At 36.1% G+C, this 288,358-nt stretch overlaps 2 protein-coding genes across 4 annotated transcripts; one reads left to right on the forward strand and one right to left on the reverse strand.

Moving 5' to 3' along the window:
* Window positions 1-6,922: 6,922 nt before the first annotated feature.
* HDX (highly divergent homeobox) lies at window positions 6,923-150,893 on the reverse strand. Of its 2 annotated transcripts, XM_014831064.3 has the most exons (10): window positions 150,742-150,893; window positions 126,887-127,033; window positions 119,822-120,937; window positions 78,541-78,594; window positions 46,215-46,361; window positions 27,981-28,188; window positions 21,859-21,938; window positions 18,906-18,989; window positions 13,582-13,704; window positions 6,923-9,452 (listed from the first exon to the last, which is right to left on the reverse strand). In XM_014831064.3, the coding sequence occupies exons 2-10, from the start codon at window positions 127,031-127,033 to the stop codon at window positions 9,327-9,329; spliced, it is 2,085 nt and encodes a 694-aa protein (XP_014686550.1). In that variant the 5' UTR covers window positions 150,742-150,893; the 3' UTR covers window positions 6,923-9,326. The 2 variants fall into 2 exon arrangements, with proteins under 2 accessions (XP_014686550.1, XP_044619969.1); XM_044764034.2 differs by lacking the exon at window positions 126,887-127,033 and having other exon boundaries at window positions 8,822-9,452; window positions 150,742-150,878.
* Window positions 150,894-233,007: 82,114 nt separating this feature from the next.
* LOC123282475 (ubiquitin-conjugating enzyme E2 D2-like) lies at window positions 233,008-237,789 on the forward strand. 2 transcript variants are annotated; one of them, XM_070502804.1, is made up of 2 exons: window positions 233,008-233,037; window positions 237,370-237,789. In XM_070502804.1, exons 1-2 carry the CDS (start codon window positions 233,008-233,010, stop codon window positions 237,787-237,789), a joined length of 450 nt encoding a protein of 149 aa, XP_070358905.1. The 2 variants fall into 2 exon arrangements, with proteins under 2 accessions (XP_070358905.1, XP_044619575.1); XM_044763640.2 differs by lacking the exon at window positions 233,008-233,037 and having other exon boundaries at window positions 237,346-237,789.
* Window positions 237,790-288,358: the final 50,569 nt, after the last annotated feature.

The following is a 288,358-nucleotide window of genomic DNA, read 5'->3' on the forward strand; positions in this document are numbered from 1 at the left end:
CTGTGAGGCCCAAGCACTTGCATCTTCAACAAGCCCCTCGCCAGGATTCTTATGCATTTTTAAGTTTGAGAACCATTGCTTTAAAGAGGTAGTTTTAGAATCAGTAAAATAAAGTTCTATTCTACAGCCTCATTTGATGGAAAACATACTGACCTGGGTAGTAGGAGGAGACCTAAGGTCTAGTCCTGGCTTTGCCTTTTAGCATCTGCGAGATCTCGGATAAGTGACGTCATCTCTTTGAGCACCATTTTCCTTCGTTATACAAGGAGAGATTTGATCCAGAAAAATTTTAAGGTCTCCTTAGCCCTAACATTGTATGAATCTATACAAAGGACACTAAATTAATTGAACTTTTTCCAAGTAGTCATAGGGCTCAGAACCCAGCACAATGCCTGGGACATAATATGAATTCAATAAATATTAATTATGTGAATACAGACAGAAAATATAAACATGTTCAAAAAGGAACTAAAGTTCTCGGGTGATAGATATTTAATGACAATGAGTTAAGGAAAACTAGGAAAATATGTGAGAGCTATCTTTAAACCTGTGAAAACAAATCATATATTTTTCTCCACATCATCTCTTGGTGGTGGTCATCAGGGATGACTACTTGGCTGGATCCAATCAACTCAAACTTACCCTCTTACACAAAGCTTCTTTTGACAACCAACCCTTATTTAGATTCCCTACAAGCAACTCTCCACCAACTCCTTAGCAATCACACCATGACATTTAACACTGCATTGTATGCTGTCTTGTATGCTACATTTCATCTGATTAAGCTTAATTTTTCAAAGTACACAAAGCTCATGGAAGCCAGGGAAAATACTCCTTTCCATGTGTCCCCAAGAGCCTATACAGTGTTGAATATACAGGCAATCAATGAGTACTCTATTAAAAGATGTCAATATTTTGCATTTCTGTAGTGTTTTGTAAGTTGTAAAGTACTTTATAAACTAGTTTGTTTGATCCTCACAATCACTGTGAGAGGCAATAAGAGCAGGTATTATTATTTCCATTTCCTAGATGAAAACATTGAGGCTTAAAGAATGTACAGCTTGAGCAAAATCACATAGCTAGTGTTAATTCGTCTGTACCACACTACATTGTGTCTTATTGGAGAAAGAAGAGCCTGGGGCATAGGTTTTAGGATCCAGAACTTTTCATCCCAAGACTTTCAGCTCCCTCTACTAAAAATGTTTGTACTAGAAAAAAACAAAAAAGGGGCAGGGGAGATAAAAGCTTAGCATATTAAGAGTTTCCAGTTAGGTTGAGGAGAAACATTAATTACTGGATAAGTGGCTGTATTACATTTTGATCTTAATAGTGTCTTGATTTTAGGATTTTCTAAGTTCCTGTACTTAAGCTCTTTCTTTTTTTCTTTCTGGTTTCCAGCAAACATTTGTATCCAAATGGGTCAATGTTTCTTATCTGAGTGAGCCTGAGGTCTCTTGCTCTTTATGTCTTAACCTTTTGTTATTATTGTTGTAGCTGTTTTTCCAGCTAAAATGTGTGCTAATGCTTTGAAAATGGAAAATGAATACAAAATTTATGAGGTCATATAAGAAAATATATCCTTTGGAATCTTTATCTAATTTCTCCAGGACCTGTGTTAGTAAATTTAGAAAAATAGCCTTGTATGTAGTAAACAGCCTTAGTGAAGGTAAACAGCCTTTCCTCTGACTCAGTGTGCCAGTGAAGGTACAGGTTGTGCAATCCTTGATACAGGGGTGAACCAAATATTTTCAAGTGGCATAAGATTAGAAAGAATAACCTCTAGAAAGCAAAACTTGGCCCATGAATAGACTCGAAGGAAAGCTGCATGTAAATATAGAAGACGCAGTTAGAAAAATCATGACGTGGTTTCAAATGACAACACATACTTGAACAAAACCGGTTAGTTTATGTATTTCAGAACCAGTAATAATGGACTAGAATTCACTTTTTTTCCATTGCCCTAAAAAATTCCCTTGTGCCAGCTTGTAGTCTATCCTCTGCCTCTTCCCCAATTCCTGGCAACCACTGATCTGATTTCTGTTTCTATAGCTTTACCTTTCCTAGGATTTCATATAAATGGGATGATACAGTACATAGCTTTGTGTCTAGTTTCTTTTACTTAGCACAATGTCTTTGAGGTTGGTCCAAGTTGTTGCATATATCAGTAATTTGTTCCTTGATTCACTCATTGGAAACTAAGACGAGCCAAAATAAAGCAAGTAATCTAAAATTAGATTGTGTCAGAAATTCACCTGCATGCACACATACATTAAGCTGGAGACCATTATTTGATATATAAACAGTCAAATGAATGTTTAAAGAAATATCTTTTTCCACAATGAGTTTAGTTCATACAAGATTATAAAACCGTATACATACAGATAACAAACCGATAAAAGTGGATGAACTACATTATATGACATCGGTATTTTATTCAATGTAAGATAATAAGTCTGATTTTCCCCAGTTCCCAAGGCAGCTCTTTGACATAGAGGAAGAGCTATTAACTCTCTAAGGCAGTAAGAAGACCACTGATGGCACTACCAATAAAATTGTGCTGCACTTTGAATGTGACAATCCTGCTGGTAAGATGCTAAAAATGCAGATGAAATTGTTTTGAGCTGTGTTTTGATTCTCTTTTTGCCATTTCTGCCCAGGGCAAAAGTGGTAGGTAGGAATTTTCTTTGGCTTCCTTCAATCTCTTTTTCTGTAAGTGGTAGTAGTAGCATTGGCTAACATTTTTTGAGCACTTCTTGTATGCTAGGCACTGTGCTAAGCACTTTGACACGTTATCATAATTCTCACAACAACCTTATGAGACAGGTACTATCATTATTCACGTTTTGCAAACAGATTTAAACACAGAGAGTTCAAATAACTTGTGCAAGACTGCACAGCCAGTTAAATGTTAAAACTGAGATTTGACCCTACGACTTAACTCCTACAGTATTATACCCTACTCCCTGCATTATACTAGTATACATACATTTAATCTAGATTTTAGAGTCTAGAATTCCCTCTCTCGTGCCCACCAGCAACTTAGTGCCCTCCCCTATTATGCCTCCCTCAAGACTTCTAGAGGTTCTACCTATATTTATCCCTCTCTAGTTTTAATTGCTAACTTCTCCAACTATTCTTCTCTCAGTGCCCTGCTCTTCACCCAATGTTGTAAAGAATGCAGCTGATTAAGCAAATGCCATTATGGTATAAATACCTCATAGATCTCCTGATCTTTGTGAGGGATGATTGCACTTTATACCAAATTATCCCCAATAAATTACTATTAATAAACTTCCAACAAAGGCATGGTGAGGTGGGCTGGAATGGACAGGAGAACATTGCCAGCATGCATTATTTTATACCATTCAAATATAAGGTTAACTGTATCTAACCACATTTTTCCCCTGATTCTCTGTGACTAGCGACAGACTGAAAGACAAGATTAAGAACATAGGTACATGGTGGCCCTGTAGCAGAGGTGTTTTCTTTCCCTTGTATAAACTAACTGATCGGAGTGGAGATCAAACCTATGACCTGGGTCTCAAAATGGTGCTCTATCCAATTTAAGTTAACAAGCATTATTGATACCAGTTCCAACATTATTGAAGCAGTACATTGAATGGTCCCGTAACAGCTTGAAAGAATTAATAAGCCTCCCTAAAGATCTAACTTTTAATTAGGGAGTAACCTAGGTATTGGGAAAGATTAGAGTTTCATATGGCCTAGATCACAAAGGAGGTATTCGATTATAACAGTCTTGGTATACATTGCATTACATCATAAAATGGAAATATAAATATTGATTATTATTTCATAGCAAAATTCAGAATTGGAAAAATTTCCCAAACTTCCCAGACTGGCTGAAACAAAACACTATAATAAAAAGAAACAGTCTTATTCTTAAGAGAAAAATTAGAATTGCATTCCGACTGACTTACTTCAAGAAAAATATTACTCTGAGTGCATACTTGTGTACCCGACATGAGACCCTTCATATCTAAAAATGATTTTTAAAGTTTAGAATAGTTTACTAGTATAGATGATAAAAACATTACTAGGGTAGAAGTATTAAGGAGAACTTTCTTGTAACTTGCAGCCAAAGTATAGCAACTTTAATACTGTGAAGGTCATAAGTAGCATCATTTCTTTTAAATCTAGGGTAAGAAGTAGAGTTTTTATGTAAAACAGCTACTTGTTAATTCCCTAGGACAAATGTATTTTCATCAGTAGAAGGTTAACTTTTTTCTTTTATAAGTTAAAAAAAAATTCTCCCCTTAAGTCTAACTGTAATTGAGAGTAAAATACTTTGGTGACAATGGTTACATGGGAAAATTCTCTCAATACATTGTTAAGAGAAAAAGCAGGACACATAACCGCATATTCCATATAATCCCACTTTTGCTGCATATATGTAATTTTCATAAGAAATGACTGGAATAAAATACACTAAAATGTTAACAATGATTATTATTGGATGTCGGGATTACAAGTGGTTTTGCTTTTCTTTATACTATCTACATTTTCTAAAATGTCTACAATGAACATCTATTACTTTTATAATATGATATAAACAAGAAACTTAAAGAACTAGTATTAAAGGATGGGAAAAACATCATTCAATTTTATAGACCTACTCATCCATCGACTTGTTTCAAAATAGATTTATAAAGATTCCCATTCATTTTTATAAAATCAAGGATTCCATCACCTTAAGTCAATGTTTTTGCAGACCTGAGAGACTTGAGTCTTTTCAAGTGCATGTTTGTATGTGATTTTCTCCTTGCAGCATTCTTGAAAATTTATCAACTGGGAGGGCAAACTGCTGATGTGCTATTTGAAGGTCACCTCTTGCCCTCCCCCATTAGTTAGGCAACACGAAGACTTTTAATTGCTAAGACTTTGAAAAAAAGGCATGGGCATATTTCACCCAAATTAAAAGCATGCTTAACTGGTGTCAAAGAGAGTCAGAAGTAAGGTATAACACTGCCGCTTAAAAAATCTGATGTAAAAATAGCATTCTTTGTTTATACTGTGGTGATTTACTTGCTGGTTTTACCATTTAAAAACACTATTGTGGACAAATCTGTTGTTTATTACAGAATATTCACTCTATTCCATTGGTGGTGTAGTAATTCTTTAAGTAAAGTCAATTGAGGATGATGTACATGTCAGCTTGGAGGTCAACCAAATTTCCACTTGAGCACTCCATGTTCTCCCTTCTCTAACCCCCGAGACCTTATTAGTCTCTGCATTTTTTGGTCTTTTTATCAGAACTTTATTTTTGGGAGGAAGAAATTATCTTTTAAAGGGAAGCAATGTTTACAATACAAAGACTTAGAAAAATAAACATTAAAAGAAAGAAATAGATGTCCGTTCGTTGGAAATCATTTATTGCCTCTATAAAAGTTTAAATAAAAACCCTACAAAAGTTCACATTACAGTCTGATGTGGTTTTAAGGTGATAGCATGTTTCAGAGGTAGTACCAGTAAAATGGGATGCAAGATTGTTAAAAGGTATTACTTAACAAGTTAATGCAAAATAAAATTTCAATGTGGAGTAATATATACTCAGTATACACTTTAATGGAACAATTATAATTATATTTCCACGAAAATATCACTTTATTCTATTTTTCCCCTTAGCAAATCTGCTTTTAATAAAAGTTAGTTTGGGCAATGGTATGTTAACTGTAGGCTCACAAGTAAGTAGGCTCCTCCATTATATCATCACAGAGCATAGCTTGGTGAAGAGCATGATACAGTGCTGTCTGCCAAGGATAACACCAACTTCAAAGATAAACTCATTTACTCATTATTTAGACACTATGGTACTAATAACTCCCTTAAAAGGCTAATCTATCAGAATTTGGCATTTTTAGGATCTGAATGAAAATCTAATATATTATAAAAAATAGACAATATTCATGGTATACTATCACTGCAATATGGAGGAAGGTCAAGAGTTAAACTTTTCAGAATTTCTCTTAAAAATAATAATAAGCTATCAGACTAAGATGAGGAAACTATTCCTTCGAAATGGGCTGAATGCCCCCTCCCCCACAAGAAAAGGCAACAAAGTCGATGTTAGAGCCTAGAATTCTTTTAAATATACATTTAAGTTTTCTCCTACAAGCTTACAGGCTGCTGACTATGAAAGTGCCTTAAAACAGATGTTGCTGTCTTTGGAGAAATGGCCTCTCGGATATCTTTTGAGGTCTTGGTAGTATATAGAGCACAGGAGGTAACTGGGCTATGGTCTTTTCTTTTTCAACAATAACAAACATTTCTATCACATGATTGCTATGGTAGTACAAAAGTTCTGCTGTTGATAACTGACTTTATGACAAAACATCCCCAGGTTCCATGAAGAGGCCAATTTTAATATTTTCCTTGCTGGTGTTAATTTTCCTATTCTCCACTGGAATTGCAGTTCTCATTGTTCTGTGACTAATTTTAGCTTAGCTAAAATGAGGAAGGTATCTTTAGTTTTTTGTTGTTGTTGTTGTTGTTGTTTAATACACATTTTGGATGTAAGTGCTCTTAGATACACATTTCTTGCTTAGGAACTAGTTGGCTATCCCAAGCTGAAAACAGACATCAAAGTGTAGTTAAAAGGAAAAAAAAGGTTTTTTGATGTGGCATTCGTCTTTGTGAGAGAGGCTTCAGATAGTATGGTCTGCTTTAATATTGTGTCAAAGCCCTAAAGAAAGAAACACTAGTTGTTTTTCTCCCCCTAGTCATGAAGATGTTCACAAAAGCAGTCATAAACTGATATTTTTCCTGCTCTAAAATGTCTCAAAACCGATTCCAATCTATGTGTGAAAAATATATTTTATTCATTATGGATTTTTAATACTTGAACTTGGCATCTTTTTTGAAATCTACGGTGCATAATTTCCTTCTGCCAATTATGATTTTTTTTCTGGATACAGCTATTTCCTGTGGTTTTTGCTACAGAACAACCACATTTCATTTTAGAAACTTTTTAATACCAATCATAGTAAAAGAAATAACTCTGGTGCTGAAACACAAATGCTGGGACAAAAGGATTCCTAAGTGTACTATTACGATTTATGTAGTTTCTATTTTAATGGAACTTTAAACAGGGACAAGGGAATCTTCTCTGTTTCTTCTCAAAATTGTAGACCCAGATTCCTTTTAGGAATCACACCTGGTAGACTTGTTAAATCTATTAAAATTTCTACTTAAATAATTTTTATTAGTATCCCTGCAATAGTGAAAAGAAATGATTCACTTTAAAGTTTATGGCTTGCTGAGGAGTAGAAATCTAATGTCCCTATAACAGGAGCTCAAGGAATATTTTTTGATTTAGCAACTAATTGCCAAGGTGAGACAAATACAATCCATAGAGTTGAAAGTTGTAGGAGAGAGTCATCTGTCCTTACTTTGTAGCAAGAACCAAATAAGAAGGGGCTTAAATTGACGCAGAGGAAATTAGAGTTTAAAGATAACTCAATGATTAGGAAGGAGATCCTAGGAGAGACTTGAAAGCCTGGAATTTGTTCACGCTACATTAAGAAATGGTTTCTATATTTGCTATATGTAGTAGGGACTCTTTACCTCATGGAAGAATTGGTGTGACTGATAAATTTAATCCTAATATCTGAGATTCTGTTCCTCAGCATTCTTTTCTCTGAATGGAATTTGACTTGTCAGCAAATAGTACTAAACACTGTTTGCAAAGAGCCATATGGCTCTCAGCTAAAAAAGGGCACACCTAACCGCTGAAATATTTCTGCCTGCAAAAGAACCGTAGCAGTAGCATGGTAGCAATATTAAATCAGACAGCTGACAAAATGAAGGATTATCAATGAACCTTACCTATTTGTGTAGGGGGGAGGGGACATTTCAAGTTCAAAGACAATCATGACTGCCTTTCTGCATTCATAAACTGGTATCTATGAATTCCTAGATCAAAACTGGTTTTACTTACAAATTACAAAAATATCTAACATAGAAACTTAATGGCCAAAACAACTAACTAGCTACTTCATTAATCTTTTACATATAGATAGTAATTTAACCATGCGACACAATTCCACACTGCCAATTCACAAATATATGATACTGTGTGCTCAGGGAGAAACAGGAGTTTCCCTTCTATGAATCTTGGACTGCCATTTAGTACCCTGGACGGGAAGGTCTGCAAAGAATTGTCTACAGTGTTTTGCCACCTGGTACCTACTAACAGAACAACTGGGTAGAATGCTAGGCGTGTACTCACTAGAATAATATCCAGGAAATTCAGAGGACCATGATTTACAACAAAGTAGTATAACTCTTTTTGGAAATTATCCTTGGCTGATGGCTCTGTACAAGCTTCATGTGGAAATGAGGTAAATTTTGTGGCAAAGCTGAGTGACTAGAAGAAAAAATCTCAGTGGCTTACCTTGACTTCCTGTTTCATAAAATGTAAGAACTGAAAAAATATTATCAAGATGGTGATCAACCTGTAATATTGTGCAACATTTCATCTAACTCAGTTACACAAATTTACCAGTAGAATGTAAGTCTTATCAACATTTGTCATTTGCAGCAACAAAGAACTCCCGTTAAGACTAATCTTTTACAACATTTTGTTTCTATACACTTAATAATTTATTTGAATTCACGTTGGTGAATTACTTTTCCATAGTGCTTTCCCCCCTCCCCCCAAATATTTGGACTAGATAATAGAAGAAGACCAACAATTTACAATTATATACTAGTAATCACTTCAATTTTCAATCATTAGCTTAAGTCAAATTCTCATAGGGGTTGAAAAATAAATCCAGGAATTCTTCCAGGTTAAATCATTTTTAAAGTGTTCTCTTTAATTTTCAGTGCACTTTCCTGAGTAAAAGTGTATGCGGGTGATAGGAAAAGGAGAGAGGAAGAAAGAAGATGTAATGGCTACAAAAACAAGACTAATCAAGCTTCAGTAACTTGATAAGCAAGTTACAATAGAAATACCTTTTTATTATTGTGTCTCTGGTAAAAACTATTACTAAATCTAAGATTCTTCTGTAAAACCAAACAAAAAGCTTTCAGAAATTAGACATTATGCACTTCGAAGTTAAACTGCTCAAAATTAAATACAATTTTTCCAGAGTTCTATCAGTTTGGAAAAAACTCTCAAGCAATGCTTTTAAATTTCACACACATTTTTTGCGCTGTAGCCATTATATCTTGTTCATCCTTCACAGAATATGTCGGTTTCAACGATATGTTTTGCCAACCGAAGAATTTTGGGTCAGAATGCAGTTATCTTGAAATGCACAATTGTTAGGCAGCCAAAGGACTGTATCATATATCCCCTCCTCAAATCACAAGCTGTCTGAGGCATTTTTCTCTGATAAAGAAGACACACTGAATGAGGTATCATCAGGTTCCGGTGAAGCATGATTGAAATCCATCTCTTCTAATTCAGGAGGTAAATCTGACAGCAGTGCCTGAGTCAGAAAAATCAAGTTTTTTGAATTAGTATGTGGATAAATTTTTCCCAATTTTATGTTAATAGTTGCAGTCCTCTCACGTTGAGTTTTTTCTTACAGATTTTAAGAAAGGAACATTTCTCTTTCAGGACCTTATAAAATATCTTACCTAAAACAAAAATTCATTACACACTATTAAGGAAGTAACAAAATACTAGATCTTGAGAGTATGGATTATGCAAAGTGGAACCCTTGACAAAAGGGAAATTAGGAGAGAAATGAGCAACTATTCTGAACCAAGTGTTTTGAAGTGTTTGAGATAAGTGATTTTCATTCTAGTTTTGAGTGTTCACTGATCAGTGCTAAAGGGCTTTAAAATTCCTTATTAAAACAGTCCTGCCCAGTTATCAGAGAAAAAATATTTCACAAAAGACTATTTTGTATTTCAGTGGGAGAAAGAACTTTGCAGTTAGAAAATAAGTTGAGCTATTCTACTTTGGACTAAACTTTAACAACTTAAAAAGTACAAGTGATTTTTTTCTTTTCTTAGGCTATGCCCATATCTACAGATGGCCAAACACCCAGCAGGGCCTGGCTGAACCAGTGAATCTAGCTGTGTAATGATGCATCTAGAGGGCTGCTCATTTCTCTGTTGCAGTAATTAGGATAAGCCAAGAGCCATGAACTAAGCTTTTGCCATGGTGTAATTGTTTCATGTAGATTTGCCGAAGATGCATCCATACTAGAGAAATAAATGATTAATCAAGTTTTGTGTGGCCGACAGTGCTGATGCCCACTTGACTATAAAAAATTGCAAACTAAATGATTGATTTGCTGCTCCAAATATTAAAAATAATGTAGCATATCTGGGCAATTTTTAGACAGCATTACTTGTAGTGTGGGCTTTGGGTGCAGTGGTAAACAAGGACCAAGGGAACAGAAACAAATGCAAACTTGCCACTACCCAATTAAGGAACAGAAAGACAGGGCATGTTGAAGAACATATGAAATACACTGCTGAAATAAAACAATAATTCCCTATTCTCTTTATTGAAAGAAGTGACAGCTATAAATCCTACACTTTTTGTCTTATAGTACAGAGACAATTTTGGCAACTTTCTCCTTTTTGTCAGGTTGCATAAGGAAAGGCTAACTTACATCTGAAAGAAAAGTTATTATTTATTTTATACTATTAAATAGTTCATGAACTTCTTGCTGAAATTGAGAGTATTTCCAAAGCAGTCACCTAAAGGTACTACATGCTTTCTAAGGTGTTAGGTTGCAGTAACTGGACACAGAGCCATTTTCTTCTAGAACGGTTGTTTACCACTAACCCACTCTAGGTGAAACAAAGCCTTTGTCAACACTGGATGACCATAGTTTATTTAGAAATACATCACTGGCTTTAGTTCACTTTGCAATTGTGAAGAAGTCCTATCAAAGAGGGCAAAGTGTTTCAATTAACATTCACTGAACATGTGCTTTGAGTATTGGACTGTCAAGTGGATGAGCAGACTTAACAACATTCTAAATTCTAGTGGGGAGACCTTCAAATCAAGGAAGCACTATTATTTATTTCTTTGTCACTGTATTTCATGTAGTTGACTGACTAAAATGAGTTTAGTATGAAAGAGGAAAACTTTAATATCTGAGGCAGTATAGGGGATTACCAATGCATGAGATCCACTTCAAAATTCTTCCTTTCAATATCTTACTGGATTGCAACATTGGCACACTGAACAAATCTTTGGATTATGCCAATTGCTAGAAGAGCCTTCTTCATAGATACTAAAGTAAACACAATTCACTTTCTTTACTATAAGTTCTTCATCAATCTGTCTTCAGAGTCTGACCTAGCACCACTCTTCCCAAGAGATTAAAGCATTTCCCAAATATATCATCAGTGTCTATAACACTTATTCTAGGCCCTAGGGTGTGAACACTAAGTTCCGTGGTAATCATTCTTATGCTCCTTGCAAAGTGGACAAATTTAAGAAAGGCAATTAACCTGGCTAGAATCACAGAGTGAATTATCAGGGGAAGAAAGACCATAACCAATGACTTAGTACAGTGCTGGCAAAATTATTTTATTTTAAAATGGCTATTGATTAAAAAAGCAAACTTTGGGTAATCTAAGATTTCAATCAAACAGTATCATATATATTTAAAGCCTGGACTGCTTCATTGGGGCAAAATATTCTGTGGACCATGCATCTTACTCAACTTACCCAAATTAAGATTAATTGAAAAACACTTAGGATTTTTTAAAATGAGAAACCAATGACAAAATGGGTCACTTTTGTTAGGGAGAATAAAAATCAATTCCTTACAGAAATAAACCTCTAACTATTTCATAGTGCAAAGATTAATACTTTAAGAGATCACCTGGATAACTTTTGTGGACTACTATTGGTGTCTTCTATATTTTGAGACCATATTTTGAGATCCGTTATACTTGATCTCAACTATGAAGATCAATAGTTTCTGTTTGGGTGCTGATTATATAGGTTGTCACTTTCAGTGCAATTTTCGTATAACTTTTTTTTTTAGCCAATGTTTTGCCTATATCTCAGTTCATCAATCTTTTATCAGAGGAAAAGTGTAAGAGAAGAAAAGTAAAATGGACAATAGTTACTTATTTGTTAGTGGTCTTGAGGAAAGAACCAGGATAGGAATGAGATTAGAATTAGAAAATAAAATGCAGTCTGTGTGCTATTCCTAGCTATCAAGAGACATAGACAACTGCTAGTTAGCTGACCATACAACTCGGAATTCAAAACCGTGCTATGACTTTTGGGACCAGGACCACACTCTATGTTATTCCTATGGTTGGACCTAATTTTGGTTTTTCTTTTTAAGTTATTTAAAATTTAGAGTACCCTCGGGACCATGTTCAAGACTACCACCTTATTCATTTAAAATATGTAGTTTAGGTTTTTAAAAAACAAACACATTTTCAATATGCCATGAAATATGCATAACTCACATAAGAAAGCAATATGCTTAAATAAAGCTGGCAAAGGTAACTGAAGACTACTGTCTTGGGATAGCTGTGTGTGTGCAGCACGGGGGAAGCAAAATTCATGAAATTAGACACATAATGTACATACTGGTTTGAGCCTCATGAGTAGATTCTTTTAGTTTAAATTTTGTGGTTCAGTACCTCAGTGAAACATACAAAGACTATCTTCTTTAAAAAAAGGGAGAATTGTGGGAAGCTGAGACTAATCTTTTCCCCTGGAGACGTTTGGGATCGGCTATGTGCATGCAGTCTTGCTTGGATATAAAACATGAATTTTTGTATTCTTGAGATTCCTTGCTGAATAAAAACCTCCGAGACTACTTCCTAATCAATGGTTACCTCACATTGAACTTCTCTGAGAAGGAATCAACATGGTAGTACACAACTCAGAGGCAAATTTGGTATCATTCAGTATTGAATGGAACAATTTATTCTATAATTCTTTTCAGCAAGCTTAATAAATTGTTATACAAATTTCAAAGGAAAAAATAAGACAGAAAATGTAATCTGGAAAGAATTTGTAGAAGAAAATCCACAGCAACAAACAAAAGACATTACATCTTTCGGGTAGAGGAATCAAACACTCTAGTTAAATCGGGAAAAGTAAATGATTCACTGTGGTTGCAAAGAATTTCACAAAGTAATTTCATATTTTTCTTTAGTGACGAGCAATATATCATAAAATAGAAGGTATTCAAACATTTGTGAACTTTAGTGAGGGCTGGAAGGTAACTGAAATCCAGAAGAGAGACAAATATCTTGCCTCTTTTATTCACAAAAGGTCCCAAAATACATGCCTCTCCAGGTAGGGTAGCCTGTCGCTAGAAATATTTTGAGAATTTCTTTAAAATTAATTTTAAAATTGTTTTTTCTCCTATTTAAGGCTAGCTTGGAATTAACAACGTATGTTAATCAGTTACTTTGATTTTCCACTAAAACAGCACACAAAATCTAAATGTCTATTCTCAAGAAAACTGTGCTAAAAAGGGGCACAAAGTAACAGATCCTTCCTTGATGCCAAGCAAGAATGAAGTATAAAAACGAAAAAAATACGAAGAACTCAAGTATGACATGCCATTTTTCGACATGATACATTACAGCTTACTATTCTCTTCTGGCACCTACCTTCTGTTGTTCCTTATCGTCAGCTTTCATAGCTAGTATCAAGCTTCTAACAAATGTCTGAAGTTTAAAGTATTTTTGCTTTTGAATCTCTAACTCGTTTTCAATGAATCTGACTTCTTCATTCTAGAGGAGAAAACATCACACAATATATTTACCCTATGCAAACCTAAACTGTACATGTTTGATGCACAATAAAATTCTTAAAAAACAATCAAATTAAAGGGATAATAAAGAAGATAATATTTTAGCATAAAAAATATAAAGCACAGAAGGAAATTATCCCGTTACTTAAAGGCTGCCTTTTAAGCAAATCACCAACAGAAAACAATTTGCAAAATCAAAAATCCAATTAAATAAATTCCAGTAAGAGAAATATCAAGAAACAGTTCTCTTCTTGGAAAGACTCCTCCTATATTAAAACTAATTGGCATTTGGATTAGGATTAAGAATAGACAGAGCCCAATTAACCCCAAGTAACGAGCAACAGCAGATGCAGTAATGCTGAATGTACCATTTACAAAGCTAAATACAGAGAACTAAAAAGGTTATTATTTTGTACCAAGGAGGGACTGAAATTATTACTGACTTTCTTAAGTAGTTTGCTGAGCTTCCTGCCTTTATGTAGGAGTCTGTTATTCAGAAAATATCTCCAAATGTATCACTGTTTTTCACTGATTTGAGCTCCAGTCTCTTGTCACTATTTTCGCTAGTTGTGTAGGACAAGAATAATAGACTAGCATTTGGGAGGATTTTAGCACCAGGTCTACTGATAATTGCGTAAACTTGGGCAGGCCAATTAACCTCTCTGTGACTTTGTTTACATATCAGTAAAATGGACACAATACTAGAAATCTTCAGCAATTCTAGCTTTGAGGGTTATAAGGCTCAAATAAGATAATGGCCATGAAAATACTTATTATTAAAGCTACAGTAATCAATAAAATGTGGTATTGGAATAAAGGAGCGGAAATATAGATGAATGGAACAGAACAGAGAGTCTAGAAATAGATATATACATATTCAGTTGATTTTCGACAAAGGTGCTGAGGTAGTTCAAAGAAAGGATTGTCTTTCAAAACACAGTGGTTGAACAATTGAAAATCCATATCCCAAAAAAAAGAGATTATTAATCCTTACCTCACATCATATACAAAATTTAACAAGAAATGGATCATAGACTTAAATTGAAAACCTATAACTGTAAAACTTCCAGAGGAAAATATAGGAGAAAGTCTTTGTGTCCTTGGGTTAGGCAAAGATTTCTCAATAGGACGCAAAAAGCATGAAGCTTAAAAAAAAGAATTCATCAAAATTAAAAAAAAAAACCTTTGCTCTTAAAAGACACTGTTAAGAAAAATAAAAATGCAAGCTACATATTGGGAGGAAATATTTGTAAATCAGTTGTCTGATAAAGGATTTGCATTCAGAATACATGAAGAACTCTTACAAGGCAATTATAGGACCAGCAATAGAATAAAAAGCCGGCAAAACATTTGAACACACACTTCATCAAAGAAGATATGTGAATGACCAATAAACACGCGAAAAAATGCTTAATGTCATTTGTCATTAAGGAAATGCAAATTAAAACCACAATGAGATACTACTACTAATATATTACAATGGCTAAAGTTAAAGAGACTGACAATAGCAAATGCTAGTGAGAATGTGGAGCAATTAGAAGTCTCATACATTGCTGGTGGGAGTGTAAAACGGTACAGCTCACGTTGGAAAATGTTTTGGCAGTTTTTTAAAAAATTAAACATGCTCTTCCTTAACATCTGACTCAATAATCCTACTCCAAGGTTAAATGAAAACACATGTCCACAAAAAGACATACATGAATATTCATAGCAGCTTTATTCATAACAGCTAAAAACTAGAAGAAACGTAAGTGTTCATCAGCAGATGAATAAACAAATTGTGGTCTTGGTTACACAACAGTGTCCATTTGTCAAGGCTCATCTAACTGTATAAAGAGGTGAATTTTATTGTATGAAAATTATATATAAAACAACCTGATTAAAAATAAGAAGTAATTTATTAGCCAGTCCCCTTGCCAAAAAACATAAAAATAAGCTATGAGTACTCTCTGCAGGTGATGAACTGGTCTCAAAGAGCACAGCAGGACTTTTAACAGCATTTGTTCAAAAAGCTGCATAAAAGACATTAAAATTCGTTAATTCTATGGGCATTCTTGTTGCTGAGAGGATACAATTGTATTAATCACATTCAATCTATGAACATGTTTACTGCATCAATTATTTGATCAGCTCAATTTAGAACTTATTTTACCTAATAAAACTGCTTCCTTTTCAGGCCACTTAATATCAAGTGAATCATCAATAATAAAAAAATTTAATATCAAGTGAATATCAAGTGAATGATGATTCAAGCTGAATTCCTTATCCAAAGACACTCTACAGCAATATAAGTTACAAGTAAGCATTACAATAAAATTCAACTTGCTCCTGCCATAATACATTTGCTAAGATTTTGGTTTTTTAGTATTCATTGTCAGAGCAGTAGTATTAGTAAACTGCTGACCAGGAAGTCTTTTCAAATACAGGAGATATCTATCTTCATCACTGTAGTGTCTCATTTGAATGCACGGTCCTTTTGAGCTGCACTCACAGTCCATTAGAAAGCATTTAAAAAACATTAATTCACATTTGCAAAAGTCATGAAGCCTCTTTCACTATGGAGATCTCTAATTCCTCATGTGAATATTCCTCCTCCTCAGTATTTACGCAACGTTTGAAAAACATAAACAGCTTTAAGATAATTTAATATTGCAGACATTTTCTTCTTGGAGCTGTTTTTTGCAAGCATATTAAACACTTCCTAGATTACAGGCAGTAATTTATATGTACTTTAGAGATTTTATAAGTAAATGGACTGTTTGTGAGAGGAACTACTAAGATAACATCAATCTCTGAATTTCCCAAAACAAGATCTAGCTGATTTTTCTTGTTAAATCTTCCCTACATTCCCAGCAAATTTTGTCAATTCTTCTCCAGGATGATTGTAGGGAGCACTCAAGGCTCCATGTGGACTGGAGCTTTGGTCTCTGAGCAGGCTACTAATGGCTGCCAAACCTGAGGCGTTATTTTATGATACAGCTACTCATGCCTCAGGGACGGAGCTCACCAACTTGTCTCATAAGCATTTTGAGTTAGTTAGAAGCTCTAGCAGTATTGATTTCTAGCAATATATCTCAATGAGAATCTCCACCATTCCCCAACTGTGTTGATGGGGGCATACTAATAATTATCAAACGCACATAGGAAGCATTCTTTCATTTTGCTGAAATGAATCCCAAGAATAATGGGAGACTGTTTAATTTAGTGTGGGAAAAAAATTATAATGATCCAGCTGATCGTAATTGATTTTATATACATGAGCACTGGCATAGCACTATTAAAAGTATTTCCACGGATAAATAAATTAATTCACTCACTCAGGAACTAGTTACTGGACACCTATATGCTAGGCACTAGACCAGGTAACACATAGATTAATAAGATAAGTCTCTGCCTTCAAGAAGCTTATGATTAATATACTTAAGAAACCAACAAAGTGATTTTGATCCCAAAACAAGGAACACTAGCATGTGTGTGCAAATAGAGTATAACAATGTTTTCCAAACAAAGATTAAACTTCTAAATTGATAAGCCTGTTTTAAACCAACGTCTTGAAATCAGCGATGAGAACTGCTATGTGAGGGTTCACTTCTCCATACTTTAGAATTAAGGTAACAAAATTCACAGATGAGGTGAACTGAAATATTCTTAATAATGATTATAAAAAGATATATTTTCTATATAGCTGCTGATCTTTGAGAGTTAAAGAAAAGTTTATGTAGGACAGTGATATGTTATAAAAGCCATCCCTAATAGGGTAGTGAAGGACCCCCTGCTCCCACAGCATTCACCACAATGGAAAACACTGGATCATTACATGTTCTTTAGAGTTCAATGAAAATGTTAATTCACATTTCTGGACCGGACACTCTGCCCTGCCCTGATCTTCAGCTCCAAACCTTCTCAAGTGGGCTGGCACTCCAGGGGAAAAAGGTCCTGGAAAGAATCCTCCGAGTTCTGGGCCTAACCCTATCTGACCTGTTTGAGAGCGCTAAGTGGAGCACACTTAACAGCTGTGCAATCCAGTCCTCTCGTCTGTAGTTTCCATAGCCTGTGCCAAGTGGTGGCTTGTAGAGCCATTTTAATCCTGAAGTTGCCATTTAGAAATATTATATGACCATGTAGGAGTGCTTAGAATTATCTTTTGTACTTCAGGACCAACAACTTTATAATTTTGTTAGTTGGAAATACAGTTTAAATACAGGATTGTCCTGTGCTCTTTGAGCACTTAGCAGATAAATTTCAAAAGATATTTTCCTTCTGTGTTTATAATGTTCAATATTTTAAAGTCTGGCATATTATGAACATTTGGAAAACAGAATCTGTTGAAAGACATAACTTTCAATTATACTAAAACTGAAAAGATTTTTGGGAAAATGATAGCTGTTGTCTCTTCTGATTAAATGTTATTTTCTGGTAACATCTTAAGATTACTAGTCTCTGCTTTGAACATTTATGATATTCCAAGAAAAGAACTTTTGTATATGGAAAGAATTGTGCGGCCAAAATTTCAGAAGTTCCCCAAATTACCAAGTACAATAGGATACTGATTAACAAAGGGACAGAGACGACACATCTATGCAGAAAACATATTGACATATAGACTGATGGCTTATGTCAAAATTTAATAAAAACAAAATTATGCACACTGTCAAAGTAAGCTTTTCAGTTTAGTAACAAGTGACAGTAAGAAAGGTCATCTCTATTCATATTCATTCAGTACTTGCTTTGGGAATTGTATTTAAACTTCTCCTAAAACAGGCATATTATTATATTTAAAAAAAAATGGTCTTCAGAAGTTGCAATGCAAGATAAAATTAGCAAGGGCCACTGGAAAAAAACTCCCCTTTACCATCATTTAAAAATGAACATTGGCTTGAAAAAAATATTTATCATAAATTTCACATTAACTCCACTATGCACTGCCTCACCTTGCCATACACTATCAATCCCTACTCCCACTCAGCAAACTCTTCGCTTAAAATTATAACCACTAAACCAGCCAGCATGAATTAAAATGCCTGGCACCTGAACTGATATCCAAGTGCCTGAGAGAATCAATGCAGAGCGCTAAGATGTTTAACTCATCCAATGGGAGTGAAATAAACCAGTACATAGGGTAAAAGCCTGCCTCATTTAATAACTTCTCTTAATGAATTCAGAATTTGAAATTACTTTTACCTTATAATCCAAGACAGAATTCACTTGTTCTACTTCAGAATTACTTATCATGTCACTTTCTTCATCATCAATAATTTCTATTTTCTGTAACATAGGTAGAGAAGTTTTCATAAATATATATCCGAAATACATCACTACACTTAACGATGTATAGAACATATACCCTCAACGTTCAGTTTTAGTGATGGGGTTATCCAGACTAGGTAATCCGCAATAAACTCTGATAAACTCTGACTGGCTCCTCAGTGTTATACTCAGCGTGTGTCTAAGCCACATCCCTCTACCTTCAATTGACGACTGCTTAGTAAAGAGAAAATTACTGTGATACCGTTTAAATAGAAAAACCCTTCACAATATCGTTGAAAATATAAGCATTCAGATCATGCTTAAATAGCGCCCTCCAGTGACAGGGAATTCGCTTCCTGTAAGGGTAGTCTATTTAATGATAACCATATCTAATTGGTTGGAAGGGTTTTCTTTTTTAAGTCACTATAAATCTCTTTGCAACTTCTAATGTAAAATGTCAACATATGACATGCACTCCAAAGTCAAATATGATTTTTAGAAAATTTACATATTTACTGCACTCCATTAGCTGGACAATTGAAAGCAGACATTTATGATGTAATGATGAAAAAAACCTGATGATCTGTTTCCTTCACTGGACAGTAAGAAGGAAGAGAGAGAGAGAGAGAAATGCTAAATTGTCCTTAGCTTTAGAATTAAGGTAAAGCATAGTTTGTACAGTATCTCACACACAGTCGCCGCTAATTAAATATCTATCAAAAGAATGAACAAACAGTTTAGCACTGATGGAAAGAATGACCAATAAGCTCCAACCATGGGGGCAAGGCAAGTTCTCTAATCACGGAAACTTTTTTTTTTTTAAATAAAGCAAAACCAAAAGACAAAATCGGCTCTAAATTTTTCTTTTGCATATGAGAAACATAGTTAAGAAAAAACACTTTTAAACATTTAAACCCTGCCAATTCAAAGGAAAATTTAAAAAAGAGAAAAGCTAAGCTAGAGTTAGTCACTAGGCAGTCTTTTAAGAACGAGCACATTAATAGTAACATGCCGTAGGCAGAATTTGAAATCAAGCTTCCTACCCAGCAATATATACGGTTATTAAAAGTCACAAACAAACTTAGATTGATCATATTTGATACATTGTCTAAGAGGATACGATCCCTTAACAGAGTTTGTGACCTGCAGGCTTGAGTAAGGAGGACAGCTGCAATGAAATTGCTTTCTGCTGCTGCCCGGAGATGAATCTAATGTTTTGTTTTCTATTATAATCACTATTAACTTGGGGCTTAATCACGTCGGCTTTCACCAGACCTCAAATTTGATACTTTTTTAATGCCATTTCTTAGATTCTCTACCTATTTGGATTGGTTCTGGGAACAAGGAGCTGAGTGATCCAGGGAGGAAGACACCAAGGGCCACTGTATAGATTTGAGCATATAAATAGGTACTGTACGTCTCTATGATTTGTCATCCAAGAATAATTGGGGGCATTCAAAAGTTACAGGCAGAGGAGATTAACCTTTGAAAGTTTGGAGTTTTGTCTCTGAAAATCAATTGTTCTTGAAAAATTAGGTGTCTAAGTGACTGAGTCATCCCCTGCCACGACTTCATTCATTATCTTCCGTGTCTGCTGCAGGGGAGATCAGACGCAGCGAAAGTCAGGGTAAAAATGAACGTGTCTTTAGGGAAAAAGAGGTTCCAACCTTCAAATAATTGTATATAAGATGTATAATAAAACCCAAATCTAGAGCAGAGGAGATTATTACTTGGTGGAATTTAAGAATATTGGCACAATTAATAATCTTGGAAAACAATTATTACTAGCTATCTAATGAAAACACGACTTTGCCTCAAAATAAAAGCATGTTTTCCATATGCCCATTGAATTTAGTGTTAGCAGGGTCAAATATCAATTTAAATCAGGATTGAAATGAATAAAATGTAATACTAAGCCATATTCTACATGTGAAAACACCGCTATCTATTGTTGGTGTTTAACAAAAAAGAACAAAATGTATTTTATGTGCTCAACTTTTATTAAGGAGATGTGGCAGCATTATAGTTTCAGATAAATAATGTTTGTAATGGAAGCCAGGGTAATCTTGAAGTTACAGCCATTTGTTGACAGAAAAAAATCCATTATATGGACCATTTTTTAAAGGTTGCAATCAAACACAAAACACTGATTCGAAAGCAAAAACAAAAGCACAACGACATTTGCCTTTATGTCTGAGTTTAGTTTAATACCATCTTGATTTCTGTATTACTTAGTGGAGTCAGAATGTAAACAGATGCTGTTAAAACAGCTGCTTAGAGAACATCTCTATATACCAATAATGTTTATATTTTCACAAAACCCAGTTTAATCTACACATAGCCTGTCTCTGCCTGCTATTTAATCTCTTCATACTGTCTTTCCTCCATTAGTGCAACTTTTAAGATATCTAACAGAGTTCAATTTAACTAGAAAGAAGAAAAGTTTCCAAACACAGTATAGATAGGTATGATCTGAACAGAGAACTCGGAGTCAGGAATTCTTAGACACAAATCCCAGAACTAACAAAGTCTTCCTTCATGATCTCAGGCTAAATTCTGTTTTAATTCTTCCATCTGTCAAATGAGAAGAAATCTGCTCTTTGCTAAAGGCGTTGAAGAAAAATAACTTCTTATGTATAAAACGTCTATGTGTAGTAAGCATTAGGCTTTTATATTTGCAGAGTTCCTAAATCTGAGGTACAAATGACAGTGTTTTAAATTTCATTTATTAAACCCTCAATGTTATGTAATTTCATTGGTAGCAACTCTGTTTTGGTTTGTAAAGTGGAGCAAGACTTTATTCTGACAACACTGCCAAGGTCACTAACTGGAAACAAATCCTTAAAATCCATCATGTAATGAAGACAGAATTTTAAAATGTACATACCACATTATCTGTGGATACTGCATGGTGGTCCTCCTCCTTATGAGCCCTTGCCTCATTTGGAACAACTTCATTGGACTCTTCTATAGGGAGAAAAAAAAGTCCATGTGTTTTCAAGATCACTTAAATAATTTCTCTATTGTATAAAGACAGAAATAGCAAATTCACTTCATATATACTTTGATGAGCAATTCTACTTCTGACAACGTAGTCTAAGGAAATAAGTGTGGATGGGTAAAAATACAAGGATGGTCACCACTGTGCTGTTTATTAACTGAAAAAATGGAAGCAATCTATATGCTTAATAATGGAGGATTGGTTAAATCATTTAGGACCTAGCCCTACAATAAATAATATAAAGCCACTAAAAATGAAGTAGAAGTATAGCTGATAACACAGAAAATATTCATAATCCAGTGGAAAGTGAAAAAATGAAGGTGACAAAACCTACTATGTAGGTATACTGTGATCTTAATTTCTTAAAAGAAAAAAATGTACATTTTGATGGAGAAAAAAACAGACTGACACTATTTGCACCAAAACTTTGCCATTATTATTTCTAGCTGAATTACAGGCAATTTTTATTTTTATTTCTTTTGTTATTTTAGCTATTTTGATAATTTTTATTTTCTTCCATTTGCTTATATATATTTAAATATTTTTCTACAAAGAACACATGTTGCTCATTGAAATAAGAGAAAAGTAATAAAAATAATTTTCAAATACATGATATAAAACTATAAATATAGTACATTTCCAATTTTTTAAAAAGGTATCTGAATGTACACACATGTGTACACGCACACACCTGTATACATGCAAAGATAAAATATTGGCAAAAATATTTCCCCACCTCCATTTTAAGAATGGTTATCACTGAGGGGTAAGATTATTGCTATTTTTTCATTGTATTTTTCAATATTTTCTATCATCAACATGTTCCTCTTATGACCAAAATTCAATATTCTAAAAATGAAAAAGAAAAAAGAAAAGAAAAATTAACTCAGAGAAACCAGTCTACTGAAAAGCTCTCTGTGCTGAGCTAAGGGAAGGGGCTCGTTCATAACGTAGGATATCTACAAGATAATCTTCTGGCTTGGGTTATCCCCACATTTACCCCTTAAAAACACAGGGCAGCAATATTTCTCTCTTTTCTTTCTGCACAGCTATGTCATGGAGATTATTTGGGTAAATACTAGTAGAAGTTCTCAGCCTCTTGGTAACTAACATCTCATTTCACCATAGAAAGCAGAACAAAAATATTTGTCAGCCCTCCTAAGATTTTCCATTCCTTCCCATGGACAGACATATAAGGGTGACCTGTATGAGCATGGGGGATGATCAGGAGAAAAACTTGGCTGCTCCAGGAACTTACAAATGAGTACATAGAGAATTACAGGTTAAGATATCCAGGGAAACTTTACCAGAATTTTAATACAAAGTCCACTATAAATTCAATTTTATTTTTTTTAAATAAAAGAATGGCTCCTGGACAGAGGAAACTTTATTTATTCATTATTTAGACATTTCAAACCACAGACATTTCAAGTCCTACGTAATCAGCAACTAAATGAAATGAAGGGGTGAAAAATTGTGATCAGGTTTAGCTCCAGAGCTGCTTTGTACTGGTGTCCTTGGGATAGGGGTTATATTGCTTATCAACAAGATCATTACTGGTATCACTCCTTATAGGTTTGCCTTATATTTCTGTTCTCTCTTGCGCATAACTTTCTTCACAGTTCTGCTTTACATGCAACATATTCATTCAAGGTTTGATTATTTTATAAGATGCAAATAAAAAAATGTTTTGAGGATTTCTAAAATAAAAAAGTGTGAAGTGATTCAGCTGAATAAGGCATGTTTTCTTTTACTTACAGATAGCTTCCACATTAGTGAAAGTTTGAAAGCTACACACTGTCAATGTGTCTGATTATTCTTCAAGAAAAGCAGCTCTGCTAATTGGAAAATAAATAAGTAGAATTATTAATCAGTGAAAACTCTAAAGGGCTGTCTATGTGGTGGCCAAATGCTCAGACTAAGTATCTGTATGCAGAATTATCTTTCATGTGCACACTCATGTAATAGATACGGCTGAAAGGAGGTTTTGTTATGAAATTTAACGTTATAGATGTTAGTTGTTCCCATACTTTAAACAATTTGCATCTCAGGAAAGTAAAAATCATTAAAATTGCTCAACCATAAATATATTTTGATAGAGAACTTAAGGAGATGAGTCATCTAACTATTACTTTTGCTAGAGTTTGCTGTTGGGTGGGGGGTCAATCCAAGTAGTTTTTTCTTTATCAATCCCAACCACATCTCCTTCTCTTCACCTCCACACAGGGAAAGGAAAGGAAATGGGAGAAGCCAAAGTGGGAGGTAGAAGGTGGAAGTGAGAAGTAAAGTCAGAAGCTCTGGATCAGGAAAGTACTTACTCTCTCAAAAGCAAAGGAATAGAATTGAATCTGCTAAAAGATGAACAGCACTTTTTGGTGACTTTGGCCAAACCTGCCTTTTACTGTGTTTTAAAAAAATAATCCTTGTTTTTGCTTGCAGAGTTTTTTTCTAGAAAATTTTAATGTGATTTTTAATTGATTTTTTAACACGAAAAATGTAAGCCCTGATTTAAAGACAGTTCTTCTTCTTAGTCATTTAGAAGATTTTAACTCTGTTGAATCAACAAGATTATAAAGGACTCTGAATTTTAAGTTGTTAAGTTTTTAGAATAGTATGGGCAGCTACTCTGATTATTCTGTCTCTATATTCTAGATGTAATTAATGGAAATCTCAAAGTAAATATACATTTAACTACATTTTCATAACTGGAAGATAATGTGGTTAGCATATTTTAAAGATAAGATGTTAGTCTAGGCCAGAGGATACAATTCACTTAATCATCAGGAAAAGGATCACACAGTTAAATCAATGAGTTAGTGCTCTCCACCAGCAAAACGAGGAAGAGAATAGGACAGAACTAGTAGGAAATGGTACAAAAAAAGGCTCTTTTCAGTATTTGAAAATTCTTTCATACTTTTCTGTTGCAACTTCTGATGAGAATGAAAAGGTTACCATGCAGCTGCGAAAAATAAGCTGCTGAGAGGAATTCTAGGCAATCTCACTTCTCATCAAGTGCTTTTTCATTCATGCATTAGATTCTCTGTCCTTTTTCTCATTAGGTTTTGATTACTGTGTCAGCTTTCTAGAGAACATGCTATTTAATGACATTCTATTGGCCACTTATATAACTTTGACTATTTTTTTAGATGCCTCATATGAGAGGAATTTCTACTCAACCTCCATGAGACCATTGAGATAATGACCCCTTTTCCTTCTGAAATCTCTCTCTTTCCTTGGTTTCAGTCATGACATACTATCCTGGTTCTCCGGTATCTGAATGTTATTTCAATGACTCCCTTTTCTCCTCTAGCCCCCAAATCGGGGTATTTCTCAACACACAGTCCTTGCCCATCTTCCTTTCTTGTTTTGCATTTTATCACTCAACTACATCTCTTATTTCTATGGCTAGACATTATTTGGCCTCAATGTAGGTGATACCATATTTCTTCTCATGTCTTAACTCCTCCTCTGAGTTCCAGACCCATATTACCAAGGGTCTGCTGGACAACTCCAAATGGATCGCCTGCCATCATCTAAAACCCAACACTTGCAAAACCGAATTCATCTTCCCACATTACACTATCCATTTAGTGCAGTGCCAGTAAAAATCTTAAATGAATTTTGGAAAAGGGGATTGGAGAAAGGTATGACTAAGCAATTCTAAAGTTTATCTAGAAGAATTAGTGTGCTACAAGAGCTAAGAATGAGACCCTACCAGATATTTAGATATTTTATAAAGCCACAGTTATAAACAATCAGATCAATGTAACATAATAGGAAACGCAGAATTTGACCTACACGTGTATGTATGCATATATGAATGTATATACATATATATACATATTTTATAAAAAGCTACACAAACTCATTGGAAAATGCTAGATTATTCAACAAATAGTGCAGGGGCAATTCATTAACCATTTGGAAAAATAAAATTAGGTATTTTCCTCACATACCTTAAAGCAAAATAAATTCTAGGTGGAATGAATATCAAGTTGTAAAAATGAAACCATAAGGATACAAGAAGCAAATACAGGCGTATGTTTACATAATTATAGTACAAGGAACGACTTCGTAATCATGACACCAAAGTCAGAAAGCCTAAAAGAATGGACTGGTATACTTGAAAACATAAAAATTACAAACAAAAGTTCTGACATCACAAAACTCCATAAGCAAATTTAAAAGGCAAAAAATAAAGGAGAAACTACAGTTCTAATATCCTGATAAATAAATAAAAACAAACAAAATGAGCCAATGCAAGATTCTTTCATTTTCTGTATCACAGATGCAAAAAGACTATATTGTATGATTCCATTTATATGAAATGTCCAGAAGATACAAATTTATGTAGTCAGAAAGCAATCAGTGGTTGCCTGACTTTGGAGGTAGAAGTGGGGATTGACTACAAATGGACTCAAGGAAATTTTGTGAAGTTTTTAAAATATTCTAATATTGGATTTTAGAGATGATGGTTGCACAACTCTATAAAATTTACTAAAAATCATTGAATTCTATATTTACAATGGATGAATTTTATGATATGTAAATTAAACCTCATAAAAATCTTCAGTAAGACAAGGTGTCAGAAGAGAACTGTTTCTATGCTTAAAGTCAAATGAAAAATACTTTTTATGTACATATGGCATAATTACATGTTATTATTTGAATTATCATTTAGGGAAACACTGGGAAGTATTATAAAGATGATCCAGCATAATTCCCTTATCTTTCAGATGAGGAAACTAATGCCCAATGAATTAAATGCTTTGCCTGAAGTCTCATAATCAGTTAGTGGAAGATCTAGGACTTGCACCCAGGTGGCCTGACTACTAATCTGATGTTTGTCACATTATACTATACTCTCTTTCGTAACAATGCATGTATAATGCTCTAACTGAAATTGACTAGAATTCCAATAAAATAAAAAACTATCATATACTTAATTATAACGTATGGATTGTTGTAATGACCAACATTTCTAAATGTGAAAGATCATTATTGTGGTAGATGAATGTTCCTTGTTGTGATGACTTGATGTGGGAGACTGTTTAGGTGGAGGGAGTAAAAATCAAAAGGGTAAAAGACAAGTGTTGGTAAAGATAGGAAAAAAGAGAACCCTCGTGCACTATTGGTGGGAATGTAAACTGGCACAGCCGTTACGGAAAACAGTATGGAGGTTCCTCAAAAAATTAAAAATAGAGCTACCATATAATCCAGCAATCCCTCTTCTGAGTATATACCCAAAGGAAACGAAATTAGTACCTTGAAGAGGCATCTGCACTCCCATGTTCATTGCAGTATTATTCACAGTAGCCAAGATATGCAAACAACCTAAGCATCCATCGACAGATGAATGGATAAAGAAATTGTGGTATATGTACAGTGGAATATTATTCAGTCTTAAAGAATGAGATCCTGCCATTTGCAATGACACAGAAGAACCTGGAGGACATTATGCTAATTGAATCAGCCAGATGCAGAAAGAAAAATACTGTATGATCTCACTCATATGTGGAATCTAAAAAAGTCAAATATGTAGAAGCAGAGAGTAGAATGGTAGTTACCAGGGTGGGGAGGTGGAGAAAATGAAGAGATATTGATCAAAGAGTACAAAGTTGCAATTACATAGGATGAATAAGTATGGACATGTAATGTACAGCAAGGTGATTATAGCTAACAATACTATACTGTATAATGGAAATTTGCTAAGAGAGTAGATTTCAGGTGCTCTCACCATACACAAAAAAAGGTAACTATGTGAGGAGATGGATATGTTAATTAGCTTGACTGTAGTAATCATTTCAGTATGTATATGAAAACATGTTTTACACTTTAAATATATACAATTATTACTAAAAAATAGAATAAAAATAAATCTGTTTCTTTTCAAATGTTTGACCAAATGTTTTGAGGACTGTAGATTTGAAGCGCAGTAAGCTGACAAGCAAGTAAAAATGCAACAAGTTTACAAAAGCTATTATTAGGAGGTGCAGCATATAAAATACCTTGAGAGCTTCCTTCAGACAAACAGATGGATACATCATCATTTCTGTCATTATCCTCTCCTACTTCAGGACCAGCTTCCTCTCCTGGTGTGAAGGCAGACAAAGAGCCAGATTCGGGCTGCTCAGAAAAATCAGCAGGGCCTCCTCTTGGAGGCGGAACTTCAATCCCCATTAAACGATATTTCCTTCTTCGATTCCCAATCCAAGTCTTTATAAGAGAAATACAACAGGAAGTTTTGTAAACATAGAAAACTTAGTAGTTCTGGCCATTAAAATAATGAATGGATGCTACATAAAATATGATTTAAAAGAATCAATAGATACCTAGAATAATAAAATTTTATTATTACTCAACAAGCTAAAATAAAAATAACGTTTCAACTTTTAAATATCTTATTAGGAGAAAGATGATATTTCTCCAAACATTCAGACTTTTAAGCAACATGCAGTCCATTGCAGAACATGCTTTTGTTTTTGTTTTTCTGGAGAAAATAATCTGCCAAATCTTTCAAAATAAACACAAATTAGTTCTTCTCCCAAAGGGACCAGGCATCCAGCCATGACTATAGTTCATATCCCATTTTCAGTCTTGCTCTTCCTAACTGAAATGTGTTTTCTATTAACTTTGGATGCATAATGGTTACCTGGGTGTTCCAAGTACTCTAAGATTTCATTTTATGGGATTTAGAAGCAATTTTTAAAACATTTTATATTAAAATAATTTTAGAGTCACAAGCAGTTGCAACGATAGATCTCCTTCCCTCATTTTCCTCCAGTTTACATTTTACATAATAGTAGCACAATAACAAAAACAAAACATTGATATTGTACGATACGTCTATGCAGTTCTGTGTTCCTTTATCACACCATTCTTCTCCCTCCCCTTCTGACCATCCTCAACCCCTGGCAATCACAAATCTGTTTTCCACCTCTATAACTGTGTCATTTACAGAGTATTATATAAATGGAGGAGTCATACAGGATGTGACTTTTTGAAATTGGCTTTTTACACTCTGCGTAATTTTCTGGAGATTTATTCAAGTTGCATGTATCAATAGCCCATTCCTTTTTATTGCTAAGTAGTATTCCACGATAGTTATATATCATTTTTTTCCATTTTCTTTGCAATGTTTGTTTAACCATTTACTCTTTGAAGGACACAGGGTGTTTCCAATTTTTGGCTACTACATATAAAGCGCTTATGAACAGTCATGTACAGGTTTTTGTGCAGATATAAGTTTTCATTTCTTCAGGATAAATGCCCAAGAATGCAAGTGCTGGGTCGTATGGTAATCGCATGTTTAGTTTTATAAGAAACTGCCAAATTGTTTCCAGGAGAGTTGTACTATTTTACATTTCTACCAGCAATCTATGAGAGATTAGTTTCTTGGTATTCTTGAAAGCATTTGGTATTGTCAGTAATTTTAAAACAAATTGCATCTGTTCTCCTTGGTGCATGTAACGATAGATCATCAAGTTCTTAATTTGATTTCCCCAATGGCTAGTGATGGTGAAAATTTTTTCAGATTTTTATTTGCCATCCATATATCCTTTTCAATGAAACGTCTCTTCGTGTCTTTTGCCTATTTTCTAATTAAGTTGTTTTTTCTAATGTTGAGTTTTGAGAATTCTTTATATATTCTAAATACGAGTTTTTGTCAGATATTTGGTTTTGCAAATATTTTCTTTGGTTCTGTAGCAGATATGAGTTCTTTGTCAGATATGTGGTTTGCAAATATTTTCTTCCAGTCTGTAGCTTATATTTTCATTGTCCTGGTCTTTCATGGCCCACAAGTTTTTAATTTTGATGAAATCCAGTCTATTGCTTTTTTCTTTTACGGATTGTGCTTTTAGTGCCATTTCTAAGCGTTCTTCGCCAAATCCTAGGTCTTGAAGATTTTCCCCTGTTATCTTCTAAAAGTTTTATAGCTGTATTTTTTACATTTAAATCTATGATCCATTTTGAGTTCATTTTGTATAAGGTATGAAATTTAAGTGAAGTTTCATTTGTGTTTTCCTATAGATATCCAATTGCTCCACCATCACTTCTTGAAAAGACTTCCTCCATTGAATTGCTTTTGCACCTTTGTCAGGAATCAACTAAGCTGGCCATACTTGTACATGGTTATTTCTACATTTTTTATTCTGTTCCACTGATGTATATGTCTATCCTCCTGTCAATACCACACAGTCTTGATTACTGTAGCTGTATAATAAATCTTGAAATTAGGTAGTGGACTGGATTTCTTCTATTTTATTCTTTTTTTTTCCAGGATTGTTTTAGCTGTACTAGCATATTTCCTTTCCATATGAATTTTAGGCTTGTCTAAATGGAAAAAATCTTGCTGGGACTTTTATAGAAATTATGTTAAACCTATATATCAATTTGGGGTGAATTTACATTTTTACTATGTTGAGTCTTCCACTCCATAAACACAGAATGTCTCTCCATTTATTTAGAACAACTTTGATTTCTTTCATCAGTGTTTTGTAGTTTTTATTATACAAGTCCTGTACGTGTTTTGTTAGATTCACACTTATGCATTTGATTTTCTGAGTGATTGCAAATAATATTATATCTTTAATTTCAGTTTCAATGTGTTCATTTTAACTATATAGACACACAATTGATTTTTGTGTGTTAATCTTATATCCAAACACCTTGTTGAATTCACCTATTATTTGTAGGAGTGTTTTGTAGTTTCCCTAGGATTTTCTACAAAGCCAATCACGTCTCTTTTATTTCCCTTTTTTGCATTATTGCTCTGGCTAGAACTGGTAGTACTATGTTGAATAAAGGTGGCCAGAGTGGACATTTTCTTTTGTTCCTTATCTAGGGGGGAAAGCATTCTATTCACCATTAAGTATAATGTTAGCTGTAGGTTTTGGGCACTTGTGGGTTTCTTTTTAGGGAAGTATTTTAATGATGAACTCAATTTCATTAATGGTTATAGGGCTATTCAAGTAACCTATTTCTTATTGGGTGAGTCGTGATAATTTGCACTTTTTGAGGAATTGACCCATTTCATTTAAATTGTCAAATTTGTGCATTTAGAGGTGTCTGTGGTATTGTCTTATTATCCTTTTCATGTCTGCAATGTCTGTAGTGATATCCTCTATTTCATTCCTGATATTAGTAATTTGTGTCTTCTCTTTTTTTTTACTTTGCTCATTTTGCTAGATATTTGTCAAGTTTACTGATCTTTTCAATGAGCCCACTTATTTTTTAATTTTTTAACTAATTAATTTTTTTTAAAGATTGGCACCTGAGCTAACAACTGTTGCCAATCTTCTTTTGTTTTTTTCCTGCTTTTTCTCCCCAAATCCCCCAAGTACATAGTTGCATATTTAAGTTGTGTGTCCTTCTAGTTGTGGTATGTGGGACGCTGCCTCAATGTAGCCTAATGAGCAGTGCCTTGTCCGCGCCCAGGATCAGAATCGGCGAAACCCTGGGCCGCCAAAGCAGAGCACGCGAACTTAACCACTGGGCCACGGGGCCAGCCCCTAATCTATTTTTTATTTTTATTTTTTTACCTTTTGACCCCTTTCGCTCATTTCTCCCACCCCCCCCCAACCCTCTGCCTCTGGTAACCACCAATCTGTTTTCCAGATTAATTAGTTAAAAAAAAAAACTTAATAGACTCTTTTTTTGACTAGTTTTAGGTTTACAGAAAAAAATTCTGTGAAAAACACAGAGTTGCCCATATACCTCTCACTCGCCAGTCAATTTCCTCTGTTTTTAACATCTTTCTAAAATTAATGTGGTGCATTTGTTACAATTGATGAACTAATACTGGTAGATTATTAAGTAAAGTCCAGAGTTTACATTATGTTACAGAATGTTGTACATTCTATACACTTTAGCAAATATATAATGGCTTGTATTCACCATTACAGTATCATACAGAATAGTAGTTTCACTGCTCTAAAAATCTCCTGTGTTCCACCTGTTCCTCCCTCTCTCCTCCCCACAAGTCCCTGGAAACCAGTGATCTTACTGTCTCTCTATATTTTTGCCTTTTCTAGAATATCATATACTTGGTATCATACAGTATGTAGCCTTTTCAGATTGGCTTCTTTCACTCAGTAACATGCATTTAAGTTTCTTCCATATCTTTTCATAACTTGACAGCTCATTTCATTTTATCGCTGAATAATATTCCATTGTCTGGGTGTACCACAGTTTGTCTATTCATCTACTGAAGGACATTTTGGTTGCTTCTAATTTTTTGCAATTATGAAAAAACTTGCTGTAAACATTTTTGTGCAAGTTTTTGCGTGGACATAAGTTTTCAACTCATTTGGGTAAATACCAAGCAGCACAGCTACTGGATCATATGTTAAGAGTATGTTTAGTTTTCTAAGAAACTGCCAAAATGTCTTGCAAAGTATCTGCACCATTTTGCATTCCCACCAGCAATGAATGACAGTACCTGTTGCTCCAAATCCTCACCAGCATTTGGTGTTGTCAGTGTTTTGGATTTTGGTCATTCTAATAGGTTTGTAGTAGTATTTCATTGTTGTTTTAATTTGCAATTCCCTAATGACACATGGTATTGAGCATCTTTTCATATGCTTATTTGTCATCTGCATATATTCTTTGGTGAGGTGTCTGTTCAGCTCTTTGCCTATTTTAAATTAGGTTGCTTGTTTTCTTATTGCTGAGTTTTAAGAACTCCACAATATTTTGTATATTGTTGAATATTGTTGAGTTCTTTGTATATTTTGGATTACAGTCCTTTATCTGATATGTGTTTTGCAAAGAATTTCTCCCAGTTTGTGGCTTGTCTTTTCAGTCTCTTAAGATTGTCTTTTGCAAATCAGAAGTTTTATATTTTAATGAAGTCCAACTTATCAGTTTTTTGCTTTTATGGATCATGCTTTTGGTTTTGTATCTAAGAAGCCAACAGTAAACCCAAGGTCACCTAGATTTTCTCCTATGTTATCTTTAGGAGTTTTATAGTTTTGCATTTTACATTTATGTCTATGATCCATTTTGAGTTAATTTTTGTGAAGGATGAAAGGTCTATGTCTAGATTAATTTTTTTGCATCTGGATGTTCAGTTGATCCGGCGCCATTTAAAAAGACTATCCTTTTTCCATTCAATTATCATAGTGCCTTTGTCAAAGATCAGTTGACTATATTCATGTGGGTCTATTTCTGGGCTCCCTATTTTGTTTTACTGATCTATTTTGTCTATTCGTTCATCAATACCACACTGTCTTGATTAGTGTAGCTTTACAGTAAGTTTTGAAGTCGAGTTGCATCAGTCCTCTGACTTTATTCTTTTCTTTTGATATTGTTTTGGCTATTCTGCTTCTTTTTCCATTCCATATAAACTTTAGAATCAATTTATTGATATCCACAAAATAACTTGGGATTTTGAATGAGATTGCATTAAATCTATACATCAAGTTGGGAAGAATTGACATCTTGAAAATATTGAATCTTTCTATCCATGTACATGGACAATCTCTCCATTTATTTAAATCTTCTTTCATCAGAGTTTTATAGCCTTCCTCCTATAAATCTTGTACCTATTTTGTTAGATTTATATCTAAGTATTTTATTTTTGGGGTGTTAATGGAAATGGTACTTTTTTCAATTTCACTGATTTTTCTCATACCTTTATTATTCTTTCATTTTCTTTGTGTTTACCTTGTTCCTCTTTTTCTAGTTTCTTGAGATGACAGTTTAGATTTTTGATTTGAGATTTCCCTCTTTGCTAATGTATGATTTAGTACAGTTATGTGTCACTTAACAATGGGGATACATTCCAAGAAATGTGTCATTAGGTGAGTTTGTCATTGTGTGAACATTATAGAGTGTACGTACACAAAGCTAGATGGTATAGCCTACTACACACCTAGGCTATACAGTACTAATATTATGGGACCACAGTCATAAATGTGGTCCATTCTTGACCAAAACATCATTATGCAGCACATGACTACTATAAATTTCCCCCTCAACACCACTTTAGCTGCATCCCACAAATTTTGATATGTTGCATTTTCTTATTTTCATGCAGTTCAATGTATTTTTACCTTCACTACTCTCTAATGTTCTTCCTTTATTTATATAGATCCAAGTTTTTGACCTATATCATTTACCTTCCCTCTGAAGAACTTCTTTTAACATTTCTTGCAAGGCAGTTTTACTGGCAACAAATATCCTCAATATTTGTTTGTGTGAAAGAGTTTTTATTTCTACTTTACTTTTGAAGAATAATTTCACAGAATACAAAATTCTAAGTGGGTGGAGTTTTTTTCTTGCAAGACTTTAAATATTTCACTCCACTCTCGTCTTCCCTGCATGTTTTCTGAGGAGAAGTCAGATATAACTTTTAACTTTGTTTCTTTATAGGTAAGATTTTTTTCCCTCTGGATTCTTTCAAGATTTTTTTCTTTATCTTTGATTTTCTGTTTTCTCCAGTTTGAATATGATATGCCTAGTTATATTCTGTGGGGCTTTTTTCTTTTTTGGCACTTATCTTGCTTGGTGTTCTGTAAGTTTCCTGGATCTGTGGTTTGGTGTATAACATTAACTTAAGGGAAATTCCCAGCCATTATTGCTTCAAATATTTCTATTTCTTTTTACTCCTTCTGGTATTGCCATTATGCATATGCTATGCATTTTGTGGTTGTCCCACACTTCTTGGATATTCTGTTCTGTTGAGGTCTTTTTTTTTCTCTTTGCTTTTTGTTTTTGGAAGTTTCTACTGACATATCCCTAAGCTCACAGATTCTTTCCACAGCCATGTCCAGTCTACCAATGAGCCAACCAAGGGCATTATTCATTTCTGCTACAGTGTTTTTTATCTCCAACATTTCTTTTTTAATTAAAAGTTTTATTTCTCTACTTACATTACTCATCTGTTTTTGCATGTTGTCTACTTTTTACACTAGAGTTCTAGCATATCAATCATAGTCATTTTAAATTCTGGGTCTGTTAATTCTAATATCCTTGACATATCTGAGTCTTGTTCAGATGCTTGCTCTGCTTCTTCAAACTGTGGAGTGTTTTTGCTTTTGTTTTGCCTTTTAATATACTTTATAATTTTTGGTTAAAAGTCAAACAGGATGTACTAGGTAAAGGGAGCTCTGGTAAATAGGCCTTTAGTTTGTGGTGGTGAAGTATGGCGTGGGGAAACATTCTATAGTCCCATGATTCGGTCTCAGTATGTTAGTGAATCTGTGTACCTGGCCTGTGAATTTCACAAGTGCTTCTCAGTCCTTTCCACCACCTTTAGGTATGACATAATGGCTAGGGGAGCTAAAGGTGGGTATTTCCCCTCATCCATGTTGGTTAGGCTCTGATAAGTCCCCAGCAAGTTAGCCTCTGGTAAAATAGTTTTTCTTTAGTGCAGCCCTTGTCAAGAAGAACAGAACGCTCTGGTGTATTTTAAAATAGGTACTTTTCTCCTGCCCTTGCCAAGCATGAGGGAATTTTTATCCCATGTTCATAGTAAGAAGCTGGTAGAGCTTCTGTAGGTAAAACTCACAAGTATGGGGTTTCCCTTATGAATGGGCCCCCTGGAGTTTTTAACTCTCAGACTTGTCCACACTGAGCCTCCGGCAATCTGTCAATTATAGCTTAGGTTTTCCTACCCCACTACAGATTCCCACAGAGGTTTCTTTTCCGGCAAGTTGTGATTCTCTGTGTTTGCCTGCCTATTTCTCCAATTTTGGGGACAGTGGTTTGCTCTCTACCTCATTTATCTGGCAGACCTAAGAAGAGTTACTGATTTTTCAGTTTGTTCAGCTTTTTGGTTGTTGTTAGGGCAAAGTGACAGCTCCAAGCTCCTTAAATGTCAGAGTGGAAACTGAGAATCCAATGTATTTTTTAATTTCCGTTGCGATTTCCTCTTTGACCTGTGGATTACTGTGTAACTTCCAAGCATTAGAGATTTTTCTGTTATCTTTTTGTTATTGACTTCTACTTTGGTTCAATTGTGGTCAGGAACATATGCTGTATGATATCGATTTTTTCAATTTATTGAGGTTTGTTTAATGGCTCAGGATGTGGTTTATCTTGATATGTGTTCCATGGGTACTTGAAAAGAATGTGTATGCTACGGTTGGTTGACTGTGTGTTTTATAAATGTCCATTCGATTCTGTTGATTAAGGGTGGTTTTTTTGACATACAAAAAGCTGTGTATAATTAATGTATGCGACTTGAGGAGTTTGGAGATAACCATATAACTGTAAAACCATTACCTACCCCATCTATGCCATAAACCTATCCATCACCTCCAAAAGTTTCATCCTATCCTCTTATTTACTATTATTATTATTACTGTTATTATTACTTTGTGATGAGAACACTTAACAAGATTTACTCTCTTAGAAAATTTTTAAGTATATAATATTGTTGACTTTAGGCACTGGGCTGTGCAGTAGATCTCTAGGACTTATTCATCTTGTGTTAGCTGAAACGTTGTACACTTTGACTAATAGCTCCTCATTTTCCCCTCCCCCATCTCTTGGCAACCACCATTCCATTCGCCGCTCCAATTAATTTAACTATTTAGATTCATCATATTAGTGTTATTATGTAGTATTTGTCCTTCTGTGCCTGATTTATTTCACTTAGCATAACATCCTCCAGGTTCATCCATGTTGTCGCAAATAGCAGGATTTCCTTCTTTTTAAGGCTGAATAATATTCCATTGTATGTATATACCACATATTCTTTATTTGTTCATCTGTTGATGGACATTTAGGTTGCTTCCATGTATTGGGTATTGTGAATAATGCTGCGATGAACACGGAAGTGCACATATCTCTTCCAGATAGTGATTTAATCCTCTTTGGGTATATACCCAGAGAAGAGATTGCTGGATTGTAGTTCTAACTTTAGTTTTTTGAGGAACCTCCATATGGTTTTCCATAGTGACTGCACCAATTACCATCCTCATCAACAATATACAAGGGTTCCCCTTTCTCCACATCCTCTCCAACATTTATTATCTTTTATTTTATTGATAATAGTCATCCTAACAGGTGTGAGGTGATATCTCAACATGGTTTTGATTTCTATTTCCCTGATGATTAGTGATGTTGAGCACCTTTTCATACGCTTTTTGGCCATTTGTATGTCTTTCCTCGAAATACGTCTATTCAGTTCCTATGCTCATTTTTAAATCAGTTTGTTTGTTTGTTTATTGTTGAGTTGCAGGAGTTTCTTATATAGTGTGGATATTAGCTTTTTATCAGATAAATGATTGGCAAATATTTTCTCCAATTCTGTAGGTTGCCTTTTAATTTTGTTGATTATTTCCTTTGCTGTGCAGAAGCTTTTAGTTTGGCTTAATCCCGCTTGTCTATTTTTGTTTTTGTTGCCTGTGCTTTGATGTCATATTTGATGTCAAGAAATCATTGCCAAGGACAATGTGCAGAATCTTTTCTTCTAGAAGTTTTATGATTTCAGGTCTTATGTTTAAGTCTTTAACCAGTTTTGTGTTGATTTTTTGTATCGTATAAGATAAGGGTCCAATTTCATTCTTCTGCATCTGGACATTCAGTTTTTCCAACAACATTTATTGAAGAGACCATCCTTTCTCCGTTGTGTATTCTTGGCACCCTTGTCAAAGATCAGTTGACAGTATAAGCGTGGGTTTATTTCTGAGCCCTCTATTCTGTCCCATGATTGAAAGCATTTTTGAGTTCTTCTATATCATTGATGATTTTCTGTGTAATAATTCTATCACTTTTTGAGAAAAAGGTGATGAAATCTCCAAATATAATTTTGGATTTGCCTATTTCTCCTTTCAGTTTTATCAGTTGTTACTACACATATTTTGCAGCTTTGTCATTTGGTGCATATATATTTAGGATTCCAAGGTCTCTTTGGTGGATTAACCCTTTTATTATGTGTAATATCTCTCTTTGTCCCTGGTAATCTTCTTTGCTCTGAATTCTGCTTTGGAGCAGGATATGGTAATAATAAAATGAAACAATATTCCAAACTGCTTTTCGTTTAAATGTATATTACTACATATTTGTATTCTGTGTATGCTATACATAGAGGGTACACCTTTCTGTTAGAGATTCATTCACCTGATATTAATATACTCACTTCTGCTTTCTTTTGATTCATGCTTGCATGCTATGCATTTTTTATCCTTTTAATTTCAATCTACATATATCAGTATATTTTAATTTCTTATAGACAGCATAAACTTGGGTCATTTAAGCAAATCTAGTTTGCTAATCTCGTTTTTTTAATTGGTGAATTTAGACCATTTAAATTTAATGCAATTATTGCTATCTATGGCTTATGCATGTCATTTAACTTTTTTGCATTGTTTGTTCTTTGTGGGTTTTTTTCCTATTTCCCCCCCTTCATTCCATGGGTTATTTGAACATTTTTTAGAATTCCATTTTGATTTATGTATAGAACTTTTCCTGTATCTCTTTGTATAGGATACAGTTATATAGCTCTCGATCTATCTATCTATCTATCTATCTATCACCAATCATCTATCTGTCCATCATCTGTCTTGTGAAGACTTTCACAATGTTGTGGAAGTCCAGGTTTTCTACTTGGCTTCCATTGACTCTCAATGGAGGAGGGGATTCTCTTCACTCTTGGATGAATTTGGGCTTCCAGTATCTCCACTACGTCTCCTCTAACACTACCTTAATGAGGAGGGGTAAATGGTCCTCATTACATTTAAGTGGGGGTGGGGGTAGGGATGAAAAGTCCTCTACTGACATGGCAGGGGAAGGGGGGAAGAGGAATTTTTAATGCTCAGCTCTGCACTCTTTCTTCTCTGACACCACTCTGTGAGAGGTTGAGGCATCTAGTTGTAGCCTGGTAAGGGAACAAGTCTAGGCAGTCCACGTGGCCTTTTCTGGTAGGGGTGGGGATGCGGCTACAGTTTTTTTCTGTGGTGTCTAGCTAGAGTAGAGAGGTTATTGTCTACATGTTTTCTGTCTCGCTAAGCTGCCCTTTTCCTTGTTCTCTGGCTAGAGAGAATAGACTTTTCTTGGGTCGTTTTGGTTGCACTCATTGATGTTTCTGGGTTGTTAGCCTCTCCAATGTCCAATCTGGGGTATATGAGACAAAAATAAAATTCAAGGAACTCACCACTGTGTCATTCCTTAGGTCACGTGGTCCCTAGCAGATATGACTTCTTTCTACCCTTCACAGTCTTATGTTTGTTTTACATATAATGTCCAGGGATTGTAGTTATACTTAGTGGGGAAAATTATGTCTACTCCATCTTTTTGGAAGCAGCAGTCTAAAACCAATTTTATTCTCAGCTTTCTCATGCAATTTTCAAAAAGCTCATTTTATATGACTAATGTTTGTAAACTTTATAGCTTTGCCATGCCAATCTACACAGTAGAATTGTCATGCCAATCTACAAAGTGCAAGAACAATTCTTAAAACCTGTGTACTGTCTTTTAGTCCAGAAAGCCATTCAATAGCATTTCATAATTTCAGGTCTAAATTTGATGACGGTACCCTTTTTTTGTATACCAAGTTGAATTTCTCCTATGCAACAAGGCCCGCATAAATACAAAGCCACCTTAGATAATCTCTAATGTAAATAAAAACATGAATGACATTAACTTTATACTTGGTAAGATTTTGCAAAAAAAAGTGCAGAGCAAAGCAGAAGAACTATTCACTTAGTTCAAGAAGACTAATTCTTCTTTATATTTGTTAGAGGGCATTTCCTTTTCAAATTCAGGAAATATAATACCTTGGATGTATTTAGCATTCAATGCTAAATGTGAAGCCTGAAACACATGGATTGTTTTGGTAGAATCCCAAGTGGAAATTACCCAGTAGAAAAGAAAAATATTAGTGGATATCAATTTTCCTAGCTTTTCTAACTTCCTCCATAGGAAAAATACTAGTTTAAAGAGCATAGCTCCATTTCAATTTCCCATTACATGTTCTCACTGAGAATGAACTGCTAGACTTCAGAAAAAGTAAAGAACTGCAACTTCTTACTAAAGCTCCATTAAATTTTCATGGACTTTCTCTATTTCCTATCTGTGAATACTGATGCTTATCAAATTCTAAATGCAGAAGCTTCTCTTTTACAATAATCCCAGCTACTGATGCTTGTGAAAATGATGGTACAGGCAGAAGGAAGAAGATACCAGTTTCCTGAGGATGCTTCTTGCTTCTTTTGGGTCATAAAAGTTTTGGAAGAGAGAAGAAAATGGAAAGCAGAAACCAATTTCTACTTATTTTTGACTCCTTTTGCATCCTTCTTTGGAGAAATGAGTGACTGTTGAATGTACAATGATGAAGGTAAAATAATATATCGTGTAAACATTCAGGTCATGTGAGTTTTTATTGCATGCTAGGGCTAAAATAGTTCTTCTTTGGCCATTCCTCAAAACTGGAAGGCACTGAGAAAATTATTCAATATGCAAACATAACTAGTCTAACCTTCCATTCAATGTTAAAGTCCTTTCTTCAACATTCTAAGTGGATGGCTATTTAGTCTTTGCATGAAAACTTCAACAATGTGGAACATACTACTTTGCAAGCTTCCCAAGTCCAGTTTCTGGAGAATTTTTTTCAAAATGTTCTTCCTTAAACTGAACCAATATCTATTGTCCTATTAATTCTAAGCATTGGTTCCAGTTCTTCACACTGGATCCATCTGATCCCAAACACCCTCTTCCACATCCCAGCTATCAATTATGTAAAGAGCATTTTTTCCTCTGTTTCATATTAAACATCCCTACTTTTGAAATATACTATTTTTAACCCATTTTATATGACCCATGGGCAAGTTATTTTATCACCCTGGGCCTCAGATTTCCTTTCCGACAAAACTGCAAAATGAAGGAACTGGTTTCTAAATCTTTTGTCTCCTGTATAATCTTTGTCCCTCAGAATGCTCATACGTCTATAGAATAATACTGTATCTTTTCAACCAGAACTCTTATGTATTGATGGCACAAATATAATGGCTATTAAAAATGAGGACTCTCAGGATCTGTAAGCTTCTAAGAATACTTCTATTAAAATAATATAAAAAAATATTCCAAACTGCTGTTAGTTTAAATTTATATTATTCTTCATTTGTATCTGTGTATGCTATACGTAGAGACCACACTTTTCTGTTAGATATTCATTCGTTCATTACAAAAATATTACTGCACCTCAGCTATGTACCAAGCACAGTTCTAGTGTGGGGGATACAGTAGGGAACAAGCAGGCATGATCTATGTCCTCATGGGACATAAACTCAGAATCTTGTAGAGGTATAGACAATAAATGAATAGACAAGAAAATAAAAATTACAAAATTTGACCTAATATTTTGAAGGGAAAGAATCAGTTAGAATATTTAGCCACAATGACATAGTGTAGTGACATGACGTCTTTTCCAAATTTACCTGATCATAAGAATTATTGGGTGAAAGGAAACATACAGATTCCCAGGTTCTTCCCTGAAAATCCTGATTTATTACATCTGGGATGGGGTGATCTATATTTTTAAGAAGTATGCAAGATAATTCTTATGACAAAGCATACACAGGGGAAGTGGAAATGTAAACAACGTTAGACTGGTGATAAAGAGATCTGGCCTCTAGTCACTGGCTGTGTGACTTTGAGTAAGCCATTCTCTTACTTATTCCCATTCTTATTATATAAAATAACAGCATAGAATTCAATCTCAACGTGCCTGCCAGCTTTGAGTCAATGTCCATTGGAGATAATACAGAGTTTACTATTATTTGTATTGCACACACATTGGGAGCGGAGGGTTATACCAAACGCAAAAAGCAAGATAAAAGCAGTATAAGTGAAAAGCACTCTTCTATTTAAAGACATTTCAAATCTAGTCATACTCCTTGGAAATTAAATATAAACTAAATGCAAAAACATACATCTGTTTTCTGTGAAATTTATTTAAGCCTTTCAAAACATATTTCAAACATCCAAACGTGTTGTTTATATAAATATCTGACCACACAAGGGTACGTTTTGACATATGTCCACTATAACCCAAACACAGAAGGAAAGGGTAGGCATTAAGCTGAATTGTAGAGAGATAGGGAAGGGAACTAACTTATATTGAGGACTTATGGTGCATTACACTTATTATCCACATATATTATCTCAAAATAATCCTCTGCTGTATTATCTTCATTTACTGTTAACTGAAGCACAGAGACATGAAAAATTTGACCATGCTAAATTGCAAGATCCTTAGGAGAACTGTGTTTTTTCCATGACACCTAGAAGCATTCTGCCACATAGTAGGTGTTCAGTTTGCCTTTTATGAATGAATAAGTCAATAAATTATAAGCACTAACCAGAGAATGACATTCCAAGTTAAAGAGATATAGGCACATAATAATATTCAATAAGGTTAAGGGAAAAACATGCCAAGTTTGCTTCCTAGACTTTTCAGAAGTATAAGATATAACAATAAAACATGAATCTAAAATTTCCAAATTATACCACAAGTAATGGTTAACTAGACGTCCTGAGGCAAAGTGCATTTTGGTGATCAATAACTAGAAGGTCTATTGGATTTAAAATATCTATATAGTTTCTCCTGAAACATCAAGAATATATTTATGTAGCAAATATATTCTTCTTTGGAGTTAATCTACCAAATATTACATAGGAGGTCCTCTTACAACACATCACTTTTTCAAATTGTCTCTCTGACTTTGGCATGCTGGCATTTTGGAAAATAACTAGAAACAAAAGGATAATAAGAAGTTCCCTATTCTTTCCTCTCGTAGAAGTTTTAACTAGCCTTAAACAAGAAGAAAATGGTAACACTTTGTCCTCTTTCTGTATGTTAGGACTTTTTATAGGGAGAGAGGGCTCTGTACACAGCAGTGACTGAGTGAGGGTCCCAAAATCAATGGCTTTGTCCATTTTTTACTGTAATTATGTCTAAAACCCCTTGGTATCGAAGAGAATCCCAGCCAGGAACTCTGTGGTTATCCTGTCTTTCATTTTGGGAGAGTATATTTTTAGGAATACCCTGTCCTGTCTCTTCTCTCCTACAGTATGGGGTCTCAAGGAGCCCCTATGGCAGTCAATGAAGTCTGAAAGCTGCTGTCATCGCACATGGTGTTTATTAGTATCCATGGCAGATTGAATACAAACAAAAGTGAAAAACTCAGTAGAAAAGTTGGAAGATAAATTTGAGGATACCCTACTGAATGTACAGCAAAAGGACAAACATTGAAAATGGAAAGCCTAGGGTAACAGTTGTGCTCCATGTACAGAATAACCAATCCAGATTGGAGCAGATCAGAAGATTCCAGGAAAAATTCCTTCAAGATGATAAAATTTTTACACTACCAAATGTGTATGAATGTATTGAGAGGAGATATATACAACTGGAAAAGAATTTGAGGCTAAATAAACAGTAAGCATCTAGAAAATTAAGCAAGCAAACATACTAAAAACAAAAACTAAGTAAATAATGAACTTCAAGGAAACAAAATAATGTTATGCAGAAAATGGCAAATAATATTATACTACATAATTCAAATATGTAAAGCATGTACATAATCATAATAATGTTAACATTAAATATCAAATTAATCAAAATTATGAAATAACTATACCGGAAGGATAAGAAGAGACGAACTAAGCATGTAGGTGAAAGGATCAGTGAAGAGATTTTGAAAGAGATCAAAAAAAGCCTCACATTTCATAGTGGAAAATCAATCACCAATTCCTAGGACTGAAAAATCAAGAAGTAGCAATATAAACAGATATGAGAGAGATTCCTAGGTGTTCCCCAATACCTGTCTTCTCCCTCTTCCAGAATAATAGAAAATTTAGCTGGGCACATGGCTGACCACAACATCACCATGTTTGTAGCTTCCCTTGCAGTTAGGTATGACCACGTGACTGATCTTTTGCCAATAGAATATTAGTGAATGTGTCTTGTGGCAGTTTCTTGGGATCCCATTTAGAAGATAGCTGGTGCAGACGCTTTGCCCTTTCTTTCTCCCCCCTCTCTGTCATGCTGCCTAGACCATAAATGCCATTATTCTAGACCTTGAAGACAAGGTCTACATCATAGAGATGGAAGAATGGAAGGTGGAAGGCACCAGAGTCTCTGAGAACCTACAGAGCAGAATAGCCATGCCAGCTTTAAGTTACGTATCCTTGGACTTGTACATGGTATTGAAATATCTTGTCTAAGCCGCTGTTGAGTCTTTTTGTTATTCACAGCCTAACAATTTTAATTAGTTCAGCACATTATTCATAGATGGAGGTAAATACCAAAGGAATTGTCTAAAGGAGTGGAAAGTGGTTGACTGGCTATTGGGAAATGGTAGGAGGGGAGGAGTGAGGAATGTTGGTTTTGCAGCAAGTTCTACAGAACTTGACTCCCTAAGCTACGTGCATGTATAACTTTGATTTTAAAAAACAAACGACAGTGACAACAAAACACATGCTCTGCATTTCCCTATTCCTGGCTTTTGCTTAGGCTCCTCATACCATGATCTCACTCCAGTTCCTCTTTAGTCATTTGTATTCTTGTGTCATCCCTCTTGCTAGACTCCAAGATCCCTAAAAATAGAAAGTGTCTAACGCATTTCTATTTCCTTGTTAGTATATATGGGACATAGCATGTTCAGTAAATACAGGATTTAATTTGATTTCCCATCTATATCCTAACAAAATTAAAAGGAAGGATGTGAACAGGACAGTATTTATTTTGAGAAATTTTTGCTTTATGAATTCTCTCTATACTTCTCCCCCTTTCTTCATGTAATGTATGAGAAAATACTTTATTTCTTCCTCTAGAAGAGTTCTGTGTTTTTGGTCACTAGTTCTTTAACAGTACTTCCTTCTTGATCTTCTGGGATAATCTTCCAGTGTGAGCTGAGGCCTACTCATACTTGCTCATAAGAGCCAACTTTAGCATCACTTCTGAACTCCACATTGAACGACCCATGGAGTCAGCCATGATGGGATCTTTACACCACAGAAATCAACACATGCTGTAAATCGGGACTTTTTCCTCCCTTAAAGAGCTGATTGCTAAATAGTTACCAGCATACCACTGCCACTATCTAAATCTTATATCAACATCTTTCAATTGGAATGTAAATTATTCTTCCCATGACTGATTAATGTAATTTTTCAATCTAACATTCATTACATATGTGAGATATTTTTCAGATCATGTAATTTTTTAAAGTGTTACTGAGCTATATTTAACATACCATACAGATGATTCACTCATTGATTATGTACAATGAAAAGGTTTTTAATATATCCACAACTGTGCAACAATCACTACTGTCTAATTCCAGAACATTTTCATCATGCCAAAAAGAAACGCTATACCTATTAGCAGTCACTTCTCATTCCTCCCTACCCCCAGCCCCTGGCAACCACTAATCTACTTTCTGTCTCTATAGATGTGCTTATTCTGGACACTTTATATAAATGGAATCATAAATCATATGTGATCTTATGTGACAGGTTTCTTTCACTTGGCAAGATGTTTTCAAAGATTCATCTATTTTGTAGCAAGTTTCAGCATTTCATTTCTTTATATGGCTCTATAATATTCTAACATATGCATATATCCCAATTTGTGTATCCCTTCACTTGATGGACATCTGGGTTTTTCCACTTTTTGGCTTTTAGGAATAATGCTGTTATGAACATCCATGTATAAGTTTTTGAGTGTACATAAGTTTCATTTCTTTTGGGTATACACCTAAGAGTGGAATTGCTGGGTCATAATGATAACTCTGTGTTGAAAGTTTTGAGGATTGTTTTCCAAAGTGGCTAAAACACTTTGCATTCTCACCAGAAATGTATAACGGTTATAATTTCTCCACATCCCGGCTGACACTTGTTATTATCTGTCTTTTAGATTACAGCCATCATAGTGGGTGTTAAGTGGCATCTCATTGTGGTTTTGATTTCCATAATGACAAATGATGTTGAGCATCTTTTTGTGTGTTTATTGGCCATTTGCATATCCTCTTTGGATAAATGTCTATTCAAATCCTTTGCCCATTTTTAAATTGCATTATTTGCCTTTTTATTATTGAGATGTAAGAGTTCTTTACATATTCTAGATACACGTTCCTTATCAGATATATGATTTGAGCATATTTCCTCCCATTCTGTGGTTATCTTTTTCACTTTATTAATGGTATTGCTTACAGCACCTCACACAATTTTTTGAAAACTTCCATTTATGACACTCATCAACCACAGCATGAAAATTATTGAAAATATCTTACCCGAACTATTTCACAGTCAACATTTAATTCAGTTGCAACTGCTTCAATTTTCTCTCTACAGACAGAGCCAAGGCTAGTCATACCATTGTCCCAGTACTTCTTAAGGGTGGCTAAGTCTCGGTCACTGAACTGAGTGCGGTCTTGCAGCTGTAAAACACATTTTAAAAAGTTAGAATAATCAAAGGAGAGAATATAACAGAGAGGGTCATCAGGGTGAGAAGTGCTAGGTTACTTTCAACACATAACAGTAGCTAAATTAATTTCACTATTCTTACTCCATGTTCCCTGATTCTGAAATGGGCATTTTCATGGCATTTATTTCTATAATATGAAAGTGTGCTAGAATAAAGTGTGTAAAAAAAGTTAACTGATGGCAATTAAGCAATGCTGATTTTAAATGGTTGTAAGCACAAATGATACATCTCATTGTAGAAAATACAGATAAATTTTAAAAAGAAGAGAATCTAAATCGCCCACACTTCTGGAAATAACACTTGTTAGCTTTCTAATGCATGTTTTTTTCAAACTTCTTTCTATGATACACATATTCACATTCACACTACATACATTTACAAAATAGCAGAGTCAAGATCACAGCACTGTGCTGCATTTTGATAAGTTAATCTATATTTTCCATTCATAGGTCTCCAACTAATGTTATAATTAATTAAAAAGGTAAATAAGAGAAATGTAAAAAGATAATGTAGCCCTAAAAGAACAATTGATATTTATGGCTTCAGAAAGTCTTATAATAAGCCTATCCTTTTTGCTCTTAGGGTTTTTTTTTTTTTACCCAATAAGCTACAAACTTTATATATTCTTTTAAGTCAATGAATCCCGGAGGCATCTTTAGGAAGTAAATTAGAAGTATGACAGATTTTGCTAATAAGGAATCAGTAAAAGAAGGATCAAAAGACTCATACAACAGGGCAGAGAGGGTCTATGACAGAGCTAGAAATAGAAATATATCTGATTTTTTCCAGTAGCTTTATCTCTATGATGTGTCCGATTATCTCAAGGGGTGGTAAAAAATCTAAAAATGAACTTTAATTAAAATATATATCCGGCAAAGCCCCATATGTTTATGTGTTTGTGGTGAGAAAGAGCAAAAGTGAGAGATCAAGAGAGTGAGAGAGAAAGAGACAGCCGGTGAGTGTGAGTGAGTTGAGGACAAATGTTGCAAATTGTAGCATTAAGTATGAGCTTCTGTTGCTGCCTTCTGCCTAAGAAGATATGGTCTTGTCTCACACTGAGGCTAGATGTCAAATCCTTACTAGACATACATTGCTTTCAACATTTCCTTTCTAACTGAAATTTAAAATGGAAACTTCTCCTAAATCAGATTTGGGGTAACAATGGAAAATAATGTATACAACACATAAAACATGACTTAAATAAAGAGTTTTCATAGCTAAAACCGATATGCTACTAAACAACAGGTGCAAATTTGTTTTAAAGCTACAACCTTTTAACATGGAATTTTAGCTATGGGAGGAAAAGCAGTATATGAATTCTCAGTTTACTACCAAGAGAGTAAAGTTAGATTGCATAATTAACGTGTGTTGCTTCATAAGAAATACAGTAGTTTGTGTGCATGTGTGTTAATCAGTCCCCTTATCAGCTAAATCTGTTCTCCCTTACTTCAAAAAGTCTTGATGAGTAACATTTATCATGGGTACTAGTACTAAATTACAAGTTCCATATAAATAAATCAAAACACGTCATCCAAGTCTTTTTTTTTTGAATCAAGTGGAACAACCCTCAAGTTATTTGCTAAATAAAAATCTCATTAGGTACCCATTCTATTTTTATTCTACAATAGTTGTGGAGCTAAAATTCTCAAAATAAAACAGCAAAATAAATGGTAGTAAGGTTCTAGGTAGATTCAAACAATCTATCATAACAGCCAGCATAACTATTCTCACATTTTTCCACTGCACCAAATTCTCCAGTGCAAGCTAACATAACATTACCGTCAGAATGGAAGGAACAATGAACACACTCAGCCAATTAATTTGTAATTCATTTAGAGGACATCCAAAGCTGATTCATCCCTTAAATTGAACGAAATAAAACCTGATTTGATTTGTTAGCAATGTGCTGGGGTCTCAACATTAGCAATGCTGAAAGCGACCTATTATGGCAATGTCTATTAAACAGAAGCTTAGAGGGGAAGAGCAGTTATTTTTAAAGCTTCTAAGAGCATATTTTAACTAAGAAAATAAATAAGGTAATAAAAATCAATTAGCATTAAAACTATGAATACTCATTTAGAGACGGGAAAAAAGATAGATACTTAAAGGAGAAGGTGACTTCTTCCCTGAGGAAGCCTGAAGTTGAAATCAGTTTTGTCTTTTGTTGGACTCTAAAGCCACTTTCACCTTACAAGGCATCCCATAACCAAAACGGCTGGCTGAAATGAGGGAGACAAATTAGGCAATTATCTTGTTGATTTTGTGAAAAAGAGAAGGATTCCAGTAACCCTGGCAATCTAGGTGAAAGCTGATGCTTGCCCCAAGTGACCAGATAATTGTGTTGATTTCACGTGGATTATATTGCAACACAATAAACAGAAACCTTCTGGCCTCTTCACTACTTTCAAGGACATTTCCAGGAATTTAGCTCTTTGTTTTTCTTTTAAAAATAAAACTAGGTGACAAAACTCTGATGTTGGGGAGCAGAGTTCCCTGTTTTAAGTATGTATCCTAGTTAAATGTGGAACTGAGCTATACATTTATACTCAGAAGCAGCCCCACAGAAATGAGAACTATTAAAAATTTCTAACACTTCCCTCAGCTTACTCCCTCAGTTTTCCATATGCTGTGCACTACTCTACACTATCCCAGTCGTCAGTCCAGACACTAGCCTGTGCTGCAGAGATTTCAAACTTGTTTTGTGAAAGTTTGCTCATCTTTCTACTAGCTAATGGGCTCCTTAATAGCAGGGATCTTGTTTTTTTTTTTTTTTAAAGATTTTATTTTTTCCTTTTTCTCCCCAAAGCCCCCCGGTACATAGTTGTGCACTCCCCGCTGTGGGTTCTTCTAGTTGTGGCATGTGGGACGCTGCCTCAGCGCGGTCCGACGAGCAGTGCCATGTCCGCGCCCAGGATTCGAACCAACGAAACACTGGGCCGCCTGCAGTGGAGCGCGAGAACCCAACCACTCGGCCACGGGGCCAGCCCCAGGGATCTTGTTTTTTAACTTTTATTTTCATTGTTTTATTTCATGCAGTTGATACAAAAAACAGTCAAACAATCAGAAAGGTATAAAGTGAGCTACAGTCTCTCCCCCTTCCTTATTTATAAACTCCCAATCCTGACACCAAAGGCAAGCATCATCAGTTGTTTCCTGAGTAACTTTCCAGGATAAAAATGCATATACATTTACAAAAAAAGTGATGATACTATAAATAATTTTTTTCACTTGCTAGTATTTCTTGGAGATCTTTCTGTATTACCATATACAGATCTACTTTAGTCTTTTTAACCGCTACATTGTGCTCCATCACACAGACACTCTACAGTTTACTTAGAATTATCTAATTATGGGCATTTAGGTGGTTTTCCGATTACTGCTATTAAAAACAATGCTCAAATGGACATCCTAGTACATATATCTTGCTTTATATTTGCAATTAAATGTGATGGGGAATTCCTAGTCATGTGTTTTGACCACCTCCACATTGTCCAATTGGCCAGGAAGGGATTCCTGCCCTAGGGTTATGTGAATGGCCAAACAGACAACTTCCAACACTGGACAGATGAAATCAACAGTAATGTGTTACATATACTCACAGCCTGGAAGAGGAGAACACTGTATACCACACAGGGACGCGTGGGGATTCCACTTGGGACAGAGTGAACAAACAGAGCTGTGGTATAACCCCCAAGAGTGGTGAAAACCCTGTTTCCCACAGGAAAATATGATTGGCTTGTTTGAATCATTCTGTGGGCCAGCAGGGAACTGAAGCCCGCTATTCAGGGATAAGCAGGCACTGTGCCTGAGGAGAGTTGTTTGAATATGGTACTTTATCTACAGGAACGTGATAAGACGGGGAACTTATGGTTGGACCAATATTTGAAACCCTCTTGGCTTTCCTCAGATGTCAAGACACATATATATGGGGCCTTAATTTTGGGTCTTACACCACAAAATGAAATTGGTGGGTCAAAGAGTATGCACATTTAAATTTTTTAAATACAGCTAAATTGCCCTTGGACAAGGACTGAAATGCATGATAGTCCCTATTTTTCTTTATCTTTGTCAATGTTAGGTATTATCCAAGTTTGAAATTTTTGTTAGTTTTGCAAAAAAATGGTATCTTATTGTTTTTATTTGTATTCCTGTAAGTAAGACCAAGTACTTTTATATGCTTATTGGCCTTATGATTTACTTTTCTGTGAAATGCTCATTTAAAGGATCATGCTTTTCTTTCTTCTTTATTATTTTTTTAAATTTGTATACCCCTAGTAACCAATACTGTGCTAAACATGTCAGAGAGATCTTTTTTTGTACACATATTTTTAATCACATTGAATACATTTTCTATGATTAGCAGTGCATTACCCTTTTAAATTATGTATATGATTTTTAGAAAATCTTATGCTCTACAGATATATCATTCCATTCAATTTATTTATTGATACATTCTCTGTCCTCAGTGAAAGTGTCTTCTTCTCTATAAGAGGTTGACTATGAGGTCTTCAAAAGGAATGCTCTTTTGCGACTTCTGAGTGCAAATTTAATTTGACTAATATTTTCTTCAAATTGTGGTAAAATACATATGCTATAAAACGTACCATTTTAACTACTTTTAAGTGTACAGTTCAGTAGTGTTAAGTATATTCACATTGTTGTGCAACCAATCTCCAGAAGTTTTTCGCACCCATTAAACAACAACTCCCCATTTCCCCCTCTCTCCAGCCGCTGGCAATCATCATTCTACTTTTTGCTTTAAGTAGTTTGACTACTCTAGATAGCTCATGCAAGTGGAATAATACAGTATTTGTCTTTTTGTAACTGATTTGTTTCACTTAGCATAATGTCCTCAAGGTCCATCCATGTTGTAGCATGGGTCAGAATTTCCTACACTCATTTGTTCATCGATGCATCTGTCATTGCATGTCCGGATTGTTTCCACATTTTGGCTATTGTGAATATGCTGCTTTGAACACTGATGTACAGCTATCTGTTTAAATCCCTCCTTTGAATTCTTTGGGGTATGTACCTGGAAATGGAATTGCTGGATCATATGGTAATTCTATTTTTAATTTTTTGAGGAACCATCATACTTTTTTTCATAGTGGCTGTACCATTTTACATTCCCACCGACAGTGCACAAATTTCTAATTTCTCCACATACTCACCAATATTTGTTATTTTCTGTTGTTTTTTTTTAATAGTAGCCATCCTAATGGGTGTGAGGTGATAGCCCACTGTGGTTTTGATTTGCATTTTCCTGATGACTAGTGATGTTGGAATCTTTTCATATGCTTGCTAGCCATTTGTATATTTTCTTTGGCAAATGTCTATTCAAGTCCTTTGCCCATTTTTAAATCAGGTTGTTTTTGTTGTTGTTGAGTTGTATGAGTTCTTTATATATTCCTAATATTAACCCCTTATCAGATAAGAAATTTATCCTTTACATTCTGATAATTTCTAGTCCTTGAATTTCTGAGATATATTCCTGTGATGATTAATTTTATGTGTCAACTTGACTGGGCCATGGGGTGCTCAGACATATGGTTCATCCTTATTCTGGGTGTATCTGTAAGGGTGTTTCTGGATAATATTAACATTTGAATCAGTAGACTGAGTTAAGCAAACCACCCTCCCTAAAGTAGGTGGGCCTCATACAATCAATTAAGGACCTGAATAGAACAAAAAGGATGAGTAAGAGGGCACTCCTTCTACCTGACTGCATGAGCCAGAACATTGGTCTTTTCTGGCCTTTGGACTTGGACTGAAACATTGGCTCTTCTTGGATCTGGAGTCTGCTGTTTTTCAGACTGGATCTTGCACTATTGGCTGTCCTGGTTCTCAGGCCTTTAGACTTCGACTGGAACTACACTTTGGCGCTCCTGGGTCTCTAGCTTGCTGACTGCGGATCTTGGGACTTCTCAGCCTCCATAATCATGTGAGCCGATGTCTTATAATAAATCTCTGCCTCTGTGTGTGTGTGTCTCTCTCTCTCTCTCTCTCTATATATATATATATATTCACACACACACACACATACATTCATCCTATTGGTTCTGTTTCTCTTGAGAACTCTGACTAATATAAAACCTTTATAATCCCAAGGCCACTTACACTTTATTCTTGAGAACTCCCTTCAGTTTTACACCCTAGGTGTCTGGGCATGCGGCATGTCGATCTTTGGTCACAGGAGTACTGTCATCCAAATCCCTGACCCAACATCCTTCTAAAGTCACCACATGTGAGAACTTACTGTCATTTTTGGTTTCATTCTTTTAAAAAGATCAATAGTCAACTCTGGAGTTTAAACTGACATTGCCCAGATGACATTTTACTTGTTACACATGCTGTTTCAATCACAATCTTCTGCTACAGGAAGGTCATACAAAAAAATATTAGGCAGAAATAATAGAAAACTTCTTTCTACTGACAAGCAGAAGTGAAACAGAAACTCATATTATCATAGCTAAGCTTAAAAACATTGAATGTAGATAATGAGACTTGTTAAGGAATTCCCTGGAAAAATTGACTCATCATCTTTGGAAAGAATCAAATAAGTGTTTTTCCTAAGCTTAGCAGGCAGCAGTCTCACTGCAAAATAAAGGAATTGCTGGTAAGCCTCTATGTACAAGAGCAAACATGCTGAAAACAAAACAAAACACATCACAACAAAATCTCACACAATAAGGTCAATGCTTCAACATGTATACAACACTTCTATTCTCCAGAAACAAAAATTAAAAGCCAAAGGCACTAGAGATTCTGATTATGTTGGGCACACAGTAAGGGGCTTAGAACAGGTAACAAGTAGAGAGCTGCAATTTTCCACCTTAGTGGAAAATGGTGGGAATCTAGAAAGTCCTGGATTTTAATCTTCGCTCTATCTCTTCCTAGTGTGGGTAAGTGACTTAATCTTTGAGGCTTAGTTTCCTTATCTGAAAATGGGAATAACACTACCTACTTCATAGGATTGCTAAAAGGATTAAAAGAGAAAACTGAGATAAAAGAAATCATGCTCATAGAGGGACCCAATAAGTGTCAGTCTTCCTCTGACACCTACCCCCCACACATCCCTCTCTATGCTAAACAGGAAGAAAGTACAAAGTGCTATTGGGGAAGATAAATTTAGAAGAAGAATCACACATACCTGAAGGAATAACCTGCTGCTTTAGACAGAGCAACAGTAGCTGGGCATGCTTAGAATTTGCCCCAGCTTCTTTGTGAAGGGCACCTCATCCTGCTTACTTTTTTCTTCTTTTAGAAATTTTCATTTTTCAAAACAGAAGATGTAGCTTTTATTTTTACTATTTATATTTGAATCATGGGCCCCATGGAACACAGATGTCACTTGGATGATAGCTGGCATGTGAAAAAGTCTAATTTCCTGCCTTGCCAGTATCATCATGTCACCATTCAGAAGGATTTATACATAGCTCCATTAGAAGCTCTTCTTAGGATCCCTGTGATGGTTGCTCAGGTTCACATTTGGTACTGCCAGCTACTCTAAGGAACTTTCTGCACTGACTAAATTAAATACCAGAGCCCAATACCCTGAAGCAAAGTTCTGGGGCTAAAGAGCAAACTGCTGCAGCTTCCTTCTGCAATATGGCACCTGGTTGGCTGCCCATTTCCACCACTTTTACTGCTAACTTCCTACAGTTCTTAAACACTGGCTATATTCTTCCATTATTCATTAGGTAATTGGTAAAATTAGGAAGAAGCTAGTTAAAAAATCAAAATAAGAAGCCCACATCAAAATGCGATTTCAAAGAAGTCTCTTATTTGTACAACAAAATGAGCCTATAGATGTCCTGGAACGTTCAGATCAAATAAAATAGCAGCTACTAGGACAGAAAGGAGAAGGGATCAGATAATTAAAGACAAAGTAGGTAAGCATAGTAGCAAATCAGGTAGTTCAGCACTAAGGAAAACTTACATAATTTTTTTATTTCATATCTCTTACAATCTTAATCCAACATCATAAAATGTTGTTACATTTTTCAATATTAAGTATATTTTTGGCATCATATAAAGACATAAAGTTATGCATATCCATATTTAATATTCAATTTTAAGACATACCTAATGAAAATAACTTTTTACATAACCTTAAATGAGGAGAGAAATCAGTGGTAAACCTTCCACTAGATAGGATCATTTGTCAGCCAGTCAATTAACCTCATTGGGTGTCTACTGGGTATCTGGTACATAAGTACATAGCAGTATTGTTTGTAAGTTTACATGTGTTGCCACTAAAACTCAGGTATGGCCAAGGACTCTGTAACATAAATTTGAACCCAGCACACTTTTGCCTTTTAAATTCTTTTATTTAATCTTATTGCATTGTACTGGTTCTTTTTGATTCTTACAGTCTCTTTTAAAAAATATTTTTATCTCACTGAACTAAGGTATAACACAGATCTAAAAATGAGAACTGTTCCTGTAAAATATAATTAAACTCCAAAAGTTGTATCAGAAGGTATGGCTTTTAAGTCAGTGTTCTTACCTGAGAATAGGAAAGCTTCTGCAAAGAGTATAAAACAAATACAATAATAAAAATTAGACATTTGATTTGTAGCATGAGAGACAAGACAATTTAATAAACTATCTATATAGCAGGAAATGATCCTACCACTCCACTCCTATCCTAAAACCCCAGGTGAAAGTAAAAAATCCATAATTACTTTGACAAGGGTATTTAAAATACTCATAACTTTGAATGACAGAATTAAGATAGTTAATATCATGAAATTGCCCAAATCTAGACCTATTTTGCTTCCATTAAAAATATGCCATTTAAAAATAATTTATGGGCTCATTCATAAAGGCTGATGTTCTGAAAATAGATTAAAACAAAACAAAACGAAAAACAAGTCCATAAGCATTTTCCAAAGAATAAGACTTAATTTAGGGCAAAACCATGCTTACCAGCGAGGATGTCCCTAACCTACTTATGTGTGAAGGAATGAAGGACAGAGCTATTTTGAAGAGTAGAATGATAGATTCAAAATCCAAATCCATTTGACTGGTACATTTTTGATTGAAAATATTGCCTTTAAATGGGCTTCAAATCATGTTTGGAAACATCAGAACCTGGTAGGTAATGTGGATTGGAAAAAAGATTTAGTTTTGAGTCTTGACACTTCGAAAATTATGGCAAAAGAATATGAATATTGAAAAACCCAAATTACAAAGTGTATTTGAATCACTTAGAAACATTATCTTAAAAAAATAATTAAAATAGTTTTTAATAAGCAAATTAAGGTGTGATAATTTAGAAAGTTTGAGCAATATATAAAATTTAAAAATGATATGCATAAAATAAAAAGGCAGCATCTTTCTCAAATATGGCCCTTCCTAATCTGTCTATAAAATGATGCCTCCACCAATACAGGGAGAAAACCTTTTAGCGGGGCAGAGTTACCCTAGCAAATGTTTAGAATTACCATGAGCGTTTATGGATGATTGCAATTAAGTCACCCCAAAACAGAAAAGACTATTCCTAGGTAATTTTATAATATAGCACATGAATTTTGAAATGTGATTTCATATATGATACCATAAACCACAACTAGAAAAATCTTCACCAAGTGCAGATTTAAAAACAACTTCCAAAAAAGTGTACATAATATTTACTGTATTCGGTAGGTAAAATTGAAAAAAACTCAAATCTGTTGTCATTTTATATCCATGTGCATTTTATGCAGTTGTCACTGTTAACTTCAAACTAAGTACTAAAAATGCTAAAAGTAATTAATACCACGTTTGGCTACATTTACCTGTTATTGCTGTAATTATTTTGTTGATATTACATGCTGTCCTCAGAAGCATCAGCCATCCCAATCTCTACTCACGTATGCATCTAGTTCTAAAGTATATAGTCCTACAGACTCTTAAAATCATCTGCTATTGATAAGTGTAAAGACTGTTTCTATTTTGTCCAGTAAATTGTTAACTTGTGATTGATGTTAATTAAACTTATTGTGGCAATCGTGGTACTAATTTCACAATAGATAAATATGTATCAAATCATTATGTTGCACATCTTGGACTAACGCAATATTGTATGTTAATTATATCTGAATGAAACTCAAGAAAATAAAATAAATTAATGTCATTAAGGCAGTAATTATATCCATTTTTACTTTGTCTTGTGTTAAATAAACTTTTACAGAATTTTTTTAAAAAAAGACAATTCCTGTTTCCAATGTAGCTTAGTAGGCTCTGTTGTGCTTGACTAACTATAGGATAAATAATTTTTATCATATTCCAAAAATCTGCTTAGCTTTTAGCTAGAACTGACTAGAGGGCAGGGATTGGAAGAATTAATTTTTCTTTGTACAATACTTAGCATAGATTTAAGAGCATTTTTTTTTAAGGAAGATTAACCCTGAGCTAATTTCTGCTGCCAATCTTCCTCTTTTTATGGAGGAAGAGTGGCCCTGAGCTAACTTACACTGCCCATCTTCCTCTTTTTGCTGAGGAAGAGTGGCCCTGAGCTAACATCCATGCCCATCTTCCTCTAATTTGTATGTAGGTCGCCTGCCACAGCATGGCTTTCCAAGCAGCGCATAGTTCTGCAGCCGGGATCTGAACTGGTGAACCCTGGGCTGCTGAAGTGGAACGTGTGAACTTAACTGCTAGTGCCATGGGGCCGGCACCTTAAGAACATAATTTTGAGGCATGTGGCTCATAGAATTGCAGGAAAAATAGATCTCTAGCAATTCCCCAGTCCAGGCTGGACAGTTTCAAAATTACACAAGATAAATAAGTATCAGTATTCATCTACGGTTAACCAGTGTACAAAAGGAGGATCTATGCAAGCTACCAGAGGATTTTAATTTGTGATAACTTTTGCAATCCCACATACTTAAATTGTAAGTAAAAGGATAAAGGAATTGACAATTATTTTTCATGCAAACATTCTCTTGCTCAGGAAAATAGCTTAAAGAATTAGAAGAAATTTATATCCTTAACATGTTTAACCACAAGGTACTCAAATGGAGACTTGTCCCATAGCAAGATATAAATCTCAAGTGTGGATGTGTTATTGGTTAAGGCAGATAAATACAGAAGTTGAGAACTACTCTACAATCAATTTGATTTTGAAAGACTGAGATTTTGTGCAATCCAATGCAGTTGCTATGCATCTCTACAGCCTTCTGCGATAAAGTTCTATGTGTTTTGAGAAATTTATAGTGTCATATATCCACCATTACAGTCACATATAGAATAGTTTCCACCACCCTAAAGGATCCTTTGTGCTTCATCTATTCAACAACCTCTCTCCGCCAAAGCCCTGGAAACCAGTGACCTGTTTATCATCTCTATAGTTTTGCCTTTACCAGAATGTCATATAAGTGGAATCATTACAGTGTGAAGTCCTTTCAAAACGGCTTCTTCTCTTAGCAATATGTATTTAAGATTCATCGATGTCTTTGAGTGGCTCGATAGCTCATTCCTTATTATTTCTGAATTATATTAAGTTCTATTCAGTGTACCACAGTTTGTTTATCCATTTGCCAATTGAAGGACATCTTGGTTGCTTCCAGTTTTTGGTGATTACGAATAAAGCTGCTATGAACACTTGCATGCAGGATTTGGGTGGACAGAAGTTTTCAAATCAATTTGGTAAATGCCTGGGAAGTGTGATTGCTGGATCATATGGTAAGATTATGTCTAGTTTTGTAAGAAACCGCCAGACTGTCTTTTAAGGTGGTTGTAGCATTTTACATTCCCTCCACCAATAAACGAGAGCTCCTGTTGCTCCTCATCAGCAATTGTAGTTCTCAGGGTTTTGGATTTAGCCGTTCTATGGATGTATAGCCTTTTAACCTAAAACACATACAATCAATAATCACATGGAGGGGCTGGCCCCGTGGCCAAGTGGTTAAGTTTGCACACTACACTTTGGCGGCCCCGGGTTTGCAGGTTCCTATCATGGGTGCGGACCTATGCACTAGTCATCAAGCCATGGTGTGATGGCATCTCACGTAGAGGAACCAGAATGACCTGCAACTAGGATATACAACTATGTACTGGGGCTTTGGGAGAGAAAAAAAAAAAAAGAGGAGGATTGATGACAGATGTTAGCTCAGGGCCAATCTCCTCACTAAAAAAAAAAGAAAAAAAAGTCACATGGAATTCTCATGCTAATAACACTGGTACTTTGCAAAATCACCTTGCATGAAAGTTTCAGGTTTTTTTCAGAATAACCTTAAAAACTATAATTTTATATTTGAGCTTAAACATGTGTTTATCCTAAACATTTATGCTTAGAAAATATTTTTAAAAATCTGGAACTATTTGTTCCAATATGACTTTGGGAAAAAAATCACAGTAACTAACTGGTTTCATTGATCACCTTAAAATGTTATACTCTGGTCAAACTTTCCGGTAACTTTGACTTTGAAGCATTAAGCAATCCTACTCTAAATAAGCAAATTGAGAAACACTGATACATAAAAATAAGAGTTAAATAGAATATCCTTTATACTGTATCTAAGTAACACTAACAAAAAGTGGGGGGAATTGGAATGAAGGTGGTCAAATGATACAAACTTCCAGATATAAGATAAATAAGTACTAGGGATGTAATATAGAACTTGATGACTCTACTTAACACTGCTGTATAGTATATTTGAAAGTTGTTAAGAGAGTACATCTTAAGAGTTTTCATCACAAGAAAAAAAGTATTTTTTCTTTTTCTTTTCTTTGTATCTATATGAGATGATGGATGTTAACTAAACTTAATGTGGTAATCCTTTCACAATATATGTAAATCAAGTCATTATGCTGTACATCTTAAACTGGTACAGCACTGTATGTCAATTATATCTCAGTAAAACTGGGAGAAAAAAGCTAAATTCTTTTTGCTGACATTGAGACTGACAATTCCAAAACAAAATGGACAAACAAAAAACAAAACAAAAAATCCAGAACAATATATTGCAAAATTATCATTTGGGAGCATATGACCACCAGAAGAGGAAATCCATGTCCCTACTCTATATTTTAGCAAATGACAAAGAGGAATCAGTGCCCAGAAGAGATTTCAAGTTATAAGTACACTAAAATCAGTGTAATGATTCAGTGCTGATCTTAGTTTCTACTAATTTGAATAAATTGCAGTGGACTGGACACCAAGTACTTTAATACAGAGATTTGAGTTGTCTAATAGCTCAATAGCAAACCACAAGGTATAGGCTTGGTAACCAGCCTAAGTAACATGCTGCTGGATTATACAGCCAGATAACCAATGCCCTTCAACAGCTATATACAATGTTTGTCAACTAAGCCCTTTAAACTAAATTTAAACTTCACTACAATTAAAAACAAACCAACATACATGTCAGTAGGCAGTTGAAAATGTTTATCATGAAAATATGATATATTAAACTCTCACAGAAGTTTTATGTCTTATATTTATACCCACTCAATAGACAATGATGTGTTTTACCAGGTACGCACTTAATACTAAGTCAGAAAAAAAAAAAAGATGGCACATTAATTTGGGACAGGGGAAAGAGAGAGAGGAAAAGACATTGTGCTACTTTAAAATATCTTTAAATAAACCTGATTGGTAATCTCATTTATGAAAATTGATAATTCTTAATTTTTGGTTAACCCTTTAAAAAGGAGCCGATCTTAATTAACTGACAAGTAACTGTTCTAATCATTTAATTTCTGACAAAAACAATGGATTAAACTAGTTAGTTTCTTACATCATAAAAAGTATCTGAATTATAAAAATACTTTTAAAACATACATTCTCATGTTGCTAAAACATATATATCTCCTGTGATTCCTATTACGTACAGTTCCTATTGCTTTCCTAATAACATAGCTGTGTCATGTCTATGTATTTCAGCTTTGGTATGATTCAACAGATTAGAAACAACTAGCAGAGTCTTTGAAAAATCATCAAATTGATTTTTGTCCAATAACTGACTGATCAATGAAGTCAAAACAGCCAATCGAAGGTCCTCAAGTAGAGGATATTGTAATACAATACAGTACCAATTCATTTCAACATGCTTCCAGGTAGAGGCTCAGAACTTTAGTAAGTATTATATAGGTGATAGATGAGAGGCTTGCTTGGAAGACAGGATAAACAAACAGAAATTGAAGACTAAATAGAACTAAAGGCTGAAATGTGTAGCACAAACAGTAAGTGTTATGGAATTTCAGATGGAAAGAGAGCAATGTAGGTTGTCACTGGGGAGGACTGTGAGTCGAACCTTGAGGCCTGAGTAAGATTTGACTAGAGAAAGATAAGAAAGGAAGTGAAAACAGTGAAAGTGAAGGTGAGGAAACCAGAGAGCATGATATATATGCTCAAGTGACAAAAGGAGGCAATGACTTTCATTGAAAAATACATTTAAATAGGCAAGGTAAAACCAGGTAATAATGAGCTCTAATGCCAGAATAAGTTCTTGTTAGATTACACAGGCAATGAGGAACCACAGTGGCTGCATCAATAGAAGAGGGACGTGAAAGAAACTATATAAATGTTAAACAGGAATGTAGAAACCAGTGAGCACTTATATTTCAAATATCTCAGGAGAAAGGAATATAATTATGAATTCCAATTATCAAAGCAAGATATAAGTATTAAATAATGGGCAAATAATTAATATATAAGTAATACACTATATTTTTAAAACAGATTTTAAAAATCTAGAGTTCATAACAGTTAACTCTAAAGGAATTCTACAGTAGTGTTGTCGAAATTGCAAAGACAAAGCCTTTTGAGAATGAAACGGCCAAGTATCAACATGCACACTGCAGTAAATCTTCTTTCACTGCAATAAGGCCTATTTAATACTGCAACCTGTCCTCCCGACTCCTATGCCTTGTGATTCTCCTTACTCTGCTTTCTTTTTTCTCCATAGTACTTAAAACCTTATGATATATAATTTATTTGCTTATTTTATTTGTTTACCCTATATATCCCATGATTACAAAGGGAGCTCCACAAAAGCAGAGATCTTTGTCTGTGTGGTTCCTGATATATTACAAATGCCTAGATCAATGCCTGGAACATAGTAGGAGCCTCAAATAAATATTTGTTGAAGGAATAATTGAATAAATGGATGAAGATTGGGATTTTATTAAAATGAACTACAATCTATTGCACTATTGCTTATAGAAGCACGATATGAATGGAGTTATTAAAGCAAGTGAAAAGGAGAAAGCAGGAGGTATCATGCAAATATTTATACTTTTAACTACATTTATTTCCAAGTTTCTTGAGTAAGTATTTTGATTTCAGTAGAAGTGAAAAGATGAGGTGTGTGAAGTAGAGAGAATAAGAGAATTATCTATTACTTCACAGCCCAAAAAATTATGAGTTTTTTTCCCTTATGCAAAGTACATACTGTCATTTACTTTCTCAATATAGAAAGGTAATTCAATAGGCAGAGAATGAAGCATACACTTGTTCCACTGGGTTTTTTTGTTATTAAAAAAATCCATATTTGCACAGATATTATATGAAAATTTGAATGTAATAATACACATTGTACTGATTTTACATAAATATGAACAGAAAAAAGAAAATTCAGTTGAAAATTTTTGTCTATAGCAAATATTCTAAAAAGAAAAAAAAGCTACAAAACAACAAGAATTTTGCGATTTTAAGTCAAACTCTATCACTCACCTATCTATCCTTTTTAGAAAAGCTTAATTCCCATCCAGAAATTTAGATGACAGGTCATTCAGCTTTTAAAAATAGAAATACTTACAACTAGTCCAACTTATTTTCCTTAAAGTTCTAAATATTCTAGGTGTGATAAATTTCAACCTCCCACAGACTAGATCAGTATCTTCTTTTTTTGACCTAGTTTTCACATTTTAAATGTGTGTGTACATACTAGTTAACAACTTTTAAAAAGTCCACCTAAACAGCGATGAGCAGACAAGAAGAAATGCTTCTCGAAAGTAACATTAAGTGAATTAAAAATATCTTTCAATCATATATATATACATTTTTTGAAGAAGATGATTAGCCCTGAACTAACATCTGCCGCCAAGTGTCCTCTTTTTGCTGAGGAAGATTGGCCCTGAGCTAACATCTGTGTCCATATTCATCTATTTTATATGTGGGACACTGCCTCAGCATGGCTTGACAAGTGCTGCATAGGCCCACACCCAGGATCTGAACCGGCAAACCCTGGGCTGCCGAAGTGGAATGTGCGAACTTAACCACTGCACCACCAGCCTGGCCCTCTTCAACCCTATTTTTATTTTGTAATGGTTAAAGAGTATTTCATAGTTAGTTGTTGTAAATGTACGATCACATCCTCAGAGACTCAGTTTGATGACTATAGTGGTGGAATGATTTATGCTATTGTTCTATTTCTTTCCTATTTTGGAACTATGGATTGAGAGACCGACAGGCTTTATATTTTTACAAAAGTAGTAGGGAATGCTATTAATCTATTTTGATAATCTATTTTCTCTTCTCTTGGTGCCTACTTGATTTGAAGCATCAACTATAATCCTTTTTAATAAACTGGACTCTACTCCAAAAGTCATGATTAGTAAGCCTAAAAAATACATTCAACAACAATATATATCATTATTGAGCACTTTCAGATTTATTTCATTCAAAACAACCCTGGTGGTACATATTATTATTTGGACTTTTACAAACTTGGGAATTGATGTTCAGAAAGGTTAAGTAATTTGTTTAAGGTTACAAAGACAGCAAGTGGCGGGGCAGGGTTTTAAACCTAAAAAGCACACAGTATCAACTACAGACCATATGCACACATGAATTCATGAATCCTATGCTTGTGATCTCTGTAAATTTCATATTCGAATGACCTCTGCCTAGGTGACTGACTTTTAAACAATTTCAGACTCTCTCTAGTCAGTAATGTAGGTCCAGCATATGACAGTTGGTTCAAATATAATTCATACAAAAAATATTTACTAAGCAATAGAATTTGGCCAAGTTAGATAAGGTTCATATTCTCATGGAGTTTAAAATCTGGTGGTGACAAAAAACAAGTAAACAGATAAATATGCCACTTTAAACTAATGCTACATGCTATGAAGAAAATTAAATAGGGTAGTAGTAAAAAGAGTGGCTTAGGGTAGAGAGGGGTTTTTTGGATAAGGTGGTAAAGACAACCTCTCCTAAAAGAGGTGACATTTGAGATATGAGCTGAATAATGAGACACACATACTTATCTATCTACAAATATTTATATCTCTAGACATAGGTATTTTAAAAAGTTAATAGAGCTTTAATTTTACATGTTCAAGATATGAGACCATTACACCAAAATTAATAACAAAGTAGACCAAACAAAAGGCCACTAAGTACTACTCTCTTGCTACTATTGTGCCTTCACGAGCATTTTACAACTTTACTTTAGTCTTTGGATTTATGGTCTTAGAAGGTTTCATTCCTACATATCAAATTAAACTACCGATTTAAAAATTTATTTCATATGAAACTAAGAATGAACACATAAATTAAAATTTTTAAAGGCATTTAAAGGTTCATTTCCCAACAATCTTTCTATCATTATTTTTTACAATTATTTTTGTTTTATTGTGGTAAGAACGCTTAACATGAGATCTAATTGTAGCTTTATAATAGATTTCAAAAGGTGAAAGTGTGAGAAATTCAGATTTCTTCTTAAAATTGTTTTGGCTATTTGGAGTCCTTTGTGGTTCCAATGAATTTTAGAATGTTTCTTTCTATTTCTGTAAAACAATGCTGTTGACATTTTGATAGGGAGTGCATTGAATCCGTAGATTGCTTTGGGTAGTATGGACATTTTAACATTAAGTTTTCTAATCCATGAACGTGAGAATTTTTTTTTCATTTGTTTATGTCTTCTTTAATTTCTTTCGTTAAGGTTTTGTAGTTTTCAGTGTATATCTTTTACCTCTTTAGTTAAGTTTATTCATAAGTATTTTACTCTTTTCGATGCTATTGCAAATGGCATTATTTTCCTAATTTCCTCTTTAGATAGTTCATTTTTGGTGTATAGAAACACAGCAGTTTTGTATCTTACAACCTGAATTCATGTATTAGTTCTAACAGGTTTTTTTGTGTGTCAAATTTTTATGGTTTTCTCTATATAAGATTATGCCATCTGCAAACAGAGATCATTTTACTTTTTGCTTTCCAATTTGGGTGCCTTTTATTTCTCTTTCTTGCCTAATTGCTCTGGCTAGGAATTCCAGTACTATGTCAAGGAGAATTGGTGAGTTAGCATCCTTGTCTTGTTCCTGATCTTAGAAAAAAAGCTTTCACTTTTTCACCACTGAGTATGATGTTAGTTGTTGGCTTTAAATATATGGCCTTTATCATATTGAGGCACTATAGGCATACCTTGAAGATATTGCTAGTTCAGTTGTAGACCATTGCAATAAATAAAATAGCACAATAAAGCGAGTCACACAAATTTTTGGTTTCTTGGTACATATAAAAGTTATGTTTGCACTCTGCTGTAGTCTATATATTAAGTTTGCAATAGCATTACATCTAAAGTGTACATACCTTAATTAAAAAATACTTTATTGCTAAAAAATGCTAACCATCATCTGAGCTTTCAGCAGGTTGTAATCTTTTTGCTAATGAAGGGTCTTGCCTTGGTGTTAATGGCTGCTGATTGATCAAGGTTGTGATTCCTGAAGGTTGGGAGAGCTGTGGCAATTTTTTAAAATAAGGTAACAATGAAGGTTGCATCAATTGATTCTTCCGTTCATGAAAGATTTTTCTGTAGCATGTGATGTAGTTTGATAGCATTTTACCCACAGTAGAACTTTTTTCAAAATTGAAACCAATTCTCTAAAACTATGCCACTGCTTTATCAACTAAGTTTATGTAATATTCTAAATCCTTTGTTGTCATTTCAACAATCTTCACAGCATCTTCACCAGGAGAGGATTTCATCTCATGAAACCCCTTTCTTTGCTTGTCAATAAGAAGCAACTCCTCACCCAATAAAATTTTATCATGAGATCACAGCAATTCAGTCACATCTTCAGGCTCCACTTCTAATTCTAGTTCTCTTGCTATTTCCACCACATCTACAAATACTTCCTCCACTGAAGTCTTGAACTCCTCAAAGTCATCCATGAGGGTTGGAATCAACTTCTCCCAAACTCCTGTTAATGTTGATATTTTGTTTTCTTCCTATAAATCAAGAATGTTCTTAATGGTATCTAGAAGGGTGAATCCTTTCCAGAGGTTTTCAATTTACTTTGCCCAGATTCATCAGAAAAATCACTATCTATGGCAGCTATAACCTTATTAAATGTATTTCTTAAATAATAAGATTTGAAAGTCGAAATTACTCCCTGATCCATGGGCTGCAGAATGGATGTTGTGTTAGCAGGCATGAAAACGACATTAATCTCATTGCATGTCTCCATCAGAGCTCTTGGGTTGCCAGGTGTATTGTCAATGAGAAGTAATATTTTGAAAGGGAACCTTTTTTCTGAGCAGTAGGTCTCAACAGTGGGTTTAAAATATTCAGTAAACTATGCTGTAAACAGATGTGCTGTCATCCATGCTTTGTTTTTCTACTTATAGAGCACAGGCAGAGTAGAGTTAGCATATTTCTTATGGACCCTAGGATTTTTCGAATGGTAAATGAGGATTGGCTTCAACTTAAAGTCACCAGCTGCATTAGTCCCTATCCAAGAGAGTCAGTTTGTCCTTTGAAGCTTTCAAGCCAGGCATTGACTTCTCTCTAGTTATAAAATTCCTAGATGAGCTCTTCTTCCAATATAAGGCTGTTTTGTCTACATTAAAAATCTGTTGTGTAGCGTAGCCACCTTCATTGGAAATCTTAGTTAGATCTTCTGGATAACTTTCTGCAGCTTCTACATCAGCACTTGCTGCTTCCCCTTGCACTTTTATGTTATGGAGATGGTTTCTTTCCTTAAACCTCATGAGCCAACCTCTGCTAGCTTTAAACTTTTCTTCTGCAGCTTCCTCACCTCTCTCAGCCTTCACAGAATTGAAGAGAGTTAAGGCCTTGGTCTGCATTAGGCTTTGGCCTAGGGGAATGTCGTGGCAGGTTTGATCGTATATTGAGACCACTAAGATTTTCTCTATATCAGCAATAAGGCTGTTTTGCTTTCTTGTCATTCATGTGTTCACTGGAGTAGCATGTTTAATTTCCTCCAAGAACTTTTCCTTTGCATTCAAAACTTGGCTAACTGTATTGGCACAAGAGGTCTAGTTGTTGGAATATCTCAGCTTTTAACATGCCTTCCTCACTAAGCTTAATCATTTCTAGCTTTTGATTTAAAGTGAGAGATATGCAATTCTTCCTTTCACTTGAACACTTAGAGGACATTGTAGGGTTATTACTTGGCCTAATTTTAATATTGTTGTGTCCCACAAAATAGGGAAGCCTAAGAGAGAGAGAGAGAGACAGGGGCATGGCTGGTTGGTGGAGTAGTCAGAACACACACAACATTTATCAATTAAGTTCAGTGTCTTATATGGGGGTAGTTCATGGCTCCCCAAAACAGTTACAATAGTAACATCAGAGATCACTGATCATAGATCATGACAAATATAATAATAAGAAAAAAATTCGAAATATTGTGAGAATTCCAAAATGTGACACAGAGACAAGAAGTGAACAAATGTTGTTGAACAAATGGCACTGATAGACTTGCTCGATGCAGGGTTGTCACAATCTTCAATTCTCAAAAAATGCAGTATTTGCTAAGTGCAATAAAGCAGAGTACAACAAAACGAGATGTGCCTGTATCTTTTTACTCCTAGTTTGCTGAGGTTTTTTTGTCATAAAAGAGTCTTGAATTTTATAAAATGCTTTTTTTTTGCATCTATTGAGATGATCATGTGACTTTTATCCCTCATTATTTTAATGTGCTGTATTACATTAATTGATTTTCACATGTTAAAACATCCTTGCATACCTGGGATAAATCTAACTTGGTCATGACGCATGAGCCTCTTAATACGCTGTTGAATTCAGTTTGCTAGTATTTGTTTGAGGATTTTTGCTTCTATTTTCAGCAAGGATATTGGCCTGTGGTTTTCTTTTCTTATAGTGTCTTTATTTGCTTTTGGTATCAAGGTATTTCTGGCCTCTAAAATTGAGTTTAGGAGTGTTCTTGCTTTTATTTTCTGCTCCCAGAGGTCTAGTGTATGCTGTGTCCCATCAGCACTCTGAGACAGGTGAGATAGAAACCAGTTCCTGAAACAGTTCCTAGAAAAGTTGAGATATTGGATGTTTAATATATCTGCTTCCCTCCTCAGGGAGAAGCTGGAAACTGGGAGTATTCTCCAAATCATACAGTATTGTGCCAGGGGTGGGGATTATGATGAGCAGATGTCCCCAGTTTTCTTATCAGTTTCAATGTGGCTAGTTTCACACTTGTTCTGGTTGCAGGAGCCTCTCAACTTGTTTCTTGATTTCTCACAAAGGAAATTAATCTGTGTATTGCTGTTGAATCGGTGTGTCTAGGAGTGGAAGGAGAGTCCAGGGCTTCTTATTCCACCATCTTGCTGACACCACTCCCATTATTTTTTAACGAGACTAAAACTAGATTTTCAAAAGTTTAGTTTAATGATTAGTTTATATGACTATCTTATTGCTCTTTTTATTGAAGAGAACACATTGTATTTTGGCGGTTTTAAATTGTTTTACATATTTAAAACATTGTGGTGCTCTTAGGGTTTCACTGGGTTTCTTAGATATTCTGAAATTATGAAAATCTGTTATTAGCAGAACTGAAAATATATTGCAAATAATCCAAGTGAGTGGATCACTAAGAACCACTTTGAATTTTTTAATTTGTCCTTTCTCCTGAAAGCTACAAGATGAGAAAATATCTTAAGAAAATCTCAGGGTATGGATATAAGTAACAGAAAATAACAGAGAATTTAATTGAAACTGTAAATAAATCAAGTAGTTTTCATAGACCTATAGTCCTTTTTGAAAAAAAAATCATTTAAAAAGTTTGGAAAGATTAATTTTCCTAATACGGCTCAATTACTGCTAGACAATGGACTCTGATCAATATATTCCAACCAGTAGAACCAGCACAGTGTTTAACAACCTTGCCTCATCATAAAAAACACCTGGCCATTTGTTAAGAATACTAGTTCCAGGTCTTCTCCTAGAGATTCTGATTCAGTAGAGCTTGGATAGGAGCCAGACATTTATTTTTAACAGGCCACTCCCATGCCCAAAACACACACTCCAATGATTCTTATGATCAGGCAAGGTTGGGAAACAGGGTAACGAGTAGAGGGATCTTCAAGTTACTGACTGCTTTTTCCAGGCTTCCCTGCATTCTAGGGCCTGAAGAGAATAGAGTTGCCATTTTAGTAAACATTTCAATGACTTGCTTACAAAGTTATATTTACATATATTTTAAAAATTGACTAAAACAGACAGCCACTTTCACCATTCCACTTTCTTTTTAGTCCAACCCTGTTCTCAGGCATGTCAAGACACCAAAGAAATAAAAATAAAAAGATGTCTCTACTCAAAGAAAAAGTTGAGGGGAGTGATGTCAGAATACCGGCAGAGTTAGTTGTTCTCTTTGTCTCTGCCTCTAAGTTACAGTCAAATGGACATCCATTGACCAAGAGAGGATTTCCTGCACAGCACAACAGGATGCCTGAGAGATCCATGCAGCCATACATCTGAAGATGGGTGGACTGGACACTTGGGAAGAAGCACAACTAGGGGAGTGGCCCCTTACTTCTCTTGGGTGACAGCGATCCAGGATACGGATCCTCATCCAGCACGTCTTTCATTTTTCATACAAGTTGTGTAATTTTCAGTGTACAATAATAAAAATAAAATAATAATAACATAATAAAAATAATAATGGCCACAAAGTACAAGAGTAGTGATGCTGGCAATTCGGATAAAAGAAGCTGTAAAGTGCTTCAAGTGAAAAGGTAAAAGTTCTCAACTTAATAAGGAAAGAAATAAATTGTATGCTGAGGTTGCTAAGATCAATGGTAACTTTTTCTACAGTATATTGTTATAATTGTTCTATTTTATTATTCGTTATTTTTGTTAATCTCTTACTGTGCTTAATTTATAAAGTAAACCTTATCATAGGTATACATGTACTATAGGAAAAAACACAGTATATATAGGGTTCAGTACTTTCCATGGATTCAGGCATCCCCTGGGGATCTTGGAACATAACCCCCACGGATAAGGAGGGACTACTCTATAGGTATTTTATCCTTATGTTAATAACTTGTCCAGGATCACAAAGCCAGTACGTGACAGAACCAGAATTCCAACTCAGAAATACATCATATGGGAATTTTTTCTTCTTTACCAAACAGATTAATGAATTCAACTGTGTTACAATATTTGGAGACCTGAGACTACAGAGTTTATGTACAGTTTAAGGAAGCCACTGGGCGTCTTGGCACATTTCTCCCAGGGATAAGGAGTTATTGTGGTTATCCATTTCTCGTCTTATGAGTTTCTTTAGTTTTCGTGTCTCTGAAAATTTTTTCAATTTGTCTAAAATGTTTAATTTATTCTAATAGAGTTTTCATAATGGTATCTAATATCTTTTTAAAATCTGTAGAAACTATAGTGATGACACCTCTCTCACTTCTGATATTGGTTTATTGAGGACATGTTGGAATATAACATTGCATAAATTTAAGGTATATATTATTATATTTCACTTTCTGTAAAGACTGCATCATGCTCACCACCAACAGTCTGTTTTTTAATCCATCACCTTATATGTGTTCCCCTTTGTCCCTTTCACCCTCTCCCAACTCCTCCTCCTCTGGTAACAATTAATCTGTTCTCTTTATCTATGTGTTTATCTTCCAAATATGAGTGAAATCATAGGATATTTGTCTTTCTCTGTCTGACTTGGTTCACTTAGCATAATACCTCAAGGTCCATACATGTTGTCACAAATGGCATGATTTTGTCTTTCTTTAGGGCTAAGCAGTATTCCAGTGTGTGTGTGTGTGTGTGTATACCACATCTTCTTTATCCATTCATCTATTTATGGGCACTTGGGTTGCTTCCATGTCTTGGCTATTGTGAATAATGCTGCAATGAACATAGAGATGCATAAATCTCTTTTCATGTTCTCTGTATGAGTACCCAGTAGTGGGATAGCTGGGTCGTGTGGTATTCTTATTTTTAATTTTTTGAGGAATCTCCATACTGTTTTCCATAGTGGCTGCACCAGTTTGCATTCCCACTAGGAGCGTATGAGGGTTCCCTTTTCTCCGCATCCTCTCTATCACTTGTTAATTCTTGTCTTGTTAATTATAGCCATTCTGACAGGTGTGAGGTGATATCTCATTGTAGTTTTGATTTGCATTTCCCTAATAATTGGTGATGCTGAACATAATTTCACGTGCCTATTGGCTATCCGTGTATCTTCTTTGGAAATATTTCTGTTTGTATCCTCTGCTCATTTTTTGGTCGGGTAGTTCATTTTTCTGTTGAGTTGTATGAGTTCTTTATATATCTTGGAAATTAACCCCTTGTTGGGTATGTGATTTGCAAACATTTTCTCCCAGTTGGTGTGTTGTCTTTTGGTTTTGTTGATGGTTTCCTTTGCTTTGCAGAAGCTTTTTAATCTGATGTAGTCCCATGTGGTTACATTTTATTTTGTTTCCCTTTCCTGAGTAGATATGGTATTTGAAAAGATGCTGCTAAAACTGGTGTCAAAGAGTGTACTGCTTATATTTTCTTCTAAGAGTTTTATGGTTTCAGGTCTTACATTCAAGTCTTTAAGCCATTTTGAATTAACTTTTGTGTATGGTGTGAGATAATGGTCTACTTTCATTATTTTGCATGTGGCTGTCCAGTTTTCCCAGCACCACTTATTGAAGACTTTCCTTTCTCCAGTGAATGTTCTTGGCTCCTTTCCCAAAGATTAGCTGTCCATAGATGTGTGGTTTTATTTCTAGGCTCTCAACTCTCTTCCACTGATCTCGTGTCCGTTTTTGTGCCAGTACCATGCTGTTTTGATTACTATAGCTTTGTAGTATAATTTGAATTCAGGGAGCGTGATACCTCCAACTTTGTTCATTTTTCTAAGGATTCTTTTGGCTATTTGGGGCCTTCTGTTGTTCCCTGTAAATTATAGGATTCTTTGTTCTGTTTCTGTGAAGAATGTCATTGGGATTCCGATTGGGATTGCATTGAATCTGTAGATTGTTTTAGGTAATATGGACATGTTAACTATGTTTATTCTTCCAATCCATGAGTAGAGAATGTCTTTCCACTTCTTTATGTCTTCTTTGATTTGTTTCAATAACGTCTTATAGTTTTCAGTGGACAGGTCTTTCACCTCCTTGGTTAAATATATTCTGAGATATTTTATTCTTTTTGTTGCAGTTGTAAATAGGATTGTACTCTTGATTTCACTTTCTGCTAGTTCGATATCACTGTATAGAAATGCAACTGATTTTTGTATTCTATTTTGTACACTGCAACTTTACAGTATTTGTTGATTATTTCTAGTAGTTTTTTGGGGGATTCTGTAGGGTCTTCTATATATAGAATCATGTCATCCACAAATAGTGAGAGTTTCACTTCTTCCTTTCCCATGTGGATCACTTATTTCTCTTTCTTGCCTAATTGCTCTGGCTAAAACTTCCACTACCATGTTGAATAAGAGTGGTGAGAGTGGGCATCCTTGTCTTGTTCCTGTTCTCAGAGGAATAGCTTTCAGCTTCTCTCTGTTGAGCATGATGCAGGATGTCTCCACAGCATGGCTGATGAGTGGAGCAGGTCCATGCCTGGGATCCAAACCCACGAAGATCCAGGCCACCGAAGCAGAGCATGCTGACCCTTTAACCTCTCAGGCATGGGGCCAGCCCCTGGAGGAATGTCCCCTTTATCATTACACAATGTTGATCTTTGCTTCTTGTTATATTTTTTTGTCTTGAAGTCTGTTTTGTCTAAGTATGACTACGCTCACTTTCTTTTGGTTGGCATTTACTTGGAGTATCATCTTCCATCATCCCTTCACTCTGAGCCTATGCTTGTCTTTAGAACTGAGATGTGTCTCCTGGCAGCACGTTGTTAGGTCTTTTTCTTAATCCATTGTACCATTCTGTGTCTTTTCATTGGTGAATTCAATCCATTTACATTTAGAGTGAATATTGCTATATGACAGCCTAACACTGCCATTTTATCTTTTGTTTTCTGGTTGTTCTGTATTTCCATTGTTTCCTTTACCTTGTATTTCTGCCTACAATTTCAGTTTGGTGGTTTTCTGTGATGGTTGTCTCCTTATTTATGATTTGTGATTCTGCTCTGAGTTTTTGTTTTGTGGTTACTTTGAGATTTGTATAAAAGATCTTATAGATGATAGTCCTTTTTCTGCTGATAACATCTTATCTCCATTAGCCTATGCCAGTTTCATCCCATTACTCTTTCCCTTCTATGTTTTTGTTGTCACAAATTATTCTTTTTTGTGTTGTGAGTTTATGACCAAATTGAAGTGGTTATACTTATTTTCGATGCTTTTTTTCCCTTTAGCCTTTATGTTATAATTGTTTAATAATCTATTCTGACATAAAGTTGCAGTTTTCTGATTCTGTCTATTTATCACCTTGCTCAAAGCTTTGTTAACCTTTGCCTTTTTGTTTCAGGTAGGAGGGCTCCCTTCATCATTTCTTGTAAGGCAGGTCTAGTGGTGATGAACTCCCTCAGCTTTTGTTGGTGTGGGAAAACTTTTATTTCTCTGTCATATCTGAAGGATAATTGCTGGATAGAGTATTCTTGGCTGACAGCTTTTGTATTTCAGTATTTTGAGTGTATCATCCCACTCTCTCCTAGCCTGTAGAGTTCCTTCTGAGAAATCTGCTGAAAGCCTGATGAGGGTTTCTTTGTAGGTTATTTTCTTCTCTCTGGCTTCCCTTAATGTTTTTTCTTTGTCACTGACTTTTGATAGTTTTAATATACGCCTTGGAGAAGGATTTTTTGCATTGAGGTAATTAGGAGTTCTGTTGGCTTCATGCACTTGCATGTCCAGTTCTTTCCTCAGGTTTAGGAAGTTCTTGGCTATTATTTCTTTGAATAAGCTCTCTGCTCCATTCTCCCTCTGAGATATCTATAATCCTTATGTTACTTTTCTTGAGTCAGATATTTATCGAAGAAGTTCTTCATTTTTTAAAAAATCTTAGCTTTCTCTCCTCTTCCACCTGAAGCATTTCTAGGTTTCTGTCTTTGAGCTCACTGATTCTCTCTTCCATAAGGTCTGCTCTATGTTTTGTGTTGTTTACATTATTTTTTATCTCATTAATTGTGTTCTTCATCTCCAGAGTTTCTGTTTGGTGCTTTTATAGAGCTTCAATCTCTTTGGTGAAGTATTCCTTCTTTTCATTAATTTTATTTCTGAGTTCATTCAACTGTCTATCTGAGTTGTCTCGTAACTCACTGAGTTTCTTTATGCCAGCTATTTTGAATTCTCTGTCAGTTAGATTGTAATCTTCTGTGAATTCAGATTTGCTTTTTGAAGAGTTGTCATTTTCCTTCTGTTCTGTCATGTTATTGTAGTTCTTCACGGTACTTGATGAGTTGATCCATTGCTGGCACACTGCAGTATTAAACACCTTTCTTATTTAGGTAAGACTTTTGTTAGTTTTTTTCTGCTTCTGATTGTATTTGAGAGTCTGACCTTTCCACCCTCCACTGCCTCTGTTAGAGGTGTCACCTGTGCCCTCCTTGTGCTGCTTGTGCCTCTGAGGTTGCTGGTGCCTTTCTGCTTACAATGTCACTGCAGTCGCAGGTGTCAACACTGGAGTCACCAGGCTGTGAGGACTTCTGCTGATTCTAGAAGTCACAGAGTCTTGTGTTCCTCAGTGGCTCTCTGCAGGCTCTCCATGGGCTCAGGTGCTGTTGTTTCATGCACCACATGCGCTGCTGCTCCTGGGTTGTCTGGAGGTGCTGGCAACAATCCTGCCAGGGGTGGTGGCAACACTCCTGCCAGGGGTGCTGGGTTCATGAGTGCTGCTGTCACTGCTGGGGGCCTCGGGATCCAGGAAATTGTATGCAGACCCTGCTGCTGGTAGATCCAGTGTTGGAGCTGCCACCACTGGGGACTGGATCATGTGTTTTGCTATAGTTCCCAAAGCTTCAGGTCACAGGTTCCACCTGCCAGGACTTGGCAGGGGCAGGGGCTAAGCTGGGTGTGTTGTTGCTGCTGCTCATGCAGCCTCTGGTCACTGGCACTAGCCACTGTATTTTGAAAAATTAAATATGCATTTTGAATACTGTCCTCACTCTTGGAAAGTCCTGGTCACTGCCAGGGGAGGGGGAAGGGGCTGGGTCACTGGCTCCACTCTGTGTCCTGAATCCTCAGGACATGTCTGTCACTTGCTATTGCTGGGAAGGGGAGCAGGGGCTAAGCTGCAAGTGCCAAGTCTGCCCTGAAGCCTCTATTTGCAGGTGCCTGCACCAGTGAGAGAATCTGCATTTTGTATCACCACTGCCAAAGATGGGGAGGGGGCTTTTCCTCTAGCTCCACTGCCTCCCAGATGTCTATTCCACCCTAATTCAGATGTGTAGATGCATGGATCTGTTAGGCATTCTGTCGTGTTGTGTAGGGAGTCCTTTGTTGATCAATGGATGTCCAATTGATTGTAACTTAGAGGGGAGAGACAAAAGGAACAACTCACTCACCATGGTGCTGATTTGATTAGATCTTGTTGGTTGACTGTGTTATTCAAATCTTCTTTGTCTTTATTTATTTTCTGTCTAGTAGTTTTTCTCAGTTTCTGAGAAAAGGGTGTTGAAGTCCTCATCTTATTTGTAGATTTGTCTATTTCTCCTTTCTGTTCTATAAGATTTTGCTTCAGGCATTTTGAAGCTCTGCTGCTTAGTGTATGCACTTTTAGTATTATTATGACTTCCTGGTGTATTACTTTGTCTATAGTAATTTTATTTTTTCTAAAGTTTATTTTATCTGATATTAACATAGTCAGTCACTCCTGGTTTTTATGATTAGTTTTCATGGTATGTTTTTTCCTATCTTTTAACATTAATCTACCTATGCTACTGAATTTGAAGTGAGTTTCTTATAAACAACATGAAATTAGATTGTGGTTTTTTATCCACTTTGCCAATATCTACATTTTACTTGGTGTATTTATATTTAAGATAATTATTGATATATTAGGGTATGCATCTATCATTTTATTATTTGTTTTCTGTCTCCTCTGTTTTGCATTCCTGTGTTTCTCTTTTTTTGCCTCCCTATGTGTTATTTGAACATTTTTAGGATTCTGTTTTGGTTTATTTTAAGTGTTTTTGAGTGTATCATTTTGCATATGTTTTGTAGTGGTCATTCTGGCTATTATAATACACATAATGTGACTTGCCATAGTGTACTGGTATCAGTATTTTACTACTTCTAGTCAAGTTTGAAAAACTTACTTCTGTTTTGGTGCCTTTACCATTCCCAGTTCTAAGTATTATTTTCTGGAGTATCAGACAGAGCTATAGCTTTTGTTTCAATCATCCCATATGATGTAGAAAATCCATGGGGAAGAAGATAAGCATATTTCTGCTCTTTCTGTTGTTATTTATTCATTCCTGGTGCCTCAAGATTCCTTCTTCTATCATTCATTTTTGTGTGAAGAACTTCCTTTACCCATTCTTTTACTAGAGTAGGTCAGCTATCAACAAATTCTTTTAGTTTTCTTTTATCTGACAATTTAGTTTTCTTTCATTCCTAAAGGATAGTTTCGACAAATATAGAATGATCGGTTGAAAGTTGTCTTTCAATGTGTGAAAAATATTTGCCATCTGACCTCCAGGGTTTCAGACAATAAATCTGCTGTCAGTTGAACTGGTGTTCTCCTATAAATAATACATCATTTCTCTTTGGTTGCATTCAAGATTTTTTTCTTTGTCTTTAGTTTTCAGAAGTTTAATTATGATGTGTCTGGGTGTGGATTTCCTTGCTTGGAGTTCACTCAGCTTCTTGAATCTGTAGGCTTATGTTATTTTTGCTGAATTTGGGAAATTTTCAGTCATTATTTCTTTTAATTTTCTTTCAGTCTCATTCTCTTTCTCCTCTTCTTCTTGAACTCCAGTGATACAAATATTGAATCTTTTGTTATTGCCCCACAGGATTCTGAGGCTCTGTTTATTATTTTTCAGTCTGTTTTCTCTCTGTTGCTCCAATTGGGTAAATTCTATCCATCTGACCTCAAGTTCATTTATTCTATCTTCTTTTATCATCACTCCAATATTGAGCCATTCAGCAAGCTTTTCATTTCAGTTATTGTATTTTTCAGTTCTGTAATTCTTACCTGGTTCTTTTATAACTTTGATTGCTTTTTTGAGATATTCTATTTTTTCATGTTTCCAGGTAATCTGTAATTCATTATTGAAGAATTTTAAAATTCTTTTCAGATAATTCATTTCATTGTTCCTGTCAGTTGATTGTGTTTCATCAATCAAGCTGTGATTTTCTTGGTTCTTGGTATGATGGGTGATTTTCCATTATATCCTGGATACTTTGACCATTATGTTAGGAGATTTTTGGTCTTATTTAAATCTTTTTATTTTATCACACTGTCATCCAGTTGTGTTTAGCACACAAGTCCTGATCTACTTTTATGGGTTGTGGTTCCAATAATACTTTAATTTTCAGAACATTTGTGTTGTTATTTTAATTTTCTTGATTCATTTGGTGCCACTTGGGCTTCCACTGATCATTACTGCTGTCACCTGAGGGAACAGAAGGACATTCTCCAGCCCAGGCAATTATTGTGAGGAGATCCCCCTGTTGGTATCACTTAGCCAGATCAGTGTCTCTAGGTGGGAGAATAGATTCTCCATAATAGCACACTTCCTGGGCTGGGCCACTTATGGTGTCTTGATCACTCTTGCTGGTGCTAACCAAGCCATCTGGTCCTCTAGGTAGGAAGAAGAATTCTCTGATCTACAAAGACAAAGAGACTTCCCTGGCCAGGCTGCTTTTTTGTGGCAGTATCTTTCCTGGCATTGCTGCCTGGTGGCTCCAGGTAAGGGAGGAGAGGTTCAGGTCCAGCAGGGAGGGAAAGCACTTCCCCTGACTGCCTATTGTCACTGAGGCTTCCAATTGATTTTCTTTGCCAACTTTGTCAGTGTCACTTCATGATGTTTGTGTGACTCCCATCCCACCAGCAGGAGACAGGAGCCTACCCAAGGTGTCTTCTCTTGTTAGATTGGGGGTCATGAAATGCCTGACCTGAGTTAGCTTCTGTCGCTAAGTAGGGGACAAAATACCCTACAGTTTCTCCAAGTCCTGGAGTCCCTAACCAGTTGTTTTCTATCCATCTTTCAGAGTTCTAATTTGGTGGCATCCCACATTACTTCTATCATTTATAGTTCTACTTTATGGGGAAGAGAAGAAAGAAAGGAGTCTACATAATCTTGTCCAGTACTGAAGTTCTAGCTTCAGTTTTATTATCCTGAAGCCTATCTGACATACAGAAACTTGAGTTATCTTTCTAGATGTCTAACTCATGTCTTTTTTATGATAAAAATCCTTTAATAGTTCCACATCTATGGACCAGTTATATCAAAATATTATGGAGTACTTATAAGAATGCAGATTTATGGGTCCTACACAGAACAAGTGAAGGAGATTCTTTGAGAAAACACAATTTTAATGAGGTTCTGTCATATTAACATTATAAAATCATAACAGTTGTAGCAGAAATCCAGAAAAAAAACATGATTGTTAAAACATTAGTTACTCATCACTTCTAAGTACTGAAATGCAGTAATAATAATGGTAATGTAAATTATTTAATGTTGATTGAGATGTTTATATCAATCATGATTCAATTATATGATCAAATTAAATGGGCTAATTAAAAATAGAAAAATTAGGATATTTTATTAACTACCTTAGAATGCTTTTTAAAACTTCAAAAACCTGTTCAAAGATTATACAGCATGCTGATCACTGCATTTTATTCAAGGTTACATATGTAGTATATATAAATATGATTTCAAAATATGTCTTTTGAGATAATGCAGTCTTATTGAAGTTCAGTTTTGCCAATTTTACAAATATCGTGACAATTTTCTCAATGGCATTTCTACTAACAACACAGGGGAAAACCCATTTGCTTCTTTAAATGAAAGATTACTTACTGCTCTTTTTCTAGAACACCCTGTAATCCAAGGCACAGTAAGGTTTCCTGAAATCTGTGGAAACAAAAAATGGAATCTCAGTAAGGTATGCATTGACACTACTTGGAATGCTGATCAACACCAAAGAATTCACACAAGAGGTCAAGATAGGTCTGCATTCAGAGCGTATCCCCCATATAAATAATGCTGTTTCCTTACTGAACACAACAGATTTTAAAAGCCTTCCTTTGTGGGGAAATTTTAGAAGTGGTGAAAGTTCTCCTGGATATTCAAGAAAATTTCTAAGATATTGTTAGAGCCTGGAAGTATGGTTTGGAAATCTACGGACAATAAAATTATCATAATAAAAATGCAGTACTCTGTGGAATAAGTGAGTTACAATAATTTAATTATTAACTATAGTCATCACGCTGTATATTAATTCTCTAGATTTATTCATCTTACATAACTGCAAGTCCCTTTTTAAGTAGAAACTCCTAAGGTTAAAAGCCAGCAACAGCTTATTACATCAACATTGCCACTCAAGGAGATAGGTGCTACTCCAGTCATATTCTGAGGAGTGTTTACAGAGACCAAGGTTGTCCTGTGAACTCTGGCTCAGGTTAGCCTTGACTTAGTCATACTTTTTCCTGAGACACACAAGGATTGGGGAGTACTCCAAGCTCTCCACTTTCCTTCTTCCCAAACACATATCTCCTGAGAGACTAACAATTCAAATTAGTCTTGCTAAGTGGTGGTGGTGGGAATGTGGTATTCAATCAAACATTTATTGTTTTTGATAAATCATATACAGTGATGGCCTATGAATTAGCATTATGCCTACTGATAAGGAGTGATGATCAAACAGTCAAGGTAAGCCGCAAGGTATTACCCTCAATTATTCAAATTCAGATAAGTTATTACTGTCCCTGACCATTAGATCTGCCATTTTACTTTGAGTTTAAACTATACCAATATGCTAGGGATAGGCCAAAAATGATATAAACTCCAAATAATAGATTTAAGGAAAAAATTTAAAAATATTTTCACTCAAGCTAAAATCTCAATTACAGTAAAATGGAAAATAAATAGAATGCTTGAGGGTAATGAGAAGGTTTGAATGTTTGATTTATTTAAATGGTGAAGTGAGAATGATAAAATTTCTATGGAAAAATTCTTCAAAATGTATACTTTCTTATTCTTCCACCAATACTTTGTGTATGATATAATGTTTGCAGGGTAAATTGATTGCCAGCCTCAATGAAGGAGATAAATCTGCTAAAATAATCACATAATATATTCTTGAAAAAATAGAGATATCCAACTATTTTGGATTATCTATGCACATATTCCCATCTATTAGTGAGGATAATTTAAAATTGGCTATATAAGTTGCTAGAGAAAATATGTTAAACGAAATGAATTTCAAAAAATCCATAAACCAGTGACTACTGAAAAGTTCCATATGAAATAATAAAATGATACATATAATAAATATGGTAATTGAATTTCTTTAAACATGGACATTACACATTTTGAGAATATAGAATGCAGTCTCTGCTTAAGTCAATTGTATGTAAGCAAGAAAATGGAAAAGTCCTATAAGCACATTAATATATAAATATTACAAATTCCATGCAATTTGGGAAGAGTTTGTTTCACTTTATTTTTGATAATTCTGTGGCACCAGTTAGATGATATTCAAATGCTATATTCAACTACCCTCTACTGTTTACTTCATATCTATTTTTCAGTTGGTTATGTTTCTGGTAAAACTCAGAAGCAGGCATAGTAGCTAAATTTCTAGGTTTTTTTGAATGATAGTACTGTATAAATACGTTTCCCTCAAATTTGGGAAGTTTTGTTAGGTCCAATAGTGATGACAAGGTTTCTCTCTCACCAGAAACTATAAAATACAGTATTTCAAATGAGCAGAGTAATCTACTTCTTGTTTAAATGATATTTAAATTCCAAACACATTCTTTAACACCCTGGTTTGGAATATTGAAAAATGAATCCACAAGGAGACAAGACTGATTTAACAAATATATTATAACTTACACATCCACATGAGTATTGTATGTTTCAAACTAGAAAGCTTAGGAAGTCATTACAATGATGTCATCATTGTTGAAAGCACTTTGGGAATTTTTTTGAAGTTGTCAGTTCATGACTCACTCAGATTCTGTCACATTACTTCATATTGTCTTTGGTTTAAGTGAAAAGATAACAGCTCAGATTGAACATCCATATTATTCACTAAATGTGACTCAGAATAAATTCTGACTATTTTCCACAGTCAAACTTTCCCTCAAATGATGAAGATTTGTCACCACTGAAAGCATTTAAAATAACCCCACAGGCCCTTAAAGCAATTTTAAGAAAACTTCAAAAACTTTTTGACAAATTGAACATTATTGAAATAAGTATAGGTAACTTTCCAAGGTAACTAATTTGAATTCTGATCAAATATTTATCAGGCATCTCTTCTGTACTAGGAACTGTTTTAGGTGCTACAGGAAATAAAAAGATGGGTAAAACATAATTTCCTGGAGGGCAAGAACTATGATCTGAGAGGGAGTGATAAGACAGGTACATGAATGACTTTAATACAAAGAAAACTACGATAAGTGTCATAAGGGAGGTACAATAAATGATGTGAAGTAAGAGTTCAAGATACGGCAAAATTACATCAACTTGAGGATTTATATCTCAGCTGAACCTTAAACTATGAGCAGAATTTTGATAGACAAATAAAAAAGTGAGCATTTCAGGGAAAAGGAATGGTATGAATGCAATGGAATAAAAGGAGAGGGGTGTTTGGCATAGGTCAGTTGCACTAGAACTAGAAAAGGAGTTGGGGTCACTTTGTGGAGGCCATGAATGCCAAAGTATATTTATATCTAATTCTGTGGAAAATGAGGAGCCACTGAAGGTTTTAAAGCAGATGAGTTGTATGGTCAGAAGTTTATTTTTTGTACATTAAGATGATTAATTAGACTAAACCTTAATAGAGAATTGAAAAAATATGGAAACTTTTGGAACAGTTTAGACAAGAGATAATCCAGGCTTGCAACTAGGTCATGGGAGGTGGGAATTGAGAATAGAAATATAAAACATATTCCTAAAGAAAGATCTTATGCATGAGATAGAAGAGAACTAGACAGAGACAGTCTGGAGATTGCTGGATAGTCTTTTTATGGCAATCATAAAACTGCCTCACCAAATGGCTGGCCTGCTCAAAGTAATGGAGAGTTAGAGAGTCAAAGCTTTGAATGTGAATACAAGGAAATGCCTAACAGTGGAAATCTGCCTCTCTTGGCTAAGAGCGGATACACTGAAGGAGGTAGCACACTTAGTTGGATGCAAACTGGAGTCATATCATATGCATATTTAAAGTTTATGAATCCATCTATAACACATTTATCTTTCTCATGAAAAATCATACTTAAAATAGATATCATAATCAGAATATTAATTATACATCATATGTATACATTATGGTAAATGGTGACACACAGAAAGGTAGGTATATAGTTACTTTTATGGAAGATCTAAGGAATTTTTGTTTTACTTCTTTTTATACAATTCAGACTCTACATATGACTCTGCTGAAATATTTCTGATAGACTATGAAATTCTTAATGACAAGATGTCATGTTTAAGACAATTTAGTCTAATTATTTTTATATAGTCACACCGGGAATATACACAAAAACCAATTACTTGATTTAAAAAATCTTTCTGTGATAAAGATAAGTCTATACATGTGCTGGATTTTCTATTTTAAAATTTTCAGAGTTTGGAAGATTGGAAGCATAGGAGGATCCTGAACTTACCTCCTCCCATGAACACAAATAACCTACAACTACCTGTGGAACAATTTCTTCTGAGAGAGATCTGCAAACTGGATAAACAGAGTGTCCACAAGGGACAACACAGAGAGGGGTGGAAGAGGCAGAGATACATCCTGCTGAGGGAAAAAAATATACCCTAGGGACCAGCTGGTAGCATGGCAGTTAGGTTCGCGCCATCCACTTTGGTGGCCTGCGGTTCACTGGTTAGGATCCTGGGAGCCTACACACCACTTATCAAGCCACGCTGTGGAAGGCATCCCACATATGAAGCAGAGGAAGATGGGCACAGATATTAGCTCAAGGTCAATCTTCCTCAGCAAAAAGAGGAGGACTGGTGGCGAATGTTAGTTCAAGGCTAATCTTCCTCAAAAAGAAAAAAACACACCCTAGCAGCGGCACTTCACAGTCAGGAGTGATCTCAATGGTACAGAGTGTCTCCTGGAGGAGTGGGGAAGTTGAGCTCTACATTAGGCACCCCAGCCCTTAGATCCAGCACGAGAGACAAAATACAAAAATATCTGGCTTTGAAAGCCAATGAGGAATACGCCCAGGAAAACTGTGGAACTTCAGGGAATGGAAAACTTGCTCTTAAAGGACCCACCCTCAGATTCACTCAACCTGGTAAACAATACAAGAACACCAGATAGAAAAGTACATAGTCTATTGGTAAAAGAGACTCACTTACTAAGCTTGTAGCACATCCTGGAAAGGCAGGAGGTGACTGCATCCACCCCACAGGATTGAAATGGTGGTAGCCATTATTGTGACCTAGTTTGGTCGTGCTGACACAGATGCTGGCAAGCACCATTGGAATCTTTCCTTTAGCCTGTTAGCCCAGGGGTCTGCCTGGCCCACTAAAGTACCTAAGGCAATTGAGTGCAGCCAGGCAACAAGCAGCCCACCCCAGGGACTGGCCCAACCCACCAGCAAGCCTGCAACTGACTTGTGCAACTGAGACTCACAAGCAGCTATACACTGGATCTGCCCCACTTACTAATGCCTGGAATGGAAGCACACTGCTGCGCCTGGGGCCTGCCCAGCCCATCAGCAGTGCTGAGGCAGCTGTGGGCCAGAGACCACATAGCCAGTTCATACCAGAGGTCTGCCCCACCCAAAAATGAGCTGGCAACGGCCATGTGCCATGCACCTGTCTCACCAGGACCCTGCCACAACCACCAACATATCCGAGGTAAGCAAGCACTGCAGGATCATGAAGCCAGCTACACCAGGGGCCTGCAGCAGTTGTGCACCCCCTGGCTTAGGGCCCAGCCACAATGGGAGCCTGACTTACATCCCAGAAAAACAGCAGTAGTTGTGCACTACCAGACCTTGCAGCCTGTCATGCTGGGGTTCTGCCTTGCCCAATAATGTGCCCAAAGCAGCCACACATGGCTGGACCTCACAATAAGCTGGCCCAGGGGACAGCCAAGCTTCCACATGTTCTCACAGCAATAGCAAACCCACCACAACAGAAAGGCACATGCAGTCTACACAGGGGACACCCTTGGATCATTTAGCATGAGTGATGACAGGGGAGCATGCTGCTGGGCCCCATAAGACATCTCCTACATAAGGCCACATTTCCAACATTGGGAGACATAGCTGATCTACTTAATACATAGAAATAAGCACAGAGAACTAAGCAAGAGGAGACAAAGGACTACGTTCGAAATAAAAGAATAGGACAAATGTTCAAAAAATAACTAAATGAGGCATTGGCCCGGTGACGCAGTGGTTAAGTTCACCTGTTTCCCTTTGGCAGCCTGGGGTTCACCGGTTCAGATCCTGGGTGTGGACATGGCACCACTTGGCAAGCCATGCTGTGGCAGGTCCATATATAAAGCAGAGGAAGATGGGCACAGATGTTAGCTCAGGGCCAGTCTTTCTCAGTAAAAAGAGGAGGATTGGCAGGAGATGTTAGCTCAGGGCTAATTTTCCTCAAGAAAAAACAAACTAAATGAGACAGATAAACAATCTAACCAATAAGAGTGCAAACTAATAATCTTTTTTTTAAATTTATTTTTGGTGAGGAAGATTGGCCCTGAGCTAACATCTGTGCCAATCTTCCTCCATTGGTATGCAGGATGCCTCCACATCATGACTTGAGGAGGGGTGTGTAGGTCTGCACCCAGGATGTGAACTTGTGAATTCTGGGTTGCTGAAGTTGAGCATGTGAACTTAGCCAGTATACCACTGGTCCCCAAACTAATAATCTTAAGGATACTCACAGGACTTGGGAGAAGAATAGATGAAAACAGTGAGAACTTCAATAAAGAATTAGAAAATACAAAAAAGAATCAATGAAAGCTGAAGAATACAATAATGGAAATGAAAATTTCACTAGAGGGAATCAACTGCAGAGTAGATGCCCCAGAAGAATGGATCAATGAGCTAGACGAAAGAGTAGAGGAAATCACCCAAGCTGAACAAAAAATGAATTTCAAAGCACAAGGACTGTCTAAGGGACCTCTGGGACATCATCAAACAAATAACATCTGCATTATAGGTGTTCAAGAAGGAGAAGAGAAAGGAAAAGGGTCAGAGATCTTATTTGAAGAAATAATAGCTGAAAAATTCCCTAACCTGGGGAAGAAAATAGACATCCAGGTACAGGAAGCACAGAGAGCACCAAACAAGATGAATTAAAAGAGGCTCACACCAAGATACATTATAATTAAAATGTCAAGAATTAAAAACAAAGAGAGAATCCTAAAAGCTACAAGAGAAAGTCAACAAGTTTCATACAAAGGAAACCCCATAAGAGTATCAGCTGATTTCTCAGCAGAAACATTACAGGCTATAAGGGAGTGGCATGATATATTCAAAGTGCTGAAAGGAAAAAACCTACAGCCAAGAATTCTCTGCCTGGCAAGGCTATCGTTCAGAATGGAAGGAGAGACAAAGGGTTTTCCAGACAAAATCTACAGGAGTTTAACATTCAGAATGGAAGGAGAAATAAGAGTTATTCAGACAAGGAAAAACTAAAGGAGTTAATCACCACTAAATTAGCCTTACAAGAAATGTTAAAAAGACTTACTTAAATGGAAAAGAAAAGGCCACAAATAGGAATAAGAAAGTTATCAAAGAAAAAATATCACTGGTAAAACAAATATATAATAAAGGTAGACCAATCACCTATGAAGTGAGTATGAAGGTCAAAAGACAAAAGTACTAACATCGGCTCTATCTATGATAAGAAAGTAAAGGATACACAAAATCAAAAGAGGTGAAATAAGTCAAAAACATAAAACATGGGGGTGACAGTAAAAGTGTAAGGCTTTTAGTAAGACATCAAATTTAAGAGACCCTCAACCTAATATATATCGCTCTCAATATAGGTTATTATATATGAACCTCATGGTAATCACAAACCAATAATCTATAATAAATACACAAACAATTAAAGGAAAAGCAAGCCAAATATAACACTAAAGAAAGTCATCAAACCACAAGGAAAGAGAGCAAGAGAAGAAGAAGGGAAAAGAGAAGAACTAAAAATAAATTCAGAAAAAATGCAACAATGCAGCAATAAGTACACACCTATTAATAATTACTTTAAATGTAAAAGGACTAAATGGTCCAATCAAAAGACAAAGAGTGACTGAATGGATAAAAAAAACAAGACCCATATATATGCTGCATACAAGAGATATCCTTCAGATCTAAAGACACTCACTGACTAAAGGTGAAGGGATGGAAAAAGATATTCCATGCATACAACAATGAAAAGAAAGCTGGGGTAGCAATATTAATATCAAACAAAATAGATCTTAAAACAAAATTTGAAACAAAAGACAAAGAGGGTCACCACATAATGATAAAGGGAACAATACAAGAGGATATAACAATTGTAAATATCTCTGAACAGACACAGGATCACCTGAATATATAAAGCAATTATTAACAGACATAAAAGGAGAAATAGTTACATAATAACAGTAGGGGACATTAACACTCCTCTTACATCAATGGATAGATCATCCAAAGAGCAGATCAATAAGGAAACATTGGCCTTAAATGATGACTTTTAGACCAGATGGACTTAATAGATATATGTAGAACATTTCACCCAAAAACTGCAGAATACACATTCTTTTCAAATGCACATGGAACATTCTCCAGGAAAGATCACATATTAGGCCACAAAACAAGTCTCAATAAATTTCAGAACACTGAAATAATATTAAACATCATTTCTGGCCATAATAGTATAAAACTAGAAATTAACTACAACAAGAAAACTGGAGAAGCCACAAATATGTTGAGACCAAACAAAATGCTACTTAACAAAGAAATCAAAGGAGAAATCAAAAAACACCTGGAGACAAATGAAAATGAAAATATGACATACCAAAATCTATGAGATACAGCAAAAACAGTATTAACAGGAAGTTTACAGCAATACAGGCCTACCTCAAGTACAGAAGAAAAATCTCAAACAATCTAGCATTACACCTAAAGGAATTAGAAAATAAACCAAAGAAGCCCAAAGTCAGCGGAAGGAAGGAAATAAAAATCAGAGCAGAAATAAATGAGATGGAGACTAAAAAGACAATAGAAAAGATCAATGAAACTAAGAAATGCTTCCTTAAAAAGATAAACAGCATTGACAAACTTTTAGCCAGACTCACCAAAAACAAAAGGAGAGAGAGAAGGCCCAAATAAACAAAATCAGAAACTAAAGAGGGGAAATTACAACCAGAAACCACAGAAATAGAAAGGGTTATAAGAGAATACTATGAAAAGCTATGTGCCAACAACTAGTCTTTTTGAATATTTCTCCTCAGACAAGGGAAACAAAACAAAAAATAAACATATATGACTATATCAAACTAAAAAGCTTCTGCACAGCAAAGGAAATCATTAACAAAACAAAAAGACAATTTGCCAATTGGGAAAAGATATTTCCAAATTATATATCTGATAAGAGATTAATATCCAAAATATATAAAGAATCCATACAACTCAACAACAAAAACAAACAACTCAATTAAAAAGTGGGCAGATGATTGGAATAGACATTTTTTCAAAGAAGATAAACAGATGGCCAATGGGCACATGAGAAGATGTTCAACATCAGTAATTATTTGGGAAGTGCAAATCAAAACCACAATGAAATATGACTTCATGCCTGTCAGAATGGCTATTAGTAAAAAGACAAAAAATAACAAGTGTTGGAAAGGCTGTGAAGAAAAGGGAACCCTCATACACTGCTGGTGGGAATATAAATTGGTGCAGCCACTGTGGAAAACAGTACGGAGGTTCCTCAAAAAATTAAAAATAGAACTACCATATGATCCAGCTATTCTAGTTCTGAGTATCTATCCAAAGAATATGAAAACACAAATGCATAAAGATATATGCACCTCTATGTTCATCGCAGCATTATTCACAATAGCTGAGATTTGGGAACAACCTAAGTGCCCAGCAATGGATGAAAGGATAAAAAAGATATGAGATATAAACACACACACACACTAGACTATTGCTCAGCCATAAAAAGATGAAAATTTTGCCATTTGCAACAACATGGATGGATCTTAAGGGTATGTGCTAAGTGAAATAATTCAGACAGAGAAAGGCAAATACTGTACGATTTGACTCATATGTGAAAGATAAAAAACAACAACAGCAAGCAAACACATAGACACAGAGAATAGACTGGTGGTTACCAGAGGGGAAGGGGGGAGGAGGAAGGGCAAAAGGGGTAAAACGGCACATTTGTATAGTGATAGATGGCAATGTTACTTTTGGTGGTGAACACAATGTAGTCTACACAGAAGTCAAAATATAATGATACACACCTGAAATTTACATAATTTTATAAAACCAATAAAAACAGTTTCAGACCAAGTTATGGGTCTAGTAAAGCTTCTTTCTGAAATATATTTTATGTGAGCCAGGAAAATTAAGTATATTACTAACTAGCATCTCATTAAATGGAATTTGATTAACTGAAATTGACAATAATCGTGTCTCTCAGCAAAGTTCAGCAGTAAGAGATTCATAAATCAATGTTTTAGCTCTCCATCAGTTTTTTTTTCGGTATCAATTGAGCACTGGAAAACATCAATAACTCTGCTATAATCAGCAGGGCTTCCAAGGTGTTTTTCAATTAGGAAGCACAGAGCTCAGAGAGCACTGTTGGGCATGTGGCAGGCAATAAATACATGCTGATTGATTGATTGAATTAACTTGGTCTTCATTATTCAGTAGCTTCACTTGCTGAAATTCAACAAAAGGCCAAGAGTGGAAATATACAAGTGACCATTACATGGGGTAGACATTTGGGAGGAGGGAAGCAAATTTCTTCTGGTTGAGAACAATGTGATGTGGAGCAAAGAAGAAAATATGCACTGGCTTATTTAAAAATATTTGCCCTTCATCTCTCTACCAAGTCTGCAAAAGCTTTCAGAAATTAAATAAGCTTTACAAATTTAAATTTCAATACTACAACTTTTAGCCAAGCAACTAAGACCTTTTTGAAGTATATGAAATTTCTCTTCTATTAAGTGACATGAAACTAGTGTTTAGAAAAGTTTGCCAGGCTGAAAAGTTCTTGAAATTGACAACCAAGATGCAAACAAATATGGGATGTGATTTTTCTACATAATTTTAGTAGTTAAAATTTCACAAACCACGAGCAATTAAGATCAATAAAGCTGCAATTTCAAGATGCTACAAGGAAATTATAAAAAGTACTCAGAGATAACATAATAAATCTGATTTTACCATACTGATTCTAGAGATACTGGCTTTTAAAAATAATGGCAGGATATAACTAAAATAATATAAATTAATATGTTGAATGATTATCATCTAATCCAAAGGCCCTGGGGAGTATATAATTACAAATCTAGATGCCCTGAAATTATACTATAATATATTTTAAAATATTATCTTAATTCTACTCATGGAAAAAACACAGACATTTGAGAAAATATAAAAATTATTTACTTTAGAAAACTTTAGAAAATAAATTGTCAAATGTTAGCTTTAGGTTCTAAATATACTCATACAACTGAAATGAAATGTTTTATTACATGTGTATTCAGGGATCAGTTTGCTGAACAACAGGAAAAGATTTATATCTCTTATGAAGCTATAATCCTTGCTGGGCTGGACTAGTGTTCTTAATATGAATCATAGTTTCATGTCTCTGCTTTGCACATGGCTCCTTCTTGAACCAAAAGTTAAAAGAAAATAAACACCCTGGCTGTTGGTTGCACTAACACTACATGGACTGATACATTCAGTTTGTAATTAAAAAAAAAAAAACAGTACAGAGACGCCAGCCAGAAGAGGGACTAAAGAGCTCCAGAGTTTCATTTCCCCATGGAAACTTTAACAACTACAGACTGAGAAGACTAATATTATGGTAGCTCTAGAAATCAGTCAAAGATCCACAGCAACCAAGCAAAAGCCCAATCAATGAAAAAACACATTCAAAACAGTAGGAAATTTCATGGCATTTTTACTTAACTTTATCACACTCCCTCCCTGGGGCAGCATGACATGGTTCAGGGGAAATGTTGGCCTGGTCATCAGTCCCCTTTTGTGAACCAGAGAGAACACAGCAGATTGAATTTACAGCATTATAACCTGGCTTTGTCTCTATAGCTCCTAACTCAGAGCTCAGATAGCCAAGAGAGGCATGGCTCAGATCTCAGGCTAGGGGAAGTGGGAGGCAAGACTCAAGAAAATGGCAAGAAGACTATAAACCCACATACAGCTGGAGAAAGCAATCACTGAATGATGAATATAATAGATCAGCCAAGGACTCTAGGAGAAGCAGGAGTGAGAGACTCTTAGGAAGATTAAGACCTTTAAAAATACCCATGGATACAGGGGAATTAGTAAAGAGCATGCACACAGGACCATAGTCAACACTTGCCTGAAAAAAGCCTGCAAAGATCTTAAGCCTTTATACCCAGCTAAGTAGTGAAGGCCTTCAACTGCACAGACTCAGACTGCAAAGTCTGGGAAAGGTGATTGTTTTTTCAAATACTCAATTAAAAAAAATCATGATACATACAAAGAAATAAGAAAATATTGCCCACTGAAAGGAACAAAATAAATCTCCAGAAAATGTCCCTGGAGAAACCTAAACATCATACTTACTAGACAAATATTTTAAAACAACTATCTTAAATATGCTCAAAGAGCTAAAGGAAAATTTGGATAAAGAACTAAGGGAAATTGGGGAGATGATACACGAACAAAATGAGAATACCAACAAAGAGATAGAAATTATAGAATGAACCAAACAGAAATTTTGGAGCTGAAAAATATAATAACTAAATTTAAAAATTCACCAAAGGAGTTCAACAGAAAACTAGAAGAGGTAGAAGAGAGAATCAGCAAATTTGAAGATAAGTCACTTGAGATTATCAAGTTTGAGGAGAGAAAAGAAAAAAGAATGAATAAAAAATGAACAAAGCCTAGGAGACTTGTGGAACATCAACAAACAGACTAATATACACATTATGGAAGTCCCAGAGGGAAATGAAACAAAGGCAGAGAGAATATTTGAATAAATAGCTGAAAATTTCCCAAATTTGAGGAAAGCCTTTGATATATAAATCCAAGATGCTCAACGAACTCCAAGTAGATAAACCCAAAGAGATTCACAGGGAGACACATTATAATCAAACTGTCAAAATATAAAAGCAAGAGAGAATCTTGAAAGGAGAAAAGTAATTTATCACATACAGGGGATTCCCAATAAGATTATCAAAGGATTCCTTAGCAGAAAGCTTACAGGTGAGAAGGGAGTTGGATGATATATTTAAAGTGCTGAAAGAAAAAAATAATCAACTGAGAATTATATATACAGCAAACTGTACTTCAAAATGGAGAAATTAAGACATTTTCAGACAAACATAAGTTGAGTGAGTTTATTACCAATAGATCTGCCTTGCAAGAAATGCTATAGAGAGTCCTTCAAGTTTAAATAAAAAGACCCTAGATATTAACTTGAAGCCATATGAAATTATAAATTTCTCCAATAAAGGAAAATACATGGACAAATATAAAAGCCATTATTGCTGCAAATTTTTGTTTATAACTCAACTTTTGATTTTTCTACAGGAATATAAAGACAAAGGCATAAAAATAATTATAAATCTATGTTAATGTGTACACCATATATAAAGATGTAAGCTGTGACATCAATAACATAAAGTGGGAGGGCAGAGCTGTAAAGGAGTAAAGTTTTTGTATGCAACTGAAGTTAGTATCAATTTAAATCAGATTGTTATAACTTTAAGACAATCCCTATGGTAACCACAAAGAAAATATCTATAGAATATATACAAAAGGGAATCAATCAAAAAGAGTTACTACAAAAATGTCAGTTAGACAGAAATGACAGTAGTTAGTTGAAATGAGTGACAAAAATATATAAGGCATACAGAAAATAAGTAACATAATGGCAATAGTAAGTCCTTCACTATCAGTAATTACTTTAAATGTAATTAGATCAAATTCCTCCATTAAAAGACATAGATTGGAAGAATGGATAAAGAAACACAATACAACTACAGACTGTCTACAATATACTCAATCTAGATCTAAAGATACTTATCTTACACCATATACAAAATTAGCTCAAATGGAGCAAAGGCTTAAACATAAAAGGTAAAATTATAAAATTTTTAGAAGAAAACATAGGAGAATAGCTTCATGACATTAAACTTGGCAATGATTTATTAGATACGACACCAAAAGCAGGCAACTAGGGAAGTCAGGACCAAGATGGTGGCGTGAGTAGTCTTCTTTGTCTCTCCCCCTTCGAATCTACAACTAATTGGACATTCATCGCTTAAGAAAAGATATCCATATAACATCTCAGGATGCCTCAGAGATCCATGCTGCTATACATCGGAAGGCAGGTGGACTTTCCCCTGGGAGGAGGTGGAGATAGGTGAAAGCTCTCTGACCCCTGACCCCTGAACAGCCTAGTACCTGCAAGTGGCTTTCTTCCAGCGGACTCCCCCATAACATCACCATGCACCAAGGGCAGGAGTGTGCGCACACCAGAGGAGCGACAGTGGAAACAGGTGACTACAGCCCTACCTAAGCCCCCGGCAATTACACCTAAGCCCAGGGGGAAACTCCAGGGTCCCACACCGGTGGCAGCAGGGCAAGCCTTTATTCGCCATTAGCAGAGAGGCTCCGCACAGCATTCAGAATGCTGGGAGGCTCCCGAAGAGGAGAATCCTGAACGGGGCAGCAGCCCGCCAGCCACTGCTGCCAGTCTCACAGACTCCGGCTGTCCCCCAGATGGGGAAAGGGGCTCCCAGAGATCTCCTGGGAGAGGACTGGGGCTGGGTGGAGTTCTAGTGGCCAGCTCTGTAGCCCATGGGGAAACTCCGGGTTCCCACTCCAGCAGCAGGGAAAGCCTCTACTTGCCATTAGCGGAGAGGCCCTTCCCAGCATTCAGAATGCCAGGAGGGTCCCGAAGAGGAGAACCCCAGGCAGGGAAGCAGCCCACCAGCTGCCGCTGGACTCACGGACACCAGCTGTCCCCCAAGATGGGGCAAGGGGCACCCGGAGATCCCATGGGAGTGGTCTGGGGCTGGGTGGAGTCCCAGTGGCCTGGCTCCACAGCCCAAGGGGAAACTCTACAGTCTCACAGGAGCCTCAGTGAAAGCCTCTGCACAGCACTAGTAGAGAGGCCCCACCTGGCAATCACAAGGCTGGAAGGCCCTGGGGCAAAAGTAGCATAGCTAGGTGAGCTAAGCACAGACTGCAGAAGATACCCATAGCTCTGCTGTGACCTATAGTGGACAAGTGAGATTTTGTGGGCTCCAACAGTGACAGAGCTGCAAATATAGGTGATCCTGCTCCCGGCCACTGGGAAAGCCCATAACACCGCTGCAGACCCTAAGGAGGGAGCACGTCTAGGTGGTCTGAAACAGTAGGCACCAGCAGTCTGAAGCCCCCTTGCAACTGCCCCCAGAGCTGAAGAGGGACCCCTCAGGACCACTGTGACTACAAGGAGGAGCCCATGTCCAGTGAGCAACAGCTGAAAGGGTTCTTGGTCAATGCAATCTAAACAGCTGCTCCCCCACCACACCAGTAGAAACAAGTGGAAGCAGTAACTAAACTCTATCTCTATGTGGAGGCACAAATCTATGCCATCAAGCAGTATGAAAAAATATATTAAATCTCCAGAACAGAAGGAAAATGACAAATACCGAGAAAACAATCCCACAGACAATGAAATATATAACCTAAATGATGATGACTTCAAAACAGCCATTATTAAAAAACTCAATGAGTTAAAAGAGAATACAGATAGACAACTCAACAAGTTCAGGAGCTATGTCACAAAAGAGTTTGATACTATAAAGAAGAACCAAACAGAAATACTGGAAATGAAGAACACAATGGAGGAGATTAAGAAAAATCTGGACTCTCTAAACAGTAGGGCCGATAATATAGAGGACAGAATTAGCAATTTGGAGGATAGGAATATAGAAATGCTGCAGGCAGAGGAGGAGAGAGAACTAAGACTAAAAAGAAATGAAGAAACTCTCCAAGAATTATCCGACTCAATTAGGAGATGCAACCTAAGGATTATAGGTATACCAGAGGGAGAAGAGGAGGAAAAGGGGGCAGAAAGTCTGTTCAAAGAAATAATGGCTGAGAACTTCCCAAACCTGGGGAGAGAGATGGAACTTCATGTGACAGAAGCCAATAGATCTCCAAACTTTATCAATGCAAGAAGACCAGCCCCAAGGCATATAGTAGTGAAGTTAGCAAAAGTCAATGACAAAGAGAAGATACTAAGGGCAGCCAGGCAGAAGAAAATAACCTACAAAGGAACCCCCATAAGGCTATCAGCAGATTTCTCAGCAGAAACTTTACAGGCTAGCAGAGAGTGTAATGATATATTCAAAACTCTGAAGGACAAAAATCTGCAGCCAAGAATACTCTACCCAGTGAAAATATCCTTCAAATACGATGGAGAAATAAAAACTTTCCCAGATAAACAAAAGTTAAGGGAGTTCATTGCCACAAAACCTCCTCTTCAAGAAATGCTCAGGAAAACCCTCATACCTGAAAAATCAAAAAAAAAGGAAAGGGGTTACAAAACCAAGAACAAAGGAGATAAGTAGAAGGACAATAACAGAAAGCAGCAGCTCTCCATCAGAACAGGTTAGCAAAAGTTAAATAAAACATTAAAGATAAAAGGAAGGGAAACATCAAGAATAAATATAACCCTGTCATTTTAAACACAAACTCACAACACAAGAAAGAAGAGAAAACAAAAATCTGACAATAACAACCCAGAAGGGGAAGAGAGAAGTGATGGAACATTTTAATTCAAGGAAATAAGAGGCTATCAGAAAATAGACTATCTCATGTATGAGATGTTTTATACAAACCACCTGGTAACCACTAAACAAATAACAAGAATAAAGACACAAATTATAAATAAGAAGAAACCCAATACAGAACTTTACATACCTGAACTAGTAATCCAAAAATCATGGGACAAGAAAGAAAGGAAATGCAAGAGAACTGGAAAACAAGAGATAAAATGGCAGCAGTGGGCCCCCACATTTCAATAATCACTCTAAATGTAAATGGATTGAACTCTCCAATCAAACGACACAGAGTGGCAGGATGGATCAAAGAAGAAGCCCCAACAATATGCTGCCTCCAGGAAACACACCTCAGCCCCAAAGACAAACACAGGCTCAGAGTGAAGGGATGGAAGACAATACTCCAAGCTAATAGTGAACAAAAGACAGCAGGTGTCACTATAGTAATATCAGACAAAGTAGACTTCAAAGGAAAACAGATAAAGAAAGACAAAGAGGGACAGTATATAACGATAAAAGGGACACTCCACCAAGATGACATAACACATAAATATATATGCACCCAACACAGGTGCACCAAAATTTGAAAAGCAACTCTTAACAGAACTAAAAGGAGACATCTACAACAATACAATAATAGTAGGGGACCTCAACACCCCATTAACACCAATGGATAGATCATCCAGACAGAAAATCAACAAGGAAATTATAGAATTAAATGAAAAATTAGACCAGATGGACTTAATAGATATATATAGAACACTTCATCCAAAAACAGCAGGTTACACATTCTTCTCAAGTGCGCATGGAACATTCTCAAGGATAGACTATATCTTGGGAAACAAAGCAAGCATCAATAAATTCAAGAGGGTTGAAATAATATCGAGCATCTTTTCTGATCATAATGCCATGAAACTAGAAATCAACTACAAGAATAAAGCTGGGAAAGGGGCAAAGATGTGGAGACTAAACAACATGCTACTGAACAAACAATGGATTATTGAAGAAATTTAAAGAAGAAATCAAATATTATCTGGAGACAAATGAAAATGAAAACACACCATACCAATTCATTTGGGACGCAGGAAAAGCAGTCCTAAGAGGGAAATTCATTGCAATACAGGCTCACCTCAATAGACAAGAAAAATCTCACATAAGCAACCTCAAATGACACCTAACAGAATTAGAAAAAGAAGAACAAACAAAGCCCAAAGTCAGTAGAAGGAGGGAAATAATAAAAATTAGGGCAGAAATAAATGATATTGAAACAAAAAAGACAGTAGAAAGGATCAATGAAACAAAGAGGTGGTTCTTCAAAAAAATTAATAAAATCGACAAACCCTTAGCCAGACTCAGTAAGAAAAAAAGAGAGAAGTCTCAAATAAATAAAATTAGGAATGAGAGAGGAAAAATCACAACTGATACCAAAGAAATACAATGGCTCATAAGAGAATACTATGAAAAACTATATGCCAACAAATTGAACAACCTAGAAGAAATGGATAAATTCCTAGACTCTTACACCCTCCCCAAACTGAATGAGGAAGAAATAGAGAATCTGAACAGACCAATCACAAGGAAAGAAATAGAAACACTAATCAAAAACCTGCCCAAAAATAAGAGTCCAGGACCAGACGGCTTCTCTGTAGAATTCTACCAAACATTCAAAGAAGATTTAATACCTATCCTTCTCAAACTATTCCAGAAAATAGAGGAAGATGGAGCACTCACTAACACATTCTATGAAGTCAACATCACTCTGATCCCCAAACCTGACAAGGACAACACAAAGAAGGAAAACTACAGGCCAATATCACTGATGAACATAGATGCAAAAATCCTCAACAAAATTCTGGCAAACAGAATACAGCAATACATCAAAAAGATTATACACCATGATCAAGTGGGATTTATACCAGGGACACAGGGATGGTTCAACATCCACAAGTCAATCAATGTGATACAGTACATTAACAAAATGAGAAACAAAAACCACATGATCATCTCAATATATGAAGAGAAAGCATTCAACAAGATCCAGCATCCATTTATGATAAAAACCCTCAATAAAATGGGTATAGAAGGAAAGTACCTCAACATAATAAAGGCCATATATGACAAACCCACAGCCAACATCATACTCGACGGACAAAATCTGAAAGCCATCCCTCTGAGAACAGGAACGAGACAAGGGTGCCCACTTTCACCACTCCTATTCAACATAGTACCAGAGGTGTTGGCCAGAGAAATTCGGCAGGAAAAAGAAATGAAAGGAATCCAAATAGGCAAAGAAGAAGTAAAACTCTCGCTGTTTGCAGACGACATGATCTTATATATAGAAAACCCCAAAGAATCCATAGGAAAACTATTAGAAACAATCAACAGCTACAGCAAAGTTGCAGGGTATAAAATCAACACACATGAATCAGTAGCATTTCTATACGCTAACAATGAACTAACAGAAAAAGAACTCAAGAACTCAATCCCACTCACAACTGCAACGAAAAGAATAAAATACCTTGGGATAAATTTAACCAAGGAAGTGAAAGATCTATACAACAAAAACTACAAGACTTTCTTGAAAGAAATTGATGATGACATAAAGAGATGGAAAGACATTCCATGCACATGGATTGGAAGAATAAACATAGTTAAAATGTCCATACTACCTAAAGCAATCTACAGGTTCAACGCTATCCTAATCAGAATCCCAATGACATTCTTTACAGAAATTGAACAAAGAATCCTAAAATTCATATGGGGCAACAAAAGTCTCCAAATTGCTAACGCAATCCTGAGTAAGAAGAACAAAGCCGGAGGCATCACAATCCCTGACTTCAAAACATACTACAAAGCCACAGTAATCAAAACAGCACGGTACTGGTACAAAAACAGGTGCAAGGATCAATGGAACAGAATTGAAAGCCCAGAAATAAAATCACACATCTATGAACAGATAATCTTCGACAAAGGAGCTGAGGGCCTACAATGGAGAAAAGAAAGTCTCTTCAACAAATGGTGCTGGGAAAACTAGGCAGCCACATGTAAAAGAATGAAAATTGACCATTCTTTTTCACCATTCACAAAAATAAACTCAAAATGGATCAAAGATCTAAGGATTAGGCCTGAAACAATAAGTCTTCTAGAAGAGAATAGAGACAGTACACTCTTTGACATCAGTTTCAAAAAAATCTTTTCGGACACCATAACACCTGAGACAAGGGAAACAATAGAAAGAATAAACAAATGGGATTCATCAGACTAAAGAGCTTCTTCAAGGCAAGGGAAAACAGGATTGAAACAAAAAAACAGCCCACTAATTGGGAAAAAATATTTACAAGATACTTATCTGACAAAGGGTTAATCTCCATAATATATGAAGAACTCACATAGGTCAACAACAAAAAATCAAACAACCCGATCAAAAATTGGGCAGGGGACACAAACAGACATTTCACCAAAGAAGATATAAGGATGGCCAATAGACACATGAAAAGATGCTCATCATCACTAATCATCAGGGAAATGCAAATCAAAACTACACTAAGATATCACCTTACACCCATTAGAATGGCAAACATATCCAAAACCAAGAGTGACAAATGTTGGAGAGGTTGTGAACAAAAAGGAACCCTCATACACTGTTGGTGGAAATGCAAACTGGTGTAGCCACTGTGGAAAACAGTATGGAGATTCCTCAAAAAATTAAACATAGAAACACCTTATGACCCAGCCATCCCACTACTGGGTATCTATCCTAAGAACCTGAAATCAGCAATTCCAAGAGTCCCATGCACCGCTATGTTCATCACAGCATTATTTACAATAGCCAAGATGTGGAACCAACCTAAGTGCCCAGCAACTGATGATTGGATAAAGAAGATATGGTATATATACACAATGGAATACTACTCAGCCATAAAAAAGGACAAAATCATCCCATTCACATCAACATGGATGGACCTAGAGGGTATTATGTTAAGTGAAATCAGCCAGACAGAGAAAGATGATCTCTGTATGACTCCACTCATAGGTGGAAGTTAACATATAGACAAGGAGAACTGATCGGTGGTTACCAGAGGAAAGGCGGTGGGTAGGGCACAAAGGGTGAAGTGGTGTACCCACAACATGACTAACAATAATGTACAAGTGAAATTTCACAAGGCTATAAACTATCATAATCTTAGTAAAAAAAAATTCATTCACAAAAAAAAAGCATAGGCAATAAAAGAAAAAATAGATAAATTGGGCTACATCAAAATCAAAAACTTTTGGCGGCCAGGCTGATGGCATAATAGTTCAGTTTGTGCACCCCGCTTCAGTGGCCCAGGGTTCACTGGTTCAGACCCTGGGCATGGACATATCCACCACTTATCAAGCCATGCTGTGGCAGGCATCCCACATATAAAATAGCAGAAGATGGGCACAGATGTTAGTTCAGAGACAATCTTCCTCAGTAAAAAGAGGAGGATTGGCAGTAGATATTAGCTCAGGGCTAATCTTCCTCCTCCCAAAAAATTAAAAACTTTTGCACATCAAAGGATACTATCAACAGAATGAAAAGGCAACCCATGGAATGGCAGAAAATATTTGTAAATCATATATTTGATAAGGGGTTAATATCCAGAATATATAAAGAACCCTTATAATTTAACAATAATAAACAAGCAATCTGATTAAAAAACGGCAAAAGAAGATCAAACTAAAGGAAAGAATGTAGTGGGAAGGAAATAAAATGTATTAGAAGAAAAAAATGAAATAGAGAATGGAAGAAAAACAGTAGAAAATTCAATGAAAACAAATTTTTTTAAAAGAGCAATAAAATCTGGAAAATTTTAGGTAGATTGACTGTAGTGTGTTGAATGGTGACTGCTAAAAAGATATGTCCATCAATTAACCACTGGAATCTGTGAATGTGACTTTATTTGGAAAAAAAGTCTTTGCAGATATAATTCAGGACCTTGATATGTGATCATCTCAGATTATTCAGGTGGGTCCTAAATCCAATGACTAGTATCCTTATAAAAGAAAGAGGAGGAGAAGAGACAAGAGGAGAAGGTCATGTGAAGATGGAGGCATAAATTGGAGTTATGAATCTACAAGTCAATGAATGCCTGGAGCCACCAGAAACTGAAAGAGGCAAGCAAGCATTCTCCTCTAGAGCAATCAGAGGGCATGCAGCCCCAATGATATTTTGATTTCAGAATTCTAGACTCCATAACTGTAAGACAAGTTTCTATTGTTGTAAGCCACTGAGTTTGTGGTTCTTTGTCATAGCAACCCTAGGAAACTAATACACTTACCAAATAAAAAAGAAAGAGGAAGACAAATTACTAAAATTAGGAATGAAAGAAGGCACTTACCACCACATATAGACATTAAAAGCATGATAAGAGAATACTATTAAAAACATATGCCAACAAATTAGATAACATAGACAAAATAGATTGATACTAAAATCCCAAAAGTGACCCAAGAACAAATAGAAAATCTGAAAGGGCCTAAAACAAGTAAATGGTTGCATTAGCAATAACAAAATCTCCAATAAAAATATCCCAGCCAAGGGGCTGGCCCCGTGGCCGAGTGGTTAAGTTCGCGCGCTCCGCTGCAGGCGGCCCAGTGTTTCGTTAGTTCGAATCCTGGGCGCGGACATGGCACTGCTCATCAGACCACGCTGAGGCAGCGTCCCACATGCCACAACTAGAAGAACCCACAACGAAGAATACACAACTATGTTCCGGGGGGCTTTGGGGAGAAAAAGGAAAAAATAAAATCTTTAAAAAAAAAAATATCCCAGCCATGATGGCTTCACTGGTGAAGTCTATCAAACATTGAAAGAAGAATTAATAGCAATTCTTTACAAACTTTTCCAAAAAGTAGGAAAGAACACATTACAATGCATTCTGTGAGGGTGATATTATCCTGATATCAAACCACACAAAGCACCATAATAAAAAAAAAAACCATGCAAGTCAAGATACACACACGAATCCTCAGAAGAGAGGCAAACCAAATCCAGCAACATGTAAAAAGGATTATACACTATGTTTAAGTGAGATTTATCATAGGAATGCAAGGTTGATTGAATATCTGAAAATCAATTATTGTAATACACCATATTCTTTGCATAATGGACAAAAATCTCATTACAACCTCAATGGATATAGAAAAAACATTTTAAAAGGATTATTTACAATGACCCAGTGTGGCTTATCCCAGGAGTTCAAGGCTGGTTCAACATATTAAAAATAATCGGGAGTGATATCACCAAGATAGAACATAGTTTGTTCCTGGCTTTGCTCCTCTTTACAAGAAAACTAACAATTATTTATAGATAAGACACCTCTGAGAAAATCTTAGAACATAGGTGCAAGGCTGAAGCATCCCCCTGCACCACAGAGACCAAGACAGACCAGATAAGAAGGGTAAGAGTAGTGGCTACATGTTGACTGCATTGTCCCTTCCCCAGGCTGCCACAGTACCACACCAAGAGATCTCCCCTGAGTCTACAGCTTCTCCAGTGGGAAAAAGAGCCCAAACACCCCTAGCATTGTGGGTAACTTTTGGGGAGCCCCCACTGCAGTCTTGTCCCACAACGATTGTGGGGAAATATGTGGGACTTGACCACTGTGAATCTGATTGTGACAGAGAAAGGAGGAGGGACTTGTAACAACCAGCACTTGGATCTTGGCAGACAAAATTCCTGCCTGCAGCACCCAAGTAGTAGTTTCAACCAGCAGCTTTGCTCACATGCAGAGCCAAGACAGTGGCACAGTCTGACCAGGAAACTCAATGGGATGCAAGTTTGCATGATTTGGGTTCTCAAATGAAAAGTCTTCTATTCCTGAAGCCTGGTCTGCTCCCACCAAGGCAGGGGAGCTGAGTCATAGCCCAATCCACTGCTGAGTGTAGCTCCCAGCCCCACCTGACCAGAAAGGCTGGCCAGAACACCTGGAAGCTGCATAGCCCAGCAAGACTCAAGCAGAGAGTATGGAAGGCAGAGCTGATCATCCACAGAACAAGCCAGTGGTCCCATTCAGCCAGGGAACTTGGCACTACAAGTTTTCTTGAGTCAAGACCAAAATCAAAGTCACTTTCTGGCTTTGGAGAAGGTTCTCTCGCTCTGCCCAGGCAATGAAACTAATTCATAGCCCCACCTATTGCTGAATGTCACCTTCAGCCCAACTGACCAGGGAATCTAACCATAACACATGGGAAGCTGCATAGCTCATCCATTAGCCCTGCTTACAGTGGTACATAAACAGAAGGCACAATCCATGGCTACCTCCATCTGCAGAGCGAAACCAGTGGCCTGATCTGGCCAGAGAATTCAGTGCATAGTCTTGCCTGCTTTGGGTCCCCAAACAAGGAGACACAGAGGCTCTGGGGCCTATTCTGCTGCCCCAAGAGGGCAGGGAATCAAATTCACAGTCCCACCTACCACTGAGTATAGTACCCAGATATAACCATCTGGCAAACCTGTCATTTAAAATGATCCAGTCAGTGGAGCAAAAAGAAAAACTAATGAAACAGAGTGAAGAAAGCCTATGGAATTTTTGAAACACAATCAAAAGAAACATTATCTACTTTATGGGAATTCCAGAAAAATAGAATGGGACAGAAAATATATTTAAAGCAGTAATGGCTGAAAATTTCTCAAACCTGGGGAGAGAAATGGATATCCAGATCCATGAGGCCCAAAGGACCCAAATAGGTTGAACATGAGTAGATCCAAATCAAGATACATCATAACTAAATTGTCAAAAGTCAAAGACAGATTTTTTTTTAACAGCAATAGAAAAGAGAGAAACTTCATACAAGGGAAGTCCCATAAGATGATAGGCAGATTTCTCAACAGAAACTTTTCAAGCCAGAAGAGAATTGGACGATATATTCAAAATATTAAAAGAAAAGAGCTCTCAACTAAGAATTCTATAATTGGCAAAGCTGTCCTTCAGAAAAGAAGGAGAGATAAAGTATTTCTCAAATAAACAAAAGCCAATGGAGTTCATCACCACTAGCCTTGCCTTACAAGAAATGCTAAAGGGAGTCCTTTCAGTGGAAGTAAACTAACATAATTAATATAATAAAACATAAATTAACATAAAAACATAAGAAGGTAGCATAAAACTTACTGGTAACAGCAAATATATAGTCAAAGATAGATTCTGTAAGATAATAATGGTGGTGCATAATTCAATTACAACTATAGTTTAAAAGTTAAAAAACAAACATAGTAAAAAGTAACAATGACTACAACAGTCTGTTATTGGTTATACAATATAAAAGATATGTAAACTGTAACATCCATAACCTAAAATGTGGTGGGAAGGAGAAGTAAAAGTGTAAAGTTTAGGAATGCTGTTGGAGTTAAGCTGTTATTAGTTTTTAACAGTTTTTTATAATTTTAAGATATTTTGTGTAAGCCTCATGGTAACTACAAGAGAAAAACCTGTAGCAATTAATCAAAAGGACATGATAAAGAAGTCAAAGAATACTGATACCAAAAGACATCAAAACAAAAAAAGATAGGAAAATAAAAAACAAGGAACACTGGATCTACAAAACAGCTAGAAAACAATTAACAAAATGACAATAGTAAGTCCTTACATATCAGTAATTTCTTTAAATGTAAACAGATTAAATTATCCAATCAAAAGACACAGAATGAGTGAATGGATGAAAAAATAAGATCCAATGATATGCTGCCTACAAGAGACTTACTTTAGCCTTAAAGACACATGTAGAGTGACAGTGAAGGGATGAAAAAAATATTTGAAGCAAATGGTAACCAAAACAATGCAAGGGTAGCTATACTTATATCAGACAAAATAGACTTTAAACCAAAAACAGTAAAAAGACACAAAGAAGGTCGTTATATAATGATAAAGCGGTCAATCTATCAAAAAGATATAAAAAGTATAAATATGCATGCACCCAACATCAAAGCACCTAAATAGATAAAGCAAAAATTAACAGAGCTAAAAGAAGAGATAAACAGCAATACAACAATAGTTGGAGACTTTAGTATACCACTCTCAACAAGGAATAGATCATTCAGACAGTGAATGCATTAGGAAACAATGATTTTGAACAACATTATAGACCAAATGGACCTAACAGACAGACTGAACATTTTATCCAACAACTGCGGAATACACATTCTTCACAATATAAGTGCACATGAAACATTTTCTAGGATAGACTACATGTTAGGTCACAAAACAAGTCTTAGCAAAGGCAAGAAGAATGAACTCTTGTCAAGCATCTTCTCTGACCACAATGGTATAAAACTAAAAATCAGTAATAGTAGGAAAATTGGAAAACTCATGAATACACGGAAACTAAACAACACTCTCCTGAACAACTAATGGATCAAAGAAGAATTTAAAGGAGAAATAAAAAAGTATCCTGAGACAAATAAAAATGGAAATATAGGACACCAAAATATATTGGATTCAGTAAAAGGTGTTCTGAGAGAGAACTTTGTTGCAATAAATGGCTACATTAAGAAACATGAAAGATCTCAAATAAACAATCTAACTCTATGCCTCAAGGAACCAGAGAAAGAAGAACAAATTGAGGCCAAGGTTAGCAGACAAAAGGAAATAATGAAGATAAGAGCAGAAATAAATGAAATAGACAAAAGGAAAAATATAGAAAAGATTAACAAAACTAAGAGTTGGTTCTTTGAAAAGACAAACAAATTTGACAAACCTTTAGCTAGCCTAACCAAGGGAAAAAGAGAGGACCCAAATCAACAAAATTATAAATGAAAAAGGAGATATTACGACTGACACCACAGAAATGCAAAGGATCATAAGAGGCTACTACAAGCAATTATATGCCAGCAAACATAGAAGAAATGGAAAAATTCCTAGAATCATACATCTTACCATAACTGAGTCAGCAAATAAAAGAAAATTTGAACAGACCAGTTACTTGTAAGGAGATTGAATCCATAACCAAAAATCTCCCAGTGAACAAAAGCCCAGGACTAGATGGCTTCACTGGTGATTAATGCCAATCTTTCCCAAACTCCTCCAAAAATTGAAGAAGAGGGAACACTCCCAAATTCATTTTATGAGGCCAGTATTACCCTGATACCAAAGTCAGTAAAAGACACTACCAGAAAGGAAAACTACAGGCCAATATACCTGATGAATATAAATACAAAAATTCTCATTAAAATTCTAGCAAACTGGATTCAGCAGCACATTATAAAGATGATTCACCATGATCAAGTGGGATTTATCCCTAGGATGCAAGGATGATTCAGCATACACAAATCAGTCAATGTGATACATCACATTATTAGAAAGAAAGAAAAAGTTATATGATCATCTTAATAGATGCAGAAAAAGCATTTGATAAAATTCAACACCCATTCGTGGTAGAAACTCAACAAGTTAGGTATAGAAGGAATGTACCTCAACATAAAACAGGCCATATATGGAAAGCCCACAGCTAACATCATACTCAGTGGTGAAAAGTTGAAAGCTTTTCATCTAAGATAAGGGGCAAGATAAAGAAGTCCACTCTCACCAGTCCTATTCAGCTGAGTAATAAAAGTCCTAGTCAGAGCAATCAGGTAAGAAAAAAAATAAAAGGCATCAGAATTGGAAAAAAAGAAATAAAATTGGCTCTATTTGCAGATGATATGACTTTGTATATAGAAAATCCTAAAGACTACACCAAAAACCTGTTAAATTCAATCAATGAATTCAGTAAAGTTGCAGGATATAAAATTAATGTATGAGACTCAATAATATTTCTATACACTAACAATGAATTATCTGAAAAAATAAAAGAGAACAATCCATTTACAATATCATTGAAAACAATAAAATACTTAGGAATAAATTTAACTAAGGAGCTGAAAGATTTCTACTCTGAAAACTACAACACATTGATGACAGAAATTGAAAAAGACACAAACAAATGGAATGGTATCCCCTGTACATAGATCAGAAGAATTAATATTGTTGAAATGTCCATATTACACAAGGCTATATATAGATTCAATGCAATCCCTATAAAGATTCTAGTGGCATTTTTCACTGAAATAAAATTAATCCTAAAATTTATATGGAACCACAAAAGACCCCAAATAGCCAAAATAACCCTGAGAAAAAACAGAGCAGGAGGCATCACACTTGCTGATTTTAAGCTATATTAAAAAGCTATAGTAATCAAAACAGTATGGTACTGGCATGAAAATAGACACATACACCAATGGAACCAAATCGAGATCCCAGAAATGAACCAATGCTCATATTTTACAAGAAATCCAAGAAAAGTCAATGAAGAAAAAAGCATTTCTTCAATAAATGGTGTTGGGAAAATCGAATATTTACATGTAAAAGAATGAAACCTCTATCTTACACCACTCACAAAAATTAACTCAAAATAGATTAAAGACTTAAATGTAAGACCAGGAACCATAAAACTCCTAGAAGAAAATATAGGGAAAAAGCTCCTTGACATGGGCCTTGGCAATGATTTTTTCTATATGATACCTAAAGTAAGCAACAAAATAAAAAATATACAAGTGGTACTATATCAAACTAAAAAGTTTCTGCAAAGGAAAAGAAAGAAACAAAATTTAAAGAAAATTTATGGAATGGGAAAATATATTTGCAAACCATGTATTTGATAAGGTGTTAATATCCAAAATATATAAACAAAACTCATACAACTTGACAGCAAAAAACTAATAATCTAGTTAAAAAATCATAGAAAAGGATCTCAATAGACATTTTTCCAAAGAAGATATAAAAATAGTGAAGAGGTACATGAAAAGGTGCTCAACATTACTAATCATAAGGGAAATGCATATCAAAACCAAAATGAAATACCACCTCACACCTGTTAGAACGACTATCATCAAAAATGCAAGAGATAACAAATGCTGGCAAGGATCTGGATAAAAAGGAAACCTTGTGCACTACTGATGGAATTGTAAATTGGTACAGCTACTGTGCAAAACGGTATGGAGGTTTCCAAAAAAATTAAAAATAGAACTACTATATGATCGAGCAGTTTCACTTCTGAGAATATATCCAAAGGAAATGAAAACACTTTGTCGAGGAGATATCTGCACCTGTATGTTCAAAGTACCATTATTTACAATATCCAAGACATAGAAACAACCTGAGTGTCCATCAACAGATGAATAGATGAAGAAGATGTGGTGTATATATATATATATATATATAGTGGAACATTATTTAGCCATAAAAAAGAAGAAAGTTCTGCCATTGGTGACAACATTGATGGATCTTAAGGGCATTATGCTATGTGAAATAAATCAAACAGAGAAAGACAAACATTGTATCATCTCACTTATACGTGAGATCAAAAATACCACCTCATGGAAAAAGAGATCACATTTGTGTTTACCAGAGGCAGGGGGGGGGGGGGAGGAGAATTAGATGCAGGTGGTCAAAAGGTAGAAACCTCCAGTTGCAAAATAAATAAGTGCTAGGGATGTAATGTACAACATGATGAGAATAGTTAACACTGCTGTATGGTATATTTGAAAGTTGTTAAGAGAGTAATCCCAAGAGTTCTCATCACAAGTAAAAACCCCTGTTTTTTCATTTTTATTTTTGGAGAGGGTATCTATATGAGATGATAGATGTTAACTAAACATACTGTGGTAATAATTTCACAATACATGTAAGCAAAATCATTATGCTGAACACCTTAAACTTATATAGTGCTCTATGTCAACTATATCCTAATAAAACTAAAACGACATATACAAAATAAATATATACCCAAAATGAAAATAAAAAGAAAACCAATAAATGTAATACTTCATATTGATAGAATAAAGGGGAAAATGCACATGAATATCTCATTAGATGCAGAAATATCATGTGACAAAACTCCAACACCCTTTCATGATAAAAGCACTCAACAAACCAGGAATAAAAGGGAACTTTCTCATCCCGATATGGAGCATCCACAAAAACCCACAGGTAACATCATATTTAATTGTGAGAGACCGAATATTTTTCACCTAAGATCAAGAAGTAGAGAAAGGTATGTGGTCTTACCACTTCTATTCAACACAGTTAAACTCACACTTCCTGACTTCAAAACTTACCAGAAAGCTACAGTAATCAAAACAGTGTGATATTAGCATAAGGATAGACATATATATCAATGGACTAGAACTGAGAGTCCAGAAAAAAACTCTTACATATGATCAATTGATTTTGAGAAGGATAAGATCATTAAACGGGGCATGTATAGTCTTTTCAACAAATGGTGCTGGGACAACTGGATATCCATATGCAAAAGAGTCAAGGTGAACTCCTACTTACACCATACACAAAAACTATCTCAAAACAGATGAAAGGCCTATGTGTAAGAGACACAAATATAAAATTCTTAGGAGAAAACATAAGAGTCAATCTTCATTACTTTGGCTTAGGTAATAATTTCTTAGATATAACACCAAAAGCACAAGTAACAATAGAAAAAATAGATAAATTGAACTTCATCAAAATTAAAAATGTTTGTGTATAAAAAATACCCTTAAGAAAGTGAAAAGACAACATCTGGATTGGGAGAAAATATTTGTAAGTCATGTATTTCATAAGGTCTAGCATGGAGAATATAAAGAACTGAACACTTATAACTAAAAAAAAAGAAAAAAACAACCAATTTTAAAAATGGACAAATTATCTGAACAGACATTTCTCCAAATAATATATTTAAATCACCACTAAGCACATGAAAGGAAGGTTAACATCGTTAGCTATTAGTGAAGTGCAAATCAAAACCTCCATGAGAGTTACTACTGGGAAGACAGCAGCATAGGAGGACTCCGTACTCACATCCTCCCATGGACAAAACAAATTTACAACTACCTGTGGAACAATTACCTCCGAGAGAGAACTAGAAACAGGATAAAAAAGATTCCCCACAATAAGGGACAACACTGACAGAGGAGAAAGAGGCAGAAATACCTTTGTGCTGAGGAAAAAAACACATTCTAGCTGCACCACTTCATTGCCGGGAGAAATCTTAAGATACAAAGCTTTTCCTGGAGGAGCTGGGGATCTGAGCAAGAGAGCTGACCACAATAGGCAGCCTTTGAATTCAGGACAACTGAGATGAGTGCCATAATGTCTGGCTTTCCTAGCTATTAAAACTAATGGGGAATAACCCCAGAAAAGCTATTGAACATAAGAGAAAGAAAAGCCTGCTCTTAAAGGCCCCATGCACGGATTCACCCATTCCAGGAACCAACACAAAATCACCAGAAAGAAAAACGCATACTCCTTTGGTAAGGGAGACTCATTTGATAGGCTCCGGGCACACCTCAGAGAGGCAAGAAGTGGCTTGGCTCAACTCCTCAGGGACTGAGACACTGGGGGCAGCCACTGTTGTGACCTAGGACAGGTGTGCTGATACAGATGCTAGCAGGTGCCATTGGATTTCCTCCTCTGGCCTATTAGCACAGGGATTTGCCTCGCCCACTAAAGCATTGATTTAATTCAGCCCAACCAAAGCAGGCAGCCTACACTAGGGACTGACTGCTCCCACCAGCAAGCCCTTGGGGAACTTGTGGGCCTGTGTAGAAGGGATATCTGGGACCTGTGCAGTAGGGAAAGTGGGTCCAACTCAGTGGGGCAAGGTGTGTGCAAAGGGCAGGCCTGTATCAGTGGGGCATGTGGGACCTCTACAGTGGGGCAAATAGGTCTGCCTCAGTGGGGTGGGGCATGTGCACAGGGTAGGACTGCGTTTGCAGGGTGTGTGGTCCCATAGGTGGTGGAACTTATCAGCTATAGCAAACTTGTGCCACTAGCCATTTCAAACAGCCACATAGGGGATCTGCCCCACCGTCCAACCCCTGAAATGATTGTGTGCTGCCATGCCTGAGGCCAGCCCCAACCAGCTACACTCCTGAGGGAGTAGACAAGAGCCTCACAGACCAGAGGCATAAACCAATTATGAGCCCCAGAGCCTAGCAACCAGCCACACTGGGGGCCTGACTCACTTAACAGCAAAAGAGGAACAGGTATGTGGTATTAGACCTTGCAGCTAGCTGTGCTGGGGCTTTCCCTGCCAACAAAGTGACTAAAGTGACTGTAGCAGCTGCACACCTGAGACTTACAACAAGTCAGCCCAGGAGCCAGACAAGCCTATCCCTGCAAGAGCAACCCTGTCACAACAGAACTGCACATGTAGCCCACACAGTGGACACATCTGGAACATTTGGAACTGGTGACGAGAGGGAAGCACACTGCTGGGCCACATACGGCATCTCTTACATAAGGCCACCTCTCCAAGATGGAGAGATGTAGTTGATTTACCTACTACATAAATATAAACACAGAGAAGTAGGCAAAATGAGGAGATGGTAGAATATGTTCCAAATAAGGGAACAGGACAAATTCTTAGAAAAAGAACTAAATGAAACAGAGATAAACAATTTACCTGATAAAGACTGCAAACTAATAGTGATAAGGATGCTTAGTGATGGTGGAAGAAGAATAGATGAACACAGTGAGAACTTCAACAAAGATTTGGAAAATATAAAAAAGAACCAATCAGAACTGAAGAATACAATAATGGAAATGATGGGGCCAGCCTGGTGGCACAGCGGTTAAGTGCACACCTTCCACTTCTCAGCGGCCCGGGGTTCGCTGGCTCAGATCCCGGGTGTGGACATGGCACTGCTTGGCACACCATGCTGTGGTAGGCGTCCCACATATAAAGTAGAGGAAGATGGGCACGGATGTTAGCTCAGGGCCCAGATTCCTCTGCAAAAAGAGGAGGACTGGCAGTAGTTAGCTCAGGGCTAATCTTCCTCAAAAAAAATGGAAATGAAAATTTCACTATAGTGAATCAACAGCGGAGAAGATGCTGCTGAAGAGTGAATCAGTTATCTGGATGAAAGAGCAGAGGAAATCATCTAAGCTGAAGAGAAAAAAGAAAGAAGAATCAAGACAAATGAGGACAGTCTAAGGAACCTCTGGGACAACATTAAGCATACTAACATTCATACTATAGGTGTCCCAGAAGGAAAAGAGAGAGACAAAGGGGGCAGAAAACCTATTTGAAGAAATAACAGCTGGAAACATCCCTAGCCTTAGGAAGGAAACAGACATCCAGGTACAGAAAGCACAAGAGCACCAACAAGGAGGAGTCCAAAAAGGCCCACACCAATGAACAATATAATTAAAGTGTCAAGAACTAAAGATAAAGAGACAATCTTAAGAGCTGCAAGAGAAAGGCAACAAATTACATACAAAGGAAACCTCATAAGGTGATCAGCTGACATCTCAGCAGAAACCTAATGAACTTTAATGGAGTGGCATGATATATTCAAAGTGCTGAAAGGAAAAAAATCTACAGCCAAGAACACTCTACTCAGCAAGGTTATCATTCAAAACAAAAGGAGAGATAAAGAGTTTTCCAGACAAACAAAATCTACAGAAGTTTATCAGCACTAAACCAGCTTTACAAGAAATGTTAAAGGGACTTCTTTAAGTGGAAAAGAAAAGTTCACAAAAAGGAATAAGACAATTATCAAAGAAAAAAATCACTGCTAAAGGCAAATATACAGTAAAGTTAGTGGCTCAACCAACTATAAAGATAGTAAGAAGGTCAAAAGACAAAAGCAGTAAAATTATGTATTTCCATGATAAGAGGTAAAGGGATACACACACAAAAAAAGAGATTAAATATGATATGAACAATGATAAATATGATACCAGAAAATGAAGGAGAAAAGGAGTAAAAGTGTAGGGCTTTTAGTCAGAAGTCAAACTTAAGAGACTATCAACTTAATATACATTGCTATTTACATAGGTTATTATATATAAACCTCATGGTAATCACAAACCAGAAATGTATAATAAATACACAAAAACTTAAGAGAAAGAAACCCAAAAATAATACTAAAGAAAGGCATCAAAGCACAAGGGAAAAGATCAAGAGAAGAAGAAAGGAACAGAGAAAAACTACTAAAATACCCAGAAAAAAAGTAACAAAGTGGAAATAAGTACATACGTATTAATAGCTACTTTAAATGTGGAGTAAATGCTCCAATCAGGAGACATAGGGTGGCTGATTGGATTAAAAAAACAAGACCCCTATATATGCTACATACAAGAGACACACTTCACACCTAAAGACACTCACAAACTGAAAGTGATGGGATGGAAAAAAATACTCCATGCACATGGCAATGAAAAGAAGGCTGGGGTAGCAATACTTATATGAGACATAATAAACTTTAAAACAAAAACTGTAAATAAGAGACAAAGAAGGGCACTACATAATAATAAAGGCAACAATCCAACAAAAGGATATAACCATTGTAAATATCTATGAACTTAACATAGAAGCACCTAAACATATAAAGGAATCATTAACAGACATAAAAGGAGAAATAGACAGTAACAAAAATAGTAGGGGACTTTAACACTCCACTTACATCAATGGATAGATCATCCAAACAGAAGATCAATAAGGAAACAGTGCCCTTTAATGACACATTAGACCAGATGGACATGGAAGATATATACAGAACATTCAATCTAAAAACTGAGAATACACATTCTCTTCAAATGCACATGGAACATTCTCCAGGATAGATCGGATATTATGTGACAAAACAATTCTCAATAAATTTAAGAAGACCAATATAACACCAAACATCTTTTCTGACCACAATGGTATGAAACTAGAAATCAGCTACAAGAAGAAAATTGGAAAAGCCACAAATTCGTGGAGATTAAACCAAATGCTACTGAACAACTATCAGGTCAACAAAGGAGTAATCAAAAAATACCTGGAGACAAATAAAAATGAAAATATGACATGCCAAAATTTATGGGATACAGAAAAAGCATTTCTAAGAGGGAAGTTTATAGCAAAACAGGCCTACCTCAACAAACAAGAGAAATCTCAAATAAACAATCTAACAGTGCACCTAAAGGAACTGGATAAAGAACAAACAAGTCCTAAAATCAGTGTAAAGAAGGAAATAATAAAAATCAGAGCAGAAATAAATGAAATAGAGACTAAAAAATATAGACAAGCTCAATGAAACTAAGACTTGATGCTTTGGAAAGATAAACAAAATTGACAAATGTTTAGCCAGACTCACCAAGAAAAGAAGAAAGAAGGATCAATGAAATAAAATCAGAAATGAAAGAGGAGAAATTACAATGGATGCCTCAGAAACACAAAAGATTATAAGAGAATACTAGAAAAAGCTATATGCTGACAAATTGGAAAATCTAGAAAAAACGGATGAATTCTTAGAATCATACAACCTTCCAAAACTGAATCAAGAAGAAATAGAGAGTTTGAATAGACCAAACATCAGTAAGGAGATCAAAACAGTAAGCAAAAACCTCTCCAAAAGTAAAAGTCCAGGACCAGAGGGCTTCCCTGGTGAGTTCTACCAAACATTCAAAGAAGACTTAATACCTATCCAAACACAAATTCTTCCAAAAAATTGAAGAGGAAGGGAAACTTCCTAACTCATTCAATGAACCCAATATTACCCTGATACCAAAACCAGACAAAGACAACACGAAAAAACGAAAATTACAAGTGAGTATCACTGATGAACATAGATGCAAAAGTCCTCAACAAAATACTAGCAAATCAAATACAACAATACGGTAAAAAGATAATCCACCATGATCAAGTGGGATTTATTCCTGGATGCAGGCATAGTTCAACATCTGCAAATCAATTAATGTGATACACCACATTAACAAAATGAAGAATAAAAATCACATGATCATCTCAAGAGATGCAGAGAAAGCATTCGACAAGATACAGCATCCATTTGTGATAAAATCTCTGAATTAAATGGGTATAAAAAGAAAATACCTCAACATAATAAAGGCCATATATGACAAACCCACAGCTAATATCATACTTAATGGAGAAAAACTTAAATCTATCCCTCTAAAAACAGAAACCAGACAAGGATGCCCACTTTCACCACTCATTTAACATAGTATTGGAAGTCCTAGCTAGAGCAATCAAGCAAGAAAAAGAAATAAAAGGGATCCAAAATGGAAAGGAAGAAGTGAAACTGTCACTATTTGCAGAAGACATGATGTTATATATAGAAACCCTAAGGAATCCACCAAAGAACTATTAGAAATAATAAATTAATACAGTAAAGTTGCAGGATATAAAATCAACACACAAAAATCAGTTGTGTTTCCATACACTAACAAAAGAGTATCAGAAAGAGAAATTAAGAATACAATCCCATTTACAATTGCAACAAAAAGAATAAAATATCTAGGAATAAATTTAACCAATGAGGGGAAAGACCTGTACAGTGAAGCTATAAAACACTGTTGAAACAAATTGAAGAAAATACAACCAAATGGAAAGATATTCTGCGCTCTTGGATTGGAAGAATTAACATAGTTAAAATGTCCATACTTCCTAAAGCAATCTATAGATTCAATGCAATCCCTATCAAAGTTCCAACAACACTTTTCACAGAAATAGAACAAAGAATCCTAAGATTTATATGGAGTAACAAAAGACCCCAAATAGCCAAAGGAATCCTGAGAAAAAAGAACAAAGCTGGAGGTATCACACTCCCGATTTCAAAATATACTACAAAGTTGTAGTAACCAAAACAGCATGGTACTGGCACAAAAACAGCTACACAGGTCAATAAAATAGAGTCAAGAGCCCAGAAATAAACCCACACATCTATGGACAGCTAATTTTCCACAAGGGAGCCAAGAACATACAATGGAGAAAAGACAGCCTCTTCAATAAAAGGTGTTGGGAAAACTGGACAGACACATGCAAAAGAATGAAAGTGGACCATTATCTTACACCATACACAAAAATGAACTCAAAATGGATTAAACACTTGAATGTAAGACGTGAAGTCATAAAATTTCTAGAAGAAAACATAAGCAGTACTCTCCTCAACATTGATCTCAACAGAATATTTTCAAATACCATGTCTGACCAGGCAAGAGAAACAATAGGAAAAAAGGGCAAATGGTACTACACCAAACGAAAAAACTTTTTCACAGCAAAGGAAACCATCAACAAATGAAAAGACAATCTAACAATTGGGAGAAGATATTTGCAAACCACATATGTGATAAGGGGTTAATATCCAAAATATATAAAGAACTCATACATCTCAACAACAAAAAAACCAACAACCAATTAAAAAATGGGAAAAGATCTGAACAGACATGTATCCAAAGAGATACAAATGGCCAACAGGCACAAGAAAAGATGTTCAATATGAGGAATTATTAAGGAAATGCAAATGAAAACTACAATGAGATATTGCCTCATGCCTGTCAGAATGGCTATAATTAGCAACACAAGAAATAATAAGTGTTGGAGAGGATGTGGGGAAAAGGGAACTCTCATACAGAGCTGGTTGGAATGCAAACTGGTGCAGCCGCTTTGGAAAACAGTATGGAGATTACTCTAAAAATGAAGAATAGAACTACCATGAGATCCAGCTATTCTACTGCTGGGTATTTATCCAAAGAACATGAAAACATGAATGTGTAAAGATATATGCACCCTTATGTTCATTGTGGCGTGATTCACAATAGCCAAGACTTGGAAAAACCTAAGTGCCCATCAAGGGACGAATGGATAAAGAAAGTGTGGTATATTTACACAATGGGATACTCCTCAGCCATAAAAAAGATGAAATTTTGCCATTTGCAATGACATGGATTGAACTTGAGGGTATTATGCTAAGTGAAATAAGGCAGATGGGGAAAGTCAAGTACTATGTGATCTCATTCATAAATAGAAGATAAAAACAATGACAACAACAGCAAACATAGATACAGAGATTAGATTGTTGGTTACCAGAGAGAAAGGGTAAGGGCAAAGGGGTGACTGAACACATGCGTATGGTGATGGATGGTAATTAGTCTTTGGGTGGTGAACATAATGTAATCTACCCAGAAATCTAAAGATAATGATATACACCTGAAATTTACATAATGTTATAAACCAATGTAACCTCAATAAAAACATAATAATAATTCCAACAAAAATTCTTTATTTATAGCACTTGTCTTCCAAAATCCTCTAATATCTTTTTAAAGATGATCATCAATTATTAATCCTTAATCATCACAGCACTCATGATAAATAGAAGGACTGATGTAGAGATAATATGAAAAGTGAATGGCACTTTAGTGACCAATATGGTTACAATATTACTCAAAGGAGTGAGGTTAGCCTGGAGAGTTTTTGAAATAGAACTGAGCTACAGCATCCTGGTATAGCCACCTACTGACCACTTCAACCCTTAATATGGTATTGCCAAGTGGCTCCAAAACAGAGCTGATTTCAACTTCTTAGCTTCCTCTAGGATTTCCTGAATTTGTACTCATTCTCCTAGATAGCTTGGAACTAGACTATCCTCCAGGAATAGGACCTCAGCTTGAAGATACCTGGTGTAACAGAAAGAAGCAGCAGATATTTGTGTTATATAGTCCCAGGGTCAGAATCTAAAGAGAATTACTTGCTTGCCTATAGTTTCATAGCTAGAAAGTTGCCAAATGGCCGAAGATTTTATTTTTCAAAGTCCTGATCTAACAGTAATACAGCTTGGTAATAGAGCTGCATCAAAATCTTGGAGGATAACTACCATGGACTGAATATTTGTATCCCAGCTGAATTCAAATGTTGAAACTTAACCCCCATTGCGATGGTATTTGGAGATGGGGCTTTTAGGAGGTGATTAGGTCATGAGTATGGAGCCCTCATGAATGAGATTAGTGCCGTTACAAAAGAGACCCCAGAGAGCTCTCTTGCCCCTTCTGCCATATGAGGACAGAGTGAGTAGACAGCCATCTATGAATTAGGAAGCAGGCCTTCACCAGACATGGATTCTGCCAGCACTTTGATCTTTGGGTTCCCCGTCTCCAGAACTATGAGAAATAAATGTTTGTTGTTTAACCTACCCAGTTTATGGTATTTTGGTTATAGCAGCCCAAATGGACTAAGGCATTAATCTTCAAGGACTACACTTCCCAAGGCTGCCTTGGTTTCCCAAATCTCAACCAATTAAGAGAAAGTGGGGCAAGGTGATGCCCCTAAGGGTTCTCTGCAAACACTCTCTACCATACTGTCTCAGGTCAAGCTGGAGGAGGTTAGCTGTAATATAAATAGCAGTACATGGGTTTTTAATGCATAGATTACGGTGTGGTTGATAGCTGATCTCCAGTCTTCCCTCAGCCAGCACTAGAGCTATTTCTTCCTCAACTACCCTGTGATAATTGTGGGTTCTGTAATATTTTACTTGAAATGAAATGCATAGAAGACCTGGATAGGCAGAGTTTCATTAACTATCCAACTATGAGGTTATAAGTAAAAGAAAGTTTATGTGCCAGGGAATGTACAAAGAACCTTTTTGTCATTTTATGTCACAGCATTAATGACATTATACAAATGAGGAAACTGTTACACAGGGAGGTGATGCCACTTGCCTAAGGTCATTCAAGTAGAAAGTGGCAGAGCCTAGATTTGAATCCAGATCTGTCAGACTCTAAGCCCATGCTCTAAGTTGTTATGTCAGACTGCTTTTCTTTAAAGAGATTACTATTCAAAAAAAAGTTGCTAAGTTTTATTCCATTTAAAAGGTTCTTTTATATAAAAGAAATTTAATTCTTTTAAAAGTTCTATCGGGGGCCGGCCTGGTGGTGCAGCAGTTAAAGTTCGCACGTTTGGCTTCTGTGGGCTGGGGTTCACCAGTTCAGGTCCCTGGTGTGGACCTATGCACTGCTTGTTAAGCCATGCTGTGGCAGGCGTCCCACATAAAATAGAGGAAGACGGGCACGGACATTAGCTCAGGGCCAGTCTTCCTCAGCAAAAAGAGGATTGGCAGCAGATGTTAGCTCAGGGCTAATCTTACTAAAAAAAAAAAAAAGCCATTCTGTCAGGAAAACAGAGGGTCTAAAAAAGTAAAACCACAGATTATCCTCAAGGGAGTGGTCAGCTTACGAAAAATTAAAAATTAAACTCTGCATTCTTAGGCCTTCAAATATTTTAATATGGCTATATGGTAAAGCAGAAAAAAAAACACGTAATATATTTCTGAGACGGAATCCTGGTCCTTTCATGCACAGTCTGTGTGATCCTGGACAAGTTATTAAAATATGGATAAAATGCCTATATAGTAGTTTTCCTTTATCCATCAGAGAAGCATTCCAAGACCCTCAGCAGACGCCTGAAACTGTGGATAGTACCAAACCCTATATATACTATGTTTTTTCATATAGTACGTACATACCTATGATAAAGTTTAATTTATAAATTAAGCACAGTAAGACATTAACTAATAATAAAATAGAACAATTATAACAATATACTGTAATAAAAGTTACCATAGGTCTTAGCATCCCCAGTATACAACTTTTTTTCTTTCCTTATTAAGTCAAGAACTTTCACCTTTTCAACTAAAGGAGGCACTTTACAGCTTCTCTTTGTGATATCGGAATTGCCAGCATCACTACTCTTGTGCTTTGGGGCCTTTATTAAGTAAAATAAGGGTTACTTCTAAACAAGCACTGCAATACCATGACAGTCGATCTGATAACTGAGACGGCTACTAAGTGACTAACCGTCGGGTAGCATATACAACAAGGATATGCTAGACAAAGGGATGACTCACCTCCCGGGTGCGACAGAGTGGGATGGAGTGAGATTTTATCACGCTACTCAGAACAGCATGCAATTTAAAACTTATAAATTGTTTATTTCTGGAACTTTCTATTTAATACTTTTGGACTGTGGTTGACCAGGAGTAACTGAAACCGCAAAAAGCAAAACCAAAGATAAGGGGGGACTACTGTATGTCCAGATCACCATGAAGATTAAAGGAGACCAGGCTTATAAAGTGATTGAAGGTGCCTGGTATGTGGAAGGCTATTAACAAATGGTAAATGTTATTGTTATTACTATTATTTAGAACAACACTGAAATGGTAAAGAAGCACAAAAGAGCAAGTGAATGAAAGGGAGTGTTGGGGAAAATCTTAATGGTATGATTCAATGTTACTTTAAGCATGCCTTAAGAAAGAGCAAACACAGAAAAATGTGTAGATTTTCAGTAAAAAATGACTAATGATGATGATGTAGTCCTCTTCTGTTAGGGATAGATGCCAGATGCATACTTCCTATACTCTGTTACTGCTTTTTATTTTGAAGCAGGGAGCTATAAGATAGAGTTAAGAGAAGTTGGGTCTTTATATTGGTTGAGAAGACTGGAAGCATCTGAAATCCAGATAAAACTTAAATACTGTGGTTGAACAAATTAAAGGGTCTAGCCAGTTGCAAGAAAAAAGGGCAAACATCTATGCCCTGCTATTCAAATTCTCTGAAGCAGAATTTTGAAAGAGAAGATCTATGGCCTTAACAGATGTTCTGAGGTAGGCTTATACCTCGACATCGAGATTATTTGAAGCATATATAAACAATTGAATATGTGAAACAGTAACGAAATAACACTTATTTTTGTACAGATCTAAAATTGCTTTAATTCTTACTCTGAATAAGTCTCTTCCTTGTAAACATTTTTAAAAAGACGATTTGATTAATGCTCCACTTAATGTTTTAATAAAGCATTTACTTTTAGAAAAAGCAATTGGCTGAGTTATGCAGGCTCTGACTTCTCAGCCATCGTCACCTAAAGAAATAATTGACTTGCCTGGCTATGTACCCAGGGAAAGCACCAATCATCTAGTGACATCTCCCCAAAGTGCAAGCAAAAATCATTACAGGAATAACCTGTGTTTGAGGGGATGAGTCAAACCAATTTAGTCCTATTTTAGTGATGGGAAATGCCATGCTTCCCATAAGGCTACTGTTTCCTGAACAAAATCATTTTAAATGTCAGGAGAAAGCTACCATGTTATAAAAATGATTATATTCTATAAAAAAAAATGACAAAGAAAGCACAGGGTACTTCAAATTACTCAAAATCTCAAATTATTTCAAAATATGAGTTAAGTGACCCGGATCTCAAGTCTAACTGGATACCAACACAGATTTTTACATGAAACAAAGCTTTTTAAAAACATTTATAAAGTAAATTACACATTACCTGGTAATTGTTTTGGTTTTGTGACAACCTCAATTGGTTTGATGATGCAAAATGTGAAGAAAAATTACTCCGTGATGGATTTGTATTTCTGTACATTGTAGTAGATGCGGTATGTAATGAGGTCCGTGGTGTTAAATGGTAGTCTCTATTTTGATACAGTACATTGTCTGACAAGTCTCTAATATTCACCATTTGTGAATTTGGCATACTTCTTCCTGGTCCGGGCAAAGCTGTACTTTGGTTCTCAGCTCGAAGGGAACTGCCACTTTCATAAAATCTTGAGTAGCTTGGTGTCTGTGCTCCCATCAATGCCAACTCTTCCTCTCTGGCATACTCATCATCAGCATCTCCAGTCTCCATTGCAATGGACAAACAAGTTCCTTCTGCTGAACTAGGCTTCTGTGGGACATTTCCTCTCAGAATTCTCTGGGGGTAATCACTAACTGCCAATGAAAATACTTCACGAATTTCCAAGTTTTGCGTTCGACAGTAAGGATCTCTAATAGGTGGCTTTTGCCCGCATAAATTATGTGATGCTAAACCCGTGTGTTCAGGCTTATATAATCTTTGAATTCCAACTGGTTCAATTTTGCAAGGTCGGTGGCACACAGATGGCTTTTGAGGTACTGTCATCTCAGAGGCTTGCATTGAAGAGCCTCCGTAGTTTTTCTTTGTGTGATTGTATACTGAGTTTCCAGCATTTAGCACACTTGTCTGCCTTGACAAAATAATTGTTTTTTCACCTAAGAGCAGAGAGGCATTTTTACAGTGTGCTACTTGTCTTTGAACAGGAATATGCAACTGAAACTCAGTATCGTTTTTACTGGCCGTTTTCTGAACAGGGATTTTATGTGCTTCTGTAATTTGTGTATTTGTATGTTTGGTTGTCCCTTGCCTGCTTGATGAACTGGCCGGACTGTATATACCAGTTACAATGACATCATTATTGGCAGATGTCCAAGAAGACTGTTGGCTTGAAGGTCGAGCAATATTAACCACATTTCTGACTGTAATGTCTGGAGCTGCCAAAGAGGTACTGGAAACAGTTCCTGTTGTTGTTGCTCCTGATTCAGAATTCTTACTACTCATTTTTCTTCTCTTATTGCCAACCCACGTCTGGAAGAATAAAAAATGATATTATGGAAAAGTTCTTAACAAAAAAAAGAAAAAATAATTTCTCTGTGATAAATTGTATTCTCATTTGTCATAGAACCAAGGCCTATACAAATTTAAAGGGCAAAAGATTCAATAAGAGAAAAAGTAAACTAAGGTATAAAGTCAGAGATGATCAGGACTTACACTTCATAAATATGTAGGAACTTGATAACAGAATTGTATTATTGCTCCTCTCCACCTCAAAACCCATGCAATTAATCTGTAGCAAGAGCTCTAAAAATATTTATATCCCTTGACCTAGTAAATCTACTTCTGGGAATTGATCCTAAAAAATAATCATAGATGTATACAAAGTTTATATGCAATGATGTTCATCATATATTAATTCATAATAGTGAAAAGTTGGAAGCACACTAAAGGTAGGATATTTAGTGATATTGGAAAATGCTCATAGGACAGTCATGCACTGCATAAAAATGTTTCAGTCAACAACGGACCAAATATACGATGGTGGTTCCATACGATTAATATCATATACCCTTGGTGTGTAGTAGGCTATACCATCTAGGTTTTATATAAGTACACTTTGTGATGTTCTCACGATGAAATTGCCTAATGAATCATTTCTCAGAAAGGTATCTCTGTCATTAAGAGATGCATGACCCTATTGTTAAACAAATACACACTTGCAATTTTCAGATGTAACAAATTCTGTTCTATGAATATATCATAACTTGGTCAATTTAATATTGCTAGATATTTAGATTATTGTTATAAATATTCGCTATTATAAACCATACTGCAATACACATCATTATACACGCATCTTTGTGTCATTGGTCTGTTAGAATGCTATCCTAGAAGGGAAATTGCTAGGTTTTTTGAGATTTTCAAGCTACCCTCCAATGTTTAAGAGTGCGGGTTTCACCATACCACTCACCAACGCTTTGCCTTATCTTTTCGTGGTCTTTACTAGGCCAGAAGTTAATAAAAGGCATATAATTGCTGTTTTGATTTGAATTTCTATGGTTACTATATTACTTTGATAGAATTACTTATCCGTTACCTTTACTCATTTTTATACTGGGATATTTGTCTTTTTAAATTGATTTATAGGAGTAATTTTCTACTAGAGATAGCAACACTTTGTCACAAGTTGCAAATGTTTTCTCCAGTTTGTCATTAATTTACGGTAAATTAATTTTCTTCTTTACACTTTTCTCTATTTACTGAATTTTATATAATGAATATGTATTTCTTTTATAAACAGAAAAAATACTATTAATAAAATAATATCAGTGGTTGGCACTTAGAATTTGACTACAAAATATGTACTTTTTATAAGTAATTTACTATGATAATTTTAGTATTTTTACATTGAGTCATGATTCTTCTTAAAAAACAATAAAAAATATTTGCTAATGTGATTAGTAAACTTCATAATTATTTCAAAATGCTTCCCATATTATAAACTACCAACACACATTAATCTAGCCTTGTACAAATACGGTGCTGGGTGTATTTGGTGTGTGTTTTTGAAGACCACATAAATTATCCAATTTTCAATATCTATTTATACTATATACAACATTAACGTTTCTGTAATACTATAAATAAAAGCTAACATGTGTTGAATCCCCCTTATGTGCTTTTATATAAATTAGCTCCTTTGCAAGGTGATATTTTTCTAATTGTATAAATAATGCAACTGAGGTTCAGAAATATTAAGCAGCTTTTGGAAGCATACCCTGCCAGTGAGTAGCAGAGGAAGGATTCAAAATCAATTTTACTGGGCCGGCTGGTGGTGTAGTGACTGAGTTTGCCTGCTCCGCTTCCATGGCCCGGGGTTTGCAGGTTCAAATTCTGGGTGTGGACCTAGCACCGCTCAACAAACCGCTGTGGCGGCATCCCACATAAAGTAGAGGAAGATTGGCACAGATGTTAGCTCAACACAGTCTTCCTCAAGGAAGACTGGCAACAGATGTTAGCTAAGGGCCATTCTTCCTCACAAAAAAATTTAAAAATCAATTTTACTGGCCCTCAAAGTACATTCTCCTTCCACTATGGTTAGAAACTCCTGAAATGGTCATCTCTGTTTGCCATTTTAATTTTATAATTAGCATTTCTCAAATAAACAAATGTTCTGGGGCCGGCCCGGTGGTGCAGCAGTTAAGTTTGCACGTTCTGCTTCCTGGCGGCCCAGGGTTCACCGGTTTGGATCCCGGGTGCAGACATGGCACTGCTTGGCACGCCATGCTGCGGTAGGCATCCCACGTATAAAGTAGAGGAAGATGGGCACCAATGTTAGCTCAGGGCCAGGCTTCCTCAAAAAAAAAAAAAAAGGAAATGTTCCATAAGCTGAGATGCTCCATTTTGCTTCACATGAGGCCGTGGGAATTTTAAACTCACTGTGCTTTAGTTTTACTAAGTAGCAGAGATGAGAATTTCAAGGAGAGGGACAAATGAATAAAACTGGCACAGGAGAAGGAAGCAGGGGAGAAAAACTAAAAGGTTTTATAGTATATGCTCAAGAGAAATATTTAAAATGTTTTTGGATAAATATAATTTCAATGTATGGTTCAAAAAGGTAAATTTTACAAATATTCAAAATAAGTTACTGTGTTATGGCTTTTCAAGTATGAAAGATATGCATAGGAAGCATGATGCATTTGTTCATAATTTTTACAAAAATATATAAGCATTACATTTAAAAGCTTTCAATGGGAAAGCATGGTGAATTGGTAAAATTTGAACTCAAGAACTACTACATCTGGAGGGCAGCTCTGGGCAATATTTCTAAGAAAACAAACCACCTACCATGTTCTCATCACAATACCTACCTTACCACAGAAAGTCTAAGGGTGATCTTAGTGCACTGAAAATTTATGGTTTACTTCTATAGTTTTATAGTTCGTATATACATATACATATAAATATATATATATACATATAGCTGCTTATATAGTTGACTAGATAATTGTATTATGTACCCATCAAACAGTAAAACACAGTAGAATATCACGTGCATATGAAACTCTGCAATCTAACAACCTTACTTGTTCAGAACGCAGCCAAGATAGATGTCACAAGATCCATGTACTTTACTAAAAGTACAACCCTTAGCCTTAAAACACACTTTCTCTTATTTTATACATAATTTTACCAAATCTGGTATCTAATCTATAAAAAATTAGAAATAACAAAACAGGAGGGCCATTGGTGCTAGAGATTGCTGTTGGAGGTACCTTGATGGCACCAAAACTAAGAATGTTCACTAAATATTGCTCACTCAAAAGAAGAAAGGAAAAAGAGATTCGATGTGAGAGATCATTAAATAGTCTGGGGTTTTTTGTAAAGGAGAAAATCACCTCATACAGCTTACCATGTCGTAAGCATTATTATTTTTGTTTTTTGAGGAAGATTAGCCCTGAGTTAACATCCGCCGCCAATCCTCCTCCTTTTGCTGAGGAAGACTGGCCCTGAGCTAACATCGTGCCCATCTTCCTCTACTTTATATGTGGAATGCCTGCCACAGCATGGCTTGCCAAGTGGTGCCATGTTCACACCTGGGATCCGAACCGGCGAACCCCAGTCCACCAGAGCGGAATGTGTGCACTTAACCGCTGGCCACCAGGCTGGCCTCAGAATTATTATTTTATTGTATGCACAGTACAAAAACTGATTTCCATCATGAAACTCTCAGTTAAAAAGTAAGGGTTCAATTATTTTCAATATTCTCTAATGAAGTAAAGTAGGAAAGTACACATTTAAGAAATATTTTCCATTTATAATGTTGAAAATAAAGAAAATTGATTGCCTGAGGGTTCCCAATAACTGAATTAAATTTTACTAAAAGTCATTCAGTTACAGGATCTAAAATTTACCAATGCTTATAGGATATAAATGATTCTTATTCCAAATGCCTCATTGGTAAGAGAGAAAAAAAATGGGTCAAACAAAATTGATATGACGAAAATTTGGGGTTTAGAAACAAAGCGATACTACATAAAAAAAAAAGAAAAGAAAGACATTTGGGTCACCAATCCATCAACGTGCATAAAATTCTTTCAGTTCTCCCTTAGAAATTCACTGTCTCCAAATCTCTTTTCCTTTTTCTATACCTCCTTCTTTGTTTTTCTATTCCTTTACCCCACTATATTTATTTTTGCATGGATATTTTTACATTTTAACTTCTTTTCACATTGGGATCAAGTTCTTAGCACAGTGGAATTTAAGTTCTTTTGAGGAAAAACACCAAAAAAATGCTATATTAAAAATAACAAAGAAAAGTCTCTTTCAAGTAGAACATATAGACCTAACAAATATTGGGGTCTGGGGAGGTTGTGGACTAATGAGTCTATAAACAGGTCCCTTCTCCTCTGACTGGAAAAACCACTAAAATTGTGTTGGAATTTAGATTAGGAAGACTGAATTTCTGTACAATTTACACTCTCCTAGAACAGAGAGAATGAATCTGTTTTACACAAGTCTTTATACCTTACATAACATTTTACTTGTAAGCTTGCATTCTAGACATTTATTTCTTTCATTCTCATTGTTTTAGATTTCACACCATGTGGAGCATAAATACAAACACTTGTATTTCAGCACTCTCAATATTCAAGTACAAGCAAGTAAGTTATTAAGGGAAGATTGTAATAACAAGTTGGAAATATAAAAGGTCACAGTCCACAAAGCAGCTGCCTGAGAAGGCTTTTCACTTTAAAGTAATCGTAAAATATAGGGGGAAAAATTATTGCAGGAAAAACCAAAACCAATTTATACTTACAGAATTAAATCTCATCAACTTGAAACAGCACATGTTTATATTATTTTTTCTAAGGCAATTAAACATTTTTCTCTGAGGTTTACTAAAGGTATTTCAAATAGGGAATTTAGAGCTACCAATAGGAGATATTTCTAGTTCTTACACAAATCTGAATATGATGGATCAGCAAATAAGAAACAGATATCCTAGATATTTCCCCCCTAGAATTGGTGGCATAATTCCCTTTGTGAAAGTGAATATATCTTTTAGTCTTTAAAAAATAGATTTTCCTAAGAGTTCTGCTTATCAAAGATTTTTATCTTTAGGGTCTTTGAAAGTTCCTCCAACAGAAGAATAAAGTTAAAAACAGACGTCCTTTCTCTTTTCCAAATTAGCTTAATGAATGACAAGGATGGGAAAGTTGCTAATCTTTGAATCTCTAAGGTTTCATGCCAGGAGGATTTGCAGCATGTTCAGACAAACATGAAAGGTTCTACGCACTCAATAAAACCTGTGACTAGTTCTGTTAGATTTATCTCTTGCCTCCTCTCTATTATCTTCTCATTGCCTGTCACAAACATATAGCAGCTCTGATTTTTACAGCTGAATGACTATGGTTGTAATAAAGGAAAATTTCCTCCCTTGGGATTTCTTGTCCCTTACTCACTAACCCATTAAAATGTACGAACTTCACTTAGAAGGAGGAGGAAGTATTCATAAAAAAACGCTAGGTTTTCTTAAAAAGACAAAAATACTAAAGTCATAAATGCCTGATGAAAAAATTCAAATACAACAAGAAAATATGCTGGGTACACAACAATCCCTCTGTAAATGCATGTTTTCCTGAAATCATTTTGGAGAGTTATATCTAGATATAGTCTAGGTTTAAAGAAAGCATGAGATCAACAACTAATCTTAAAAGAACTCATTAGTTCAAAGGACTGGGATGTTTTAAAGATATGTTTACAATGTAAAAGCTTTAGTGTTTCCAAGGTATTTATAGAAACAAATACATACTAAATGATAAGCTCTATTTTTAAAAAATATATATTTTTATACCAGGGAAATGAAGCTGTTTACAAAGTTAGTGACTTCATACCCTGATAGTTTTTCTCATATTAAGCAATTATCAGTTGTAATAAACAGCTATAAATTCGAGAGTGTAAGACCTCAATACTTACCCTGACTACACTGAAGTCCAGCTTAGTCTCCTGTGCACACTGTAATATGAGCTGAAAGCAATTTTTACTTTGATTTGTCATTCCATTTTCATAATAACGCTGTAAAATCCTTTGTTGTTCTACAGTAAATACAGAACGTAGATTCATCTAAAAATAAAAGAAGATATTCTGAAAATTGGAATAAAAATTGTGTATGTGTAGAATCTGCACACTTTTGATTTTTGACACAATTTCAGTGCTTCCAAGCTGCAAGATTTCTTTAAGTGAATTAATCTTGGTAACGGGCAATAATTTGTGTGCTAAAGGGAGACGGGTTCTCACTGAAAATTATACATATTGCGAACACCTATTGAATTTGTTCAGAAAAAAGTACCAACTTTAAAGACAAAAAAAAGAGGAAAGCCCTTATCTGGCTAGTGTCAGTGCATGGGGAAAAAAAAGATTCTTTCATTGAAATAAATATTTATGGCTAATAAAGGCAGAGATGGTGGTAGCCATACGTGGTCAATTATCAACAGGGACACTCACTGTTCTTTGTCAAGAAAGACATCTGGCATATGTCTTACAGCAAAAAGCTGTGCTGTGGAACAAAAGGGTGCTTTTATTTTTCCTCTTTCTGGGATAAAGGGGTTCTTTTTACATACTAAAACAAACCTCTCTTTAAAGCTTGAAAATAAACAAGAAGGCTTAGTGACTGTGAAAATTTCTTTGCTTTAGGCAATACTAACCGTAATAATTATTTTAATAGCTATAGTATATAAATCAAAATTCAAAGTCATGTATATTTTACTAAAAATAAACCATGTAAAAACTATGTACCTTTTAATTAAATTGACACTATCATAATCAGACAAGAGAAATTAAATAAACATTTTATCCTTCCTGCAAATAGGCAAGATGTTTAATATTAAGAGAAAACAACTCTGTGAATCTCACAAATAAAAGGTAGGTCAAACTCTTTTTAAAAAGATGAATTCTAGTAGTGCATTTTATAAAGAAGAACTCTTGTAATTAGATTAAGTCAATTTCAGGTTCTTGTAGAAAGCTGTGACACCGAAATTGTTACTCCTAAAACTTGACAGACAGAAAGAAAATCCTTCCCAAGTAAAGTGTCTCTTCAAAATTGGGAAAACAGCAACAACATAAACGCTATAAAGCCAAACCAAACAGAAATCATTCTAGTATACTGGGTATGGAAATAAACAAGTACAGTGACATGGAAATAAAAAATAATTTTCCTTTCTCTGAATATTTTGAACCATAAAGCAGTCTCATAAAGAAATCAAAAACAGTCATATAGCCAAACATTGCAATTTGTACAACTTGACTTTCTTTCATGCCTACACAAATATCTATCTAATTTTAAGAAATCTGATTAGAGAAAATCAGATGTGGTTTCCAGAGGGCAGAGAAAAAATGAGAGTAGAGTTTCTCCCCGGAACATTCAGAAACAAATAACTTCACTAGCTTTCTGAAGGGGAATCTCATTCAAATACACCAATGTGGAAAGAAAAACCTCTTATCTGCAACCTGACCAAATTTTCAAAGACATTTGGGTCAGTGGGTAGGGACAGTATCCATCGAATCAATATTTACTATCATGGCCGCCAGATTTCAGAGCAGGTTCCTTTTTCTAAATGGTTCAGCTACAGTTAAGAGAGGAGTCAGAAGATGAAGCTCAAATACCTGAAATACCTCATCTGGTGTGGATTTAGAAGCAAGATACTTTGGAATGAATTCTGAGGAGAGTGGTAAACGTCAATTCACCAATGCATAATCAGGGTAACGGCTCTGATCCTTTGCTGCAGGGCTGTAGTTACCACAAAAAGCACAGAGTGCCAGATATGGATGATCCCCAAGTGTGATGATACCTGCCCTAATAATATAGGAATGTTTTCCTCATGGCTGGCTATAACTGTTACACTTACCCAAGTATGATATGAACCTTAAAAAGCACAGCAGGTCCTTCCCCACTGATACCAATAGCCAAATATAGGTGACAAGTACCAAACAGATTTCTAGTGTCAACAACTCTGACAGTAGACAATGCTGTGACCTTTTTGTTTTTTTCCTTAAATTCACCAGTAATAGCAGGAAGGCCACTTTGCTCAAGTGATCTACTATTTTTCCTTCAAATGGTAGAAAGTTCATTCTTTACTACAACAACTAGATAAACTTTTGTAAGCTAGATATCTTGTCATTATCTACACTCACTTTAGTTATCTTGGTCTATTAAGTGGCAAGATATTGAATGGCTGCAAAGCCAAAGCTCTTAATAGTTTGTACAAAAATCAGGAAGAATTGTAAAAAACCTTCATTTTAAAAGTTGGGTTCTTATTTACGTGTAAGATAAAATGACAGTTTCATGGAAATTGAGATCTGTTGTGTTGCAGTAGGGAGGGTAATTGAGTCAGGGGATTAAATACTGAAATAACGAGTCATTTAGCTTTTCCCTTAAGATTTCCTAGTCTAATACTCTTTGCATTGTACCACCCACTAAGCACACGCCAGCCCATAGGAATAAGACAACCTGTGTCCTATCCTCAGCTCCACTGTGGACTATTGGGTAAATCACTTAATTTTTATGAGCATCCATTTCCTAGTCTGTAAAATGCTGGATTATATAACTTGATTACCTACCAGTCTGAATTGCTACAAATAATTTAGGATATGTGAACTCATTGTTCTTAAGTTGTAAAGCATGTTACAGGTGTAATATAATTATAGTTTTAAGTATAACTAGGCCCTTCAGTCTATCTATCATATTCTGGTATGAGATTTCTCAGGTTGCTCTAAACTTTAGAATTCCATGTTTTAATGAGGGCACAGAGCCATTGAGAGAAGATTAAATTATTCTCAGTATGTTCTATTCAAACGAGCAAAGCAATGAGTAAAATATTTTAGATTTATTGCTTCGGAAGTACTTGAAAAATACACCTTCTAGGAATGACTGCCTCCTTAGAAGTTTCAGATAGTTAAGGTTATATTTTCACACGGGAATATTTCACATAAATTCCTATATACATTGTTCTTATATATCTAACGTAATACTTAAAACCAGCTCTAATAATGACCAAATAATGTCTTAACTGGTTAAATCACTTCAAAAGTACCAAAAAGCTTTACTCATAAGTATTCATTCTTGAAAAACTTGATTTTAAAAATGGGATGAGTCCATAAAATCATCACCAATCCAAATATAACACACCCTTTCCAACATCAAAAATTTAATTTTGGGGTAAGCCATTGATGTTTTTGTTGTCATTGTTTGTTTACAAGGAATTGAGCCTAGGTTAATATAACACCTTGAATATCTTTATCTGGGCCAACATGTCTCTATTAACAGTCTCCTTTTTATTCATTATTATACACTTTTAAGTTTACGTACAGTAAAGTTCACTCTTTTTGGTGCACAGTTTTATGAGTTAAGACAAACATATATGGTCATAAAACAGTTGCCACAATCAAGATACAGAACAGTTCCATCACTCCAAAAAATTTTTCCTTGTGCTACTTCTTTGTAATCCATCCCTCCAGCCAGGCCAGCCCCTGGCAACTGCTAATCTCTTCCATTAATTTTGACTTTTATTGAACATCATATAAATGGAATCATATAATATGTATTCTCCTGAGACCACAGGGTTTCCAATTTCTCTGCAACCTTGCCAACATCTGTTATCTTTTGGTTTTTTAATAATAGTCATTCGAACAGGTGTAAACACCATACACAAAAATTAACTCAAAATAGATTAAAGACTTAAACATAAGATTGAAACTGCAAAACTCCTAGAAGACAACGTAGGGAAAAATCTTCTGGACATTGGTCTTAGCAATGATTTCTCAGATATGTCACCAAAAGTATAGGCAATAAAAGCAAAACTAAAGTGGGACTACATCAAACTAAAAATCTTCTGCACAGGAAAGGAAATCATCAACAAAATGAAAAAGCAAACTAATGGGGGAAAATATTTAAAACTATATATCTGGTAAGGGGTTAATAATTTCCAAAATATATAAGGAACTCCTACAAGTCAATAGCAAAAAAATCTAATTACTTAATTAAAAAATGGGCGGGGCCAGCCCCATGGCGTAGTGGTTACGTTTGGTGTTCTCTGCTTGGAGGCCTGGTTTCATGGTTCGGATCCCCAGGGCAAACCTACAACACTTGTCATTCATGCTGATGCAGCGACCCACATTTAAAATATAGGAAGATTGGCACAGGTGTTAGCTCAGGGCTAATCTTCCTCAGGAAAAAAAATGGCAAAGGGCTTGAACAGACATTTCTCTGAATAAGACATACAAATGATCAAGAGGTATATGAAAAGATGCTCAACATCATTAATTATATGAGAAATGCAAATAAAAACTACAGTGACATTGGGTGTATTTTAACTGTCATTCAGTTAAAAATATTTCCTATTTTCCATTTTTTATTGTTTAATTTAAAATATTTAAGAATTTCCAGATATCTTTGTTATTAACTTTTTAGTTTGGTTATGATTAGAGAACACACTTTGCATGACTTCAATTGTTTTAAATTTTTTAAAGTTTGTTTTATAGTCCAGCCATAATATGGTTTCTCTTAAAGAATGTTCCATGCACACTTGAAAGGAATGTGTCTTCTGCTGTTGTTGGGTGGACAGTTCTAAAAACTTCAATTGGTTATGTTGGTTGATAGTATTGTTCAGATCTTCTACATCCTTCTGATTTTCTGACTACTTGTTCTATCAATTACTGAAAGAGGAATAATGAATCTCCAAGCATAATTGTGCACTTGTCTATTTCTATTTTTTAATTATATGTTTGCTTTTTTTTTTTTTGCTGAGGAATATTCACCCTGAGCTAACATCTGTGCCAATCTTCCTCTATTTTGAGTATGTGGGTCACCACTGACTGGTGTAGGTCTGTGCCTGGGAACTGAGCCAGGGCCAGCAAAGTGGAGTGCGTGGAATTTAACCACTAGGCTATGAGGCTGGCCCCTGAGTTTTGCTTTACGTATTTTTGAAGATCTGTTGTTAGGCACATACACACTTAGAAGTGTTACATCTTTTTGATGAATTGTCCTTTATTCATTATGGAATATCCTTCTTTGTTTCTCATGCTATTCCTTGTTCTACATTCTAATTTTTCTGATACTAATATATATACTTCAGCTTTGTTTTGAATACTCTGTCATAGTATATAATTTTTTATTATTTTACTTTTAATTTAAGTCTTTATAAAGTGAATTTCTCATGAACAGGATATAGTTGGGTTTAAAAAATTCAATATGACAATATGTCCTTTAATTAGTGTGTTTAGATCACTTACATTTAATGTAATTACAGATACAGTTGCATTTAGGCACACCATTTTAGTTGTTTTCTGTATGTTGTTCTGACTTTTTCTTCTTCTGTTCCCCTTTCTCCAACTTCTTTTAGATTATTTGAATATTTCTTGGAATGTTTTAATTCACTGGCTTTTGGACTACATTTCTTTACATATTTTTGAAGTAGTTGCTTTAGGGATTACAATAAATATATCTAATTTTTCCTTTCTACATAGTTATTATTTTATAACCTCAATTACAACCATATGGTCCCTTTACCCTCTCCCCTTTATGTTAAAGTTTTCATATGTAGAAAATCTATATACATTGAAAATCCTACCAGACAATGTTATCATTCTTACTTTCAACAGTCATATATATTTTAAGAAACTTAAGATGAGGAAAAATGGTATTTCATATTTACCCAGATATATACCATTTATTTTGCTTTTTCGTCATTCCTGAAGTTCCAAATTTTCCTCTAGTATCATTTCCATTCTGCTTGAAGCACTTCCTTTAACACTTTGTAGAGCACGTATGCTGGTGAAAAATTCTCTTAGTTTTCTTTTATCTGGGAATGTCTTTATTTCATAATCGTTATTGACGTATATTTTCACTGGCTATGGGATTCTGGGCTGACAATTCTTTTCTTTCAGCACTTTAAAGATGTTTTCCCACTGCTTTTGGTCTTCATGATTTCTCATGAGAAATCCATGGTCATTTTCAAATCCTTATTCCCCATACATGCTGTTTTTCTCTAGCTGTTTTCAACACTTTGTCTTTGGTTTTCAGCAGGTTGATCATGATGTGTTTGGGCATGATTTTATTTGACTTTAACTTGTTTCAAGTTACTTGAACTTCTTGAATCTGTAAATTTTTATCTTTCATCAAATTTGAAATTTTTCAGCTATTATTTCTTCAAATATATATTTTTTCTTCACCAATCTTTTTCCTATCCTTTTGGGACTTCAATGACATGAATACTCAACCATTTGATATCATCCCACAGGTCCTGAGGCTCTGTTTTTGTTTTTTCATCTTTTTTGTCTCTGTTGGTTAAACTGAATAATTTCTATTGATTTACCATAAAATGCGGTGACTATTTCTGCTGTGATGACCATTCTGCTATTGAGTCCATATGGTGACTTTTTAAATTTTAGATATTGAATTTCTCAGCTTCAAAATGTTCATTTTCTGATTTTTGTGTGTGTTAGGAAGATTGGCCCTGAGCTAACATCTGTTGCCAATCTTTTCTTTTTTTTTCTTCTCCCCAAAGACCAGCACATAGTTGTATATCCTAGTTGCAAATCAGTCTAGCTCTTCTATATGGGATGCTGCCACAGCATGGCCTAATGAGTGGTGCATAGGTCTGTGTCCAGGATCCGAACTGGCAAGCCTGGGGCTGCTGAAGCAGAGCACATGAACTTAAACCATTCGGCCATGGGACCAGCCCCCTCATTTTCTGTTTTTTATAGCTCCATGACTGGGATCCATCATTGGGTCAAAGCCTCAAGAGAAAAGGAGGAAAAAATACAGAAGCTCACACATATGTGGCTGCTTCTCCAAATTCTGACTCCCCTCCCCTATCTACCCACTTTCTTTACTTTTCAGAGTCCTCAGATAGTTACTTTTAAATTTTTGTCTAGAGATGTTAGCTGTAACCAGCAGGAGAGAGACACTCTAGTGAGCTTACTCCACCTTACTCAGAACTGGAACTCTAGCATTGTATTTTTTTATTCTTCTTTTTCTTTCACTGAGGAAGATACTCCCCGAGCTAACATCTGTGCCAATCGTCCTCTATTTTGCATGTGAGTCGCCACCACAGTGTAGTTGACAAGTGGTGTAGGTCTGTCCCCAGGATCCAAACTCATGAACCCAGGTCCCTGAAGCTGTGCATGCCAACCAAACTTAACCACTATGCCACGAGGCCAGCACTAGCTGTATTTTTTAAATTTAGATCAAGCTAAACTCTAAAGAACTTTGTTCTATGTCAGATTAAACCTATATTTATTCTTTGCTAAAGACAAATAGTTTGGGGCTGATATTACTGTTTGAGAATTTCAAAAAATCATGGAACCATTTTTCCGTCTCTCTCAGGAGATTTTATAAACAAAAATATTTTATAATTATGCTTTTCAATAAATCAAAGCTTAGAAAATTTTTGAGGTAAATGAAAGGTATTAGTAATAATATTTTTAGGCATTTTCTTTTGGCATTTTAATTTTCTTCACCTTGCCAATGCATGTTTCATGCGTAATTGTATACCGTTTAGTTATTCTGCATAATTTGTTGAGAAGATATTTGAAGGTTATCCTGTTACCACTACACTTCCATTTCTAAGATGTTTTGAGTAATGAGTTATTCTGGAAAGCTAAAGTATATATTCCTTCAAGTGATAAAGCTTTATTTTTCATAAGATGGAAATATTTCTGGAAGACAATATGCACTCTCCTGACTTTTTAAACAGAGTATGAAAAGTGATTAAACTATCTTTTATGAGGCAATTTATAATGGGTCATCATTATAAGCATAATCTATTAAGTCATGTTCTAATAATTGTGTAGAGGTGTTTGTCTCTTCACTAAAAGACTTTAGATTCTTGCACATGCTTTTTATAGTTTATCTCTCACTCTTGTTGTCAGTTGTCATTTGTCATGCTGTCAATGGGCTTGCCTTTAGCAATTCCCTCTCACTCTTCTAATTTTCTATGTTTTGTTGTTTTTGTTAATTTCTTTCTTCTAATCTGGTAAAAGACAAGAGACTTTTAGGAAAGGCCTGAGAGGCTCACCCATGACTATTGTTTGGGTCTTACCTTGTAGATACTATGACACTTATTTTCCTGAGTTTTCTGGAGGTATTCTATATAAATGAGGGACTACTACTGTGTTTATTTATTCTAGTAAAGGTCTATAATAAGTTAAAATGGTTATTTCATTTCACACACTTATGAACTATACAGTAATGGAATAGAAAGTTTGATTAAATTCAGCCCCTCTGAGCATGTGGGTATTTGGTGATGGTAAAGTAAAATGTATGGTACTAATTGTTTAATAAATTGAGTAGCTGCCATCTTTTTTGTTTATTAGTGAGAAAATAAGGCAAACAGAAACATTAGTTAAATATTAAATTATTCTTAACAACACAGAGGAAGTGAGGTTGGGGGTGAGAGAAGAACAAAGTTGTCATAGAGTTTTGAGTCTTTTGGATTGAGTGAACTTATGTATTCCGCTCCTAGGTCATTCTAGTCATTCTATCAATTTTTGTGTCCCAATGATAGACAAAGGGAAGCCAGCAGGCCAGTTTCACCACTGATGATTTTTACAGATGAAGTTTACACTTAACTGTCTAATGCTAAATAATCCGCTTTGCTCTGTCTTAACGAATTAGGCAGAAGTAAGGGTATAGCAGAAGGAGAAGAATTTCCTTAACTCCACCTCACTATACTATGAGATTCTGGGAGATGGTGAGCAAATTTCCATCTTTTTAATTCTCCAGTTTGTAGAACAATGTCTGGGACATAGTAAGTGTTCAAAGCATTCCAAAGTGTTACCTCCACCTCTATTTTCTGAAAAAGTTTGTGTAGATTTGATATTATTTCTTTCTTAAATGTTTTGTAGAATTCACTAGTGTAACAATTTGGGCTTGGAGATTCCTTTGTTTTTTTTTAAAGATTGGTACTTGAGCTAACATCTGTTGCCAATCTTCTTCTTTTTTTTTCTTCTTCTTCTCCCCAAAGGCCCCCAGTGCACAGTTGTATATCCTAATTGTAGGTCTTTTGGCTTTGCTATGTGGGATGCCCCCTCAGCATGGCTTGATGAATGGTACCAGGTCCTGGCCCAGAATCTGAACCTGCAAAACCCTGGGCCAATGAAGCAGAGCACGCAAACTTAACCACTCAGCCACGGGGCCGGAGCCTTGGAGATTTCTTTAAAGAAGAATTTTAATTACAAATTCAATCTCTTTAATAGGTATAAAGTGTTCAGTTATGGTATTTTCAAACAAGCTTTGGTAATTTCTGTCTTTCGCGGAATATCTTCATTTTTTTAAGTTGTCTAATTTATAGGCATAAAGTTGTTAATAGTCTATAAGCATATTTTTTAATGTCAGTACAGTCCATAGTGATACCCTCTCTCTCATTCCTGATATTGGTAATTTCTTTCTTCTCTCTTTTTTCTGTACTGTCATTTCTCAAAAATCCAGCTTTTGGTTTCATTGTATTCTCTATTTTCTATTTCATTTATTTCTGCTCTTATCATTATTTGCATCCTTTTGCTTGTTTTGGGCTTAATCTGCTTTTCTACTTATAGTTTATTAAGGTGAAGCTCAAGCAATAGATTTTCAAGCTTTCTACTTTTCTACTATAAGGGTTTAATGTTCTATATTAACCTCTAAGCACTAACTACATTGCACATATTTTGATATGTTGCAATTTCATTTTCACTGATTATAAAGTGCTTTCTAATTTCCCTTGTGGGTTCTCCTTGACCAATTGGTTACTTACAAGTGTGTTGTTTAGCTTCCAATTATTTGGGGATTTCCAAGATATCTTTCTTTTATTGATTTTTAGTTTAATTCTTTTATGATCAAAGAACACCGCTCATATGATTTCAATTTTTTAACTTTTGATAGTTTGCTTTATAACTCAAAATATGTTCCATGTTGATCAATTTTTCCATGTGCATCTGGGAATAACGTGCATCCTGTTCTTACTGGGTGGAGTGTAATAGTCAATTAGGTCGAGTTGGTAGGGTGTTGTTCAAATCTTAAACAGTTATTGATTTTCTCTCTACTTGTTTCAGCAGTTACTGAGAGAAGGTGTTAAAATCTCTGAATATAATTGTATATTAGTCTGTTTCTCACTTCTGTTTTTGTCAGTTTTTGCTTCATATATTTTAGAGCTCCATTATTAGGTAAATAAATATTTATGATTTTTATGTTCTTTTAATGAATTGATCCCCTTATCAATATGAATGACCTTATCACTGATAATATTTTTTTCTCTGAAATCTTCATCTGATATTAATGTAGTCAGCTTTCTTTTGATTAGTGTTTCATGATATATCTTTTTTTATTCATTTATGTTTAGCTATTTACTGTGTTTATTTAAAATGAGTTACTTGTAGACATTATATAGGTGAGTTAAAGCCTAATGTGACAATATCTGCCTTTTAATTGGTATGTTTAGACCATTTTGCAATCAATATGATCATTCATATGGTTGGGCTTAAATCTACAATCTTGCTATTTGCTTTCTATTTGTCTCATTTGTTCTTTGTTCCTCTTTTTCTGACTACTTTGATAATAACTAACTATTTTTTATAATTCTATTTCATCTTTTTGGTTAGCTCATCGCTCTTTGTCATGTTACTTTAATAGTTATTTTAGTGACCACGGTATACAACTCTAACTTATTATCAAGATAATTTGCCATGATACTATATATACTACTTCACATATAGCAGAAGAATCTTACAATAGTATACTTCTATTTCTGTTTTACTGGCCTTTGTGCTATTGTTGTCATACATTTTGCTTTTATATATGTTATAAAAACCCCAACAAATTGTTAGTTTAAAAATTAAAGTTATCTTTGAGAGTTATTAATAAAAATTAAACAATCGTATCATATTCATAATTTACTTACACATTTATTATTTCTAGTGCTCTTCATTCCATTGTATAGGTCCATATTTCAATTTGGTATCATTTTCTTTCTGCTGAAGGATTTCCTTGAACATTTTTGGTAGTGTATATCTCCTGGCAATGTGGTTTTTTTTTTCATACGAGTAGGGAAGCTTTTATTTTTGCTTTGATATTTTGATACAGAATTCTAGGTTAACAGATTTTTTTCTTTCAGTGCTTTAAAGATGTTGCTCTATTTCCTTCTGGGTGCATTGTTTTCAATGAGATGCCTCCTGTCATTCTAATGTCTGTTCCCTTGTACATAAGGTGTCCCCTCTCCCCAACTGCTTTAAGATTTTCTTTTTTCTCTGGATTTCAGCAATTAAATTATGAGATGCCTGTGAGTCGTTTTCTTCAGCTTTCTTCTTCTTGAGATTTGTTGAGCTTCTTGACTTATGTGGGTTCATAGTTTTCATCAAATTTAGAAACTTTTCAATTGTTAATTTTAATTTTTTCTTCCCCTTCTCACCTTCTGGGACTCAAAAAATATGTATGTTACATTGAATGATATTGTCTCACAGCTCACTGTTGCTCCATTCATTTTTTCCATATTTTTTCTGTTTTTCATTTTGGATAATTTCTGCTTGTATGTATTCAAGTTTACTTTTTCTTCTACTGTAGCTAATCTGCTATCAAAACCAGAGAGTGCATTTGTCATTTCATATACTGTAGTTTGTCTCTAGAATTTCAATTGGATCTTTTAATAAGTCTTCCATTTCTTTCTTCATCATGCTTGTGCTTTCCTCTACTTTCTTGAACATAGAGAATACAGTTATAACAGCTGTTTTAACATTATTCTCTACTAATTGTATAATCTATTATTTTTCATTTCTTTTTTACAATTGCTTTTTCACCACAGAATGAGCTGTGTTTTCCTATTTCTTTGCATGCTCGGTAATTTTTCATTTAATGACAGATATTGTGAATTTTGTGGTTGGGTATTGGATGTTTTTGTATTCTTTAAATATTTTAGGCTTTGTTCTGGGATCTGTTTAAATTACTTGGAAATGGTTTGATTTTTTTGAGGTTTTCCTGTGTTAGGCAAATCTAGAATTGCCTTTAGTCTAGGACTAATTTGTCCCGAATCACTAAGGCAATACCCTTCTGAAGACCTTCCTAGATGCTCCACGGGAATATAAAGTTTTCCAGTCTGGTTGTTAGGAATGTGAACTATTCCTGGTCCTGTGTGAACTCTGAAGATTATTTTTCTGATCCTTTCTAGTGGTTCTTTCCCTGTCCTCAATAGTTTCCTCACACACTGGTGCTGATCAGTATTCAACCAAAGACTCGAGGGGTGCTTCTACAAGTCTCCAGAGCTCTCTCTATGTGCAGTTTTCTCGTCTCTGTAAGCTTTCTCCTCTTCAGTACTCTATCCTTCAAGAATTCTAGCCACTGTTCCCTCCCTGAACTCTGTCTCCTCAACTCAGAGAGACTTCTAGGCTGTTTGGGTTCCCTTTTCCTTGGCTATGGTCTGGATACTTTCTCCACGCAGTGAATTGGGACACTTAAAGGGCTCATCTTGTTTGTTTCTCTTCTCTCAGGAATCATGGTCCTTTGCTGCCTTCCATTGAATGCCTGAAATCTATTGTTTCATATATATTTTTACTGATTTTGTGTTTGTTTTTAGATATTTAAAATGAGAGGATAAATTCTGTTCCTGTTACTTCATCATGGCTGCAAGCAGTTCAGGTGGCCTTTTGGAGCAGTGGAGTAGGAACACTACATTAGGAGTCAAGACACCTCCATTCCTATTAAGCTTCACTACTTGCTAGTTTCGTGACCTTAGAAGATATAATTGACCTCTTGGGCCTCAGTTTCCTCATCTGGAAAATGGTGCTATAAAACCTGTCACACTCTTCTTCATATGATGAGTTATCTTCATTAAAATACTTGGTAAACTGTAATGTGCTATGTTAAATCTATTTTTGTTAATAGTTAACATTTATGTAACCAACTGGTCATTCCTACCAGGAATACTTATTTTAACATATACCAAGCCACTCCCACATTATTTGTATATAAACCTCAAATGAAGGAAAAATATATTATCATATTATCATGGCAAAAGGAAGACTGATCCTATGAAGTCATTCTATGTGATGAGAGTTTGATCTCTTAAAATTCTGGAGAATGTAAAAATTAAGCACAACACCAAAGGATATGGTATTCATGTATACGGATACCTCTGCATAATTTTTTAATGTAAATTTCATATTGAAAATAAAAGGATATCATATTAAACTAGATCAATTTTTCTATTAAAAACTAAGTTATTAAACAGTGTTTTATTTAGCAAGAGCTTGAATAAATATACAATAATGAACTGACACTTTGAACTTAATGAAATTTGAACATGTGTAAAAGAATTGCTATTGAAAATCTGTTCTGAGAAGCTGTCATTTTAATCTGTCATTTACATTTAATGATCCTCATCTTTACAAAAAGCAGTTCTCTATTTATCTTATTTAATAATTAACTTTCCAGAATTTGCAGATATTGCAAAAAAATCAATTTCAGAATCTTCTAAGCACAAGGTCTAGTAACAGACATTGTGTCTATTCTAATACTATGAAATAATACTTATTATTTGTTTATTGGGCTATAATTACTGAAATGCATTGCACAGAGCTCTTATCTTCCATTTTAGAGATATAATTGGCCTCTATCACTTAGGTGGAAATATGAAACAGGAAATTTTAACAGCAACCTGTCATTGACTTTCTCAGAGCACAAAGAATTTGTACACTGCCCTCACTTTAAAAAACACAAAGATTCTATGTAATTAATATTCATATTTTCATCTATATAAAAGCTAAAAATATATTCATAATGATGGGCACAAATTACAAGATAATTTTATCTATACACTCTCCCTATAAATATATGAAAATAGAGACATCTACAGAGACATCTACCTCTACAACAACATATCTAATGTCTAAATTCAAAGGGGATTAATGCTTATTTTTTAAAAACCACTAGCAAGTAGATAAGCTAGATCTCAGATTGTTTCATCAATTTTAAGAATTTATTAGCTTTTAATGGTACTTGCCTTTATCACAAAGCGGTAATATGTTAAAATAAAAGAATACCTTTAAACTACAAATACTTTATCAAACACTCAGATATCAAAACTCATAACAAAATTAAAAAGATCAATTTCAAACAGATAATCGTTTGGACAACAGGAGCATAAACAGCGCCTCAGTGGATAAGTGATTTCCTGTTGTTTTTAGCTCTGCTTTTATACAATCCCTTACGCATACACCTATACAGACTATATGACAACTAATGACCAGTAATATATAGCATCTCCTGATGAGCTAAATAGAACCTTGATCCATACATATTTGTTGAATAAACTGTTTCTTTTTATATTTCTAGCCCCAAGCAAATTGTGCAAGTAGATCATTTCTATCTTTCACTAATAAAAGTGTTTCCACTGCCACAAGCATTGACCACTAATATCTTGCAATTCACATCCTAGGTTAATACCTTTAAAATGTAGATTGCATTTTCATTTACTTTTGAGGGAAGCTCTATAAAATTTCCCATAGCTGCACATTGAAAAAATTATTGTTAATAAATTATTCATTAGATCAAAATAATCTAGATGTCTCTTGGATTTCACTATACTGTGAATTTCTTCTTAATAGTTCTCTCCTAACCTTTTTTTCATCATCCACATAACTCCATCCTACCCTATCCTAATTCCTCTCTCACCCCACTCCCAGCAAGAATTTGACTGGTAATTAAAATTTGTTTTAAAAGGTTAAAGACGTATTTCTTCACTTGGATTAGATATTCTTTCGGTGTTTTGCGAATCAGATTTACATAGTATATGTTAAGATTTAAGGGTAGTTTTACTTAAAAGCAAAGAGATGGACTATTTGGTTCTCTTATACCTTCCACTCCTGATTTTACTGCAAAAGACTGTAAAAACTTAGAGGAAAAAAGTATACATTTTGTTCTTTGGGGGTTAGAGGAAGATTCCTCAAAGCATGCCATCCAGTGGTAAGAGAGTAGTCCATAGATACACACATACATAGTGTTAAAATAATATACACACATATTTAATTCATCAAATTGTAAAAGCATAAATTTATCCCCACAAATACTTTTAATAGACTAAGAAGCTGCTTAATGACTTAAAAGCCTCATGGAGCACAACTCAAATCTGAGGGCCCCCAGGTAAAGCCCTTTATTTTTGCTTCCTTTGAAAGAAAAAAAACCAAAAACAAAATCTTTCTTATTCTGCCAAAATCTATATTTGGGTCTCTGTTTGAGGAATTCTGCCTTAAGGTACTCAATTCATTCCATTAAATGTCTTTTAATTGTGATTTATGACTATGAAATCGGGTTTGTCTTTATACCTGGTGGAAAGGCTCTGTGTATGAGTGAATGCATGCATAGTGTGGGGGTTTTGCCAAGATTACGAGCAAAATAAAAACCACAAATTTAAAAATTGTCACAAAACTTGCAGACCTCTGAAAATATGTCCTTGGACCCCTAGGGCTCTTCAGACTTCAGTTTGAAAGACACTGCCTTATGTTAAGCCTGTGACACTAAGATAGAAAACATATGCTATTGCCAAAACAGAGTCGTGCGTATGTTTAAAGAATGGGATTAACATTGACCTCTAATGTTTTTGTTGGCACTGTATTTCTCCTGCCTAGTCATATTTCTCACATGGATTTGAGACACAAAAGGGGAGATTGTTACACAACTAATGTGCTTCTGGTATTTCATCACAATTATATTCCTTAGTGTTAATCAGACCAGATCTGAACACATGGAATATACTGTCCAGGGTTTGATCATGAGGATGTTCAGGTATTGTTATTTATATTAATCAAATTAAATTAATATTTAATTCAGGTAAGCTGATAACCATTTGCAAGAAGATTCTCAAAGCTGGTTAAACTACAGCTTCACCTGTGAATCGTAAGACCACAAATTGCTCCCGTATACTTTGCAGTAGTGAGAAATCAAAGCAAAACTTTTTGCAAAATGACCCTTTCCTCTCCAAGTCACTGCTCTCAAAAGTTGCCAGTATATAAATGTATTACCAAAGATATTTTGACAACTTACTAATCCATTTAAATGTATTTATTAAGCATATTTTGCATAAATAACACCATTAATGTACTGTGTTCTGAACGTAAGTCTTAAACCAATTTCAAAGGGGTCAAGAGAGTCAAAAGAACAAAAGTGTTTCTCAATAATTTCTTTATTACTTCTCTTTAAAGTTGAAGGTTAGAAAGTGGGCAATGAATGGTAGTGATGGTAGTTATTAAGATACTGTTTTCTTACGAAAAGCTTACACAATTTTGAGGGCTTTGCCTGAACTTAATATTTTTTTATTAATGTATGGATTTAATAAATTCTCAAAATCTAATTAATAAACAGAATCATAGAATTTTTAAGCTAGAAATACCTTCATATATTATAAAGATTATGCTTTCATTTCAGCTAAGTAAACTGAGGGCCAGAGATGTGAAGTAACATTTCATAACTTGTTTTACAAAAAATGTCTAGTGTATTTCATAAGCTCTTTAATGTCTAATTCACTTTGTCCAGCATCTAGCATATTATAAAAAACAAACTTACTAAATAAGTGCTTTTGAGGGTGATGATAGATATCAACTAAAGGACAATCTTATTTTTTTTTAAAGATTGGCACCTGAGCTTACATCTGTTGCCAGTCTTTTTTTCTTCTTTTTCTTCTTCTTCTCCCCAAAGGCCCCCAGTACATAGTTGTATATTTTAGTTGCAGGTTCTTCTAGTTGTGCTATGTGGGTCACTGCCTCAGTGTGGCCTGATAGGCGGTGCTAGGTCCACGCCCAGGATCTGAACTGGGGAAACTCTGGGCCCTTGAAGCAGAGCGTGCAAACTTAACCACTCAGCCACAGGGCCGGCCCCAGCACAACCTTGACTATATCAATTTGTTAGGATTGCTGTAACAAAGTACCAAAAACTGAGCAGCTTAAACAGAAATTTATTGTCTCGCAGTTCTGAAGGCTAGGAGTCTGAAACCAAGGTGTTGTTAGAGTTGGTTCCTTCTGAGGACTGTGAGTTAAGGATCTGCTCTAGGCTCTCGCTTTGGCTTTTAAATAGCCATCTTCACATTCACATGGCATTGTCCCTGTATGTGTCTGTATGCAAATTTCCCCCTTTTATAAAGACATCAGTCATATTGGATCAGGGGCCTACTCCAGTGTGACCTTATCTTAATGTAACTAACTACATCTGCAATGATCCTATTATAAAATAAGGTCATATTCTGAGATACTGGAGGTTAAGACTTCAACACATGAATTTTGGGGGAGAGAGGGACACAATTTAACCCATAACACTGACTAACTGATTATTCCAATAACAAGATTAGAATCTGACTATCAGACAAAAAGGCCATCAACTCCTGTGCCCCACACCAGAGATATCTACATCCTAATTCCTGGAACTTGTGAATATGTTAGATTCCATGGCAAAAGTGGATTAAGGTTGCAGGAGGAATTAAAGCAGCTAATCAGTTGATTTTAAAATAAAGAGATTATCCTAGATTATCTGAGTGGGCCCAATGTAATCATGAGGATCCTTAAATGTGGAAGATGGAGGCAGAAGAGTAAGTGTCAGAGTGATGCAACGTGAAAAAGATTTGATCAACCATTGTCAGCTTTAAAGATGGAAGGGGGCTACAAGTCAAGGAATGTGAGTACCCTCTAGAAGCTGGAAAATCTAAGGAAACAAATTCTTTCCTAGAGCCTCTAGAAAGGAAAGCTCTTCTGACACCTTGATTTTAACCCAATGAGACCTATCTCCGACCATCAGAATTGTAAAATAATGTATGTGTTGTTTTGAACCACTACATTTGTGGCAATTTGTTACAGCAGCAAGGAGAAAACTAATACCCTTCTTCTTGAAGTTATTAGTGACTGTGACTCCAATACATCTATATTCTTCTGTAACATTCTATTGACAATTCAAGTAATTAGGATAAGTATCATTTCAATGGTAAAGGCATTACGATCACTTAAATAAGTGTGTTCCCTTACACTCTTAACAATTTTACCCATCACATAGGTGTAGCTATCCTCTTAATGAGATAATGTTGAATCCAGAATGGAGCAAAGCTTATGTATGTTAGCCAGATAATATTTTGATTACATATTTCTTTACACATGTGAAAATGGACAAAAGGAAATTCAGAGTTTTTTCTATGACTACCAGCTCTTAAAAGTCTAAGTTGCACAGGAAGTCATATTTCACTTTACATTAGTGCTTCTCAGACCTTAATGTGACTATGAATCACCTTGGAATCTTACTAAGATGCAGATTCTGATTCAGTAGGTCTTGGGTGGGGCCAGAGATTCTGCAGTTTCTCAGTAGTTCCCAGGTGATGCCCACGCTGCTACTCCATGGAACACGCTTTGAGTAGCAAGGATTTAATAGATACAGATGCACCAAACCTTACCAGAAAAGTAAATTGGCTCCACATCACAATTGATACTGAGTTCAAAAAAAGTCTCTCTCTACATTAAGTAATAAAAGTTGGAAAAAGGAAAAAAAAAACTCAAATTGACCTTTGGCATCTTTTAAGCATTCATTGGTGATAAAAGTGATACTATGGGTTCTAAATAAAATACCTGACTGACTATTTTAATAATTTACATACATATTCAAAAATAACTTTATCTTGTGTTAGAATAGTGGAGATAAGTCAAGGCTGAGCATTTTAAACCTAATGTAATACTTCCCACTAATACAGAATATATTTCTTCTTCGACATTTTACAATGCCCCGGATCTCTTCCAATTGTTGCTTTGTTGAGGAGATTTCAACACAGCAAGTGATTGGTCTACGAAAAGGCAAAGATATTTGGAGAATGGGTCTCAGATAATTACTTTCCTAAATGGCATAGCTATTTCATCCATAAAATACACGATAGACAGACCAAGCTAACCAAGTAAGAAAGTATAATATATAAAAAAGTATATTAAAGCAACATATTAGTGTGGTAGAAAACATCTCATAATTATCTTTTCATTAAACCCAATGAAGAAACACTTTCACCATTGCTTGGTACTTGACAGTAGTAAAGAATACAGGATTGGGTCTACATGCCTTCTGCCACAGAAGCCATTGGTGGTCAGTACAATGATCATTTTCTCCTAAACCTCAGCCTTGCTATTAAAGATTTTCATCTCCACTAAGAGAAAAGGAAAATGTCATAGGCATTAGACACTCAGAAAGAGAAAAATGTTAGGGGGAAATTATACACACTCACACACACACACAATTTTTAAAAACAATAAATAAAGACAGGCCTCACTCTAGTTCTCCAATCTAAAACCTAGGAGTTAAGAGTGCAGCCTCTAGAATGGCACCTGCTTTAAAGTGCTAGCTCTGCTACTTACTATTTGTATGACCTTGGGTAAGACAAATGCTTGTCTACATGAGAAAAGTATCTACCCAGGGCATGTAAGTCACATGTTTGCATGGCTGTTTTAAGAACCTTAAATAAATTGTCCCCAACTGCAAGGGAAGAGAGGTTAAGAAAACGTTTTTCTGAATTTTTGCCACTCTGACAAACAACACGTTTAAAGAGTGTAAGGATCAACCTATTGGACATAAGTCTAGTTATAAAACAATAAGAGACAAAGAAGGTAGGGCAGCTGCTGTTGTAGATTTCATTACAGATGATAGATGTAAAGTATAGCATTTAATTGACACAATACAATCTTATTTATTCAGTTGCCATCCACTTAGATCTCTGGTTAATCCAGACAACTTTGCTACTAGTTGGCACAAGCATGACTCCATTTGCACAGACAGGTTTCAATTTATTGTCTTGAACTTTTATGCAGAGTGGAAAGATCTCAGGATGCTAGTGACAGCTTCTGAATATACTAACCTCTCCAGTTGCCTTCTTATGCAGAATATATCTCCCTAGAACTTTCACTGTTTACTTCCAAACCAGTATGCCTAGACATAGTGTACTTGATGCAAGTATATTAAGACACCACCAATTTCATGTTTAGCTAACTGACTCCACTGTAAAGTTAAAAGCAACAATTCAAGTATTTTTATCTAGTTGGAGATTATACTACACAAAACTATAATTTCCTCTGGAAGTACAATGCAGTTTTCAAAGCGAAATTAATTATATTTTTTAAAAATATATTTTATACAAAATTTCATGCCATCTTTTTCAACTAAGACTGAGAGAGTGTATTTTAATAAAATACCTAAAAAGAAATGTAAGTATACACCCTTTGGGCAAGCTTAGAAATCACTGATTTTGTAGAAGTAGTATGGTGTTCATGGAAAACATCATGGTATAAAACACACACGTGCATGTGCACACACACACATACCTATACTCACACACACACACACACACACATATTGGGCTGAGACTCTAGAGATTCAGATCCTCGCTAAAGCTCTGCCAAAAATTCACTGCATAATAACTTGGTCAAGTACAGCTTGGTGATTAAGAGTCAAAAAGACCTATGTTTGCATCCTGACTGTGACATTTTGTAGCCGTGTGTCCCTGGGAAAGTCAACTACTTTGAGCCTCTGTTTTCTCATTTGTAAAATGGGAAATAATACTAGAAACTATCTCAGAAGGATGCTGTGAGGTTTAAATGTGATAACATACATGAAGTTGTTAGCACAATGCCTGGCACTAAGTGCTTAATAAATATTAGCATTTATAAATGGTGGTAAGGTACTTCATGTCTCTGGGCTTCAGCTTCCTCATATGTAAAATAGGGGGATTGGCTTGTCATTAGAAAATCCCTTCCAGCTCAAACTTACAACTTAAATGAGAAAGTCCAATGCTATCCTCTCATTCAGACAAGAATTCTAAAATAAATCTTAAAACACAAACTTCACACTCTTATTTTTTTTTCATATTTTATTTTAAGCTCTCTAAAATGAGCACCATATTCCTAAGCATTACATTCTATGTAGAGGGTGCTTTACCTTTGAACAGTTCTGTCTATTGGTCTACATGTAAACATCCAAGTAAATCTTATTAATTACTATGCAAGCGTGGAACAAGGTAAAATACTTTGAGGGGATTCACATAATGTAGGTAATAAGAGAAAAAGTCAAGAAGAAAGGATCTTTCCCATATAGTAAATAACATTCACAGTTCACTGACAATAATCTGTGACAACAATTTTCAAATTTACAGATTATAATACCCTTCTGAACTGCTTTTCATCCATGTTCCTAAACCACAAACCTTGATGTGATATTGCGATGATGCCTCAAAGTAAAGCAGCAGTGAAAATGAAACCTTTAAAAAGGGTCTATATTAAACCACGATCACACTTTCTTTCAAATAAAACTGAGATCCATGGAACAATGTAGTTTGAAGCCCAAGGGGAAGAAAAGTGACAACTCATATGCTACATAATAGCAATTATGGCAACCATCACAATGATTAGCTCTGATTCAAGAGAGGCACAAATAAAAACTGTAAGTGATGGTTAATGTAAAGCAGCAATTGCAAGATATATTGCAATAAAAAGTGACTAATTAAAGCAGAAATTGCAAGATATATTACAATAAAAAGTGAATAATTTATAGATTTTAAGAGAAGATACATAATGCAATGTAATCAAAGAGATATACAGAAAAATAGAAATTATTTAGTATTTCTCAAACTAAGAAAATTACAGACAGAACCACTTCCGGAATAACGTTTCCTTGGTCTTGTTTATGAGGACAGAATATATTTGGAGGCCATCCATTATATAGAAATGTCCATATAGTCTTTTCTCTAACTCAGATTCAGGTTTCTTCAGTCACAAGAGGGTCCCTTGCCTGACCAACGATTAATGTTTTCACATATATACAGTTCTCTCTATAACAGTATTACTTCATTTCCCAAGAAATCGGGAAACAAAGACCATATATGGCTATAGATATTTCAAATAGTCATCCAGGTGCTGTGGGCAGAGGATAAAGAAGTACATAGCATGGTCCCAACCCTTAAGAAGGGGTTTAAAATCAAGCTGAAGAGTCTAGTCTAACACTTACACACACAAAAAAAACATATAATAAGACAATATAAAGCATGCTATAAGAAAGTGACAAATACAAAAACTGATGTAAGAGTTCCAGAAAAGGTGAGCTTAATATGGGTTGGCTTAGACTTGGAAAGCACTTATGGAGCGGTGTAACTTAAGTTGAGCTTCCAAAGTGGGTAAGATATGAATAGGCAGAAAAGAAGGTATCCCAGGTGAAAGAAACGGTAACAGTGCAAGGAGCAAAATTCCGGAGGTAGATTGGGGACATTAAGGAGAGTTGTGCACTGAAGAATAAAGTAAAATTAGGTTCCTGTGGTACAATGAAGCCAGATTATGAGGCTCTTTGCAATCCAAGTGGAACTGGGATTAGAACAAAAGAAAATAGGGAGCCAAGAATATTTTGGTGAAGAAAAATGGCTGGGTGAAAGAAGTGTTCATGGATCATTAGTCTGAAGGGATGAATTAGGGATTTGGCACACAGGTAAGGGCTGGCTAGGAGGCTACTGGAGTGACTAGATGGCTGGTGATGAGAGTTTAGATTGTAGAATAAGGGAAGAATGGTAGGAGAGAGTTTTCAAAGGAAGATTCACCAGGACTTGATAACCCCTTAACTATAAGAAATGGAGAAAAATCCAGATTCCTCTGTGAAATAGAGTTCATGATCAGACAGTGGAGGAGAATTAGTAACACTACTGAACGATTTCTCCACCAAGGACAGACAGGCAGGTTGTTCCTCACAGTTGCTGAGTAATATAGCCCCCCTAAAAGAAGGAGAGTTGGACAGGGTCTCTCAAAGTAGGATTTGACTTTGGTGGTTCTAACAGAAACACACAGGAAGAAGATAGAAGGACTTAGCACTAAACCTGAAACAGAGACCAAGGCTTTATGAGACCATTCCAAGACAGAAAAAAGACAAGAAAGGAAAAGTTCTTATTCTGAGTCTCCACAATGGACCTCACTCTGAATCTCTCCGGCCAGTTTTAAGTTTCCAAATCACTGAGTGGCACCCCAAATCAGAGTTCTTTGAAGATGAAAAGTTGGTTTCACTTGAATAATTAGTGTTTTTTTTTTCTTCAAGTGGTTTCTCACCTCAGCGATTTCTATTCTACAAATACCTCTCCGAGTTCTATTATTCCAAACCTGATACCTGCAGGTTAAGAATTTGCCTTCTTAAATTCCTCAGGCCAGATTCAAAGTAACTGGCAGATCCCTCTCTATCAACTGGAGCTTGAAACATCACACTGTCAACTCCCCAACCCTTCCCATATTCTGTCCAGATAGAGCTCAGCCCCACCTCCTCAAGCGAAACGGGAAAAGCGCCTGCGCAAACTCCACGCCTATTCTCCTCGCCCTGAACCGTCCCCCCGCCCCCCCGCCCCACAAGTTGTTAATGCGCAGGCGCAGCAACCTCAGTGCTTTTTGAGTAAGGCTGTGAGAAATCTACTGTCCAGTGAAAGCTAGAAGTGGTAGAATTCACCGCCCCCCTCCTTTCTTCGGTGGCAGAGGCGCCACTTCTTCCTGCTCCGGGGCCAGAAGCGGGTCTCAAAGGTTGCCCTTTCTCAGCAAGGTCCTTCGCTCTCTGGCAATGCACACTGTATCCCTACACTCAGCTTGTTTCTAACCTCACGCTGCCGCCAGCCTTCGCTCGGAGGGTAGAGGCAGTTGGCTCCCCAAAAGCCGCACCAGTTTGTTGGCAGCCTCTTTAGGCCTCTGAACCTACGCACCGCCCCCCCCCTCCCCACCACCACTGGGCAGAGCATTAGCTAGGTGCCTTGCTCGCCCTCCTTCGCCCTTCACATCCACCCAGGCTGGGTGCTTACCTCGGGCGTGGTGCGGTCACGGGAGGGATCAGAGGATCCCAGATCAGATCAGTGCTGGGGCAGGCAGATTCAGCGAGATTTTTCCTGGGTCTCCACTGCCTTCTCAGACAATGAAATCAACGTGTCCGATCATCAATTCTCATCATGATCGTGACGTCACAAAAGACAGCGGCCAATGGGAGCCCGAGATCAGCTCCGGACAGTCCCTGGCCTCAGCCCAAAAACCCAAGAGTAGGGAGGGGAGAAGAGAGATAAGATAGCTGCCTGCAGTGGGGCTGTCTCTTCCTCGCACATATCAGCTGCGTCCAAGGCCAGGCCTCTCTGTACCTCTCTCTTCCTGAATAGCTGTGAACGTTCAGCATCCCTGTGACTATAGTAGTTATATGCCAACCATTTGAGCAGGTGTTGCCTGGTCTTCCAACTTGAGATTCGCTTTCAGCAGAATTGTTGCACACTGCCAAAATCAAATGATCACATACAGAAATACAGTCTTTGGGGTAAGTTTTCAATTATCAGGTATGTGCTCAGTGTTACTAACGTCAAGAAGGTGTCCATTGAGCCTTTGGAATTTGTCAGTAAGAGTGAGTGTACTATTTTATGTGACCAGTTGACTCTGGCTAATGTAAGAAATTAAAATTATGGGTTCTGTTCACCCACCCTCAATCCCTCTTCGCCATAAGTTACTTAACTGATCACCATTACACTATAACAGAAAAAAACTTCAAGCCATATGTTACATCAATTAACACTTGATATGTTCCTCCAGTTTTCTGGATGCCATGAGAGATCCTCTGCTGTTATGGAACTTACATCATTATTAGGAATACAAGATTAACACACATTAAAAATTCACAACAGTAAAATAAAGTACATGATCATTTGCTCAGTCATGAATTACAGACAAGAGCTTCATCGTTTAATAGAGACATCAGTGAGGTGATAGTCAAGGAAGCATTCTCTGTTGTAATTGAAACTTGATATGGTTCTTGAAGGGTGGATAAGAGAGAATAGAAAGCACTGTTTTAAAGGGGAAAGAATAGACAAAAGTGGGAAAGTACAGGTATATATGATGTGAGGAGGTCCATGATGAAATCAGCCTGACAAATAGAGGGCATGTGTTAAGGACTAGTGAGAGGATAGGCTGATAATAAAAACCTTTGAAAGTAGACAGAGAACCTTGATTTTATTAAAAGCCACCAAAAGCCCTAGGGCAGGGTACCTCAACCCTCTACAGTCAATGATCTACATACAGAGCAGCTTGAGTGATTTTTTTAAAAAGAAAAGTGAGATCATGCCTGGCTCCAGATTGTCCAATGGCTTCCATTCACATATACTATAAATTGCAAATTTCTTACCATAGCCTGAAGATCCTAAATGATCTGGCCTTCGCCATCTTTCTGGCCTCACCTCTTGCCACTCTGCCACTAACTCATTTTCCAATTACACCGGCCTTCTCTCTATTTCTCAAATAAATTAAGCTCATGACCACGTCAGAGCCCTTGCACTGTTGTTCCCTCTGATCTTTGTATGACATTCCCTCGTTTGATTCAAATCTCTGCTCAAACGTAACCTTTTTAAAATTGTTGCTTTTTAAAGAGATTATAACTTCTTTATAGGTAACCTCTTTCAAGATTTAGAGATTACACTGTAACCCTATTTAAAATTGTGATCTTCTTAACACTCTCTGTACCTCCCTATGCACCCCTCCCTGTTTTCTTTTTCTTTTTTTTATTGAAGTAACATTGATTTATAACATTGTATAGATTTCAGGTGTACATCATTATATTTCAGCTTCTGTATAGAGTTATGTTTTGTTCACCACCTAAAGTCTAGTTGCCATCCATCACCATACAAATGTCCCCCTCTACCCCTTTCACCCTCTCCTCACCCCCCTTTCCCTCTGGTAACCACCAATCTGTTCTTTGTATCTATGTGTTTGTTTATTGTTGTTATTGTTGTTTTTAATCTTCCACATATGAGTGAAATCATGTGGCATTTGTCTTTCTCCATCTGGCTTATCTCACTTAGCATGATACCTTCAAGGTCCATCTACATTGTCTCAAATGGCTCAATTTTGTCTTTTTTATGGCTGAATAATATTCCATTGTGTATATATATCATGTAGTCTTTATCCATTCATCCTGTTTTATATTTTGTCATAGCACTTATTACCATCTAACATACTCTATATTTTTATTTATTGCAGATATAAACTCCAGGAAGTCAGTCTTTTTTGCTTGTTTTGTTTAGTATTATATCCTGGCATCTAGAAGAGTCCTGGACACAAAGTAGATAAATCAGTAAGTACTTGTTAAATGAATAACTGAAAGCAAATTTTTCAAGTGATTAGTCAGTCATCAATTTGCAGTTTGAATCAGATTGGAGACAGGCTGGAGTGAGAGAGATCAGACAGTTGTAGTGGTGATCCAGCTTCTGCATGACTTGGGTCTAGATCAGGATGTTAAGAGCAGGAATGAAGAGAAATGATTGAAGTTGAGACATTTCAAAGAAGGAATGATAGGATTAAAGTGGAGGATTCAGAGATGACCTACCTATGATGGATTAACACATTCATTACCTACTGTATATCTTGAACCAAGGTGATCTGAGAGAAAAAGAAGGGCAATGTCCCTACCCTTGAAGAATTTATAGTCCAAGTGACAAGAGAAGACATATAAGAAACAACAGTACAAAAAGAGGTAATTAAATGTATCCAGTTGCTAATTCTTCTTTTCTCCTCACACTTCATATATAAGCCATCAGTAAGTCCTGTAGGCTATACTTTCAAAATATGTCACAAATCTGAGCATTCCTTACTTTCTCCATCATTACTATATCAGTTGCAGTCACTATCACTTCTAGCTTGAACCACTGCAAAAGCATCTTATACGGTTTCCTATTGTCTACTACTGTCCTCTTTAATACTTTCTCTTAATAGCAGTCAAAATATTCTTTATAAAGTTGAATCAGATCATATCACTCACCAGCTTAAAGCCTTCCAAATGCTTCCCATTACGTTAACAATAAAGTTTCAAATCTTTGTTACAGTTATTTCCCACCACTTGTTTCTTCCCTGGTTCAATATACTACACTGGCTTTTTTTGCTGTCTCTCTTTTTTCTGGAAAACCTGTCCCCTCTTCAGAGATATTGCATTTGCTGTGCTTTCTTGGAAAACTCCTCCCCCAGATAGTCACCGGGCATGCTTCTTCACTCAGGTTGTCTGCTAAAATTTACTTCCTCAGATGTGTCTTCATGGGCCAATCTATTTAAAACATTATCCCCAATCACTTTCGATCTCCTCTACCTTCTTTCTGTGCTTTATTTTTCTCACATCATTATGGGAAATCACATAATTTGCTTACTTGTTTATTTTGCTTTTCCCCAATGAAGTAGGAATTTCATCTCTCTTATTTACTCTTATATACTTCAGTACCTAGAACTGTACCTGGCATGCAGTAAGCACTCAATGAGCCTTTGTTGAATCAATGGATGTAGGAAAGCATAGATTGCATGGTGTAGGCTAGAGTAATAGATATTCAGAAATCAGATATGTTTCTAGTACAATGTCTTAGGTATCTGTACCTGTCCTGTTCACAATATATGAATTAAAGCCATGTTTATTGAATTTTTAGGTGAAAACAATCTGGGAGGAATAATTAAAGCAAAAATTTAACCAAGATTTCAAAGATCTCAAAAGACTCAACATGCAAATGCAACAGCATCAAGTTTGACAAGGCTAAACAGTAAGTCTTAATTTTAGGTTTACAAAAATCACTTGCACAAGTACAAGATGGGCAATAAATACCTAACATGGGAAAATTTTACTTAAAAATTTTGTAAATTGAGTATGAGCTGGCATACCATAGCTGTTAAGCAAGATCTTTGAAACTTAACTACATTACAAAAAAGTTAGCCACTAAAGCAAGAAAATTAAGAGTGCCACTAACCTCTACCCTGATCTGACCATATCTGCTCTGTTCAGTTGATTGTCCCTTATTTTAAAAGAAGCATTCACAAATGGTTCAATCTGGAGAAGAGAAACCAGGAATGACAAGGCATGTAAAAAATATATGATATGAGGCAAGGGTCCAAAAGCTGAGCATGCTTAGTTTAAACAGGGAAAGACCTGGAGAAAATATAACTATCTTCAAATACTTAAAAGACTATTGGGGCAAAGATAGATGTGATTTGTGTGCTTTTCCAAAAGCCAAAACCAAGGCCAAAAAAAGAGAACTGACAGGGAAACAAGTTTCAGCTTAACATTCAAGTGTTCCAAAATGATAGAGACTACTTTGTAAAGTCAAAAGGCCTCAATCATTGGGAAGGCTCAAGCATAATGACCATCAATCAGGAATGAAGGGTTATCTATATTGAGAGAGTGATAAAATCCATAACAACATGGGCTTTACTAATTTTGGGGTCATGTCAGATAAGAATTAATCAGAAAAATGCCTTAAAGGTAGAAGTGGGTTCAGTCTTTTAGGATTTGGTTTGATGGAGCTGAATGGGAGGAAAGTTCTGGGTTGGGATGCCACTAATAAGAGACAAAAAATTTACAGCTCTCCTATTCTTCAGTAGGTAGAATCTAAATAAAACAATTTCAACAGTGCATTTTGGGTCAGTATAGGGCTGCATACACCAAAGAAAGTGTTTTCAACTTTCATTTTCCCTGTTTAAGCTTTTCCTATTAATAAGCAATTCATTTTCCAGTTCATTTTAACCAAAGCAAGCATTTACTGATATATGTGAAATCTGCCTACAGAAGCCCAGAACACAGCTCTAAACAATATGGCATGCCAGGCATAAAAAACCTAACTTCCAAGCTACTTAAAATTAGGTTAATTTCTCTTGTAGAGCTGATTTTTATTAATCAGAGGCTCAATGCTTTGTTTGTAGATTACTGAATCTCTTTATTTCTTTCACTTTTTTGCTGTCTAACTTTTAGACGTTTGGTAGTTTACTGACATCTCCAGTCAAAGTTGGGCACCAAAAATTGATGAGAAAATTAAAATTGTGTTGTCCTTTTAAACGAGCTTGATTTAAATCATGAAGGGAATAATTTTAAAAAGAAAATGCAATGTTAAATTTATAGGTTTTCAATTATCCATGAGAGTCTTTTTTTCTTTTTTTTAAAGATTGGCACCTGAGCTAACAACTGTTGCCAATCGTCTTTTTTTTTTTTTCTGCTTTATCTCCCCCAGTACCGCCCCCCATACATAGTTGGATATCCTAGTTGCAGGCCCTTCTAGTTGTGGCATGTGGGACACCGCCTCAACGTGGCCTGACAAATGGTGCCATGTCCGCGCCCAGTATCCGAACCAGGGAAACCCTGGGCCGCCACATCGGAGCGCGCAAACTTAACCACACAGCCACTGGCTGGCCCCTATCCGTGATAGGCTTGTTCTTAGTATTTTGGTTAGTTACAAATATTCCATTTGAGGGAATTTCCCTTGCCTTACTGTGGGTCAAGACAAAGTAAAATCAGGAGGAAAATATACTCTGGCACAAACCTTTGGTGGAAAACCCCTCAGAATCATTATCTTCCTCTGCTGTAATGATTTTGTAAATAACCTCTGCAGAATTTCAACCTTGTATTGTACTTATTAAGGTACCTCATTTTATAGAAAATGTATTAATGAAAGTTGTTCTCATAACAAATTTCAAAAATGAAAGTGATTTCTGAACTCCGCTGCAGTTCTTGAAATGTGATGCATTACTAATATTCCTGTTTGTTTCTACTTAAACCATGTTTTCCCTGAACGAACAGTATCAACATCACCTAGGAACTTGTTAGAAATGCAAATTTGGAGGCCCCACCTACAGATTCAGAAACTCTGAGAAGGGCCCAGCAACCAGTGTTTTAACAAGCCCTCCAGGGAATTCTTATGTAGGCTAAAGGTTGAGATCCAATGTATTAAGCTATAAGTATAAGGGGGAATAATGGAGGAAATTTCATTCCACAAACATTTGTCTAGCTCCTATTATGTGTCAGCCACATAGGATTTATTAAAACATGATTTTTGTTCTCAAAATATTCATAGTCTAGTACAGCAGCCACAGACTTAAAAAGTGCAAAATAGTGAGATAGAGATGGGGTGGAGGTAGAGATTGTAATTGGATCTAGGAAAACTAGAGCTGTGAATATGAGTGATCGGCTTTTGCAGAGTGAAGTTCTATTTCTGACATGTCAACAGCTATATTCCTAATATGGCTGTAAATGTTTTTCCTTTTCGTCACGTTGTTGATGCCGGGATAAAGCGAGAGACCAGAGCGTCAGTTATTCTAATTTAGCAGTTGTGCAATAGAAAACTGCAAAAAAAAAATTGGTATACATCCAGGAAGAAGTCCACTTATAAATGTCGCTCTTGAGGGCATAATGAAATTGATTCTTCTTTCTCTAATTCCATATTGAAATTTATTTGTAGCATTTTACCAGATATCTAGGGGATCTAGATAGTTACATTGATTGACTTCTGGGAACAGCTTGAACTCTATTTATATGGAAAAAAATATACTGCTTTGTCAAGTTAAATTGCTTTTCTTTAAATTTTAAAGTGATTCTCAGCCACTTGGGGGATTTGGAATACTTTTGTTAATATGAAACAGCCATGCATCCTTTTCCCAGAAACACACACACATACAAATTTGAATGATATTTATTGTGGGAGGAGTCCATGGATTTCCTAAAGATCATCCGTGAAATTGCTGTAGTATGTATACCCTAGGAAATAACTCTCCTGTTATATGCTTCAAGATGATCCGCAAAGTGACTTATTTGGTTATAAGAGTGCAAGTAGTAGCCCAGAGAAATTGTCTAGAAAGAGATTAGTTACTTATTTAGCACTATCAAGTGTGGGCCATCCCAGAATGGCTCAAATCAGTATCATCTGCAAGTATTCACCTCCTAATCCACACAAATATATCAACCAGACACCCATAATTTGATCTGAAGTCTCATTTATCCTTAGAGGAACTAAAACACATGAGGAGTTGGAGGGACCGTTAGTCCTCAAGTCAAATCAAGGGAGATACATTGAGAACACCTTTGCCTACATAAGCAAAATGTATCTGAAGAAGCACCCAGATACATACTTTGTATCTGTGTTATAAAAGAAGATAGCAAAAGAAATATTTCATTATTCTAAACCGGTATTTAAGGTATAGGGAGGATTGGGAAAAGAAAGGCAAAGAAGAGTTCTTAAAAATCCAGAGTCATTTGACAAGCTTTTGAAAAACTGCTCTGCACTAAAAATATAAAGAATTGAAATGGCTATTTTTAAGGTAAATTGAATAAGAAAAAACCTATCTCATTTTTTTTTTTGAGGAAGATTAGCCTTGAGCTAACTACTGCCAGTCCTCCTCTTTTTGCTGAGGAAGCCTGGCCCTGAGCTAACATCGTGCCCATCTTCCTCTACTTTATATATGGGACGCCTACCACAGCATGGCTTGCCAAGCGGTGCCATGTCCGCACCCGGGATCCGAACCAGCGAACCCCGGGCCACCAAGAAGCAGAACGTGAGCACTTAACCGCTGCACCACCGGGCCGGCCCCGTATCTCATTTTTTTATATCATTTTGCCATCACTTGTTATGTATAAGGAAAATAAAAGGAAGCAAAATGAATTACCTAAGGTTAATTGATCAGTAATTTGCTAAATGATATACTTTGATCAAATAGAGTTGATGATCATTTTAAAGTGACTTAATCATGTAATTTTTCAGTCCTATGTAGTAGATGAAGGCTGAAGAGCTAAAGTTTGGCAAGGAGAATTAATGGTACAAGGGCTGGGCCTAAGTCAAAGTAGAACCAATGACCTGAAACCATGTGAATAGAGCAAAATAGGTGCATATAGAATGCCCAATAATCAGGACCAGACAGTGAGGCCCAAACTATAGGCAGTCACCAGAAATATAAAAGGTCAGACATGTAGCAAAAATCATAGCTGGCAAGATTCTGGATCCAGAATTGTCATACTGGGTTACAGAAATCAAGAACTTGGTTAAAGAGACTAAGTATCAGAAAGCACGCAAAATATTGAGAAAACAGCATTAGGATCTAAGTTGGTAGGGAAAAAGCTGGGCAGATTCAAATACAAAGGTCAGGTTAAAAAGAAAGAAGCCAGAGACCAACAAGATACTCTCAGGCCTGGCCAGTTTGATTTATTGAACACTCAAGAAAGTGAGGGATCAGGAGTCAAGGGAAATCAAGAAGCAGCAGCCATAGAAGCTTAAAGCACCGTGCATATATAGGTACAAGGACAGCTATTAATACAAAGGTAGATCCTGATAAATGAGGGAGCTCTTTAGCCTTAGTCTTGAGCTTTTATAATCCTACTGTGGCGAGACTGGGCCCTGGAGGTGGGAGCAAGTAATTGGGAACACCTGGCATCGATGAAGTGTGTGTGGGCGGAAAAGTAGTCGCTTCTGGCAGTCAGATTCTGACAATAAAACCCAAAGGAAAATATGAAGTGTTTTGGATGTCTTATAAGAGTTTATAAGATACCATCTTCCTTTCAAGCTTAAATGAGTATCATTGTTTCCATTAAAGTTTTTAAATGATGCAGAGAAAAATTATTTGGTAATGAGATTTTTTCATGTTTCCTTTTTAGAACATTGTACTATTTTATACGACTGGCTTGCATTACACGGACTGTCTAAGAATACTATATCATCGTTTTATAAGCTTGCCTTATTAAAGTTTCTTTTAATTCTTAATATTATTCCTTCAATACAAATCCACAATGTGCTGCAGAGTATTTTTGGGGGGTAACATTGATTTATAACGTTATGTAAATTTCAGGAGTACATCATCGTATTTTTACTTATGTATAGTCTACAACGTGTTCACCACCAAAAGTCTAATTGCCATCCATCACAATACAAATGTCCCCAATTACCCCTTTCACCCTCACCCCAAACACTTACCCTTTGGTAACCACCAATCTGTTCTCTGTATCTATGTGTTTGTAGTTTGTTTGTCTATCTTCCACATATGAGTGAAATAATATGGTATTTGTCTTTCTCAGTCTGACCTATTTTGATTAGCATAATACCCTCAACTTCCATCCTTGTTGTGACAAACAGTAAGATTTCATCTTTTTATGGCTGAGTAGTATTCCATTGTATATATATACCACATCTTCTTTATCCAATCATCTGTTGATGAACACTCAGGTTGTTTCCATCTCTTAGCTATTGTGAATAATGCTGAGATGAAAATCAGGGTGCATATGTCTTTTTTTTTAAAGCCCCCCGGTACATAGTATATTCTTCGTTGTGGGTCCTTCTAGTTGTGGCATGTGGGATGCTGTCTCAGCCTGGTTTGATGAGCAGTGCCATGTCCACGCCCAGGATTCCAACCAACGAAACACTGGGCCGCCTGCAGCGGAGCGCGCGAACTTAACCACTCAGCCACGTGGCCAGCCCCGCATATGTCTTTTTGAATTAGTGTTTTTGTGTTCTTTGGATACATACCCAGAAGTGGAGTAGCTAGATTGTGTTATAGTCCTACTTTTAATTTTTGGAGGAATCTTCATACTGTTTCCTATAGTAGCTACACCAATTTATATTCCCACCAGCAGTGTATGAGGGTTCCCTTTTCTCTACATCCTCTCCAACAGTTGTTAATTCTTGTTTTCTTAATTACAGGCTTTCTCACAAACGTGAGGTGATATTGCATTGTGGTTTTGATTTGCATTTCTCTAATAATTAGTGATGATGAACATATTTTCTTGTGCCTGTTGTCTATCGGTATATCTTCTTTACAAAAGCATCTGTTCAGTTCCTCTGCCCACTTTTAAGTTGGGTTTTTTGTTTGTTGTTGAGTTGTATGGGTTCTTTATTTTGGATATTAATACCCTGTTGGACCCACAATTTGCAAATATGTTCTCCCAAGTGGTAGATTGTCTTTTCACTTTGTTGATGGTTTCCTTTGCTGTGCATAATCTTTTCAATTTGATTTAGTCCCATTTGTTTATTTTTTTGTTGTTTCCCTTGCCCGAGGAGACATATTCAGAAAGGTACTGTTAAGACCAATGTCAAAGCACGTACTGCCTATGTTTTCTTTTAGGGGCTTTATGATTTCAGGTATTACATTCAAGACTTTAATCCATTTTGAGTTAATTTTTGTGTATGGTGAAGATAATGGTCTAAATTCTTTCTTTTAAATGTGGCTGTCCAGTTTTCCCAACACCATTTATGGAAGAGACTTTCCCTTCTCCATTGTATGTTCTTGGCTCCCTTGTTGAAAATTAGCTGTCCATAAATGTGTGGGTTTATTTCTGGGCTTTCAATTCTGTTCCATTGATCTGAGTGTCTGTTTTTTCTTCCAGTACCATGCTGTTTTGATCACTATAGCTTTGTACTATGAAATCAGGGAGTGTAATACTTCCAGCTTTGTTCTGTTTTCTTAGGATTCCTTTGTCTACCCTGGGCCTTTTGTTGTTCCATATAAATTTTATGATTCTTTGTTCTATTTCTGTGAAAAATGTTGTTGGGATTCTAATAGAGATTGCATTAAATCTGCATATTATGTAATATGGACATTTTAACTGTTAAATTTTCCAATTCATGAGCATGCAATGTCTTTCCATTGCTTTGTGTTTTCTTCAGTTTCTTTCAACAATGTCTATAGTTTGCAACATACAGATACTTCACCTCTTTGGTTAAATTTATTCCTAGGTATTTTATTCTTTTTGTTGCAATTGTAAATGGATTTGTATTCTTGAGTTTTCTTTTGCTAGTTTGTTATTAGTGTATAGAAACCCCATTGAATTTTTATACTGATTTTGTACCCTGAAACTTTAGTGTATTTGTTAATTATTTCTAACAGTTTTTTTGGTTGATTCTTAAGGGATTTCTATATATAAAATCATGACATTTGCAAATAGTAACTGTTTTACTTCCTCCTCACCAATTTGGATCTCTTTTAATTCGTTTTCCCGCCTAATTGCTCTGGCTAAAATTTCCAGGACTGTGTTGAATAAGAATGGTAATAGTGGGCATTCTTGTCTTGTTCCTGTTCTCAGAGTAATGGCTTTTTCAGTTTTTCTCCATTGAGTATGATATTAGCTGTGAGTTTGTCATATATGGCCTTTATTGTGTTGATGTACTTTCCTCCTATACCCATTTTAATGAGAGTCATCACAAATGGGTGCTAAATTTTGTCAAATGCTTTCTCTGCATCTATTGAAATGATCATGTGATTCTCATTCTTCATTTTGTTAATGTGGTGTATCACATTGATTGATTTGTGGATGGTGAACCATCCCAGCACCCCTGGAATAAATCCCACTTGATCATGGTATTTGATCCTTTTAATGTATTTTTGTATTTGATTTGCTAATGTTTTGTTGAGGATTTTTGCACTGACGTTCATCAGTGATATTGGTCTGTAATTTTCTTTTTTTCTGTTGTCCTTGTCTGATTTTGGTATTAGGTTAATGTTAGCTTCATAAAATGAGTTAGGAAGCGTCCCTTCCTTTTCAATTTTTTGGAAGAATTTGAGAAGGATAAGTATTAAATCTTCTTTGAATGTTTAGTAGAATTCACAGAGGAAGCCGTCTGGTTTTGGACGTTTGGTTTCTGGGAGATTTTTGATTACTGTTTCAATCACTTTACTAGTGATTGTTCTATTCAGGTTCTCTATTTTTTCTTGATTCACTTTTAGAAGGTTGTTTGGTTTTCAGAATTTTTCCATTTCTTCTGGGTTATCTAAATTTGTTGACACTTCGGTTTTTGTAGTATTCTCTGTCAACCCTTTGTATTTCTGTGGTATCCATTGTAATTTCTTCTGTTTCATTTCAGATTTTATTTTTGTGAGCCTTCTCTCTTTTTTTTATTAGCAAGTCTAGCTAATAAAGTTTGTCAATTTTGTTTATCTTTTCAAACAACCAGCTCTTAGTTTCATTGATGTTTTCTATTGTCTTTTAAGTCTCTATTTGATTTATTTCTGCTTTGATTTTTATTATTTCCTACTTTCTACAGACTTTGGGCTTTGTTTGTTCTTCTTTTTCTAGTTCCTTGAGGTTTAATGTTAGATTGTTTATTTGAGATTTTTCTTGTTTTTTGAGATAGACCTGTATTGCTATAAACTTCCCTGTTAGTATTGCTTTTGCTGTGTCCCATAGATTGTGGTATGTTGTGTTTTCATTTGTTTCCACGTATTTTTTAATTTCTTATTTGATTTCTTCATTGATCCATTAGTTGTTTGGTAGTATGTTGTTTAGTTTCAATATATTTGTGACTTTCCCAGCCTTCTTCTTGTAGCTAATTTCTAGTTTCATACTACTGTGGTCAGAAAGGATGTTTAATATGATTTCAATGTTCTTAAATTTATTGAGATTGTTTTGTTTCCAAACATATGGTCTATCTTTGAGAATGTCTCATGTACACTGGAGAAGAATGTATATTCTGCTGTTTTTTGATGGAATGTTCTATACATATCTATTAATTCCATCTGGTCTACTGTTATATTTAAGGCCACTCTTTTCTTGTTGACTTTCTATGTGGATGATCTATCCATTGATGTAAGTGAGGTGTTAAAGTCCCCTACTATTATTGTGCTGCTGTCAATTTCTGCCTTTAGGTCTGTTAATAATTGTTTAATGTATTTTGGGGCTCCTATGTTAGTTGCATAGATATTAATAAATTTTATGCCTTTTTCATGGATTGTCCCCTTTTTCATTATATAATGTCCCTCTTTGTCTCTTGTTATCATTTTTGGCTTAAAGTCTATTTTTTCTAGTATAAGTATGCCTATGCCTGCTTTCTTTTGCTTTCCATTTGCTTGGAGTATCACCTTCCATTCCTTCACTTTGAGTTTGTGTTTGTCTTTAGAGCTGAGGTGGGACCCCTGGAGGTTGCATATTTTTGGGTCTTCTTTTTTAATCAATCCAGCCATTCTGTGACTTTTGATTGGTGAATTTAATCCATTTACATTTATCAAGGTTGGCCCTGTTGCATAGTAGTTAAGTTCGTGTGCTCTGCTTTGGTGGCCTGGGGTTCAGGGGTTTAGATCCTTGGCATGGACCTACACATCGTTCAGCAAGCCACACTGAGGCAGCATCCCATATACAAAATAGAGGAAGATTGGCACAGATGTTAGCTTAGGGACCATCTTCCTCAAGCAGAAAGAGGAAGATTAGCAACAGATGTTAGCTCAGGGACAATCTTCCTCACACAGACAAAAAGAATCAAAAGCTTTCTTAAATAATGTGAAGTTGGGGATACTAGGTATATCTTCTAAGGAAGTTGATTTGAGGTGGCTAAATTGGCAGAGTATGTTGGTGAAGAGGGTTATAAATCTAAGCTGGACCTAGCAAGGGCTGTATCAAATGAGTCAAGGTTGTGACTGAGAGTCTAAACCAAGACCTAGACCTCAGTGATCAGAAATGGAGGCAGGAGCTGCAGAAACAGAGGTGCATGCTGAAATAATGTGTAAAATATGGAACTAAAAGTAATGCTTGTCCCATGTGGGTGTTAAGATTGCAACAGGCCAGACTTGTCTTTTAGAGACACATGGGTTAGACTTATTTGCAAATCAGTGCCTTCTTTTATTGAGGCTACTGTGGATGTTCTGAACAAACATCTGGAGATAATGGCCAATACTCTCAAATCTTAAAGATAATCTCTACCTGGACAAACATCATCATTGGTATTCTAGTACTGTGAAAAAAATTGTTCAATATAACTTAGAATTATAGGGCTGCCAAAGATCATAAGCATTCATCTAATCAACTCTCCTTTTTCTAAATAAACCTGTTCCTAAGCAACATTCTGGTAATTTTTTTTTTTTTTTTTGGTGAGGAAGATTGTCCCTGAGCTAACATCTGTTACCAATCCTCCTCTTTTTGCTTGGGGAAGATTGTCCCTGAGCTAACAGTCTTCCTCTATTTTGTATGTGGGATGCCACCACAGCATGGCTTGATGAGTGGTGTGTAGGTCCACAGTGAGGATCTGAATCTGCAAACCCTGCACTGCTGAAGCAAAGCACATGAACTTAACCACTATGCCACCAGGCTGGCCCTGGCTTTTTAGTTTTGGGGGGTTATTTTGCTGAGGAAGATTAGCCCTGAGCTAACACCTGTTGCCAATCCTCCAATTTTTTTGCTTGAGGGAGACTGGCCCTGAACTAACATCTGTGCCAATCTTCCTCTACTTTGTATGTGGGTTGCAGCCACAGAATGGCTGATGAGTGGTGTAGGTCAACGCTCAGGATCTGAACCTGCAAACCCAGGCAGCTAAAGTGGAGCACACTGAACTTAACCACTATGCCACAGGGCTGGCCCCTCCAGTAATATTTTTAATCTGTGTACATCATGAGCAATAAACTTTGAAGACTCAGCATATATGAATAGTTTAGTGTGGTAATAAAACTTTAAAAGTCAGACATTTTTTAACTCAGATATAATCTACATTTATTAAGCTTGCACAGTATTGAACACTGTACTAGATATATTCCTATATGTCATCTCATTTAATATTCCAAACAGGAGGGAGTTAACTCTGTTTTACACATCAGAATATTAAATATAAATAATCATTATTTTACTGACGCAATAAAGCAAAGATTGTAAACATTTCATTTAAATGCCATTAATTAGCATGAATTTGTACAGTCAAACAGAGATTTTAGATTTTTTTTAATGGCTGACACTTACAAAAAGCAAAGCCCACATTTCCCATTTTAGGGTATACTTCTGTTCCCCTTTTCTCATTCCACACCTAGTGATAGTAATACTTGCCCTTTTATTGAATGATGACCTCATACCAGATATTAAATAAGTTCTTTACATATATTCTCTCATTTAAGCTTAACAACAATACTATGAGAGATTATTATCACCATTTTCAGAGAGGGAACCAAGTGTCAAAGAGGTTAACCTCACAAAACTTGTATGTGGGAAAACCAGGATTCAAACGTAGTTGTGCCTAAATTCAAAGCCCATCATTCATAAGTACTTTGATATTGCCTTCTATGCTCATACGATATTTACATTTTTTAAAAAGTGGCCCTATTGGGAAAATTTGATTATGGACTGGATGATAGATGATACCAAGAAATCATTTCCATTTTGTATGGTATGATAGTAACAGTGATTGTGTAAGAAAATGTCCATTCTTAAAGAGATACATACAGAAATATGTAGAGTTGAAAAGATGTGATGTCTGAGTTTTGCTTTGAAATATTTCAGCAAAAGAAAAGATTTAGATAAAGCAAATGTGGCAAAATAATGACAACTGTTGAATCTGAGTTATGAGTGTATGGGCACTTCATCATTCTTCTCTCTTTACGTTTCTGTATATTTAACATTTGCATAATTATTATTTTTTAAAAAGTCATGATACAAAATACCAGCAAGCCCCCTATGACCCTATTATTCCTCAGTTCCAATTCAATGGCCCAGGGGAGAGGTTCTCATATTCTTATGTACCTCATGTCTTCTATGTAAGGGGTCATGCATAGCAGAACCAACTGGTTCATACTCCTTTTTCCTGTCAGGAATGAGTTACCTTAGGTCTTGGGTGCCAAAAGGTCTTAAAGGTAATAGAAATTCATGACCACAGGAAGTAATAATATGATCATTATGCCCTATCCACATTATAAATAAAAGTCATAGTGCCTTGAGACACTCTCTAACACCTTACCCAGCTTTTGTTTTTTTAAAGAGTCTGCTGTGTTCTAGGCACCTTTCTTTAAGATTTTTTTTAATTTTTCCTTTTTATCCCCAAAGCCCCCCAGTACATAGTTGCATATTTTTAGTTGTGGGCCGCTCTAGTTGTGGCGTGTGGGATGCCAGCTCAGCATGGCTTGACGAGCAGTGCCATATCCACAGCCATAATCTGAACTGGTAAAACCCTGGGCTGCCAAAGTGAAGTGCACACACTTCACCACTCGGCCACGGGCCAGCCCCCTTACCCAGCTTTAACTTTCCACATGCAACTTATTACTATATGACACATTCTATATTTACTTGTTAATCATCTTTTTCTTTCCCCACTATACAGTAAGCTCCATGATGAAAAGGATCTTGTCTGTTTTGTTTACAGCTATATTCCAAGAAGCTGGAATGGTGCCTGATGTACAGTAGGCACTCAGTAAACATTTGTTGAATGAGTGATCTAGTGAGTAAAGGGAGAGCTGCAGTCATTTTTGTATTTCTGCCACTAGGCAAGGAAAAAATTAACACATAAGATTCATTACTATATGGTCAAGTAGGAAAAGGTAAGTTGGGAGCTCAGCAAGAGGTAGCTTTCCTATGATGGCTGGGTGATGGTAGTACAAATGTGACCAGGTGTCAGGGGCACCTAGATGGCTTGAGTAATACATTACTCATTCCCATTCTGAAGAATGGTTGAGACAATGAGGATCTTTAACCATCTTCCATCTTGGCTAGGGGCTTGGATGGATCAAGCCTAAGGATATTGAATCAGACCATTATAAGCTTTAGAGAGTGTCTGAAGTCTCCCGAATTACTTGAGGTCACTGAAAGATTGGCAAGAGGGCCCCAGGTCTCTTGCTCCTCAGGCAGATTGAGATCCTTACTCAGTGTTCATTGCTGTACATTTGTTACCTGGGTCCAGGGCCGAGACTGGAGCTCTGCTTCAGCTTTGTTCATCTTGCCCTAGAGAAAGGAGAAAAAAAGGAATTTCTTACATTGCTGCCCAATGCTCTAGAAAATTTTAATGCTAAACTGTACTTTACCAGTAGCAGACCAGTCTCTTTATTAGACTTAGAGTACAGAGAGAGAACAGTAGGCACTGAGATCATGAAAGGAAGAGAAGATGAAGAAGGGTGAATATTACAGAAAAAGGGTGGAAGTAAAGACAAATTTTGCCTACTTCTCAGTTTGGAGCATGAGTATTTGAGGTTTTACGTTACTGCATTCTTAAGTATCTCTCTAAAATAGTATACTTTCAACCTCTATGACAAAAATAAAATGTCAAAAAAGAAACTTTTAATATAATAGATAAAGATCTTAAGAAAGGTTTACCGACACTGGAAGAGCTAGAATGGAAATAGAGCATGTTACTTGATTCATAAGGATGGAGTGAACACACTAGCACAATACTTGTGAAATTTCTTATAAGTGTGGAGAAATTATTAGATCATATGCAAATAAGACTAAGTGTACTTCTTTTTAAGCAACTATATATATGAATCTAATGAGTGACTAAAGTGTTAAAGTATGCAAATTATTCAGTTTTAAAGCCCATGCTCTATAAATGAAGCCATTTTTCATCTAAATTACATCATGTGTTACATACTGACACTACCTTACATACCACAAATTTATAAAAAGCAATACCATACCTTGACAAAACAAGAAAGGCAAGAATATTATAGGCACCTCAAATATGTGGTCAAAGAATTTCTAGAAACAAGAACAATTTATCTGAAGTAATAATATGCTCATTATGCCCTGCTCACCCTATCAAACAAGAAGGTAAATCACAGATCTAAGAAAGTGCTACATAGGGAAGAACAACTTGGCGGCGGGGGGGGGGGGGGGGGCAACAAACTATCAGGCATGCCATTGCTGAAATACTACAAATGCCCCAAAGGCCATGAAGTTGGCTACCATCTTAAATATAGTTAAGCTTATTAATGGAAATTTTCCAAGCTACAGGATGACTAATTTTGGTTACACCCTCCCCTCAGAGTGATTAATGCTTAAACCTCTCCACCACCACCACTATCATGCACTCACCCCTTGCACTATACTTCCCAGTAAGAGAAATAATAATAATGATTAAGACAAAATGGAGTCCTCAAAGACATATAAGTAAGCATACAGATAGTTTCTTGAGGTGGAGCTTTTATCAAATCAGGTAAAGGGAATATAAATAGTACTAGACTAGTACAATATCTCTTTTCCTTTCTGAGTGGTTGATGTGATAAGATAGAACGAGGAAACATTGAACCAGGGTAAAGTCAAGGGAAAAGCTGATATGGGAAGCTTAGAAAATTCTGCTGCAGAAAGAGGATTCAGCTAAAGGGAGGCACAGAACAGGTACCTTAGACTTGTCTTTAATCGAAATATTGGGCTGAAGTACCAAGAGTGCCCTTGAGGCTCATACATAGTGTGTCTCACCTTATTGAAGCATCTAGACTGTGTATATTCATTAATATAAACCTGGTAAACTTCTATTTCCAGCATTATGGCCAGAAACATGAAAGCTCTCTCATTATAGTACACTTAGAAATGCTGGGAAAGTAACAACATCCTTTTGAATGAATAGGTGAGCTTGCAAAAAAGTAATGGAAGGACTTCCATTTCAGTAATGAGAGGTTAGGTTATTCTCACCCACCTTTCCTGAGAAAACAAAGTAAAATACTGTATAAAATATTTGTTTTAAAAATTTATTTAGAAGCACCAAAGAAATGATAAGATAGTTAGGAATTGCCAAGAAAAATTTGAAGGGAAAGTGAGAATCCAGAGAGATAAGACCACAGAAGCTACTTTGGTGTGAAGATTTGGCAATCTAGAAAAATTTGAACTTGGTAAACTGGATCCTCAAAGTATAGACACTCAGGGTAAGAGCAAACCATAAGTATACTATTTGTGTTACACAAATACACATTACGTTAATCATCCAGAAAAACCTCTAGCTGTGAATTTAGTCTAACAAGATAATAGATTTGTAGTATCCCTAGGCAACCAGAAGCAGATGAAAATTCTCCCTGGATGAAGTCACCTTTATTCCAGGTCTCAAATTATTCCCACAGTTAATTGTTCAAGGTACAATGAGCAACACACAATGATAATCAAGTATATAAAGAACCCAGGTACCAGGAGTGAAAACTAGTAGAAAAAATAGCGATCCACAAAGACCTCAGATAATAAAACTATCAGAAATACCTTTAAAACAGCTAAGGTTACTAGCTTTAAAGAATTAAGAGAAAATATTAATAACTTTGGAGGAAACAAGAAACTATAAAAAGTGGCTCAGCCGATTTGATGGAACTTATAAAAGTAAAAATAAAATAGCAGAAATTTAAAAACAACTAAAATGTATGGCTTTTAATAGAAAATTAGACATAACTGAATAAAGAATATATGAACTTCAATGTAAGTCAGAAGAAATTAGCCAGGATGCAAGTGTGGAGAGAGAAAAAGATTAAAAATATGGAAGATAGGTAAGAGATATGTAAAATAGAATGAGAAAGTCTAACATGTGGTTAGTTAGAGTCCCAGAATGAGAGAAGAGAAAGGATGGTGTAGAAGCAATATTTAAATGGATAATGGTTATGAATTTTCCAGCAATGACAAAAGATATCAAAGATTCCAGAAGCTTAATGAATCCTGAAAAATATAAATAGAAGATAGCCACACCTAGATACATCAAATGAAACAGCCAAACACCAAAGAGAAAAAGAAAACCTTAACAGAAGTCTAAGTAAAGAGACACTATCTTCAAAAGAGTGGCAAGTAAACTGATATCTGATGGCAGCAATGGAAGTCAAAAGTGGAATATATTCATTGTTCTGAAAAAAAGTGCCAGCTTAGAATTCTATATCCAGTGAAAATATCTTTCAAGGAAACTAAAAAATGAAAATATTATCAGACAAAAATAAACTGAAAGAGTTATTACAAGACAACCTTCATAAAAAATTACTTTAAGGAAACTCTTAGATGTAAGAAATGAAGAGAAAAAAGAGTAGTAAATATGTGAGTAATTTTAAAAGACTATTTACTGTATAAAACAGTAATAAGGTCTTATGAGATTCAATTTTTAAGAAGGTATAAAATTAAAATACATGACATAAATAGCATAAGCTGAAAGAGGATAAATGGAATTAAAGTATTCAAAAAGTTTTGAATTCTCTGGGAGGAGAATATAGAATTTTGTTGACTTCAGACTTTCACTTTTTAAGCACGAATGTTTTAATTTATGGAGTAAGCACTAAAACATGAGAAATAAGATCTATAATTTCCAAACAAATGTTAGGCAATAACTTGAAAGATTAAAACAGAACCAGTGATCAGAAAGTGGATAATAAAAAGAAAAAAAAAAAGAACAGTCAGAACTGATACAAAGCAGAAAATAAAATATTAAATATAAATTCAAATATATCAATGATTATATTAAATGTAAATGGATTAATGCTCCATTTCAAAGGTAAAGATTGTAAAGTTATGGGGAAAAATCCAACTATATACTATAAAAGAGGACCATATAAACCTAAGGCTAAGAAATATTTGGAAACTTACACCATGAGAATTTTAATTTTTAAAAAGTTGTACAGCTATATATTTTTAAATTATTATTTATTATTAATATTTATTTATTTGAAAAAACTAGTATAGCTATGCCAGACAAGATAGACTTTAATGTAAAAAGCCTTATTATAGAAGAAGCAAGTTACTTCATGGTGATAAAGTTTCAATTCACCAGAATAATGTAAAAAACAAGCTTGTGGAGAGTGACATCAGCATCATGGCAGAGTAAGTTGTTCCCTTTGTCTCTCCCCTCTAAGTTAAAATCAAACAGACATCCATTGACTAACAGAGGATTCCCTACTCAGCACAACAGGATGCCTAAAAGAGTCATGCAGCTATACATCTGAAGGCAGGTGGACTAGACCCCCATGAAGCAGTGGAAGTAGGGGAGAAGCCCCCTCTCTCTCCCCTTGTGGCAGTGACCCAGGGCACAGATCCTCACATAGCGGCTCATGTGACTGAGTCTGGGTGAGGGCTGCCCAGCCCACACACGACTGCCCACAGAATGGCAGTGGTAGCCCACACAACCATGAGTGGAGGCAAGGGCAGCCTGGCCCATGCACAACTACCTGTGGAGCAGCAGCCCTGCCCACGTGAAAGCCTAATGGATGGAAGCAGCAATGGTGGGGTTAGCCCCACTCATGCAAAAGCCAGCAGAGGAAAAGCAGCAGCCCTGCTGGCACAAAGATCAGTGGAGCAGCTGCAACCTTGGCAGCCTGACATACATAACTGTAAGCAGACAGGACAGGAGCAGAAAAAACTGCCCCTGTGCCCCCCAAGCAATGCTACAAATAGAAGCATCAGGAACCACAGCAGAACTAGTGACCCAGCCCCCAGTAGCAACATCCTTGAAACCAGCTCCACCAGCAGCAGGGGCTTCATAAAAGTGCCCAGGTCTCTGGAACCCTGCCAACAAAAGTGACAGCCATGAGGCCAGTACCCCTGGCAGAAGTACAAACAGCACCCCCGGAAACCTGGGAGCAGCAGCTCAGGTGGTATATGGGATAGCAGCAACCAAGCCCGTGGATAGCCAGAGCAGGAACATGAGACACAAGTGGGCCCAGGCAGAAGTGCTCACAGACTGGTGACCCTGGTGGCATCACTAGAGATTGCAGCAACGTCTAACAGCAAGGCACCAGAAGCCCCAGAGACACAAGCAGCACAAGGAAGGCACTGATGACACTTCTGGCAGAGGCAGTGGAGGGTGGACAGTGCAGGTTCTCAAATACAATCAGAAGCAGCTCAGAACAAAAGCAACAAAAGCCATACCCAAATAAAAAAATGTGATTGCTACCACAATTTTGCTGGCAGAGGATCAATTCATCAGACATCATGAAGAACTACAGTAACCTGGCAGATCAGAAGGAAAATTAGCACTCTCCAGAAACCAAACCTGAAGTCACAGAATATTACAATCTAACTGACAGAAAATTCAAAATAGCTGTCATGAAGAAACTCAATGAGTTACAAGAAAACTCAGAAAGAAAGATCAATGAGCTCAGGAATAAAATTAGTGAACAGAATGAATACTTCACCAAAGAGATTGAAGCTCTAAAAAGAACCAAACAGAAATTCTGGAGATGAAGAACACAAGTAATGAGATAAAAAATAATGTAGAAAGCATTAAAAATAGAGCAGACTATATGGAGGAGAGAATTAAGGAGCTCTGAGATAGAAGCATAGAAATAATTCAGGTGGAGGAGGAGAGAGAGTTAAGACAGAAAAATGAAGAAATTCCAACTCAATTAGGAAAAGTAACATAATGATTATAGGTATCCCAGAGGGAGAACCGAGGGAGAAACGAGCAGAGAGCTTATTCAAAGAAATAATAGCTGATAATTTCCCAAACCTAGGGAAGAAACTAAACATGCAAGTACATGAAGTTAATAGAACTCCTAATTACGTCAACTCCAAAAGAGCTTTTCTAAGGCATATATTAAAACAATCAAAAGTCAACAACAAAGAAGAAACATTAAGAGCAGCAAAAGAGAATAAAATAACCCACAAAGGAACTCTCATCATGTTTTCAGCAGATTTCTCAGCAGAAACTTTACGGGCTAGGAGAGAGTGGAATGATATATTCCAAATTGTGAAATACAAAAAATATGAGCCAAGAATACCCTATCCAGTAAAATTATTCTTTAGATATGACAGAGAAATAAAAGCTTTCACAAACAAAAACTGAGTTAGTTCATTGACCCTAGACCTGCCTTACAAGTAATGTTGAAGGGAGCCTTCCTACCTGAAACAAAAAGGCAAGGGTTTATAAAGCCCTGATCAAGAATATAAATAGATAAAATCATAAAATTGCAGCTCTCTATCAGAATAAATTATAAAACACTTAATTATAATAAAGGGGAAGAAAGCATCAAAAATAACTATGAACTCTTCAATTTGGTCACAAACCTAAAGACGAAAAAGAGTTATTTGTGACAACAAAAACATAGAAGAGGAAAAGGAGAGGAATGGAACCTGCATAGGTGATGGAGATAAGAGGATATCCAAAAAAGGACTATCTCATCTATGAGATCTTTTATACAAACCTCATGGTAACCACAAAACAAAAAATTAAAGCAGAGTCACAAATCATAAATAAAGAGACAACTGACAAAACCATCACAGAAAACCACCAAACAGAAATGGCAGTCAGAAATACAAGAAAAAGAAACAATGGAAATATAGAAAAACTAGAAAACAAAAGATCAAATGGCAGCATTAAGCCCTCATACATCAACAATCACTGTAAATGTAAATGGATTGAACTCATCAATCAAAAGACACAGAGTGGCTGGATGGATTAAAAAACAAGACCCAACAATATGCTGCCTTCAGGAAATACATCTTAGCTCTAAACACAAACATAGGCTCAGAGTGAAGGGATGAAGGATGATACTCCAAGCAAATGGCTAGCAAAAGAAAGCAAGTGTAGCCATACTTACATCAGACAAAGCAGACTTCAAGATAAAAAAGATAGGGGCTGGCCTGGTGGTGTAGCAGTTAAGTTCACAGGCTCCACTTCAGCAGCCCTGAGTTTGCAGGTTCAGATCCCGGGTGTGGATCTTGCACCACTCATCAAGCCATGCTGTGGTGGTGTCTCTCATAGAGGAACTAGAATGTCCTACAATGAGGATATACAACTATGTACTGGTGCTTTGGGCAGAAAAAAAAAAAGGAAAATTGGCAACAGATGTTACCTCAGGGCCAATATTCCTCACCAAGAAAACAATAAAAGCATAAAAAAATGAATATACATCATGACAAAGTGGTATTTATTCTTGGAATGCAAAGATAGTTAATCATATGAAAATCAATCAATGTAATATGCCACATTAGTAAATTGAAAGAATAAAAAACACCTGGTCATTTCAATTGAGATATACTTATTTGGCAGAGTAATTATTTGGCAAAATTAAACACCATTTCTTGATAAAAAATACTCAATAAAGTAAGAATAGTAGTAAATTGGCTCAAGATGATACAGGTCATATATTAAAAACCCACAGATAATATCATATTCAATAGTGGAAGACTGCAAGCTTTCCCACAAGGTTAGGAACACGACAAGGATGCCAGCTTATGCCAGTTCCTTTCAAAATAATATTGGAAGTTCTAGCCAGAACATTAAGACAAGAAAAAGACATAAAGTCATTCAGATTTGAAAGGAGTAAAATTATTTCTGTTCATAGATGACACAATATGATATGTAGAAAATCCTAAGAGATTCCACAAACAACTGTTAGAGCAATAAATAAATTCAGTAAAGTTGCAGGAAACAAAATCAACACATAAAAATGTGTCATATTTGTATACACTAACATTGAACAATCCATAAAGTAAATTAAAAAAATAATTCAATTTACAATAGCATCAAAAAGAATAAATACTTCAGGATAAATTTAAGGCGGTAAAAGACTTGAACACTGAAAATCACAAGACATTATTGAAATATATTTAAAGAATATATAAGTGGAAAGAATCCCATTTTCATCAATTGGAAGACTTAATATGGTTAAGATAACTATACTACTCAAAGCCATCTACAGATTCAATGCAATCCCGACCAAAATTCCAACGGCATTTTTTGCAGAAATAGAAAAACCTATATGAACACACATGTGGAATCTCAACAGACCCAGAATAGCCAAACAATCTTGAAAAAGAATAGCAAAGAATAACAAAGGCCACCAGGCCTCACACTTTCCGATTTTAAAAGGTACTACAAAGCTACAGTAATCAAAACTGTGTGGTACTCACATAAAGACAGACATGTAGACTAATGGAATAGAATGGAGACCCCAGATAGAATCCCTTGCATATATGGTTAAATGATTTTTGACGAGTATGCCAAGACCATTTAATGGCAAAAGGACAGTCTTTTCAACAAATGGTGCTCAGAATACTGGGTCTAACCATGCAAATGAATGAAGCTGGACTCTTACCTTACACCCTGCACAAAAATTAAGTCAAAGTGGATCAAAGATTTAAACATAAGAGATAAAATTATAAAACTTTTACAAGAAAACAGAGAGGAAAATCTTGATAACATTTGGAGAGGATTTGGAGAGGATTTCTTTGTGCATCTAAGGACACTATCAAGAGAGTAAAAAGACAATCCACAGAATAGGTGAAAATACTTGGAAATCATATATCTTAAAAGGGATTAATTTCCAGAACATATAAAGAAATTTTACAGCTAAACAACAACAACAACAAAAAACACACAACCTAATTTAAAAATGGGCAAAGCAAGCAATCAGAATCCCAATCACATTCTTCACAGAAATAGAACAAAGAATCCAAAATTGGTTTTTTTGAGGAAGATTAGCCCTGAGCTAACATCTGCTGCCAATCCTCCTCTTTTTTGCTGAGGAAGACTGGCCCTGAGCTAACATCTGTGCCCATCTTCCTCTACTTATATGTGGGGCGCCTGCCATAGCGTGGCTTGCCAAGCAGTGCCATGTCCACACCCGGGATCCGAACTGGTGAACCCGGGCCACCGAAGCAGAACGTGAGAACTTAACCCCTGCACCAACGGGCCGGCCCAAGAATCCTAAAATTTATATGGATCAACAAAAGGCCTCAAATAGCCAAAGCAATCCAGAGAAAAAAGAACAAAGCTGGAGACATCACACTCCCTGATTTCGAAGTATACTACAGACTTGTAGTAATGAAAACAGTATGATATTCACAGAAAAACAGACAAACAGATCAATGGAACAGAATTGAAAGCCAAGAAGTAAAACCACACATCTATGGACACCTAATCTTTGACAAAGGAGCCAAGAACATAAGATTGCGAAAGTAAAGTCTCTTCAAAAAATGGTGCTGTGGAAACTGGACAGGCACATGCAAAAGAGTGCAAGTAGACCATTATACCATACTTAAAAATCAACTCAAAATGGATTAAAGGCTAGAGTGTAAGACCTGAAACCATAAAACTCCTAGAAGAAAATATAGGCAGTAAGACAAGAAATAACAAGCATTGGAGAGGATGTGGAGCAAAGGGAATGCTCATACACTGCTGTGGGAATGCAAACTGGTGCAGCCACTATGGAAAACAGTATGAAGATTTCTCAAAAAATGAGAAATAGAAATGCCATATGATACAGCCTATACCATACAATCAAGCCGTGCTGTGGCAGCATCCCACATAAAAAAAATAGAGGAAGATTGGCACAGATATTATTAGCTCTGTGACAATCTTCCTCAAGCAAAAAGAGGGAGACTGGCAAAAGATGTTAGCTTAAGGCCAATCTTCCTCACACACACACACACACACACACACACACACACACACACACACACACACAAAGGATTATGCTAAACCTGATGGTAGGTATCTGTCATGAACCCCATTTGAAAAAAAATCAAGAAATACCTCACTCCTTTTAGAGCTTTAAATCCCCAGGATATATAAGCACTAGTGTTCTCAGATCCTCCAGATCGTAAAGGTCTATCACTTGCTATATCAAAATTCAAATACTTTAGCCAAAGAATTATTTTCTTGTTTTAAAACCTGCTAGCAAAGCAATTATCATCCCTGCATTACTTTAAGCTCTCCAGGGTCTTGAACCTTAATTTCTGGCTAAGTTCTCCTGGCCCTTGTCCTTTCAAATTCATCTGTAAACTACTCAGATCCTGACCTTTTGCAATAAGAGATGAGGCCTCAGGGCTTGATCTGTCCTTCAACACTACCATCCAGACAAATTAAGATCTGAAATTTTCCCTTGTGTATAATTAACAACTTAACAAATAAAAAATGTAGTAGGTACCTAATTCTTTTCTTTAAATTGTGGTAAGAAGACTAAACATGAGATCGCTTTTAACAAATTTGGAAGTGTGCAATACAGTATTATTAACTATAGGCACAGTGTTTGTACAACAGATACCAGAATTTACTTACCTTGAAGAACTGAATTTTTATACCCGTTTAACTGCAACTCCTTATTTCTCCCTCCCCTCAGCTCCTGGAAACCAACATTCTACTGTCTGTTTTTATGAGTTTGACCATTTTAGATTTCTCATGTAATGGAATCATACAGTATTTGTCCTCCGGATTGGTTTATTGCCTTTAGCGTAATGTCCCCCGTGTTCATCCATGTTGCCACATATGGCACATATGTCACATATTCCTTCTTTTTAATAATATTCCATTGTGCATATATATATACACCACATTTTCTTTATGCATTCATCCTCTAATGGACATTTAGGTTGTTTCTGTATCTTGGCTCTACAGAATAATGCAGCAATGAACATGGGAGTACAGATATCTCTTTGAGATCCTGATTTCAATACTTTTGTATATATACCCAAAAGTGGGACTGCTGGCTCATATGTCTGGAAAACTGGACACCCACATGCAAAAGAATGAAGTTGGACCTTTATCTTACATCATACACAAAAATCAACTCAAAATGGATTAAAGATTTAAACTAAGACCTGAAATTGTAAAATTTCTAGAAGAAAACATAGGGGAAAATCTTCATGACATCGATCTAAGCAATGATTTCTTGGATATGACTATAAAAACACAATAAACAAAACAAAAAATAGACAAATGGGACTAAATCAAACTAAAAAGCTTCTGCACAGCTAAGGAAATAATCAGCAGTGTGAAAAGACAACCTATGGAATGGGAGAAAACATTTTATACCGTATATCTGATGAAGTTAACATCCAAAATATATAAGGAACTCTTATAACTCAATATCAAGAAAGCCCCCAAAAAACAACCCAATTAAAAAATGGGCAAATCAGGCCCAGCCTGGTGGCATAGTGGTTAAGTTCACACACTCTGCTTCAGCAGCCTGGGGTTTGCAGGTTCGGATCCCAGGTGCAGACATGTGCACTGCTCATCAAGCCATGCTGTGGTGGTATCCCACATACAAAATACAGGAAGACTGGCACAGATGTTAGCTCGGGGACAAGCTTCCTCAAGCAAAAAGAGGAAGATTGGCGTCAGATGTTATCTCAGGCCAATCTTCCTCACCAAAAAGAAAGGTCAAAGGATTTGAATAGACATTTTTCTAAAGAAGACATGCAAATGTCCAACCATTAAATGAAGAGATGCTTAATATCATCAATTGTCATGGAATTGCAAATCAAAACCATGATGAGATATCCCCTCACACTTGTTAGGATAGCTATTATCAAAAAATCAAAAGATAACAAGTGTTGGCAAAAATGTGAAGAAATTGGCATCCTTGTACACTGTTAATGAGAATGTAAAAAGTGTAGCCACTATGGAAAACAGTATGGAGGTTCCTCAAAAAATTAAAAACAGGGGGCTAGCCCTGTGGCCTAGGGGTTAAGTTTGGCATGTTCTGCTTCAGCAACCCAGGTTCATGGATTTGGATCCCAGGTGCAGACCTACACCACTCATCAGCCATGCTTTGGCAGTGACCCACATATAAAGTAGAGGAAGATTGGCACAGACATTAGCTCAGAGCTCATCTTCCTCAAGCAAAAAAAGGACAATGTTGTTCCATTGGCAACAGATGTTAGTTGCTCAGGGCTAATATTCCTCAGAAAAAAAAAAAAAAGAAAATCAGAAATAGAATTATTGTATCATACAAAAGGAACCTAATTCTTTAAATACCGTTAATACTGATTTGTAGGCAGAGAATGAATCTGAAAGCTTTTAAAAAGTTTGTTCAAGCTCAATAGCCTGGATACCTAATAAAAAGTCAGGAGTGTCAAATTTACAAATACTACTCCCCCTTAAAAGCTCTATTCTGAGGAAGAAGGTCATGCCTAGGGTTAAATGCCTTACCACTAGGAGGTGTGGCCTTCAATCCCAACCACTAGGACCAGAAGCAGAAATAGAACAGTTTCAGCCCATAGTTCAGGGGCTAAACTCCAGTTAAAATTAATTATATAGAGATAACAAACCCATAGAGTTGGGTGAAGAAAGCAAAACAGTATAACATTGCTTGAAAGGTTTAGGAGAAACAGAAGTTTGTTTCCTAAATTCTGTTCTAGATTGAACTAAAGGTGTTTTTTTTTTCCCTATCCTGGGCTGAAAGCTACAAGAACACAGACACCATATGCACTGTATTCACCGTTCATTTCCCCAGTACCTCATACATTGCTTAGCGTATAGTAGCCACTTCATAAATATTTATTGAATAAATGAATATTTCTCTGATGCTGACTACTTCATTACTTTATTTTTCATTATTTAGAGTTATTATTAAAAAGTCTTGGCTCTCAAAGATTCAGTATCTTCAGCTAAATAATGATGTTCCAATGCGGCTCAGACCACAGCATTTCATCATGTGATTTGAAGCCAAATTTCTAGACATTTAAAAAATTGACAACTTGTATGCCCTTGGGGTATGGAGGGTTTTCAGGGTCCCAGAACTTGCTAAGTTATTAGGGTTATTTCCTGTTTTAGCGGTTCCTTCAGTGAGATTTAAAATGAATGTTATCTCAATACTGCAACGTATGTACATCTTATGAAGACGTTTTTGATTTGGATCCCAGCTTTCTGTAAACTAACTGTATTCCTTTAAGCCATATAAACACTGCACGTCTCACTGACAAAATGATGGAGTTGGGCTAGAATATTTTTATGTATCCTTTCAGCACAAACAATGTCTAAATCATTGAGGAAGTGAAATGTTGCAAGTACAAAAAAAGAACTTTAAATATTTTTGCTGAATATCAGTGATGATAATATTAATAATAGTAATAACTAACATTTACACAGCATTAACTATGTGCTAAATATTTCATATGAATTATCTTGGGGGTTCTTGTAATTTTTTAATTTAAATATTTATATTTTGATTTAAAATTACAGGGCTTTAAAAATAATATATGATTTCTTTTCTGATTAACATGTTTATTTAAAAAAGCTTACAAGATAAAAAATACCACAAAGCAAAGAACTGGTAAATTTTTGGTGTATATTTTTCAAGTATGGATGTGTATATGTGTGTATGTGAATTTGTATTTGTATATAACAAATTTGAATTGTATTGAAATCCTATTTTATAATTTTTCACTTAACATAAAGTGGACTTTTCCCTACAATATGACTTTTAATGACTGAATATTATTAAATTGTCTAGCCTGCCATGATTTAATCAACCCCAATTGCTGGACATGTTGGTTGTCTTCAATTTTGTGATATTATAATTATGCAATGAATACCTCTATGCATAAATTATTTGAATTGCTGGGTCAAAGGTTATGTACATTTTTAATATTGCCAAATTTCTCTTGAGAAAGATTTTACCAGTTTACAATATCACAAGCAGGCCTTCTATTTTACCTTTTCTGACTCTGAATATTATTATAAATTGCCAAGCCCATAAGGGAAAAATGACATTCAATTTTACCTTGCGTTTCTTAGATTGCTGTAATTTTTTAAAACAATTCTTCTTTTGTGAATTGCTTATTTATGATCTTAGCTCATTTTTTGAAAATCAAGAGTTGGTCTTTATTTAATTGGCTTGTAAGCACCCTTCTGTATGGGCATTAATCCTTTACCTATAATATACATTGCAAATATTTTTTCCAGTCTATTATTTGCTTTTGTTTTTGTTGTTTTCAAATCCATTAATTGTTTCCCACTTTTTTGAATACCTAGAAATATCTTCATTGATATAGATCAGGTAATATATCATTCGTTTATATTTTATTTGATATTTTATAGTTTCAAAGTTTATATTTAGCTCTTAAATTTATTTAAAATTTGTTTTGGTGTATGATATGAGCTAGGAATTAAAATCATTTTTTCAAATAATTGTCATAAAATCATTTCTTGAATAATTTGTCCATCTTTTCTCAATACATAGGAAAGAAAGCACTCTTTATAAAACTACTGGACTGTTTAGAATTTTCTTTTGGTTTTGTAGTTTTCTTTTGGTTTTCCAATAACTCTGTGAAGTGGGTGTTACATTCCTATTTTACATAGGGCAAAACTGAGTTTCAGAGATATTAATTGGCTTGCTTAAGGCCATATAGCTAATAAGTGACATAGTTCAGGTTGGAAACCAAGTGGTTTGACTCAGATCCACATTATTTTTGCCTCATCGCTACCAGAAAGGATGAGACGTCTCAGACAAGTATTTGGAGGAGACCAAGTTTCAGGCCACTTATAGGTTGATGATTATAGGTATGGTTTCCACATTTTAATTTGATAATTTAAATCATTAAAATTGCGGTTTTTTATTTTTAGTGGACTCAGTAAAGACTAACAAAACATACATCTCACGATCAATTTTAACATAGAGCTCTCAATTTTAAAGATATATTTTTGACCTCTGAAGTTATTTTTTTCCAATTTCACCTTTGTAGAAAAGTGATAAATACTTTTACCATATAGGTAATAAAATGACATGCCATCTACTGGCAAGCTTTCCAGTATCTCATGTACACATTTAAGTAGCCTCTGTTTTTGAGAAGATGATGCTAGAAAAATAGTATTGTTTGATTGTATGTTATGTAGTCCAATGCCACTTGAAATTGCTGTTAGTCATTTTTTAGTTTAGGATTTAGATATATGATGCAGAGTTTATAAGGAAATTGGGTTTTAAAACAAGATATTTTCATTCTGGCGAATAACACATTTTTTGCCTAAGATGGCTAGAGCTGGGGTGTGAGAATCACATAGCCCCTACTTTGCTGTAATGATTTTTCTGGGCTGGCTCACAGTAAGATTGATATCATCACAGAACTTATTGCAGTGGTCATTGCAGAGCAAATGTCTGCAGAAGAAAACTGAATTTCCAGGCCTCCCCTGTCCTCATAGCAGCATGATGCTTTTTCTTATGTTCTCACTTGCACATGAAGACAACATATCCAGACTTAACCTCCTATATAAAAGACACTGAGGTTTTTCTGTTACTGAGACCTTTCTTTACTAATTTCCCCCCTACCCCCTCAAAAGACAAAGAAGCATTTCATTACACTCACAACCATCAGCATAATTCTGCCAACAATTTTATTTAACTTAAGCTCTCTCTAGGGGTTTGTATTTCAGCCCTGGACACTTTTGCAAATTCAGCTCAGAAGACTGACTCAGAAGATAGAGGGAAAAGTTACTTTTAAGTAAAAGAGAAATTTACATGCAATAACAGCTTGGAGTTAAGCAGTCAATTTTGTGGTTCAGGTGAGATCAATTAAAAGGCAGTTCAATGAACTGTCCTAGAAAGATCTCCCATGAAAGATTTACATATCCACTTTTTATTACACACGATATGCTTTTAACCTTTAATCTAATATCTAATTCAGTATTATGAAACATTGACTTACTTTAAAGCCTTCAGATTTCTTTTTCTCAAGTAAGAAATTGTCAGTCATCCTTGGTCCAAATATTACTCATGGATAACTGTTAAAGATCATGGCTATTGTTTCTTATGATTCATGCACCAAAAGGACTTTAATTATTATACAAATATATATTCTTACTATTTCTTCTTCCTCAAAGATGAACAGCATGGATCAATTCTAGAATTAGATAATTGTCTATAGCATTACAAATATTTTTCTTTGTAAATGATTGATATTTAGATGAAAAGTGTAAAACCTGCAGTTACCTTAGAAATAGCATACTTAACTTTGGCAGCATAGAGACAATCATGTTATCAAATAAAACTATCTCTACCCTCCTTCAGAATCCTAAAAATATCCTAAAGAAAATGTCCATTGAGAGAAGTATCATGTTTTTTCAAAAAACCTCTTACTACCATTATTGTTGATAATAATTAATCGTAAGTGTTTCTTCTCTCACCCTGTGACTTCCTATTTTGATCTACAGAGCTATATTTCTAATGCCTTCTGAGTGTCTATTGATATCTTAAACTTAACACATCAAAAATGGAATTCACCTTCTTCACGTTTATATCTCTTGCTGTATCCGCAAAATCTATTAATGACACTGCCATCTTCACAGGAATCTAGGGCCACCATATACTCTTTACTTCACTTCCTCACATCGAAATAGTTGTAAAGTCCTTTTGATTTTGCCTTTGCAATCTTTCTTATATCTGTCCCTTTCCTTAAATGTGTGCTAACATTATCATAGTCTAGGCTCTCACAGTTTCTAACCTGGGCTATTACAATGGCCGCAATTGTTTTTCACACCATTAATTCTTTTCTATTTCAATACAGTGTTCACATTGCCTGCAGAAAAAAAAACTATCTAAAAATGTGGCTTCATTTTTACTATGCTGATACTCAAGGATTTTTATTGCCTACACCATAAAGCCCAAACTCCCACAGCAGTAGTGAAGGTCCTCCATAATCCCTTCCTAACCTGCCTTCTAGTTTCCACCGTCTATATTCTCTTCTGTGAACTCCCACATATCTTACACTCGAACTATATCACACCCTGCACCAAACTTAAATAATAGCACATTTTTTGTGAAATTTTACCCAAACCCTTCACCACAGAAGCTCTGCCTTATGTTTTGTTTCTTTCTTATTTATGCTCTCATAGCACTTTGTACCACTGATTACATGCTCTGTAGTTTAAGTTCCTTTTTGTCATCAATACGGCAAACTCAATCACAGTCTGCTTTCTGTCATAATCCTATTTGAAGCTTTTGATATTCGAGATAGTTGAAGGGACACATTAAAGATTCAGTCCTTTAGGATTTATAAGCTGTATCCTTATACTAAGAGCCCCAGAAAGCTACTTATCCAGACCAAAGTAGATAAATTCCTCAAAATCGTCTTTACAGAAATACATTTGAATATTTTATTCTGGGTCTTATATAAGAAAGTATTATGAGGAATGTTTTTGCATTCTTAACTATAGCACTTGTCACCATCTGCTTGGTATTGTGATAGTTTGTGTGTACACATTTCTTTTTCACCAGCTTGTAAAATGGTGGACAAGGACTATATCTTATGCATCTTATCACGTACCACATAGCTCTTCATATAGAAAGGTGTTTTATAACTGTGTCTTCTTGAATTACAAAAGAGAATATGTTTTTAGTTTATAAAATAATGTATTTAATAATGATTAACCTTAAATTATATAAGATATTATTTCTCATATATGCACATACTCACATCCAATGTTCAAGGAAGCCATCTACTCAACCAAGAAATGCACACAAGAAATACAGTGTTAATCCAAATTGGAGTGGTGGTTATATTGTTTGATGCTTTGGATTGCCCAGTCATCCATTCCCTTGCATTAACCAAGTTAATATAAAATGAAGGATTTGGAGCTCTCATCTATGGTTGCATCTTCTTATTTCCCTATAAAGTAACTCTATCCCTCCACAACTTAAAGTTTCAGGAGGAACTCATACTCTATTCCTCAAAAATAATTAATATTTCCTAAATTGAATCATTTGTTTCTTTATTCCATGACTGTTTTCTAAAATGTGTCAACATTTTTATTATCTGTTCTAGAACAATGTATGTTTTGGGGAGTTTTGGTTTGTTATTTTTATATTATAGAGAAGCTCATAACACAGACTATTGACATATAACATGGGAAAGATGATGCGTATTCATAGTCTCGCAAGATAGATTTATACATAATATTACACTAGTTTCTGCCAAAGATTGAAACAGCCATACTCTAAGATTACCTCAATCTTGTCCACATGAATGCATACCCAGCCATACAATGGGAACTCCAATTTTCTAAAACTTATTTATCCTTAAGTTCCCCCCACTTACTGTTTCCATTAAAATATACTGGTGAAAAATAGTTAAAGTAGAAAATTCTTAAGACACAAAAAGTGACAAGATGCTAGAAATTAAAAATAAATGAATTTGATTTATAATAAAACTCAACATTTGTCTTTAAAATGACACTTGGTAGTGCAATTTAATATTTTTAATGTGCATCCATTTTAACACAAATAGTTCTGTTATTGGAAGTTGGTTTATTTCATAATCAAAGAGTTACATAGTTGCAAGTGAGGTTTCCAAATTTGTAACTAATATCAAATTTCATAATATAATGTAATAGTGAAGCACTTAAATGGGGAATATGACTATTATTATATATAACACATAGTGCTACTATGAATTATAAATGCTTTATAACAGTCCTTATGTGAAGAAGCATTTTGTGTCAACTATGAGAAGAAATATTTTGGTTTAAATGTGTGAGGTATACATCAATTTCTTTTTTCAAGTATGGAATTGTAAAGCAAAGATTAGTGGTGTAATGAAGATCTTAAAAATAATCTCTCTTTTTTTGCATTTGTATTCCTAGGCCTGATAAAATCACCTTTTCATTTGAAGCCTTAACTTAATAGCCTTTCCTAACCTTTTGCAGCTCACACCGATTTTTCTCTTTCCTGGACTCCTACCACACTGAGAACCTGCAGTATAAAATATTGCACTTAATTGTTATAGTAGTTTTATAAGTCAGTTTTCTCAACTAAATTGTAGGTTCTCTAAATGCAGAAATCATATCTTACATTTTTCTTGCCTGACACAAAATTGGGTAATTGTTGATTAATAAATGTAACCAGCCATTTTCTCCCTTTTGAATGTTTCTACTTCTCTCATTTAGGGCTGCTCAAGAAAGGTCAGCTTCTTATTAAAAAATTTACCTATGTGCTCAACAGTATCTTCTAATGTTAAAACAGAATTATTTAGCAGCTCTAGAACATCAAGATGCATTTCATATGCAGTCTGAATTTCACAATATGCTTTACTATATAGTCTCAAGAATTACTTTCTGTCTAGAAGTGGAGATGTTCTGTTCTGTATTGAAAATGCATTTAGCAACATGTATTGGACAGCTATGATGGATTAGGTATTGTTTAAGGAACAAAAATGGATGCAAAAGGCCTCTGACTATTACGGAAGAAAATTTATTCCCAGCTCTATGCTAGCTGTTTTACATAATATGACTGAATTCTTACACTCCCAGGAAGGTATAATCATCCCCATTTTATAGGTGAGTAAACAGCAGTTCAGAGAGGTTAAGTAAATTTCCCAAGGCCATAGCCTCCAAATGGCAGAAACAGAATCTGAACCTACATCTGTCTCTCTTCAAATCCTGAGCTTACAGTCTTATAAGAGATATAGTCATATGAAGAAACGCCTCTAATGTAAGGAGATAAGTGCTATAATAGAAATATATACACCAAATACTATGACAGCACAGGAAGGTGAGTGGAGCACAGAGAAGGGAGTGACTAACACTACCTGGGAAGAAATGAGGCAAAATTCTCAAGAGTGTAGTAACTCATTTCTAAGCTCTCAGAATACCATGTTACCTTCACAGTTATTTTGTATGTTATGGATAATTGTTCGATTGTCTCTGCTGATAAACTTAAAACTCTATGACTTCAGAGATTATTTCTAGGTTTGCTCACCACATACCTAACACAGTGCTTGGCACACAGTAGAAACCTAAGAAACACTTATTGAATGACTGGATGAATGAATGTTGTCAGATTTGAACTGAGTCGTGAATGGTTAGTAGAAGAGTATAAGGTGGAGAAGAAGAGAAATGGCCTTTCAAGAAGATACAGACTGGGCAAAAAGTTCTTGATTGACTGAATGAACTTTAGTAATTATTTTAAAATTCTAAATCTGTATCCCAATCAACTAATGAATATTCTCTGTTATCAAAATTTACTCCAGATGTGATAGAACGTACAAATTATATTCAGTGTTTTACCTTGCTATGAATAGCACTTTGGAGCAAAGATGTCACAATTGGTAGGTTTTTCAGGAATTCAGAAGGATGTTTTAAGTATATATTCCCAGACCAGAGTATTATACTTAAACCTGACATAATAGAGCTACTGGCAACTGTCATATGACATTAAAGAATACATTTAAAAACGGCATCAGATTCATTTTACATTAGTTGAATCCTAAAAGAAATTTAGAGCTTCATGGGGCTGGCACCATGGCGCAGTGGTTAAGTGCACACATTCTGGTTCGGCGGCCCGGGGTTCACCAGTTTGGATCCCGGGTGTGGACATGGCACCACTTGGCAAGCCATGCTGTGGTAGGCATCCCACATATAAAATAGAAGAAGATGGGCACAGATGTTAGCTCAGGGCCAGTCTTCCTCAGCAAAAAGAGGAGGATTGGCAGCAGATGTTAGCTCAGGGCTAATCTTCCTCAAAAAAAAAAAAAAAGAAATTTAGAGCTTCAATGTATTGAAATAATTAAATGACAATAAAGATATTTCTAAAACCTTTACGACCTTGTTTTTAAAAATTCATTTCAACCTAAATTTTGGAAGAATGTCATTGGCCAAGAATCACATTTCATGTACACATGTTTTCTCTTGTACAACCTGGAGAAAATTTAAATAACAAGATGAGCAAGTTTCTTTTTCACTACTTGAAAAGGAAATGTCTAATTAGTGGGCTCATCCCAAAATCACCTTGGAATTTGAATGAGCATTCTTGCTTCCACAAAATTCTGGCTCAACAATTATAGCTAGAATTGTGGATATGATAATTAAATCAACGTGGATTCATAATATCAATATTAAAATTGATAAGATAGCTTTCAAAATGAATTTGAATAGGTTTGCATTATCAAAGTTGTAAAACATGCAACCTATCTGTATAAATTCAACATTTATGTGACTCAGCTAGGTGGTACAAAAGATATGGCTCTAATTTTTCTGTCCAGCAATATATTTTGAGGGCCCAAATTGTTCTCTTCTTAATTTGGATTTATATAATTATGATATCACTTTTAAAGCTTTATGTTGTAAGGAAGGAGTAATTAGAGCTCCCATTCAAATTAATTTATATTAGAAGTACTTATGAGGTCTGCCTTTACTTTTGTTCTTTCAAAAGTATGTTAATCCCAGACTGAAGAGATTCAGCAAAAGAAGTAGATTTTTCACTCTATTATCTACAAAAACAAAGTCATTATTTACTTTGATAATATGGGACACATAGAATGAGTAAATTAAGTCTATAGTATTGGAAAGCTTCATACAACTAGGTATTGATGAGTTTTAAAAATATCTAATAGTTTCTTGTACATCATCTCACTAAAGTAATTTAGTGAAGATGATGAGAAATAGAATTTATTTAAATTAGCCTTTCAATTGCTATTAAGCAAACATTAGAAAAGCAAGTATATTCTCCCAAGAAAGTTTTACGTATGTATGAGTATAGGTAAGTATTTTGGGGGGGGAGGGTGAGGAAGACTGGCCCAGAGCCAACATCTGTTGCCAATCTTCCTCCATTTTATGTGGGATGCCGCTACAGTGTGGCCTGTTGAGAAGTGCTAGGTCGGCCCCTGGGATCCGAACCTGTGAACCCCAGGCTGCCAAAGTGGAGCACGTGAACTTAATCACTATGTCACCAGGCCGGCCCCTAGCCATGCATTTTTTTAAATAAACTATTTTAAATGTCACATTATCTGGCTGGATGCTAAGAATATAAGTGGGTATATAATAGAAAATGTGATCAGCAAATTGAATATGTATTGTCCACATACTTCCACCCAATAAAAATATTTCCAAATAGGATATTGAATTTAAATTGCTTATTTGTTAATTTCTCATGAATTTTGCCATTACTCTCTCCCACATCCATACCATTAACATTGGATTCAGTTTAATAAACATTTATTGAGAGGCCACCACGTAACATGTGTATAATGGGGAGAGATTATACAAACATGAATCAAATATGGTCTCAGTTCTCAAGGAGATTACAACATACTGGGGCAAGACTTGCATACAATTAACTTAGATTCACATACGAATGAAAAACTGCACCCTAAATCAGATTTTGTGTAATTACCTGCTGCAGTTAAAATGTGACTTTTCATGACATGATTTTTAAGTATTTTCTAAAGCTTGCCTGGGTGTTGAGGGGAAGGAGAAGAAAGAACAGAGGATGCTACTGACAATCCTTGCTACTGAAACCTTCACTGTCTCGGCTCACGGTTACGGAGGACCTGGATAACAAACACATACATGAAACTTGAAAACTGTGAAGCAATATATCAAAAAGTGAAAAATAATGTGATATTGAATGCATAAATCTTGAAGATTCATACTGTGCAAAGGTATACAAATATTTTGAAAAGTCATAAGATTTATTTTGTTTTTTAAAGCAGCTGAGCAAAATAGCATGGTAATTCTGAAATCTGAATTTGTATTTACAACATTATTTAATGCTGATGGAAAAATAAGTCCTATTTGTCACCTACCCAACACAAGTCTTACCTGTTCCAAAAAGCCTTCTCTGATTTCAAGCTACAGTGATCACTCCCTCCAACGAGCTGCTGCAGGCCTCATTGTGTGCACTGCTCATTTAATGCTTAATGATGCCTTCTGTATAGTTATTTTGTATTTTAACTTTTCACTAGTGTCTGTCTCTGTATAGACTGTAATATTGTCTATGGCAAGAGTTTATATATATATATATATACACACACACACTTCTCTGAAAGTATTGCTCCCAGTGCAGTGTCAATCAGATTTTGAATAGATATGCAATAAATATTTATTCCAGGGCTGATGCTCTCCTAAACCATTTATTAAGGACCCATATCAACAGATAATTAATGTGCCTGTGATCTTTGGAAGACTTGTGGCAGCCATTGGTCTACTCAGACCCTTTGACTATGGACAAAATGTGAAGTGGATAGTTCAGGCTCCCTAAGTATAAAAATCAGTGTAAGTAACATCTCTGTAAACTTAAGGGGACTTTCAATAAAGCCAGAATAACCTGACTTAGTAGTGAAATTCAGAGAACACAAGGAGGGGTCAGAGGGAAACCAATGCCTTTGAAACATTGATGACAGGAAACTAGAGGGGTTTAGCACAATCAGCCCTAACCTCTGGCTTAGTTGGTGAACATATGAATTACCGGGAAAGCATAATGTGATAGATATGTTTTCAGTTTTCATTACTAATGAGTATGAAAATGGGTACATCACTCATATAGCAGGCTGTGTGGATGTTGAAAACAAATTTGTGGGGTCCTGTGTCTTGAAATTAAGAATATCTAGTTTTCTCATTTTGTTTTAATAAGGTCCATACAACAATTTGGTTTTAGGGTACTGTATTTTTGGGATTTTGCATACTTAGAAGAAGATAGAAAAAGGCCTACAACATAGACATCTTTAACTGCTGCACTACAGTTTTGTCTGCTCAGTTTTATCTGTTCCAAATGCAGCACTTTTTAAATAAGTGGTTATGTAAAGTGTACTGATTCAGAATTCCCCAAAGGTAGAGTCATAAAAATGATTTATCTGAGACATTATTTTCCTTTTCAAAGTTTTAACTCTTCTCCACAGGGTTAGGGCACTAATGGATTGTATCATGATGGACTTTGTTAATAAGTGAGGTAAACATTATAGCCATCTTTAAAGAGAAAACATTTCTCATTTCCCCTCGGTATCACAAGAAATGGTTCTCTCTAGGCATCATGAAAAAAAAATTTTGGAAACAGTCCTAAAGTGATAAAATAAATCAGAGGTAATATTGCTGTCATCCTGTACCCTGAGATAAAAATGCAATCAATTACTGAGAAAAAATTTGCCACTATGAAAGGATATTTCAACATAATCAATGAAATATCTTTAGTCTTTAGCCAGAACTTTCATATTAACTAGTTTCTCTGAATCTGAAGAATTTCCAAATGATCATACCTTTTCATTGCCCACCGTTCTTTAACCAATATAAGAGAAAGCAAGAAGTCATAAATCCTGTTGGTGCTTTGGAAGAGGTTGAAGCTATTAACTGTGGTGCCAACTGTAAAACCACTTGAAAATTAGAGTAAAGTAGTTGCAGTAAAGCAGGAAAATAATTAATGAGTCTAAATCTGTCAAAAATTTTAAATAGATATAGATCCTAATACAGTCAAATGCGTTTTCTAAATATCTTAAAAATCCCCAAACTCATCCATTTAATTTTTACTTTTAATGCCATGTATGTAGTGGCAAAACTAACCATAATTAGAAAAGTAAAGTAGGCACTAAAATATTTGTGTGATGAATAAGAAGTAAGAAAAAGAAGTGTGGTTATATTTGAAAGCCATGGAGTTATAGGAGCTGCTTTAGCACATATCTAAATAGGCACAGAATTGATGTCTCTGCTTTCTCTTTTGTCAAAAAAAACAAGATAATCTCGTAATTACTTAAAAGCCCTCAACATAAATTCCTGCCCTAACATAGCAGTATCAGCATCCATTTTCTTGTACATTTTCAAAGATGTTGGAATCTCATGGGAGTTTAACGAGACTGGTGATTTGCTGTGATCTGAGCGAAGTCCCTCATCATAGCTTTTACAACAGCAGGTCCTTCCTATAATTCATCCCCGAGCCTTAGGAAAGCCAATTAGTATATTGTCATTTCTACATCTATCCCACCTGAGGTTAGGCAGCTATGCCACAAGACACAGCTGTTATATAGAAATCTGGAGAAAACTCTACATTTCTGGAACAATACTTGCTGATTTCTAGGCTTTCCACTACTCTAAACTCATAAGAGAAAGGTATCATCTTTTAGCCTAAATATTTTAGAATTGCATTCTTCGTATGATTACAAATCTCACATAACTCCTCATTCTCTGGGATTGATACCTGGGCAGAAACCTAGCTTAGCTGCTTGTTGGACTTTAAAGATTTTTTTTTATATTTGACACAGTGGCCCTGACAATCCCTCTAACTGAGATTCTGAATAGATAATAATAACTGTGGTATCTTCATTGTCTTCTCAGAAAAATGCTAGTTTCTTAGCCTTCTAATCTGGTATCAGATTTCTCTCATTGGAACAGGAAGTAATAGAAGCAGCTAGAACTTAGATAGCAAATTTCCCTGGTTCATACACTCATTCTTTCATTGATCAGTCAATAATTGGCTATTGAGTATCTATTATGTGACAGGCACTGGGTGCTAAAAATATAGTAGTATACACAACAAACAACATTCCTCCCCTTATGGAGGTTACATTCAAGTAGAGGCAGAAACAAGTCAGCACGTAAACACATAAAATAATTTTGATATATGATTAAGAACTCTAATGGGAACTGTAAAACAGAGAAAAATGATAGATACTGACTTAGGGTTACAGGAGACTACTTAGAGAGGATAGGCAGGGAAAACCTCTCTGAGACGGTTTCATTTGAGCTAAGACATGAAAGACAAGATGCCAGTCATATGAAAATCTGGGAGCAGATAATTTCATGGAGTAGTAATAGCAAAGTTGATATGTTCAAAGCATAGAGAAAAAGCCCGGTTTGAATAAAGCATAGTGAGCAAAAGGAAGAGTGATAAGTAATTAGGTCATAAATGTAGGCAGGGGTCAGATCTTCTAGGCCATGGTAAGGGATAAGGATGGTATTTTAAATGTAATGGAAAGTCATTGGAGGGTTTTAAGTTGGGCAATGACTTGATACAATTTACGCTTTAGGGTGACTATAGCTCTGTATAAAGAGGAAGGGGAAGAGCAACAATAGAATCAGAAAAATCAGATAGGAGATAATTCCTGTAGTCCTGGTGACAGTTGATGTTGGATTTGACTATTTATTGGTAGTGGAGATACATAGAGGAGGACATAGGATATATTTTGAAGGTATAGCTGATAGGACTTGCTAATGGACTAAATTTGGGGAGGGGATAGCTAGCAGTGAGGAAAAGAGAGGAATCAGGAATGTCTAGATTTTTGTTTGAAGAACCAGGTGAGTAGAGGTATCATTTATTGACATGGGGAAGACTGAGGAAGGGGCAGGCTGGAGGGGTGGAAATCAAGAGTTCCATTTTGGCCATGTTAAGTTTGGATATCTATTCTAAATCAAGTGGAGATATAAATTGGACAGTTGGATATATGAGTTTGAAGACAAGAGGAGAGGTAGAGACTGGATATATTAACATGTTGGTCATTAGAGTACAAATGATATTTAAAGCCATGCCACTGTATGTGATCACCTAGAAAGGGTATAGGTGGAAGACATTTATCAAGTCTAGTGTCTTCTAACACTTCATTTGTTACTGCCTTACTTTTCACAAGATTTCCAAACTCCTGGTTTCTGGCTCACCCTCTTCAGGATTTCATTGCCTGACACCTTGACACCAAACTTGCTTCCCCCTAATTTCCCCACTGAACTCAGACTACTGCTATGAGTCCTGACTCAGACAGCTCTACCTGGTGGAGCACTAAGTTGTGGGTTAACTCAGATGCTTTCTACAAACAGTGGTTTCCCTGCTCCCAGACACCTCCTTTGCATTTAGAACCAGCTGCATAAGCTCTACAGCAGGATTTTCAATGGACACAGTGAAAAAGGTAACATGAAATTAAAACGCATGTTCTAACTCAAAGGTATTTCAGGAAAGTGGAGGTAACCTTCTTCTCTCTTCAATTAATGTCACAGGGAGTGCTCAGCTGTCCTCTTTAGCCACCAGGGAAATGGTGGTCTTTTTTGTCAGACTCATTTTAAATGCAGCTTTTCTTGTACTCTAGGGGCCTGGCCCAGCTACAAAATCTGCCTCTCTGACTACTTCTGGGAAAAAGTAAGCTCAAAAGTTCTGAGGACAGGAGAAGGCCTAATATGCTGAGGAAGGGGGAAAAGGCCACTCTTCTTAACACAGCAGGCAGAATAATATTGCCTCAGAGTTTTTAAACTAACTATTCCCTCCACAAGGAAAGTTCTTTCCTCAGATTTTCACAAGTGTTCACTCAAATTCACCTCTTTGGTGAGGCATTTTATGACTAACCTATTTAAAATTACAATTTTCCAGCTCTAGCACTCTTTGTCCTCCTTTCTTGTGTGATTTTTATCCAAAGCACTAACATATTATGTTATATTTGTTTATTTTGTTTATGTTGTTTATTATTGTCTGTCTCCTGCTGTTAAGAATGTACACATCATAAGGGCATAGATTTTTTATGTCTTTTTACTCTACTGCCATATTCCCAGTAGACATTTACTAAATGTTTATTGAACGAAAACATGAATAAATGAAACACAAGGCTATGGCAACAGGTGGCCATGCTTTCCACTAAGTCTCTTGATTGCTGGCCTTGCTTTAGAACAATAGCATTATTTTAATTATCAGGGCTTGGTAATTACTGGGAACTCTAGAACAAATAAAAGTCATCCCAATGCTTCATCCTTTATGAATACTTTGTGATTTGGTTCATATAATAGGAATTAAATGTTAAGACAGACATAAACTTCCAATGTGCACTGTGTAAGTAGGCTGCCATTCACACTACCATCCATCAATTTTCCATATTACTGAGGCTATACTACATCCACAAAAGTACAAAATTGCCATATAACAATGCTTTTTCTCTTTTCATTCCAAATGACACATTTTATCAGGCAACTTAGAGAGACGGTCATTTCAAGTCCATTAGCTGAGATATATGATATCAAGGGAAAAAAGAATTCCAAGTGCAAAAAATGTTTTGTCAATAAAGGTTGTCAGGTTGTTACATACATTTTACTGTCATGTGTGAGAGGAAGATAGGTATGTAAAAACCACTGGGTCCTACTCCCACTCTACTTCTGTCCTATCAAATAGAATGGTAAGTCACTGAATTAGTTGACCCATTTGGTAAAATTAAGCTAGGAGCATTATATGTGCATCTATGAATGAAAATTTGGAAGCAGCCATAGTAGAAATTATTGGAATCTATACTGACAGGTGTTCCACAGAAAGTTATTTTCTTCTCAAATAGACAAATACATGACAGTGAACTGAAAGTATCCTTTAGAAATAATTTTCATTGAACTGTAAAGTGTTGGAGCTGGAAAGAATCACGGAACTTGTCCCCTGGGTAAGAAAGACTCTTCGCCAAGGTCACATAGCTCTTTAATAATAGATCAAGGGATAGGTTTCAAATCTCTGGACTCTGTGCCAGTGTTCTTACTACTACACTATGTAGCTTTTCCTCTAAGAAATAAAGTAAGAAATTACTTTTTATGACAAGCTTGCAGGAGTCTATTCTTGCAAACACTAGAAAATTTAATTTCTTAGTTATAGACAACAAATGCATGATGTTCAATTCATATTAACAATAATTGTTCAACAGATGGCATTTTGCCTCATAGATTATATAACGTACCCTAGTAGCCAAAACACATGCCAAAGGTATAGTGGGTTGTAATCTAAGTTGTCAATTTTGCATTGAGGCATGGTAGGTACTTTTTTTTTTTAAAGATTGGCACCTGAGCTAACAACTGTTTCCAATCCTTTTTTTTACCCCTGCTTTTATCTCCCAAAATACCCCCCCAGCACATAGTTGTGTATTTTTAATTGTGGGTCCTTCTAGTTGTGGCATGTGGGACTCTGCCTCAATGTGGCCTGATGAGCAGTGCCATGTCCGCGCCCAGGATCCGAACCAGCGAAACCATGGGCCGTTGACGTAGAGTGCGCAAACTTAACCACTCAGCCATGGGGCCAGCCCCTAGGCATGGTAGGTACTTTTAAAAAGGAAACATGATGCATGAATGTAAATGTAATGTTCTTTGTGCTTTTGAATTAGTGCACAAAGTAGAGAGAAGGGAAGTAAAAATCAGGAATAAATGAGCATGAATTGTAGACTAAGTCTATAGTTGCAGAATTCTGATTATGAGGCTAAGGCAAGAGACCTAATCTCAAATGACAAGAAATAACAAGTATTGGAGAGGATGTGGAGAAAAGGGAACCCTCATACACTGCTGGTGGGAATGCAAACTGATGCAGCCACTATGAAAAACAGCATGGAGATTTCTCAAAAAATTAAAAATAGAAATACCATATGATCCAGCCATCCCACTACTGGGTATTTATCCAAAGAACATGAAATCAATAATTCAAAAAGATATGCATCTCTATGTTCATCGCAACATTATTCACAATAGCCAAGACATGGAAGCAACCCAAGTGCCCATCAATGGATGAATGGATAAAGAAGACGTGTGTATATATACATATACACACAATGCAATACTACTCAGCCATAAAGGAAGACAAAATTATGCCATTTGCAAAAACATGAATGGACTTTGAGGGTATTATGCTAAGCAAAATAAGTCAGACAGAGAAAGACAAACACCCTATGATTTCACTCATATGTGGAAGAGAAAAAAGCACATAGACAAGAACAGATTAGTGATTACCAGAGGAGAAGGGAGTGGGGGAAGGGCGAAAGGGGTAAAGGGGCACACATGAATGGTGACAGATAAAAATTGAACTGTTGGTGGTGAACACAATGCAGTCTACACAGAAACTGAAATATAGTGAGGTACACCTGCAATTTACACAATATTGTAAGCCAACATGACCTCAATAAAATATTTTTTTAAAGGGGGAAAAAAAAGTTGCTGGAGACATTCTCACCTGGAAGCATTGCAGTGGTATGTGGTAATCACTTTTATCAGATGATTGGTGACCTTAATCTTTAGGATTCCATAGCCTGAGCTAGGCATAGTCCCCAATCTATTCTAGCACTCTAGCACCCCAGAAATCTCCACTGCAAGGATCCACTTTCACTTCAAACAATATGTCTAGAATTCAAGTTTTCATTCCCTTATATCTTACCTCTAAATTAGTATCTATTCCCAAGTTATCTGTTTTTATGAATGACATTTACTAGTCACCCAAACATGAACACTTGGAGATGGTTTTGACACTATCTTATTTCTTACCTGCCATAGTCCTTTCTGCAGCATGTACAATGACCAAGTCCTATCTATTCCTCCTTCAAAATGTACCTGAAATTCCTTCTTTCTTTCCTTTAAGGCTCTTAATATCCTAGGCCATGGCCTTAAATCAGTTCATGACTGGATTCTGGCAAGTTTCTGACTGGTCTCCTTATTACTTGTCTCTTTCCTCTATCTACCCCACACACTGCTATCAGATTTATCTTCCCTACTTTCATCATGTCACTATGCCTTACACATAGTTGGCTCTCAAGAAATAATTATTGAATAAATAAGTATTTATTCAAACCTGATTAAAAACCTACATTTATTGCCCTCCTCATTGCCAGCAGAATTTTAAAGCACTCCAAAGTGTGGCCCCTTCCTATTTCTCCCCAAGAAGATGCTTCTGCTCTAGTCATATTGGTTTTCTTGTTAAACACATAATGTCAACTCCCACAACTCTTTTCTCTTATTTTGTAGTACGTTCTTTTGCCATCATGACTATTCAAGTTCTACATGTTCTTCAATACTCAATTCAGGTCTTAAGTCCTCCTCGAAGCCTTTCCCAATTACTAAAGCTCATATGGGGCTCCAATGGCTCTGAATTCCTAAAATAAGAATAACATGCTATCTCGTATCAATATTTCATGTATATAAACTGTTTTATGTTTATAAACTTTGTCTGCCCAACCACAATTGATGTCTTGTGGGCAGGGAGCTTGGATGGTTTTCTTATCTTCCGTGAGTCTCAGTTTACTCATCAGTAAAATGAAGTTAATTGTACTTATATCACAGAGTTGTTATGATAATCCCTAGCAGAGCGTCTAGCACATAATAGGTGCTCACAAATGCTAGTTCAATTTTTTGTGTGTCGCTCATAGAGCCTAGCATAGGGCCTTGCACATAGTAGGTACTCAGAAAGTTCTGACTGAACTGAACACAAACAACATAGAACAACAAACCATTTCCTTATTGTTGTTAGTTGTGGTTTTGGTGGTGGTAGAAGGGTGTATTTGTGGGCAAGTTTGCTAGAAGGGAGAAGGAGAAATAGGTAGGGAAGCAAGAAGAAACTGAGGATATACCTCTGAAATGTTACAATGCCCAGTTGGCCTCAATTCATTCAAGGTGGTGTTGGGAGAGGAATAAGAAAACAGGAAGAGGGAAGTTGTCATGTGGAACAATAAGAATTCATTGTGTTGAACTCTCTGTTGTTTAGGTATGAAAAAGATCGTCGAGTATTCTTTATTAAACCATGACACAAGAACACATGTCCTAACCTGTTGGACACATAAAATCTGTTTATAACAGCAGTCCACGAAGTAGCACACAATATCCTTACACTTGCAAAAGGCCAAGGGCTAAGAGAAAGAGGTTATCTCAAGTGAAACAAAGTGAGAAAATCTGGATTGGAATTCCTCAAGTGTTAATGGACACTTCAGTCCCAGACTCACACACACATCATGGGAATTGCCAAGGTCTTCCTTGGTGTTAAGTGTAGAAATTTCTTGGCAGTTGCCTATGTGCTTAGGCTTGGAGGATGAATATTTGTAAATATCTCAAAAGGCCATAATTATGCCTTTCCAGTTCATTTCATACAGCTATTAGCATAGCACAATATAGATATTCAATAGTAAGAGTAATCATCACTATCATCGTAGTTTATATTTACAGAGTTCTTCATAATTTACAAAGCACTTTCACGTTTATTCAGATTCGTTTGAGCACTTAATGCGATTATGGGCACCTATTACATCACAGGTATTTTTGCATACATTTTCTGTGCTCCTTACAACATTTCGTAAATTAGCAGAATGGACTTATTCATATTTTGCAGATGAGGAAACTTAGGACAGAAAAACTATGATTTTTCAAGATCACACGGATAGTTTCTCCTGAGCTATAACTAAAATGTTTTATTTATAACCCCTCACCAGTCCCCATTCTCCACTTTACAATACAAACTTCAGTTAATTTCCTAATGAATCCCTTTTTATGAATTCCTTACACTTGAAATTTAACCTGTCAAAAAGGAAATTCAGTTCATTCCCCAGATACCACTGTGGCTTTACCACCATTGATATCATCATTCACCTATTCTTCCAGAATGAAAATTATTCTTTTATCCCTCTCTTTCCCTGTTTTTGTCTACCAAATCTAATATAAATCCTGATGAGTCTTCTTCCATATATTTATCAAATTTACCATTTTCCTCTCTGGAACTCAAGTTTTTTCATCTGTAAAATGAGGGAGGTCAAACTTAGGTTCTTTGAATTCCCAATTAGCTCTAACAGTCCAGGTTTCAATAAAATATATGGAAATGTTAATAGTTCCTATTTCTGGTGGTATAATTACTCCTATTGTTCCATAATTCAACAAACTAATATAGCAAGGTTAATGTGGGTTAGGATACAAACCAGGTTTTCACTAATTTCTTAAGAAGTATGGGAGGGAAGTGGAGGGTGTTAAGCAGAGGTTAGGCTTTGCTTTTATATATCTTTGTACTCTATTTGTTCATTTTTTCCCACAAGCATGAATTACTGTTGTAATTTGAAAAAAGTCATAAAATAAAAAAAACTAAATATAAAAACAATTTATCCATTCCTTCAAGAAATATTTATCAAACACTTATTACCTGCAAAGCCCTGTAGGATACACTGACAAACAAGACAAATATGGTTCTTTCTCTCATGGACCTTAAAATAGTGATAGATTACCTGAAGAAGTGTTATAGGGACATCTGATGTACTCAAGATGTGTTTCTCAAAGTGTGGTCTGGAGATTTCTTGCATCAGAACCACCCAGGCACTTGAAGAACTCAGCTTCTCAGGTCCCATTACAAACTTCTTGAATCAAAAAATCTGAGGGTTGGGCCTGGGACTCTCAAGTTTTAACAAGCAGCACAGATAATTCTTCTGCACACTGTGGTTTGAGAACTTCTGTTCTAGGGTGTAAGCTAGTCTTACCTTTTGTTCTTTTTGCATATCTATATTTTCTACAGTTTCTTCAGTGAATATGTAATACTTAGGGGAAAAAATATCAAAATTACTTAAGAAAATCCAATCAAATTATGAGTTAGAATACCAGTTAGAAATGAGTGTAGTAATCAGGGTGTGGCGGATTTTAAGGTAAAGAATCAAAAGGTAGATTTTGAAGAAGGATGTGATACCATTGGATTAGTCAAGAAAATATCCCACAAAAGCAGCACAGACTCAGTTAAGATAAACATGGAGACAGGAGTAAACAAAATATGATCAGGGGATTAATAAAGCAAATCTGGCCATAGCAGAATTATGTTAGGGAGGAATGTGACAAGGTTAACAGGCATAGGGTAACACATAAATGAAAGGTCTTGTTTATCAAGCTGAGGTGTTTTGATTTGATTCAAGTTAATCAACAAATTTCCTTGGCCAGGGATAGATGGAGTAATGCAAATCAAGATTTGGGAAGATGTGTTTGGTAGAATTCTGCAGGCTGGAGAGAAAAGGAGAAAGATTGGAATAAAAGATATTAGTAAGAAGGCTAGTGAAGTAATACAGATGTAATTTGATGAAGTTTTGAACTACAGTGATGGCTGTGGAACATGTATTGAATGAGAGGTTGGAATAGTGAAGGAAAATTTTTTAAAACTTGAAGCTTCTAAAAAAACTCTATTCTCCATCTTTTCTTATTTTCTCTTAATAGACATGGTGTTTTACTCTTTGATTAGAGAACAGTGCTTTCTGTACTAGGGTATTTGGCTCTTTCAGACATACGATGACCTGATTTTCCACGTTTAAGGATTGGTCCCTTTTGAGCATTTGATCTATATATTGTAAATTGTTTAGTAATAAGGAATTTGTTTTATCTAAATGCCAAACAAAGGTAAAAAGAGCCTTTACCCACTTTACCTGTTTTTGAGTTATGAGACTTTAAGAACAGAGCTCTTAGGGAGCATTATCTCATAGGTTCAGAGTGCAGTAATCTGATGAGAGAAAAATTTTCTTGGATTTAGATAACTGCTTGATGTTAGAGCTAGAGAGGACCGTGATGATTATCTAGTTTAACTATCTTACTTTACCAATAAGGAATTTGAAGCCCAGAGAAGTTAAGCAAATAGATCTGCATTAGCCAATAAGACAGAGTCAGAGTGTGAAGTAGAACCCAGAGCTCTGACTCAGTCTCAGTCCCTTTTTGCTACACTATGTAGCCTCCTGATATCACTGCGTAATTTTGCCTCTGGCCAACTATTTGGATTATCTCTCTCTCTGCCCTTGGAAAAAACCCTCATCTGTTAACCTGGTATATGCCCTCTCATAAGCATAGTCAAGTAGTATCATATTTGCTAATGTTAATCAAAATGTACTACTCTTCCTGTGAGAAACTTAGACATAAAATTTAACGCCCTCTGGCTCCATATTCCCAGTTTTAACCAGGAACTAATATACTTGCCCAGTCAGTTAGATAGCACTCTCCAAGTCACTGGAATTTCAGGAATTTATCTTTAAAAGAAGTGGGAAAAGATGATGGATTTTTATAGTTTTGTGCGTGTAATATCACACTAGAACCACTTGGTTGTCAAACTTTTCCCCATATTTGATGGCCAGGGATAAACGTGTGAGAACAAAGACCATAAGTAGAACTTGAAACATTGTGAACCTAACTAAATTTACTCAGAGAACAAAAATGGAAACAGTTATTGTAGTACAGCTCACATGTTGCCAGAAACAGTGCCAAAATAAGAAGCAATGCAGAGGAAGGGGTGGATATTCCCTTCCTCCCATGGGTCATATGTGTCAAATTATAATTATAATCTCTGGCAGGGAGAGGGTTTCTCTAGCAAATCAAAAAAAAAAGGACTCCGAGGTTTAACAAAGACAGTGAAAGGCACTTTATAGATTTATCCCTTGCCAAATCTAAGTCCAAGTTATTAACTGGAGTATTAACCTTTTAGCATCAGGCATCTCGCTCCAAGACCCAGGCCAACCGCCTGGTTCTCTTTCCTACATACACCCTCACAATGACTGATCATCCCATGGCCAAGTAAGCATGAGTCTATCTATATATGCAATAGCTACTTTCCTGGGGGAAAAAGGAGTAGTTCCACCTCTGTCTCTGTCTCTTTCTTTCTTTCTCTCTCTCTCTCATACACACACACACAGCAAAACCTCCAAACCAAACAAGACCCATATCTTGTGTTTGACAAATTGAAGCAATTACTACATACACTTTACTTTGCCTTGACCTGACACAGCTCTCTTTACTAGTGTCAGAAAATGATTAAAAGATAGAAATACATCTAGAAGAGGAAAAGAAAGTATTTTGGGTACTAGAAAACTCCACCTGAAATCATAAATATGAAACCAATTTGTAAATGGATACTCTGCAAGACGTAGCTCCTTCTTAATTCCACATTTGCCCTCCCTCCTTTCCACTTTCACTTTGTAATCATTTTCCCTCCTAGACTGACCTTAAATCGTGAAGTCCCAGCCATTCCACTCTCCTCTACTTCAGAGAAGCTCTTCTAAACTGTACTGAACTGATTGCTTAAATAGCAGCTTTAGCCCAACCCATTAAAATATTTTGGACAAATTGATTCTGCCCTTGTGGACCCACCCATCTAGAGGTTGTTAGTCTCGGGACAAAGAATTCTGTATTAGATACCTTGTAGAAATAAACTCAACTATTTTGTATCAAATACTTTCAATCGACTAAGCAATGTACTGACATTCTGTGCTTGTTGTGTGGAAGGAGTGAATATGGCAGGGGGGTTGCTCAAGGTCAAAATAAACAAGTTCCCTCTAACCTCATAATACTTCCTATCTGTTCAGAGGAAGACACATTAAAGCTCACTAGAATTTAAAACAACTTTATACAAGGAACAGGAAAGCGAGTGGTAGGAAAATGTCACTTTAGCTATACTTTAGACCGAATAAAAGGTAATATCAGTTACAACTATTTAGCTACTTCATTTCAGGTCAAAATAGACAGGACTCTGCATAATAGTTTCATCTGAATTTCATTAACTAATGTCTTCAAACATTCTCTGGAAATTTTGATTCCTGTTTTCTGATACTAAAGGCTCATCTCAATATTGCAATATATCAGATAAATATAAAGTAAAAAACAATCCGGATGGCAGTGATTTAAAGAAATTTATTCCATAACTTCTTGGCATTTTTGATGTGTCCACAAAGGAGACAAAAAACCTCAACCTAAAAAAAATATTTTCAAAGGAAATGATAGATGCAGGAAACAGAAAAACTCATATCTATACTCAACTCCCACTAATTCACTTGGGAGTAAACCAAATTTTGGTCTAGAAACTTGGGTTATAAATATGTTAGTTAATTAAGGCAAATATTTATGAGGGAACATGTGCTTGTCAAGATTGAAAGTTTTACTATTCTCCTTGAGCTCTAAAAACACTTAATTGCTCTGTTGCTTCTATAATGATCTCTTTCTCTCTCTCTTGGATCTCTCTCTCTCTCTTTCTGACATGAAACGTTCTTCCATGCCAATAATGCCAATAATAACCATATCATTTCCAGACACTCTCTGTGCTGTAGGATTCAGCTGGCCAAAGCAGTAAGCAAGTCCATGCAGTAAACTGACTAGGGTCATGACTGTGAGTCTGAAGCATTCAAATCCCAGCTTTGCCACAAACCAGTGATGTGATCTTGGACAAATCATATAATCGCTCTGTGCCTCAGTCACCTATTGGTTAAATATGGATGATGGACTATAAAATCTCTTGGATCCCTTAAAATTCTCATAATCTATGGTTTTAATTTAAAAGACTGAACAGGTACTAAAACTTCCCTGTTACCTCTGAAATCCCAGTGTAATGTTTCACCCATTCATATATCTCATCATACAAACCCAGAGGCAGGCAGATATTATCATCCTCATTTTAAATATGAACAAATTTAACCTCAGAATATTTAAGGGTGATTTATTTAACTAAGAATGCTCAGTAAGTGGTAGAGTAGTGACTCAAAGCCAAATCTGTCTGACCTTGATCCTTTTTACGCCACCATACAATTAGTTGCTTATTCATAAGGTAAGTTTTGCTTCCAAGAGGCAGAGAAATCACATTTACTTTTTTTGTTGTTAACTATAGTCACCATGCTGTACATTAAATCCCCATGATTTATTTATTTTTTATAACTTGGAGTTTGTAACTTTTGCCCCCCTTCATCCATTTTTCCCACCAACCCACCCCTGCCTCTGGCAATCACCAATCTGTTCTCTGTATCTATGATCTTGTTTTTTTTTTTTTTAGATTCCAAATATAAGAGAGATCATACAGTATGTGTCTTTCTCTGTCTGACTTATTTCACTTAGCATAATGCCTTCAAGGTCCATTCATGTTGTCACAAATGGCAAGATTTAATTCTTTTTAATGGCTGAGTAGTATTCCAGTGTGTGTGTGTGTGTGTGTGTGTGTGTGTGTGTGTGTATCAAATCTTCTTTATCCATTCATTCGTCAACACTTAAGTTGTTTCCATATCTTGGCTATTATAAATAATGCTGCAATGAACATGGGGCTGCATATATCTTTCTAAATTAGTATTTCCATTTATTTCAGATAAATACTCAGAAGTGGAACTGTTGGATCATATGGTAGTTCGATTTTTAATTTTTTGAGGAACCTCCATGCTGTTTCCATAATGGTTGCGCCAATTTACATTTCCACCAAGAGTGTATGAGGATTCCTTTTTCTCCAGATCCTCTCCAACACTTGTTATTTCTTGTCTTTTTGATAATAGCCATGCTAACAGATGTGAGGTGATAACTCATTGTGGTTTTGATTTACATTTCCCTGATGATTTGTGATGCCAGGAACATTTCATGTACCTGTTGGCCATCTGTATGTCTTCTTTGGAAAAATGTCTGTTCACATCCTCTGCTCAGTTTTTAATTGGCTTATCTGTTTTTTTAACTTATTGAGTTGTATAAGTTCCTTATATATTTTGGATATTAACCTGTTTTCAGATATATGATTTGAAAATATTTTCTCCCATTCTATAGGTTGCTTTTTCATTTTGTTGATGATTTCCTTTGCTATGCAGAAGCTTTTGAGTTTAACGTAGTCTCATGTGTTTATTTTTATTTTTGTTGCCTTTGCTTTTGGAGTCAGATGCAAAAATCATCACCAAGACTGATGTCAAGGAGTTTACTGACTATGTTTTCTTCTAGGAGTTTTATGGTTTCTGGTCTTACATTCAAGTCTTTAATCCATTTTGAGTTTATTTTTGTGCACGGTGTAAGATAGTAGTCCAACCTAATTCTTTTGCATGTGGCTGTCCAGTTTTCCCAATGCCATTAATTGAAGAGACTCTCCTTTCCTCATTGTATATTTTTGGCTCCTTTGTTATAAATTGACTATACATGTGTGAGTTTCTGGGCTCTCTATTCTGTTCCGTTGATTTATGTGTTTGTTTTTATGCTAACGTCATACTGTTTTGATTACTATAGCTTTGTAGTATTGAAATCCAGGGAGTGTAATGCCTCTCATTTTGCTCTTCTTTCTCCAGATTGCTTTGGCTATTCAGGAGTTTTTGTGATTCCATACAAATTTTAGGACTGTTTGTTCTATTTCTGAGAAAGATGCCATGGGAATTTTGATAGGGATTGCACTGAATATGTGGATTGCTTTGGATAATATGGACGTTTTAACAATATTAATTATTCTAATCTGTGAGCGTGAAATAGCTTTCCATTTATTGGTGTCTTCTTCAATTTCTTTCATCAATGTTTTATAGTTTTCAATGTACAGGTTTTTCACCTCCTTGGTTAAATTTATTCCTAGGTATTTTATTCTCTTTGATGCAATTATAAATGGGATTGTTTTCTTAATTTTTCTTTCTGGTAGTTCATTATTAGTGTATAGAAAAGTAACAGATTTAAAAAAAAAAAAGAAAAGTAACAGATTTTTATATATTGATTTTGCATCTTGCAACTTTACTGTATTCATTAATTAGTTCCAAGATTTTCTTGGTGTAGTATTTAGGGTTTTCTATGTATAATATCATGTCATCTGCAAATAGTGACAGTTTCACTTCTTCCTTTTTAATTTGGATGCCTTTTTTTTTTTTTTTGAGGAAGATTAGCCCTGAGCTAACTACTGCCAGTCCTCCTCTTTTTGCTGGGGAAGCCTGACCCTGAGCTAACATCCGTGCCCATCTTCCTCTACTTTATATGTGGGACGCCTACCACAGCATGGCGTGCCAAGTAGTGCCATGTCCGCACGCAGGATGCAAACCAGCGAACCCCAGGCCACTGAGAAGCCGAACGCGCAAACTCAACCACTGTGCCACCGGGCCGGCCCCTGGATGCGTTTTATTTCTTTTCCTTTCCTAATTGCTCTGGCTAGGACTTCCATTACTATGTTGAATTTAAAGCGGTGAGCCATCTTTTTCTTGTTCCGGTTTTTCAATGAAAAGCTGTCAGCTTTTCACCATTAAGCATGATGTCATCTGTGGGTGTATCAAAAATGCCCTTTATTATGTTGAGGTATGTTACCTCTATTTCCATTTTGTTGAGAGTTTTTATCATAAATCGATGTTGAATTTTGTCAGATGTTTTTTTCTGCATCAATTGAGATGAACATATGATTTCTATCCTTCATTTTGTTAGCATGGTATATCGCATTGATTGATTTGCAGATGTTGAATCATCCTTGTATCCCTGGAATAAATCCCATTTGATCAAAGCGTATGATCTTCTTAATATATTGTTGAATTTAATTTGCTAATATTTTGTTGAGGATTTTTGCATCTATTTTCATTAGGGATATTGACCCATAATTTTCTTTTCTTGTGGTGTTTTTGTCTGATTTTGGTGTTAGGGTAATGCTAGCCTCAGAAATTGAGTTTGGAAATGTGTCCTCCTCTTCTTTCCTTGGAAGAGTTTGAAAAACGTTGGCATTAATTCTCTGAATGTTGGTAGACTTCACCAGTGAAGCCATCTGGTCTCAGACTTTTGTTTGTTAGGAGGTTTTTGGTTACTGATTCAATCTCGTTACTAGTAATCAGTCTACTCAGATTTTCTGTTTCTTCATGACTCAGTCTTGGAGGGTTGTATGTTTTTAGGAATTTATCCATTTCTTCTAGGTTATCCAATTTGTTGGTATATAATTATTCATAGTGGTCTCTTATGATCCTTTCTATTTATGTGGCATCGGTTGTAACATCTCCTCTTTCATTTCTTATTTTATTTGTTAGAGCTTTCTCTCTTTTTTCCATGGTGAATCTAGCTAAAGGTTTTTCTTTTGTTTATCTTTTCAAAGAAGCAGCTTAGTTTTATTGATCTTTTCTATTGTCTTTTTAGGCTCTACTTCATTTATTTCTGCTCTGATCTTTATTTTCTTTCTTCTACTAACTTTGGGCTTTATTCTTCTTTTTCTAGTTCCTTGCAGTGTAAATTTAGGTCGTTTATTTGTGATTTTTCTTTTTTCTTTAGGTAAGCATTTGTTGCAATGAACTTCCCTCTTAAAACTGCTTTTGCTGCATCCCGTAAATTTTCGTATGTTGTATTTCCAGTTTCATTTGTCTCAAAGTACTTTTTTATTCTCTTTTGATTTCTTCATTGACCCATTGGTTGCTCAGTATCATGTTGTTTAATCTCCACATATTTGTGAATTTTCCAGTTTTCTTCTTGTAAAATCAGATTTACTTTCTTGTAGATGACTCTTGATATTTATTTAGAAAGACAGAACCCAGACCTCTTCTGAGTGCTGGACTCATATTCCATGTGCCTACTCAAGATGTCAATTGTATTGGAAATTCAATGTGTCCAAGACTGAAATAATGATCTTCTCCCTACCGCCACTACTACCACACAAACAAGCACACCTGGAGGGAAGTGTTCCATGCTGTAAGTATTTCCTATCCAGTTTTAGAAGCAAGCAATGTAGGTGTCATCCTTAACACCTTTTCCCCCTTACTTCTCATATTCTATCCATCACCAAATCCTTATGTTTACCTTCCAAGTTTGTCTGAATATGTCCATGTATAACCAGTTTTATTCCCAATACACTATCCAAAGCTACTGTTGTATCTTGTCTGGAATAGACAGGATAGCCTACTAATCTATCTTCTTGCTTCCACTTTTCTCCCTTCCCTAAAGTATTTGCTCTCCATACAGCAGCTGGAGCCATAGTTTCACATTTCAAATCCAGTTGTGTTGCTCTAAAAGCCATTCCATGGCTTTCCACTGCATTTATAATTAAGAAATAATCCTTATCACAGCCTCCAGGGCATTATATTGTCTTTAGAGTCTACCCCTAGAACTTCATTTTAATCCAATCTCTTCCTCACTCCCCAGGGTGCTTCAGTCATGTTGACCTTCTTTCAGTTTTCAAACTACCATGTTACTGTCTACCATGGGGCATTTGCACATCCTGTTCCCTTTGCCTGGAATTTTGGTTAAGGGTGCCTAATTGAAGAGGAAACTGGTGTCCCCCTTCCCTGGTAGAACACAGGAAAGCAGCAAAGTCCTAAAGTAGTAATAGTTGATCAGTGTTTCAGGTAGAGGTTTAGACTTGAGACAGCCTTATGGAGGTCCCTGTGTACTTGATGGGGCATGGATAGCTGAGATAAAGTAATCTGATGGAGCTTTGGGATTGTGAAGGAAAGAAGACATATAAATGAACTATATACTAGCAGATGCCAGCCTAGATAAATCAGGACCCACCAAACATCTCCCTCTATCATTGATTCCAACATACCCCACAGCCCCCAAGACTATCCAGAAGCTTCAATTCAACCCTGGGGGAAAATGAGTAAATACTTGGTAGAATAAGGGCTCATAGTAGAAATTAAGTTCAGTTATAAAAAAAAGTTTTATTTTTTACACATTGGTGTTTTTGGACTGAAATTTATACCCTATACACATTGAATATATGTTATGTGTTATTTTGTGTGATTGATTAATGTCTGTTTATTCCACAAGATGATAACCATCGTGGGAATAGGGAATGTCTCTGTTCTTGTTCACCAATGTATCCCCAACACCTAGCACAGTTCCTGATACATAGTAGACACTATGTTTATTTTCTAAGTGTATGATTAGTTCAAAATTACATTGATACATGGTTTGTTTTAAAAAGGGATCCATTGTATTAGTTTTCTAGGGCTTCCATGATAAAGTACCATAACCTGGGTGGCTTGTAACAACAGAAATTTATTGTCTCATCGTTCTTGAGGCTAGAAGTTTGAAATCAAGGTGTAAGTAGGACCATGTGCCATATGACATCTGTAGGGGAATCCTTCCATGCCTCTTCTTAGCTTCTGGTGGTTCATTTGCAATCTTTGGCATTTTTGGCATGCAGCTACATAACTCCAGTCTCTACCTTTGTCATCACATGGTGTTCTCCCTATGTGTCTTCACATAGTTATCTTCTTATGAGAATGCCAATCATATTGGATTAAGGGCCTATTCTACTCCAGTATGAACTCATTTTGACTAACTACATCTGAAATGACCCTATTTCCAAATAAGGTACTAATAAATTAGTACTGCAAAATACCTTTTCTCTGGGGAGGGGGAAAAAATTCAACACAAAAACCCCACATGCATCAAATATTTCATTGGTGCCATTAAGCACCAGGCCTTGTGCTTGCTGTTGTATGTTCATTATGCCAATCATTCAATCTTCACACAAGTATTGTTCCCATTTTAGAAAAGAGAGAATGGAGGCTCAGTAAGTTTAACTCACTTGTTCAAGGTCGTTTAGCTAATAAGTAGTGAGTCTGGCTGTGTCTGACTCAACCATAGCATACTATCTCTCAGAAATTTAAACACTTGACAAAATTTTAATTTTTCTGATTTTCCCCTACCTATGAAAAAACATGTTAAAATCAAACTACTCAGTGTATGCGTACATATTTTTATTTCATTGGTGCATCACTGATGGAAAATATGCTCTTCTACATGATAGGTGATTAAAATAATAATGACACTCTTACATTTGTAGAGTACTTCTCAGTGTTTCAAAGCATTTCCAGATAAATTTTCTTAATTAATCCACCAGAAATTTGCAGTTCACTAAAAATTTGAAACAAATATTAGAAAGTGGATTAATTTACCCAGCCAAATAAAACAATTTGTTGATCATAGGAAATCAGTGCAGGATATCTTTATCTAGTGTCATTATCTCTGATTAAATGGAAAGGCTCTTTTAAGAATGAATTGTGGCTCTTACTTCTAGTGGATTATCCAATTTATAAGTGTTTTGTCTACTTGGTGCAAAGTTAAGTGGCCAGTGGCTGTGCATTATAAAATTCAGAACTCTCTGGGAGTGAAGTTAGGGCCACATTACTTAAGCAGTTAATGGTTGACTATGTGATATCTATACATCCTGAAAAAAGCAGCTTTTTAGTATTTACTATAATAAATGAAGTAGCATATGTTGGCTCATGGGGGAATAAAAAAAAATCAATATTGAGAATAATCCCAGGAAGTTATTTGTAACAACTAGCCTTTAGACTAGCGTATAAAATTGTAATTCCCGTTGGTTTTATTCCATTGAATGTATTATGAAAACCATTCTAAAATCAGACCAGGAGTCTTGGAAAAATGTGATAACAAAGAAAGAAAAGAGGTTAAGGGGCACATATCTATGGTGATGGACAAAAATTATACTACTGGTGGTGAGCACGATGAAGTCTATTCAGAAATGGATAAATAATAATGTACACCAGAAATTACATAATGTTATAAACCATTATGATCTCAATAAAATTACTGGGGAAAAAAAGACCATAAAAATTTTTCAAGAGTTCTGAGACTCTTAACCCCGTGGCCCCTGAACAAATTGCTAGGTGGCTTGTACCTGTCTTCTATGCCTTTTCTCTGAAATGAAACATCTCCTTCCTTCAGTAAGGATCCAGTACCCTCAAACTGTTTCCTACCATTCTTCCAGATCTGTTTTACCTATATGATACTTTGAGCTTCTCCTTTCACCCTCCCTATTATAACGTTCTCTGTGGATTTTCCATATTGCAAATGATTGGATAGAGTAGACATGACTGATAATGTTATTCCATCAAGAAAGATTGATGTATCAGTTAAGAATGCACTCTGCTGCAAATAACAAAAAAATATTACTATAAGGACTTAAAGAGATAAGTTAGAGAGTTAGCAGTTTAGGGTTGGTGCTGTAGTTCAATGATGCCATCAAAGACCTAGATTCTTTCAAATTTCCTCCTTCACCATTCTTAGCAATATAGACTTATGCTCTCATGCTTTTTGCCTCATGACTGTGAGATAACTACTGTACCTCTGGGCCTCACAACCAAGATCCTGGCAGGAAAAAAGGGAGAGTGTGAAGGGGCAAAACGGTGAAGGATTTTCTCTTAGTAAGGTTTCACCTTTCAAATCAGAGAGGAATGCCTTCCCCAGATACTTCCTCATACATCTCATTGATCAGAGCTACTCCTGATTTATTTAACACAGCTACAGGAAAATTGGAAAATAGAGTTGTTTTTAGTTGTCACATTACCACCATGAACAAAATAAGGCTTCTGTTAATAACGAAAAGGGAAGATATGTAATAGGCATGTAATAAATAGCAACCAGAAATATCTGCCACAATAGATATTTTGATTGTGCGTGAGAGAGAAGGAAGGAAGGAGGAAAAGAAAGACAGAAAGAGAAAGACAGACAGAAAGAAAGAAAGAAAGAAAGAAAGAAAGAAAGAAAGAAAGGCAGGCAGGCAGGAAGGAAGGAAGGAAAGAGAGAGAGGGAGAGAGAGAGAGGGAGGGAGGGAGGGAGAGAGAGAGAGAGAGAAAGAAAGAAGGAAGGAAGGAAGGAAGGACGGAAGGACGGAAGGAAGGAAGGAAAGAAAGAAAGAAGGAAAGAAGGAAAGAAGGAAAGGAAGAAAGGAAGAAAGGCAAAGAAAGAAAAAGAAAGACAAAGGAAAATTTAAAAACTCTAATGGTCGCATTCCAGGCATCACTGAAAAGGCCATGGGGGAGATATTCTGGAGCATAAGGAGCCCTTTTTGAGACCACTCAAATCCATATAGACAGAAGGCTACTTCATTAATATAATAAGAGATACCAGTTACTGAATCCCTACTTTATGCCATGCACTGTATGCATTTTATTTCATTTAATTTTCATAGCAACCTTGTGAAATAGGAGCGCACAGTCTAATTACAATGCTATATAAGAAGTGCTAATAATAAGACACGTGCTATGGGAACACAGAGGAACAATGAATATAATTCAGATATGAGCCTTGTACAAGTTGAGATTGTATATATCTGTTTTCAAAATTCTTTTATTGGTAGTATAAGAGAATATAGCATGGTAGAAAGGACAGATGGCAAATCTAAGATTTTACTGTAGCACAATAAGAAAAGTATGCTTGAATTTACACTCGGCTTGCATGCTACTGTTGCTGTTGAAACTTCAGGTCATGTCTAATCAGTGCAGGCAAATTTGGCTCTGTTTTTGCAGCAGTGTCTTGAAAGTACACCAACAGATAATTTGTCTTGGCAGAATTGCTCATTCTGGAACATCTGTCAATGGCAATCCCGCAAGAATGAAATTTTTTTCTCAAATTTTTAAATAATGTATTTACTTTATTTATTTTTTGTTTATTTGGCTGATTAGTTGTTTATATTTTACCCAATTCAGATAAAGTTGCCATCAATTTATCTGAATTGCAACCACTGCTACTGGTTCTCTCTCATAAGAAAAGACTTTTTGCAAAGACTGCAAGATGATGTTTTGTGTGCCTTTCTACACAACTTGTAGCAGATTGAGAAGTTCCCTAATGCATCTGAAAATCTGTTTCCTTTATAAAGGGCACCAGGTGTTCAGTGCTACACACAAGAATTGCCATTGTTAAAAATACAAAGAAATGAATTGAATATATGGGTATTCTCTTAATACGACCTTAACAAAAAAGAGATTTCTCAGGGTCGCAGATATACTTGTTCAGTGTTGTCAGATTGGTCTTAAAAAATAAAAGCAGCCTTTTACTAATACCTAAACAACAGCTAACAAAATGCAAACTACCCACCTTAAATACTGAAGAAAATAGAGAAGTCTGGCATTGTAGACAACATCCAGCATTGAGGTGATTTATAATCATGTAGCCATTACGAGTGTGCTTTCCTCTCCACACTAGACATTTAAACACCTCAGTTTTTGGGTCTATTTTTGTTGTATTTAGCTTTTTCAAAAAATGAGTTTGCAATTCAAGTAACTGGAGATTGTCTCAAGAGTGGAAGCTACCATAGCTGTCAATGTCATTTTAAAGTACAATGAGTGCTTTTGAGATACCCGAAGCAATTATTTGAATAGTTATACATGTTTGTACATAATCGCTTAAGTAGATATAAGGTGTACTTAGTTTCTCATTTTTAAGGTTTTTTGATCTTTTCCAAGAGAATGGGAATTGCAGTGGAAGTTATACTGGGAATGAGGGCATGAGGAAGAAAAACTAAAGGCATCTGGAGGGTAAAAATGGAAAATTTAGTTCACAATCAAACAAAAAAATTATGAGAACGAGAATGAGGTGTTTTAGGTAATATTGAATTGAAAATTCTAAGCATGTACAAAGCCCCAGGTAATCTTTTGATGCTTGGTTATTATACATACATGTCCTCTTTTATCTCTGCAAATGGTTTCTACATCATTGCTAGTTTCTTCTCTACAAGGTATTTTGACTTTTTGACAATGGAAATTTTTTGAGTCCTTTGGGCCAGAAGAAAAATATATATGTTTATAGTAGATAAATACATATCTGGTTCAATTTTGTTTTCTGGACCAATCTGGTATGTATAGTTGAGGGACCTGTTGTGAGCCCTAATTTTCTTTGGATTTAATTAAGTTGATAAATTCCTGAGTGCATGAACCTTATCTTCTGTATATTCTAAACTACATATATTGTGACATCATGAGGCTTATCCTCTCATGTGTCTAGGCAACACGTGCATTTGGTCTGATCACACTGGGCAAAACAGGCTTCTTCATAATTCTGTCCCTGATCCTGGGTCTGGCTTCTAAGCCGACTGATTCTTCCTGCAGGCATGGCAACACATAGTCACTGACCCTGGCGCTTACTAGGAAGTCTCTAAGAGGTACAAAAGTAGGGCATGCAGTTGACTATTGAGTCTGATCTGATTTCCCGAGAATTTGTAAGGAAGCACACAACCCCCATTCATCACAGAAACTCTCTGTAGGTTTACAACAGCTCACAATCTATAGGTTTAAAGAATCAAGCAGAATACAATTAATCGGGATTGAGTATCAACAATGATGCTTCTAAATTGTTTATTCCACCTCCAGGAATTAGTTTCAATCCCAGTTTAAATAACATAATATGATTCCCTTCATTCTCAAGTACATTACAGGATAACTCCATATATCCAAACAAATAGAAATTATATTGCACCAGCTACTTTCAAAAGGGCTACCTTATATTTCAACAGACAATGTATAAGCCATATTAATTGCTGTAACAGCAAGCACCTTTATGCTCTTACCGTAACTGAACTTTTTAACAATTTTTTTGATAATTACAAAAGTAAACATATTCCAAATGCATAAAATTGCTAAAACACAAGAGTACAAGGACTAAAACATTATGTGCAACACCACCACCCAGAGATAATCATTGTTAACCTTTTTGCACTTATCTACATATCTTTAGTTACATTTATAACTACATTTCTGTATATTCTCCAAACTGATATCATGTTGCACATACTTTCTGAAGCCTATATTTTAACTTATCACTGGATTGTATTTTCCCCTGTCAATAAATCTTTAACAACATAATTTTTAATGGCAGTATACCTTACTTCCATATGACCTTACTATAATTTACTTAAAACAATTTTTCACTGCTGGACATTTTGATTGTTTCTAATTTTCAACTATTACAAATAATATCATGATGCAAATCCTTGCATATTGATTTTTGCATACATTTCTGATGATTTCCTTAGTTAGTTAGTAGCTAATTCTATGGGGATCTTAATTACATAAAGTTCGCACTGTGCATTCTTGGAATAAAGCAGCTAGAAAACACTATTTTAAATCAAATCAAAGTTTACAGCCCTTGTCTAGTATGTAGAGGGCACCATGCAAGGTGTTTCTTCCCAAATCTTTTGTAATAGTTTGAAATTCAGGAGCAAGGAGGGTAATAGGGAGGAGGAAGAATTTAATTAGTAGAATAAGACCACCAGTGGTTACAATTAAGGCTATAAATGTGTCCTTCTGATATATACATAACGGCATTTTTTAAGAACACGGGGCTGGAGTGTAGTTTGATGTAGAATGGAGTCCATTTTTGTTAATAGGTGTACAATTAAAGTTGATAAGTTGTTTTACGTGAGTGATTACAGCTATCATCATGGGAGCTTTAACATGAAATCTACAGCTGGTGGAAATGCACAAAACGAAATTAATAGCTAAAAGAAACTTCCTCCAAACAAACTGTCACACGATACAATCAGAAATCTATTTTATTTGTTTGTTTATTTAAAGTAGGCTTCGAAGTATGAGAACTAAGTTATCAGCTTTGAAAAATTCGTTTTGGTGACATTACTGGAGAAGAATCTATCCAAAACCAAAATTATCTTTTTTCTGAAACTAGGAAATTCTGCTTTTTCTATTTCTATATTAATTTTCCATCTCCCTACCCTCCACATCCAAGAAATGACTAAGTTCAGTAAATTCTAGAGCCATGGGGAGTCTCAACTCCATCTTTTCATTGCAATTATCTTAACCCAGACCTTCGGCATCCTTCACTTAAATCATTACGGTTGTCTCAAACTGGTTTTCCCACCACTGGTCTTTCCTCTCTTATCCAGTGGTTCACAAACTTTAGCGTGCATCAGAATCACAGGAAAAGCTTATTAAAACACAGATCTTTGGCTTCTTTCCAGAGTTTTTGATTCAGTAGATCTGGAGGAGGGGCAAGAATTTGTATTTGTAAGTAGCAAATCAATGATGTTGATGCTGCCAGTTCTGGGATCACACCTTGAGTAGCCCTACTCTAAACTACCCTTTTTCCTGTACACTGCTGTCAAGTCCATCTTCTTAAAGCATAGTTCTGATTCTGTTTCTCTGTTGCTTACAGAATTTCAGTGGATCTCCATTCCCTAAGAAATAAAGTTCTCTTTATCCTGACAGAAAAGTTTTCCTCTGTCTTCTAGCCCCACCTATCTCTTCCATCTTATCTTCTACCTTTACTCCCTAAGATGTTAGGTTACATACCAGGTTACATACAAGAGCACTGGAACTAGATATGCTTTGGTTTGAATCTTGTCTCCACCATTTAAAGAGTGGGGAGTTGGAGAAGTGTCTTGGGGTTCAGTTTCCTCATTTATAAAATGAGCCTAATAGTACCTACCTCTTAAGGTCTTTGTTAGGATTAAATTAGTTAATACACATAGAATACATAGAACTATTCCTGGAACTCAGTGAATGGTAGGTATTATTATAAATACACTACACTTTAGTCTAACTATATATCTCATCATTTCCTTAAAAAGCCCCCCTGCTTTTCTTTCTTTATAATTATACTTATCCTCATAACTCTCCCTTCCCCTGGTGAATCCTTTCCTCAATCTCTACCTTTGCCAAATTCTTCTCATTTCTGGAGGTTTGTCTCAAATTCCGACTCTTCCAGAAAATATTCCTTTACTGTCATCCACTAGCCAGGAGGAATGATATCTATTTTTCCTTAATCTACATATCACACCAATATGTACTTTTGTCACTGTGTATTTTTTTGTATTTTGGATAATCATATGGTTTTCATGTCTCCCCTACTTGATTGTAAGTTCCTAGAGAATAGGGTTTGATGACTCCCACCCTCAGTGTACCCAGTAAGTACTTCACAAGGTCTAAAAGGCCCTGCATGATCTAGTACCCAACTATATATTCAGCCTCCTCTTGCATCATTCTACCCCTTATTCTGTGTGTTTTGGTCATATTGAGATTATCCATTCTGGAATGCAACATGTTATTTCCTACTTCAGAGCCTTAACACATCCTATTCTCTCTACCTGCAACATTTTCTTCAGGAGACCTTCCCTGTTATACGATCTGGAAGCACCTTGCACTTGTTTGTCATAAATGACATCATTTTTGTATGTAGTTGTTTTATACATATTTTGCCCATTTTTCCATGAAGAAATAGAACACATCTATTTTGTTCACACCCTATACCAAATGTCTAGTATACTGTTTTTAACCTAACATGAAACTAGATATCATGAACATCTTTCTAGATTGATAAATATAGATCTATATACACATTTTAATGGCTACATAATAGTCCATTTTATGGATGATCCATTATTTATTTAATCAGTCTTACATTGATGGACACAAGTTATTTTCAATTTTTCAATAATTTAAACTAAGCTTCAATGCATGTCTTTGTACACTTGCCCCATTTTACATTGGAATAAATACCTAAGAAGAAAACTTTCTTGGTCAAAGAGTGTGACCAGGCAAGGGAAACGATAGAAAAAATAAACAAATGGGACTACACCAAACTAAAAACCTTCTGCAAAGCAAAGGAAACCATCAACAAGATGAAAAGCTAATCTAACAATTTTGGAGAAGATATTTGCAAACCATATATCTGATAAGGGGTTAATAGCCAAAATATACAAAGAACTCATACATCTCAACAACAGAAAAACTAAAAACCCAATTAAAAAGTTGGCAAAAGATCTGAATAGACATTTCTCTGAAGAAGATATACAGATGGCCAACAGGCACATGAAAAGATGTTCAACATCATAAACTATCAGGGAAATGCAAATCAAAACTACAATGAGATATAACCTCACTCCTGTCAGAATGGCTATAATTAACAAGACAGGAAACAATAAGTGTCAGAGAGGGTGTGGAGAGAAGGGAACCTTCATACACTGTTGTTGGGAGTACAAACTGGTGCAGCCACTATGGGAAACGTATGGCGATCCCTCAAAAAACTAAGAATAGATCTACAATATGATCTAGCTAATTCTGCTGCTGGATATTTATCCAAAGAACATGAAAACAAAAAGGCATAAAGATACATGCACCTCTATGTTCACTGCAGGATTATTCACAATAACCAAGACTTGGAAGCAACCTAAGTGCCCATCAAGGGGTGATTGGATTAAGAAGATGTGGTATATATACACAATGGAATACTATTCAGCCATAAGAAACAATGAAATCTGGCCATTTGTGACAACATGGATGGACTTTGAGGGTATTACGCTAAGTGAAATAAGTCAAAGGCAGAAAGTCAAATACCATATGATCTCACTCATAAGTAGAAGATAAAAACAATGACAAACAAACACATAGAAACAGAGGTTGGATTGGTGGTTACTAGAGGGGAAGGGAGGAGGGTGAAAGGGTCATTAGGCACATGTGTGTGGTGATGAATTGTAATTAGTCTTTGGGTGGTGAACATGATGTAATCTACACAGAAATTGAAATATATAACAATGTACGCATGAAATTTATATAATGTTATAAATCAATGTTACTGCAATAAAAAAAAAGAATGTGAGCTTTTAAAAAGTTCAGACTTCCAGTTTTCAGTTTTCAGACATGTAAAAGCTTAGGAGTGATCACTCCTGTCCTTTCAACACCAAAAAGCTGGACAAACTGGAAATCAACCACTTTTCTTGTCCCCATGAGGGAATTGAGATCACAGAGCAAACTGCCATCTGGAAATCTAGAGGGACAGGCAAATCCTAAGAGTAACAGCTGAGATCACCTTATCTGAACAGAAGCTGCTAGAGATATAAAGTTTACAGCAACACTTAGATGAGAGTTTTGACAAATTGCTGGAGGGGGATCAACATATTAAAAGAATAATACACCACAACGAAGTGGGGTTCATTCCAGGGATGCAAATGAATATTGGCTCAATATTCATAAATCAACTGACAAAATTCATCATGTTAACAGCTGAATGAGAAAAAACATATGATCATATCAATAGATGCAGAAAAAGCATTTGACAAAATGCAATACCCGCTCATGATAAAAACTCCCAATGAACTAAGAATAGTCATGAACTTCCTTAACCTAATAAAGTTTATAAACAATAAACCTACAGCTAACATCATACATAATGGTGAGAGACTGAAGACTTTCTCCCTAAGATCAGGAGTAAGGCAAAAATATCCTCGCTCATTACTCTTATGCAACATAGTACAGGAAGTCTTAACCTGTGAAATTAGGCGTGAAGAGGAAATAAAGGGAAAACAGATTGGAAAAGAAGAAATTAAACTCTCCCTGTGTGCAGATAACATGACTGTCTATGCAGAAAATGCCAAATAATGTACAAAAAGGAAAACTGTGAGAACTACTAGTTGAGCTCAGCAAGGGTACAGGATACAACATCAGTACACAAAAGTCAACTGCTTTCCTTTATACCAGCAATGAACAACTTGAGTTTGAAATTTCAAAAATGTTTACAATAGCATAAAAATGAAATACTTAGGTATAAATCAAGCAAAATCTGTACAGGATCTACATGCATGCATAAAAATACAAAAAAACTGATGAATGTTCACCAGTGAAGAATGATGAAATATTTTGTTTTGGTGAATTAGAAGACTCAATATTGTTAAGATGTTAATTCTTCTCAATTTGATCTCCAGATTCAGCACAATCCCAACAAAATCCAACAAGCTTTTTGTAGATATAGACAAATGGACTCTAAAATTTATATGGAAATGCAAAAGATCTAGAATAGCCAACACAACTCTGAAAAAAAAGACCTAATCTGGAAGATTCATATTACCTGCTTTCAAGACATTATAATCAAAGCTACCATAATCAAAACAGTGTTATATTGGTGAAAGAATAAACACATTGATCAGTGGAACAGAATAAAGAGTCTAGACTAGACTTACATAAATTTAATCAACTGATTTTTAACAAAGGTGCTAACAGTGTTCAACAAAGAAATGATATTCTTTCCGACAAATGGTGCCAGAAAGATTGGATATCTATATGCAAAAAGAAATGAACACAGACACAGATCTTACACCTTATGCAAAACTTAGCTGAAAATGGATCATAGACCTAAATACAAAATGCAAAACTATGAGGCTTGTTGAAGAAAACATAGGGGAAAATCTACATGGCCTTGGGTTTGGTAATGCGTTTTTAGATACAACACCAAAAACACAATCCATGAAAGAAAAAAGTGATAAATTGGACTGTATTAAAATTAAAAACTTTTGCTCTGTTAAAGATATGGTTAATAGAAAGAAATGATAAGCCAGAGACTGGAAGAGAACATTTTCAAATTCAAAACATATAAAGGACTCTTAAAACTCAACAATAAGAAAATAAGCAACCCAATTAAAAATGGGGAAAAGAGAGTCTAGCCCGGTAGTGTAGTAGTTAGGTTTGTGCCCTCTGCTTCAGCGGCCCAGGCGTCACACATTCATATCCTGGGCACGGACCTACACACAGCTCATCAAGCCATGCTGTGGCAGCATCCTATATACAAAATAGAGGAAGATTGGCAACAGATGTTAGCTCAGGGCCAATCTCCTCACCAAAAAAAAAAAATGGAGAAAAGAGCTGATGAACAAGCAACTTACCAAAGAAGATATACAGTTGTCAGTTTTGTCAAAATATACAGGAAGAAATTTTGGCAGTTTCTTACAATACTAAACATAGTATTAAACATATAATCCAGCAATTATGCTTGTAGGTATTTTTTCAACTGATTTGAAAACTTACATCCACAGAAAAACTTGCACACAAATGTTTATAACAGCTTTATTCATAATTGCCAAAAACTGGAAACAACCAGGATGCCCTTCAGTCAGTGAATGTATAAACAAACTGTGGCTCATCCACACAATGACATAATATTCAGCATTAAGAATAAATGAGTTATCAATCCACCCAACAACATGGATGACTCTCAAATACATACTTCTAAGTGAAAGAAGTCATTCTGAAAAGGTACATACTGTATAATTACATTTATCTGACATCCTGGAAAAGGCAAAACTACAGAAACAGTAAATAGGTAAATAGTCACTAGAGGTTTGGGGAGGGTTGACTAGGTGAAACGAAAGGATTTTTTAGAGTGGTGAAACTATTTTATATGGTACTGTAGTGGTAGATAAATTATACTATGCATTTATCAAAACTGATAGAAATTTATAGCACAAAGAGTAAACCTTAATATCTTCAAATCAAACCTAATCAATTAGGAACTAGAGGGATCTCAGGATGGAATGCAGATTGTGACAAAATATTCTAACTGTATACAAATGTATGAAAGAATTTCAGTGAAGGGGATAGGGGATAAGATACTGAGCTAAGTAACTTTGGAAGTCAGTGAAGACTATAAGACTAAAGACAATAGAGACTGTACATAAACATTGTACCTTTGTTGATAGTTGTTTCACTAGGGTATGGGTTAACAATTCTGAAATCATGTATACTTGAATTGAATGAATAAGTAAATGATAACAGATAGCAGGAGCCTAGCTACTTATTGTTGGAGTGGGAGGTTAAAGTCAAGCAAGGGGAGAAGGCTAGAATGATCCATGTGGTAATGGATTAGTGTTAGAGACATCAGTATAACCTCATATATAGCTTAATATACATACAGATGAATACACATAGAAATATTATAGATATGTGTATATACATGCGTTAGTATACACACATATATTTCCTCATTCTGTCAGCTGAGAGGTCTTAGAAACAATAACACTACAGTAGTAATGAGTGCATCTAGGAGCTCAAATTTGATTTCTGATACCATTCTCCAATAAAAAGGACCTGAACTCCTTGGAGAGATAACAGATTAGAGAACTGGAGCAGGGAATATACACGATGAGCCTAGAGTCTGAAAATAAAAAGTTCTCAAACACATATACATGCACACATACACACACACACAGATGAGGACATTTTAAAGGATCATAGGAGCTGCGTGAAACAGTTCCCAATGGACAAAGCTAGAACAATTTGAACAACAAAATAAACAAAGTGGTATTGGATTATAACCTAGAGTATAAAATAAATATCCATGAGTATATACTAATTACAAAAAATTATTGAATATAAATAAATGGAACAATAGACAGAAACTCCATTCAGAAGAATTCCAAATAATTTATGTGGATACTCTACCCTCAAGGAAGTGGAGTATAGCTATATGAAGAAGTGTAGGCTACAATAGTGACTTTCTTCCAGAAAGTGCAGTATGAAAAAGAGGAAAAACAGTAACATTACAGTGTATAAACCTGACAAACACTACTTCATAATAACTCATGTTGATACTATGTACACTTGATATGATGGGATGAGAATGGCACTTTACCTCTGTGGTCTTCCTCCCCAAAACCCATAATCCCAGTCTAAGCACGAGAAAACCTTCAGACAAACTCAAATTGAAAGACATTCTACAAAATACTCAACCAATACTCCTCAAAACTCTCAAGGTCATTAAAAACAAAATGAGTCTGAGAAACCATCACAGCCCAGAGGAGCCTCATGAAATATGATGACTAAATGTAATGTGGTATCCTGAATGGGATCCGGGAACAAAAAAGAATATTAGGTACAAACCAAGGAAATACAAATAAGGCATAGTCTTTAGTTAATAATAATGCGTCAATATTGTTTCATTAGTTATGACGAATATACTATAATAAAGTTAACAATAAGGGAAACAGTGTGGGGTATACAGAACTGTCTGTAATATTCTTTCAACTTTTCCTTAAATCTAAAACTATTCTAAAATTTTTAAAAGTTTATTATTTTTTAAAACAAACTAGGTCAGAGTGGAATATTTTTACTAGTAAATATAATTTAGTAAGTAAAAGGTTAGTGCTAAGTCAGGAAGAGGCAAAGAGATAAAAGATGAAGAGTAGAACCCAGAAATTATATTCATGGGAACATAGTATAAGCTTAAGGAGGAATTTCACTAAATCTGAAAAAATGTAGAATATTTAAAAAATAATGATGGAGGGGCAGTGGCCTAGTGGTTAAGTTCGGCGTGCTTCACTTTGACAGCCTGGGTTTGGTTCCTAGGTGCAGACCTACACCACTTGTTGGCAGTCATGTTGTGGCAGCAACCCACATACGAAATAGAGGAAGATTGGCACAGATGTTAGCTTAGGGAGAATCTTCCTCAGCAATAATAATGATAATATTGGAACATTTTAAAACATGCAAGTTATGTTCAGAAAATGAAAAGACATTTGAAGTGTCTGAGGGATGGGATGTATTGAGGTGAGGAATAGAGAGAAAAGACACTATAGAGATATGGGGAAATTAGAGTTAGCATAATATAGTGATTAGAAGCTTTATCCTTTGAGTCAGGCTGACTTTGGTTTGATTGCTGACTCTACCAGTCAGCAAATATGCGACTTTTGGCAGAGAGCCAAGCTTCCTAGACATCATTTTTTTTAAAATCTGTAAAATGAATATAATAGCTTCCTTTCTAATGAGAAGGACTGAATGAGACAATTCATGAAAAACTCTTAAAGACTACTTGGTACAAGTTAAGTGCTAAATAAATGCTATTATTATAAAAAATGTAGTTCAGTTGTTAACTGCTTTTACAATTAATTAGAGTGCTTATTTCCCATTCACTTTCTAACACTGGGATGATCAATCTTCTCCCAATTTTATGGGTGAAAAATGACACCTTGTTGCTATGATTTACATTTCTTTGATTATTAGTGTGACAAAACAAATTTTCTTATGTTTATTGGTCATCTATATTTCTTCTTTTGCGAGTTGCTCATTTTTTTCTTGGGGGCATTTTCTTCAGGGTGAGTTGTATGATTTCTTTATGCATTAAGGATAATAAATCTTTTATATCATATATGCTGCAAACAGTTTTCCGCCAGGTTTATCTTTTTCCTTTTAGCTTTATTTGAGGCCAGATACTTTGTAGAGGTATCTTAGGAGTTGTAGTTACTAACAGAATTTCCTCCCAAACAAAAAAATATCTTCAAATCTTAGAGTTGGAAAGTATCTCAATTCTCATAGCCCAACCACCCATTCGTCTCTTTACCAAATCAAGAATTTCCTTCTATAACTTTCTTGAAAGATGATCATCCATGATCTGCTTGAATGCTTCCAGTTATTAGAGTTCTTTACCTCATAACATTGAATGTGTCACTTTCAGACAGTTTTAGTTATGAAGTTATTTCTGACATTGAACTAAAATCTATCAATTTACTATTTCCATCTGTTACTTTGGTTCTCTCTTTAAGATAAACACAAAACAATTCTTTCTTCTCCACATGAGAGCCCTTAAAATACTTTAAGGCAGATCTCATTCATCTCCTTAGCTTTCTTTTTTCCAACCTAAAAGTGATTGTTAGTATAGGATAAACTTTTTGACAGTTACTGTTAAGGGTGTTACCATGAGGAGGTAAGCAATTTATTTTTCAATGGAATCAGAATCAAGTTGGTACCTTCCATGTGTGAATCTTTTAATCCAAAAAGGTTCTCCAGATAGGCAGATAGTGGGGTACAATATCTGGCACTGCTTTATCCAACACAAAAATAATAGGACTAATTCTAACATCTGGGAGTGGGAAAACTATTAAACCCTGTGGAGGAAAACTTTCCATAAACTTATTGGCGTGGTATGGAGAAAGCAGCTAAGGAACTGTCACGAAAGCAATTATTTTGTGGCATGTGGTAGTTCTACAAAAAGTATTTTGCTGTCCCTTAAGATTAGTGATTAAAGATTAATTCCTTTCACTCATTCATCTATTCACCTATTCACTCATTTACTCGCTTGATAAATATTCATATAAATGGCCTAATTGCCCCACTTTGATGATCACCAAACACTTACTCTTCTTTGAAACCCTAGTATAGAGCACAGTGTCTGACCTATACAAGTTTGTGCAAACACCTGGAGGTAATGAGGGACTAACGTATGTGATCTACTCACTGTAAACTAGAATTCAAGGAAAGATGCCCTGAAATTTTCTTTCATTCGATACTTAACTTAGTACCCAATAGAGAAGGGGAAAATAGGCTAAACGTATATTGTTGGCACTATATCAGTGCGAACTTCAATGATTAAGCTAGAAATTTATTAGTTCTATCTTTGTTCTCCTTGTTAATTCCATAGCATGATACATTCTTAGATTCTGCTAGATACATAAGTCTATTCTCAATTTCAATATCACAAGAAAAGTCCATCAAGCTGGAAAACCTGAGCCATTAGTTATTTCATACTTCCCAAGATCACAGGGCAACACACCTAATGGAAATGATCAAGAATAACTTGAGAAAGAAAAAAATTTTAAAATAGCAAAATGATGCTTAACTAAGACCTGTTTTCTTTTGTGTTGGACTTATATTTCTGAGGCCTTAAGCCTGCTAGTATATACTGATATGTACAATACCTTTGGTGAGTAATTGAAATGTGAATCTTGGGATAATTAAACTTGATAATTGCATGGAATAGGCTTACATCCATTTTAAAAATTCAGAGCCCGTCAATTTAATATGGCTATAACTGCGTTGTAAATTCTAAAATAGAAATGCGTTATGACCAATGGGTATATTTCACATGGATTAATACTGCCTTCAGGTAAGTATGCTTAACTTTATTTCTACTGGAAGCATGAGTTTGGTGGAATTGGTCAATATACCAAATTCTTTCAATATGAGAACCACTCACAATGGTTCTCATTTAAATTTCATTTCATTTAATGTTATTTCCTTGTCATTGAGTTTTGACCTTTTTAATATTATATGCCTTGGAGAACTTTTTTATTTTATCGAGGTCATCATAATTTACAACATTGTGAAATTTCATATATACATTACCATTTATTAGTTTCTGTGTAGACTGCATTGCACTCAATGGCAGTAGTCTAATTTTTATCTGTCTCCATATATAAGTGCCCCTTTACCCCTTTTGCCACACCCCCAACCCGCTTCCCCTCTGGTAACCATTAATCTGTTTTCTTGGTCCATGTATTTGTTTATCTTCCACATATGAGTGAAATCATGTGATGTTTGTCTTTCTCTGTCTGGCTTATTTTGCTTAACTTAATACCCTCAAGGTCTGTCCATCTTGGTACAAATGAGACGATTTTGTCTTTTCCTTCTGGCTGAGCAGTCTTCCATTGTATATATATATACCACATCTTCTTTATCCATTCATCTGTTGATGGGCACTTGGGTTGCTTCCATGTCTTGGCTATTGTGAATAATGCTGCAAAGAACATGGGGTGCATAAGTCTCTTTGAATTCTTGATTTCAAGTTTTTTGGATAAATATAACCAGTACTGGAATAGCTAGGTCTTATGGTATTTGGAGAAGGTCTTTTTGCATTGATGTATTAGGAGTTCTATTAGCTTCATTTACTTGTATGTCCAGTTCCTTCCCTAGGTTTTGGAAGTTCTCAGCTATTATTTCTTTTATTTATTTATTTATTTATTTATTTATTTAGTGAGGAAGATTGGCCCTGAGCTAACATCTATTGTCAATCTTCCTGTTCTTTTCTTCTCTCCCCAAAGTCCCGGTACATAGTCGTATATCCTGGTTGTACATCCTTCTAGTTCTTCTTTGTGGCATGCCGCCACAGCATGGCTTGATGAGCAGTGTGTAGGTCTGTGCCCAGGATCTACACCAGCAAACCCCAGGCTTCCAAAGCAGAGCACATGAACTTAACCACTACACCACCAGGCCAGTCCCTATTATTTCTTTGAATATGCTCTCTGCTCCTTCCACCTTATTTTCTCCCTCTGGGATACCTATAATCCTTTGTTACTTTTCCTAATTGAATTGGATATTTTTCAGATAATTTCTTCATTTTTTAAAAATTTTAGTTCTCTCTCCTCCACATGAAACATTTCTAGGTTCTATCTTCAAGGTAACTAATTCTCTCTTCTTAAGTCTACCCTATTTTTTATGCTCTCTACATTATTTTTTATCTCATTAATTGTACTCTTCATATCCAGAATTTCTGTTTGTTTTTCTTTTAGACCTTCAATCTCTTTGGTGAAATATTCCTTCTGTTCATTAATTTTATTCCTGAGCTCGCTGAACTGTCTTTCTGAGTTTTCTTGTAACTCATTGAGTTTCTTTATTTCATCTATTTCCAATTCTCTGTCGTTGGATTCGAAACTTCTGTGACTTCCGATTTGGTTTCTGGAGAGCTGCCATTTTCCTTCTGTTCTGCCATGTTACTGCAGTTCCTCATGGTGTTTGATGAATTGATCCTTTGCTGGTGCATTTGTGGTAGTAATCACCTTTTCTTATTTTGTTACAGCTTTGGTTTCTTTGGCTCTGGTCACCAGGATCTCATGTTCCTCCACTGGCTCTACATGTGCTCAGATGCTGCTGTCCTATGCACCACCTACACTGTTGTTCCCAGGTTGTCTTGGGGTGCTGGTTGCACTGCTGCCGGGAGTGCTGGGTTCATGGGTGTCACTATCACCGGTGGAGGCCAGGGACCCTGGGTCTTGTATACCAGTCCCTGCTACTGGTGGAGCTGGTGTTGGGGTTGCTGCCCTGGAGGCTGAGTCACTGGCTTTGTTGTGGTTCCTGTTGCTTCTGGTGGCAGTTTCTACCTGCAACTGCTGGGGGTGGGGCAGAGGCTGTTTTTTCTGTTCCCACCTTGTCTGTTGTTAGTTGTGCTGGCTGGGCTGCCCTACATTCATGTGAGTCAGGCATTAGCCTTTTGGCTGGGCACCTTCACATGGGCTCAGCTGCTATCTCTTGAAGGGTCATGTTTGCACAGGTGGAGCCACCATCCAGCAGGGTGCCTTCATATGGGCCTGGTTACCACACTCAGTGGGAAGGTCATGCTTCTATAGGTGGGACTGTCACTTGGGTGGGGTGCTTTGGCATGGGCTGACCATCAGCCATTCAGTGGGGAACATTCACATGGGTGAGGCTGCTGTGGCATGTTGGGAATTCCCATGATCTAGGCTACCACCACTCTGCAAGCATTCATGCACAAGCCAGGCTGCCCCCACCTCCACTCACAGTAGCTCTGGCTGCCATGTGAAGATCTGTGACCTGGATCACTGCCACCAGGCATGGAAGTGGCTGCTACCCTAGTTTTATTGCCTCCTGGGGGTCCAGTCCACCCACCTTCAGGTGTATAGCTGCCTAGACCTCCCAGGAATCCTGTTGTGCTGTGTAGGGAATCCACTGTTGCTTAATGGATGTCTTTCAAGTTGCCACTTAGAGGAGAAAGACAAAGGGAACAACTCACTCCACCATGATGCTGATGTCACTCTCCTTCCAAATTCTTGATCATCCAGCCAAACCATGGGTCATAGCCTATTTATCAGCATATAATTGAACATCTAGTCATTTCTCCTTCAAGGAAAGTGAAGCATCTGGTACATTGTTCAAAGTTCTGCTAGGAGGATTTCTCTTCACCACTGTCCTTCAAGGATTTCCCAGAGGAGCCATAGTGCTGCAGCTGTCCACTTTTGGTTTACACCTGCATATCACGCAGAATCATCTGTAAACTGGGCTTTAGTCTTTTCTTCCTCTGTCAACTGATGGTAGGGAACTCTCCATGAAGGCATAGGTGCAGACCGAGACAGAGAGGGCAGTGTAGCAGGAATGGGGACCATGAGCATTTGGGCCACTTTCTCGTGTAACTTAATTGTGCCTTTAGGGCCTGATCACATCTGTACCACTTCCATTTGATGATGATGTGCTGCTTTGCATGTGAAACTTTATGTCTTGATGGATCAGACACCAGCCAGTTCATGATGGGAAGCTCAGGTAGCATGTAACTTGGTGGCTCATGGTGAAGGGTTTAGTCTCTACTGAGACCCATTAACAAGCCAAGAACTGTTCCTCAAAAGGAGAGTAGTTATTTGCAAAAGATTATTTATCTTATTTGCAAAAGATAGTATGGCTTTACTTCAAAATTTTAAGGGCCTATGCTGTGATTCACCTATAGGATCCTCTCAAAGTCTCCAAATAGCATTTTTATCTGTCACAGACATTTCAAGAACCATTTGATCTGCTGGATCATATGCATCAAGTGGCAGAGCAGGTTTCACAGCAGGCTGGACCTGGTTGCAGAACCATCTCTTATTCTGTCCCACACTCAAAACTAGTAGCTCTTTGGGTGACTTGGTAAATGGGCTGCACTAACACACTCAAATGAGGAATATGTTGCCTCCAAAATCCAAATAGTCCCACTAGACATTGTGCCTCTTTTTAGGTTATAGCAGGGGTCAGATACAACAACTTATCCTTCATGTTAGAAGGGATATCTCAGCAAGCCCCACACCACTGGATCCTTAGAAATTTCATTGAGATAGAAGGCCCCTGAATTTTAGTTGGATTTATTTCCCACCCTCTGAAATGCAAATGTCTTGGCAATAAATCTAGAGTAGTTACTATTTCTGACTTGCTAAGTTCAATGAGCAAAATGTCATCAATGTGATGGACCAGCATGATATCTTGAGGAAAGGAATAACAATCAAGATCCCTGCAAAATAAATTATAAAATAGAGCTAGAAAATTGATACACTCTCGAGGTAGGATAGTGAAGGTGGATTGCTGACCTTTCCACCTGAAATAAAACTGCTTTAAGAGGTCCTTATTGATAACTATGGAGAAAAACATTTGCCAGGTCAACAAGCTGCATACCCAGTACCAGTGAATGTGTTAATTTGCTCAAGCAATGAAACCACAACTGGCACAGCAGCTGAAATTGGAATCACCACCTGGTTTTCTTACAATGATCCACTGTCATTCTTCAAGATCTATCTATTTTCTGAAAAGGCCAAATATGAGAGTTGAATGATGATGTGGTGGGAATCACCACATGCTTCTCCTCCTTGTATCTTTTAGTCCTTGATTGTGGCACTAATCTCTGCAATCCCTCAAAGAATACGATATTGCTTTCAATTTATTATTTTCCTAGGTAAAGGCAGTTCGAATGGCTTCCATTTGGCCTTTCCCACAACAATAGCCCTGGCTCCCCAGGTCAGGACACCAATGTGGGGATTCTGCCAGCTGCTGAGTACATTAATTCTAATAATGCATTTTGTAACAGGGGAAATAACCACACGATGAGTTCCTTGACCCATTGGGCCCAGTGTGAGGTATACCTGAGCTAAAACTCCATTGATCGCCTGACCTCCATAAGCCCTTACGCTGACTGGTGGACCACAGTGATGTTTTCATTCTCCCAGAATTAGTGTCAGTGCAGAGACAGTGTCCAGGAATCCCTGAAGCTCTAATTATTCCATTTTCTCCAATGCACAGTTACCCAGGTGAAAGGCTGCGGGTCCCTTTGGGGAAGACTGGGGAGAAAATTACCAGTATAAATTTTAGGCAGTGGTCCTTTCTCACAGAGCACTGTCTCTCCCTTCATTCAAAGGGTTCTGGTTCTATAAACTGTCTTGAGTCTGGGAAGAGATTGAGGCTCCGTAATTTTCTGTTTTTATGATTCCGGTTAGACTTTTGTTCACCTGAACTAGAACATTTCTGCTTATACAGATCAAGTAAGAATTGAGTAGGCTTCCTATCTATTTCACTTCTAGGGGCACCATGGTTAACTAGCTAATGCTATAGGTTTTTCTAAGTCAGACTATTTTTGTCATTGCTTTGACTCTGCTGTCTATTATGATAACCATGCCTACTTTGCCTTTGGTACTTGAGGCTTGAGTGCCCCTGCAACACTGAGATCCAACTACTCCCATTGCCTTTAGGTTTTCCAATTCAGTGACAAAAGTTCCCACTATAAGATCTGGCCTACAAAGAGGCGTAATTACAGAGCTCAAGGATGCCAGAGTTCCCCTCATAAATCTATTTCTCATAGTCTTGGTGAGAGGTATGTCTTCTGGATCCTTCAAGGGTGGTTGTGTAAGTTTTAAATGACAAGTATACTCTAACATTCCAATCTCCCTAAACCTTTTAATCCTTTTCTCTACATTAAGCCAAAGCAAGTGCAACATTAGTAGCTCACTCACTGTGAGCAACATTTTGGTCCATGTTTCAGCCAACAAGACATACAAGCTATTAGAGCCCTTTCTGACTACCTGAGCCGCAAGATTAAATGCAGAATCTCTGATTTGTCTCATATCAATAAATTTGACCTGATCCAATTTTATGTTTCTTCCACTATTATTCCACTTAGCATCCATTCCCACATGTGTTCCCTGTATTTCTATCTGTATAAATTAGAACACTTAAGTAGCTCTTTTCAAGTGTAGCACACCACATCATGGATCACACTCTACCTCACTTTTAGGGGCCTGCTGGGACTTGAGTCTAGTCATAGATCTAGAAGCAAAGAAAAGCGGTGGAGGTGGGTCCCGAGAATAATTATAAATGTCTTTCTGGGCAAGTACCTCAAGGGAGGCCATTATAGTTTCCTCAAGAAAAGCAGGGTTAATTTCCACCGAGGATGGAGAGGCCTCTTCCACCACCAAGGAAGACTCATCAGAATGTAGGAGCTCATGGTCTCCATCTTCCTTAAGGTCTTCCCACAGGGCCTGATTCCAATTTCCAGGGTCTCATTCCTTTACAATCAATGTTCTCACACTGATGGTAGACATCATACCAGGCTAAGAGTTCAATCTACATTGTAATTCAGCCAGTAGGAGGATGAGACTCTGGGTTTGATTTTCAGCAATCTCGTTTCTGCAGCTATAGGAGGTAACTGTCTCCTTCATGGTACATGTAGAAGATTTCAGGTCATTTATGAGGTGGTTGAGCTGGGAATTCAAACCCCTGGGCTCATCTTTTTCTTTCCCCACTTTGTCCAGCAACATTAGGAACAATTAGCCAATTTAATTTTATTAGTTAGTTTGCTAAAAATATCTCGAGGTATCATATACATAGTTACTCAGATCCTTGTTTCTTATAAGTGGTTGATTAGGAGTGGTATTTCGTGTATCTATATTATCTAGAAATAGAGTCATTAGCACCTTTAAGTCTAACCAGATTAGAGAGGCAATGCCAGAAACCCAAGAACCAATTAAAAAAAAATCATCCTTAAAATTCCATTCCTCTAGAACCACTCTGGGTACCAAAATGTGTATTACTCATGGTTCTCCAGAGAAACAGAACTACAGTAACACACTGCATAATGACACTTTGGTTAGCAATGGACTGCATATACAATGGTAGTCCCATAAGATTATAATGGAGCTAAAAAGTTCCTATCGCTTAATGATGTCATAGACATCATAATGTCGTAACACAGCATATTACTCACATGTTTGTGGCGATGCTGGTGACAGCTCCACACATGTTATTGGCCCGGAAGACCTTCCAATGGAACAAAATGTGGAGGTGGAAGACAGTGATATTGATGGTCCTGACGCTGTGTAGGCCTAGGCTAATGTGTATGTTTGTGTCTTAGTTTTTAACAAAATGGTTTAAAAAGTAAAAAAAAAAAAATAAAGTTTTTAAAATAGAAAAAAGCTTATAGAACAAAGATATAAAGAAATAAAATATTTTTGTACAGCTGTATAATGTGTTTGTGTTTAAGCTAAGTGTTGTTACAAAAGAGTCAAAAAGTTTAAAAAATTAAAAAGTTTATAAAGCAAAAAGTTACAGTAAACCAAGGTTAGTTTTTTATTGAAGAAAGAAAAATATTTTTAATAAATTTAGTGTGGCCTAAGTGTACAGTGTTTATAAAGTCTACGGTAGTGTACAGTAATGTCCTAGGCCTTCACATTCACTCACCACGCACTCACTGACTCACCCAGAGCAACTTCCAGTCCTGCAAGCTCCATTCTAGTGAGTGCTAATAGGTGTACTATTTTTTATCTTTTATACCATATTTTTACTGTACCTTTTCTATGTTTGGGTATGTTTAGATACACAAATACTTACCATTGTGTTACGACTGTCCAGAGCATTCAGTACAGTAACCTGTTGTACTGATTTCTAGCCTGGGAGCAACAGGCTACCCTAGAGCCTAAGTGTATAGCAGGCTATACCATCTACGTTTGTGTAAGTACACTATATAATGTTCACACAATGGTGAAATCACATAATGATGCACTCCTCAGAATGTATCTCTGTTGTTAAGTGACTCTTGCCTGTAATATGACTATGGAGAGAGAGACTTATTATAAGGAATTGGCTCACACAATTAGGGAGGCTGACAAATCCCAACACCTGCCGTCAGCAATCTAGAGTCCCAGGAGAGCTGATGATACAGTTCGAGTCTAAGTATGAAGGTCTGAGAACCTAGACAGCTGATGATGTAGTTCCAGTCTGAAGGTCAGCAGGCTCAAAAACCAGGAAAAGCCAATGCTTCTGTTTGAGTCCAAAGGGAGGAAAAAAACCAACGTCCCAGTTCAAAGACAAACAAGCAAGAGTTGTTCCCTCCTACTCACAAGAGGGTCAGGCTTTTTGTTCTATTCAGGCCTTCAACTGATTGGATGAGGCCCACCCATGATAGGGAGAGCAACTTACTTTACTTAGTTTACTGATTCAAATGTTCATCTCATCCAGAAACACCCTCACAGACAAACTCAGAATAAATAATGTTTGTCCAAATGTCTGGGTACTTTATGGCCTAGTCATGTTGACACATAAAATTAACTATCATATATCTATATATGATATATAGATATAAATACAGATGTAGATATATCTCCTATTTGTTTTTCTTTCTCTGGAGAACCCTGACTGATATAGCTTTTGGCCCTAGGAAGTGGGCTGCTACTACTGTAACAATTACCTAAAATTGTGGAAGTGGCTTTGATATAGGGCAGAATAGAGGTTGGAAGAATTTTGAAGCACATGATAGAAAAAGCCTAGGTTATGTTGAAGATCCTTGGTAGAAATATGAATGTTAAAGGAGATTCTCATAAGAACTCAGAAGGAAATAAAGAGTATGGTAAAGAAGGCTATTATCATCTTAGAGAATACATATATCACCATGAGCAGAATGTTGGTTGAAATATGTTAAAGGAGTTTCTGGCGAGGTTTCAGAAGGAAATGAGAAGCCTGTTATTGGACACTAGAGGAAAGGCAATCCTCACTGTAAAGTGGCAAAAAACTTGGCTTAATTGTACTCTTCTATTGGTTGGAAGGTAGAATTTGTAACTGATGAACTGCGACATTGAGCTGAGATTTCCAAAGTGTGGAATATTAGCCTGGTTTCTCCTTGCTACTTACAATAAAATGTGAGAATAATGAGATAAAGTGAGGACAGAACTGTTAAGCAAAAGGAACCATAACTTGATGATTTGGAAAATTCTTGGCATTTCCAGATAGCACGCTCTGAGCCAAGTGTGTGGCTGCACAAACTTTTGCTGAAGAGGTTAGGCCTGTGACTCATGGATCCAATCAACCATCTCAGTAGAAGCCAGGAACAGACATGGGGTTATCCAGGAAGAATCTGTGCAGAAGTCTGCTGTATAATGGCATGGATCCCCTTGACATACATGGAAGATTGACAAGGTTTTTGAGAATGTTACATCAGGAGAAACATTGCAAGCTTGGACTGAAGGTGACAGAGACAGAATGAAATATAGAATGACGGTCAGACTTCAGAGATTCCACAGGCAAGAAACAACTGATAGAACTACTCAGATACAAACATGAGCTGTCCTTCAAAAAAAAAAGAATGACTACAAGGGCACAGCCGTGAACATAGAGGCAGAGAAGCTAAAGAGACAGGAACAGAGGTAGGGGATAACATAGCCTCCTTGGGCCCAGAGGGTGGATTGAGCCAAATAGGATTATTTTCAGGCCATGAAAACTAAGGGACTGTTCCCGTCTGGATTTCAAATTTGCTTGAGACCAATGACTCCTTTATTCCTTCCAGTTTCTCTCTTTTGTAATGGGAATGTCTGTGCTGTGCCTGTCCCATCATTGTGTTTTGAAAGCAGATAAATTGTGTTCTCCTTCACAGGTGATGAGGGATTTTTTTTCCAACCCAAGGTGAATTATACCCAGAGTCTCACTCATACCTGACTTTGAGTATTTAAATCATGAGATTTGGAACTTTTTGAGTTGATGGTATTTACATGAGACTTTGGACTTACAGATAATGCCAGAATGGATTAAGACTGTTGGGGTTGTTGGGATGGGGTCAATGTATTTTGCATATGGGACAGATTTGAATTTTTGGAGGCAGAGGGCAGACTGTACTAGGTTGAACAGTATCCTCCCAAAATTCATGTCTACCTGGAACCTCAGAATGTGACCTTTCTTGGAAATAGAGTCTTTGCAGGTGTAATCAAGTTAAAATGAGATCACATTGGATTTGAGTGGGTACTAAATCCAAAAACTGGTGTCCTTATAATGAGAGGGAGCTCTGAACAAACACAGAAACACACAGGGAAGGAAGTCCCTGTGAAGACTGAGGCAGAGATTGGAGTGATGCAGCCACAAACCAAGGGAAGCAAAGATTGCCAGGAACCACTGAAGCTAGAAGGAGCTTTCAGGAAAGAGCAGAGCCCTTTTGGCACCTTGACTTCAGACTTTTTGCCTCCAGAACTGTCAGAAAATAAATTTCTGTTTGTTTTAAGACACTCAGTTTGTGGTACTTTGTTATAGCAGCCGTAGAAAATGGAAAAGAAGTGTAAGTCTGTAAAGTACTTCACATTAACAATTTTACTCAACATTTCTTTCAGTGGTGAGAATACATACACACACACTTATATATAAATCTATTCTGATTTCAGGTTAAGATGTATATATATACATCTATAGATAGATAACTATAGATATAGATATGTCTTAATCTGAAATCAGAATCAATTTTTTCATACACCATGATCTTCCATTTCTCACTGAGCTTCTTGGGAAATGTAATTATTGCCACAAAAGATTTGTGAGCTTCTCACATTTTCAGAGGTGATTGGAGACTACGGGACTTCCTGTGGGTGAAATAAGGTCATTCATTTTACAAAAAGCAAATAGAGAACACGTCCTAAAATAACACGGCATAAAATATTTTTAACTTTACTACAGCATTCAAAATACAAATCTGAGCAGTCTTTCTTTTCTCTTTTTTTCTTCCTCTCTCCCATATTGTCTGGGTTTACTACTGAAGATACAGTATTCAAGACTGGGAAGTGTGAAGGGGGATTGAGGGTCCTGGGTGTTCTGCATTCTTCAAATGCATCAGCGTCAAAAGAGACACAGGAAGTCTGTAGCAATATTCCAGACTCAAGGAAACTAAATAGACACAACAAATAAAGGCAATATATCTGATCCTAGATTGGATTCTGTACTGGAGGGGTTTAAAAATAAGTTTTAATGACACTACTTGTCAATGGACAAAAATAAAATACAGATATTAAAGTATTATATCAATGTTAAATTTACTACTTATGTATACCAGATAGACTATTGGTTTCTTTTCCTTCCTCCTTCCTTTCCTGTCAGTTCTTTAAAAATTAGAGGTTTTGGCTCCAAATTGAATTCTGAAGTCTTTAATTCTTCACAAAAAATAAATTACCCAAAACGTTATGAAAAATTATTAAAAAAATTATAAAAGTATCGTATTGATGTTAAACTTAATAAAGTTAATTATATAAGAGAATGTCTCTCTTAGGAAATAGACACGGAAATATCTGGGAGTAAGTATCTGAGAGTAGAGGGCCATGCTGTAAGTGGTTTACTCTCAAGATTAGAGAGAGGAATGAGTATAAAGTCAATTGGTTAAAAAATTAATGGAAGGTGACCCTGAGTGAGTGAAGGGTGGAGAGGAATTCATGGAACTGCTCTTATTTATTCCAGTAATTCACGGCTGTGGGTGGTGTGAGTGACTGTTCCGGCCAGCCCAGTCCCCAGCTGAGCGCTGGGTGAACCTGGCAGTCCCCGTCCCCTCACTGCCACCCAGGCCCCTCCCCCGCTCCGCCCCCTGCCTCCCTCACTGTCTCCCATCCCCCCACGTCTATACCCTGCCCCCTCAACACCCCCATGCCCCCTTAGCTCTTGCGTGATGCACCCTTGATGACGCTGCGATGCGTCATGTGTCTTGTTGCCTCACAGAGAGGAAGTGGGGCTGTTTCCAGGGGGCCCCAAAGTGCGCGGCAGGAGCAGGCAGTCCAGCGGGAGCAGCAACGTCTCTGCTCAGCGCGGCCTCGGGCGGCAGAGTCTCCTGCTAGGGAGAGCGGGCGGACGTCGTGGCAGCCGTGAGGCAGAGGTGTCCAGTAGCCCATCAGATCCTGTCGAGGGCCCAAATCCCTCCCTCCTCAGTCCCCCTCTCCACCACCCTCCCCCTCCCCAGAGGCCCCCCCTCGACCCCCCCCCCCCAGCCAGTCCTCAGCCCACTCCTCTGCCTATGCTCCTCACAACCCAGGGTCACTGTCCCCGCCTTCTACCTGTCTCCAGGTCCTGCACCAAGGGTTGGCCACGTGTTGCAGACATGGCCCTACAGCGCATCCACAAGGAGCTCCTCAACTTGACCCACGACCCCCCAGCCCAGTGCTCTGCAGGGCCGGTGGGTGACGATTTGTTCCAATGGAAGGCGACTATAATGGGGCCCGAAGACAACCCCTACCAGGGAGGGGTCTTCTTCCTAAAAATCCAGTTTCCGTTCGATTACCACTTCAGACCACCCAAGATCGCATTCACCACCCGAATTTACCATCCTAACATTAACGAAAACGGAAGTATCTGTCTAGACATCCTTGGATCCCAGTGGTCACCAGTACTGACCATTTCCAAAGTGTTGTTATCCATCTGTTCCATGTTGTGCGATCCCAACCCAAATGATCCGTTGGTTCCCGAAATTGCAAAGATCTACTTAAAGGATAGGCAGAAGTACGACAGAACAGCTCAGGAATGGACTCAAACATATGCTATGTAATTTTAAAATGCATGATAATCCAATGGTCTAATAAAGATAGTTCAATAAATTATCTTTTGAGTACTTTCTATGAAGCCACGTCTCCCCATCCTTCTGGGCGTCTATTGTACCACCTTCCATATCAGAGTGTGTGTGGAGGGGGTGGAGAGAGTGTGGAGGTGGGGGTGGGGGGAAGATGGAGGTGGGGGTGGGGGTGGGAGTCAGACCAGTTTTAATCTAGTTTTGACTAAAAGCTTTCTTTATTGTTTTAGGATTGGGAAGCAAGAACAAGGGGGTGGTGGCTTTAGGATGAGAAGGAGAGCACTTCCATCAACCAGTGGGATAATTTTTAATGTAGAGTGTTTTAGAACTGACAATGGTGAGAAAAAACTAGGTGAAGATTACAAAGCTAGTTAGGTATCTATTTTATTCTGAAGAATCTGTGTCTTAGGTGTTTTGTTACGTCTTGTTTTTGACCAAGATTAATATTAACGCATATCCTCTATTTTGAGGTCCAAGTTTACAAGGTCGAAAATTAAATGGATTGGGAGCTTTTGTAAAACAAAATGTGTTTTGTTCCCAGCCTTCTCCAACTCCCACGCCTTCAATCCCCACCCTTTTGGCTACTCTGGCTCTCTCACGTACTCTGGGTCATAGGCTGTTTTTCAGGACATACCTACTAGCTCTAATTTCTCTTATGTTTTCTCAAGAACTGTGTAAAGTCTGAGATTGACATCAAACCTCAATTGCAAGTTCATGTGCCCTGATGCACAATAGGCCAATCATTGACACACTGGTGCTTGGAGATGGAGAAAGGTTTATTTGAATTGGCCAAAATGAGAATAGGTTCTCTCAAATCTGCCTTAAAAGAAGAAGAAAGCAAGGGGTTTTATAGAGCTAAGAGATTTGGGTGGCGGAGAAACAAAGGGGAAATCCTTGTCTCCTTCACTCCATACAAGCCCTTGGGCAATCAGACTCCTGGGCAGAAAGATAGCTGGGGCCTGGTTATCTGGTAATTGTAACTTCCTTGAAGTCATTCTTTTTATTCTGCTAAACAAACTCATAAATCCTTGTTACCCTTGAGTCACTGCTCAGGTTAAAGGAGAAAAGAGGAAATTAACAAGATTAACTCTTTTTCATCTGTGTCTGTGTTGGCAACAAGGTGGAAGGGTAATCATGTTCTTATTGAATATCTACAGTAACCCTTAGCACCTAGCCTCAAGATTTTACCCAGCTTGCACGCCTACATGTGAGCCTATCATAGTTTCCTGGAGGCTGGCAGAAGGACACAGAAACTTGGTTTAGAGACAGGATTTCATTAGTCACAGCCCAGCAGACATGATGAGCTTCACTGAGATAATTTCCCCTGGTCCCCCAAGACCCAAGGGCAAGATATGGAGCAGGCCAGGTGGGTGCTGCACACACAATGGGTTTGCATCACAGCTGTGCGACCCCAAGCTTAGGAACCACCCCCTCCCAATCTTTGAAAGGGAAATTCTAGCAAACTTGACTAACTTTTGCCCCAGAGGGATATGTTATCTTTATCAGCTTGCTCTGGAAACAAATCTACCTTTTGTCCTGGAGGGACCACTCTTTGATATACAAACATCCTTGAAACTATAGGCCAGGACAAATGCTATCACAAGATGTGTAGAAACACCATGGAGAATTGCACCCCGACAGGCTTCACTGCTTGGATCTACCTGATCGTAAAGATAAAAATTAATTTTATGAAATTACTTGTGTGTGTTGAAAAAGATCCAATTTTCCCTTTAGAATTTGTACATTCAGGAATGTGTAATCAGTGCAATAAGCAGATTAGTACCATCAGTACATTTAAAAACACTATTTATCATTTGCTCTTTTTAAGGATGGAGAGGGATTATAATTTTGAGTAAAACCATGAAAACATTAATGACCTAAGATTTTAAAAATATTTATCAGACTAAGTCTGTAAATATAGATAAAATTTTTGTTTCTGCAACCAGAGGTTCTAACCTCTCAAATATAAAATTTTATTTTACCTATACATTGAGACAGTGCTGCCAAATAGGAATGTTTTATATCTGTACTATCCAATACAGTAGCCACTAGTCAATGTAGCTATTGACCGCTTGAAATTTGGTAAGTGTTACCAGGCAACTGAATTTTTTGTTTTATTCAATTGTAATTAATTTTAAATTAAAATATTAAATTAATTATCTTGAAATAGCCATGTATGGCCAGTGTATCATAAAATCAGAGCTTAAGACAGGAAGTATGTATATAAGTGTTTGATTTTAGTGTAACTCAGGGAGTCACTGACATACTTTATGATGTACCAAAGGTGGAAGAATTTATCATGGAACTTATCAGGACTGAGCTGAGACCCTGGAAAAGCAGAGACAGCCTGGAATGAAGATATAGGGGTGTCCCAAAAGATTAAGTGACACTTTAGTCATCATGAAAGAAATTGAAGATTTTGGTGACATGAGGACATTTTCTCTTTTATATTTTTTCCATAATTATTGATTTAAATTTTTATGATCAGAGACAGTGTGGAAAAAGCATGAGAGTTTGAAGCAAAAGCCTTTCTAATCCACGCTCCACCAATAACTAGTTGTGTGACCCTAAACAAATGATTAACCCCTATGAACCTTAGTTTCTTCAAGTACTAAAAGAGAATATTGTCTATAATACTTCCTAGAGTTTTAAAAATAAGATGATATATGAAAAAACACCTAACCTGTGCCATTCAATACACATTCAATAATGCGAGTTGCATTTATTATTTCTCTTCATTATATTTATTCTTTTGGATAATTTTCTGCTGGGCTGTCAGCAAGATGATTTGACTAGCCAAATATATATTTCTGATATTCCTAGGATGGCTGAGGGAGAAGGCAGGGCCTAGGAGAATCTGTGAATTAAATTGATTTTGGAATTCATGAAAGGGTGCATTGACAAGGATTCACACAAATTATCTCCCACAACTTTTTTAGAAATACATACAAACTTTTGAGTACAGGAAAATCCATTTGAAGACTTGTTAGCAATCTGGAGTCCTGAGTCCCATCTCTAGAAGGGCCCAGTAATCTTCATTTACAAAAATCAAAAATGATTTTTAAGCAGGTGGAAAATGAGCATCCTCTGATAGACAGCGGACTTCATTGCACTTCTTATTGAATTATTATTTGTTAACAAAAGAGGGTGAGAATCTGTATTCCATATGCGTTGGTGTGGTATGTTTTCATTTTCATTTGTCTCCAGATATTTTTTGATTTCTCTAATTTCTTCAATGATCCATTGGTTGGTGAATAGCATGTTGTTTAGTCTCCACATCTTTGTACCTTTCTCAGATTTTTTTTGTAATTAATTTCTAGCTTCATAGCATTGTGATTGGAAAAGGTGCTTGTTATTATTTCAATCTTCTTAAATTTATTGAGGCTTGCCTTGTTTCTGAACATATGGTCTATCCTTGAGAATGTTCCGTGTGCACTTGAGATGAAAGTGTATTCTGCTGATTTGTGATGGACTGTTCTATATATGTCTATTAAGTCCAACTGGTCTAGCTTTTCATTTAATTCCACTGTTTCCTTGTTGATTTTCTGTCTCCATGATCTATCCATTGATGTGAGTGGAGTGTTGACGTCCCCTACTATTATTGTGTTATTATTAATATCTCCTTTTAGGTTTGTTAATAGTTGCTTTGTGTACTTTGGTGCTCCTGTCTTGGTGTAGTGTCCCTTTGATCGTTATATACTGCCCCTCTTTGTCTCTCTTTACATGTTTTACCTTGAAGTCTCCTTTGTCTGATATAAGTATTATGACATCTGCTTTCTTTTGTTTGCCATTAAGTTGGAGTACTGCCTTCCACCCCTTCACTCTGAGCCTGTGTTTGTCAATGGAGCTGAGATGTGTTTCCTGGAGGCAGCATATTGTTGGGTCTTGTTCTTTAATCCATCTCACCACTCTGTGTCTTTTTATTGGAGAATTCAATCCATTTACGTTTAGGGTGATTATTGATATATGAGGGCTTAATGCTACAATTTTATCACTTGTTTTCTGGTTCTCTTGCTTTTTCTTTGTTTCTCGTCCTGTGTATTTTGGTCTATCAACTGAGTTATCCAGTCTTTTATGTTGTGTTTCTTTGTTTTCTCCTTATTTATTATCTGTGTCTCTGTTCTGCTTTTTTTTTTTAGTGGTTACCATGAGATTTGTATTCAAAATCTCATAGATAAGATAGTCCATTTTCTGATGGTCTCTTATTTCCTTAGACTAAACCGATTCAGTCGCCTTCCACTTCCCCTACTATGCTGTTTTTCTCACATCTTATTCCATCTTCTGTTGTGAGATTGTGGTTAAAATAACAAGATTATCTTTGTTTTTGGTGTTTTCCTTCCCTTTATCTTTAATGTTATACTTGAGTATTTGCTAACCTGTTCTGATGTATAGCTACAATTTTCTGATTTTCTCTATTTATCTCCTTACTCCATGCTTTGTAACCCCTTTCTCCCTTTTTATTTTCAGGTATGAGGGCCTTCTTGAGGATTTCTTTTGGGGCGGTGGGTCTCATGGCTATGAACTCCCTTAGCTTTTGTTTATCTGGGAAAGTTTTTATTTCTTCATTGTATCTGAAGGATATTTTTGCTGGATAGAGTATTCTTGGCTGAAAGGTTTGTCCTTCAAAGATTTGAATATGTCATTCAGTCTCTGCGAGCCTGTAAGGTTTCTGCAGAGAAATCTGCTGAAAGTCTTATAGGGGTTGCTTTGTAGGTTATTTACTTCTGCCTTGCTGCCCTTAGTGTTTTTTCCTTGTCAGAGACTTTTGTCAGTTTCAGTACTATATGCCTTGCAGTAGGTCTTTTTACATTGACATACTTACGAGATCTAGTAGCCTCTTCCACGTGGATTTCTATCTCCTTCTCCAGGTTTTGGAAGTTCTCTGCTATTATTTGTTTGAACAAGCTTTCTGCTCCATTCTCCTTCTCTTCTCCCTCTTGAATACCTATAATTCTTATGTTGCATTTCCTTATTGAGTCGGATATTTCTCAGAGACTTTCTTCATTTCTTTTTAGTCTTAGTTCTCTCTCCTGCTCTATCTGGAGCATTTCAACATGTCTATTCTCAATTATGTTGATTCACTCCTCTATGATGTCAGCTCGAGTGTTCAGGGAATCCATATTTTATCCCTTCCATTGTGTCTATCATCTCCAATATTTCTGATTGATTCTTCATTATAGTTTCCATCTCTTGTGAAGTAGCTCCTGAACTCATTGAATTGCTTCTATACATTCTCTTTTAACTCGTGGAGTTTCTTGATGATAGCTATTTTGAATTCTCTGTCATTTAGATTACATATTTCTGTGTCCCCAGGACTGATTTCTGGGTACTCGTCATTTTCTCTCTGGTCTGGTGTTTTAATATAATTTTTGATACTGCTATAGGGCATGTCTCTGTCTTTGCACATTGGGTATTATTTGGTTGCAGTTACTGCCTATTGCCACTGGATGGGGGTCAAGAGCCACGTATTCTGAGTCTTGTGTGTTCCGCCAAGATCCCAGGCACTGGAGCTGGTTCTGGGTGAGTGAGGGGCACTTTCTTGTGCAGGCTTTCAGAGTTTTCTCACTCTGCTATCACTATCTGCTCTCCTGGAGTGTTGGCTTGATGAGCTCAACCCCCATGATAGCTGTCACCCTAGTAGAGGGCTTCGCTCTAGGCTTCAATGTCCCTCAGGGACCATTGACATTCCTGTGAATGAATGTCCACTTCCCCTTCCTTCCCTCTTGGAGGCTGCGTGGTCCTAGATCACAGTCCTTTGGGGAGGGATTGAAGTTTTCTCTTAGCCTGTTCCACTTCCTCTGGGGGGGGCTCCAGCCTCTCCACCCTCCATTGTATGGCTGCATGGGTCTCGCAGATGTCTTTTGTGTTGTGTGGATGTCCTCTGTTGGAGTATGAAAGTCTTTTTCATTGTATGGTGGAGGGGAGAGATTACTGGGAGAGCTCACTCTGCCATGATGCTGACATCACTCTCCTCTTCGCATTTTTTAAAAATTTATTTTAAAATTTATATCAAAGTCAGTTGCAAAAGTGAAAAAAAACAAAAAGCACTGAAAGGCTTATGACAAAAATAGCAGTTCCCTGCCCTCACCTCACTCAACTAAGTCCTGTTTCACAAAGGCAATCACTGTCAAATCTTCTAGTGGTTTGTTCACTTATTTACTATCATCAAGCCAGCCTTGGGACTGAGAAGTTTAGAGGATTTATTTTCAAGCAGGTGCTCTTTCAACAAACTTTCTCTTGGGTTGCTGTTTCAAAACCTTCCTCAGTCTCATTTTAGTATTACTGAGAAGTTTTTTATTTTAGTTTCATCTGCCCAGAATCAGAATGTTTTATCTGGTCCCGTGTTGGTGACAACTGATCTATGCCCAAGATCCAGAGATATAAAGCCACACGAGCACCATCCTTGCAAACACATTGTCATTCTTTTGTTGTTGTGGTGGTGGTAACGTTGGTTTATAAAATCATATAAATTTTGAGCATACATCATTATATTTTGATTTCTGTGTAGATTATATCATTTTCACCACCCAAAGACTAATGACAATCTATCATCATACACATGTGCCTAAACACCCTTTTCACCTTCCCTCCTTGCCCTTTCCCCTCTAGTAACCACCGATCCAGTCTCTGTCTCTATGAGTTTGTTTGTTGTTGTTTTTATCTTATATTTATGAGTGAGATCATAGGGTATTTTTTTTTTGAGGAAGATTAGCCCTGAGCCAACATCTGCTGCCAATCCTCCTCTTTTTGCTGAGGAAGACTGGCCCTGAGCTAACATCCATGCCCATCTTCCTCTACTTTATATGTGGGATGTCTACCACAGTGCGGCTTGCCAAGCAGTGCCATATCCACACCCAGGATCTGAACCAGCAAACCCCAGGCTGCCAAAGTCGAACATGCAAGCTTAACTGCTGTGCCACTGGGCTGGCCCCAGATTTCATTCTTTTTAATCATTTATTAGTATTCCATTGTGTACATATATCAGATCTCCTTAAGCCATTTGTCCCTTATTGGGTGCCCAGGTTGCTTCCAACTCTTGGCTCTTGTGAATAATGCTGCAATGAACATAGGGGTGCATATATCTTTACATATTTGTGTTTTCATGTTCTTTGAATAAACACCCAGCAGTGGAATAGATGCTGGTTGTGTTCTTAATTTTTTGAGGAATCTCCATACTCTTTTCCATAGTGGCTGCACCAGTTTGCACTCCCACCAACAGTGTATAAAAGTTCTCTTCTCTCCACATCCTCTCCAACACTTGTTTCCTGTCTTGTTAGTTATAGCCATTCTGACAGCAGTGAGGTGATATCTCATTGTAGTTTTGATTTGCGTTTCCCTGATAGTTAATGATGTTGAACATCTTTTCACGTACCTGTTGGCCATCTGTATATCTTCTTTGGAGAAGTGTCTGTTCACATCCTTTGCCCATTTTTAAATTGCGTTGTTTCCTTGTTGTTGAGATGAATGAGTCCTTTGTATGTTTCAGATATTAACCTCTTATCTGATATACGGTTTGCAAATATCTTCTTCCAATTGTTAGCTTGTCTTTTCATCTTGTTGATGGTTTCCCTTGCTTTGCAGAAACTTTTTAGTTTGATGTAATCTCATCTGTTCATTTTTGTTTCCCTTGCCTCTTCAGACATGGTACTTGAAAATATGCTGCTAAGACCAATGTTGAAGAGTGTACTGTCTATGTTTTCTTTGAGAAATTTCATGGTTTCAGGTCTCACATTTAATTCTTTAATCCATTTTGAGTTCATTTTTCTGGATGGTGTAACATAATGGTTTACTTTCATTCTTTTGCACGTGGCTGTCCAGTTTTCCGAACACCATTTCTTGAAGAGACTTTCCTTTCTCCATTGTATATCCTTGACTCCCCTGTAGAAAATTAGCTGTGGGTTTATTTCTCAGCTCTCATTCTGTTCCATTGATCTGTGTGTCTGTTTTTGTGCCAGTACTATGCTGTTTTGATTACTATAGCTTTCTAGTATATTTTGAAATCAGGAAATGTGATACCTCCAGCATTGTTCTTTTTCCTCAGGATTCCTTTGGCTATTCAGGGTCTTTTGTTGTTCCATATAAATTTGAGGATTCTTTGTCTTATTTCTGTGAAAAATGTTGTTGGAACTTTGATAGGGATTGCAGTGAATCTGTAGATTGCTTTAGGAAGTATGGACATTTTAGCTGTGTTAATTCTTCCTATCCAAGAGCACAGAATACCTTTCCTTTTCTTTATGTCTTCTTCAATTTCTTTCAACAATATTTTATCGTTTTGAGTGTACAGGTCTTACTTACTCTTATGTATAACTTTCTAACTGGCACAATTTCACCATTGACAATTTGGAATAATATTGGTGACTTTGAGGAACTTTTTAAAAAGGCAAAATTGCTATTTTGAGAAGTGCCTTCCTACAGAAAACCCCCACAATTCCAAGTAGCCAATGGTCTGCTTTCTTTAATTGATTTGAGGAGACTTGTAAATGCAATTCGGATTCAAAAATGGCCTTCCTAAAAGATTCCTTAGCTAAAGTTACTGGTAAATGTGAGAAACTTAAAAAATTATCTCCCTAATTTATACCTTTTGACAGCACTAGATTACCTCCTGATGTTAATATTTCCAATGTCATTTCCACATTTTTATTGATGATTTAAAGTCACAAGTCATGGTTATGGCATGTAAAAAAGACAACAACAAAAATATCTGGCAAATCATGAACTGCACTATTTAGCTGAACACTTTGAAGACATTTTTGATACCAAAAACAAGGAAATTCCTCACGAGAAAATAGGCTATCTTATTTGTCTAGAAGAGAGATTATTTTGTTTAATGTGGGAAACATCGTGTCCTTTGTTTCTGCATTTCAAGGATTAATAAATTCTGGGTTTTTTTAATTGGTTTAGCGTGAGAAAATTGTCCAGGACCCATGTTATGTCAAATTAGCTATATGACGCTCTCTTTTGTGTGTGCATATGCCAAAATATCTCTTCTTATATCTAAACATTCTGCTACCTATTTACAGAGAGGAAAGTAGTTATTTGCCTGAAGCTGGCTCCCTCTCATTTTTTTTTTTTTTTACTTCCTCTCTTGTGAAACTTCCAAGATTAACTGATCAAATAATCATTCAATTTTTATGTGCACACTCTAGGAATATCTAGATCGGATAAATAGACTGGTAAACTTACTATGACATATTTTTTCTTTAATTTCCTAGTAAGTTAATTATATTTTAAAGCTATGGTTTAACATCTTCATTTATAAACTTTTTGTATATGTTTACTTCTGTGTATGCCTAATTGCATATCCTCTATACATAAATGTATATTAATAAATAATTTATTACAAATTGTTACATGAATAATGTGCCAAGGAATAAGCCTTGGAGAAATTAAAAAAGGCTATCATTAACTGTCAGAGACAATCTTGATTAGAAAAGAAGGAAATGGGAAAAATTAAGATGCTTGTTGTATAAAGATAATATTTGCACAGTTCTCTATGGTGTCTCTTCTCCCATGCTACAATGAGTAATAAACCCAACTGTTCAAATACAGGTGTGCTCCTGGTGGTCTTCGTTTGAAGGACATTGAGAGTCTTTTTTGTCTTCAGTTTCACTATGGTAAGCCAATTGCATGTGAATGTTTTCATTCAGTGTGTTGAATGAATTCCTTGATCATTTCCTCTCCATTTTTCTATCTTTTCTCTTTCTGGAACTCTTATTAGTTAGATGTTTGACATTCTAGACTAATTGTCAAATTTTATTATCTTTTCTCCTTTATTTTACATCTCTTCATGTTCTCTTCTACTTCTGAGAAATTTCCTCAAGTTCATCTTTTCAGCCCTTCCCTTATGTTTTGTAGTTCGATTACATTTATGAGATCCAGAGTATGGGTAAGACACAGGAAAAATGTGGAGTTACCTTAGAAGGACAAGGTGGAATACCTTAGAACTGCAGAGAAAAGAACTGAACACCAAACCTAATCAAGTCCATTGACCTAACTTCCACTACAGAGGAAATAAGAGATGTAAAGACACACATTAAAAACACCTGAGGAGCAATCAAATCCAGAGTGTGGGAAATTCTATAGAACAAAGAACTCATTTTCTTCAACAAGCACATGGTATGGAAAAAGGAGAAGGTGATTTGTTATAGATTTAAAGATATTTAAGAGACGTATCAACAAAATACAATGTGTGGATCTAGTTTAGATCCTTATTCAAACAAAAAAAACTGTAGAAAAAATATTATTAAAACAATCTGGGACAGTGGAACACAGATCAAGTGTTAGAAGACATTTTAATTTTGCTGGATATGATAATGGTGTTACATATATGTTATTATCTATGCTTTTTTGTATGTTTGAAAATTTCCATAATAAGGAAATCTTTTTAAAGACTGCAAGGAAAATGGAGCTGAATTTAAAACCATCACAATGACGTTTTCATTTTACTGTTCATCACTGACCTCTTAGCCAAAAGATACTTCCAGAGAAGGAGTGGGGTGAAAAAGGGAGAGCAAAAGAGTAATTGTGGTGTCACAGCACTGAAAGCCTATGGAAAGCCTGTGACTTAAGAGGACTTGCTGTAAGCCCCACCTATCTCTAAACATAGAAAATTGAAGGGCAACATAAGCAAGGAAAAGTAAAATAACAGATCTGGTGAGAGGGGCTCCTACATAACAACACTCAAAGTAATTGCAGACATACCCGGATTTCTCCCCACTTTCTTACCCTATTATTAAGCAAAAAGACCATTCCAGTTTAAATATGAGGAATCATCAGAAAAGAACCTGCATAGGATATGCACATAGATACTGCAAAATAAAAGGATTATAAAACAAGCAAACATCAAAAGGAAAATATAGCATTCCAGATAAGTTTCCCAGGGAAATAGTCCAGAATTCAGAGAAACAGTTCTTTAGTTCCTTAAAAACTCCATAGACAGGGGCTGGCCCGGTGGTGCAGCGGTTAAGTTCGCACGTTCTGCTTCTCAGCGGCCGGGGGTTCGCCGGTTCAGATCCTGGGTGCGGATATGGCACTGCTTGGCACGCCATGCTGTGGCAGGCATCCCACATATAAATTAGAGGAAGATGGGCACGGATGTTAGTTCAGGGCCAGGCTTCCTCGGCAAAAAGAGGAGGATTGGCAGTAGTTAGCTCAGGGCTAGTTTTCCTCAAAACACAAAAAAGAAAAAAAACCATAGACAGTATTAACTCCTTTTAAGGGCGATTGATGAAATGGTCAAGAAAAAGAAAATAAGGTTAAAAATGGAGTTAAAATGTAAGCCACAGAGTTCAGAAAAACTTACGTTTGTGGAAATTGACCCAAGGCATGAGAAGGCTGGTTTAGACTTCCAGATACCTCCCTTAGTCTGATCCCAACTTCATAGTACCTAGCAGCTATGCTTCTTGGTTTTTGATGTGGGATTGCAACCATTCACTTCTTTGTTCGAAGCTAGAGATTGTTTTCCTCATTTTTTCTTTCTTATTGTTGATATTGGCGGGTTTTAAATGAGAGGGTAGAGAAAAATTGCCTTTATTGTGCCATCTTACACAAATGGATAAGGTAGCAAATAATTTTTTAAAAAATTATTTTATTGAGGTCGTATTGGCTTATAACATTGTGTAAATTTCAGGCATACATTATTATATTTCAGCTTCTGTATAGACTGTATCGTCTATAGTATACTTGGCTGTATAGACACCACCGAGTCTAGTTTTGATCCATCATCTTACAAAAATGGCCCTTTACCCTTTTTGCCCTCCCTCTACCCTCTTCCCCTCTAATAACCACCAATCTATTCTCCTTATCTACATGTTTGTTTATCTTCCACATATGAATGAAATCATATGATATTTATCTTTTTCTGTCTTAATTCACTTAGTATAATATGCTCAATTTTCATCCATGTTGCCAAAAACCGCACACTTTTGTCTTTTTTATGACCAAGTAGTATTCCACTACATATATATGTGTATATATATATACATATACACACACCATATCTTCTTTATCCAATCATCCATTGATAGGCACTTGGGTTGCTTCCACGTCTTGGCTATTGTGAATAATGCTGCAATGAACATAGGGGTGCATATATGTTTTGAATTATTGACTTCATGTTCTTTGGATAAATACCCAGGAGTAGAATAACTGGATCACATGGTGTTTCTGTTTTTATTTTTTAAGAAATCGCCATGATGTTTTCTCTAGTGGCTGCACCAGTTTGCATTCCCACCATCAGGGCATGAGGGTTCCCTTTTCTCCACATCCTCTCAAACATTTGTTATTTCTTGTCTTGTTAATTATAGCCATTCTGATTGGTGTGAGGTGACATCTTATTGTAGTTTTGATTTGCATTTCCCTAATAATTAGTGATGCTGAACAGATGTTCCTGTGCCTATTGGCAATGTGTATATCTTTGGAAAAATGTCTGCTCAGATCCTCTGGTCATTTTTTCATCGGGTTGCTCATTTTCTTGTTGCTGATTTCTTTATGTATTTTGGAAATTAAACCCTTATCAGATATACGATTTGCAAATATTTTCTCCTACTTCGTGGGTTGTCTTTTCATTTTGTTGATGATTTCCTTTGCTGTGCAGAAGCCTCTTAGTCTGATGTAGTATCATTTGTTTACTTTTTCTGTTGTCTTTATTGCCTGAGTAGATAGTACTTGAAAAGATTCTTCTAAGGCTAATGTTAAAGAGAGTACTGGCTGTGTTTTCTACTAGGGTTTTACAGTTTCAGGTCTTCCATTCAAGTGTTTAATCTATTTTGAGTTAATTTTTGTGTTTGGTGTAAGATAATGGTCTACTTTCATTCTTTTGCACGTGACTGTCCAGTTTTCACAACACCATTTATTGAAGAGGCTTTCCTTTCTCCATTGCATGTTCTTGGCTCCTTGTTGAAGACTGAGTGTCCACAGATGTGTGGGTTTATTTCTGGGCTTTCAGTTCTGTTCCATTGATCTGAGTGTCTGTTTTTCTTCCAGTACCATGCTATTTTGATTATTATTGCTTTGTAGTATATTTTGAAATCAGGGAGTGTGATACCTCCAACTTTGTTCTTTTTTCTCAGGATTGATTTGAGTATATGGGGTCTTTTGATTTCCCATATAGTTTTGAGGATCCTTTGTTCTATTTTCATGAAGAATGTCATTGGGATTCTGATTGGGATTACATTGAATCTGTAGATTGCTTTAAGTAATAGAGATGTTTTTAACTATGTTTATTCTTGCAACCCATGAGCATGGAATATCCTTCCATTTCTTTACGTCTTCTTTGATTTCTTTCAATAAGGTTTTATGGTTTTCAGCATATAGGTCTTTCACCTCCTTGGTTAAATTTATTCCTAGGTATTTTATGCTGTGATTGTAAATGGGGTGGTATTCTTGATTTCCCTTTCTGCTAGTTATTAGTGTATAGAAATGCTCTTGATTTTTGTGTGTTGGTTTTGTACCCTGCAACTTTACGGTATTCATTAATTATTTCTGAAAGTATTTTGTAGATTCTTTAGTGTTCTCTCTACATAGAATCATGTCATCCACAAATAGTGAGACTTTCAGTCCTTCTTTTCCAATTTTCATCGCTTTTATTTCTTTTTATTGTCTAATTGCTTTGACTAAAACTTCTAGCACTATGTTGAATGAGAGTGGCAAGAGTGGGCATCCTTGTCTTGTTCCTGTTGTCAGAGGAGTGGCTTTCATTTTTTTCATTGTTGAGTTGGCTGTGGGTTTTCATATATGGCCTTTATTATGCTGAGGTACTTTCCTTCCATACTCACTTTATTCAGAGTTTTTATCATAAATGTATGTTGGATCTTGTCGAATGCTTTCTCTGCACCTATTGAGATGATCGTGTAATTTTTATTCCTCATTTTGTTAATGTGGTGGATCACATTGATTTACTGGTGTTGAACCATCCCTTGCATCCATGGAATAAATTCCACTTGATCATAGTTTATGATTCTTTAATGTATTGTTGCATTTGATTTGCTAAATATTTTGTTGAGGATTTTTGCATCTATGTGCATCAATGATATTGGCTTGTAATTTTCCTTTCTCATGCTGTTGTTGTCTGGTTTTCATATCAGGGTAATTTTTGCCTTATAAAATGAGTTAGGAACCATCCCATTTCTGATTGAGAAGCATAGATATTAAATCTTCTTTGCTAGTTTGGTTGAATTCACCAAAGAATCCAACTGGTCCTGAACTTTTGTTTTTTGGGAGGTTTGTAACTATTGTTTCAATCTCTTTACTTGTGATTGATCTATTCAGATTATCTGTTTCTTCTTGATTCATTTTTAGGAGGTAGTATGATTCTAGGAATTTATCCATTTCTTCTAGGTTATCCAGTTTGTTGGCATATAGCTTTTCATAGTATTCTCTTCTAATCCTTCATATTTCTGTCATGTCTATTGTAATTTCACCTCTTTCATTTATGATTTTATTTAAGTTTTCTCTTTTTCTCTTAATGAGTCTAAGGATTTGCCAATTTTATTTTTTCAAGAAACCATTTCTTAGTTTCATTGATGCTTTCTATTGTTTTCTTAGTCTTTATTTCACTTATGTCTGCTCTGAATTTTATTTTTTCCTTCCTTCTGCTGCCTCCAGGCTTTGTTTGTTCTTTTTCTGGTTCTTTTAGGTGTAGTGGACGAATATTTCAGATTTTTCTTGCATCTTGAGGTAGATTTTTTATATATTGCTATAAAAATCCCTCAGTACCACTTTCACTGCATCCCATGTTTTGGTATGTTGTGTTTTCAATTTCACTTGTCTCCAGGTATTTCTTTTTTTGACAAAATTAGCCCTGAGCTAATATCTTCTGCCAATCCTCTTCTTTTTTGCTGAGGAAGACTGACCCTGAGTTAACATCCATGCCCTTCTTTGTCCCTCCACTTTATATGTAGGATGCCTGCCACAGCATGGCTTGACAAACTGCCTGCAGGTCCTCACCCAGGATCCGAACCAGCAAACCCCTGGCCACTGAAGCAGAATATGTGAACTTAACTGCTGCACCACTAGGCTGGCCCCTCCAGGTATTTTTTTGATTTATACTTTAATTTCCTCATTAACCCAATACTTTTTCAGTAGCATGTTGTTTAGTCTCCACATACTCGTGACATTTCCTGCTTTTTTCTTGTAGTTAATTTCTAGTTTCATACCATTGTGGTTGGAAAAGATCCTTGATATGATTTCAATCTTCTTAAATTTATTGGAGTTTGCTTGGTTTCCCAACATATGGTCTATCTTTTAGAATGTTCCATATGCACTTGAGAAGAATGTGTATTCTGCCATTTTTGGATGGAATGTTCTATATGTGTCTACTAAGTCCACCTGGTCTCTATTGTTTCATTTAAGACCACTGTTTCCTTGTTGACTTTCTGTGTGTATGATCTATCCATTGACTAAGTGAGGTGTTGAGGTCCCCTACTATTATTGTATTGCTGTCAATTTCTCTCTTCACGTCTGTTAGTAGTTGCTTAATATGCTTTGGTGCTCCTGTGTTAGGTGCATTTATACTAATACGCATTATATCTTCTTGGTGAAATATCCCCTTTATCATTAAATAATGCCCATCTTTGTCTTTTGTTATCTTGTCTTGAAGTCTACTTTGTCTGATGTAAGTATGGCAACACCTGCTTTTTTTTGCTTGTCACTTGCTTAGAGTATCATCTTCCATCCCTTCACTCTGAATCTCTGTTTGTGTTTAGAGCTGAGATGTGTTTCTTGGAGGCAGCATATTGTTGGGTCGTGTTTTTTGATCCATCAGCTGCTCTGTGTCTTTTGATTGGTGAATTCAATCCATTTACATTTAGAGTGATTATTGATATATGGGAGCTTAATATTGTCATTTTAGCTTTTGTTTTCTGATTGTTCTATATTTCCTCTGTTTCTTTTTCCTTGTATTTTTGTCTGCCTTTTCTGTTTGGTGGTTTTCTATTATGTTTTTATGTTTTCTCTTTATTTATGATTTGTGATTCTGCTCTGATTTTTTGTTTTGTGGCTTCTGAGATTTGTATAAAAGATCTCTTAGACGAAGTAGTCCTTTTTCTGATAGCTTCCTCTCTCCATTAGCCTAAGCAAGTTCCATCCATTTCCTCTTCCCCTTGTATGCTTTTGCTGTCACAAAGTATTCTTTTTTGTGTTATGAGTTTGTGACCAAATTGAAGTGGTTAGGGTTGTTTTTGAGGCTTTCTTTCCCTTTATCATTTATGTTATAATTTTTTACTAGTGTATTCTGATGTGGAGCTGCAATTTGCTCATTTTTCCTGTCTGTATCCTTGTCCAAAACTTTGTAAACCTTTGTCTTTTTTTCAGGTAGGAGGGCTCCTTTAAACATTTCTTGTAAGGCAGGTCTAGTGGTGATGAACTCCCTCAACTTAATTTGTCTGAGAAAGGATAAATTTGCTACATAGAGTATTCTTGGCTGATAGATTTTCTCTTTCAGTATTACGAATATATCATTCCCCTCTCTTCAAGCCTGTAGGGTTTCTGCTGAGAAGTCTGTTGAAAGCCTGATGGGGGTTACTTTGTAGGTTATTTTCTTCTCTCTTGTTGCCATTAATATTATTGCTTTGTGGTTGACTTTTGACAGTTTTTGTATTATATGTTTTCAAGGTCTTTTTGCATTGATGTCATTAGGAGTTCTATTAGCTTCATGTACTTGCATGTCCAGCTCTTTCCCCAGGTTTGGGAAGTTCTCAACTATTATTTCTTTAAGTAAGCTCTCTGCTTCTTTCTCTCTCTTTTGTCCTTCTGGGAAACCTGCTATCTTTATATTACTTTTTCTAATTGAATTGGATATTTCTCAAATTATTTCTTCATTTTTTATTAAATCTTAGTTCTCTCTCCTCCTCCCCATGAAGCACTTCTAGATTTCTATCTTTTATCTCACTAGTTCTCTCCTCCATATGGTCTGCTCTAGTTTTAATGCTTTCTACATTATTTTTCATCTCATTAATTGTGTTCTTCTCCAGAATTTCTGTTTGGCTTTTTTTTTAGAGGTTCAATCTTTTTTGCCGAGGTACTCCTTATGTTCCTTGATTTTATTTCTGAGCTCATTGAACCCTATTTCTGAGTTTTCTTGTAACTTGTTGAGTTTATTTATGACAGCTATTTAGAATCCTCTCTCAGTTAGACTGTAATCTTCTGTGACTTCAAGTTTGGTTTCTGGATAGCTGTCATTCTCTTTCTGTTCTTCTGTGTTACTTTAGTTCTTTGTGTTGTTTGATGAATTGATCCTCTGCCAGCATATTTGTGGCAGTAATCACCTTTCTTATTTGGGTATAGCTTTGGTTACTTTCCTTCTGAGCTTCTTATGGTTCTATTTGAGAGCCTGCACTTTCCACTCTCCAGTGCCTCTGCTAGAGGTATTTTCAGCGACCTCCTTGTGCTGCTTGTGCCTCTGGGGTTTCGGGTGCCTTGCTGCTTATGATGTTGCTGCAGTCTTAGGTTTTGCCATGAGGGTCACCAGGCTGTGAGCCCTTCTGGTGCTCCTGGGGTCACCTAGGTTTCATGTTCCTCCACTGGATCTCTGCAGACTCTCCATGGACTTGGATGCCACTCCCCATGCAACACCTAAGTTTCTGCTCCCAGGTTGTCTAGGGGTGCTGGCTGCACTGCTGCTGGGAGTACTGGGTTCACAGGTGTTGCTGTCACTGCTAGGAGCATGTGGATCCAGGGACTTGTAAGCAGCCCCTGTTGCTGGTGGAGCTGGAGTCAGGAGCACTGCCACTGGAAACTAGGTCACTGGTTCTGCTTTGGTTCCTGAAGCCTCTGGTCACAGGTTCCACTTGCCACTGCTGAGGGACAGAGGAGAGTCTAAGCAGGGAGAGGTTATTGTTGCTGCTGTCTTGTGCAGCGTCTGGTCTCCTGGGCTAGCCCATGTCCTCTGAAAATACAGGCCAGGGTGACTCGCCCCTGCCAGGAAAATCTGAATCCTGTACATTTCTCCACTGTTGGAAAGACCCTATCACTGTTGGGGAAGGAGAAGGGTCAGGCACACTGGATCAGCTGGTGGAAGGGCAGGGAAGAATCCACATTTAATTTTTCTGCCCCTGCAGCATCTGCTTGCAGGTGCGTGGTCCAGGTCTGCAGAGAGATGGGCAGGGATGCCCATTGTTTTTGCTCCCACCCTGTCTGCTCACATTCACATGAGCCACAGTTCCTGCTGTTGCTGCTCCTGCAGTGACCACTCACAGGCATGCTCATCAATGCAAGGATCTGCTCCCTGGATCACCTCTGCTAGGGGACACAGAGGCAGCTGCTGCCCCAGTTCAACTGCCTCCCAAGGGTCTGGTCCACCCACCATCAGATGTATATATGTGTAGATCTCTTAATCATTTTGTTGTGCTGTGTAGGGAATCCTCTGCTGGTCAATTGATGTCCGATTGGTTGCAACATAGTGGGGAGAGACAAAGGGAATAACTCCCTCCTCCATGGTGCTGAAATCACTCTCATAAGTGATTTTTTTTAATCAACAGGTCCTTTAAACAGGTAAGATGCTACCTATCCTGCCTTTTAAAGATGAGACAACTGGGACTCATAGAAGTCAGTGACTTAGTAAAGTCACTTGGTTACATGAATCATTAAAATTTTGGCCCTTTATTAAAATGCAATGGTATTTTTCATTAGAAAGTCATATAATATACCACATTCTGAGGAAAACTTGTCCCGGTATCAGGAAATAACTGAGGTATTGGCGTCTGTACATATGACTAAAACTTAATAAAAAGAGAACAAACATTATCACCAAAAAAAAGTCTGGCATTCAAAATATGCCCATTTATTATTGTGGGAGATTTTAGCCCAGTTAATGAAGTAGAGTGGCAGGGAAAAATTACAAAATATAATCTAAACTTAAACTCTACATTCTTAGAACCTAAAATATGGGTCTCTTACTATCATGACTGATAACTGTAAGTAATGCTTCTCCAAGTAAAACAAAAAATGTATTGGGTAGACTAAAGCTGGGGCAAAAAGACTTCAACTTACCCTAGAACTTAGGCATTCCCAGTTCAGATGCAAATACAATCCTAAACAAAGGCCACTGCTTGAATCTAGTTTTCATACACAATTTGTATGGAGTCAGAGAGCATACTTACTCTTGTTCTTCAAAGGGAGAAATGATGAGGAACTGGATTTATCCCCAAATTTCTTGTATATAGAGTGATAGAGTCTTCACTGAAATTCTTTTTTTTTTTTTTTTGAGGAAGATTAGCCCTGAGCTAACTACTGTCAGTCCTCCTCTTTTTTGCTGAGGAAGCCTGGCCCTGAGCTAACATCTGTGCCCATCTTCTTCTACTTTTTTTATATGTGGGACGCCTACCACAGCATGGTGTGCCAAGCGATGCCATGTCTGCACCCGGGATCTGAACTAGTGAACCCCAGGCTACCGAGAAGCGGAACGTGCGAACTTAACCACTGCACCACCGGGCCAGCCCCTTCACTGAAATTCTTAGAGAACAACATCAATAGGATAGATGAGAATCATTTCTGAGCCATGTCATATCAATGTTTCTGGGCATATGTAGAGAGCCATGTTCCTGGGCATTATCTAGACAGCTATGGGACAGCTAAGATTACAAGAGTGGGGAATATCATATAGATTTCTTTCTTCAACGAGCTTCCAATTATCTTTCAGTAAATACTTTGAAATAGCTATACAGTCCTAGAAGTTTTAGATGGGAGAACGCTGCTGGGAGCTACTCTTCAGAATCAGCGTTGTACCACATCACTAGTTGCCTTGAGTCAGAGATCTAAGGGGACATTACCAAACAGAAATACGAGAGGCTGACACTCTAGAGAGTTCTGCTGTTAGAAACTGTTAGGGAGATATCACTCTAATTAGTAGAATTGATCCCACTGTTTCACTATCATGAAACAGATTTGCCATGAGCTTCTGAGTGGGACAGTTTCTGGAAGCCTGGTCTCAGGAAGGAAAAAAAATTAGACATTCTTGTTTTATCGGTTGAATGGGTCCTTGAGTAAAGCTAGGGATAGTAGAATCTAGTGCTCAATTAATATCCAAGTACTGCACCATGTGAATCAAATGGAATCAAAAATATCTATTCTAAACAACCTGTATTCCTAGCAAGGCTCTAACATTCCTCGGAAGTCAGTTTTTGGTCCAAGATGACAGTGACGTTCAACCAAGTTTGATGTTATGTTGAAGTGGGAACTTCTCTAAGTTCTACTTTAGCCTGGTTGAATTATTGTTCAACTAGGAAGCCTAATATCCAACTTTGTCAGCCTTAAACTCTTATAGGCTTAAATAAAATGTCAACAAGAAGATTCTAAGAAATATTCTTTCTCAAAACACTACATCCCAAAAGAAATGCAACACTTTGGTAGGTTACCTGTAAGGTAGGTTACCTGTGCCCGTACGCAATGATCATATTAAATCCAATAAACCAAGAAGAGTCAAACTTTAGGAGATTTCTCATTATTTCCCAAAAAAATCCCACATACACAATAAGAAAGTGAACTAGACAAGCAATTGATGGTATTCCTAAGTGAAGAGGAACAAATGCCTCAGTCCAATGTCAAGGCACACACTGTACAGTTGGTAATGTGCCACAGATAAAGGACAAAAAACTTTTCAAACTTCTTGAGGTCCAGAGAGCTCCATCCATTGCCGTGTTGACTGAAGCTCTTCTAAATAAGTAACTGAGTTTAGCTAGAGCTTCAACTTTGTGAGATCATTGATTTCTTTGACTAAAAGTTTAAAAAGAATCCATACTTTTTAAAATTTACTTTTTATTGAGCTAAAATTGGTTTAAAAGATACATAAGTTTCAGATGTACATAGCTATATTTCGACTTCTGTATAGACTACATCGTGTTCACCACTAACAGTTTAACTGCCATCTGTCATCATACCTGTGTACCCTTTTATCCCTTTTGCCCTCCCTCCATATCCTTCCCCTCTGGTAATCACCAATCTAGTCTGTGTATCTATATGTTTGTTGTTGTTGTTTTTTATCTTCACACATGAGTGAAATCATATGGTATTTGGCTTTCTCCATCTGACATTTCTCTTAGCATAATATTCTCAAGGTGCATCCATGTTGCCGCAAATGGTAAGATTTCATCTTTTTTATGGCTGGGTGCATCACACAGAGTGAAAGTGGGGGCAAAAGTGCCAATACTCCTCTCCTTAGATGCAATACCTCTCCCTTCCCTACATGATCTCCATTCTTCCACTCTACTTGCAAATCCTACCACCACTCCTGCCGGTTCACCCATCCCAGAGCTGCAGGAAATAGTCCGTAACTACAGACTCAGGCCTAACCCAAGCTCTGGCATCAACCCTGTTTCCAGTGAGGGAGAATTTGTGGAGTTCTAAATCAGTAACACATTAGTTTAGCATCAAATCAGTCTTTCTACTCTGACTTTCTATTTTGGTAGGAAATGCCATGGCATTTGGGCTCTTGCCCTACACTCCATCTTCCATTAACTGAGAACTTTTCTTGGTATCCACTCTGATTTTGTAGACTAAGATTTTGTCTCATTATCCCCTTGAATCAAGTTCTGGCCTGGTATCTTGTGGTCAGACACTATCTACTGGCCCTAAGTGATGCTGACCCCTTGCATATACTGGCTCTTTTAAAAATAATCACTAACTGCTGAGACCTCTCCAGGTTTGCCTCTTCTTCAGGTCTGGACTATCCTGGTATCAAATGATCTAACTGCATAGACTTTTCATATTATTTCAAGGGTGGGTATCTTATAAGTAAGACAGTGTCCAGGCATTTACTCTAAGATATTTTGGAAGAAAGTCATTTGGCCTGCTCACCGTTGCTGAGTCTTTCCTGTTGTACAAGTTTCTCTCAGTTGGGTATTAGAAGATATTAAGGAATTATTAATTTAGATGTGATAATAGCATGGTGGCTATATATTTAAAAAAAACACAGAGCCTTTATCAGTAAAAGCTTCATACTGAAATGTTATGGAATAAAAGACATGATATTTTAAATTTCATTTAGAATACTCTCGGGGAAAAATTTAAATGTGTGCAGGTGTGGGTGGGGTGACCATATGAAATAAGATTAGCAAAATGTTAAAAATTCTTGTAACTGGATGATGGATACATTGGAGTTAACTATACTATTCTCTCTACTTTTGTATATATTTGAAAATTTCCATTATAAAAAGTTTTATAAAAAAGATTCCCTCAATTTCCAAAACTATTAAACACACGTATGTATATATATGTATGCACACATGTTTATGGCTATATGCATACACTTGTGTGTTTATGTATATAAAAGTACAGAATTTTAAATACTTGTGGCATGGTTCAGAGAGCAAGGGCTTTGGTATTATCTAGACCTGGTTCCTAATCCGGGATTCACAACTGTTAATTTATGTGACCTGGGAGTAAATTGCTTAATCTCTTTAAACTTGGGTCTATTCAACTGTAAAATGGGAATGCTAGTATCAACTTTGTGTGATTGTTGAATTTATGAAATAGAGTCTAGTACACAATATCTATCTATCTATCTATCTATCTATCTATCTCTCTATCTCTCTATCTATCATCTATCATCTATCTATCTGTTATCTATCTATCTATCATCACCAGAAGTCCTATATGTGGACTTATGTGAAGCATATTATTACTACATGGTTGAATCGGTTTTTACCATGTTCTGTCTCACAAAAATGTCTTCACATTTGAATTGTTAGATTAGGCATCTGTTTGACTTTTTATGTTTTTTTTGCTATTTTTCTTGTATTAGTTTCCTAGTCCCATGAAAAAACAACTTCTATCATTTTGGAGATGAGAATTGAAGCCTAGAAAGATAAAGGCACTTTCCTAGATCCATGTAGATAATAAATGTCAGAGTTATGAATATTATGTATCATTTAGACATATTATTTATATCTTTCATTGTTTTCTACTCCATCAAGCTGCTACATCAAATCTTGGTTACCTTGGTTTTCTTCTCCATGTACTGGGTAGAAAAGGGAGGAAGAAACACCAAAACACCATCTTTGGGTTTTAAAATGCCAGTGGTGAAGTGAAAAATCACTCTTAACGAATATGTTTTATTTAAAAAGGGTTGTTCCCACCAATTGGGAAAAAATATTCTCAAATCATTTATCAGACCATGGTTCGATCTCCAAAATGTATAAAGAACTCACACAACTCAACAACAACAAAAAAACAAACAACCTGATCAAAAAATGGGCAGCAGAAATGAAGAGACATTTTTCCAAGGAAGATATACAGATGGCCAAGAGACACATGAAAAGATGCTCAACGTCACTAATTATTAAGGAAATGTAAATCAAAACTAAAGTGAGATATCACCTTACACCAGTCAGAGTGGCTATAATTACAAAGACAAAAACAACAAATGTTGGAGAGGATGTGGTGAAAAGGGAATGCTCATACACTGCTGCTGGGAATGCAAACTGGTGCAGCCACTATGGAGAACAGTATGGAGATTTCTCAAAAAAAATTAAAAATAGAAATACCATACAATCCCACCTATCCCACTACTGAGTATTTATCCAAAGAACTTGAAATTAATGAACCAAAGAGATTTATGCACCACTATGTTCATTGCAGCACAATTCACAATAGCTAGGATGTGGAAACCACCCAAGTGCCCTTCTACAGAAAAATGGATAAAGAAGATGCAGTATATATATACACAATGGAATACTACTCAGGCATAAAAAAGGACAAAATTGTCCCATTTGCAACAACATGGATAGACCTGGAGGGTGTGATGTTGAGCGAAATAAGCCAGAGACAGAAAGACAAATGCTGTATGATTTCACTCATATGTGGAAGATAACAAACACATGGATAAAGAGAACTGATTAGTGGTTACCAGAGGGGAAAGGGGTTGGGGGGGGTGGGCGAAAGGGACAAAGGGGCACATAAGTATGGTGATGGGTAAAAATTAGGCTACCAGGGGTGAGCATGATGAAATGTATTCAGGAATTGATAAACAATAATGTACACCCGAAATTACACAATGTTATAAAACATTATAATCCCAATTAAATAAAAATAAAAATAAAAAGGTTTGCTGCCTTCACTTTAAACTTAGTTCTTGAAAATGCTTTCAATCTATTTCTTATCTTTGGAAAAAAATGGTTTCTTCATGTTGCAAACATCCCTATGAACAGGCGCGCTGAACAACTGAGATTTAGCCTGGGGACTACTTGGCCTAAAATCAACTAAATCAAACACACACACACAAGCACACACACAGATTATTCTTAAGGTGTAACAGTTGTTATTTCAGCCCATTTTTCGAACATAAACTTCAACTGTTCTTTTCTTGAAATTAGGGAACACTCACTGACTTGACAAGATCTAGACAAAGACTCAGTGGGTTGATCACTAAGAATTCTCCTCCTTGAAAACAGGTCCCAAGGGGGCCACAAAGGTTTTTCTGTCCTGTTAGTTTTACCTACTTGTTTGTGAGAAAGAAGGGCAGATGGCCAGAAACAGTTGGAACTAGGCATTAAACCAAAAGTAAGGGGGATACCTATCAGAGGAGGTCATGCAATTATTTTCTACTCTGTTCAATGTAGAATGAATATTTGTGTCGTTGAAAATCATAGGGTAAGAAGGAGGTAGTATTGTGAATGGCCCACAATAGGAAAAGTGGTTGAACTATGATGATTTCTATCAGTAGGGTTATTAAAATAATACAAATAGAAATAAGACACAGTGGGCTCTAATCCCCTCTTGTTTACTTGTCCCTTTATAATGGGTTATGCTTATGAAAAGGGGTAGGATGATATATATATAGATACTCATATAGAATTTAATTATGAGAAAGCAATGCCAGTACTTATCTTTGAGCTTGCAATAATTACTATACAAATAAAGGACTACTCTACAGAAAAATCTTTGTGTGTGCATGTGTTTGCACATAATCATGAATAGTAAAGCCAAAAAGGACATTTGAAAACATTTAATCCAACCTCATTATTTTACAAATGAAGAAACTGAAGCACAAAGAGTTGTGATGACTTGACTAAAGTCATATAGCTAGGGAGTAATAAAGCCATGATTAGAATTTAGCTTTGCTCAAAACTTGATACTACTTAGCACAATACCCTCCAAGTCCATCCATGTTGTTGCAAATGCCAAAATTTCATTTTCTTATGACTGAGTAGTATTCCATTGTGTGTATATATACATACACATTGTGTGTATGTATATATACACACACACACCACATCTTCTTTCTTCTTTTTCCATTCATCCATTGATGGGCACTTAGGTTTTTCCAAGTCTTGGCTATTGAGAATAATGCTGCAATGAACATAGGGGTACATATATCTTTTTGAATTAGTGGTTTTGTGTTCTTTGCATAAATACACAGAAGTGGAATAGCTGGATTATATGGTAGTTTTATTTTTATTTTTTTGAGGAATCTCTAAGTCAGCCAGAGAAGGACAAATACTGTATGATTTTACTCATATATGGCAGATAAACAAACAAACAAAGACGTAGATTCAGAAAACAGTTTGGTGATTACTAGAGGAGAATGGGGTTGATGGAGGGCGAAAGGGGTATAGGGGGATGTTTGTACAGCCACGGATGGCAACTAGACTTTTGGTGGTGAACACGATGTAGTCTATACAGAAGTCGAAATATAATGATGTACACCTGAAACTTATATGTTAAAAACTTGTGTTACCTCAATAAAAGAAAAAATTTGAAACTACCATCTAAGATTGAGAAGTAGTGTTTAATAGTAATTAAGACTGTGGTCTTGAAGTCAGAATAGCTGAATCTGCAATCCCAGCTCTCCCCTTTCTTAGCTATGTGACCTTACCCAACTTACAAACCTCACCATGCCTTGGTTGAATTTTTTACAAAGTGGAGATAATGGTGGCACCTCATTGTTAACAAACAAGTGATTAAAATAGTTCCTGGTACATAATAAGCAACCAATAGATATTAGTTATCATTACTAATCAAAGTTTTTCTACTTACACTACTTACTTCTGCCTTAGAAAAATCCAAGGTAATATTTCTGAATCATTGCTCGATCTTTAGAAGAAATCTGCATGAAATAAACAAGAATTATAGATGAATGCTGTTGGTGTGATCTTCATTAACTAACGTGTTCATGCATAATCCTTAATTGGAATTTTGTAAGCAGCCATGAAATCTATAGCTATGTGTTCCACCGTTTATAACTTCGGTCCTGAGAACACCAAGACAGCATTGGTAACTTCACCAAGAAGTTGATCTTTAGTGAGCACATCCATTAAGTAGCAGCCAGCTGTGTTCCAGGAAGGTGCTAGTAGTAGGGTGGGGTATGAGGAAGGAAAGGTCAAATTGAATTTCAATATGGGGAATGAATAAAACCTATTACTCTGGCTGGTAGTTGCCTTGGAAACGAGCCAATAATGACCAGTGTACAAGGTACACAAAATACTTTTCTTTAAAGGAGTTTAAAACTCCCTCTTGCATCTAGGAACATGAGCCTAAGTCAAGTTACTCTTAGTCAAGTGCATTTGAAACCAGGGCTGAAGAGTGGAGTACGATGTATTGTTCTCAGCTGTTTTTAGAGTGATACTTTTCCATTTTTGATCAACAAAAGACTAAAGGCTAGAGTATCAGCTGAACTCTTCAGTTATTGGCCAAGTTAAGACTTAAATTTAAACATCTTGATTTTTTTACTCAATGCTTTTTCTACTAATAAGAACTAATATTTACTCAATTCTTACTCTGTGAACTTCAGTTTCCTCATAAGTATTAAGTAACTAGTTCAAGTTCATCTAGCGTGTAACTGGTGAAGCTGGGATTCAAACTAGGATTCTTTTCACACTGAGCTTGGTACATGGTAGGCACTCCATCAGTCTTGCTATCAGTGAATGGATTACTCTCAATTTTATTCTGTCATTCATTCATTATCCCATTTGTGAAATATTTATGTACTTCCCTCGTTCTGGGTATTACATTTTTATTAAGAGTTTATTTGTATTAAGAATTTAAGAGTTCACTGGCATTTAGGAAACCGCATTACATTATTGACTTATATTGAACTAACTGCCTGATCATATTCAGTTCACCTGATTGCACTGTCATTCAGCCTATATTTCTCCATCTTATTCATACGGATATCGTGAGAGACCCTATTAAAGATCGTGCTAAACTCCACATACAGTCTTTTATAATATTTTCCTTTTAAAAATTAGCTCAAGATGCAGCATAGTATAATGGTTAGGTACTGTGATTTGAAGCTGGACTTAGACTTGAATCCAGGCTGTTACTTTCTAGCTGTATGGCTTGGACATGTTAGTTTTAAGTTGGTTTAAGGTCTCTAAGGTTTTTACATCATCTATAAGATTGGTATAATCATATAGCATGAAATAATGGTTCAACAATACAAAATAGTAAGATATGATAGTATAATAACATGAGATTGGTAATACAACTCTAGGGCAATTGTAAGGACTAAATGCATGTGAAGTTCTTACCAGTGTCTGGCACATAGTAAGTGTTGTTATTACCATATCTCTCAAATGGATATGGTAAGTACCTCATAGGGTGGCTGGGAGGTGTAAATGCAATGATGCTTGTAAATCGCCAGGCATATAGCTGGACCTCCTCCACCTACTGTCCCCTCTCTTGCCTGCAGTTACCTCCCTCCTCTTCTTTTCCAACTCCCCTCACAGTCCAAGTGCTTAAGTACAGACTTGGAATAGATCAGCTCAGGAAGCTTGACAATAACTCATCTTCCACATCACTCTCCATCCTCTGTTAGAACAGTTGGTATCTGCTCTATGAGACCCATAAGCCTCCCAAAAGATATTAGTTTTCCAATGGGTTTTTCACAGAGCACTGCTGAACCACAGGCTAATTAAAATCTTTACTCACTGCAGATCTGGGCTCCATCATACGTAGTGACTTGGTGACGAAAGATAAATCCTCTGAGCTAGTCAGTCCTCTGTGTGATTTCCTTTATAAGAAACAATTAACCACACCTCATGACTTGGCATAAATGAGCCTATATAACAGCCTTTCACCAGTTCCTTCAACTTGGGTTTTTACAGCATACTATTTAGCTGCCTACAGTTGTGTTCTGGTGTCCACTGACTAAATAAAGAATGAGACACAAAAGTCATCACAGAATTAGCAGCTTGCTTCATTTCTGCTTGTTTTGTTATTAGATTACTGTAGGTCAAGTCATTTCTAATTTCTAGGTCTCAGTTTCTCCAGCTATGAAATGAGGGGGTCCTTTGGATCTTTTATAGTCTTAATATTTAAGTTCCCATATGATGTGGGTTTGTTTTTTTCTTATTCAACTGATCTGACAGTGATAATACCTCACATTTACGAAGATATTTTACCTTTTTTATAAAAGGCCTTCCATACACATAATCTCACGTTATCCTCACAATTATCTTGTAAGATACATAGGGCCAAAAAACTTGAACATAGCATATGAATGTTAAATGACGTGCCCTTGGCCATATAGCATATTAGTGACAGAATCAGGATGGGACCTCAGCTCTTCTGACTCCTAATCTAGTGTAACCACACAGAAAGAAGAGTTACTGTAATATGGTTGTGTGCTGGTAGAATCTCCACTTAAAAAATCGTATCACCTGTAACTTCATTATTTTTTAAGGTAATTTATCTCCATTATTTTTAAGAAGATAGAGCTGTCACTTTTTTCAAGTATTTTTTCCTGAGTACAAAACTTCTTACATACCACAAAGACCAGTAAGTATCATCTGGTAACCTTTATAATGGATCATAAGTCCCCAAAAGCTGGTGTTACTTCATAATACTCATGTTGTGAAGATATTTTCTCCTTATCAAATTTATGAGAGTCAGCCAAACAGTAGATGGAGAGCTTTAAATAAAGGTGTCTCCTAGACAAGCATGTCTAGAATTATCTATGATAATTCTATTTAACTGGACTTAGCAATTCAGCAACCTCACCTTTTAGAATAGCATTTGGAACCAAGAAAAAAGTAAAAAACAAATGTATCCAAGCAATAAAAAATGATTGTTAAAAGCCAATGCACATTATTGACAGGAGAACCCCTTTGAGACTTTCCCCGCACTTCTCAGAAGGCTGGTTGTCTGGTGTCTAAATCCTCAGCATATTACATGCGAGAAGAGGGGCTACAAGAGGCAGGCATACTGACAGCCAAACTGACAGCTGACAGTCTGAGAAAAGATGAGGAAGAGACAGAAAAGTAATAAAGCCCAGAAACAAAGACTCGCAAAGAACAGCAATCTAGGTTCAATTCCCAAGGGAGGAATCAGGCCCCCAAGGCATCACTGCATAATAACATAGTACACTATTCAGATTCCAAATAATGTCCCTAACTCTTTAAAACATTAGAACACAAGAAAAGGTAAAAAAAATTATGGATTTTTTCTCTGCTTAAAAAGGCAGAACAGGGCCAGCTCCAGTGGCCTAGTGATTAAGTTCAACACGCTCTACTTCAGCAGCCCAGGTTTGGTTCCCAGGCATGGACCTACGCCCCTCGGTTACCAGCCATGCTGTGCTGGCAGCCCATATGCTAAAAAAACAGAAGATTAGCACAGATCTTAGCTCACGGTGAATCTTCCTCAGCGAAAAAGGGAAAAAGTTCTAAGGAGCAACAATGTTCTCAAGTACTAAATTTCAACTTGTCTAAAACATGAAAATAAAGGAAGACACCTGCTAATTAGGTTTCATTTTTATTTTGGTTTCTTTTTTTTCGTGAGGAAGATTCACCCTGAGCTAACATCTGTACCAGTCTTCCTTGATTTTGTATGTGGGCTGCCTCCAAAGCATGGCTGACAAGTGGAATAGGTCCACGCTCAGGATCCAAACCCACAAACCCAGGACGCAAATGCAGAGCGCGTGCAGAACTTTTAACCAACCGGCCACGGAGTCGGCCCCCTATTTTGGTTTCTTTTTACTTCAATATAAATTAGCCTTAATCAAAAGGAAGGTGGAAGAAAGATTATTTTATTTTTAAGGAAAGTGGCTAAGAAATAAACCTCACCTATCTGGAAAACTGCTGATTCGAATGACTCATTCCTGACGGTTCTTCATAGCTGAAGTTTACTGCAGTTGTATAGCAAATTAGTTAGCATGAGTGATTTTCCCCCAACTTGGCCATCACAGACAGAAAATTGCCTACATTGAAATATCCTCTAAATTGACCCTCAATTAATTCCTTTCTGGGCATGGTAACGTTGCAGAGCACTTTAGGCAATGAGATACCAAATGCTGAGCTGGCTGCAAATCCCTTTGAGTAAAAGAGAATGTTTAGGATCACAACAGCAAAGGCTCAAAAGACACCAGTTCATTCCTAGAAGCAATGTTTCCCGCCTGAATTGTATGTATATCTTATAGATAGAAAAGAGGGGATTTATTTTTATAATATGTGGTCTCTTTCCAAAAATCTATGCTTTAATATATTACAAAAACCTGTTTATTCTTTCATCTCATAAAAAGTTAGCTGGGAATGCTTTAATACATCTTCCTGTTATTCTGAGTGGGCACTCTTATCTACCTGTGGCAAATGATGTGAGGATGAGTAGAAGACAGCTATAAATTCAGTACTTTTAAATAAATTTCTTAATGTACTTAATAATTACCTTTGGGAGAGAAATGAAAACTTCCATACAGGGCCAAGGTGCAATGAAGAATTTGGGAGGGAGAAGGACATTTATTCAACCCTGGCAAGATTATGATTCTCCAAATGGTGTATTTTAGCTCTCTGTCCCCAAATTCCAAAAATAATATTCTGAAATTCAAATTAAGATCATATATCCTAAGCCTCATGCATCTTTTCTGAATTATAAAGATTGAGAACTGTTCAGCTTTATGGCTGATGCCAATTAAATGATTACATGTATATATATATATATATATCTTTAAATTTGAATGACAGCCTATTTGTAACAAAGATAAGACAATCAGTTAGCAAGTTATATTTGTGCTATTTTATCCTATGCTGAAGAGACATAGTCTGGAACTGACTGAGATGAAAAAGCTTCAGACAACTCTGACCCTAGAGACCCATAAGACTGAACTGTTCCAAGGGACCTAGACTTTGATATTTCTGGGAGTCTCATAAGTAGATCTTGAGATAGAAACTGATTGCAAGGGCATATAAATTAGACTAGTTTTTGATCCAATATATTGCTGTTCTAAGTTGGTTGAGGGTGTTATGCAGCAGGGGAAGTGTGATAGGCAACCAGTAGGGCTAATTGTGCTTATTATTGGCTTGGTACAAAATAATTATAACACACACGCACACACACACATCAGATCATGGCTTATCTTGGAGCTACACTGTAAACTGGTAGAGCACTCCCTTCTGTGTAGTGCTCTGCGAGGGAAACATCACCTCCCCCTCTCATTTTCTCTATTCTATTTTGTTCTTCTCTCCTCTTCTGTCCCCTCTTCTCGAATTCTTTAGTGGCAGTGAAAAAGTATTATCATCAAAACTGTTAGGCAAACAAGATACCTCAGCATATCTTGGACAGAAGGCAATGTTTTCTAAACATTTGGCTTGCATTTTCTGCTTCTAATGTAATTTTTTGGTCTAGTTTTGTGGTGGGGATGGTGGATCCTGTTGGCTTTAGTCACTTGTTAGTTCACTTTGAATGTATTCAAATGCTATGTCGTAGAGTAGTTTCTCTTAAGCCTGATTAAATGAGGCTGATTGAGCTTCACAGCAAGCATGCTGCCAGAATCTGCTTAGCAAGAAGTGCGGTTGGAATTGAATGCTTCGGTAGACAAACACAGGCAAGTCTACATACTTCTTTAAGTTCGGGCTGATATATTGGTTTTATATTTGCTTGGCTTTCGATCTGTAGGATAAGATCTATTTTCTCTTTTAAAATTAGGTGACGTAACGTAGTCAGAAATCATGCATGTATGCAGCACTTGTGGAGGGTTTTCAGGCAGGATCATGGGAATGCTGATGAGGTCTGGAATACAAGATTTTGCTAATGTCAGTCACCCTAGTTAATTGTCCAGCGTCTTCTTCATTCAGTGTGTATTTTTTGAAAATGCTTGTGTTTTAGGGTAGTTACTAGTATGGTGGAAAGCACAGTGCTCAGTTTAGGGACTGATAGAAAATGACAGAGGCTGTCTTTTCTCTCAGTACGATGTCACTGGGGAAACTCCATAGGAAAACTTAGAAAGTGTTATCTGGTTGTATATCTGTAGCTCATAATATGTAGGTAGGAAGATAGAAAATACTTCGGTTTATGTATAAGTACTAGATGCAACGTTTTTAAGGTGGGTAAAATTGTTTATAGTCTCTTACTGGACATAAATGAAGTCAGTGTTTAAAAATTAGAGGCCGAAAATGCCATTGGAGAAGGGTCTATTTTCTTATGCATGATTTTATACTATGCTAATGTAATTAAGTGCAGATTTGTTATTTCTGCTGTGTAGAGTCGAGTCGTTTGCTTTTTGGAACAGGGCACAAATAGACTGTTTACATACCTGTTACACTAGGAATCTTTTTCAAAGACGTTTTCACTTTGTGGAAGAAAGTAATTCAACTTTCACTCAGGTGGATTGTGACTTCTCAGAAATCATTATGCATGACAAAATCAGTCATTTGGATATTAATTTTGTTTATTGTGATGAACTATGAGTGCAAAAATAGATTGGCCTTGCTTATTAACTTTCCTTTACAAAGCCCAGATGCTGCTAATATCAGCGGACAGCTTGTTTAGCAAAATGAAAATGTTAAAGAGTTTATTTCCAGAGTACCATGGCTATCAACTCAGACTAGTGGAAATGCTAATTACCTCAAGTAGTTCATGCAAGTTGATTTCCCGTGTGACTAAATAGCTGATAGATATCCGTGCATGCACACTCAGATAGAAACAAGCCCTTTGTTGAAAGATGAGAAGTGTCAAATGCCAAAAAATTTGTCAATATAAGTCATTTAAAAAATTGTATAGGGGAAGTGAGCAAAAAGAGAATTTATGATAACAATAAAGGTGAGTCAAAGCCTAGAGTGATAAAATCCAGTTGACAAATAACACTTGTTGCTACTTTTCAAACCTGCACTGACACTTTTGAAGAAAATGTAATTAAATCTTGGCTAATGTATTTACCTGTTATTGGGAACTGCCTATATAATTCTCTGTGAATGTTTAGTTTGTCATCTCCACACAATAAATTTTGTTTCTTAATATGTAATTAGACTATTCATCCTATTAGTCTTCAGATTTTGTTAATATAAATAATCGGATAAACATTTATCAATCTAAGAAATCTGGGTTTTCCAATGTTCTAACATGCCCTCTGCAAGTAACTTGTTAAATAAGAGAATTTGAGATTGTCTTACTGTAGTACACAGTAGGTTTGTAAGTATGAGTGAAAGCATACATAAACTGACAATACTTTGTTATTAAATTCATATGCCTATCGTTAAGACTTATGACTATCTTAGGGGTACTGGCCCTACATGTAGCCCGGAATATATTTTCCAAATCTGAAAAAATGTCGGAAAATTATGCTTTAAAATATTTACATCTTATGTCACTAAGCCTTTATTGTGCATCGTCATTGCAAAGAATGCCATTTAAAGGCTTAAGCAGTATCGTGGTGCTTTAGTCTTTCACTTAGCAGAAGGACAATTAGTTCAGAAGTAACTTTCCTGTCACTTTCCTGATTAGTGCTGCTTTATTGCCTGAATTTGGCAGGTGGCTATTTCATTACTAACCAAGATGAAACTCTAAGGTATTTCCAGTATTCAAGTGATATCTACTGTCTCCATAGGAATTGCCTCAGACTGGTCAACTGGCTGAAATTTATCTTTTAAATATATTGCGATGCCAAAGACTGATTAGAAACTACTTAGCCATAAGATATGATGAAATCCAGCCATTTGTCACAACATGGATGGACCTTGAGGGTATTATGCGGAGTGAAATAAGTCAGAGGGAGGAAGTCAAATACCATATGATCTCACTCATAAGTAGAAGATAAAAACAACGACAAACAAACACATAGCATTGGAGATTGGATTGGTGGTTACCAGAGGGGAAGGGGGGAGGAGGGAGGACAAAAGGGGTGATTAAGCTCACATGTGAGGGGATGGACTATGATTAGTTTTTGGGTGGTGAACATGATGTAATCTACACACAATTCAAAATATGTTATGATGTACATCAGAAAATAAACAAATCAATGGAAAAAAATAACAAAAAAGAAACTCTCACTAGTTTCCTGACATATTCTGGCTGCTCCTTTTGGTTAGTTATGCTTATCTAAGATCTATGATAATGCAACTGTAAAAAGTCAGCCACTTCTAGAATATCATAAGTATATAACAAGAAATGCAATTCTGGGTTTAAGCCTGGTGAACTCTGGCATTCAGTCAGATATTTGATTATTATAATCAGGTTGTCCCAGCACTAATCATATTTAATGTTAGTGAGGTTTCTGTTCTTTATTTTCTATGAATAAAACTATAATTTGGATATAGATATATTTAGGGGATTAAAGAACATTTGATCAGAGTTTCAAATATATATATATCTATCTGTGTATGACAATGGAAAGAAGAGCTAAAGTGATGAGGGGACACTTCATTTGGGAGGGCTGATCCAAAAAGTTCTAGCAGAATACATCACGTTCCATTGCTAATTCACAGCAACAACTCAACAAATCAACAGGTATTTGTTAAGCCTTTTTTTGTGTGTCAGGTACATGTAGGAAAAGTAGAATAAAGCTGCATGTGTTATATTCTGTTTAATTGTTAATTAATTGTTTAAGTAAAGGCTGCAGTTAAGTGCTAAGCCTATTTAGAAGGGGCATTTACTCTAAGAAGCGTTGGCTATATGTGGTCAAGGCAATTTTTACATACTGATTATAATGTACCTTTATAAAAGAAAACACGCTTAATAAGCAGTTACAGGATTTTAAAAAATGTTGGTAACAACAGTCAACTTTGGTTAGGGATTGATTACAGAGTTTCCAAATTATACATATTATTGCTTTTTTTCCTTTCTTCTCCTGTTTTTTGATCCTTTTTTCCTCCCTGAAGCCTGAACAGGTAACACTTTATATGTTCCGTTTTTCTACTTATTAGTACCCACGGGAAAACATTTAATGAGAGAAGCATTTGAAATAAGAGATTTGCAATGATCTGTGGATTGATTTCGATTATCCATGCTATCTTTATACACTGGTATTATGGCTAAGTAAAAGTTGACAATACTATCAAAATATAACCTAAGTGTACCAGTCACATCAAAGAAGGCATCAATATTTTTGCTGTAATTTCAAAAATGACTAAACTTTTCCTAAATACAGAAGCAAAAAGAAAAGCAGATAGCATGGAGAGTTTTGCTACCATCTAAAGCCCTGACTGAGATTTACAACTAACACAAGGATTTGAAATGCAGAGGGCCATTGAAGATTAATTAGTACTGGGGAAGTTTAGTAGAACACAAATAAAATAGACATTACCACTTCAGACAGAGCCTCTAGTACATCTAGTAAAGGGATTATTAAGTAAGCTTCCACATACCATCAATGGCGTTTACCCTCTGAACTATAAACTAGTTTTGGCTATGTATAAGATTTTGTGGAAATTTCATCAGCGGGTGAGTTTGAATCCTCCTCTCTTTTCTTTAGCCTATATGTAAATATCAAAAGTGAAAAAGGAAATTTCTAATCTCAGCTGCTGAAATGTGGTCATTACGAGGACTCAATTTTGCAGAAGGTAGGAAATTATGAAAAATATGGGAAACATGTAAGTAAAGAAAATAACAGTCAGATGCTGGGAAATACCATCAAAGTGGATGAGATAATTAATTCATGGTGGGAGATTCCCCCTTTTTCATGAGCCAAACTTTGCTTTACTGAGTGGCATGCTAAGGATAACTTTTAAAATACAGGCAGTCCTGGATTATCTACATGAATGGGGTGTACAATGATATGGCTATTTGGGAACTGTGTATATTTAAACAAAATTTGTTGTATGCTATATATTATAAAACTATTTTTGGAGTGGGGCATGATGAATTTAACTTCCTAATGGTATATTATGTTAGGTTTACAAGGGTAAAAGAGAGAGAATAGAGGGCAGGGGAAAGCCAGATTGGGGAAAAAAAAAGTGCTGTGGGTTATCCATATGCAGTTAATTGAGACTTGGCTATTTATTTTGATGTTCTGTTGAATAATCATTGAAAAAGCTGTTTTTCTTCTATATTTGTAGCTTCTGCAGATGTCCCCAGAGGGTGCAATTTTAATAAACTGAAAGAATATAAATGCCCTAGGTTTCTAAGTGTGTAAAGCTTTTATGCATATATCAATATGTATTATGGTTGAAGAAAGCATGATTAATTTACCAGAGTTCATGTTAGTCATGGAAATTCTAGAGTCCTTAAGGAGGCAGTAGCAGTAGTTAGGAGGGGGGTGATGGAGGAGGGGCGCACACAGATGTAATTTCTCTCCTCTTGTGAAGTTGTTTATCTGTATGTCTCCAAATGAATTTTGGACACCATGAATGAATCTATTCGTCATGACTCCATCTTAAATAAAAAGCTTATTTTCTTAGAGTCAGAGATTGTGTCTGGTTAATGCAAGTAGGAATTCCACTGTCCTGGCATCACCTCTCTTCATGTTTAGCCTTTCTGAGAATTTATTTGCCAACTCCGGATGAGGCCATTTCTGATCATTCTATTTATTTGTTTTTATTGGTTATTTTATGCTTTAGTTCCTATTAATAGTGAATCACTGCAATTCTGGCACGCAGTCATGTCAGTAATTAACCAAAAGCTTGCCAACTAATTAATATACACATAATGAAATAATAGCATCCCAATTGCTCTCTGCTACAGCAGGAAGTCTCTTATGTGACAGATAAAAATAATTAAATCACCAAGACTGTAAACTTACTTGGTGATGGTAGGTTAACTAAAGCGCAGCTTTTGTTCATCTATACTCTTCAGGCAGTTACAAATGCAGCTCTTGAACGCCCCAGAGACACAGCTAAAAGAGAAAAAAGAGGAAGGGAGAATTTCAGAGGCTGTGAAAGGATAGACAAGGAGTCTTCTCAAATTGTTTATTAAATATTTTAATAATTGAACAGTTTAGAATGAATGTTTCATTTTTTAATGACCAATCTCAAGGGAGAAGGTTTATTTTTACTGAAAGGAGAAGGTTTATCTTAATGACAAATCTGAAGGAGATAGGTGATGTGAGAATTTTGCTTGTGTGTAACAACAAAAGTGATATCCAAATTAAATACATCTGTTAATGTTACAGTGCTGTAAGATATCAGCAATGGATCTTCAAATCTCTCTGGTAATATTATTTTCTCTCTTGTATATTAATAGCTTCTTTCTGTTATTATAAAGTTTCCATTTACTCTTGGGTAATTCATAATTATGGAAAGAAATTCTAAATGTCCTGTATTATTTTGGGAAGAGGCATAGAGAAAACTTAAAATGCCTATAGCTGCTATTTAAACAAACAAAATACCTTCCTTTTAATACTGTCAATACAAACAGTCTGACCTTTCTTGTTTCCTGGATGATTTGGAGACCAGAGCTCATTAGACAGTTTTACATGATATCCTGCTATCTTTTGACATTGTTTAACTGGAAAACATCACAAGGCAATTTCTAAAAAGGATTATAATGTTGTGTCTCAATTTTTAACATCCATTTGTTTAAAAAATCTGTAGGTAATTTACTGATATAAGTAGCAACGTTGATATACCTACTTTTGGTTTTGCAGAGCAATATTTTTCATGTTGTCTGATAGCGTTGTGACCAAATCAACTTTAGAAAGAGACACTATGGAGTGATTTGGGGGTGGGGAAGACTTACCAAAATATCTTTGGTAACTGCTCAAAATTCATCCATGACAGATTACTCCCTTTGAACCTTGAACAAATTTAATGTTTTAGACTCCCTTGTTACATTTAAATACCCAGTGGTCAGGGGAACATCTTAAAGCAAATCATTATCAATTGAGAGTTTATTGGAAATTCATTTTCCCAAATAAAGCCCCTCTAGATTGGAAGATAGAATGACTATTAAAGGAATGAAAGGAGGTGTGTGTTGGGGGTAGAGGGTTGACAGTAGAAAATGACTTACAATTTTGCCTTTGCATTGCTTCTATTTGTGGCTAAATTCAGATATTGCCTTTCACTGAGGTCAGAATTTTAAAACCAGCCCATAATCTCAGGCTACGCTAAAATTTTGACCTTTTGAATTTTAAATAACCCCTTTTCTAGTTAGGTTTCATGACGTGTGTTTTTTTCTGGTTCTTTTTGAGATATCCTTGTCATGGCAATTATGCCAACAAAATTAATACTTATCAAATAAATATAAAGAAATCTCAATTTGTTTGAAGAAGCTATGAGAGAAGACAGCAGTATTAATTTAAAGAACTTCAAAGCCTGCAGGTTACTTAATTATGCCTCTTTTTTGCTTGTCAGATTCAATTGATTACATTAAAATCCAACAGAATTATTTTGCCTAATAAAACACGATTTACAATATAAGGCTTATAAGAAAATTAGATAATAATGTGAAATCACTGAATCCCTCCTTATGTCGAGAATCAATAAAACAGACCCTGATTTCATAGTCCATCTCTTAGAGTTTTTCACTTTTCAATGTAGCATTTTTGCCATTCTGCTAATTTATTTATATTGGATGTGTTAAATACATTTGGAGTTTCATGTTCTCATTTTAATTAATTACTTTCATTCTATTAACTTTCATTTTTTTTTATAATAGCAATTACTATTTATTGGCAACTTAGTGTTTTCCTTTTTTGTTTTTGGTGAGGAAGATTGGCCCTAAGCTAGCATCTGTTGCCCATCTTCCCCTTTCTTTTTCTCCCCAAAGCCCCAGCACATAGTTGTATATCCTAGTTGTAGGTCACTTTAGCTCCTCTGTGTGGGATACTGCCACAGCATGGCTTGATGAGTGGTGCTAGGTCCATGCCCAGGATCCGAACTAGCAAACCCTGGGCCGCTTAAGCAGAGCATGTGGACTCAACCACTTGGCCATGAGGCTGGCCCCTTAACTTTCATTGAAAATAAAATTGATTAGGGGCTGGCCTCTTGGCCTAGTGGTTAAGTTTGGCATGCTCCACTTCGGCCACCTGGGTTTGGTTCTGGGCACAGACCTACACCACTCGTCAGTGGCCATCCTGTGGCGAAGAGGTACATACAAAATAGAGGAAGATTGGCACAGATGTTAGCTCAGGGCTGATCTTCCTCAAGCAAAAAATGAGGAAGATTGGCAATGGATGTTAGCTCAGGGTGAATCTTCCTCAGGAAAAAAGGTAATAAAAAGAAGAAAAGAAAACACCCCACAATTTCGTTATTTTAATGATAATATCTTTGTTGCTATTGAGTTTGAATTACTTTGTATATTTATTGCCCTATGTATTTCCTTTTTTTTTTTATCTTTTCAAGTCCTCTGCACATTTTTCTGATGGGCGTTAGAATATTTTCTTGTTGGTATGTACGAACATTTTATGTGATTAGGATATTAATCTGTTGTAATTTTTGCAAATATTTTTATCAGTTTATCATTGACTTGTAGTGTTGTTTACGGCATTTTGACATATAGAAGACTTTTCAAACTTTTGTCATCATATAGACGTCTTCAGTAGTTCTTTTGCTTAGAAAGTCCAATCTTAGATCCAACAAATATTTACCCTTATTTCCTCATTAAATATTTTTTCGTTGAACTATTTGATCCATTTGGAATGAATTTTTATATTAGGTATGAATAATAATACAGCTTTGTTATTTTTTCCAATTAGCTAAAATAATTGTTTCATAACGATTTATTCACTAATTTTTTTTTCTACAGCTTTGTGATATCATGGTTCTGATAAAATATTGTCCTTCAGAAAGCTACTGCAACAGCATTGTCTCCTGAAAATTCTGAACTACTTAGTGCATTCCAAAATATTACCCATATTTCTGTGTATGCACATTCCATGCTCTTCCATCACAGCAGCCACAGCCTCTTTTAAAATACTTTCCTGCCCCCATCCTCTTAGTGCCCAGAGCAGTGCTGGGTACAACCGTAGGTATTAAATACAGCACAGTGGCTAAGGCTAATGGCTCTGGACCTGGACTTGCTTGGTTTGAGTCATGGCTCTGCGAAATATTGCGTTTTGAGAGTAACTTATCTTCTCTAAGTCTCAATTTTCCCGTATATAAAATAGACAAACTATCATACCTATCTTGTACAGATTTTGTGAGAATTAAACGAGATGAAGCATGTGAAGTCTTTACTTCAGTGCCTGGCACAGTGAATACTCAAGTGTAGACACTTTTCAAATTACTACTGTTATTATTGCTATTATTATTATTGCAGTAGCAATGGTGAGGGCCAGCCCCGACAATAGAAGGGCCCTATTGAGGACAGAGAAGTTCACTGCCTCCTGGATAGAGAAGCAGAGGCAATCTCAGAGTTAACTTTGTAATGACAGGCATTATGGTCTCCTCTTTGTCATGGTGTCATACGCCAGAAGAAATCAAGGGACAAGGGGAGGAAAAGTGCCAGAAGAGTATTCTCTAGGTATTTAGAGGACATACTCATTCTATAATTTTATTAGAAACAGTAAAATAATACAGCCATTTCTGCTTGTTGGTTGCAGTGGGTGCTAAGGTAAAAATTATTTAAAATAGCTTCTTCATTGACCTGATTTGGCCTTAAAATGAGGTAAAAATCATACAATGTTACACACAAGGAACCATCTAATCCAAACCCCTTATTTTACAGATGAGGACACAGACTGACACAGAGAGGTTAGTGACTTACCCAAGGTTACTCAGAAAGTACATGTCAAGTTTGGAGTTTGATCTAAGGATTTCTGAAATATAGCCTTGTGTTCTTTAAATGGCCTTCCTATCCATAACTTAATTTGAAAATGGCGATAGAATAGAGAAAAACAACTACACAACTCTTAAAATACTATCTCGTCAAATTTCTAAGATTTCTAGTCCTAGGGTAAATGATCAATGCTGTTTTGTGTCATAAAGTACGTTTAATGGAAGACAGCTGGATGCTGTGGTTAGCGAGCAAAACAATTTTTATCCTAAAATTCATAGCACTCCATATTTATTTGAACATGGTTATCAAGTTTGAGTTTAACAAAATAAAATGGACTGTGGTTCCACTGTGCCCCGTCTGATAATAACTTCATGTAAAGCCAGTTATTCCAAGTTAGTGTTGATCCATCCCATTGATATGTGCAGAGCAGGTGGAAGGAAAGGTGTATTCCAAAATGACTGTTCGTATATAAACATTTCTTCCACAAATGCAACTTGCTTTTCATTGGTATTATTCCTTGAGCTCTATATTCATAACAGGTGATCTGGAGACAGAAATTAAAATAAATTAACTCAGCTGGTAAACTGACTAACTAGGCTATATTGATCCTCGTTCAGACGAGTTTAGTTTGGATAAATGATTTTCCTTAAAATATAATTCCCTGATTTCAAACTGGCTCATAAATGAGGAGGGTCTGAGAGGGAGCAGAGATATTAGTGACGTTAGTGGATCTCATTAGAATTCCATTCATATAGGCCTCTCGTGACTCCCTTTCAAATTTTTTTTCTCATTAAATCAGCTGCTGGCTTTGTGTTCTTACAGCATGGTGAACACTTCGGTTTGTATAATATTTTTAAACGGTGATTTAAATTGTGGACACAATGATAAATGTAAGAATATGATACTTTTATGTGCATTGCTTTGGAGCTCTCAGCTCTATTCTCTCAAAACCCTATCTCTTTGATCCTCCAAAGCAGGTAATAAAATATTAGAATTCTAAAACCTGGCACAGTGCAATATATCTGACTGTCATTACTGAGGCCAAAAATATAGATTTGACTCAGTAGCAAAAGAAGGCTCAGGGGTAACTTAATACCTTCAACTTTAAGAGAGAGAGAGAAAGAGAGAAGATTAACAGCATAATTTCAGGCATAGGTACTTTTCTTCAGGTTTTCACCATGCTTTTCTTACTGTCCAAACAGAGAAACAAAATGAACTATTTACCATTCCAGTCCAAAATAGGCCTGGAATGCTTGAGAACATATGTCAGAGTCCTATTCTTCATGTCAGCTGTGCCCCTGGCATGAACTCAGGCATAATATTTACGAGGACTTTGTACCAATAGCATAGTCATGATTAAACAGGTGATGTGAGTTCTCAGCCACTATGCTCATTTCTGGCCTTTCTACCCCTTCTTCTACTACACTGTTTTTCTCAGCAGAAAATTGAAATGGTGTGTAATTTGAGGCAGTCCTGTTGCGGCACTGTAGCTAGTTAAATTGTCAGGTCCTCTAGGAAGGCCAGTATTTTTTCTGCCAAGTACTGCTACTGCAACATATTAAATTATTGTAAAAACCAAAGGACAAATGGTCAGTATAAAAACCAGACCGTGATGGGCAATTGGCTCTTATCTGTGTGTTTGTCTCTTTTCCCTAATGAGGCTCATTAAGGGCTTATACATGAGAGAGAAGATTCAGTGTTGAGCACTCCTTTCTAAATGTCCCTGTTCAGTTGCCTCTTTGTGCAAAGACAGAAAAAATATTAGAGGCCATCCTGCCTTGCTTATTTTTTGACATAGAAGACAAAGTTTTCCTTTTTTCCCCTTCTAATATTGTTAAGCAAGAATGTGTAACAAGTTTAAAAGAGCAAAACAGAAAACTACTTATCACTTGTGTACTATTTCTATGAAGTAGTGGTTTACCTTACACTTACTGTACAAAACACTTTCATAAATTATCTCATTTGATCCTCAAGCAGCACTTTGAGGTACTATTGGCCCTATTTTTCAGATGAAGCAATTGAGGCTTAGAAATATTGTGACTTGCTCAAGGCAATTAAATAGTGCAGCAGGAATGAGACTGTTGGATTTTTAGATAAAAGGAAAAACTGAGAAAGTTAGACTAGAGAAATAATTTTAGATCATATGAGGCTTGAGAAGATTCATTTGTCAGTGCCAGTGGCAAGCGGATATAAGGCCCCTAGCACTTTTTGCTCAGGCTAATGCAATACTTTTGAATGTAGTCTAAATCATCACAGTCAAATCTCCATTTACAACCCACCTAGGAAAAATAATAATGCAAAGAAGGATTTTAAATCTGTCCATTCAGAATCAGTGCACCGTGTCAATGCTTTTTGAAGCATCTTATTTGAAGAGACAAATCACAATTTTATATAGTCAAGAAACAGGTGAAGTCACATTCTTGGTGAGGAATCACTTGGTCTTTAGGATAGGCAAAAGTACTATTATTGGAATTCTAAAGGGGAGTCACTGTCCCCATGCACACAAATTTATGGTTTCTGAAGTTATTATAGATATCAAGGCATGTCTTTGATGAATAAGGAATATTGAGAATGCAGCCAGTTTTCCCATTTTGCGTAACTACTTTTGCTATGACGAGTATACTATTTTCCCATCACATTGAGTCGCCAAGAAACTTGGGAAATTTCTTTACAAATAGATGGGGGATTATTTTTGCAGGATTTAGACTAGCAAAGCACAGTACAGAAGTCCCTCCTTAGCAGTTTTGCTTTCCACAGTTTCAGTTACCCGCAGTCAACCAAAGTCTGAAAATATTAAATGGAAAATTCCAGAAATAAACAGTTCATAAGTTTTAAGTTGCACGTTGTTCTAATTAGTGTGATGAAATCTCATGCTGTCATGCTCCATCCCGCCTGGGAGGTGAATCATCCCTTTGTCCAGCGTATCCATGCTGTATATGCTACCCATATGTTAGTAACTTAGTCGCTGTCTGAGTTATCAGATGGGCTGTTAGGGTACTGCAGTGCTTGTGTCCAAGTAACCCTTATTTTACTTAATAATGGCCTCAAAGTGCAAGAGTGGTGATGCTGGCAATACGAATATGCCAAAGAGAAGCCCTAAAGTGCTTCCTTCAAGAGAAAAGGTAAAAGTTCTCCACTTAATAAGGAAAGAAAAAAATCATATGCTGAGGTTACTAAGATCTACAGTAACTTTTATTACTATATATTGTTATACTTGTTCTATTTTATTATTAATTATTGTTGTTAATCTCATACTACACCTAGTTTATAAATTAAACCTTATCACAGGTATGTATGTATAGGAAAAAACATAGTATACATAGGGCTCAGTGCTATGCATGGTTTCAGGCATCCACCAGGGGTCATGGAACATATCTCCTGCATATAAGGGGGGCTACTGTAAGTGTTCAGCAAAGTTATATGTATCACCTTTCAGATATTTTTGGGATTTTTTATTTTGACATTACCCTTCTATCTTTAGTTTTTGCATTTTTTTGGAGGAAAAAATCTATTTGCTTTGTTTGGTAGTAGGAGAGATTTACTTAGGAAAGAAGACAGAGCAATCACCAAGTTTCTTCTCTTGAAGGAATTGTGCTGAGATTTGAAAGAGCAAAAACTGATAGATGGCAAAGCTGAGGCATAGGCCAAACTGTGAATTAGGACAAGTATATCTTAAGCCCAACTTTCCGCCTTTCTGTCCATGTAGCGTCTGAAGTTCTGTATCTTTTTCTGATGTCTTTTGCCCTTATCCACTTATCATACTAAAACTTTAATGTCCTCTGCCCCAATCTCTTGGCTAGGGAATTGATAAACCACCTGGAAGTTGTTAATGAGCACAAATGAGGTTTAATCTGTCATCCTCTGGACCTTCAGATTCAGGCATTATCCAAAGTAGGGAGTGAAAATGTTATCCACTGTGACAGGCTAATGGCTGCGAGGTACTTTGAGAGCCAATGTTGTTTTCCATGTCCCTGGTATAACACTATGTTCAGAGATTCCCACTGCCTGCATGTGTACTTCAAGTTCTGGCAGAGGATTTAAAAACTATGGGTGTTAAGGTGGTAAAGAGGGGAGGAGAAGTGGGGGATATAGCTCAAATTAGTGCTATTGATCTCAAAATATGAAACAGTCTACACTTAGCCATATAGTAATGATTTCTACAATTAGTAGCATGTAGACCTTCTGCAGAATGGTTCTCAGTGGGATAATTTACACATTCCCTATGCTCACTAGCACACGTCTAGTAAGTGCCATACTGAGACTTCACTTCAGGTCTGTGTGCCTGACTCCAAAGCCATTCTTTCTAATATCAGAGTTTCCATACAAGGCATGATCCACTCTCCTTGTTCTCTCTCTTTCATGTGTTTAATCTCATTGAATTCAGTTCTACTTATTCCTATGCCCATCCTCCTGCCTCACCTTTTCACCTCTCTTGTAGCTCATCTGTTGTATGTTTTGACACTCTTATTTTCTTGTGACAAAACACTTCCATATCTGTCTATGTGCAAGGAATATGGAACTAAATGGTTTGGGTTTGAATTCTGAATCCACCACTTATTAGCTTATTTATATGAACTTAAGCTAGATACTTAACGTCAGTTTCTTGATCTGTAAAATGGAGAGACCATTAGTTCCTATATTACAGAGTTGTTTGTTGGATTAGTTGAGCCAAAATATATAAATCACCTAGAACAGTACCTGGAATATTTTAAGTGTTCAATAAATGTTGGCTGATTATTATCTTTCTCCCACCATCTTGCTTTAATTAAAGCAAGGGCTTTACCTGAAATGATACTTAAAACTTTACCTTACCCCTGTGCTTCTCGTTTTCTATATTGATGGACTTGCTAGACTCTACAATCTCCACTCCACCTCGGTATTTCCCATATGTTCATCTTCCTTTCCCTCTGTTGTAAAAGAATGTGTGCCTATTTTTCTTGGTTAACCCTTAACCTCCCATCTCCTTACCAACCTAACGTTTTTCTTGTATCTTTGATCTTTCCCTCTTCACTAGCTCCTTCCTCTCAGTCTGCAACTATCCTCAAGGATCATCTCTTCCTCTCAAATCGTTCCTCATCTCTATTGGTTACTCAAATTTCAGTCCTATAGCTAGTCTTTATATCACCATTAAACTTTTTAAAAATTTTTTTCCTTTTTCTCCTCAAAGCCCCCCATACATAGTTGTGTATTTTTAGTTATAGGTCCTTCTAGCTGTGGCATGTGGGATGCCGCCTCTGCATGGCCCAATGAGCAGTGCCATGTCCGTGCCCAGGATCCGAACCAGTGAAACTCTGGGCTGCCAAAGCGGAATGTGTGAACTCAACAACTCTGCCATGGGGCCGGCCCCCACTGTTAACCTTTTTAAAGGTAGATGTGTGGCACGAACTTTGCAAGTAGAGAGCGATATCGCAAACCCTTCTCTAATATTTACAAGCTGGGTAATCTTGAACATGTTAACATCTCTGAGCCGGTTTTCTCATATAGAAAATGGAAATAAGAATAACTACCTCATTGAATTGTTGTAAGAATAAAATACTGTATTTTATTTTTTATTTTATTTTTATTGCAGTAACATTGGATTATAACATTATATAACTTTCAGATGTACATTGAAATATATTTCGAATTTTGTGTAGATTACATCAATTCACCACCCAAAGACTAATTACAAGCCATCACCACACATGTGTGCCTAATCATCCCTTTCACACTCCCCTCTCAAAATACTGTATTTAAAAAAGTGCTTAGTGCAGGTAATGTTCTGTTTCTTGATCTTGGTGTGGTTAAATAGGAGTGTTTAGTTTGGGAAAATGCATTGAGCTGTATGCTATGGTATGTGCCCTTTTTTGTATATATGTTATACTTTTATTTAGAAAATTAAATAAATGATAACACAGTTCTTCGTATGGAGAAAGTACTCAATAATTGTGGCTATTATTACTTTTATTACTAGTATTGCAATTTGGATTCCACTTGTACCACTCCAGGTTCATCAGTGACCCCTAATCAACATATCTAACGCCTTTTCCTGTTTGAAGAATGAACACCATCACTTTGAATCTTTTTCCTCCTTTGGCTTCCTCAATATGCCTGAACTATTCCACTCAAATACCAGTCAACTCAGCCAGGCTTTTGTTAGCAGACTTCTTTTTAATTATGAAAAATTCTGTGAATTCACATACACATACATTCAGAACCTTCTGTAAATAAATACATACAAATATGCTTCCATAAATATATATGATTGTTAACAGAGTTTTCCTATCTTGGGGAGAAGAACTGCTGAGCTATTATCAAGAAGTTAGTCAGTGAGGTTAGTTTTGACAGGTTAATTGAGTTGATAACAACAGGTGTGGAGATGAATATGCACCTGAAGTAGGATGTGGGGATTATCTTCACTGAGCAATAGTTTAATTTCAAGAAGTAAAAGATATCATCAAGGAGGTGTATAAAAACATACTTGTCAGACTAAGAGGGGGAATAGGAGTAAGGGGACAGGGAAGGAATTTTTAGAGAGGTAGGATTGGAGCCAGACAATAGTGGCTTCCATACGACAAGATTGTCTGGAAAGCCAAATCTTGTGCTTGTGATATACAATTAATTGTACATTAATCTCTGAAGGTAAAATTTAAATAATTGCAATAAAAGGTGAAAAAAATCATTAAAAGTAACTGATATTCCTATTTGAGTGGTGGTAGAGAGAACACTAAGACAGGAGCTAGACAATATGGGTTCAAGTGTCAGTCCTTTTACTCAGGTAGTAGTGCTGCACTGGGTAAATAACTTAAACCCCTGAGCTTCAGTTTTCTCATCTTCTGATGGATATAATAATCTCTTGTCTCAATCATTTTCAAAACTTTGCTGTGGAGCTCAAATAAGATAATATATGTACAGATGCTTTGCTGCTCACATGGCATCACACAGATGCAGGAGAGGATTTGCAAGGTACTTGTTACATATCCCCTCCCATGCACCTGCCATGTGATTGGGTGCCACTACAGTACAGCAAGTGATGTCAAGGAGAGCGATGACCAGTAGATGGATGAGGGCTGTAGCTTAGAGAAGTAGGTTGTATTTGGAGGCATTTCCCAGAGTACAGACCTGGTGGTGAGTTCTCTTGCTTTTAAGAGTTCAGTGTTGTTTGAATTCCATTCTGAATGTGACAACCTGCTGCTTATTCATAGGTGAGTCACTCTTTCTTATAAATTTGTAGTCAAGTCCCCGTAATCAACTGTGCGTGACTTGTATGGGGGATCAGTGAAGAAAATAGGAAAGAAAAAAAGTGAGGTGCTTTTGTTGCTACTGCTTTTATTAGCTAATATTGTAAAGATGAAGAATAAATATCTTAGGAGTTAAAGGATCAACTAACGCTGTGTTCTATTTAGATTCTCAGAAGGATATTCATGAGTTTGCAATCGGGAGAATTTCATTTTATTGGAAATGCTAAATTCAGGGTTAAATGTTTGGGAAATGGAACTTAATAACTGATATAATTTTTGGAATCTTTCCTGCCTTATAACAAATCAGAGGTCTATCTTGTCTGAGTTACTTGAGCCTTACAAAAAAGGAAATGGAAAATATGAATCAAGTGCAATTACACAGTTAAATTGGATTCATGATTTCATTTATATCAATGAAATAAGGAAATGTGCTAATAGCACTTTTGCCCCTGTCTTGCTATTTGGCAGGATTTTGCACATGAATTAGAAAAGACAGGGCAAAAAAGGGAAGATATTCTGTTTATTAGACGATACATTCAAAATGGCAATCCATAATGTCTCTGAAAATCTTGGGAAGCTGTAATTTCTATACTAATATATGATATGGTTATTGTTATGGGAATTGTGCCAGAGATTCTTTGCAAATACTCCCCAGTAATAATTGAAAACTCACCAAATACAATGTAGTTGTAATATTTATCAAAATGACTTATTGACTTTTATTAAGTTATTATCAAGTCATGAATTTGACTGGCTCTGTTAACAAAATGTAGCAATGGCTATGTACTCATAAGAATTTATTCTTGTTTTCTAGCAAATGGTACATCCTTGGTTGAAGGGAATGAGAAAATACATCTGAAAGCGTTTGAAATCTGTGACAGGATATTCATAAACCCTATTACTGTATTTTTATTCTTAGTTTTATTTATATATTTTAAAATGTATATACTTATAAATATATATAAATATCTTAATATATTATATACGTGTGTGTATTATATATATAGTCTTATGGGACAAACAGAAGGGGGATTGAAGAGTAATTAAACCTCGCCAGGTTTCCCTGATTACCATTCAGCACATAAAGGTACTACTAAGTTACAAACATCTTACAAGGGAGCTTCGCAACAATATTAACAAATTAGCACACATTAGTTTATCAGATAAACTTGCATGAAGGTGAAACCCTGGGGAATAACAGCAAATGAAGTGTTATGCCCCAGTTCCAAAGAGAAATTTCCCATTAGTTAAATAACAAAAAGTAAAATTTCCACAATTTAAACGCGGCAGCTCAAATCTAGCTGCTGTGAATAGGTATGTAGGCTTTTGAATGACACACTCAACTACCAAAAAGATAGTTTTTGGCTGCAGGAATCCAAAAGTTATGTCAGTCATCATTATCAGTTAAGTTCATATAGCAGATATGTATAAGATGTATAAGATTCAGAGGTTGAGCAAACAGGAGAGACACTGCTTTGAGACAGCTGATTAAGGTGGCAAACACCTGTTTTTGTAAAAGTAGATGTGAGCCAAAATCTTTTACCTTGTTTGCTAACTGATTCTAATAATTTCCTTAGGTCAGAAGTAATTCACGTATGTTCACACTTGTAAAACTTTCACTGTTTTTTATATTGCTGCTACCTTTCCCACTCACTATCCCTTGCTTTCCTCTTTCAACATCAGTGCCTGGATGTTTTGGGGTTGTTGTTTCATTTTGGGTTTTTTTTTTTTTTTTTGCCTCTTCTGTCTAGATTCTGGGAGACAGAAACCCTATGTGTGGCTTCTTCCCAAAACGTTCTCCATTTGCTTGAGATGCCATTTAATCCTGGTATGTATGGGGTTCGGTGGAAGGAGCACTACACCGAGGTTCAGATGCCTGGGCTCTTTTTCTAGTTCTACCACTAACTTGTGTGATTTGGAACAAATTTCTTCTATCTTGGTCTCAGTTTCCTCATCTGTAAATAAGGAAATTAGATAAAATTATTTTTCAGGTCTATTCTAGTTACATTTAGCATTCAATTATTCTATTTGGTGGACCAGATGGCCTCCTTTGGTGATATGGAATGCCTAGGGAAGTGTTTTCCAGTGAATAGAGCTGTTAATAGAAATTTTGATTTAGTTTATTACAGCTTTTAGACGTTTGCTTTGATAAAGAACTTTAAACATAAATGTGTTCACCTATTATGGTGCCGTATCTGGGCGCACAGGTTCAAGAACACTTGGTGCAGGAAAAGGAATACTCAGATATGATATTGAGCAGGGCTGCAACAGCATGAGAGAATATTTTCAGCTTTGTTTAAAACGGGGTTCACACATTCACCAGGTCAACGGATGCAGTGTTCCGGTGAGGTGATAATTTGTGTTCAAATGAAACAAAATATTCTTCGAAGTTTTATTTTGAGCACCGCATACCAGCGCGGGTCCACTTTACACCGGCATGATGTAACACCATAGTATACCAAAACGGAAGCTACTTGAACTAATCTTGAGAGTGTAAGGCTACTCGAGACCCTAGCTCTAGCCCTCCCCCACCTTTGCCC

Source organism: Equus asinus, chromosome X, assembly GCF_041296235.1.
Source record: "Equus asinus isolate D_3611 breed Donkey chromosome X, EquAss-T2T_v2, whole genome shotgun sequence".
NCBI lineage: Eukaryota > Metazoa > Chordata > Mammalia > Perissodactyla > Equidae > Equus > Equus asinus.

Coding starts and splice junctions, on each gene's coding strand:
- LOC123282475 (XM_070502804.1), top strand. CDS start 233,008: ATGATGCACTCCTCAGAATGTATCTCTGTT. Junction 233,038..237,369: donor CCTCAGAATGTATCTCTGTT/GTTAAGTGACTC, acceptor CGCATCCACAAG/GAGCTCCTCAACTTGACCCA.
- HDX (XM_014831064.3), bottom strand. CDS start 127,033: ATGAATCTACGTTCTGTATTTACTGTAGAACAACAAAGGATTTTACAG. Junction 78,595..119,821: donor AAAACCAAAACAATTACCAG/GTAATGTGTAAT, acceptor TTGTTTCCACAG/ATTTCAGGAAACCTTACTGT. Junction 46,362..78,540: donor GGTGTTCTAGAAAAAGAGCA/GTAAGTAATCTT, acceptor TGTGTTTTACAG/CTGCAAGACCGCACTCAGTT.